The sequence below is a fragment of the Poecilia mexicana genome, unplaced genomic scaffold, assembly GCF_051168715.1.
Source record: "Poecilia mexicana isolate PSO_F unplaced genomic scaffold, ASM5116871v1 scaffold_20, whole genome shotgun sequence".
Lineage (NCBI taxonomy): Eukaryota > Metazoa > Chordata > Actinopteri > Cyprinodontiformes > Poeciliidae > Poecilia > Poecilia mexicana.
Window position 1 is genome coordinate 20,795,001 of NW_028263389.1, and position 250,000 is coordinate 21,045,000.

The 250,000-nt window shown below is 39.3% G+C and overlaps 3 protein-coding genes across 3 annotated transcripts; 1 reads left to right on the plus strand and 2 right to left on the minus strand.

The window, feature by feature from the left end:
- The first annotated feature begins 5,033 nt into the window (after window positions 1–5,033).
- cdh6 (cadherin 6) lies at window positions 5,034–91,461 on the plus strand. The gene is made up of 12 exons (XM_015000124.2): window positions 5,034–5,363; window positions 39,225–39,603; window positions 52,528–52,822; window positions 57,936–58,055; window positions 62,375–62,542; window positions 65,310–65,497; window positions 72,873–73,126; window positions 79,820–79,956; window positions 81,786–81,907; window positions 84,163–84,280; window positions 85,250–85,501; window positions 86,653–91,461. The coding sequence occupies exons 2-12, from the start codon at window positions 39,367–39,369 to the stop codon at window positions 87,159–87,161; spliced, it is 2,400 nt and encodes a 799-aa protein (XP_014855610.2). The 5' UTR covers window positions 5,034–5,363; window positions 39,225–39,366; the 3' UTR covers window positions 87,162–91,461.
- A 639-nt stretch (window positions 91,462–92,100) lies between these two features.
- drosha (drosha ribonuclease III) lies at window positions 92,101–214,424 on the minus strand. Its single transcript, XM_015000111.2, has 32 exons — window positions 214,285–214,424; window positions 212,544–213,300; window positions 212,310–212,378; window positions 211,697–211,967; window positions 209,480–209,621; window positions 208,183–208,343; window positions 207,577–207,657; window positions 206,270–206,356; window positions 206,100–206,186; window positions 203,308–203,379; window positions 203,000–203,081; window positions 201,442–201,516; window positions 199,849–200,018; window positions 197,041–197,165; window positions 191,393–191,492; window positions 186,564–186,671; window positions 178,500–178,607; window positions 164,085–164,223; window positions 162,841–162,901; window positions 162,577–162,636; window positions 156,923–157,022; window positions 154,653–154,755; window positions 143,637–143,707; window positions 134,208–134,252; window positions 125,558–125,715; window positions 118,923–119,028; window positions 117,280–117,421; window positions 112,978–113,060; window positions 110,274–110,377; window positions 107,806–107,898; window positions 105,310–105,356; window positions 92,101–92,450 (listed from the first exon to the last, which is right to left on the minus strand). The coding sequence occupies exons 2-32, from the start codon at window positions 213,296–213,298 to the stop codon at window positions 92,317–92,319; spliced, it is 3,939 nt and encodes a 1,312-aa protein (XP_014855597.2). The 5' UTR covers window positions 213,299–213,300; window positions 214,285–214,424; the 3' UTR covers window positions 92,101–92,316.
- A 28,999-nt stretch (window positions 214,425–243,423) lies between these two features.
- On the minus strand, window positions 243,424–245,032 carry mc4r (melanocortin 4 receptor). Its single transcript, XM_015000159.2, has one exon. It carries the CDS (start codon window positions 244,783–244,785, stop codon window positions 243,796–243,798), a length of 990 nt encoding a protein of 329 aa, XP_014855645.2. The 5' UTR covers window positions 244,786–245,032; the 3' UTR covers window positions 243,424–243,795.
- Between the last annotated feature and the right edge of the window lie 4,968 nt (window positions 245,033–250,000).

The following is a 250,000-nucleotide window of genomic DNA, read 5'->3' on the forward strand; positions in this document are numbered from 1 at the left end:
CACGTCTCCTGTCTCAACCCGGCTCCCCATAAACGTTGTTTTCCCCTTAAGTAAGACACGGGATGAGCAGCTCTTTGAGGTTTACTTATCTGTAACGGAAGCATCAAACGCTTGAGGCTGCATTCACACCAGCTCTGTTTGGCTCACTTTAATCAGACTCCAGTTCGTTTGTCTAGAAAGTCCGGTTCGTTTGGGGAATCAGACTATAAAAAAGAGAACTCTTTGTTGAAGTGAATTCTGGTACGGTTCCAATGCTTATGTGAACATCAAGTGGATTGGGGACTGCTCTAAAAGCAGGAAGTGGACTAAAATGCATGGTATTCTGGGTAAATTCAACAAAAACAAACATGCTAGCTTACTACTAACGGAAGAAATGGCTTGCTGTCTTTTACCAAATATAAAAGAGAAATCCAACAATCGCTCAAATCTGAGCTACACCGTCTTTGTTTACATTTCCTAAAGAAGAAAGTTGCACTCAGTGTCTTTTTTGAAGGTTTTTTTTCGTTTCCTTCGGTGATTCTTGGTTCAGCACCCCCACAGGCAAGGAGGGGAACAGATTTTTCAAACCAAACTAATTTTTCAGTTAGTTTGGTTTGTTTGACACAGTGCAGGGCGAAAGATAACAGCAGCTGAACTTTTAACAAATATTGCAGTTTTGGTCCCAAATCGAACCAAAACTAATCTGTTGTATCTAAAAGCTCGGCCTGGGTTCGGTTGAAGTGAATTCTGGTGCGGTTCGAATGAATATGTGAACACCAAGCGGACCAGAGACCGCTCCAAAAGCAGGAAGTGAACTATATCTAAGAGCATTCTGGGTAAATAAAACCAGAACAAACTCACAATGCTAACGCTGTTTTTTAACCAAAACAAAAGTGAAATCCTAAAATCCGATGCCACTCCATTTTTGTTTACATTTTGTGAAGAAGGAAGTTGCGGTCAGTGTTTTTGTGTCGTTTTCTTCAGTAGTTTGTGATGCAGCGCCCCCACAGGCGAGGAGGGGAACAGGTTTTTCAGTTAGATTGGATCGTTTGACCCAGTGCAGTGTGAAAGCGAACCACAGCAGCTGAAAACGGAGGAAATGTTGTGACTTTGTTCCCAAATCGAACCGGGTCTACCGGTGAGAAAACACCCTAAAATCCCAGTTCCTGTGAGCGAGGACAGAATTATCCCTCGCAGGCTGATTTTTACTGTCTTTTAATGCCGACAGGCTGTTAAATAACCTGCAAAGAGATGAAAAATAATAATAATACGGAGGCGATTCAGCAGCAGTGGTGCAGTCAAGGGCAGCGGTTACTCATCTCAGCCTGATCTCCTGATAGAACGTGATGCCAAATGCGGACGTCCCTTTGGCTCGGTGCGCTTTGCGCTATAGGCAAAGAGCTTGATGTTCGCTGGAGAGGACAGGACAGCAGCAAAGTGGATGCTTGGAGAGCTTCCAGGGATTAAACTCATGAATCTAACAGCAGCCAGTGGTCATCGTGACACAAACAGTGCATGGGTGGGAATGTGCGTGCAGCACGCTGCGGCGCTGCTGCGGATTTGGGGAAGCAGGGAGGAAACGAGGGAAAGCCATAAACGCCTGCAGAGCGCCCTTCCATCTTCATGCTGCACATTTGATGGGTGCTACATTTTTATTCGAGACGACACATGCTTTGTGGCTCGTGTCTGTCCGTGGCTCCGCTAAGTGTTTTGAAGAAGAATGTGGCTCAAATGATGAATAAAAGATTGGTGTATTTGGGGTTTTATCTCCATGACATTAGGGACTTTTTGTCTGCAGGATGTTTATATATTTGAGGATTTTATAACAGATAATCATGACCTCATTATCCTCCTGTCTGAGAAAATTACTTGGATTTACTTTAGACTCTGATTTTATTATCTTGTCATGTGCGCTGAGCTGCTTTTGCAACATCTTGGCTTAATTATGAGGCGGTTTATGTTTGCAGAGTCTGCTGTTTCCAGACCATAAAGGCAGTAAATCCCTAAGCTGGACAGACAGTCGGATTCACTGCAACGTCTGGATGGAGGGAAGTTTTCGGAGTTTCACCAAATCAGGCTGGAAACGACATCAGGTCAGCTGGTGTAGAGCAAGAAAACGGCTTTATCTGTCAGTTTACTCAGTTAAATTCACCCGTTTATTAGTTTATCCATCCATCCCGTTATATTAATCAGTTTTTCCATCTCTGTTATTTTATCCATTCATGGTTTCTTCACTATGCGATTATTTTCTGTTTCTCCAAAACATTTTGATTTGATCTGCTCAAACGTTTTACATTACAGCTCTTTGGCTTTTTTAAAAATCTGTTTTAACTCTCCTGTCTCCGTCTGTCACGGATGTTTTTTCTTCTCAGTCGCCCCAAAATCCGGAGTCCTCGAACTCAAACTGCAGTTTAATCCTACTAAGTTTCATTTCTAATCTTTTTGTTTCAAACTAAATTGTCTCCTTAAGTTTTCTTGTCTTCCACGTAAAACACCGCGGACCTGTTCAGGTTGTTAAATAACAGGATGTTTATTTGGGTTTAAACTCTTCTCACTGCTTCTCCTCCCCGTTTCCCCCCTAGAAAAAAAAGTCAGGAATCACCATGGCAACCAGTGACTCAGCATTTCTTCTGGGTTCCTCCTCAGCCTGATCTTAATCCGTCATGAAATAAACTCAAAATCTTTCATGTCTACCAGAAGGTGGTGGTTCTTCTTCTGCTCTTGTTCCGCTTCCCTGTTAACCTTTCAGAGGAATGTGAATAGTCTGAACGCTCTGTGAACGCCTTCTGCGCCGTCAGCATGTAAACACACAGAGTGACGCGGCGGCCATGTCTTAACGCCACACGATTCCTCCCTGACGGCTCATGAGTCTTCTCAGCTCTGCTCTTCTTTAAACCTTCATGTTGAGGTGTTTTTTTTTATAACCTCATTTACGAATCACGCTTCTGTTTCTATGAATGAGCGGTACCTTCTGTTTTCAGCCCAAACAGTGTATAATGTATTTTTTATTTTTTTTTCCATCCCAGAAGCTTATGAGGCCACTCTGTGGATCAACAATCAGAGGCAGAAAACAAAAGATTACAGGCTAATCTGGTCAAAGCAGAGCTCTGGACGAAGCATTTATGAGCCGCTTTAGTTTGATTACACTCAAACAGAGGAGTTTACAGGCTGAAACAGATCCCAGCTGATTGGTTCAGACCCGGAGGAGCAGGAGGAGCTGCTGACCCGTCACACCATCTCCTGGATTTAAATACAATCAGGACCTGATAACCTTTCATTATCTGCCTGTACAAACCACTGGCCCCAGCATCCTGCATACAATCACCTGATCAGCAAAATAGATAAATGAGATGAGCTGCAAACACTTGAATTGTTTTATTTTGTAAAGTCTTAAAGCAGTTTATCTTTAGTGTGAACCTTTCTTGAGTTTATTTGTGTTTTTAGTTTCTCTACTCTGCCTCATATTTACCATCATAAATTGCCCTTCATATAAGCTCTTAAAGGGGCAGTATGCATTGTTCTCATGTGATGTCTCACCTCCAGGACCTTTGTAACATTTTGGTAGCTGCCTACTAGTTTGGGACTAGCTCTCACCTCGTTGCTACGACTTATAAATAATATGAATACATTACAGTTTTTGAGTTCTGTGTAATACTGAGACAAATATCAGGGATTTTTACTGTAGTACTTACTGCCAAACTGGCTAATGTAGCTTTTATCTGCTAGCGGACATGTACGGGTTTGTTACTACATGTACTCACTCTGCCAGTCACCAGAACTTTGTTATTCAAGTGAAGAGTTTGTATGTCCTTTACAAATCCAAAACGTTGACTGTGTGGATCCATTGATTCCCAGTGAAGCTCCTCCATGTTGTACGAACTCTTGCTAGTGAACTATGTCATAAAGAGGAGGCAGTTTGTCCACGTGGTTGGACATGTTTTCTTCTCCATCTCATACGAGTCAATCCTGACAGCAGCCATCTTTCTCTTGCACACTGGTCAAGAGTGCCTACCAAGATGGCGGATCATTTCTGGTTCAGGCTTGTTTGAATTATCTACAATCATGTTATAATGTTATTTTCAGATACCTGAAGTGTTGCCTTGATTCTTTCATGCATGTATGAGAAATCTTTTAATCGTCATGGCAACCAATCAGCTGGGTGAACGCAGCTCCTTCAGACTAGCCAGCAGCAATTAGCACACACCTGGTGGAACTGCTGACGTCAACAAAGGAGCTGCTTCTTAGTGAAACGCTAGTAAAAACGTTGCTAAAGGGTTAATAGAGGAGCCATGTTGTGATGACTTCCTGGAGGCGGAGCTTCAGAAAGAGCAGGAGCTTCTTAAAGGCACAGAGTCCTAATTTTAAGGCGTTATATTACAAGGTCATGTTAGATATACATAGCATTTTTATAACTGAACAGAGTTACTTGATTATGCTATACAATGATAGTATGTGACTGCTAAACACCTGACACTGCCTCTTTAATTTTTCTCTTTTGAGCATTGGATTCTCTGTTTTTTGTTCCTGAGTTTTGTAGATTTTATTCGTTAATCTCTACAGATGATGACAAAATTCTTTAAAAAAAAATTATCTAGATTCTTCATGAGGGTATTTGAGTTTTTCACCTTTGGGCATGTGGACGTCATTGTTTTCTTTTTGATGCATTCAGGTGTTTTCAGATGTTCTTTTCATTTAAAATCTGTAAATTCAGTTCACAGATGTATAAAACATAAAGCTTTTAATCACATTATATGTCAATTTCTGAGTTTAAATTCATTTTCTAGTATTTAGCAAATGGAAATGAATTGGATGTTACAACCTGACATTGGAAAAGTTAAGCGTGACGTTTTACAGTGTAGATAAATCTCAGCTGACTTGAACTTTTTGAATTAAATCAACTTTTCGCTGATATTGGTATAACAGCCCTTTGTTTGCTCTTCACTGAAATTGATCATTGATTGAATAATCGCGACGCGCCATCATCCAGTTAATCAGAGTTAAAGTTAAGCATCGTGTTTACGCAGCCTCTCACTATCTGCCCTTTGTTTTTGTCGCTCCATATCTGTGTGTGTGATTGTGTGTGTGGGTGGGTGTGCGTGTTTTTTCCTTTTTTTCCTCTCCTCTGCCTGTTCTGCTGGGGGACTTGTGAATGGCAGCCAATGGGAGGGTAGAGTCCCCTCAGCCTCTCTGACATCCACACAGCGAGAAGTGATGCAGCGCCGCTGAGACGCGCAGTCGGGGCGGAACAACGGGCAACAAAAGCCGCAGCGAGCGGATACTCCGCGATCCGGCGTGCGGGGTTTTTTCTTTTGCGGGTTTTCTTTTTTACTATTTTGTGCGTCGTGGGAAAATCTCTCTCCGCTGGAATAAACTTGACCCATCAGGTAAGCGCGGATTTGCTTCGCTTTTAACTTCCAAAACGCAGATTAATTATTATTATTATTATTATGATTACTATTATTATTATTATTATTATTATTATTATTATTATTATTATTATTGTACATCCCTTCAGCTTAAATACCAACCATGCTCCGTGAAATGACAGTGTCCGGATTTTAGCGAGAGGTCCGCACGTCTTTGCAAGTAAGCTTCAAAGAGAGCACCAATGGATGCGCTGCTAAATGAGGATATTTTCGATGCGCATCCAGGTTTCTTTAACTTTTCCGATGCGTATTTCTGCGGGGAAACGCTGCGTGTCCTGCGCCGATCAGATGCGCATCTTTCCTGCTGGTTTGTCCCCGCTGGTGGCAGATCCACGCCGCGGACGGACTTCAGATGATGTGGAGTTTAGTCAAGTTGTCTAAAAACACCGCGTCCTCCAGGGTTATTGACAAGCACGACCTGTCCGTGAATGTTTAATGTCCTGCCTGAATAATGCAGCGCGGCTATGAAAGGCTGTTTTACTTGAGCCTGACTGATGTGTGCAGGGAAAAGTTGCCTCCATGTTGCTCAACCTTTTTGTAAAAACTGAGGTAATGTGTCTGATCGCAGCCAAGAAGTTGGATGAGTTTCTGCTTTGAACGGACGGAGTTTACATTTGAAGAGAAAGAGGGATTTTTTTTTTTCTTCCAGTTTTTCTGGGTCTTTTTGTTTTTGGATGAAGAACTTCTGAGCTGCTCTGTGAAAGGGAAAGCCGGTCCGACCGGAGCAGACGGTCCAGGTTTGAAGTTCAGAGATGAAAGGGACAGAGGTGGAATCTGGCTGATCAAAGTCAAGCAGAGGAACATGGGCGGCGCTGCATATTTAAACCTGCGGGTGTGTGTGTGCGTGTGTGTGTGTGTGTGTGTGTGTTTTCCACCAGTATGAACAGGTTAACCGTGTGGAGCATCTCTCCTTCTCCCATACATCTTCACCCAGAGTGTTTTTGTGTTTTCCGACTCCAGATGAAGGGTTAGTGTTGCTCTGACGTCACAGGATGATGGGTTTACCCATCGGCCAGGCGACTATGACCGGTGACCCGAGCTGATGACATTATTTGTGCTCCAGATGGGCCTCATCGCGCTGTAATATCGAGCATTTCTAGTCGCCTGCACCGCAGCATCTGGAGCTAATGGAGTCCCGTCAGCCTCTGTGGATCCTAAAAATGATCCGGTTCCCTCCGTGGATCCGTTTCCAGCCCTATGGAAGTCGAACCGGGCTTCCACCGGTTCGACTCATTTCCATTCATGGAAATGTGACATTTGTTTCTGGTTTTCTGAATTGTTGACCGCCTGGTGTCTTTTATGACTCTGTTGTTTTGATGACGTAGAGCTCTTTGATTGAAATCAGGATCCTGGAGTTGCGTTTCATTTAATGCCCAAAGTTTTTGTGACTAAATAAAGTAGAAATGCTCCATAATGAGACGGATTCCCACCAGAGAGCAGGGTGGAGGTCCGCTCCCCTTAACGACGCAGACAAGAAACAAAAACTGGAATTTAAATCAATCAAGTTTATCTGTGTCACATTTCAGCAACACACAGTTAAAAAAAACTAAGCACATCATATAGTCAACAGTTGTGACAGATATTACATTTGATCAACTTTCATCAGCAAAATCATAAAAACACATAAAATATGTTTAATTTTCCATCTACTGTTAAGCTCAGTGTTTCGGTAATTTTGCTGTTTTCTGGACATTTCTTCCAGATTTGTGCCTCCTAGAAGCTGCATGTTTGGTTCTGGGTTTCTAGATTAAATGAGTGTAGCTGAGTCACAAAAATACAAAATGTTACCAAAATCTTCTATTTCAGTCCAGGTATTTTACCTATGTTAGCCAGAAAATTAGATTTTTCTTCCCCCACGAGCATCTTTATTTAACACAAAGGAATCCGTTGAGTCGCTCTAACCAAAGCTAACAACCACAGCTCATTTTTAACCAGATTAAATATTGATTGATTCTTCAAACTGTTTGGTTTCCTTCTACAGTCCAGTAACGTTCATGTTTGCTTATTTGGAGCTAACTTTAGGCGTTTGTGTTTTCAGTCTGAATGATTCATAGATCAGAGTTACACTGCAAAACCACAACATGTTACTTCAAGTATTTCTGTTCTTCTTTTAGTGGAAATATTTTAGTACATTTGAAATAAAACTAACTCACAAATACCTTTCCAGCTTGTGGTAAGCCAAAAATTCTTTAATTTTGATTTAAAAAGTAAAGATTTTACTGGCAGATTATTTAACTTATAGAAAGGACGTCTTGATTTAAATGAAATAATCTGCCATTTTTCATCAATACTAATGAATTACTGACTTAAAACAAGCTCCTATATTTTGCTTAGAAGTTACTTGTAAGTTAATATTTTCTTATTTCAAGATATTTGCCCTGGAAACTAAACCAAAAATACTTTGTGAGCTTTTGTGTTTTTGCAGTGTAATCCTTGTGTCTCTAGAGATTTTCACAATAAGACATCTTGGATTAAAATGTCTATGGTGCAAAAATTAATCTTACCAAGTATTTTTGGTCTAGTTTCTAGTAAAAGTATCTTAGTTCACTTGGAATAAGACAAAACTAACTCACCAGTAACGTTTCAGGTAGAAATAAGAGCTTGTTTAGAATCAATAATTTGCTAAAATTGTTGAAAAAGTTCAAGTTCCACTGGTTCTTGTTGTAATCTGCCAGTGGAACAAGAACTTTTTCATCAATATTAATAAATTATTGACTTAAAATAAGCTGAAGAGTTACTTGTAAGTTACTTTTATCCTCATTGAAGTGTAAATTAGAGAAAAATCCTTGGTGAGACTTTGTGTTTGCTGACCACACGTGCAGCATGTGGCCTAAACGTTTGCTCATCAAGCTGAAAGCAATCCTTGTGGTTGTATTGGTTGTTAGGCATAAGACTTGTCCTTCATGTGACAACAACCCATGATTCTCGTGTTCTCTGTTTGTATTCCTCATAAGTTCAGTAAGTTTCTCGAGTCAATGTTTGGGTTTCCTCACAGTTAGAGTACAACTTCATGACTCCATCTATGAGACAGTTTCCCTTCAGAGACGTCTCTGTGGAGCAGTAAGGACTCCAGAAAGTGTCGAAAGTATGGATGTACGTCTCGACTTTTAATACGAACTCAAACAGGAAGCGGAAACTCTGACGTGAGTTCATGGATTCATCAATATCACGGCTTTCTGGGCCGTATTTGGTTACTTCAGTGGGTTTTTGAGTGAACAAGTAAGGATGTGGGTTTGAATGTTTGAGGTTTTTAGAACCAAACAATACGGAAAAGAAAATTAGGAAGGAGTAAAGTTAGTGTGTTGATGTTACTGAAAAGATTTGAGGACTCTTAACAGACGATAAGTTGTTCCAGATGTTATTACAGTAAACAATAATGTTTTGAGTCCAATTTAATGTGATAATGGCATAATAATGCAAGAACACAACCTCAAGCTTTAAATTCTAATGAACATTTAACACTGGAGCTGGAAGACATTTTAAATATCCAAAATAAATAAATCAACAGAAAATAAAATTAATTATGAAATATGTGTAAAAAGAAGGGGCTGGTTGAGACCAAAACACCAAACTGAAGAGTTTTGTCATCAAGTTTTTGGTGAAAGGAGAAAAACAGTAAATGATGCAATTGGAAATTATTGACCTATCATGCGGTCAATTGATTTATTGTTTATTTTTTAAATAATTTTAAAAAATTATTTTGTTCAGACAGGGTTTAAATAATTTTGGGTTTTCCGTTATAATTTAGTTTTGTTTTACTTCATTTTTGGAGTTTTTTCTAATTTTTAGAATTAAAAAAGGGTCAAAATATTTTGATTATGTTTACATCAGTAGGGTAATAAATACTCAATAGAAGAAACCATTTAAATCAATCAATCAATCAATCAATCAAATTAGCAAAGCACATTTCAGCAACAAAGCAGTTCAATCATCAACAACATACTGTCACCAACTGAGAAACCAAACAAACATTTTGATTTGATCATAAATTCATGTCAGATATGTTGGTCAATCTTCCGCTGATTATGGTCCAAAAGTTTTTATTTTAAAAAAATGTTTCCAGTTATTGTTAAACAACCGACTGACTTTGGCGTTTCATCCCAATTTCTGCCGTCCGCCATTTTGTGGACAAGCATAAGTGCCACCAGGAGGAAAAAATGTATTTCACATCAGACCAAACAGCTAATGCATAGATTCATAAACACGAAAATGAAGAATGCTATGTTTCAGTTAGCTTGAATAACACACAATGTAGTTCCAGTTAGTTTTAGTTTTCACCATTTAATTACCGTCTTTATTTATCTGGGTCGTTAGGTGAACATGTGCACCATGTGAGCTGGAAAGAAAGAATCCCTCAGAGACGCATGTTGCCCGTTTGAGGGCATTGGTCAACATTTCCTTCATGCGATGAGAAGCTGGAGTTCCTTTGTTGCGTTGATCATGAGGCTTTGTTTGACCGTTGGAACAAATTTCCTCGCAGGCAGAGTGGGAACTTCATAACTCGGTCTTTGCCTAATGAGACGGATTCCCTTCAGAGACGTCTATTTATGGCGCGGTTGGAACTGTAATTGGAGGGAAAGCAACCTAAAGGGAAGAGATGATATTCGTCTTCTCTTGCGTGACATGAAACACTAACGTTACTGTTGCTATGGGCAACGGACTCCACAATGTGGAGAGTGTCTTAGGTCAGTAGCTGTGTTTTCATTACAAATGTGTTTGCTAAACTTCGTCGATATTCTGCAAATATTGGAAAAAATCTAATTTGTCAATTATGGAGTTTCAAATTAAATAAGAAACATGACTAAAATTACAAGTGAATAAGTTTGATCATGCAGAAAGTAATTAAAAATCATCCTCCAACCACTTCCTGTCGTCTTCTTCGTCATTTCTGCCAGTAGTAACATCCTGTTGTTGATCTACGGAGGAGATCAACAAACAACAGAATTCAGATTTTTTTTTCTTAGAAGTTTGACATCTTTACTCATAATCCCAATTTTGTTTCAAAGATTTCAGACTTTTTTTTCCTCAAAATTCTTTTTCTCAGAATTTTGACTTTTTCCTCAAAATTGACATTTTTCTCAAAATTTGCATTTCTTTTTAGAATTCTGACTTTTTTCTCAAAAATTTTTTTTTGGTGTTTTACTTTTTCTCAGAATTCTCACATTAATTCTGATTTTAAAGTCAGTTATAATTTTGTCAATTTATTTCAAAATCCAAACAGCCTAACATTCATATGTGTCAATGTCAATTATGTTATTATTTTTGCTTTGTGTAGGTAAACTCCAATTACACATAATTAAACTCATAAATTTATTTACTAAATGAGCCGACAGAGATGCTGCGTTTTAGGTAAAACTGATGAACAGCGGTTCAGGATCTGGTCCTGGAAGTCCAGAGTGTCGTTATGAAATCACTTATATTGCTGTTATTTGGGTGTGAGACGGAGTAGATGGCTGCCAATGTTGAATAGTACAATCTGCCAGCATATTTATTTTTTATTTTTTTTATTTTTATCCCCCCTCCTCTTAAACTTTGGCTAGGCTCCACAGCTTTTCTAATTATGAAGTGTCTGAGAAATTGCTTCACAACCAGTAAGCCAGCAAGCAGTCGAACTGAATCACCAACAACAGCCTGACAGACACACAGTTTAGAGAGCTTTTTTTATTTTTTTAAATGTATTTTTATTGGGCAAACACATTCCTGCGTTCCCTTTAACCCTTGTATGTCAAAATGGGGTCCAACTGACCCCACACACGTAAAACCTGTATCATTTCCATAGACCTCTACGTTTGCCTCAATCCTCACGCACAAGAGTTAAACTGGAGGATACACACATTCAGAGGGAGGCAAACAAACGACGTACAAAAGAAGAAAGGTGTTCGGTTCTCTGCGCGCTTCTCAACACAATTTAACAAGATATATTATTGAGCCAGGAGGCAGCGGAGAGCCAGCAGTGGGCTGCAGTCTGACAGGCCCAGATAGTGATTTACAACAAAGCCCCCTGGACCGTGGCACAATTTCAGAGACGCGGAAATGACACTGCTGAAGCAGGCCACGGAAGTCATTTCTTACCTTATTTCACCTGAGGACGTTTATCATATCGTTTATCATTTATCGCAATAAATTTCTCACCCTGATTCATCGTTTCTCAAGATAAATTCCAATTAAAGCTGTTGAAAAACTGTGTGTTGTTTTAATGTTTTTTTATAAAGAGAGTTAATACATTTAAAAATTTGAAATGCGGTTTTAATTTACAGTTTAAAGATGTAAATCATGTTTTTTTTTATGTGACACTGCAAAAACACAAAATCTTACCAAGTATTTTAGGTTTAGTTTCTGGGGGAAACATCTAATCTTACTGCACTTGAAATTAGATCGAACTAATGTGTGTCCTCGTCAGTTAGTTTTGTCAGTGCCGTTACCTAGCAACCCCACGGAAGCCCCACCCGTTACCTAGCAACCCCACGGAAGCCCCACCCGTCACCTAGCAACCCCAGCAAAACCTAGCCACCCCTCAAAATAGAACAAACTACCTTACAAATAACTTTTTAGCAACATATAGGAGTTTTTTAAGTCAATAATTTCTCAGTCTTGATTTCAGTTATCTAATTTTTTACATGCAATAACCTGCCAATGGAACTGGTAATTGTTTAAATCAATATTAATGCATTATTGACTTAAAACAAGCTTTTATGTCTTGCTCCAAAGTTACTTGTGAGTTAGTTTTGTCTTATTTAAAATGTACCGAGATATTTTCTCTAGAAATTAGACCAAAAATACTTAGTCAGATTTTGTGTTTTTACACTGAACCATTTTTAATGGTTCATTAAACTTTTCCTGTTTTACCTCAGTTAGGATTAGCAAAATTATTTCAATTTGCTAACCGTATAATAATAAATAATCACAGAGAACATTTAGAGATTTATCTTAAAACACATTTCAAAACCATAAATTTGAACATATTTCCTTAGCAACTGCTAGATCTAAACTTTATGGATGAAGTCAAATATTTCCGGTTGCTTTTCACAGCTTGAATTTTGGTCGACATCTTGAAATGTTGCTTCAATTTTCCCACAATATTTTGTAAGTGAAATAATCTTCCAGTGGATCTCGTACTTTTGACTTAAATCAAGCTGAATATGTTGCTGGATAGTTACTTATACGTTAGTAAGATTTTGTATTTTTGAAGTGTCGTTTCACAATTTGTTACTCTATTGTGTTTTTATTGTGAAAATCACTTTGGAATCCTTTGTTACACTTCAAAAACACAAATTCTTACAAAGTACAAAGCTAACGTACACGTAGCTTTTCAACAACATATAGAAGCTAGTTTTGACTCAATAATTGCTTAAACTTGTTTTTTTGGAGCATATTACAAATGGGAGTCTTTCAAAAAGAAGTAATAAATAAATAAATACTTTCCAGGACCGTAAAATATTGTGATAAAACTTTGACGTGAACCAGAACACCCCTGAACGTCCAAGGACACCAAACATCCCACCTGTGTGTTAAAATCGTAATCGATTTCTGGGCGCTGTTAAGACTCCGGATTGGATTTGGAATTAAATCTCTGTATCCAATATGAGGTTTGGGCGAGGCGGTGGCGGCGGGGGCAACAATAATCACCTAATGGTAGAAATCACAAGTCGAGATCACTATCAAAATCTCATCAGCCGTCCCTGGCTGCAGGCTGAGCTCGCCGCCGAATTTCATGGAAATTTGTCCGTGGGTTTTCGCAGACGCCACGCAGACACCCAGATTAAGTGACGGAGGTGAAAATACAACTTCCTGCAGAGGTAAAAATGTAACGCACACCCTAATGTGTTTGTATTTCATCCAGAAGGAGCTCAACGTTTCTTTCCTTTTTCACTAAGTCAGGAAAAGCGGAGCTGGAAATCCCATTCGGAAGTAATTTCTTGAATGTTTGGCGCTGTTGCCTTCAGGTAGGAAGAGTTTGAGTGAGTGCAGCAGACAGATCATGTCCGCCGGTCCTGCCTCCCCTCCACTCCTTTACTCTTCTCTAGTTGGATTCCTGTCTGAGCAAAGCCCAGAGGCTTAACTCTGGCTGCAGTAAGTGGACTGAGGAACGCTAAACACTATCTGGGGGAGGCTGCTGAACATGACAGCCAGTTAATAAGAGTATGGAAGAAGAGAAAGGAGAAAAGACTCGGTGCAGGCATGAAGAGGACGGTAGCAATCATGGGAAATATCACGGTTTTATGGTTACAGTGTTGCTCTGCATTTCTGTAGCATCGGCGATTTGATTCTTAGATGTTTGCCGATTTCTGGGTTGATCTTAACGCTTCGGTTTCTGTACTTTGTCAATATTCTGCTAATGTCAAAAAAACAAAATTTTGCAATTGCTGCTGTTTCCGTTAAATAAGAAACACGATTAAATAAGTTTATCATGATAAAACATTCATCCTCTGAGTTTTTTTTAATTTGGCCTGTTTCTGCTAAGCAAATTTATTTTTGTAATTCCAATTTGTGTTTTTATGTTAAATTAAAAAAACAGCTAAAGTCAATTCTAAGCATCTTTTAGATCAAAAGAGTAATATTTGAATTTTATTCGCCTTTAACGTGTGCATTTATACTTGTTTAATTTTTGGAAAGTAATCAAAAGAAAACTTTTGGAATGTAGAATTTTCCAAATATTTTTCCCAGAAAATTCATTTAAAAATTTCTGAGTTTTTTCTAGAAAATTTGTGACTTTTGGATCTCAGAATGATTTTTGCTTTTTTCTTGGAAATTTTTAGAGATTAATCTCTAAATCTCAGCTTTTTTTCTAGCAAGTTTATGACTTTTCAAATTCAGAAATTGTCAATTTGTGGATTGATTAAGAAACTTCTGAGATTTTTTTTTTTTTTAGAAAATTTCTGAGAATAATCTTAAAATTTCAGTTTTTTTTTCTTTTGAACAAGTTTTTGACTTTCCCAGTGCAGAAATTTCCAAAAAAAAAATTCAAAAAAAAATTTTTTCAAGAAAATTCTGAACTTTCCAAGCTCCAAAATGTATTTATTTTTTTCTGGAAAATTTTACATTAATTTCAAAAAAGTTTAAAATTTTCTGTAGAAATGTTCTGTTCCTTTTTTTCTAAATACAATGGACCCGATACGCCGTCGCATCCTCAAGATATAGGAGTTTATTTTAACAAATGCGATTATATAATTGGGACGTTTTTGAAGTGGCTCATTTTCTAGACACCAAAAAGACATTAATTTTGAAAAACTGTTTTAAAAAAACAAAAAAAACGTGCAAAATATAAATTTTGCATAATAGTCTCTCTTAATGAAATATTGAATTAAAACAAGCTCCTGTTTTTTGCTGAAAAGTTGCTTGTAAATTAGTTTTGTCGTATTTCAAGTGTACTGATTTATTTGCACTTGAATACTTGGTAATAGTTTCTGTTTTTACAGTGTATGACTTGAAGCCGGTGCCCAGACGTGACTGTCTGAATGTTGGGACGTTTCTCAGTAAATCAGAGTTGGTCAGGTTCGTGGGATAATATTGGTGGTTGGTTGGTTGGAGGGTAAAGGTCGATGAGGAAGAGGAGAAGGGATGAAAACGGAGGTAGAGTTTAGAAACGGGGAGAAGGCGGTAATGATGCTTGCTTTGCTTCAAGAGCTGTCAACTTCAGGCAGCGCCGGCTGCTGGGACTCTATAAGACGCCTTGCGACTTTAACCCCTCACACTCTGGCAACAGCCCGTAATTACGCGTGTGTGTGTGTGTGTGTGTGTGCTGGAGTGTGACTCGACGTGTCAGTTTTTCTTGGCAGCAGTGAGAGCGGAGTGATGTGATTTTCCCTCTAACAGCCTCCAGGAGTAATGATCCAGGTTATCTGGGATGACGTGGAACACCTCAACCCGCCGGCCATCGGATCGCCACAAACCGGCCCGGCAGCTCCAGGGAGACGGTGTGTGGTGGCGCCGCCGCGCGCGGGCCCCCCCCCTGTGGATAATAGTCTGCTGTCTGTGCTGTGAATGATATCTGGACTCTATTGGAGGCCTCTTCACAGTGTGCTGCACAATGCCTCGCCTTTATTTATCTCTGCTAGCCGCTAGTTGCTCCAAATGAGCAGGCAGACACATCAGCAGAGCTGCTGTTTACTGGCAGTCCCCAGAGCTACCTGAGCTACTTAGTTACCAGGTAGTTACCTGAGCTACTTAGTTACCAGGTAGTTACCTGAGCTACTTAGTTACCAGGTAGTTACCTGAGCTACTTAGTTACCAGGTAGCTCTGGTAACTATCAGGTAGTTACCTGAGCTACCAGAGCTACCTGAGCTACTTAGTTACCAGGTAGTTACCTGAGCTACCAGAGCTACCTGAGCTACTTAGTTACCAGGTAGTTACCTGAGCTACCAGAGCTACCTGAGCTACTTAGTTACCAGGTAGTTACCTGAGCTACTTAGTTACCAGGTAGTTACCTGAGCTACTTAGTTACCAGGTAGCTCTGGTAACTATCAGGTAGTTACCTGAGCTACCAGAGCTACCTGAGCTACTTAGTTACCAGGTAGTTACCTGAGCTACTTAGTTACCAGGTAGTTACCTGAGCTACTTAGTTACCAGGTAGCTCTGGTAACTATTAGGTAGCTACCAGAGCTACCTGAGCTACTTAGTTACAAGGTAGCTCTGGGGACTAGCAGGTAGTTACCAGAGCTACCTGACCTATCAAAGTTAACTGAGCTTCCAGAGCTACCTGAGCTACTTAGTTACCAGGTAGTTACCTGAGCTACTTAGTTACCAGGTAGCTCTGGTAACTATCAGGTAGTTACCTGAGCTACCAGAGCTACCTGAGCTACTTAGTTACAAGGTAGCTCTGGGGACTAGCAGGTAGTTACCAGAGCTACCTGACCTATCAAAGTTAACTGAGCTTCCAGAGCTACCTGAGCTACTTAGTTACCAGGTAGCTCTGGTAACTATTAGGTAGCTACCAGAGCTACCTGAGCTACTTAGTTACAAGGTAGCTCTGGGGACTAGCAGGTAGTTACCAGAGCTACCTGACCTATCAAAGTTAACTGAGCTTCCAGAGCTACCTGAGCTATGTGAGCTACCTGCTATTGGAATTTTGATTCTCATAATTGTGATTTTTGTTTCATTTTATAATAATTATTAATATTTTTGTCTTAAAATTTCTGACTCTTGCCCCAAATTCTGACTTTATTTTGTCAAAGTTCTGAATTTAATCTTAAAACTCTTAGACACATTTTCATTTAAATTGATAAAAACTAAACAGCTTTTGTTTTTCACTCAAAATTCACTTTTTTCTGATTTTTTTTCTCAAAATTAAAAATTTAATCTTAGAATTTAAACTTTTTCTCAGAATTCTTTCTTTTTTTCTCAATTTTGACCTTAGTTCGAAGTCCTGCCTTTTCCCCAAAAAAATATTTTTTTTTATTTTCAAAATTTCATTGTTTTTCTGAAAATGTTGACTTTTAGTTAAAATTGCAAAGTTTTTCTTAAAAATCCTGATTCTTTTCTCAAAGTATAGAAGTGATCTCCTAACGGCCTGGCCGGTCCGGGTTTCGCCGTGGAACCCCGTGGTTTGCTGTCTTTGGGTTTGCGGCCGTTGGCTCGGCGTTCCTCCCTCTGACAGACTGCTGTCTGTGCAGGATATCCAGTCTCTATTGTAGGCCTCCTCACGTTGAGCTGCACAATGCCCCGTCTCTTGTTTTATTTTTTACTGCTAGTTGCTCCAAATGAGCAGGCAGACGCAGTAAGCAGAGGTCCTGTTTGCTGCCGGTCCCCAGAGCCAGAGAAAGGAGAGGTTCTGCTATTGTTCTGCTGCCTCATTGTGAGCCGGGCAGACAGAAAGACCGATACGCACGCTACCTGTCGAATCAAAGCGAGCGCGCCGCGGAGGGACCGCGTATTCCTCTGGGAAGGACACAAAGCAATAACAACATCAGGCTTGTGTTTCAGGCGGCGTCTCTCCGCCAGCAGGAGGAACCCGTCCCCTTTGGGGAAGGTCGCCGCCGCCGCCGACCCCCAGCAGCCGAACGCTGAGCTCTGACACGACAGACTGACAAACGGACGTGGTTTGGGTCGGCGAGGCCTCCAGTTACTGCTGGATGCCGCTGCCTGTCGGAGACGAGCGGGGCAGGAGACTCCGAGCCGTAGTTGGAGTGGCTGCGAGCGCTCGTCTTTAACCGAGTTTGATCGAATGAAGGCGACGTCAAACCCGGGTTATTGTTCGCCTCGGGGCAACGCAACAGAATTCAATCTATTGTTGGGGGAAGATGCCGGGGCAGTTTCTTTGAAATGGAGAAACTGCATTAAACACTGTATTAATTACATTGCGGCTCCTCGGAGCGGCAGCATCAGGGGGAACCGTCCAAACCCGAGGCAGATCGGCTGAGTACCAGCTGAGTCCGGAGCTTTGTGACCGGGCCGTCGGTCGATTGGAGCTTTAATTCAGGCTGATGGTTGGGCCACCAGCTGCCAGGTGCAACCTGATGTTCCTTCAGACCTTCCAGCTGTTCCACACTAACCCTAACTATCTGTGAAAAACCGGAAGTATTCAGACCCAGATCAATAATTTGAAATATTTATCGTCTTACTCTTTCTACCACAAACTGGATGATAAAAGCCTTTGAGGCTTTGGTCTCCACTAGGACAGTTTTGTTTAGAGACTCCATTTTTTGTTCATTCTTTTTGAATATTTAAAATGTCCAGTGTTAAATGTTTGGTACATTTTAAAGTTTATTGATCTTTGATAATGTGTTGTTGCATTATCGTTTATCGCGATAAATTCTGGGTTAATTTATCGTCCAGCAGTATTTGTTATTGTCGAGAGCCGGTGGCCTGAAACCTTTAGGCTGCATTCAAACAGCAGCCAAATGCCATCCAACTTTTTCACCCTGAAAGAAATCAGATGTTAATTCGGATTCATCTGCAGTCTGAACGATGATTTTACAACTTTTACGTCTCCGATGTGATTCTGCACCGGATGAAGCCGGACGCAGCAATCTGGACGTAGACAACGGTTGAAATTTGTTTTTATTGCAAACAGTTTTCATTTCTTCATGTTATAGGTGAAATAATCTGCCAATGAAACCAGAATATTTTCATCAGTATTCCTTAAAACAAGCGCCTCTGTCTTACTGACAGGTTATCTGCTAGTTAGTTTTGTCTTGTTTCAGGTGTATCAAGATATTTGCAGGAGAAACTGTAAAAATACTTGGTGACATTTAGTTTTTTCAGTGTATGTGGACAGGGGCGACAGTCAGACGCGGTGAGGAACCTCCCTGGTTATGTTTAGCAGGAACTCCCAGCCAGTGTTTAATGTTGAGAGAGCGCTGACAGATTTAAGTCAACAAACACGTTAAGGCAGCGGAGGTGTGTGTTTACTGCTCCCTGCCACCTCGTGGGGAGGTGTGTGTGTGTGTGTGTGTGTTTACATGGAGAGCAGGACGGATTATTTTTCCCACTTTTATTTATCGAACCACAGGGAGGTCTTCGGTGTGCGGGTTGCTCTTTTTCTCCCGCTGATTGAGTTTGTGTCTGCGCGTCTGAAGGAGGTGGCGGTCGGTACACCGACCCATAAATCAGCAGACGAGGCCGAGGCGGTGAGGGCTGCTCCTCACAGTTCTGGAGGATTCTCAGAAAACTGGCTTTTTTCTAAGATTTCTGCTTTTTTTTCCTCATATTTCCAACTTTTTTCTTAGAATTCTGACTTTTACTGTCAAAAGTCCAAATTTTTAAAAAAAAATTCTGACTAATCTTACAGTTCTGACATTTATTGAAAATTTCTGCTTTTTTCTCAGAATTCCAACGTCTCAAAATAACAACTTTTCTCTCAAAAATCCGACTTCTACTCTCAAAATTCCGACTTTTTCTCTCAAAATTCCAACTTTTTCTCTCAAAATTCCGACTTCTACTCTCAAAATTCCGACTTTTTTTCTCACAATTCCGACTTCTACTCTCAAAATTCAGACTTTTTCTCTCACAATTCCGACTTCTACTCTCAAAATTCAGACTTTTTCTCTCACAATTCCGGCTTTTTCTTAAGATTTTTTCCCTCAAATCTCTGACTTCTCTCAAAATTCCAAATTCTTTTCAAAATTCTGACTTTTTTTCTGAAAAAGTGTGTCTGTGTTTACATGGAGAGCAGGACGGATTATTTTTCCCACTTTTATTTATCGAACCACAGGGAGGTCTTCGGTGTGCGGGTTGCTCTTTTTCTCCCGCTGATTGAGTTTGTGTCTGCGCGTCTGAAGGAGGTGGCGGTCGGTACACCGACCCATAAATCAGCAGACGAGGCCGAGGCGGTGTGGGTGGGAACCGGGCTGCAGGGGGAGGGGGATGCATCGCGCCGCTGTCTGACACGCGTGTGGAACGGGGCTGACAGGAAAAGTTGACAGATGCCTCGCTGACGTCCATTATTTATGAGCGTGAGGAGAAGCACGCTGCAGGTCAGGTTCTGACATCGTTCTGTGCGCGGGGTGATGAGCCAGTAGCTGAATACATATGTCCACTTTCTGACTCAAATGCACAAACAAGAGGTCTGAGGAAAGGTGGCGAGTTTCCCTCCGGTGTTTACATTTACTTCCACACATGGTCTCTCTCCAAGTTAGTAATTAGACTCTACATCCCTGTGACGTCCACCACACGACTAATTCAGGCTTTTCTTACAAAAACACAGAATCTTACCAAGTATTTCTGTCGAGTTTCTTGTGCAAATATCTTTGAACACTTGAAATAAGACAAAACTAACTTACAGCAAGATTTACAAACATGTTTTAAATCAATAGTACTTTAGTATTTATGAAGAAATACTGGCTCCACTGCAGGATTATTTGACTTACAAGGGAAAATGTTTTGTTATAAATTGAACTCGTTCATTCTTTTTATCAATATTAAGAGATTATTGACTTAAAACAAGCTCCTGCTTTTACTGAAGAGCTACTTTTAGATCAGCCTCTAAACGAAACACAGGAAGTCCAGCTGGAAGCTGACCAGCCCACAAAACGCCTGGAATCAAACGGACTGCCTCGTGTCGTCAAACACGAGATATCTGCAGAATAAGCTAACGGCTTGTAATCTACTGTTTGCTCTAATAGCTAAAGCTAATACCATTAGCTAAAGCTAATACCGTTAGCAGGAGCTAATGTGAAGTCAAAACTAACTGGAAGCTGATTAATTGTTGATAAAAGTTACAATGAATCATCTTTAAGTGTTTGTAACAAACCATCCTGATATATTTGAGGAAACGCTTTGATCCTGATGCTAACATTGAATAGCTCTTTGTAGCGCTCAGATCAACATGTCTAATGACACAAACACCAACGTTTTCTCTCCTCTTCCTCCTCATCTTCATTTCCTCACTGCAGTTCAAACTGAAAGGGATGAATGTCACTTATTGCTCAAAAATTACAGTTCTGGCTAGTTGGTGCTAGCGCTGTAGCACCTAGCATACGACAAACGCAGTGTAAACAATATGGCGTCGTCTGTGTGACACGTTTTTATTTAAATTTATAATAACCAAACAGTTTACTATATTTCACTCAAAATTAACTTTTTTTCTCAAGTTTCCAATTTTTCTTTCTCAAATTCTGACTTTTTTCTCAAAATTCTGAATTTTACTGTCACAATTTTAGCTTTTGACAGTTCAAATTGAAAGTTGATTGCCAAAAGTTACAGTTCTTGGCTAGTTGGTGCTAGCGCTGTAGCATTGAGCGAAAACAACATGGCGTCGTCTGTGTGACACTTTTTAATTTAAATTTATGAAAACTGAACAGCCTGCTGCATTTCACTGTGTTGTTCTTACATCTTAAAGGTGTTTTATTAAAACTGATGTGCGTCGTTTAACGGACGTTAGCTTGACGTGAAGCTCCACGTTTGAGGTTTTGGTCAGAGAAAATGTCCTTCCCCTCTGCAGCCCGTCTGGTTCTTCTTCTCCTCCTCATTTTTCCCCGTTTGGGTGAGTGGGTCGGCGGTTCCTGTATGCTTGCTTTATAGACTAAAGCGCCGTCTTCCCGGCCTTGTCGTAATAGAGGATTCAGCTCATAAAGCAGCATCATGATTTGCAATAAGCAGAGTTAGGGTAGAGTAATGAAGGCGTAAATCAACTGAGCCCATCTCTCTCCTTTTTTCTTCTTCTTCCTCTTCTTTTAATCTGATGCTGGCAGTTTCCCTCCCTTCTGTTCGTTCCTCCTCCTCCTCTGCTGCTTCTTCTTCGCCTCTCTCTGTTTGCAGTAATGGAAACCCTGGCACTCTGTAATAAAGCCGAGCAGTATTAGTAAACAGTTTCAGCAATCATTATGCCTGGTCTGACTGCTGTATTTTTTGTTTGCGAGGTTTTTCTTCACCTCGCATGGCGCTGAGGTTGAAGGGGGGGGGCTGTTAATGAATGAGAAAGGAATGAGGAGTATTTAAGTCCGGGCTGGGAGACGGAGAATCAGGGACTGTTCTTCGGGCCGCCTCATAAGAACGCCTTTGTTTTCTGCGGGAGTTTGGGACAAAAGCCTTCCCTTTTCTGTCAGAGGCAGCTCTGGGAATGTAAATGCAAATCTGCAGCATACAAGCTGTGCAAAAGAATCAATCAAGCATCCGTGGCAGGAAACATAATGCCCCCCCATTCCCCGAATAAAGCAGAGTTCCTGTTCAGTCTGGAAAGACACAGAATTTGATTTCAGCGTTTTTCAGGTCTGGATGCATGTAGAGAAAGAAATATTTGTGTTGTTTTCTTCTCTCATGTATCATCAGTCAGTGAGTAATCCATTTCGGTTTATTTATATAGCAGAGCACTGAAAAAACACAAAACCTTACCAAGTATTTCTAAAGCAAATATCTTAATATACTTGAAACAAGACAAAACTAACAAAGTAGCTTTGCAGCAGGTTAAAGGAGCTTGTTTAAGTAAATAATTCCTTAAAATTGGAGAAGAAATACTTGTTCCACTGGTAGATTATTTCACTTGTTACAAGACATTTTCTCCTTGTCATAAATTAATCTCCCAATAGAACTGCAACTTTTTCATCAATATTGAGGATTTATTTTCTTAAAAAAAGCTCCTAATATTTGCAGAAAAGTTTCCTGATTTGTCTTATTTCACATGTACTGAGATATTTGCATTAGAAACTAAACAAAAATACTCAGGAAGATTTAATTTACCACCATGTCTGTTAGCATCACCACTGCTGGAAAACACGAGTTTAGTCGTTGAATTAACACCCAGGAACCACTTTCTGCATTCTTGTTGGTTGTGCAGGAGGCTCCACTTCTGCTTTTCCAAGTTGTACGTCTGCATAATTGCTCTTCTGTTTGCAGCCATTTTCACATGCGAGTGTAAACGTTGAGCAGCTTGTTTGGATTTAAAGAGACAAAAACCTCATTCTGACTAAACTCTCATCATCTAAGAATGATTTTGTGGAAGAAATTTAATTTTCATGTTTTTTGTAGGCCGTAGATTTATCCTAACCTGTTTCAGGAAGTGTAACATGTCACCTTTAGTGCAGTGGAGGTTCGAGGAGGAGAGGAAGGAAAAGCCGACCTCAGGGAGCAGCGGGAACGTTTCACATAGAACCGTTCGTTTACTCCCCTCCATGTTGCCGTTTAACTCCGGCCGGCCTCTGCGGACGCCTTAATGCCGTATCGATTGTTTATCTGCGCCGCTTCAGCTGGACCGGCGGCAGATAGCGAAGGAAGCGACACCCTGTTTTTGACCGGTCGCTGCTGATCGAGCATCTGCGGGCAGAAAGCAACGCCGGCTCGACTATCTAGCAACAGTCCAGGTGTGAAATGGAAACAGAAACTGGAGGTGGAAACGTTGCAGCAATGTGGCCGCCGCTTGATAAGGTGGCCGCTGTGACAGCGAGCGTCCTCCGCGCCCGCAGCCCATATGGCCGACTGCAGCTCTGCTCTTTAGCCTGAAAGGTTGCGGCTATTGTTAAGCTAACATCCCCGCCCCCAGAGGAGGCTGGTAATTACAAACAATCTGGAATCCGGGGGAAAAGCGAGCCTGATTAAAGATGTGTGCACTGCAAGGTTCAGAGGCCGTGGAGCGGCTCGGGATTCGGACGCTAACGTAAATCAATCAGGTTCTGTTCCTCATTACAGGCAGAGAAAAACAACCTGAGCTTCATTCTGCGTTTTCCGTCAGGAATAATAAAGCTCAGAGTTTAGCTCCTGATTGTCATTAAGACGAGGCGCAGCTTTACTGAAGTTTACCTGTTGGAGCAGAAACGAGCAGCTGAACTCAACGACAGAAGTTTATTTATGACTTTACTGCAAAAACACAGAATAATACCAAGAATTTATGTTTAGTTTCTACTGCAAATGTCTGAGTTCACTTTAAAAAGGACAAAACTAACTTACAGATAACTTTCCAGCAAGAAACTGGAGCTTGTTTTGAGTCAATAATTCCTAAGCATTGATTTAAAACGGTATTAGTTTCACTGGTAGATAATTTCATGTGTAACATGGGAAGAAGTGAAATAATCTGCCAGTGAAACCAGAACTTTCCCATCACTACTAAGGAATCTTTGGCTTAAAACAAGCTCCTATTGTAGGTGAAAAGCTACTTGAAAATTAGTTTTCTCTTATTTCAGGTTTATTAAGATATTTGCAGTATTACATATGTGTCAATATCTGTTTTCTGCTGCTTTCTCAAGCACAAACCCAATAAAACCAGTAATTTGTTGTTATCACATGCACAATGCTATTACTTTCCCTTACGGAAACATCTTGTTCCGGCTCTAGTGCCGAATAATGAACCTTCAGTCCTGAATTATGGTTTTAAATTGTGTCAACATAAACACAACGAACAGCAGACTTCTGCTTCTCTCCACTTCTGGGAATTAATTGTCTAAATGGGAGCTTAAAGTCATTATCTCCTCTTGCCAGTTCTTCAATCCTGCACTCACGGCTAATAAATGGAGGTCCGATTTCGCTAAATGTCCCCCGTGTAATGATTAATAACGCCTGGTACCCTGGCGGCGCGCAGACGTGGTCATGGCAGCGGAGACGGCTCAATCGTTCGTTTGCACACGAGCCGTCGCCTGTTTGCTCTGCTGCGCCGGAGCACATGTTTGGTCACCAGCAGCCGTTTGGTCCACACCCGCGCAGAGAGAGAGAGAGGGAGGCTGAATGACAGCTCTGCTTTCCCCCACTGCGGCCTTTGTGGGAACACTGGTGGCGATGGGAGCCTCCGACTTCATGCAAATCAGCGTTTGCTTCCCGAGTGCAGTCAGGCGTGTCAGTTTTTTTCTTTTTTTTCAATCTGGAGCCAAAAGGCCGGAGCTGGAATAACATCCACTCCAAGCCTTCTAATTAAAGGTTGTTATTTCTCTATATCAGTTAATAATATTGCCCCCCCATCGCCCGGATAGCCGCGTCGTTTGCTTTTCAAACGAGTCGTGCGTCTGTGGAAGCAGATGCATTGATTGGGGGAGCGCGAAAGGTCAAAGTCGGCGCGGAGAATTGAAAATCAGCAGAGGAGTTGTGCTGCCACGTCCGCCTCGGCGTCCCCGCTGTGACAATTACACGAAGGAGGAGCGACGCCGAGCCGCGCTCCACTCAGGCGCTTTATCGACTGTATCAACGGGTCAGCCGGCAGACAGCAACAAACACGACTGTCACACGTCGACGCATAATGCAGCTGAAACAAAGACATCAGCCGCCTAAAATATGGCCCAGTCCAAGCCTGCATGGAGAAAATGAGCCTCTGCTCCACCATTTTGACCGAGAGCAAAAACCTTTTTAATGAAACAACCCAGACAGTCAGGAGCATCTGTTTGTTTCGCTCCTATGGGTGCACCGATTTGAATATTTGGGCCAATATCAGTAGCCAATATTACTATTGCTGCCATTATTATTTCATTATACTTTTGAAACATAGACAAAAAAAAACAACTATAATCCTTTGCTACCAAGATGGAAATAAATATCTGTAACTAATATCAGCCCAGTTTTATTTATCAGACTGATACCAATATGTTGAAAAGTAACTAATATCGACCGATTCCAATGTTGGTGAGGTAAATTGTTTAACAAACCATAACGTCTTACACTCAGGATCAGTTTCAGGAAACTTCATCAACATGAACCTGCATAAATCGGCCACTTGGTTTAAACACTCCAAACCTCTAGGGGGCAGTGTAGCGCAAAGATAGAACTTACATCAGCCAATCAGATGGTGGGTAACATTAACGTCATCCATTCTGTAAGTCGACTTAAGTTTTTATGTCAAAATTAGCTAAAAAGGTAATGTTAGCTTTATTACTGTTATTATGTGTGTTGATGCTAGCATGTTGGGTAATATTAACTTAATCCATTTAGCATGTCACCTCCAGCATTTAAGACAAAATTAGCTAAAATTAGCTGTCATTATATTTGTTTATATGAACTTAATCCATTCAGTGACTCAACAAGACAAAAGTAGCCCAATAACCTCATGTTGGCTTAAACTCCATTATTATCATGTTGGCTTTACACCGACATGCTGAGTAACATTAACAGTTTTACTTTTAAGACAAAATTATCTGAATTGCTAATGCTAGCTTAAACGATACCATAATTTTGGATTACAATGTCATGTTGGCATTAACGTAATCCTCTCAGGAAGCAGACTTTATCTATTTTTACATTAGCTTAAAACTTTAGCGTTAGCTACAATGCTATTGCATAGGTTCATGTTAGGTAGCATTAATATAATCCATTTAGCAAGTCAAATTCAACTTTTAAGACAAAATTAGCTAAAAAAAGGTAATGTTAGCTTAATTGCTATCATTATCTTCCTAGCATAATGCTATCATTATGGTAGCAGCAACAGTAGCAATAGCAGCTATATTAACCTTAAGCTAATGTAGGTTGACATTAACTTGGGTAACATTAACTAAATTAGCTGCTATGCTAATGTTAGCTTAAATGTTATATCTGCGCAGATAAGAATCCCATAAAATGTTTTTACATAAATATTGAGCGACCCATTGAGGAAAATGAAAAGTTGTTTAGCTTTATGACTTCTGAATGTAAAAGTTGCTTTTGTCTTGTTGTGGTGGAACAATAACATGTTTGTAGGTCTTCTAAAAAATTAAAGATTTTTGGTCTCAGCTCAATAAAATCCATTGAATTCTGCTGTGTTAATGTAGAGAAATCCTCCTGCTTCGGCACTAGAGCGGATCGAGGGAGGCCTTTTTTCAAAATGAGCTAAGAGCCTCCTCTTCACCTGGCCTGTTACTCCCTTGTAAACACCGGAGTTCATAGAGGCCCCATCTTTGTTTTTGTCAAACTGACAGCCGGGAGAAGGCGAGGGGAAACCGTGAAGACAGAGCCGAGAGCGGAAAGCTGGCAGCCTGCAATTTAGTCCAGACTGAGCAGACATAAAATCAAGCGCACAAGAGGAATGGTTACTTCAGGAACCCTCTGTGGCTCCTAAAGTAGGCCACTCCGTCGATGGCTGTAAGAGCTGAGTGATGCAAGCCCTGCTGAGGAAATAACTAGAAAACAGGCAAAATGGCTCCCATTGACTTGGCCTAGATTGTGTGATTTATATGGGTTATTTGCTATGCATTTGGGCAGCGAGGCGAGCTAATGTGTTTGCAGTGAGCTCTGGAGCAGGACATCTGACAGGGACAGTATGAGATAATTTATTGGAATACCGTCGTCCATTTAAAGGGACAGGCTCATGTTTCCGTCCTGCAGATTCCCAGGAGGCGATTTAATCCGGGACAAAGTTGTTGATCCAAATGGATGGAGAGAAACTGGGATTTTTGGACTTCAGTGCAAAAACACAACATCTTATCAAGTCATTTTGGTCTAATTACTCAAGCAAATATCTTATTACACTTTAAAACAGATTAAACTAACTGATAAGTAAGTTTTCAGAAGGAAATATGAGTTCGTTTAAAGTCAATAATTCCATAATGATGAAAAAGTGGCAGATTATTTTTGCTTAAAACAATAAATTTGTCCCAAGTGAAATAATCTGCCAATAAAACTAGTAATATTTTATCACTATAAGCAATTATTGACTCCTATTTTTTGCTGAAAAGTTACTTGTAAGTTCGTCTTGTACTTTTTAAAGTGTACTAAGATATTTGGACTAAAAACTAGACCAAGTAAGATTTTATGTTTTTGCAGTGCAAGTCATAATAAATGCCAAATTTATGCACCTTACAAATATTTTTGTTCTGCAAATATCTTAGCACTTAATTAAATAAGACAAAAGTAACTTAAAAGTAACTTTTTAGGAAGATATAAGAATTTGTTTTAGGTCAATAATTCCTTAATGTTTTCACTCAAATAATCTGCTTGTACTTTTCATCAATGTTAAATGAGTTAAACTCTTGTATTTTGCAGAAAAGTTACCTTCTCTTATTTCTAGTGTACTAAGACATTTGCTCTAGAAACTAAACCACAAATTATTGATGATATTTTAGATTTGTGATGAAATCGGCTGGTTTGGAGTAAGAGTGGATTAATATTCCTCCTTCATGTTGTGAGAAACTGAAACAACTGCGGAGAATAATTGTTGCCAAAGATGTTTTTTTTTCTGTAACTGTAGAACCTCATTTTATTCCCATGATGGTAAAACTTACTCCAGATTCTGCGTGTTTAGCCGTTAGCATGTTTAAAGTAGCTTTTGGTTTGTCCCTCGTTGTTGTTTTGCTGCAGTTTTAACAAAAATAATTGAAATTATTCCTTCTCCTGTCCTCGGGTGTGGTATTCGTTTGTGCCTGAACATGCAATAACATCCGTTAACTGGAATCATTTCGGTGTTCGTGTCTTTCTGGGAATCTTAATGTGTAATTTAGAAGCAGAGAAGGGGGACTTGTTGCACCAGTAACTAAATTCCAGTGTTGTTGCATTGAATCCTAATTTGGACGAAGAATCCTCTGGTGTTTTTCCTCCCATCCGTTCCAGTTTCATCACACATTTTCAGTGTTTCATGATGATGATGAGGCTTGTTTTTGCTGAATTTAGTTATATTTTTCAGTGAAGTCCCTTTTGTTTACGTGGGGGGAAGTGATTTCCAACACAGTGCGACGCTGTGTCTAGACACAGCAAAACAAAAGATCAATATTAATGTATCGATCAGTTTTGGAGGCATATTTTGTAGCAACAACCACAGAGAAAAACGTTGGGTTTTCTTCATGACAGGCGGGTAAATATTATGCATTTGGTTATTAGCACGTCTTTAATAACATTTTTCAGAATGAAACCTGTTAATGAGGCGTCGCCTTTAAGCTAAGCCAGTCAAAGGTCAAAGGGCATAAATCATAATTTACCTTTTAATTTACATGCAGAATTACTCATTTAATATAAGAGATTGAGAAAAAGAAACCGAGTCTATGAAAGTTAAGAAATTAGCCAAAAGTTGTGATCTGAGCTGTAATCTGAAAACCCAGTAAACTGACACTCAACCCAGGGATTTAAAAGCGCAGTCTGTCTCCAGATCGCCTCAGAAAATGAAAAGTTGTGCCAAAAACTGTAACTAGAAACTCTATAATTCTGCTTGTGTTCAATGATCCTGTTAGTTTTGCTCTAGTTCTGGTTCATTCATTCATTAACTGCTTTTCCATTACAAATGAGCACAAAACTTTGTGAACGTGTCGAAAAAAATAAATTTTACAATTGCGGTGTTTCCATTGAATCAGTAAAGCGACTAAAATCACGATGAGTGAATAAAAATGTTCACACGATGAGTCATTTTATGTCAGAAATTGAGAAAAAGAAACTGAGTCCAAGGATGCTAAAAGAAATTTGAAGACCTAATAAACTGACACCCAACTCAGGATTTTAAAAGCGCCGTTTGTCTCCAGATCACCTACTCTGGTAAAAGCTGTAATAAGAAACAGATTTGCTCCAGTTCTGACCAGCAGTGACAGACATGTTACAAATATCTTCAAATATTTTTCTTACTATGAATTTTCAAACTAAAAAATTCCAAGGAAGAAAATATAAGTAATTTGTATTGAGGGGGGGAACAGCGCAAAGTTTAGGAGACACTAATAACTTCAGAAGTATCAGAATCTCCAGGGAAGAATATTATATTTTGAAACATGTATGAAAACACATAAACACATTAAATACTTTGTATCGTTAGGATATATGAAGCGGTGAGTTTTATTTTCTCACCTAAAAACAAACATTCTTTGTGACAAATTAACAGTGTAGTCGCCTCTGTTCAACGCTTGCCTTCCTGATTTTACTGAGTTTTGTGTTTCCGTTCTGTGGAGCGCATTTGCAGTTTTCTGCTCCTTTTTCCTGCGATTGCAGCATTTTTTGTTTGCATTTGTTGTTGTTTTTGTGGGTTTTTGTGTTTTGCATCACACACCTGTCGGCTGTCGTTAGAAATACGTCTAAAAATGCAAATAAACGTTGTTGTTGCTTTTTTAAATAGGAAACTAAACATTTTAATAAAATAGACCAAAGCTACTTTGATTGTGTTCTTGCAGTGAAATATTTTAGAAAATAAAGTTTATTGGTCTATGATGATGTGTTCTTGCATCATTATGCCATTATTATTATTATATTACCTGAAAATTGTCTCAAAACAATATTATTGTTTAAAGCAACAACTTCTGGTATAATTTATGGCCCAGCAAAATTTGTTCCCAGAAAAAGGAAACCCTTTAGGAATATTTTTATATTTTATTAGCTTCCCGATCCAGTTTTTGCACAGATTCCTGTTAGATTTGTGGAGCAAAAGTTCATCCAGCTGCTGAGTTTTGGGCGGTATTCAGCAGGGAGCTGCGTTGTGAACCACTAACCCACATGGGCAGCGAGACAAATGGGAAGCCCCGGATTTGGGTCGGAGCTGCATGAAACGACACGGAGTCGGAATCAAACCGGCGGGACGAGGCGGATGGAGCGACCTGCTGCAGACTCCTCCGGACGTCAGCCGCCTCTAAGGGCCATGTTACCTGTGGCTTCACTTCCTCCCCCCTCTCTTCCCTCGCTCGACCCCTGGCTGACATTCTCCTTTCTCACTTCTAATTGCACCCAGGGGGGTTTCTGCGGGTTGCCGTGGAAGTCTCCGGCTCAACAGGCGCGCCGGGGCGCTTTCTGCCGTGTTGCTCGTTAGCGGGGGGTTCGCTCGGCGGTGTGGGACCGGAGCAGAACCCGGGAGAAGTGGAGCTAAAAAAACCTGATTAGGATTAAAATACTGGAGGAAATGAGACACACTGCAAAAACAGAACATCTTACCACAAATTTCTTTAGTTTCTAGTGTGAATACGTTGAATTAAAGCTAACTTACAAATAACCTTTCAGCAAGAAGTAAGAGCTTGTTTTAGGTAAATAATTCCTTACTATTGATGAAAATGTTCTTGTTCCACTGGTAGATTATGTTTTTAATCTACCAGTGATTTTCAAAGTATTTTACAGCATAAAAAACATAACATAGTAATAAATTGTGAAACAACTGCAAAAATATACAATTCTACAAAGTATTTTTGGTTTAGTTCCTTCTGAAAATATCTTGGTAGACTTGAAATAAGACCAAAAGTAAGTTTTCTGTAAGATGTAGGAGCTTTTTTAAGTGAATAACTCCTTGATATTGATGGAAGAATTGATATTTTTGTTTATTTTCTGGTATTTTTAGCCTTTTCTCATACAAACCGAAAATGAAAAAAACATGCAAGTCTGAAAAAAAGGCAAAAGTAGAACAGAAATAATGCTTAAATTTCTATCAACACAAGGTGTCGACTGAAAAGCAAAACGTTTCCGACTTTTGAAACTCTTGTGTAAAATTTGCTAGGGAAAAAATTAAAATTTTCAGATAAATTTCAGAATTTTTTTAGAAAAGTTTGAAGTCAAACATGTTTTTACTTTAAAAACTCAGAACATTTCTAAAATTCAAAAATTTCCACATTTGTTCTAAAAAAATTCTAAGAATATTCTAAAAAGGTGAGGTTTTTTTCTAACAAATTTGGGGACTTTACAAACTCTATATTTTCCATGTTTTTTCTATATTTCTTTTTTCTATATTTTTTTTTACTTTAAAATTTTTTGAATTTTCATGTTTTTTCTAGAAAATTTCTCAAATTATTCTCAAAATTTCTGAGATTCTTCTAGTGAATTTTTGACATTTCAACCTCTGAAGTTTCCACGTTTTTTCTAGAAAATTTCTGAGATTAATCTCAAAATTTAAAAAAAAATTCTGGAAGCATTTTATAGTTTTAAAACTTTTAAATTTTCAAACGTATTCTAGAAAATTATAGATTAATCTCTTACATTTTTCCATCAAATTTTCAACTTTTCAAACTAAAATAAATTTCTTTTTCCAGAACTTTTCTGAGATTAATCCCAACATTCTAAATGTTTTTGGCATGAACGTACTCCCGTTTCTCTCGTATCTGGGGCTAACGCGCCGTTGTTTTTACTCTCCCGTTGTGTTTTTGCAGTGCAGTTTCATGCAGCAGGAAGGCCATTAGCCGGCCAGATCCAATATGTATTGACGAACGCATTTGTGCGCGGCGTATCGTCCCCGTCTCTATCCTGACGCGTCGCCGTTCGATGCGACCGATAGATACATTTAATAAATAACCGCTCTGATCCATTTTGTTTTCCAGCGAGGAGTCGTTCACAAACTGGCAGCAGACACATTAATCTCCACATTGCATGAGTCTTATTGCTCCGTTCCAACTCAACACAATCTGTGACAGGCAATTTAAAGCAATTTACTTTTTTTTTTTTTTTTTTTTCAATTTTTCATCAAGCTTTTTTTTTAATGCAATCAAACGGCACATGATATGAAGCGAAGGCGAGACAAAGAGGGAGAAAACACAGGCAGCCGCGTCTGGTTGTAAACACTGGCTCTTAACTGGGAGAATATAATTATGGTGTCATGTTCTATTACACACCTTCATTATGACGGCGGCGGCGCGGCAAGACGAGACCTGAGGCTGTTTTTTAAAAAACCCGCCTGGAGCCACTGGGAAGACGCCGTCCTCTCCGTTTCAGTGGGATCGTCATGGTTACAGAGGCGGTTTGGATCCAGACTCTTCAAACGCTCTTTGTGTCGCGCGTAAAACAAATCCTGGTTACGGGGAATCGCTGTCCGACGTGGAGAAGCACAAACCTTCATGTCGGAGGCGTTTCATGACACTGTATCATTTTTAAGCTGCTTCCAAATTATTAGATTTATATTAAAGGTGCTGCGTTGGAAAAAAGTCTAAAAAGTTGGACTCATTTTTATCTTTGGCTTTTATTCAAACTGCGGCTAACGGGGAACATCATTGAGATCTAACGATAAATTTCCCCAGAAGTTATTTCAATAAACGATAATATTGTTGTTCTGAGGTTATTTTAAAGTAATAAAAGGTAATAATGGTATAATAATGCAACAACACACTTTGAACGATCAGTAAACTTAAATTCTGATGAACATCTGGAACCAGAAGACGTTTTAAAAATCCAAGATAAACAAAACAGCAGAAACAACAAATAAAATTAATTATGAAGTCTGCAAGCAAAATTGTTCCAGTTTAGGCTAAATAGTTTTATCATCCAGTTTTTGGTAAAAACAGAAAAAGATATGCAAAGGGAAATCATGAGGTTTTTAATTTATCCTGCGATAAATTGATTCGTTGCTTATTGTGATACTTATAAATAGTATTTCTAATCAACCGTAACTGAAAACAAGCTCCCGTTTCTTGCTGAAAAGTTACTTTTAAGTTAGTTTTGTCCTATTTCAAATGTTTTAAGATGTTTTCAGCAGAAACTTGACCAGGTTTGCAGTTTTATGATCTTTATCCTTCCTGATAAATCGCATCGTCTCCATCCGGGTCAAAAGAAAATCCTCTGCCAGCTTCTTCTGCTCCCCAGCGTGAAGCAGGAACCGGTTTTTCTGGGCCACCAGCAAACGCGGCGCTCGCTCTTAACCGGACCCGACATTTTGTGACGTTGCAGAACGAAAGCTTCAGCTGACTCGCCTTACATCGTCGCTTCCTACAGATGAGGTCAAAGGTCGACGTCTCCTCGGCTTTTCCACTGTGACATTATGAAGCAGTCTGCGGGAAACGAAGCGGAGCGGAGGGACTGGCGGTGGAAAGCTTCCTGGGTCGGCCCCAGAGACCGGCTGGTATTTCCAACCAGCCCTACAGCGAATCGATAGCTCGGAGTCCCACACGCTCCTCAGCAGCGTCATTTAACCAAATTCATAAAGTGGAGAGTGCCGGGAGCTGGAGGAGGAAAAAAGAGCCAGAAGTGGAGAACCCATCCAGAAAATCTGGATGGGAAGCTGCAACCATTTGCTGCTGTATCTGGGATCCTCAGCTATTCTCTAGCAACAACTTCAGCTTTTTCCTTTTACATCTTTCTGTCCCTCTGAGTTACAGACATGGTGCTTTTTACAAAGCTTGAGAAAATTAAATGCAAAATGCTGATGTTTACTTTGTGGAACTGGAGCAAAACCTGGAAGAAGTGGAGCTAAAAAAACCTGGTTAGGTTTAAAATACAGGCAGAAAAATTACACACACTGTAAAAAAACACAAATCTTACCGAGTATTTGGGTCTAGATTTAAATAAGAACTAAAAATGAGAAAACAGCTCAGAAGTAAGAAAACTGGATGGTAAAAGTTTTCAGGTTGGTGTTTTGGGCTCAACTGGCTCTTATTTTGAAGGTCAGTTTTGCTTACAGAGACGTCATAGTTCATTTTATTTGTTTTATTTTCACTGCAAAAATCAGAATCTTACAAAATAGTTTTTAGTGCAAATATCTTAGTACAGTTGAAATAACACAAAACTAAATTACAAGGAAAATAAATCTGTTTTTAGTCAATAATTCCTTTCTATTGATTTAAAAAAGAACTAGTTCCATGAATTATTTCACTTTGGAAAAAATATCTTGCAAGTTCAAATGTCTGGCAAAATTACTGACTTAAAATAAAATCATATTTCTTGCTGAAAAGTTACTTATATGTTAGTTTTGTCTTATTTCATTTGTACTGGAAACTAGATTAAAAAAAATACTTGGTAAGATTTTTTTTTCCTTTTTTTTGGAGTCTCTTTGTCCAACAAGAATTATGTATTGTAATTGAGAGAGTTGGGGGGGGGGGGTGGAAGAGGGGCATCTACTTGAGTAACTTTTTAGAGAAAAAATACTTTTATGAGTATTTTTACTGCTCTGTACTTTTTACTCGAGTAAAATCTGTATTTTCTTTGTTATTTTTGTTACTGATGTGAGTTTTTCTCATTTCGGTCCGTCTGATAATGTAATGTTTTATGTTTTAAATGATCGGTTACTCAGCACTTTAATAGAGTTTTTACCAAATACTTTCTTAGTAAGTCGTGCTGATCTTCCTACCAGTTCCTGGTTTTTGTTTGATCGGCTGTAATAAATATATTCATAGAACAATAACTGACTTTCTGCTCCGGATGGGCCTGGCGGTCCGTGTTTTTCCCCTGGCTGTGCTGATTCAGGCAGAGGACACATGCAAAGCGACTGGCTTTCAGCGCGCAGCGATAATGCATATGAGGGAGGAGCTTTAAACTGCAGCGCAGGGGGAAAAGGGAGGCAGCGGACCTCACCCCGGCTTCAATCTGCCTCCTCAGGGGAAAGCGGGCCGAGCCGTAACTGCCTGTGGAAGACAGGTCAGGTAATGGATGGGGCCGCTGCTGCTGCTGACGTGGCTCTGACGGGACGTTTTTAACTCTCCTTCAAACCGGCTGCTCTCCCCCCGTTAGCGTTGTCACGGTAACTACATCTGATGGTCTGACTTTAAGCACCTGAATGCTGAAGTTCCTGTTTCTGCATCTGGAGGGCAAAACGCCGGGAACGGGGGTTAGCAAAGTCCACAGAGGAGACGGGAGTCAGAAGGGCTACCAGCAACCTTTACACTGCAAAAACACAAAAGTATTTCTTGTCTGATTTCTAGTGGAAAAATTGTAGTTAATTTAAAATAAATAATGCTAACTTACATGTAACTTTTTAGCAATAAATACTAAATAATTCCTCAATATTGAATAAAAAAAGGTAGAAGTGAAATACTCTACTTTTTCATTTAGATGACATCAGACCTTGTGACGGTGGTTAACGTGCGGCTCGCCACAATTTGACTGGTTTGTCGAGGTTCTCATTTAAAAGGAAACCTATCATGCAAAATTCACATTTTGTGTGTTTTTGTATTTCCATTTTGGTTTCTACTGCTTCTAAAAACCCCAAGAGTTTAAAAACATCAGTCCAGACGTTTTTTGGCAATAAGTTTTTTGGTGTCTGGAAAACGTGCCGTTTCATAAACCTACCAAATGTTAAGTCACATTCTACACCCCACTGTTACCTAGCAACCCACGCAGAGCTCCAACATGTTTGGTCAGCTGGTTTTACCACAGTGTGCGCTGTACAATGGCCACTTGCTGCATTTTTGTTGGTTGTGCAGGAGGTTCCGCTTCTGCTTTTCAAAGATGTATGGTTGTATAATAGCACGTCTGTTGGCAGCCATTTTTACATGATTGCAGATATAAAAACTCTGACGTTTTTTGTTTTTTTTGCTTGTCTCTTCACTTGGAAGATTTTTACAGTAATATGCTGCACGAAGCTCCAGTTAGCAGCTGTGCTTTAGCATTGAAAACCCCTTGTCAGATGCTACAGCACAGCTGATATAAAGGCTACATTCATGCTGTGAAGTGATGGAACGGTAACTAAAAGAAAAACTAAACCCACTGCCACCAGTGACTGTTCTGAGTCTCTTTTATTCTCTCTTTTGTATCTCGTGTTTCAGTTTTTCTGAAGGTCCACTCTGCTTTAAGTGGGCGTGTTAGAGCAGCAGCAGAAGAGAAGAAGAAAAACAGCCCGACTGGAGCGTCTTTAGGTGCCGTTGGACTTTGTGCCCCTGGTAAACTCTGCGATGGGGCTTGTGGGTGTGAAGTAAACAAAGACAGTCAAAACGTCTTTCAAAATCACTGCTGGAGGAACAAACGAGAGCCATAATAACAGCTGAAAACGCTCAAGTGTATCAAACTCTCCATTATGTTTTGAACCGCTGTAAACAGCTTGACAGACTGGCACGGCGGTGAAATATGCAGCTTGTTTTGTTTAACGGCCTACAAAGACGGCGACATCAAACCCCCCTCCCTGAACAGGAGTTGGTACAAAGCTGTCCCAGTCGGCGTGGCGAGGCGTCTGCGAGTTTAAATCTCAGCGGTTGTCCTGTGCGAGATTGCTTGTTGGTTTTTCTTCTCGGCGCTAACAGATTTCTTTAGATACGAGAAGAAACTGTTGTGGAGATGTGACAAGCAGCACCGCACTGTAAAAACATGGTTTCCAGTGCAAATGTCTTAGTGCACTTTAAATGAGACAAAACTGAGTTACAAGAAACTTTTCAGCAGAAAAGAGAGATTTCAGTCAATATTTGGATATCAAAAAATTACTAATTCAGATTATTTCCTCCGATGAGATATTAGTGCCATAATAAGAAATAAATATAATATGAATATAAATAAATGAAATAAAATTATGAGAATAAATTCATTTAAGAATAGTTGAAAATACACAAAAATAAAGTCCATAAAATACAAGAATAAAGTCAAAATATGACTTTTCTCTTAATTCTGTGACTTTCTTCTGGTATTATTATGACTTTTTTTGCAGATCTGTTTATTCTATAGAATAATTTATTTTTATTTTCCAGACCCTAATACTTTCTTATTTTCCCCATGTAATAAATGAAATAATCTGAGTGGAACCAGGACGTTTTTATCAATATTAAGGAATTATTCACTCCTATAACTGAAAAGTCACTTGTAATTTAGTTGTGTGTCTCTTCAGGGGAACTAAGATATTTGCACTAGAACTAGACTAAAATACTTGGTGATATTTAGTGTTTTTGCAGTGATTAAAGTCGTGTTTCTCATATTCTGGTTGAGTGAAGACTTGAAAAGCAGCAAACGTTTTTTTCTTCAGAGGATTTCTGCTGCTGAGGTTTCTCTTTGTCGTCTCTGTTGCCACTTCAACAGGATATGATGCAAATTGCTGCAATTTCATTAAAATACAGACTTGTACAAAACATGTTTGTTCTGGTAACTAGTTCCCTGCTTTCATGGCGAGCTGCAGCTCTGCAGAGGAAACCCTGAATGGTCCAAAAATCAAACTGAGAAGCTGCAGACCTGGCTGCTGTGGGATTCCTGCACAGATAAAGGAAGTAATGACTGTTTGAGGCCAGCTGTTGGCAGGTGGAAGAAGGACGTGGAACAAGATGGATGAAGCAGGACGGAGTCGGGGAGGCGGCCATGTGTTTCGTTTTGTTCTCGTTATTCCTGGACGTTGGGCGGTTTCCAGGCCGCCGGCGTTCCTCGGCTGCGGTTTGGGAGGAGGGTTATCAGCGGGTCGGCTGGGGAGCGTTTCCAACGCTCCGCCGTATCGCGCCTGTTCAGTCCGGCTGCGCCGTGTTGGGCATGTAGGAAGGATGTCTCCGGACATGAATTAAGTACCCTGACCTGCATGCAGGAGCAGAGCCAGACAGACTGAAGAGGAGAGGAGCTGCACTGCAAAAACACAAAATATTACCAAGTATTTTCATCTAGTTTCTACTGCACATTCCTTAGTGCACCTGAAATAAAACAAAACTAACTGAAAAGTAACTTTTAGCAAGACATTACATGAGTCATTCCTTAATGAGAAAGTTTTCGCTCCAGAGGCAAATTGTTTCTGAAAAAACTAAAGTTACGAGAATAAACTCGTACAAGGATAGTAAATTTTACTAGTTTTACTAGTAATACTAATCCTGTACATCCTGTACAGCTGACTTACATCAGCTGCACAGGATGTAAGTCCAACGCGCTGACGGGAAAAACGTCTAATCTGATATTTATCCAGTTATGCGGCTCTCAGTCGGCCGTCAGTCAGTTAGCTGTCAGAGAACCTGGATCTATAACGGAGCTTCTGGATGGGATTCAGCATTTCTGTCCCAGGTTTCCCTTTAGCCTTGACTTAAACATTTAATATTTCATGATAAATAAAGAGAGAGCAGACGGCCGAACATAAAGGAAACGCTTTGAGAAATGCTGTTGGACTTGATCGCAGTAAATGTGCAATCGTGTGATTTTTCAGAGGCAAACTGGAAATCTGAAGAATTTTAAGGATTTCTAAATCCACAGTGGAAAAACACAAAATCTTACCCTTTTTTGTGTTCAAATATCTTAGCACAGTTGAGATACAACTAAGCTAACTAACTTAAGAGTAAGTTTCCAGCAAGAAATGAGAGTAAAATCTTTTCCTTTTAATTACTCCTTAAAAGGAAAATTCACATTTCAAACACTTTGATATTTAAGGTCCAAACGTTTTTTGACAACAAGTTCAAGTTTGCTGGTGTCTGGAAAACTAGCCATTTCAAAAACCTCGCATTAGGAACTGCGCTGTTACCTAGCAACCAGAACTGAGCTCCAGCATGTTTGGTCAGCTAGTTTTACTGCTGTACAATGGCTGCTGGATAAAACAAATGTCTTACTGAAACACTTGCTGCATTCTTGTTGGTTGTACAGGAGGCTCTTCTAATGCTTTTCAAAGATGCACGGCTGTATAATTGAGCATCTGTCTGCAGCCATTTTCTCGTATGAATGTAAACGTTGAGTTTGGGGCATTTTTTACCTCATAAGACATTTTGAGGTAAAAATTTGTGTTTTTTTCATCAGTTTTAAGGAATTATTGACTTAAAACAAGCTTCTGTTTGTTGTTGGAAGTTACTTGAAATTTAGTTTTGTCTTATTGTGATTGTACGAAGACATTTGCACTATAAACTAAACAAAAATACTTAATCACGTTTTTCTTTTTTAAGACAAGCTGATACTTTTTGGTCATTTGAAATTGATTTTTGTTTAGTTTCATCTTTAAAGCCATCAGCGTTGAGTTCAAGCTGCTTGTTTGCCTTCCATTCCAGGCGCCGACTGACTGCCGGCCAACGTGAGTCCTGCCTCATCCTGCCTCAGCAGATCGCAGCATGAGAGGCGAGCTGACCCTCTGACCAGGAAGCGGCGGACGCGGACCAGGGGGGCGGTTTGAGGCTTGTTGCTGCTGCGGTTATGGATCGGCGGAGACTCTGCGCTCTTATGATGCTGTGGGCCGTGGTCCAGCTCAGCTGCCCGGGCTACAGCCTCAGGGCGCTGCGAAGGACTACAGGGGGGCGGAGAGGGCCTACGGGGCTGACGGGACAGGACGCCAACGGAGTCCCGCTGCGGCGCTCCAAACGGGGCTGGATGTGGAACCAGTTCTTTCTGCTGGAGGAGTATACTGGGACGGACATGCAGTACGTGGGAAAGGTAAAGCTCTGCATGTTTCCCTTAGCGCAACTTTTTATTTATTTATTTAATTTTATATCTAAAAATAAAGTGAAAAACATTTTTATTTATTTTTATTTTTAAATTCAATTTAAAAATAAAATATAAATTGTGTGTGGATCTATTATGCAAATTTCTAACTTTGTACATTTTTATGCTTCTAATCCGTTCTCTAATGCTTCCAAAAACAACCTAAAAAAACACATCTAGCCTTTTTTTTTTTGCAATAACTTCATGTTTATGTTAAAACATTTAAAAAATCTCCTGATTGTCACGTCGCACTCCATGTATACTGTGCTGTTGCCTAGCAACCAGCATGTTTGGTCAGCTGGCTTCTCTGCTGTATGCACTTTACAATGGCTGCTGGACAAAAGAGAGTTAAGTTCTTGACCTACCATCCAGAAACAACTTGCTGCATTCTTGTTGGGTGTGCAGGAGGCTCTACTAATGCTTTTCAATGATGTACTGTTGTATACCTTTGCATCTATTTGCAGCCATTTTCATGCTGATTATTCCACTTAAAACATGGGAAAAATGTTTTACACTTAGTGGAATTAGTATTTTTTCATTGACTTTTAAAAGCTGTTACTTCTTGCTGAAAAGTTATTTGTAAGTTATTTTTGTCTTATTTTAAGTGTACTACATATTTGCACTAGAAACACAAAAATACTCAGCAAAAAATATGTTTTTGCAGTGTTATCTTCTATTAAGTGAGTGTAAAAATCTGGTTTTAACTGTATGTGCCTCGACACTTTGACGTCTTCCTTACTCCGTATTTCTACAATCCCTTTTATTTATTTTTTGTATTTTATTTTTGCTGGCTCCAAACGTCAGACACAGCTGAGTGGGAACAACTAACATTTCTTCGCCTCACTCGGTTGAATTGCTTTCTGGAGTTTTATAATCCGTACCATTATTTCAGCTGACAGCTCTTTTGTTGGAGGCCAAACTTCCCGTCAGTAAAGCAGCTGCAGCAGCGCGTTTCGTCTGCAAGCGCTTCATCTTAAACTTTGAAACAGTTTGCATATTTACAGCTGTTGGTTTTAGTTTCTAAATGCAAAAAAGAAGCAACATATTGACTGTAATAGTCTGTGGTTCAGCTGAGACATTTTTCTACCTTTTTCTGCTTTTAACTTTGGGTTATTCAGAAAATAATTGCTGAATAATTCCATAAATGTGTGGAAATGTGGCATTTTTTCCTATTAACTAATGAAAAATTCACAATATTGTGTGTAGAGGGGTACAATGGATCAGTAGCGCCAAACTAAGAGAATAAAGTCATAATATCAGCAGAATACAGAAGCAATATTACTAGAAGAAAGTTGCAAAAATTACGAGAAATAAGTTTTGAAAGAGTCCAACTTTTCAAGTACGTCTTTCTTTCTTTCTTTCCTTCTTTCTTTCTTTCTTTCTTTCTTTCTTTCTTTCTTGATTTTTGTTTACATTTTGCTCAGTGTCTTCTTGAGGTTTTCATGTTGTTTCCTTCAGTAGTTCTTGGTGCAGCGCCCCCACAGGCCAGGAAGGGAACAGGTGCTCAGGTTTAACACAAGGAGAGTGTTAAAGGAGAAACTGCAGCAGCTGAAAATGTAACACATGTTGCGAACTTTGGTCCCGAATCGAACCGAGTCTACTGAACGAGCTTTACCGAGTCGGCTGAGGACAGTCCCTGCTTTTTCTGCAGGTTGCTAACAAACTTTAAACCTGATATTTCAGTCTGGTTGTATATTTTTAACCATTTTTTTCCCATAAAATCGATTGTAGATGAGCAGCGTGGAGCCAAACGAAGGCTCGTTTTGTGCCTGAGACTTCAGGGATCGGCCCGTCTCCTGGTGGCTGACGTGACGCGATGCTGTCGTTCAGTCCTTCAGTCCGTCCTCAGGCTTTGTTTGCCGTTTCTTGTCCAATTCGCTTTCCACTGGCTGCTTGCTTCGTGTCATTCCTGCTCACATCAAGTCAAATATAACTTCCTCTGAAGGTATTATCCGGTCCGACCTCATGAAAACTCGCTGTCGACCCAGATATCATTGGCAGGGAAGCTTTGGGGGGGGGTTTGGGTTGTGTACAAGAAATTGGGCGATATAATGCTTGCCTTACATGCAGCAGAGCGGAAGTCAAGCTATCGGCCTCCTCTTCCAATCTACTGTAATTGAGGCGATTGTGGAGCGTTGTGGCAAGGTCAGGGAGACGGAGCGGGGGGAAGAAAGGCGGTTTTGTGCTGGGAGTTGAATGGACTCGGCGCTTTGCATTCCAATCGCGTCTCTGCGGAGGATAGAGTCATCCAACCAAATGAGATTCTGCAACATACGTCCTCCCCGGCTAAAGGTTGACTTTCAGTCCTGGACAAAAAGGATTATAGCCACAAAAAAAGAAACTGAGTGAGAGGAGATCAAATGTAAATACAAAGCTTGATCAAACCACTTTGTCTTTGGAGGCCGGTGATTGATGTGCCACTCGTCCTTTGAGCTCGTAAAGCGACTAATAGCAGAAGAAGAATGGATTATCAGAGTGTGGTGTACATTTAGAGAGCCAGAGGCCGCGGCCTGAGAGGCCATCTCCACTTAAGCACCAACCTTCCAGCCGCATACTTAATCAAGACTCCGGCACTTGCGTTTTTCTCTGAGTGCGTGCAGCTGGATGCTTCCCCTCATTGTCTGCTCCAGTATCCAGTTTTACCGCAGGATTGCATCTTTTCTGATTGCAATTACAGTTCGTTAATTGCCAGATAAAGTGCGGGTGGTGGGCTCTTAAAGAGGAAGAGCGGCTTCCAACTTGAGCGCATCTGCGTCCTCAGGTAGAGGGAGGCCGGCGCTTTCTGAGAGGAAAATCTGGGGGAGCACAAAGGAAAGCGGCTTTTGTCACAGCGAGTGACATCACATCGACGAGGGGGACGCGGCGCGGGACAAAAACGGGCTTTGTTTGTGCCGAAAAACGAGCTGGAAACAACACAATGGCAGGTTATTATGAACAAGAGGGCAGCTCTTGACACTTTGAGTTAGACTGAATGATGAAACCGCACTTGAATTACAGCATCCTGCCTCTTGTCTGCGGCCTCTCCCTTCTTTCTGCCGTTTCTTTATAGAGTTGTGAAGTGCTAACAGATGAAATTTCAATCTTGTTCTGAACAAGCTTAACAAAGACATTTGGGAAAGAAAGAAGGAATTTGGGCAATTCGATCAGGACTTGCAGGAAGAGGCGTGGCTTCAGCCTGCAGAACAATTTATCCAGCACTTTGAAATGCTCCTTTTGTCCTTTTACAACTGCAATTATTCCGTTTTTTATTGTTTCTTTTTTATTTCGTAATGTGACAATAGATAATACATGCAAATAGATGCACTGCAAAAAACACAAAAGTATTTTTGTCTAGTTTCAAGTACAAATATCTCAGTACTAACTTTCAACCAACTTTCCAGAAGATTTAGGAGCTTATATTACACAAATATTGATGAAAATGTTTATGTCCAGTAATCAATATTAAGAGATTATTGATCTAAATCAATCAAATCTATTTCTGAAAAGTTACTTGTAAGCTTGTTTTGTCTTATTTAAGTATACTAAGATATCTGCACTAGAAATTGGACAAAAACTGTTTCCCAGTCTGAATATTTGTGGAAATTTTGATCCGGTCTAAGGCTGCGGTTCCCTTCTTGGCCCCCGTAAAGCAGAACCTAGTCACGGCCCTGCCTGCAGGATTTAAAGAGACTCTAGGTGATTTTAGGAGTTAGTCGCTGGTAATCTTGCTTTATTAGCCGATGAGTTTTTTATTTAATTTAGGTGAAGCAGAGGAAGCGAACTGCGGCTCTCATTAGCAGTCGAGCCGCGCGGCGTTCTCAGAGGAGCCGCGCTGTCACCGGGGGGAGGGAGTGTTTGTTTATTTCATTATTTCTTACTTTACCAAAGGGCACATATCCACTGAAAACGGTTAATGGCCTGTGGTTGAGGAGTGTTTGTGCTGCACTATCATATCTCATAAAGTATTTACAGCCTCTGATAGGCCCCAGTGGTTCTGGGCCTGCTGGGTAGACTGCTCTACACAGTCCCTCGCAAAGAGAGCTGCGCGCTCTGCATGCAAACAAACAAACACCGGTGCAACATGCAAACAGCAGCCTGCAGCTATCGCTCAGAACTCACAGGAAAGACAAAGAGAGGTTGATGAGCGCAGACGCGCCGCGTCTCCTCGTCCTGCGTGACTCAGGGAACCTGAGGGAAGGGGCTTGTTTGTGATTTTTGTTGTTGTTTTGTGTTCGTGCGTCCCTCATTATCAGCCGCTCACCTTGCAGAGAGGCAAGGAGTTTGCGACCCGATGCAACATGGCGGCCTGCGGCGGCGACCTGGCGGTGATTGTTGATTAGCCGATACGTTTCTGAGCGGGGCGGTTTCCGCGGTAACGGCTGTCTGAGGAGGAGTTTGGGTGGGAAACGGCAGCAGATCCGGTATTTATCGCCGTGATTTCACCTGTTTCTGAGGCGGATTTGTTCACAGTTCGCTTAAGGTTTTCCGCTAACACGTGTCTGAACAATTAAAAGAACGGCAATTAAAAACAAAAGAAAATAAGTTTAGCATTTCTGTGAAAGGTTGAGAAATAAAAGTAAACGGATAAAATCTCACTAAGTTGCGCGAAACTTTTTTGACTTTTGTCAAAAAAGCATTTTTACGACAGAGAATTAGGCCATGCTAAGAAAACAAAAAGCAAAACTATTAGAATAAAGCCATAAATCTGATCTTACCACTTTGATCTCTTAATATTATGACTTTATTCTCATAATTCTACTTTTTCTTTTTTATTAGTATTCCCCTAAAACTCCGTCAATATATTTTAATTCAGTTTTCATCTAGTTTAATTAATACACTACAAAAACACAAAATCTTACATATTTTTGGTTTAGTTTCGCGTGTGAATATCTTGGTACGCTTGAAATAAGACAAAACTAACTTAGAAGTAACTTTATAGGAGTTTGTTTTTGTCAGTAATTCCTTCAAGTTTTAGTGAAATTAAAATTTTCTGTCAATATTAAGGAATTATGGGCGTAAAACAAACTGTAGTAATTTGTTTTGTCTTATTTCAAGTGCACTAAGATATTTGCATATAAACTAGACCAAAATATCTGGTAAGATTTTGTGTTTTTGCAGTCTGGTCAACAGTGTGGATGTAAGTTTTTCTCTGACAAAAACCAACAGCAACTGCGAAACGCGATTAGTAACTAATGACTAAGTGGAGTTGTATTTAGCTAATTCATTACTGGATGTTTTGCCTGACAAATGAAAACAGAGGTTGATGGCAGGTTTATGTAAATGTAGGCAAATTTCCCCCAGGTTGTAGTTCAGTTCTTATTATTGGTTTTGCATCGTTTTCAATGTGGGGAAAAACTTTAATATTTGCTTTTGCACAGATTACATGACAGATGTCCAAACTGGTGAAGTTTCTGTGCCTGCGTACTTTATGGAACCATAAATAAAGGGACAATAATGTAAAATATACTGAGCAGGACGTAAAGGGGATCTGGCATATAAAATTTACATTTTGTATTTTGTTGTTTGAACCCCCATTTGGGTTTCTACTGCTTCTAAAATCAGTTCAAATGCTTAAAAAACACCTGGCTGCTTTTTGGCAGTAGGTTAATGTGTTTTGGTGTCTGGAAAACGAGACCCGAGCAAAGCTCCCGCACTTATGCATTCAAAGTTCTCACTTTATTATGCAAAATTCACATTTTGTTTGTTATTGTTCGTCCACTTGGGTCACTACTGCTTCTGAAAACAGTCCAAGTGCTAAAAACAAATGACGGAGTCATATTTTGGCAAAATTTATGGAAAATGAGCCGTTTCAAATACTTTCTGAATGTTGAGTCACATTTTACGGACACTGCACTGTTACCTAGCAACCCGAGCTCCAGCTCACTACCTAGCAACCCGAGCTCCAGCTCATTACCTAGCAACCTGAGCTTAGCTCCAGCTCGTTACCTAGCAACCTGAGCTTAGCTCCAGCTCGTTACCTAGCAACCCGAGCTTAGCTCCAGCTCGTTACCTAGCAACCCGAGCTTAGCTCCAGCTCGTTACCTAGCAACCCGAGCTTAGCTCCAGCTCGTTGCCTAGCAACCCCGAGCTTAGCTCCAGTTCGTCTGGTCGGCTGATTTTACAAAGGCTGCTGGAAAAGACAAGTCTTTTGTTGTTGACTTACCATCCAGAAACCACTTGCTGTATTCTGGTTGGGTGTGCAGGAGGCTCTACTAATGCTTTTCAAAGATGTACGATTGTATAATTGCTCACCTGTTTGCAGCCATTTTCACGTGTGAGTGTAATTGGAGGGCGTGGGCAGCACCAGCAGCTTATTCTCATTTAAATCAGCAGCTCATTAATGATTTTGTGTAAAAATGTTTTGTATAGACCGTCGTTCTATTCTAACCTGTTCAAGGAAGCATGACGGGCCACCTTTAATAAATGCATCTTTCCACAAACACTAACCAGCTGTTTCTGATTAGACTTTGGTGTTATGAAACTTCAGCCTAAAGCAACATAAGTGCTTAACGTGGCCCGCGCTTCGCGGTGGGATCGCTTCATTTGCATCAAAAGCTCTCGTAGCTCCTTGTGTGACTGGAGGACCTTCTGCTGTTTGCATATGCTTTGGTTCAGGACCGCGCTCAAACTGCTTCTACAGTCAGACGCGACACAAAAACAAAGGATGCTAAACCTCCTGGGGGAGACAGAAATGTGCTAACTGACATTTCACCTTCGACCTGGCGTTGTTTCCACGTCAGCAGTCGTTATTCGACGGGGGCTATTTTTGTGCTCGGTCTGAGGCTACCATCTGGCTACGACAAAGGCAGCCAGTTCTCGACACGCGGCCTTAAAGGCTAACTGGCTAATTGCCCTAAGCAGGCCGTTTCCAGTGCCATCTCTTTTGGCCGAACTCGAGTGAAGCACAAATGGTGGCCAGATCGAGCCTGCGCTAACATTTGCTGCACTCAGAGCTGATTAATTTCACAAACAAAGACGGCTCCCTGATAAGTTCTCACGCGCAGATGTCTGATGAGCACCACTTCACTCTTCAGCCCTCTTCAGACTGGAGGGTGAAGCATGTGGGAAGAGATATGAATGTTTTTGCTGTGAAAGAAATGCAAACCAGGAGAAATAATACCTCTCATTTTCTCAGAAGGTAAACACCTGTTTGCAATTGCAAATGCTCCAAGTATTCTCTAAAAAGAACGACGGTTCACGATTCGTGACATAAATTTGAATTGATACAACTCAATACCAAATCCTCTGACCTCAACTTTTGAGTTAAAAACATAAAATTATTAAAATTTATTCCCCCAAAAAGGTCATTTTACTCATAGAAGTTGAATCAGCACCTATTAAATTATGGGTGGTTTTGGTAATTGCATCTTTAGATGAGCACAAAAAGAAACAAAAACACAAAATCTTTAGTCTATTAAATGTCAGTACACTTGAAATAAGGCAAATTTACTTACAGTAACTATTAAGCAGGATATAGGAGCTTATTTTAAGTAAATAATTCTTGAATATTGATAAAAAGTATTAATACAAATTACATAATATTTCACTTATAACATGGGAAAACTGTCTTGTGAGGTAATCTGCCAGTGGAACTGTAACTTTTTCATCAATATTAAGGGACTATTGAGTCTCTAAGCTAATTCTGTAAAATTATGCTACTGAAGGCAATTTTTACTGTAGTTATATAGGCTAAGAATATGCTAAGCTAGCCAGCTGCTGGTAGCATTATTGACCTTTCTTACTTTAGCTTACAATATGCTGACTAGCTGCTGGTATATTTAAAGCTAAGCTAACCAGTCACTAGATTCAGTATTCTTTCTTTTTTTAACCTAATTAGTTATTTGACAAGTTAGGATGCATTAAAGATTTAAAGTTGTTTCTGTATTTTACTTTTTCCTCTAATATTAGACTTTGCAAAGTTAGTAAAGCTAAGCAGCTGCTAGCTTAATTCTCCCTGTCTTGATTTTCTACTGTAAAAATAACACTACTTAATGAACTTTTTACTGTAATGTTAGAAGTTAAAGCTAGCCAGCAGCAAGCAGTTTTATTGAACTTTCTTTCTTTGTCTTAAAGCTAAAATGTGCTAACCTTAAATATGCTAACTAGCTGCTAACCTCTTTTTACTTAAGTTTATATACACAAAGCTAAGCTAGCCATTCACTAGATTCAGTCTTTTTATTTGGTAAGCTAGTGAACTGTGTGCCAAGTTATTATGCATTAAATGTGAAAAGGTAAGTAGTTGCTGAGTTTTCTCCATGTTTCACTTTCTCCACTAATATTTTTTTGGCAGTGTAGCCAAAAAAACTCAAAAATGTTGAGATTAATCTCAGAAATTTACTGGAAACAACATGAGAATTTCTAAGTTAGTAAAGCTAACATTTGTTTTTAGAAAATTTCTAAGAAAATTTTCAACCTGTTAAATAATTTTTTTCTAGAAAATTTCTGAAACTAATCTCGTTCATTTATGCCTCTTTTTCTACCACTGCGCCAAATAAGCCGTCGTCAATATTAGATTTTGCACAGCTAGCAAACCTAAACAGCTGCTAGCTTCTCGCTAAAACTGTGAAAATATGTTAGCTAGAAAACTTTTTATTCTAAGGTAAACTAACAAAACGTTGATTAGTGATTATTCTCTAAGCTATAATGCTCCAAGGAAAACTAATGCGCTCTTATTTATTTAATTTTTCTAAGCTAAGATGCGCTAACTTTTGCTAGCACCCTGCTAGCTGCAGTCTTCTCCTCATCCTCTCCTTTCTTCTAAAATGAAAGTTTTATTATCGACACGGTGACCTAATGAGATGGTGCTTTCTTTTTACCGTCTCCCTGTCTTGAAAAGACTAAAACCCCCAGTGCTAATGGATATAGCGTCATGTTCTCTGCCTTTTTTTTACAACAATTTGGGACCATAGGGGGGCAAAGGAGAAAAAGCAGGCTATTGATGTGCCGGGCCCTTTTGGTGACCACACTGAAAGCACATGTGGCTTTCTTTTCTCCCCCTGTGACAGTTTAATTGTATTTTCAATATAAATTGATCAAAGGGCCATTGTGAATGCACATTGGGCTGCCACATTGATTTCCACATAAGTTTTTTTTCTTCTTCCTCCTCTTAATTTGAGGAGAAGGCCAGCGGTAAATTTTTCTCACCGGCAAGGTGGGCAGCTGGGAGGGACGGGGTCACAGCAGCAGGCGTTGGAGTTCGATCCTCTGAACTGTCTTGTAATATCTTTCACAGAGGATGAGGAGGAACTCTTCAAAACCTCAAGATCTCTCTGTTTCCATAGAAATGACAGCCGACACGGCGCGTGTAACACTGTCTATCTCACATCTCAGCCCAAAGGAGACGACTCGATGGTTATTAACCGAACAGTCGTGCAGGCAGAGATAGGCAGCTTGATAGACAATCATAGAAAAGGACATTGCAGCTATAACAGAGGGAGGAAGATAATAAAGTTGAAGTGGATTGTTTTCAGCCGACCGAGTCTGTGTTTGGAAGCAGAATATTCTCCCGCTGCAAAAAATACAATCCTACCAAGTATTTCTGGTCCAAATTTCTTATTACACTTCAAATGATATTAAACTAACTTACTTATATAAACTCGTTTTAATTCACTAATTCATTAATATTGACGAAAAAGCGCTTGTTAAATTGGTAGTTTAATTCACTTATAACAAGACATTTTTCCCATAAGTGAAATAATCTGCCGGTTCTTTTCATCCATATTAAGGAATTATTGACCCAAAACAAGCTCCCATGTTTAGGCCTGTCATATACGACATTTAAATTATCACATTTCAGCAAAAAGACAGTTCAAAGTTCATTACATCATAAAACACAAAATAAAAAGTCATTACATTTTGTCGAGCACCGTCGTTACACATCAGATTATTGATTAATGTTTCACTGATTATGTTCCTGAACAGGTGAGTTCTTAGTCTAGATTTACAGGAACTCAGTGTTTCAGCTGTTTTGCAGTTTTCTGGAAGTTTATTCAGAAAACTGTATTTTGGATGATAAATTATCCCAGAAGTTTCACCGTAACTCATAATATAGTCGTTTTGAGACCATTTTCAAGTAATATAATAATAAAGCAAGAACACATCCTCAAAGATCAATAAACTCTAATTTAACAACTGGAGCTGGAAGACATTTCAAATACCCAAAATAAATCAACAAAACGACAAATAAAATGATTCATGAAGTCTCTGGAAACAAAAAAACTGAAGACCAGTTTGGGTAGAAAGAGAGAAAACAGAAAAACAATAAATCATGTCAGTGGAAAATATTTATTTCTTGCTGAAAAGTTATCTATAAGTCAGTTTTGCCTTCTTCCACCCGAAGGATTGAGTGTTTGTGCAGAGAGAAGCGTCTCTTTGACCAGGATTCAAAGCGACGGTGAATGAAACAGTCGAGATCCTAATCCAAACGTGGTGAAACTCTGCGACGCGCTCGGCTGAGGACGGTTAGGCAGCCGAACAAAACAGTGTTAAATACTCTAATCCAGAAAGCTGTTGGCCTCGCGTGTGCCAGGCCCGATAAAACTCCATGAATTAGTAAAGCCTCCCAGCACCTGCGATGAAAAGCTTTTTAATATATGATGAGACGGGGAGACTTTGATTCCCACGTGACCCAAACACCACGCAAGAACATCCACCCTCGATCTGTCCTCAGTTTGGGCCAGAAACGGCAGAAAGTCACGCTGAAAACCGGGAAGAGACGCTGCAATCGAACCGTCTCTTTGGTTCATTGTGTCTGCAAACATTTTGACCCTCCGTGAAGTTATAATGATCATATTCATGATTACTGAAGCGGGCGAAGGAGGAGGAAAAGGGGGCTGGACGAGCTTTTGATGAGTTCTCTGAGATAAATATGTTAAGGGGGATTTGGTGGAGGAATTAAAATGTCAGCGCATGCTAAGCTGCTGTTCATGTGGAGAGGCAGAAGCAGCGGTTCATCGTTTTATCACATTACTTTATCGTGTTTTATTGGGATAAACTGACACAAAATGTCAAATGAAAAGGAAAACTGAAAAACAAAGTAATTTCATTTAAAAAGTCAAAAAATTTGTGATTTAATCTAATTATTAATTCATTAATGTATTAATCAATAATTCCTTAATAAGAACTAAAATCTACTAGTAGATTATTTCATTTACAGTAAAAAGTTATTGCTAATATTGACATAAAACCTTCTATAATTAACTGAACGGCTACGTTGAAGTTAGTTTTGTCTTTGTTCAAGTTTATGAAGATATTTGTGTTCGAAACCAGACATAATACTTGGTAAGCTTTTCTGTTTTTGCAGTGTCTGAGCTCAACAACAGATATCTATTGTCTTATAATGACTTATTGAAGTTTTTCAACCGTCAGAGTGCGTTTGCTTTCCGGTTTTGGTTTTGCGTAGGCTGCTTTTTCAGCGACGGCAGCGTTGTGAAAACCTCCACGACGGAGATCGTGACGACACGAGTGCAACAGTCGCCGCCGCCGCAGCGAACGCAGCTTCTCTGGTGGCAGATTTTCACAGAGGCGAGGTGAAGCCACGAAGCGTGTGTCATCATAACACGGTGACAGTTTACTAAAGATGATACGAATCTGTTAAATGACACCAAACACGCTCGATCAAAGCTGTCAGCGTTTATTTGCCAAGGCCCAGATTGGTCGGAGCGTTGATGTTTGTGTGCTCGGCGTTGAAAAGTGCGACTCTGCTTTGAAAAGTGCTTTCTGCTGACAGTTTCTGGTACAAAGTGATCATCGCAGGGATGTGTTTTTGACAGAGATTCCCTGTCAGTCAAGCAGTCAGCCAGTTCTCTCACTGTTATTTTTATTTTTTATTATATATTTTCTTTTTGCAGCTGGTGATAATTTTATTTCCTTCTCAAAAAGCTGCAGCTTGGTGTTCATAAAAGCAAATTAAGCAAATGTGAAAGCTCTCATGAAGCTGAGTTTGAAACAATTAGCAGCAGAAAGCGGCAAAGTGGAAATTTATTAAAATGAGCATTACACAAACTGCTGCACAGCAAAAAAACAAACGTATTTTTGATCTAGTTTCTATCTTAGTGCACTTGGAAAAAGACAAAACTAACTTACAAGTAACTTTTCAACTTGTTTTAAGACAATAATACCTTAATATTAATGAAAACGTTGTAGTTCCACCTATAACATGGGAAAAATAATCTGCCAAAGGAACAAGTATTTTTTTAATTAATATTGAGAAATTATCCACTTAAAAAAGCTCCTATATCATTCTGAAAAGTTTCTCTGTTATTAATTATTACATATTTGCACTAAACTAGTTAGCCTCATAACAAATATTACAAGATGGAATATTATAATGTTGTTTTAACAGCGTTTTCAAGTAATATTTTAATAATGGCATGATAAATGCAAGTTTGACCCTTCAAAGACTATTAAACCTTAATTTAGTAAAGAACACAACTAGAACTAGAAGATATTTTAAATATCCAAAATAAAACACAGTTTTAAAAACAAAACGTAAATAAAAACCACACATAATCCGAATCAAAAATAATTAAGCTCATTTTAACTTATGTGATTATTTTAGTATTTTTTCATTATAACAGATTTAGAAACTAGACAAATGGTGGCCCCCTTTGGCCACCATTTAAGAGCGCCACTGTGCAACAGCTCCATTTGTAATGAGAATAATTTACTCTCTTTATTAATTAGGTTTCTTCTAAATTAAATCATTTGCGCTAAATTTTATATTGATGATCTTTTTGTTTTACTTTTGTTTTCATTTTTCATTTATGTGCACTTTGTGTTGGTTTTTGATATAAAATACCTTATAAAATGTTGAACCGCTAGAAAACCAAGACTCCTTGGTGAGATTTAATGTTTTGTGTTGTTGCCGATTTGAAATGTTTTTGCTTCGTTTTGTAGCTCCACTCGGACGGCGACAGAGGAGACGGTAGCGTGCGTTACGTCCTCACCGGCGAAGGCGCCGGGACGCTCTTCAAGATCGACGAGAAGTCCGGCGACATCCACGCCACCAAGAGGCTGGACCGCGAGGAGAAGGCCTTCTACATCCTGCACGCCAAGGCCGTCAACCGGCTCACCAACGAGGCGCTGGAGGGCGAGTCCGAGTTCATCATCAAGATCCACGACATCAACGACAACGAGCCGCGCTTCACCAAGGACCCGTACATCGCCCAGGTGGCCGAGATGTCCGACGTCGGTACGTTTCTCAAAACTTCGGGGCTTCCGGTTCGTATGGCGGGGGAGTAGGACCGGTGGAGATGGGAAAAAAACAGGGAGGAGGAGTACATTTCTAGAAAAATCAAGGACATTCCTGAGTTTGAAAAGTTAAAAAATTTGCCAGATAAACTCGAAAGTATTTAGATTTGAAGGAAAAACTTGGACATTTCTGAATTTCAAAAAGTTTCAAAAAGATTGAAAAGTCCAAAATTTCTAACAGTCAAATTTTAAATTTTTTTCTAGAAGATTTCTGAGATTAATCTCAAAATTTTATAATTTTTTTTGTTGGTAGCAAATGTTCAACTTTCCAATTTCAGAAATGTCAAAGTTTCTTCTAGAACATTTCTGAGATTTGAGGCTTAAAATTTTTGAGTTTTGCCTCAGAAATCTCCATTTTTTTAGAGAATTTTTTTAGATTAATCTAGCAAATTTCTATTTTTTTCAACCATATTAATTTTCTTTTCTCAAAAAAATGTTTTAATTTTTTTGGCAGAAATTTACTCCATCTCTTTTTTTTTTATCTACAATGGCCCTAAAACACAATATTGAAAGTTTGACACCTCTGGTTTAGATGGTTTCACAGTTCGCTAGATTCGGTTTGATTTGGGACCAAAGTTGCAACATTTGTTGCATTTTCAGCTGCAGCGCTTCGCTTTCAAACAGTCCAAACCCTTTGAAAAACTTGTTCCCCTCCTCGCCTGTGGGGGTGCTGCACCAAGAACCAACAACACAAAACAACACAAAAACTTCTGAGGAAGACACTGATCTCAACCTCCTTTCTTCACAAAATGCACACAAAAATTAAGAAGGATCAGATTTTAGTGGTTGTAGGATTTCCCTTTAGTCTTTGACTAAAGACCAAAACACATTTTGGTCTTTAGTGCTTTAGCTTTAGCGCTAGACACACACATTTATTTTGGTTGCATTTACCCAGAATGCCCTGCTCTGTAGTCCACTTCCTGCAGCTCTAACGATGAGCTGTTATTCTGGATGTGAAAGAAAAATGTAAACTCTGGTCCACCTACAAACCTCGGTCTCGGTTTGGTTGAAGTGAACTCTGGTTCTGTTTGAATGCGTATGTGAACATCAAGTGGGCCAGATACCGCTCCAAAGCAGGAAGTGAACTACAGAGAAAAGGCTCATGGTCTTTAGCTAAAGACTAAAATCTGATGCTAAAGAAGTTGCAAGAACTTCCGTTTTATGTGACTTTCTTCAGTGGTTCTTGGTGCAGCGCCCCCACAGGCGAGGAGGGGAAAACAGCAGCAGCTGAAAATGTAACAAATGTTGCACCTTTGGTCCCAAATGAAATCGAGTCTAGCGGACGGTCAGGTATTAGAAATTTTCCTGGAAATGAACTTGAATTTGTTGGAATAAATTACCATATTTTAGCATAGTCTCAACCGAAACAAACAGATTTCACACAACTGCATTTGCATACATGAGACCTATTTAATATGTCATGATATCCAGCAGGTCTTTTTGTCTCTGCAGAAGCTTTTGGCTGCGACCAACTCGTAAAAACCTAAATTGATCAACATTTACTCAGGTGAAGGTTGAGCTGCATTAACAGGATTATGATTCAGACGTTATAAAACTGCGGATCAGTGGGATTTTATCAATCATCATAATGACGCCAACTCAACAAAGAGAGCACGTCTAATTAAACGAGCGATGAGGAGACCAGACTAAACAGCCGCTGCAGCAGATAATCTTTTAAACACAGTATTGTAGTCTATTAAAGCAGAATTTAATTGAATTTAATTAGCAGCACTGTCGGCTGTGTCACTGCAGAGAAGTGTGGATTTTAATCCTTGCGGCTGCTGAAGCCGCACCGTCACTCTCCTCCGAATGAAAGTTTAATTCTGGCTCTAAAAGCGGCTCATGAATATAGATAAACAACACAGAAAGGCTCCCAATCGATAGCAGCATGAAAAACATAAGAAGAGTGTCTCGGGGCGACTGCGGTCAGACATGTGACACAGTTGTCACTCGGTTCAGCAACCCCGAGTGAGAGAGGGCCGGCACTTATCTGAGGGCAGCACGGGTGCCCATGGCAACAGGCGAGGTGTGATGTCAGCGCATGGCAGAGCATGTGTTCACGAGTGACTGCGCCGAGACGCTGCTCCTTTAAAAGTGACACTCGCTTTCGCTTTTATTGCAGCAGACAGCATTGTCACATTGAACACAGGTTGATCAAACCTGGGCTCCTTCTTTAGAAAGGAAGAGACGGCACTGTCCCAGTAATGAGCAATTAATCGCAGGATAAATTAATTTCCATCCACATGATTTATTGTTTTTCTCTTTCTACCAAAAACTGGATGACAAAAGTCTTCAGTCTGAATCTTACCAAGTATTTTTGGTTTAGTTTCTGGTGCAAATTTCTTACTACACTTGAAATAAGACAAAACAAATTCTTAAGTAACTTTTCAACCACAAATAGGAGCTTGTTTTAAGTCAATGATTCCTTAGTATTGATGAAAAAGTATAAGTTGCTTTGGCAGATCATTTCACTTATAGCAAGATGTTTTTCCCATTTTATAATTCAAATAGTCTGCCAGTGGAACTAGTACTTTTTCATCAATATTAAGGGATTATTGACTTAAATAAGCTTCTATATGTTGCTGAAAGCTTATATATAAGCTAGTTTTGTTTTATTTCAAGTGTATGCTAAAAACTAGGCCAAAAATACTTGGTCAGATTTTGTATTTTTGCAGTGTCGTGCGCTTAAAGAACAGTTTTGTTTACAGAGACTTCATAATTCATTTTATTTCTCATTTTTGTTGCTTTATTTATTTATTTTGGACATTTCTTTCAGTTTCAGTGTTAAATGTTCATTAAGTTTGAAAGTTTATTGATCTTTAGAAAGTGTTCTTGCATTATTGTGTCATTATTACCACTTGAAAGTGGTTTCAAAACAACAATATTATTGTTTATTGCAATAATTACTGGGGAAATTTAGTATTGTGACAGGCAGAAAAGCACAAAAGCTTTAATAAATTCAGATTGGACTTATTTGATAAAAATGACTATATCTGGCGCTATCAACTTTTGGGGGGATTTTAAGTCTTTTTTGGGTTGGAAACTGTCAGACCTGGCAACCCTGCGCACTGATGATTACAGGCAGAGAAAAAAGCAGCAGGAGAAGAAGAAAATCCTGTGATGTGATCGCTCCTGACTTAAAGATTTAAAGGTGACTGATGTGGATCTGTGACAGAAAAAAGCCTCTTTGAGTCTAATTCCATTGTCAGAGGTATTAGCGATCAGGGTTCGCTGAACTTCCTGGAGAATCTCCCCGAACCGCCGCCGAGCTGCGCCTCAGTTTGACGGTTCTGGTTTTAACGTCTCCCTTCGCCTCGGCTCACATCAAATTAGCAAACTTCCATCAGGTCGCTCTCTTCTTCTGTTGCACAATTCTGTATTTATAGCACTTTGCCATTAAATATTTCTACTCAATTAATTTCCCTCAGCATGTAATGAGGCAACACTTGGCCCGCAAGGCGCCGTTTGGGAGCTAGCGCTTGGCTAACGGTCTCCCTTTGTTCTTTCTGGAAGAGAAACCGGATATGTTCACCTGCCATCCAGGCACAAATACTCACCGCTCCGCTTTAACTTTTCTACAGTTTATCACATTAAACATCAAAAACTATGTTTGCTAGGGTTTCTGCTAGAGATGAAGAAAACATAGAAAAGTGTAAGGGGGATAATCAGGGAGGATTTATAGGGATTAACATTAGTGTAGGTTATTTTTTTAACATTGGTTTCTGTCAATGCTAGCAATTTTTAGCAATGATATTGGTCGACGTTAGCCATTTTTAAACATATCGGTATCAACTAATGTTAGCCATTTGGTATCAGCCTTTGTTAGCCATTTGTTAACATTAGTATCAGCTAACGTTAGTAATTTGTTAACATTAGTATCAGCTAACGTTAGCCATTTGTTAACATTAGTATCAGCTAACGTTAGTCATTTGTTAACATTAGTATCAGCTAACGTTAGCCATTTGTTAACATTAGTATCAGCTAACGTTAGTCATTTGTTAACATTAGTATCAGCTAACGTTAGCCATTTGTTAACATTAGTATCAGCTAACGTTAGCCATTTGTTAACATTAGTATCAGCTAACGTTAGCCATTTGTTAACATTAGTATCAGCTAACGTTAGCCATTTTTAACTTTGGTATTGCTGAAATTAACCATTTTTTAAAATGTATTTTTTCTGTCAATGTCCGACGTTAATCATTTTTTAACATTGGTTTTTGTTGATGTTCGCCATTTTTAAACATTGCTATCATCCGATCTTAGCCTTATTTCAACATTGGTATTAGCCACTGTTAGCTGTTTTTAGACATACTGTACCAACTAATCCTAGCAATTTTTTAACATATCAATATTGGCTGATTTTTAGTCATTTTTTAACATATTGGTAACAACAATAGATTTATTTTTTAACATCAGGATCAGCCAATTGTAGTCATTTTTTACATACCGTATTGGCCAATATTAGCTGTAACATATTGGCTAATTGTAGTTATTTATTTTATCTTATCAGCATAGCCCAATTTAAATAATTTTATAACAAATCTGTACCCGTTTTTTAATATATCGGTATTGGCCGATATATATTTTTTGCATTGATGTCAGTCCATGTTAGCTGTTTTGTCAGTAAACATCAGGTATCAGCCGAAATAAGAATATTATAATCAGATATCGATCAGTAAAATCCAAATAAAATTAAAACTCAGAGCAGTAATGCAACAAAATGTGAAGAAGCTGAATACTTTTCCAGGCTCAGTATTTGTTTCTCAGACTTTCTGGAACCACGGAAACGTTGCTGGGCGTCTTGGGGTTTGCAGACAGAGATATGTTTACATTAGGGCCAATCGATTAGCTGTGGAGATCAATCATGTGTGGGGATATACACGGCGTCGTGATAAAGATTGCTTCTGGTAACGTAAAGAGACAGAAACGATCATTCACATTCAGAGGAGGACCGGACGTCTCATCAGACGGAGCATCGGCCCGACTGATTATCCAGAGGCTCATTCTTCAGCCGCCATGTGAATCATCGTCCTGATGCTGTTTTCTCGCCGCAGGCACCTCGGTGATCCAGGTGACGGCCACGGACGCAGACGACGCCACCTATGGCAACAGTGCCAAGGTGGTGTACAGCATCCTGGAGGGCCAGCCGTACTTCTCCGTGGATCCGGAAACAGGTCAGCATCGCCTCCAAAGGTCAAACTTTAACGCCTTTCACTTCAGTTGGCTGGTTTTAAAGGATTATTTACACTAAAACTTCACAATAAGACCATAAACACTTGATAAATCTTTAATAACTGTTTATTATTAGGGGTAAAAAGGAGGCAAAATCTACTGGTTCACTCGTTCACCTCTTTTTCCTTCATTTTTTACTTTTATTTTCTTTAGTTTCATTTTTGTTTATTTGTTATTTCTTCTTCCTTCTAATATTTACTGTCCTGGTTTATTTGATTATTTTAGTTTAGTTTTTGTTCTTTTAGATTTTCCTCCCAAAATCCAGAATTTTTTTAATGTATTTTTGTATTTTTCTTTTTTATTTCAGTTTTTTTCATATTTTTAATTTTAAAAGATTTATTTTTGAACTATTCTTATAATTGTCTTTTAATTTGATTCTACTTTTAAGTTTAGTTTTTTTTTTACATTAAATATTACTTTTACTTATCCTTTTCTTAATTCAAAAACTTCTCTTATTTGGATCAAATAACTATGAGAAAACTGATGCTTCAGCAGATAACGAGCCATTTTGATAACCTTTTATTGATTATTTTTGTAAATTAAAGTTTCTTCCATTGGGTCCACCTAAATATTTAGTAAAAACTGAAAGTGGCGTCCTGTCAGAGCAGCTGAGCTCCAGCGCCGCTCCACCTACAGACTGGGTGCTGCCTGCAGGCGCCACTGTGAGGAAAACACAAGCAAACAGAAACATTCAGAAGCTGAACTAGAACAATCCCTGACAAGAGAACGCAGTGAAACCAGCCTCGTTTTCCCAGAAACCCGCCCGCCTCGCCTCCTCTGAAGCCGCCGCCGCCGCCGGGTGGAGCGGGGAGGGGAGACGGGATTTGCTGCAAATCAGCCGTCCTAAAGATCTACTTTTAATCATTACTGCGCGCTTTGGAACGCATCCCGCTCGCGTCTAAACAAAAGAGTCAGGGAAAAAAAAGCCATTTGCAGATTAGTGAGGGGATTAACAGTAATATGGTTTATCCCACATGTGGTATGTAAGCTGACATCCCCTCTTTCACAAAGACATGCCTGGACATCGCGTTATAAGCAGGATTTGTTTCCCACTCCTCCTCTTCTTCTCTGGGTATTGTAGTCATTAAGGAATGACAAAGGTGGAAGCAGGAAGTGAAGTCGCCTGATAAAAACGAAAGAAAAGTTGATCTGAAACATCCTCCGCCTTCTCCCTCGTCATTTTAAATCATATTCTGCTCAAACTGAAACCTTAAATGTTTCGCTGTAGGTGAAATTCATTTAGTTAGTGTATTTTAGAGTTGCTATCAGTCGATGTTGGCCATTTTTTAACATATTGGTATTGGCCAATGTTGGTTATTTTTAACATATTAGTATCAGCTGATTTTGGAATTGGTCGATGCTAGTTGTCATTTACCATATCTATCGACTGATGTTAGCCTTTTTTAAGGATTTGACCAATATTAGCTGCTGTGTAACATCAGCATTAGCGAATGTTAGCCATTTTTAACGTTGAAATTGGTCCAGGTTAGCAGTTTTGTACTGTTGGAATTGGTCAGTGATGGTCGTTTTTTAACGATCTGGCCATTTTTAGTTGCTTTGTAACGTCAGTATCAGCTGATGTTAGCTGTTTTTTAACGTATCGATATCGATTAGTGTTTATTATATCAGCACAGGCCGATTTTAGTCACTTTTAACAGCTGTACCAGTTGATGTTATCCGTCTTTTAACATAATTGTGTCGCTCCTTGTAAGTTATTTTTCTGTATGTCTGTAGGCTGATGCTAGCTGTTTTCAGCATTGGTATAATGCCAGTATCTGCCCCCCTGGTAAAATGCATGTTTTCATTGTTTTCCATTGAAAACTAAAGAAAAGTTGATTCAAAACATCCTCCATCTCTTCACTTGTCGCGTTAAATAATATTCTGCTCTTCCTCGAGCCTCAGTTCCTGAAAGTTTAGCTTTATTCAAGGTGAAATTTATTAATTTGCATCGTTCTGAGTTTGAACTCCCACCAGCTTCTTTGCTTCAAATGAAAGCGTTTAGCAGCAGCCTGGATTTGGGGCCTGATGGGAGTCGCGCACACCTTTTCAGCATGCTGCCAATTACCGCCTCGCTCTGTCCCGACGCCAAGCCGAAGGTGTTTCAAGGAGCAGGCGACTCCTTGGCGCTATAATGGTGCAAACATCAACAGAGGAGACGATAAACGATCCTGGAAGCTTTCAGATGTCGCTTCCACTCTGAGAAAATTAAAGATTGCGCTTTTTGGCTTAAAACGCATACAGCGATTAAATAATTTGTTTTCAAGACACACAAGTCAAAAAGAGGGAGAAATGTTTTTGTGAACTGAAGTAAAAAGTGCTTAATGTTTGATACTTTATATTTTAGGCTATTTTCTGTTTCTAGTTGTGAGTAAAACATTCATCCTCACTTGTTGTGCGAATGCAGCCAAAATTCTGTTTAGTAGTCATAAAAAAACAAACAAAATAGGGAAAAGAAACTTGTATAATTTAAGTTACAACAATGTTTAATTTCCCTCTGGGATCAATTCAGTGTTTCTTTTAATTGAACTGAATCATTTTTGTGCTTGTCTATGATCAATAAAGACGATCAAATCAGTGCAGGTCTGATTAAGCCGAACCAGGTGTGAATATTCATCTTTGTTAATGAACTGAAACTTTAACCGTCTTACTAAATTACATCTGGGTTGTAATGAATAAACTGGGCTGAATTTAACTTGATCCTTTTTTTAATTTAGTAAATTATATTTCATTTACTTTGATTGACTTGGATTGAAAATGACTGAGTCTGGTACGGAAACAAACTGGGCTGAATTGGACTGTTTGTAATCTGATCATGTTTTAGGTTATTTTGAAATGTTTTGGTGTGAATCAAACTGGACTAGAATTCAATTCTAATTGGATAATTTGCAGTTGGTTCCATTCCATTGGTTTTCCTAGACAAACAGCTAATTGTAGTAATTTAATATACTAAATTGTACAATATTTCAGTTGGTCTAATTGAAATTTGCAGCATTGATTGATATATATTTGATTCTGACACAATATCCTGACATTGTGTCCCACTGGTCGTATTTCTAGCATGTACTACTGTAACCCATATCATGCATAACCAGGGCTTATTTGTATATTTCTACAGATTTTCATAGGAAAATTAGATGGGAGATATTTCCATGGTCCAGTCCAACCAAAAGTCAGGTGCCAGAGCAATCAGTCACCACATCATCAGTTTGTGTTCACAGCAGCCATGTTTAGTCCGCTTTAATCCAACTCCAGGTCTGGTTCGTTTGGGGCGGTGTGAATGTGTAATCAAACTCTGACAAAGCAAACTCTGGTGCGGTTTGAATGCATGTGTGAACGCCAAGCGGACTGGAAACCGCTCCAAACGAAGGAAGCGGACTATAGCACAGGGCATTCTGGGTAAATATAACCAAAACAAATGAGTTAGCCTAGCGCTAGCAGGGGAAATGACTCATGGATGTTTACCAAATATAACAGACAAATCCTACAACTACAAAAATCTGACTCCACTCCTTTTTTGTTTCCATTTCATGAAGGAGGAAGTTGAGTTCAGTGTCTTCTTCTGTGGTTTTTGGTGCAGCGCTACCACAGGCGAGGAGGGGAACAACTTTTTTAAAGGCTGCAGATCTTTTGACTCATTTTTAAACAGCTGAAAATGTAAAACAAAAATGTTGCAATTAGTGCTGGGAAAAAATCTTGTTTGAAATATTTGATATTTTTAAAAAAGTGGCTTCTGTGAGTTGTACTACAAAGTATTGGGGTCATGCTACAAAAAGTTTTGTTTAACTACAAGATGCTCAAGATTCCTCATTAAATTTTTTAAAGTTTTTGTCATGTAGGAGTTTTCATGAAATTAATACTTCATTCTAATATTACGGCTTAAAACTTTACTATTCTATTATTTCATATTTATCGTTGTACGACTGTATTCTGGTAATATTCTGACTTTATTCCCAAAATAAAAGAAAAAAATCTCAGTCTTGCCCTAAAACTTTGTCATAGAGTTGGGTTTAAATAAATACAAGCTGTGAATCAAGATGGCCGCCCTCAGCATACTAAGATGATCTATGGAAAATGAGTACATTAGTAAAAGAAACAGATTTTCTGAAAATTAAGTCTTCAAAACCAAAAATTAGTCATTTTGACTCCCACCAGTTTATTTGAGTTTGTAAAACTGATTTTGTTTCCTGTTTGTTTGTTTTTTTAATTTGGGAGATAAATCTGGATTTAATCCTGCTGTTTTGTTTTTTTTTTTCATCCCCAGGTCTGATCAAGACGGCGCTGCCCGGCATGGACCGGGAGGTGAAGCAGGACTACCAGGTCGTGATCCAGGCCAAAGACATGGCGGGCCAGATGGGCGGGCTCTCAGGAACCACCACGGTCAGCATCACCCTGTCGGACGTGAACGACAACCCGCCGCGCTTCTCCAAGAGTGAGCACAGGCCTTCTGGACACACACACACGCACACACACACACACACACACACACACACACACACACACACACACACACACACACACACACACACACACACAGTGACCAGTCAACAGCAGGAGTCGGTGCCAGGCTGGCAGCCCCCATCTGGTGTCAGTTTCAAAATGAATTTGGATTATTGCAGGGAGCTCTGGGTTGTGTGCGACTGCGGCGGACCTCTTAAAGGCACAGAATAATTAAATATAGAGCCATATGACGGAGCGAAGGGTCCCGCAAAGTGCATCAGATCAGGCCTGTAATCCCTATTAAACGGAGAGAGAGCATTCCCTGGGCTTTATCTCCACTCCTCTTCCTCGCTCTTTGTCTCTGTCCGACTATTAAGTCGTTGCTCTGCAGCTTTTTACTCCATAAAACCGCTGTTCTCACTTTAGAGCGCCGACCGGCCTCGGTGCATTCCTCTTTCAGTCATCAATCCACATGCAGGCCGACTCGCCTTTCTCTCCCGTCTCTTCCTCCTGTGCATCTGTCCACATCGGATGGACAGATTACCGTCCTCCTCCCTCCCTCCTCCCTTGCTCTGTTTGGTGTGGCAGGACAACATGGCTGCAGGGATGCCGGCGAAGCCTCCAGTTAGCGTCGGCCGGCCACAGCGCTGCCAGAATGATGGAGAGCAGCAGAGGTTCATGGGACGGTTTTTAGGGAGCAGGAGGAGAAGAATTTCTCTCCTGCTGTGTTGATTCCTCCATTCATAAAACAATCTATCCGTCCGTCTCTCTGTTTTTTGCTGCAGTCTGACCTCTGTCCACTAAATCCTTTATGACCTTTTCTATAAATAGCTTAAAAACTGACAAACAGGGATTGAGGGACTGTGTAACTCTGAGCCTGGAAACGTATTGAATTTACACGTTCACGCGCGGCGAGCCCGGTGGCAGACGCTGTCATCTCCACGGCGATAGAACGAGGGAGGGCAAGGGAGGACGGAGAGACAGACAGACAACAAAAAAATAAATAAACGATAGAGAGAGAGAGCAGAAAGAGGAAGAGAGATTGTAACGGGACACCCAAAGGAGGAAGAGTGTCAGGAAGCGATATCATTGTTGTCTGCCGGAGTGATGCCTCTTCTTCTGCTCCTGATGCTAAATACCTGTTAGCCTCAGGGAAACCTTCGCGCAGAGCTTCCCCCTTTCAGTGAATGTGTTTGGAGTTAAGTGTCACACAGACCTGCCGACTCAGGCGTTGCCAAAACACTGTCAGCATGTTTTATTAGTGAGTGTGTGCTGTTTGTCTCCGCGGGCTGCGCGCGCGTACATCACAGCCGATTCGGTTAAGCATACTGGATGCAGCCATCAATCCGTCGCCTCGCCCCGAACCAGGAAATCATCTGGCGCTTAAAAAAAGAAAAACCAAAAACAAGAGGCAATTAATTTATGTTGAGCAAATTGGCCTTGGATTTATGCTGCGCGGGGTTTGTAGCGAGTCGGTTTGGAAGCGAAAGATGTTTTACATCTAAGGGCGATAAATCTATTCACACGCTCCCGATTCGCTTCGACCTGAACTCTGTGACTCATCCACTTACCCTGCTGCTTTTCACATTAACAAGGTCAGAAAAGACATTTTCTCTCTCAGTAGTTCCATCAGGGAGGAGCTTTATCTGTTTTTGGCCTGTTTTTATAAAAAAATTGTCAACATTTGAAAAGATGAAAAGATTTGACCTCGGTTGTCATGACCACACACTTCGGACTTTTCTCTCTTCATATTTGCTAAAAATGTTGAATGTCACATTTTACATGTTTTTGTACTTCAATGTGGGTCTAAAAACAACCCAACACTGCAAAAACACAAAATCATACCAAGAATTTTTGTTTAATTTCTAGTGGAAATAGCTTACCATGCTTGAAATGAGGCAAAACTAACTTACAAGTAACTTTTCAGCAAGATAAATACACCTGTTTAAAAAAATACTAGTTCCACTGGCAGATTATTTCACTTATAACAAGACATTTCCCCATATAAGCAGAATAATCTTCCAGAACTGTCATTTTCATCAATAAGACAAAACTAGCTGACTTTCAAAAAGATGTAGGAGTTTTTTTAAGTCAATAAATCCATAATATTGATGAAAAAGTACCAAATCCTCTGTAGATTATTTCACTTAAAACATGGAAAAAAGTTCTTACTAATGAAATAATCTTCTAGTGAAGCTAGTTCTTTAATTTGTATCAATATTAAGCAGTTATTTATGTAAACAAGCTTATTTATCGTGTTGAAAAGTTGCCCATAAGTTCGTTTTTTTAGTAAGATTTTGTGCTTTTGGAGTGAAGTGTTAAAAAAAAGTCACCCAGTCGTTTTTTAGGCAGTAAGTTAATGTTTTTTGGTAACTGGAAAATGGTCCATTTATAAAACCTGCGGAATGTACCAGACGGCGGCCGTTACCTAGCAACCCCAGAGAAGCCCAGCCCGTTACCTAGCAACCCCAGAGAAGCCCAGCCCGTTGCCTAGCAACAGTAAAGTAACAAGAGGCCCTAAAGGAGACCTTTCTGAAAGCAGCTCAGAACAGGCAGATCTGTCCAGACTAAAATCTCATAATGCAAGAATGATTTTGTACAAAAAAATGTGACACGTTTTGTATCGACCACAGATTTATCCTAAACTGTTCAAGGAAACATAAACATTTAATTTCCCTTTTGGATTAATGAAGTATTTTCAAATATCAGGTCACTTGTACCAATCTGACTCCAGGTTTTTGGTCTCTCTCTCCTTGCAGCCCTGTACGAGTTCAGGGTGCCCGAGTCCAACGAGTTGGGCTCCACGGTGGGAGTCATCCACGCCATGGACGCTGACATCGGCCAGAACGCCGAGATGAACTACAAGATCATCGGGAGCGACGGGCCGGGCGTGTTCGACGTCTTCGCCAACAGGAGCACGCAGGAAGGCGTCATCGTGCTCAGAAAGGTCAGCAGCTCTACAGCTTCTGTCACATTACAAACTGGATGTTACTGGGATGACAGACCAACGCAAAGTAGTGAAAAACGTTACGCAAAAATCTGAAAAGTGTTTCAGAGGCTCTGATTTCAGCTTTCCATTCTGGGAGTTGTGCAGCAGCATGGAGATGCAAGGATGGAAGAATTTCTGTTTAATTACGAGAATATAATTATAAGAATGCATACATAATTAAAAAAAAAGTAATTTTACTGAGAGAAACGCTTCTAGAGTTACCAAGATGTGACGTAAAAATATATGCAAAATATAATCAAAGTCTGAGTAAACAGAAGCTATAAAACACGATTGTGAAGCAAGATGGCCGCCGTAGGCATGGCGACACCGCTGACTATGAAAACCCAAAGAGAGCAATGATGGAAAAAAACAACATGTTTTACAAATATTCTGCAAAAAACTAAAGTTTGATTTAAAAAAATAAAATAAAATACTAGTTCTCTTGTCAAATTATTTCACTTGTTACAAGACATTTTTATTTTTCCCCATGTTTTAGGTGCCATAATCTGCCAGTGGAACCATTTTTATTAACCAGTATTAGGGAATTATTGACCTAAAATCATCTTATATCAGATTTACTATGATGTTACTGCTAGAAACTGGACCAAAATACTTTTGTATTTTTGCAGTTTTGTTCTGCTGGCAGATTATTTCATTTACACGATATTTTTCCCATATTTTAAGTGAAATAATCTACACTGTAGCTAGTAATTTTTCATCAATATTGAGGAATTATTGAATGCTTGATTTGCACGAGAAACCAGACAAAAATACTTAAGATCAGACATTTATTGGAAAGAATCTGAATTAAATACATTTAGTTTTTCCATATGTGACAAAAAGTAAAATAATCTCTAACTTTGTGTCGCTGTGCATGATCTCTCATTTCAGTTGGATGTGTTCTGCAGATATGACGGCGTTTAGCCTAAAGAGACTCACATCTCCAGCAGCTGAAAGCGTTTTCCCCTCAGTCTTGTCTGTAAGGCTGCCTTCAGTCTAATTGATGAAAGCGTTTATTCCTCCTCAGAGGCCGTCTGCAGACAGCAACAAGATTAAAACACAGAAACCACCACCATCAACTGCATGTTTCTCTGAAAAGACTCATTTAATGTAGATTTTTATTAACACTCAGAGCTCATCAAAGCAAGACGTGGCTCAGGAGCCTCTAATTGAGCAAATAAGTTCCCATTTTCCAGCCACACAGGCTGCATAACAACTCCAGAGTGCATGAACATCCTGTGTACACCAGGCAGAGAGGATTGTTGCTGCTGTTACAAACCGCGTAGACTCTGTGTAAATCTGTGTTTTTTCTCCTAAAAGAACAACAAACACAGATAGGATATTAAACTTTTGATCTTGGAGATTTTCAGTGCTTGTTTACACTGCGAGCAGCTTCTGGTGGGGTCTATTACTGCAGCAAACACACACCTCTGCAGCTTGGCGCGTGTTTACAGAGCAGCCGCGCTCAGTCAGAGGTTATGTTGTTTTAATGCCTACTTTATTAAGTAGTTTCTACACATCAGCGGGGTGCAGTTTAACTGTGACCCGCAGCGCTTTCTTGCATCACTCTGGAATATTTACATTAAAATAGGATTAGGTTTTAGTTGGTGCGATGCATGAAGAACAGGCTGGCTGCTTCAAAGTAAAAGCTTTTCCATTTGGGCTTTTATGTGATGAATTGTTGTTGGTCTTTATTAAAGACAGGGCTGCACACTGCAAAAACACAAAGTATTTATCCAGCAAATATCTTAGTTCACTTCAAGTAACATTTCAGCAAGATATAAAAACTTGTTAATTCCTTAATCTTAATTTAAAACTGTGCTAGTTTCACGTCAGATTATTTAACTTAAAACTGTTAAAAGTGAAATAATCTGCTAGTATAACTTCTAAGTTTATTTTAAAGAAATGTTTTACTTTGAATAAGTTCTTATATCTTGCTGAAAAGTTACCTGTAAATTAGTTTTGTCTCATCTTATCTTAGATATTATAATAGAAACGACTGTAGACCAAAAATACTCTGTAAGATTTCATGTTTTTACAGTGTAAGGTAGGAAACTATTACCAAACTAAAACGGCTCCATCTTGCACAGCACTGCAGCCCTTGTTTAAAGAGGAAGTAAACAGTTTACAGGAGTCCAGATAAATTCGGCCCAGTCCGGTTTGTTTTAACAGAGTCCAGTTCGGGGTAATAGGATCCTCTGAGGATTCACAGGGAGTCGGAGCGGAGAGTTCCTCTTTAACAGGAAGAGACCTCCAGCAAAAGCCGGACTCCGTGAGGGCAGCCATCTGCCTCGCCCGGCTGGGGATTAATGCACCAACAGCATCACTGGATTAGACTTGTGCATCCGAAGCCAGGCTGAATGCCACACAGTGCAGGGCTGAGATGTAAATACAGCAGCGATGACAGTAAATACCCTTTTAAAAAGTTAAATGAGCGATGTGATTTAATGGAACTAAAGTAGACGATCATCAAGGATAAATCTGCTCCACATACGGTGGAAATGTAAGGTATTTGTAGCGAAGACTTTCAGCGTTTGTGATGTAAATTGTTGGATGTTCACAGCTTGATTTTCTCTGGTGTATACAAGCTGAAATCACACGCAGGGACGGCGGCATTGTGTTGCTCTGTTCGCCATTTCATCACCAGATTGATGCTCGCAGAGCACTGCATAGCTGTGAAATGCATTAACAAACAGAAAAGTTTAAATGTGTGCATTCATAAAGGCAACCTGAGCCTTTGAACTCTGTGTGAAACAAAACATAAAACCCAACAAATGCAGGATTCAGCATTATTAGGAGTTTATTGACTTATAAACTATATAATTCCATACAGACAGTATACTAGAGACAGAAGCAATTCCCCCAAGCATGGGATATGTCAAAATATGTCAAAAACACAGACAGATTAGCCGAATTGTTACATAATTAGCAGTCCTTTTTCGGGATCTTTAATAGTTTCATACACAAATGTATCAAATGTAATGGAATTCCACTATGGAGTTCTGTTCTGCTGTTTGTTCAGATAAAACAGATCCAAGCAGTGAAATCAAAATGATGCAAACAATCTCAGTGTCAAGCAGTTCACTGTTGAACTTTGGTAACTCTCAAGTTTTCGTTATGTTTTATAACAGCGCCCCCCGGTGGCTGGAGGAATGAACAGGAGATAGGCTAGCTGAAGTTGGCTGAACATTCACAGTTTATTTTTGCACCACTCTTTGAAGGACCTTGCTTTACTGGATTTCATTTAAAGATGCAAATTATAGCTAAACATCAACAAAAGCCCACAAACTAAATACTGAAATAAAGTCATTCACAAAGCCGAGTGATGATAAAAAAGTTTCTTAAGCAAGTTAGATTGTAAATATACCAATAACCCAACAAAATCATATTTAATGTTAAAAACCTGAATTTAGGATGCTTTGCAGTATCATCAATGTATTAATGGGTTTGAATTTTTTTTAGGGATTAAAAATTTAATTTCTAGCTTTTTCATCCCAGATTCAATTTACAATTTTATTTATTTATTTTTTGCTTTCTTTTTTAGAAAAAGAAATTACAAAAGCCAGAATTTATGTTCAAAAAGTGGCTTTTTTTCAATCATCCATTTTTGTTGCCAGGCTATGGAAATTTTTGTTTTATTTCGTGAATATAGAATATAGAGAATATAATGTTAGCAGAATAAATACGCAATTTTGCCAGAATAATGTCCTAAAATTACGAGAAGTCATTTTAATGAGAAAAATGCTTGGATAATTAATTTGTTGGCATTTTTCATGGTAAAAATTACTTTATTCTCTGTATATTACGACTTAATTCTCATGATATTAAGACTTTTTTCTCGTAAAAAATAAATAAATCTCTTAAAATGACTCCACAAACTGTCACTATTGCTTCTACATCGTCATCCTTGTTTGGTTATTCTAAATTCCCGTATGCGATGTTGGGGGTTTTGTGGCTTTTCTTCTGGAATCGGGATGTTTGTGACTGGAATCGGTTCGTGTTGCTCCTGCCTTGGACAGACGAACCGATCGAACCTGTTGTACTTTTATCAGCTCTGTGATCACAGAGGTTTGGAGAATCAGCCGACAATCCTTAAATCTTGCCGTCTAAACTAGACTTTAGACGCACAAGCTCTACTCATCTCCTCTCGACCACTGCCCAAACGCTCTCTGACTCTGGTCGCTATGGTAACGTTTACATATCCCTTCAAAATAAGATACAGATGCGCCACAAAAACAAACATTTTACTTTCGTGAAAATTTTAACTCACGATAAAGACTAACGGAGCCCTGAGCTTGTTTCTCTGCAACGAGACGGTCCCATCAGGGAGTGATGGAGACAATGACACCCAAAGTGTTGCTTATATCCACAGCTTGCTTGGTCTCTATGTGGCGAAGCAGTTTGAAGCTTCATTGCCTCATTAGCAGCCGGTCGCCGCATGTTACACAGAGCGGCTTAATGTGGGACTCACCTACCGGTCCGGGATAAATCCATCCTCCTGTCTCTTCTCTGGGCCTTTTCCCCTTCGCAAAGAAACTTTCCAAAGACATCTGATCTGTTTCTTACTCATTTTGCTGCTTGTGGGCTCAGTGTTGGTGCGCAAGTAACTGAGAGAATCCGGTTATAGGATTTTCAAAATAAAAGATCCTCCAGACTCAAATAATACATAAAAAGAAAATATTTAATTATTTCTTGCGCGGCCCGGTACCAATTGGTCCGTGGACCGGTACCGGTCCACGGACCGGGGTTTGGGGACCACTGCTCTATACTGTACATTTTTATTATTGAGAGTAAAGTCAGGTAATTTTCTTTCCCCCACAGCCTCACTTTAAACAACACACCGACCCGATCGATAGCAGGAGAACCAGAGAGGAACTTTGTATCTCCTCTCTGCTTCAGCGGCCAGAAGACGGACAGCGGCGTTATTAGATTTCATCGTACGCTTGCTATCACGTCCAGTACATTTGTTTCGTGCGAGATCCGCTCTTCCTCAAGGTTGATGCAGGAGTATTGATGCCGGTATGGATCGTAGCGTGCAGCTGAGGTCCGTTTGATGTATCCAACTGTATCTGGTCGTCGCCTCATCAGGCTGCAGCCTCTCATCGATCCCCTCCATCACGCCGTCATTAAGTGCCGGATGACATAATTGCCTTTTGTAGGCGCTGCGGCGCGGCGAGGCAGCGCGGACTGAGCGTGCTCTAATTCTGAGCCTGATAATTAAACGGGTCCGTCGTCCCGTTGGTCCTTCAAAGGAACATGGACCCCCTCCACCTTAACGGCAAACTGCAGAAATCAATCACTTCTAATATGCCGTGATTCAGGGGCTCCTTCCATCTGGATTTCATTTCCATAATTCAGGCCCTCGATGACTCCTCTTATTTTATTTTATGCGTGTGGTTGGCTGCCTGCGAGGAGCTTCGCTCTGATCTGGCTGCTCCTGCTCCGCGCTCATTAAAATGCAACACTCACCAATTAATCCCATCAATACGGGGATACCTTCGCTGGCTGCAGCTTCAGAAACAAACCAAGTCAAAAAATAAAAACAGCAGCAGCAGAACTCTAAAGACAGTGAAATTAGCAACAGTCCATCAGTACAGGATTAACCAAAGACCATTAAAGATGTTTCCTTTCATTCTGAGCAAAATAAGACCTTAAAGTGGGATGTTTACACTGCAAAAACACAAAATCTAACCAAGTATTTTTGCCTAATTCTAGTGCTAATCTTAGTACATTTTAATTAAGACAAACTATCTGACAAGTAACATTTTTAAAAGAAATATGAGCTTTTTTAAGAATTCTTAATGTTGACAAAAAAAGATTATTTCACTTATTAAAATACATTTTTCCATGTTATAATTGAAATAATCTGGTACATTTACTTTTTAAAATCAATATTGACGAATTGTTGACTTTAAACAAGCTCCTTCATCTTGATGAAAAGTTATTTGTATGTTTGTTTTGCAGTAGAAACTGGACAAAAATACTTTGTAAGATTTAGTTTTTTCAGTGTAGACATTTTAATCCAATAAGTTTGAATCTGTTTTATTGTTCAAATCTCTACATTATAAATGCAAAATCACAGACAAAAGGATTACACTGCAAAACATAAATCTTACTGTAGAAAATACTTGGGAACATTTTGTGTTTTTGCAGTGCACGGTTTAAAAAAACAGACATTTAAGCCTCATTAGCTTAATTTTCAATATTCACATGACCTGAAATAATCTTGTTAGTCGGCCTCCATCATCTGAAGGATGTTTCCAGTGGAAATCAGGGAGAAATTTAAAAGGTTCAGAGGTGAATTTATTAAAAAAACGCTGCAAGAAGAGAGAGAAAGAAGGAAAGAGACAAACTAATGCGAAGGACAACAGGAAAGATGGAGGACAAGATAAAAACAGAGACAAGAAGGAAGATAAACACAGAAAGAAAGAAGATGGACTTTCTAGAAGAGTGAAAGATGAAGGAAAGGCTCAAATAAACAGAAATAAAAGTAAATTTCTGAAAATATTTTCTGTAATTTGCCATTTCATTTTTTTTTTTTTTAGCAAATTTGTCATGGAAAACATTGTATTTTTTATAACTAATCTGTGTCTTTCTGAGCTTTTTGTTTACTGAGGCTATCAGTAAGGATTAATCTCTGGGTTTTAGCCAATAATCAAATATTTTAACCAGTTTAAGGTGTTTTATTGAACTTATTTTGTGGCGTTTCAGGGTCTGAGCTGGAGGTTCTTTCTGCTTGGTCCACTTTTAATCAGAGAACCAGATGAGATTTCTGCACTTCATTTCATATTTTATCATGTCGAAGCCGCCGAGCGTTAATCTGTCGCGCTGATCTCTTCATTTAAAGAAGAAACACACCAAAAGGAACAGATGTCACCCTGCGAAGATCAAACCGCAGCGCTGATTGATTGTTACAGAGCCGCCGAGCGCGAGGATCAGGAAATCAAGCTGAAAAGCATCTAAAGGAGTCGACAGAAGAAAAGTTGTTTTATTTTTTCTCTTCTGTTTCTGCTCAGTTCAAATTAATCAGATCTGGAGTCTTAAAACTCCTGACATAAATCCTGGCCTTTTTTAAATGAAGGCAGCCTTGTTATCGTCATGTTTAGTTTTTTTCTCCTGTACTGAAATGCGACATGAGTCACATTATTGGATTATTGGAAGTTGTGTCCATCAGAGGTCTTGTTAGTGTCTCTGAAGACACTAAGACCCTCACATGAGGTCATTAGATGATCCCAGAGACATTTAATGAATAAAAACTGAATCTGACCTTAAAATAAACGTGGCAGGATGTTTGGATAATGAACTCAGAGCAGCGCCGTGTCTGTTGTTTCAGCCTCTGGATTACGAGAAGAAGCGTCAGTACAGCCTCCGCATCCAGGTGGAAAACCCCCCTCCCATCTCGCGCTTCTACTCCATGGGACCCTTCCGGGACGAGGCCAGCGTCAAGGTGGTGGTGGAGGACGTGGACGAGCCGCCCGTCTTCGAGCGCCCCAGCTACATCATGGAGGTGAGGGAGGACGCGGCGAGGAACACCATCATCGGGTCGGTCAGCGCGTCGGATCCGGACGACAAACACAGCCTGGTCAGGTAACCGACCGGAGCCCGACTCTGTCCCGGCACCGCAAAAAAAGTAGTTTAGTTTCTAGGGAAACATCAGATTAGAGAACTTTCAGGAAACCTTTTAGCAAGAAATAAAAACTTGTTTTAAGTCAATAATTCCTTAATGCTGATTTTAAAATGTACTAATTCCACTGGTAGATTATTTCACTTCTAGCAGGGAGTCAAACTCATTTTCATCAACATCATGAATGTTTTCTAAGGACTGGTTAAGATGCAGAATGCATCGATAAAACGACCCATCCAACCTATATCAGCCTGGCAGCCCGCCAGGCTGATATTACCAGGCTAAATGTCTTTTGTTTATTTTGAATATATATTTTTAAATACACCAATAGCAGTAATAGCCAAGACAGGTTAAGCTAGGTTTATATAGAGTAAAAGACCTGTGATCTTCAGACAGTTTAACAAAATGACGTGTTCACACAAACTACGGAAAGACGAGTTTTATTTAATCTATTGGTGTATTTTCTTTGTTGTCAACTTTTAACATTTTTTAACAAAAAAATGGAAACAGTGGGGCGACTGGAGGACTGCCATGGCTCCTCTAAAACTGGACTTAGATTTCTAGAACAAACCCTGAAATTTTACGTCTTTCTCTGTATTTGATGAGTATTTCCTAAAATTAAATATTTATAACTTCTCAAACATATGTAATCTACTGTATACAGAAGAAAACTGACTTGGTTTGACAAATAAAGTAGTATTTTAGCACAAAACCCAATAGAGTCTTGATGGCCACATAAATAGGTTTGCTGGGCCAGATTTGGCCCACGGGCCTCAAGTTTGACACGTGACGTTTTAGTGAAACAATCTGCCAGTGGAAGAAATACTTCTTCATCAGTACTATGAAGTTATTTGCTTCAAACAAGCTCCTTTTTGCTGAAAAGTTAGTCTTGTTTTAAGTGTACTAAGATTTTTGCAATAGAAGCTACACAAAAATACTTTGCAGGATTTTATGTTTTTGCAGTGAAACTGTTGTTCAGATTTTCTATAAGTGTCGTAGTTGAAAAAGATGATTGTTGGATTTAAGTGATTCCTGTTGGCTTCGGCTTAGAGAAACAAAACTTCACCTCTCAGCTGCTGTAAAGTCTTTCCTAACAGTTTGACTGTATTTCTGACTCGAAGCAACTTTAGCTGGAAAATGAAGGAAAGTGGACTGAAGGCAAATCTGCTGAAGATTTTAGTAACTTCTGGATTTGGTCAATAAAAGCTTGGCGCCCTGGAAATGAAATACTTTTAGCTTTAATGTTAGAAATGGACAAAACAAATGTCTGAGAATAATGAATGTTTATTAGATCACTACAGGCGCTGGAAACACAGAGTTACACATGCAGCAGTGGGTCCAGAGGTTCCCCCAGTTCATGCAGATCCGTAATTATCCGAATGACTCCAATAAACGGGAACGACGGCAGGGAGGTGCGAGGCGGCACCTCCTCTACGGCGCAGACTTTTTCATTTTTACGACCCTCTGAGGGAGTTGGCTCTCAAGGTTGAAGTTCCAGCGCTTTACTGCAGGTGTCAAATATGATATCATTCTCTTTTATCGCCCGTCATCAGCAGCAAAGCTTCCTGGTGGCATTTACCGCCGCTCCTCCGCGGAGGAGGGAGGGAGCCTGCAGGCTGCCTGGGATCAGGAAGTTTCTGGATTTATTGGCGCTGGTGACACACGCAGACACGTGCTCACAGGAATGCAAACACGGATCATGGGGAGGCGCAGCTTTAATGGAGACGAGGAGCACTTTGTTGCTGAGGCGTTAGAAATTCAGCCGGTGTCGTCGAATGATTAATTAATTACACTCAGGCCTTTAAAATATGTTTAGAGGACGCTGTCCTCATTAAAAGTTCAGGCTCTGGTTTTTGTCCAGCTGGCCGGCCTGACATGTGACTAAAGACCCCTGAAGGTGTTAAAAAAAAATAAAAATGGACGTTTCACTATTTACAATCTGACAGCTGCAGTTGCTAGTAAATAAAACTCAGGTTTAGTGGAGCTAAAGTGGATCTTACTCTACATGTTTGAGTTTGTACTTTGAAGCACTTCATCAGCATAAGTGGCAACAAGTTATTCCTCCAAAATTATCTCAAACATGAAGAAGAAATATTCAGGTTTTTACTCCACTAACCTGGAACAAACTTCCAGAAAACCTCAAAACTGCCGGAACACTGAAATCCTTTAGATCAAGGCTAAAAATCCAGTGGTTTACAGTTACCTTATTAAATGTCATTAAAGGTGACCTGGTATGTTTCCTTGAACAGGTTAGGATTGGTCGATAGGCTATACAAAACATGCTAATTACATCTTTTGCACAAACTTATTCTTAGAGAATGAGATTTCAGTCTGCTCAGTTCTGCCTGTTTTTAGCTCCTTTCACAATGAGCTGTTTTAGGACGTCTTGTCACTTTAAATCAGAATAAGCTGCTGGCCACGCCCCCTATTTACATTCACATGTGAAAATAGATAAAAAAAGATGTAGTTATACAACCGTTCACCTTTGAAAAGCAGAAGTGGAACCTGCTACACAGCCAACAAGAATGCAGCAAGTTGTTTCTGAATGGTAAGTCAACAGCAAAACACTTGTCTGTACGGCACATGCAGCGGTAAAACCAGCTGACCAAATGTGCTTGAACTCCACTTGGGTTGCTAGGTAACGGGCAGTGCCTGCTGATTGGTCACATTTGCAGTTTTTGAAGTGGCTCATTTTCCACACACCCAAAAACGTGACTAGTTAACTGTGTTTCATTGACCATATAATTCAAATTACAAAAATAAATTTGCGTAATAGAAACACACCAATTAAAAAATACAATCAAGTTTTTCAGTGTTGTTTTTGGCAAAACTCCAAGAGAAACGTTTTTCGCATCACAAGTCATGGGATGAACATGTTACTACTGGTGGAAACGACAAAAAGGACGACAGGAAGTGGTAGGAGGATGTTTTTTCATGACTTATCACATAAACATATTCATGTATGACTTTAATGGCGTTTCCTACTTTATGGAAACACTCCAATTGTTAAATTGTGTTTTTTCGTCAGTAGCAGAATACCGATAATGTTTTTCACTCTTTTGTCATGGAAATGCAGATGTTGTCCAAAAGTGGCTCAGTAGTTTAGTTTTAAACTCTCTGGCTGTTTTTAGAAGCAGTTGAGACCCGAATGGAAGAATGAAAATTTACAAAGATGTGAATTTTGCATAATATGTCCCCTAAAAACATTACCCAGAAATTAAACGTATGAGTCCAGAAATGTCTGGAAATTTGGAAATATTTAGGAATCATAGTTTATTAACACCAAAGATGTAAAATATGCCAACTCAGCAAAAGTACTGCAGAGGCTTCCTTAATGTTTCAGATGTTTTAGGAATAAAGACAGAATGAGAAGTAAATAATCACAGAGGAGGTGATTATTTACCGCCGTTCCCCATCTAAGAAGAATTAGCTGATCGCCAACATTCCCGTGACCCTCCGTGTCCTCCCATCCATCCGACCGGCTGCCGGCCTGCTTACTGCAGCACTTCGGATCCCTGGTCGGGCCGAGCCACCGCCGTTATCTCCTCGTCAGGGTCTGACCCAGCCAGCTGAATTATTGCGATTCTTAGAAAAGCAATTAGCAGAGCCCACATCTGACACAGATTTAACGAGGTTAGAGTTTCAGCTTGGCCCGGCGAGGCGTTCCGAGAGGAAGGAGGAAGAGGAAAAACAAATCTGTGGAAGGAGGAGAGCGGAGCGGTGATGCGTTCAGAGTCTCCCCTCGGGGTTCTCCTGCCGCTTACGCCGGCCTCGTGACGCCCGCTCCTCCATTAATCACGCTGCTGCACGGCAGAGGTCTGGCAAGCAGAGGAAACACTCCACTGCTGTGTTGTTTGTGTGAAGAGTCGACTCGTCACCACGGGGCAGAGCTGCAGAAACAACCAGATCAACCGATTCCCTTCACTTTAACTTCATGTGTTTGTTACGGATCCAGGTTAACGTTCTGATTTAAACACTTTAAATCAGAATACACTGCAAAAACACAAAATATTACCAAGTATTTTTGCCTAAAAGAATTGGAAAAATTTGTGTTTTTACATTTACGTTTTGAAGATACAACGAATAACTAAACCTTCCAAAAAAATAATTATTGTAGTAGTTTATGGATTTTATTTTTTTTCTGACCTGTTAGAACTTTTAGTCTACAGATAAATGTAATAAATCAATAAATAGATAAGATTAATTCATAAATGTAACTATTTTCCTTGCAGGAAAAGCTTCTACGAGGTGCAGTTGTATTGTGGTGCGTTTCCTCCATCAGGCCTGATCAGTGGATGCAGTGATCTGCATGGAGCTTTAATATCACGATGGCGGGTGTAGTTATAAATAACAAGCAGCCATATTGTTTACCAGTATTAGTTCAGCTGAGAGGAAATGAGAATAGTTGATTTCTCAGTTATTAATCCTCTGTAGAGTCTAATTTAATGTATTCTGATGGATTATAGTTAATATACATCAGTGATTTTTCAGTGGTTAAATTTCAGCTTTTATTTATGTTTATTGTGATGATTATATAAATAAAACCCTAATTTATGCTTTTTCTGAAAATTAGAACATCACATTAGGGCTAAATTAAAAAATATCCTTCGTATGTACTAAATGTACTTTACAGTACGTGTTTATTGGTTGGGGCTCCTTTAGCGTGTGGAGTAACTTATGATTTTAGATACGTAGCCACTACAGGAAACTCTGCGTTATTTATAAAGAGCCACTATTGTATGAGTTTATTGAGGATTTACAGTAAATATAAACTTTAGCAAGAAACGAACAGATTTTATGATGACAAATTAGCGTGTAGCTTCCAATCTATTAAGAAAAAACATCTAAAAACCAATATGTAAAACATATTGCTGGTACTTTTAGTGTCATTTTTAGTGTAAATCCAATGCAAACATTGCAGAAAAGCATTAATAAGACTTGCATTTGCTGTATCTCCTTGGTGCGGCTGGACGCTGCCAGCTGCGTTGGCAGCGACGTTTTGCTGCTCATCAGTGGCTGCCAGACGGACAGCTGTTAGGTCAGCAGTCAATGACTGTGTTGGCTTTAATGTGACATTTAGGAGTTAAAACTCATTTTCTATTGATTTGATGTGATTTCCTAATATGCATGAGCCATAATCATCATAATTAAGGAACATAAACTCCTAAAATATGCTGCCCTTTAGTAAATTTACATGTGTTACTGTAGTAAACTGTTGATTATAGTTTGAATTATTGGTCTTTCTGGTCAGAACTTTCTGGTTTTCCTTTAAAATGGACTTTAAATAACAGGATACTGACGGTTGTGTGTCATTTTCTAACTGAATAATTTACTTTACATGAAATAATTAGGGCTGGGTGATAAAATATTTTGTTTTTAAAGATTTAAATCAGGATTTATTGTGTTTCCATAGTTTAGAGAAGCGTCAGCGCGCCTCATGGGGCCATTTTGATTGACAACTTCTATTTATTTAGACTTTGAAGTCCAGGGACAGGTTACAGTTTTTCTTCTTTATTCAAAGAATAAAATTGCCAACTAATACCAGTAGCAGGACTTTGGATTTCGAGGAAAGAACTTCACAAACATATCAGATCTTTATAACTCTATGAAAGCATTAAATTTATTTTTTTTCTTAGAATCCAAAATGTCCTTCTGGTAAAATTGCATCTTTGCATCTGCTAATTCAAAAACTGTATTCTGGTAATTAATTGAAACTTCTGGCAGCCCTGATATTCCATTGCATAACTCATAGAAAGGATGATTGAAATAAAAAAACACTTTTTGAAAATATTTTCTCATTTGTAATTCCTTGTTAGAACAAGAAAGCCCAGGCCCAGCAATATATATGTAGAGGACCAATGATGCAAAATTCACATTTTAACATTTTAGTTCTTCCTTTTGGGTTTCTATCACTTCTAAAAACAAACAACTTAAAAAAAACTTGATTTTGGCAGTAAGTTAATGTTTTTTGGTGTTTGGAAAATGAGCCGTTTCAAAAACTTCCAAAGTGTAACGTCACAAATCACAGCAGGCACTGCCTGTTACCTAGCAACCACAGTAGTTCTACCCGTTACCTAGCAACTCGGGCAGAGTTCCAGCACGATTGGTCAGCTGGGTTTACCGCTGAATGAGCTGTACAATGGCTGCTGGAAAAGACCAGAGTTTTGTTGTTGACTTACCATCCAGAAACCACTTGCTAGATTGTTGTTGGTTGTGCAGGAGGCTCCACTTCTGCTCTTCAAAGATGTACGGTTGCATAAATGCGCATCTGTTTGCAGCCATTTTCACGTGAGTGTAAACGTTGAGTTACAGGACGTGACAAACTTCAGCTTAATTAGATTTATAGTGCCAAGAGGCACAAAAATAGCTCATTCTGAATAAATTATGATTATGTAAGAATGATTTTGCACAACGAATGTATTAGGCGTGTTTTGTATAGACCATACGTCCATCCTAACCTGCTCAAGGAAACTTTAAGCAGCTTCAGACTTGAATAGAGCCTTTAGTAGGTCTCACTCCAGCATCACAGGTAGGCCGGTTCAGTCTTTCACCCAGACGTACCTGATCTCCCTCCCCTTATTTCCTCTAAAGCGACCGCTCCAGATAAACACACCGCCATCTCCACAAACGTTCATCCCTCTGTGTGTTTGGTGCAGGTACACCATCGACCGGCGGACAGACATGGACCGAGTGTTCAACATCCATGCAGGAAACGGCTCTGTGTTCATCCTCCGGGAGCTGGACAGAGAGGAGAACGCCTGGCACAACATCTCCGTCATCGCCACAGAGTTCAGTAAGTACAGCAGACGGTTCTGTAGCCCTGCATTCTGACCGCCAAATTGGGTTTTTGGATCTTTGGATGTTGAAGTGAAGCGCTGGCTGGGAAATACTGTTCGTCATCCAAATGTGAGTGGCACTTGTATGGTGGAAATCTGAATAAAGAGGCCTGATTTACCTGGTGTCTGCCTCTAACTCAGGGCTGTGAAGAGGCGTTTGCTCCACTGCACTGCAAAAACTCAAAACATTACCAAATAGTTTTGGTTTAGTTTCTAGTGCAAATATCTGAAATAAGAGAAAACTGACAAGATATTGGAGCTTGTTTTAAGTGAATAATTGCTTAATGTTGAAAAAAATACTAGTTCCAGTGACATTATTCCAGTGTTTTAATTTAAATAATCTGCCAGTGGAACTAGTACTTTTTTAAAAACAGATATTAAGGAATTGTTGACTTAAAACAAGCTCCTTTATCTTGCTGCGAAGTTACCTGAAAGTTAATTTCAAGTGCACTAAGATATTTATACTAGAAACTAAACAGAAATACTTGGTAAAGTTTTGTATTTTGGCAGCTACAGATTTTTCTGTTTTCACTTTACCCAAACCAACCTGTTTTTTCTGAAAAAGTAGTTTGGGATCTTAAATCAGAGCTTAAGATCCCAAAAAGCAACACACCACACCCTGAGCTAAAGAAATTCAACAACAGAGGGAAAGAAAGTTGCTGGGACTCAGAGAACCACATGGAGCCTCACCAGGACTGGACTGCCCACCAAAATTACTCCAAGATCCAGGAGGCGACAGAAGACCATCTGGGAGGGTCAGGGGTCAAACCAAATGTTTCCACACGTCAACAAAAGCTTCAAGTTGGACGTGTTTGCACTTTGATTATACTTATGGAGAAACCCTGAGAAGGTGCATGGTAGATGAGGCTACAGATGCTGAGGTGTTTCTGTGTGTATTTGTATAACAGAAACACACACAGGTCTCACACACACACACACACATGGTTAATGAATGATTGGTAGCAGATGGCAGTTCCTGATCTGTGGTGGCGGCTTCTATGCCCCACAGCCACCAAAGCACAGAAACTAACTCCAGATTGAAACTACAAAAACAAGCAGATGCATCATGGGTAACGTAGTGTTAAATGAAGGGGTTGTCTCTTTGGCAGATGAAATTGAGAGAGTGGCTTGGATTTAATTACATTGTGCGCCTGAATAAAGACCAGATTATTCAGGTGTTTTTATTTACAAATTAATGGTGTGAAGCAACTTAAAATCTGGACTGACGACACGTGAAACAATTTTGCTGAATTAAAAGCGTTTCTGCCAAAATGAGATTCCTCCAGAGAGACTCTGGATCAACCAGGATGTTTTGTGTAGCTTCCCTCACTTATAAGCGAAATCGTAATCATATCTGAAATTAAAATTAGTTTGACTTTTAGAATCTGTTGGGGGTAAATTTCAAAAGTAAATTAATTTTTCAGCAAACTTCAGTTTTCTGTTTTTCAATTACAGTAATTACAGCTATTACTTTGAAGTTGCAGCTATAATAAGTTAATGTGTTTCATTTTCGCTTATTGTGATCGAAACGCTTCAAACTTCTGCGCAGATTTCACATTTAAAGTCTTACACTAACATGTTAAAGCAGTAGAGGCTGTTATTTGTTGTTGCTTAGTGTTTGTTTTCTTTCAAACAACCCATTATTTATTTATATACACATAATTTGATTTAGATATAAGCGGTTGCCTGGAAACGCAGCCAAAGCCTCACACATGTTCAGCACCACACTTGTGTGAAGGAATAATTATCCGTGTGAAGTCACTGTGTCCACCTTTGTGTTTCCCAGACAACCCGCGACAGATAAGCCGTGTGCCTGTACACATCAGAGTGCTGGACGTCAACGACAACGCTCCAACATTTGCCACCAATTACGAGACGTTTGTGTGTGAGAACGCCAAGGCTAATCAGGTCAGTTATTACGCCGCATAAAGCCATCGCCATGGTTTCATCCGGACCTCACCGCTAGGATTAGGTGTCCAATTAGCAGACCTCAGAGAGAATTTGCAAGTCTGTCACATGTGTTTTAAAAGGACTAGATGCTTGTTCCACATCCCAGGTCCTGAAAAAAAACCTCTCTTTTTCAAATAGAATAAAGAAATCAAAGGTAGAGTCAAAGGAATATCTATTAACTTTAGTTCTTTGAGTGTGGTGATGCGGGTTATAGCTACTGAAGCTAACAGCTACTCAAGCCAGCAGCTACAGATCACTGTGGGAAAACACAAGTGTCAGGTTTTTTTCTGATTTCTCATTTCTTGTTGGTAAAACATGCTAGTGCTAGGCTAGCGTGTTTGTTTTGGCTGTATTTACCCAGAATGCCCTGCTCTATTGTCTGCTTCCTGCTTCTGGAGCTGCACCAGAGTTGAATTTAAAAAAAAGGAAACATAGTTTAATGGCTTTAGTTTAGAGTTTAAAACTCAAGTTGCCTTTATTTGCCAGATTGGACACTGGAAGGCCAAATCTAAACCACGTCTTCCTGATGCTGCTTGGAAAAAAAAAAAAGTCCGCTTATTGTCTGCAAGGATGAAACCATCCTTTATCTGTTATGTCCATTCGCTGTTTTATTGTGTGATTCACGCATGTTGAAATGTTTGCAACACGGGAAGTCTGCAACAAAGGGAGGCTTGACAACCTGGCCTTGTACAGGAGGAGATAATGTATAAAAACATCAGTGTAGGAAGCAGGCCGGGCCTGTCAGGGCTGTTTGAGACCCAGTGGGATGAAGGATTGTCCTGTGCATAAATGAAGGCCTGACTTAAAGCTCATGGCCTCTTTTTAAAAAAAAAAAAACCTAGAGACAAGCTCAGATGATCAACACTTTAGTTTTAAGATGGAAAGCTGCAATAAGACACAACCGGTCTTTAAAGAAAGTATTCAATGTTTTATTTTTCTCTTAGTAATAAATGTACCCTGACTGTAAGACATGTCTGAGTAAGGAAGAACGTAGGATGGCATAAAAAACATCATTTAAGGCAGATGAACAAAAATACCATCGCTTGAGCTGCTCTGAGGCTTACTTGGGTTGATGACATCACAAGAGGCACCAAAGAGCTGGTTAGCATTTTTTTATTGTGTGGAAGCAACTTTTTACAGATTTTGAAACATTTGAGTTATTTCTTAGGACCAGTACAAGTTTCTCAAGATTGGAGAGATTTTCCTTCTGTTTTTTACCCAGGAACGTATGACGGCGTACTGAAGCCAATGTAGATTTCCATAAAAGAAAACTCAGAAATGTTGTTTCATTTCAGAAATGTTCTAGAAAAACAAAAAACTGAAATGTTTTAGTTTGAAAAGTATAAAATTCTCAACCTTTGAAATTTTTCTGAGTTTCAAAAAGTCAAAAATCTTTAACTTTTCAAACTCATAAATCTATACATTTATAAAATTCAGGGGTTCTTGGCAGAAAATGTCACCTTTTTTTCTATCTACAATGACCCTAATCCATCGTTGTAGGAACCAGAACATTAAAGTCTTAAAGATGTTCCACATCTGGACAAAAAGTGACATTATTAAGCCTACTTCATGTTGTCAGACAGGTACTATTCCAGTATTTATTTTTTTTTACTTTACAGGTCATGTGAGAATCAGTTCAGAGTGTAACTTGTGAATTTGAAGCAAAAAACTAATTTAAAAAACGGTCATTAAAGCTTGACAACAGTTTTAATCTGTTTTCTTTGCTCACAGATCATAAATCTGTTGCTAAAATGATTTTAATGTTTTTGCTACAACCTGCCTGAATCATCTGACTGTTTAATAGGGGCCAGGTTTTACTTTGGCCTCATTTATTCTAGAAAAAAAGTTGACAAAAGCAACATTGGAGTCCATAAAATACAGAAGAGTAGAGCAGCAGTTTATTTTAAAGAGATAAAAATAAAGTTTTTTCTCCTGAATCGGGTCAGTAAACAACCAATCAACACCCCGCCTTTGTTGGGAAAGTCCTGGATCGGTTCCTGCACATGTGCTTTTGTTTTAATGACCCCATCCTGGAAACCCACCAAGAATCCTCTGGTGTGTAATGCTGGAACGCATCCATGGAGGCTTTCTTCATACTTTCCAAGTCAAATCATATTAATTTCACATGCATTGTTGCAACCAATTCAGAGCTGCTGTTATGTTTTGAACGGGTCAGAAACGGGTCTCTGACGTTTGCGTTTCCGTCGTTGCAGAGGATACAGATCGTGAGCGCGACGGATCCAGACGAGCCGCTGGGAGGACATCGCTTCATCTTCAGTCTGGCTCCGGAGGCCGTCGGGAAGGCCAACTTCTCCGTTCGTGACAACAAAGGTCAGGTTATCCTCTGGGTCTGATGTGGAGGTGGAGGGCCACACCTTCGATTCAGTTCACTGACACAGCGCCAGTTCATGACAAGTCATCTCAGAACACATCGCAAAACAACCTTTTGTTACATTCTTGTACTTTCATTTGTGTTTCTATTTCTTCTAAAAATGGTCCACACACTTAAACACCTGTTTTCTGACATGAAGTTAATATTTTTTAGTGTCTGGAAAGTGAGCCGTTTCAAAAACCTCTAAAAAGTTAAATTACATTCTACAGGCACAGCGCCGTTACCTAGCAACCCCAGCTGAGCTCCAGCACATTTTTATCAGCTGGTTTTACCACTGTACAATGGCTGCTGGAAAAGACGAGTGTTTTGTTGACTTACCATCCAGAAACCACTTGCTACATTCTTGTTGGTTGTGCAGGAGGCCCCACTTCTGCTTTTCAAAGATGCTCGGTGATATAGTTGTGCATCTGTTTGCAGCCATTTTCACATGTGAGTGTAAAAGTTCAGTTGGTGGGCGTGACCAGCAGCAGATTACTTGGATTTAAAGTGACAGGACGCATAAAAACGGCTCATTCTGAAAGGTCCGACGGCGCATTATGGCCGTTGTAGATGGATTATAAACTTCTACCAAAAAACGCAGGAATTTCTGAGTTACGAAAGTCGAAAATGTTCCACTTTTAAGATTCAGAAACATCCAAGTTTTTTTCTAGAAAATTTCTAGATTTCTTATAGCGAGTTTTTGACTTTTCCAAAATTTGTCAAAATTCTGTGAGATTTTTGGCAGAAATTGACCTTTTTTTTTTTTGTTGCTCTACATTGGGCCCTAACTTGCCCTTGTGGAAAGACAACAGATGTAACAAACATGTTTGGCAAGCTGATCTGTTTAGCTAACAATAACGGTATTTCCCATGAGTGATGCCCTGCAGCCTGCATGCAGGTTCTGACCCTGTGGCCCGGTTTGTCTCCAGACAACACGGCCTGGATCCTGACCAGGAGGAACAGCTACAACAGCCTCCAGAAGAGCGTGTACCACGTCCCGGTGGTGATCATGGACGGGGAGTTCCCGGTGCAGAGCAGCACCAACACGCTCACCATCAGGGTGTGCACCTGCGACCGCGAGGGCAACATGAAGCTGTGCAACCCGGAGGCGCTGACGGCGAGGGCGGGGCTCAGCACCGGCGCCCTGGTGGCCATCTTGCTCTGCGTCGTCATCCTGCTCAGTGAGTTAATGAGCTCCGCGGAGGAGTCCGAGCCCTGGCAGGTGTTTCAGAGGCGGTTTCATATTTCACTTCTTAATTTGAAGCGTCTCCTCTGGTGGGTGGATTATTGTCAGGAACAACAGCTGCCATCATAATTTAGTTTGAGCCGACTGTGACCAACGAGTTTCAGGGTGACAAACGTTAATAAATAAAAAGATAAATTAAAATCCTGAGCTTTAGGAGGATGTGCAAGTCTACAGTGCAAAAGCAAAAAGTCTCATCTAGAAAACAGTTTACTGATTATTATTGAAAAGGGTTTCAAAACTACATCATTATAATTTATTGCAAAATTACTGGAACAACAAATGACCAGAGGTGACGGCTAAAAACCTAAAAACACTGATTTGAACCTTGACCTCAAACCTTAAAGATGAACTGCTGCTCAGTCATGTTGCACTACAAAAACACAAATCCTACCAAGTATTTTTATCTAGTTTCCACTGCAAATATCTTAAAATTAACTTTTCAGCAACTCCTTAATAATAATAATAAAGTTCCACAGGCTGATTATTTCACTTATGGGGAAAATGTCTAAGTGGAACTAGAACTTTTCCAGCAACATTAAGTAATTCTTGAAGCTCATATCTCGCTGAAAAGTCAGTTTTGTCTCATTTAAAGCGTATTAAGATACTTGCACTTGAAACTAAATCAAAAATAACTTGTAAGCAGCTTTTCAGCAAGAAATAGGAGTTTGTTTTAAGTCAATAATTCCTTAACATTGATCAAAAATACCAGTTTCATTGGCAGATTATTTCACATTTTCCCAGTGGATCTGGTATTTTTTATCAATATTATTGACTTAAAACAAGTTTTTATATGTTGCTGAAAGTTACTTGAGTTAAAATATTTAAACTGGAAATCCTTGGTGAGATTTGTTTTTACAGTGTAAGACGATGTAGACAGAATTAGGCTTTGATTGAACCCAGAGAATCCAGCTCCATATGGCTCCTTCATGTAGCTACGGTGGCCCTGAGCGGACACAATGCATAATGCAGTGGTACCAGGCTGTGCTGAACAAAGTCCATGAACATCAGTGGAAAACCAGTTCCCTGTGGAGGGTCAGCGGCCGTCACAGCCACGTCTCTGATTTGTGGTGTTTGTTTGTGCCGCAGTGATCGTGGTTCTGTTCGCCGCCCTGAGGCGCCAGAGGAAGAAGGAGCCTCTGATCATCTCCAAGGAGGACGTCAGGGACAACGTCGTCAGCTACAACGACGAGGGCGGGGGAGAGGAGGACACGCAGGCCTTTGATATCGGCACGCTGCGCAACCCGGAGGCCATCGAGGAGAGCAAGCAGCGGCGGGACATCATCCCCGAGACCTTCTACCCGCCGGTCCGACGGCCCGTGGCGCCGGCGCCGCCGCCCAGCCGGGACAATAACGGCGACGTGAGGGACTTCATCAACCAGCGCCTGCAGGACAACGACAGCGACCCCACGGCGCCGCCGTACGACTCGCTGGCCACCTACGCCTACGAGGGCAACGGCTCGGTGGCGGAGTCGCTCAGCTCGCTGGAGTCGGTGACCACCGAGGGCGACCAGGACTACAACTACCTGAGCGAGTGGGGGCCGCGCTTCAAGAAGCTGGCGGACATGTACGGCGGCGACGACGACAGCGACTCCTAACAAGAACCCGACGCGGACGGAAGCGTGACGTGAAATCCGGACTTTCAGGCGGTTTGGGCCTGTGGAGGCGCGGCCGGCGTGAGGGTCGGGTTCCCGCGCCGTCCAGCCGGTGGCCCGACGTAGGCTTTGTGTGTCCAGTCAGTGTTAGTTGCGTTTTTGCAAGGACGCAGTGAAGACTTTTTCTTTTCCTTTTTTATTTTTCTGTGTGTGTATACAGGGTCCAAACGAGGCCCGAATATATCAACGGATTTTATTTGTTTTTTATTTTTTCCCCGGAGCTGCCTGAGACTTCCGGACTCTACAAGCAGCTTGGTGACCAACGGATATGCCGACGTATTTTTCAGTGTTTCTGGGACTAAAACATGCTGCATATTGTGAGTTCTATCTTAGCTTGTGTGCGTACGGTAATATGACAGTCCGCTGTACAGTTTCCTTTTCTAGGGATTTTTATCTCTGCCCACTAATTCAGTCTGAGGTTAATTCACCCCAGAGCGATACGGGAGGCAGTAGCTGCATTTCCATTCGTCGTAAAGATTGTGCAAATTTTGACTATGAAAATAAATTTACCACTTTCTAAAAAAAGAGATGGTTTTCAGTTGCTATGCAGAATTGGTCAGAACTCTGACCACTAGATGGCAGTGAAGTGCTTCTAGCACGATTGATGGTTTGCGTACAATGTGCAACAACAGGCATTGATGAAATAAACAGTCCACCATCCAGGGCTTTCTGGTGGTTTGTTGTAAAGTTACGAGTTAAATGATTCAGATTGTTTTTAAATATTTTAACTAATTTATATATTTCACAACACAGCAATAGGATCACTTTTTTTGCACCCAGTGATTCATGTGATCAACAACCGGATGTTACTACTGGCGGAAACGACAAAGAAAACAGGAAGTAGGAGACTAATGGTGCTGTGTGTTTTTAACGCGTTTCTTATTTAATGGAAACACTGCATTTGCATCAACCAACAAATTTTTGCGCACATTTGTGATGGAAACGCAGCTACTGTCTGCTACACCTCAATATAAAGTGAAATGTAAACAGTTTTGAGGTTTTCGTTGTGAGGTGATGGATTATTTCCTCCCAGTAGAGGAATGTTTAAGAACTACCTACACAGATTATTTTAGTTTTAATCTGATCCAATGAGGAAAATACTGGTCTTGTTAAAACTTCTTGCTGACTTCACTAGAAATGAGAGAAGTTCTGAATCACTTCCCTTTTGATCTTGGTAGAAAGTTTTGGTTATACACAATTTACTGAAAAAGAGTTACAGCGTTATCAACCAGTGACTATTTTCCACCATCTTGATTTGTAAAAATTTAAATCCAGGCATTTTCTTTTAGCTAATTAAAAAATATCTTACCATTTCTATCATGTTATCCTTCCACTAAATTTTCTGCTAACCTGCCAATGTTTTGTGGCTGTTCTTTTGATGTATGCAGATTGAACTTTTTAAAATGAATGAAAATAGTTTTTCCCAGGAATAAAGTCTCTGGCCTCCAAATCAAATACTGGAATTGACATTTTGTACTAAGAAGCAGCAGTTGTGCAACAGAAATGTGCCAAAAAGCAAAGAGGACCAGTATTTTCCTTCCTCACGCCTCATTACATACACTGTACCTCGCTGTGGAGCCAGAGCAAACGCTCGGCTTTACCCAGCTGATTTCCTGCGGGACCTCCAGCCTCCTCCATAAAGATGCTTATCGAAGGGGCACCTGACCTTTGAGTGGCGCAGAATTAGGCTTTTAAACCCAGAAGATTGTCCTCGGCTCGGAGAGAAGGTCAGCGCATCGACGAGGACACACGAGAGGTTCGCTTTAAATGTGATTTGGAAAACAAAGGCGAGCGATCCTTAAGCTGCAGTATTAACAGAATTAGTCGAAGACCTTCTGAAGATGAGTAAACAGCTCTGAGTTCAGCCCAGTGTCTGTTTCTGAGAGGGGAGGAACTACAACATGCTCTGCCCTCGCTTGAACGAAAGGCCAACCTGTGAAGAGGCTGACATTTGTTAGACATTTGGAACAGAAATAACACAATGGCATAATTGCCAAAGAGCTACTTTCTTCTCCACGTCTGATGGCTACTAAACATGCTGGCTGATGATAGAGGCTGGAAAACTCTGAGAGGTTACTATAAAATGTTGTTTTGTTTATTAACTTCAGTTTTCAGACTGAAGCAGTGTTGCTACAATAAGCATTTAATCATCAGCACAGGAAAAAGTCAGAGGCTGTATAAGTGGAACAGGAGGGTTCATCACACATGGCTAATTGCTAACCCTGATAACCTAGCAACCAGTGGTGACCAATGACAAGGCGACGACGTCCCACCTGAGTCAGAATCTAAAAAATGAAAATGGTGGCCATGTTTTTTTTTGTTTTTGCATGAGTTCTAAAATTTGAATTTTACTTTAAAAACCGTTGTAGCTGATTTACCAAACGCTGAAATGTAGACATTCAAATTTGTTAAAAGTTGAGAGAATGAATAGACCAATACAAACCAACATAGATTCACATTTCTTCAGCTAGAAATGCTATGCTAAAAGCTAGCATGGTTAGCAACACAATAATTTTCATCCTCAGTAAAGACATGCAGTTAGCTTACATTTAGAAGAAAGCTGTATGGTTCATTCTCCTAAAATCTAAACATTTCCTTCTGTCCGCTTATTCGACTATCATGTTCAGACCAAGAACCCACAGAGTTGCACCTTTCTTTGCTAGACTCAGGCTAACAATGCTAACAGTTAGGATCTGCAAAGACAACGTTGTTTATTGTGTTTCATTTATTAATGCAAATGATTAGATTCGATACCCAGAAGTTGACACAGATTTTAACATTTGGCTACCAGCATTTTGAAGCTATTAGCTGCTGCTTACATTTCTCACAGAAAAGCTACAGTATGCCATTTCCTGCTCCCTTGAGTTTACTCTAGTCTGGTAAAAAAAATAAAGAAAAAAACTGAGTTACTACTACAGAGCGCCCAGTTATTTTTATATTTAACATATAAAAGTAGAAAGTTACATTCCCACCCAAGGATTATAACCATCCACTTCTTTGGCTACTAGCATTTCAAATATTAGCTGCTTTAAAGAAGAAAATGTTACCGTATGTGACCACATCCCACTGTCTACATTTTTACGCTATGATCAAGTAAACCTTATAGTAGGTTGACCATTAGCATGGGGGCACTTATAAATATGCAAGCTAATAAGCAGCAACACGTTCTTGTTGGAGATTTGAATTACAGTAATAACAGTTAGCATCATTAGCATTAACATTCTGAATTTAGTTCTAACCAACATATGCCTGATAATTATTAGCATTACTAACACGTCAAAGTTGACAAATAATTTAATAGCCTAAACTAACTAATCCTCCACTTTGGTTACTAGCATTTCGACGCTAATTAAGCTACACACTTATGTAAAACAAAAAACTTACAGCTTACTACCTGTTTCTACTGACTACCTGGCTGTTGGACAGTCCAACAAGTTCATCATTAGCATAGCAAGGCAGCTGAACATAGCAAAAACCTAACCTGACTCAAGAATCACTGGATTAGCTTCATAATGCTAGCGCAGCTAGCTGTATTAAACTTCTACATGCTAATGATTAGCATTGCAAAGCGACTGAACTATTAAACTTTGATTTCATTGTAAAGCATCTTTGAGACAGATAAAAAAGTGCTACATAAGCCTGATGTCATTTAATTTCACAAACTAGCTTCTGCGTTAGCAACTAGCATTTGCAAGCTATATTAGCTAGTAACAGTCATCAGAAAACTCTTCTGGATAACTTATTAAACTTTTTGTCTAGGCTGGTAGAGTGGTTGTCTTGTTTTTGTCACCACTGCGGGTTGCTCAATTCTCAAGGCTAGCTAATCATTAGCCGGATAGCTAGCTGGTATCTTTCAGCTTGATTTTGTCCGTTTAGCTGCACCATTCAAGATCTCAAATGGATGTAAACAGAAAAGTGTTTTATTTTACCGTTTCCAATCATGTCACCATTACTGGGTTTTTTCTTTTCTTCTTTTTGGTGTGTGAGGCTAACGGTTGGAGACGCTGAAGTCCAGATGCAGTAGATCTGTGGTTGTAGATGTGCAGACGCGGTGAGCCTCGCCTCTTCTATGCTATAACTCCGTCGGTGGCAATGTGGTTGAGTTTTGTTTATGTAGAAACAATCCGAGAACTAGTGGTAGTGTTCGGGGGCCCGACGCGACCGGCCATTCATCACTCTGCTTTGTAAACCGTGATATTTTGTACTGAATATTTATATGACATATTAAATATGTTTAAAATGAGGCCGTCTCTGCGAGGTTTTCTGTGAAAGATGGAAAGTTTAATTTGAAAAATGTGGCAGCAGCTGCAGGCGAACACAGCAGACACTCTGTGGCCCTCTCAGGTATGTACAGCTTATCTACAATGAATCTCAATATAAAAAGACTCAACTCCACCACAGATAGTTATTAATATGTCTGCCGTTGTTAAATGGCTGGATCCAGAGGCGTCTGAGCTGGGGAAATTGTTAATTAAACAATCTATAATTAAGATCTGTGAGACAGCCAATTGGATCACAAGTGAGAGGGTAAAAAATATTTTGGTTATTAGTGGATGAGTGGCAAACGTGGAACAGATGGTGACATTGTTAGCAAAATGAACAACTTACCCGTTTCTGTCTCAGAATTACAGATATCAATATCTGTATCGGTCCCAATATTGAAAAAAATTATAGAAAAATTATTTTATATAAGTTGTTAAACTAAAATCAAAGTTGTTTTTCCAGATTTTGACCCAGCTGGTGAAGCTTTTGTGTATTGAAGTGAGCTGTACTGCTGCAGAGTTACCAATAATAGTAACTCAGCTTATTTATGTCTTTTTTTTAAAGGAACAGTTTAAAGTAAATTCTGACCCGGTTTTCTGCATAAGAAAGAAAAAACTGATTTTCATAGCAGAATTTTACAGTTTTATTTAAACATCTCCCATCTTATAAAAACTTATATATTCTAGCTTGTTCTGGTATCTCAGTGGGCCCTGCTGCCGTTTTATTTGTACCTTTCACACATAAAAAGTAGAAAACTGGACATTTGTGGCTTCCTGACTCACCCTAACTCCATCAACCTTCGCTAGCTCTCGCCTGACCGGCTAACGCTTCTCCGTCACTTCCTGGCCTCCGCCGCCGCGTCGTCCGTCTCCTTCTCCTGCCGCTCTCGCTCTCGCCGCATCTCCTTCAGCTCCTGGCGGTACTTCCGCTCGATGAAACGCTTCTGATGAGCCATTTGTGGGAAGTTATCTGGAAAGAGAGAGAGAAGAGACGAGGTCAGCAAATTAAGACAGATTACAGCAGCGACAGTTTTTAAATGAGCCGTTTTCGGTCAGATGTTGCGACTAAACGGCCACTTGTTGGTATTTCCTTACATTGATCCGTTTTGTTTGGTTTCAGCTGATAACTGGGAGATCTGATCGCTCAGTTACAAGTAAAACAACATTAGAGGCAATAAAGCTGAATCTGATGCAATCATACAAAAGTTTCTAAATACCCACTGAAAACCTCAGTTATTCCACCAAATGTTGATTGATGAACACGTAAAACATTCGTGTTGTTTCTTTTCGTTATTTTGACCAATTTTAAATTAATTTCTGCTTGTAATTTCGGAGGCATGTCAGTAGAATAAAAGAACAAAGTTCATTTTACTCAACATTTACGTATAAAAAGTAAAATCAGAGAAACTGAGCATGTAGTTGAGAAAATATGAATGTGTATGAATACATTGCAGATAAAAACAAATCAACAAATTTAAAACATGCAAAAATGATAGTTGATACCAAGTCATGATCAATTAAAAGAGACTCGATAATTTTCATTTGCTTGATTGATCATTTTTCTCTTTTTTATCAAAAGCTGGATGATGAATCTCTTCAGTCTGGAGTTTTGGTCTCAACTATCCCTTTATTTGAAAGATAAATGTGTCTACAGAGACTTCATCATTCATTTTATTTGTAGTTTCTGTTGTTTTCTTTACATATCCTGGATATTTAAAATGTCTTCCAGTTCCACTGTTTAAATGTTCATTAGAATTTAAAGTTTATTGATATTTAAGAATTTGTTCTTGAATTATTAAGCTGTTATTACTTTAAAATGGTCTCAGAAACAATAATATTGTCTCTGAGACCATTTACCGTCCAGTAAAATGTATGGTGGCCTGAGGCAGTGACATGTTACCCCCACAATGAACTGATCTGACTGCATGTTCAAACCCTTAAAAGATGCATTTAAACTTTTGCACAAATCTGCTCATTTCCAAAGCTGACGAATGTTTCCATCTTGGCTTTCGAAAGCAGAAAGAAAAGGCTGCAGATTTGGCTTCACAAACTCGTAGTTTTCCACAGCAAAGTACTGAAAACCCAGATCTGGGTTCCCTGCCTGCTGCCAACTTGGCCGGAGCCGTTTCCAAGTCCGATACGACACATTAAGCCTGCGAGAACAGAACCAACAGGAAGCTCTCCGGGTCAGGACAAGGAGCCGCGCCCCCTCCACACCGCATCGCAGACTCTGAAAACTTCAACGAAAGTTTCCCCAGGCAGATTTGTCACATGCTCTGGTTCTCATTAGGTGCAGAGAAAACGCGGGGGTGGCATTCTCGAGAGGATGTGCTAAAGGGCTAACTGCAGCAATGATAATTATCAGATGAAGAAGAGGAGAAAAAATACAGAAAAAAGAGACAGAAGTCACGGTCAGGCAGGTGAAGAGACTTCCACGCCGTCCTGTGAAATCATCTCTAAAATGTCACATTTTAATGAACGGGAGATTCAGGCCTGGTCTGAGCTGCTTTTTGCATTTTTCAGAGAGTTCAGTGGCTTTTCAGAGGGTCCTAATAACGCTGGAGCTTCAGTAACATCTGAACGCTGCCTGTTCCATCTCATCATGGAGTCGAAACGCGAGCCGAATCTCATCATCTGAGAGGTGAAGCTGATAAATAACTCATTTTAAGTCCAGGTGGGGACGGGGGGGGGGGGAGAGAGAGGGAGAAAAAGAGAGGGAGAGAGAGAGGGGGGGGGAAGAGAGAGAGAGAGAGAGAGAGAGAGAGACAGAGAGAGAGAGACAGAGAGAAAAGTTTACGGACATAAAAAAAGAAAAGAAAATCCACACCTGGTAATTTAAATACAGTGATGGTGAAAAGAAAGTACACCCATGTGATGATGAGGTTTTACTTATACGAACATAATCTGCTCCTAATCGGGTTGAAATCCAACTCCAACATAAAAAATGAATGTAAATGAGAAATATTCCATAAAAAGTTACTAACAAAAGTAACTGATACGAAGTTAACACCTTGTAACTCTTTTCCCAGGATGTAAAGAGTTACAGCTTGAGTGAATAAACTTTGGCGTTCCACAGGGCTCACTACTTGGATCCCTACTTATTTTAAAGTATTTAGTATAAATGTTGCACTCAAAACCCTTTAGGTTTTTGGAGAAAGAATCAACAAGTCTGGATTTTTTAGAAGTATCAAAGCAGAAAGGCTTTTCCTTCAGACGAGAAGATATCGGCATGATCGTAGCGAGATCTCGGGTCCAAAACCAAAAATTTCCAAGAAGGCCGAGAGGCAACAGGTGGTTTGACTTCATTGTTTGACAAAATATATAAACTTTAACTCTTGCAAAAATATGAGCATTAACTAAACAACTTAAATGAAAACCAAAGTTAACTTAATCTGATGCAGAAACACCTGCAGTTTATAAAGTTTCATAAGTTTTTTATTGAAAGAAACGGATTTGGAATCATTTTTCTTTTGCCTGATTTTGTTATTTTGGTCCTTAAATTACCAAAATTTCCACTTAACTTCACATTTTTGGTCTGTCTGATGATGTACTTTTTAAATATTAAGTTTTTGATAATTTGATCAGCTACTCGTTACTTTTTTACTCAGACTTGGAAAAATTCATTTATGGCTACTTTATACTTTTACTTGAGAAGCAGTGCTACCGTTACTGGAGTACACCTTTTGGTTACTCTACCCACATCTGGTTCTAAACTAACTTAAGTACATTATAACTGTCCAAAGAAAAGCTACACTGATAAACCATTTGCATAAATAAATGGCCACAACAAAGACTTTGGTTACATCAGATGTAACATCCAGGATGAAACTTTTGGAACAAATGTCGTTCAGACACATGAAACTAGAAGAAAGACGATTCTTTGGACAAAACCAAACACCTCATACCAAAAAGTCAGGCATGGTAGTTCAGCTACAAAACCAGCTCATCTCATAAATCACTGAGCGAACCATAAACTAAAAGTATTCATGTCTGAAATATGAGATAATCTGTTTCCCAGATGAAGATGGAGCCAAACCGCAGTTCTGGATGTTTGGTTGTGGGCCGAGGTTAAGTAGAAAAACAAAAGGCGGTTGCATAAATAAAAAGGTGAAACGCTCCTAAAGGTCTGGATGTTTCATCCTCCAGACTGAGGATCTGAGGGACCATGTGGGTCGATGTGAACATCCAGACATTTAACAGGAATTAAACCAAACGGGCCATTTGCACATCTGCGAAGGCGCCGCTACTGCTGAATGAGGTAACACAGCAACATATGCTACCAGACAGTTAGCATTATTCCTCTCATTTCTGCACATTCACACCAAAGTTCAAGGTGTGGGGAACGGCTTAAAGTGTTGTTTGGGTTTATTTTTATGACTTTTGGGTGGAAAATGGAATCAAACTTCACAATATATTAGAAATGTAGCTAAATTTTCAATAATTTCAATGTTCATCTTAAAAAAAATACTAAAGTGTGATCGTATAACGGTGTCAACCGTTTTGTAATTGCCTCTTTGTTTAAGGACAATGAGATTATGAAGTTTGTGAATAAAATAGGCAAGATGTTTCACTGTTTCAGTTTTATTTGTTTTTAATGTGAAACTTCAAAGTTATCTGAAATATTTCCTCTAGAAACTGGTGAAGTGAAAGTACCAAAACTACCAACTTCTGGAAGTCAATTCCACCTTCAGGGTTCATAAAGCTGCTCTAGAAATGAGACACGGTATGCGAGACAAGTCGGATGAGATACGTAAACTCAATCAGAATCATTCTGTTAACTTTTGTTATGATTTTACAGCAAAACACCACAAATGTCTGTTGATGCACATTTTACACAAACCATAAATTATGTTAGAAACACTTTGCTGCCATCTAGTGGTCAGGCTGATGCCCAGTTGTGTATGATCAGGCGAATTCACTTTTTTCAGATTTAGAACAATAAAAGCTCCAGATGATTTATGTTAAATAGTTTAGCTTAACGGGCCTACTATCTGTGGCTTTTATAGAAGCAAAAAATTTATATTTTAACATAAAATGGTAATACGAAATGGTAATGTATGGTATAAGCTAGTTCTTCTGTACACTTTTATGCACTGAAATATTTAAAACAGAAGAGCGTTGAATGTTTTTAAAAGTAATTTCATGTTTTTTAGCTTTGCTTCATATCTTGAATTGGTCTCCCTTTTCAACCTGCAGGTTTTTTTGACAAATGCTCTAAACTCTTAATCATCTTTTAAAATGATACATTAGATTTTACACATATTAAACAAAAAATACCTTCTTTTAGGTCCAAGACATTTAATTTTGAAGTAGTGGAGGAAAAAGTGTCTCTTTGAACTGAAAAGTTTGCTTTTTGTGGTATTACTATGGAGTTAATGAATAATTTTATACCTTTATTTAACGGAGATAAATATGGATACAGTTAGCACATGAGGTGGTCTATAAATGATTTATTTAGTTCACTCTAAACAAAATGAATTGTTTAGAGTGAACTAAATCAGATACAAAACACTTGTACTTGTTTTAGTATAACTATATTTACAAAATACACCTGTACAAAAACCGAAATGTAAACCTGATTCCTGGATAACAGCTGAAATAATCCAGGATTATGTTAGTTTTATATATATTTTAAGACAGAGAAATCAACCCCAGCCCATAATGTAGCATCAGTTCTTTAATAAATCGTTCCCGTCGTTGAAAAGTTTTAACCCGGCGGCGGCAGAAGGAGCTGATGGACTTCAGGTGGTTTTCCACTGAGTGTTTACATTACTGTGCGCGGCCACGGCTCGGCTCGATGCGAGGCGTCATGCATGACGGCTGCCCACTGGTTTGAGTCGACTCGCTGAGGATACATTTGACTGTGCAGTTTTTCCAGTCACAACTCGTGACCATGCAAACTAAGTGCAAATTAGAGCTTCAGAGCCTTTTAACAAAGCCTGAGTTTGGCTGAGAGACAGAAGAAATGGGAAAGGAGCGATCTGCAACAAAACCCAAGAAAAACTAAGGATGTTTGAAAACAGAGATTTAAATCGTCATCAAACACAAACCTTCATTTTACTGCATAAAGACTAAATAAGTAAAGGTTTATCCCAAACGTTTGTTTTTATAATTTGAGTATTGGGGTATAAATGTACTGGGATGACTGGTTATGTAACTGGTCGACTTGTTTTGATGAAGCAAAACAATTAAAAGTGGAAAAAGTTACAAGAATTTTTAATGAGATTTTCTGTGATGAACAAACAAAAAGAGGTGAAAACTGTTTTTATGGATGAAATTTATGGAATATAAAAGGATGGATGAAATAAAACTGATGTTTAGACAGATGGATTATAACAGAAACATCAATTATTTTGTCAAACACATCAAAGAAGCAGCTTGGAATCTGGGTGTAGTGATGAACTCAGACCTGAACCTTCAGAGCCACATAAAGACAGTTACAAAGTCGGCCTTTTATCACCTGAAGAAGATTTCCAGATAAAAATTATTAAAACTACCTATGTCTTTATCTCCAGTTGCATTGATTACAGCAATAGATCTGCTTAAAAGGTCAATAAGATGTGAAACGCTGGTTAAAACTAGGAAAATATAACATATAAACAATGTAGACATTGAAAAAGAAACAATCTGACCAAGTATTTTTGTTCTAGTTTCTAGTGGAAATTATCTTTGTACACTTGAAATGACAAAACTAACTTGCAACCAACTTTTGACCAAGAAGTAGGAGCTTGTTTTACTCAATCATTATTTAATATTGATGAAAAAGTTCAACTGGATAAATTTATGACTGTTTTCACATCTTATAAGTGAAAATAGCACTAGATAATAGAACTACCACTTTTTGACAAAAATTAATCATATTTCTTGCTGAAAGTTTACCTTTAACTTAGTTTTCTCTTGTTTCAAGTATGCTGAGATTTTTGTACTAGAAACTAGCAAAAACTTCTTGGTAAGATTTTATGTTTTTGCAGTGTAAAGTCCTTCCACTGGCTTCTGTTAGTTTATAAACCACTGAACAGTTTAGTATCACACCATATTAAAGATCTGCTGATGTATAAAACTTCCAGACCTCTCAGGTCTTCTGGTTCTGGATCCTCAGAACCAGAACCAGAACCAAACAGCATTCAGCTTCTATGCGCCACAAATCTGGAACAAACTTCCAGAAAACTACAAGTTCTTTAAATCTAGACTAAAAGCCACCTGTTTGGATGCTTTGACAATCTAATGTTTAATAATTGGTCACTATAGTGTTTTTATTTTTGAACTGCTCTGCCGTTAAAATGCTAAAACACAAACAAACTTGACTGAAGTTATTAAGTAGTTTTCACCATTTTCTGCAGTCTGAACTCGCTGGAGGAAAACATCTTTAACTGATTTCCAACAAGCAGCCGTACAGAGCTTCACTTGTCTGCAACCTGTTCATGTATTCATAACTCAAGGGCCTCCTATGGTCTATATGCAACACAGTCAAAAAGCACAATTTACATATATTATGCATTCGACTTGTGGAGGGAAAGAAGATGAGTGTTCTCTCTGGTGCAACACTCTAATTTGTCATTATAGAAACAGAGAAAGAAAGTGCGCGATAACAGCGGTATCCCATTAAAAACAGAGGCTGGGAGTAATAAAAACATACATGAACTCACACTGAAACACACACAATCTCCGTCAGCGAGGAAAGCCACACACTGCAGTTAAAATATGGAAATCACCAGCATTTTTCCCAGGGAGATGACTTGAGAATAACCCACTCAAGAGGGGGGGGGAGCTTTGGCCCAATTGCATTGTTTAACATGCAGCACAGGAGCAATCGACAGAAGAATAAGGCAGCAGCAGAAAACACCAGAACGTGTCGGCCGTTGGAGCGAACTGAGGCTTCCCAGCTGTCCGAGGAAAAAGCTCCTTTGAGGAGCGTTTACTTTGCATGCTGAACAGTCATAACACGGTAACTCGCTCAACCCAACTGCAGATTTGGACCCGAATAAAAATGTTCTGCCAAACAGCAGGATGTGAAAAAATTTACTTTGAGGAGTATTTTTACCCTGCTGTACGTTTTTATTGTTACACGAGTGTTTCTGCTCTTGAGTAAAACTTCTGGATTCTCTGCCCAGCAACTGAAGAACAAACATGTTTTAACCAAACATTCACCAGACACACAACAACTTAGACGGCTACTTTTTACCTTTCCTCGAGTAAAAACATGTTGAAGTTTAGCCTCTTAAAGGAGCTCGACACACTCGGTTTGCTTTAGCATTCAGCGCGAACGGAGGCCGTGAGACGACTCCACAACTCTGAGTCTATCACCTCGAGCGCCGCGCATCCGTCAACAGGCCAGCAGCGCGGCTGCATAATGCTGCTGATGAAGGGATTTTCCTGCCATGCCAAAGGGCAAATAAAACCCTGAAGCCAGCGAACAGACGCTGCATACTGTTCTTTACTCTCCTCTTTATCCGCCTGACGCTTTTATCCCGAGATTAAGAGGTTTAGAGGGAACCGAGTAAAGAATGTAGTTCCCCTACAGCAACAAGCTGGATAGAGACTCTTTTCTCCTAGTCAACAGATATTGTATTGTTCAAAAAACAAGCAGCTGCAAGGAAGCAAAACGGAAAAATGAGAGGCGGCGTGTTTTCAGACAATGATCTGAGGCAGCAAAGAATTTGGAAAACCAACAAGGGAGGATAACAGTTGATGTTATGATACTTTTTAGAAGTTATGTTCTGATCTTGCACACAATTTGTGTTGCAACAAGCAAGCTACTATGAGTTAGCATGCTAACTATGCTACACAGCTAGCCCGTTCTTCAGTTTTACTATAGCTTAGCATGCTAGCAGCTTTATATGACCGTGTAGCTCAGATAAAAGACTTTAAAGTACATTTGTACTGTTGTTGTATTAACCTTAAAGACCACTCAGGTCTTCTGGTCCAGAACCGGACATGGAGAAGCCTGGATTTTATAAAACTATCCAGTTGTAACGGTTTAATATGAGACAGATAATCTGTGAAAAAGAAAAAAAATTGAGTTGCCAACCGAAAACAACCAATCAGAGCCAGCAGGAGGGTTTTAGTGCTGTCAATCAACCTTGTGAATGCGCTGCTGAATGTTCTAATGGTGGAGAAACAAATTGCATTTAGAGGAAAACAGTTTATCCTTAACTAGCCTTAGCATTTGTGGCAGGCTATGAAGTGGAGAGCAAAGGGTGGAGGGAGTGAGCACAAGAGTGATTGACAGCGCTAAGACCCTCCTTTTAGCTCTGATTGGTTGTTTTTGACGGAGTTGTATTTCTGAAGTACTGGGAGTTCGATTTTTTTCAGATTATTTGTCACAACGTAATGATAATTTTAATAAATACCAAAAGAAAGCATTTTGGAGTAAGAAGTAGTAAGGAAGTCAAATAGAGGCTCTTCCTCCTTTTACTACAAACTGTATTGTTTATCAAAACAAGCAGGTTTCAAGGACCAAGCAAAGGGAAGACGAGTCTCAGAGCCAGATAAGCAGCAGTTCAATCAGTGAGAACTGAATGATAAATGGTGAAACCGTTTCCATTTATATTTGAAGATCAGCATCAGAAACTGTGAACCGATGACTCCCCAGCCCACCTGGCTGCTCTCAGCTCAATTTGTTTGCACTCATGTTTCCCTACAGTGTGGGCCTTGGTTAACGTTTAATTCTGCCCTGACAGATACAGGCAGGAGACTGTCAAAACGCGAGCCATCAAAGGCGGGAACCAGCCCAAACCGCGGCGCATCGGCCAGAGACGGCACCGAATATCGGCCGGCTTCGGTGTCTTTAATGAGCTCTGAGCTGTCGGAGCGAATACAGTCGTGTCTCCTCACCTTCCTCTCCGTGGGATCCTGTCAGCCAGGAAAAGATCAGCAGCGGAAACACAGAAAAGAAGAAGTTCAATTCTTCTCAAAGTGCTCCTGATACTCGGGGAGGCTTTAAATAAAACATGGAAATGAATCCCGACACGATGCAGGGCGGCGTTTTCGATCAGAGACTTACACAAGGTAGGGCTGTTATACAGCGGGAGTAATGGTGTAGCCAGAACTGCACAGAGGGCCAATAAGACAATCAATGATGAATTACATGACACCGGGGCTAATGTCCTTGATTAGTCTTGCTATGCGAACAAATGAAGCGAGGCCCTTGACAATCACACTGGAGACAATGCGGCTCCAATAGGAGTTGATGTGTTAGGCCGTTCTGCAGCACATGAGCTCAAGTCTCATTATACAAACTCATGGTCAGGAGACGCGCAAATCCTTCAAAAGCATGTTTAAATCCTGATTGTGGCCTTGCAGGCTTATATAAACAGAATCATGTTTGACTATGGAACAAAAGAAAATTTCCTGGTCAAAAATGATGAATCTGGACAGGATTCATGAATAATAATAATAAAAAAACAGCCATTAATTTATGAGTATCCCGTGTCAAAGAATATGGCCTCTTAATAAAGTAGATAAGACCAAATTCCACATCATTTTGTTGGATTAGATTCATTAATATTAGCCTGAATGGTTGTCTTAATCAGAGGCGGACCCAGAAAAATGTACTCAGGTAAGAGTGACACAACTTCAACATATTTTTACGCAAGTAAAAGAAATTACTCTAATAAAAGTTAAAATGTATCAACTTAAGCAAAATTAATATAGTATACTTCAAAATTTAATATGATCAATTATGTAGTTTCTAAATAAACACAAAAGTTATGAGCTAACTTTGCTAGTTCATGACGTAGTTAGCACGCTACAAACAGCATAATAATTAGCAGCTGAGCTAACATTCCTGCTAATTTAAAACTGCATAAGCAGCACTAAAAGTTAGCATGCTAGTCCACAACGCAGTAAAAATGCTATTAACTAGCATGCTAACCTGCTTCATTTTGGCACTAATTACATAATTACTATGCAAAAAATTAGCATGCTAGCTCACAGCAAAGTAAGTCACAAATTAAAACTACAGACTTTAATAAGTTCTTGATATATTAATTAATCGAGTTTAGAGGCAGGTAGCACTACTTCAACATATTTTTACTTTTTAGCATCATGTATTTTAAAGGCCATTTTATAGCTCAACCAGGTAACTTCAGTCTGTATATAAAAAACAAGAAGTTTGATGCTTTGAATTTGGTCTCTGTCTCTTTAAGAAGCTCCTACTCTTCTTCATGATGCCGTTTCAACTGTTTTTATCAGCGTTGGACTGAGAAGTAGTTGCACCAGATGTTTGCTAATTGCTGCTGCCGCTAGTCTGAAGGAGCCGAGAGGGAAAGCCACGGGGTGTAGCAAAAAAATAAATATTTTCCCAGAAACCTACTCAAGTAAATGCAACTGAATAGATGTAATTAGTTACTACCCACTTCTGGTCTGGTCAGGTTTGTGTTTGACGTTTTATTTTGAAATTTAATGTCTTATTTTATGGTGTTCTGAGTCACTAGAAAAACACTCCCACTTCAACATATTGTCGCTTTTCTAAAAATTTTTTCCAAAAGATGATTTAAGCAAAAAAAAGAAGAAAAACTGTGTATGTATATATATATATATATATATATATATATATATCACTGTTCAAGTCGTCACTTTTTAACAAATATAGTTTTCTTTTATAAGAGTGCAGCCATTTTTTAGTCTAGGCTGCAAACTGTAATTAACACTTATTTGGCTAAACCTGGATTTCTTAAAATACAAAAGCAAACAAACGTGTCCTTCAAAGCTAATGTTTTGTTTGTTACATTCCAACGCACCTTTTTCAAAACAGCCTCATTTTTATATTCCAACCACTTCACATGCATAAAAATCTACTTTTATCTCTTCTGCCAACAGTCTGCACTCAATTACAGCGGCTCACAATTTAAAGCAGGTTAGAAATCCCAAAGCTCTCACCGGGAACATCATGTGAAAAAGAGCACATCCTGCTGACAGGTGACTTGTAAATTAGCAGCCTTAAATTAGGTGGGAATACAAAGTCAAACAAAGCCCTTCAACTGGAGGCACTGCACCAAACAAGGGAGTGCTCCAAGAGATGATTTTAAATTAACTGACCTTTTAAAAAGGCATCGCTAATCTAGTCACATGAAACAGCAATTTATGAGGGGGGGAAGTGTTCATTTACTAGCAATGAGCATCTATCAATCTTGGTGACAGAGGAGTACACTGGGGAGAGGGAGGAAGACGGAGGAGAGTGGAGCTTTAGCTCCTGACACGCTAACGCTAATGTTTCATAAAAAGCTAAAGCCTGAGCACACAAACTGCATCAATCACAAGTGGCTGGAGGCCTCATTTAAGAGCAGAGAGAAATCAAAGTCGGACCTCTGCGCCCTCGGCGACTTGCACAGGCCAGCCACGACAAAGCCATTTGTGTTCACCTCCAGCTAATTAGTTGAGAGAAGAACAAATTGTACGTTTGATTAATGAAGTAGTCGCAGAAAGCAACTGATTCCAGTCCAACATGTCCCTCCCAAACACAATCTGGATTCTGCACACATGCATCTGCATACATATGCAGGGAGAGTACGAGGCGGCGGCGCTACACGATGGAAATTGCTGGTGGATGTGTTTGTGAGCGCCGCGTAATTGTAGTTTTACTTGGGAGAGAACGAGATGTCGTAAATGCCTAAAACCCGCCATCTATTCTCCTTAAGTGCTGGTTGATGAAAAGACAATAAGATGAAAAACAGCCAGGGAGGGCAGCGGCTCATCAGGGACGCATCAGACGCACTCCTTCAAATCTGAAGAGCGGCGATGAGTACATGAGAGTCCATCAGGGTGTGAAGAAACATGATCACACAGGGAAAAAAAGGCACAACACAAACTGTGCATCACTGACAGAAACATCCTGCAGGATGATTGATGTGCTCAATGGTGCTTAGCTTCCTGGTTCTCCGTTTCTGGCTCGGCCTCTCGCCGAGCGCTGGGCCGCCCCGCTAACACCCAACAGGGACAGTGCAGCGCCGTCAACACAGAACGACTCAAATGAGACTCAGATAAACATTTAGGGGGTTTTCACACCTCAGTCCGGTAGAATCGGTTCGATTGGGAACCAAAACTGCAACATTTGTTACATTTTCAGCTGCTGTGGTTTTCTTTCACACTGCACCGAGTCAAACAAACCAAACCTTTGAAAAACCAGTTCCCCTCTGAAGAAGACACTGAGCGCAACTTCCTATGTAAATAAAAACAGAGTAGAGCTCTATAGAATCCTAGCGGCTGTAGGATTTCTGAAAGATCACACATTTCTCCCCGGCGCTAGGCTACCATGTTTGATTTGGTTGTATTTACCCAGAATCCTCTGTGCTGTTGTCCACTTCCTGCTTTTGGAGCGGTCCCCAGTCCGCTTGGCGTTCACATATACATTCAAACCGCACCAGAGTTCACTTCAACCAAACTGAGACCAAACTTTGTAGGTTGAACAGAGTTCGATTTGCATTCACACTTTCTCAAACTAATCGGACTGGAGTTCAATTGAAGTGGACTAAACAGTAAAACATTTAGTCAAATTTTAACAGTTCTTTTATATATATATATAAATACAAATTAAAAGAAGTCAGAGGTCTCCTTAGATTGGTTGTGAAACTGACTGCTACTGGAGATCCTTCCTGCCAACCAGAGCAAGTCTTTAAAAATTACTTGGATGATATTGTGATGTGTTATAACAGCATTTAATTTCCATTTGGGATAAATAAAGATTATTTGAATTTGAACATTCCCAGTCTATCAGTCAATGTGTAAGGATGAAGAGCATTAGTATGTAGCAATGGGATCCATCAGAACCAAGACAGACACACTGAGAAAACATCTAAAGGAAAGTGTGTTTGTGTTGCTGAACAACTCACATTTTTCAAGCGCATCCATCGCAGCTCCCATTTCAGCCTGTTGGATGCTGGATTAGAGGGAGACAGAGACACACAGGCAGGGAAGGATTTTAGCATATTCAAAATGGGACTTTCTGAAATTCTGTCAAAGAAAAGAAAAACAGGCCCGGTGCTGAGAGGATTATCAGGAGGGCATTATTTTTATTCTTAGCGCGCCCTTCTGCCTGACAATCACAGGTACGGCAGAGCACCCACTCCGGAAAGCACCGGGCGCCGTTCGCGTCTGCAACTCGGCGCCGTCCTGCGTGTATTATGTTGATCGTAGCCTCAACATCAGAGGTGGCTGGAAGCTTAAATCATGTAAATACGAAAACAGTGCGCGCTCTGAGATTCTGCAAAAGGGACAAACTTATCGCCAGCTTAGAGCAACAGAGACTGCTTTCAAGTGTGGATGGATGGATGAGTGTGTGTGTGTGTGTGTGTGTGTGAGAGAGAGAGGATGAGATGTTTGATGGATTTAGGTTTCATTTCTCGCAGGCTCAGCTGCGGCTTTATCGCCTCCAACCCTGAAAAGGCCGCCGTGTGGAGATTCACTTTCTCTGCTCTGCATGAATACAGGAAGTGGAAACACACAACAACAACAACAAAACAGGTTACACACTGCAAAAACAGAAAATATCAACAAGTATTTTTGGTCTAATTTGTACAACAAATATCTTAGTACACTTAAGATAAAACTACCTTGCAAGTAAACTTTCAGCAAGATCTAGAAACTTGTTTTAAGTCAATCATTAACCTCTTATACCCTCAGGGGGTATAAATAAATTTAAACTTAACATTTTGGGCAAAACCTTTATGCGGAATAGTTTTTGAAAGATCAAAGCCTCTTTTAGCGGATAATAAAAAATAAAAAAAAATTTAAAGGCACGTGGAGCCTTTGTTTACAGAGCGAGCCGAGGTCCCGTGGCAGCTGGACCCACCGGTGGGTCCGTCGGGTTCTAGGGGTTAAAGGGGACCAATTATGCAAAATTCACATTTTGCACATTTTTATAATTTTAGCTTCTAAAAACAGCCTAGGCACAAAAAAAGTCAGTTTTTGACTATAAGTTAATATTACCAAGTAATATTGGTGTCTGGAAAATGAGCCGTTTCAAAACCTCTGGAAAGTAGCCTCACAAATCAGCAGGCGATGCACCGTTACCTAGCAACCACAGCAGAGTTCTGCCGTTACCTAGCAACCCAAGCTGAGCTCCAACACAATTGGTCAGCTGGTTTTACAATGGCTGCTGGAAAAGACAAGTGTTTTGTTGCTGACTTACCATCCAGAAACCACTTGCTGCATTCTAGTTTTTTTTTTGAGGAGGCTCTACTAATGCTTTTCAAAGAGGTACGATTGTATAATTGCGTACCTGTGTGCAGCCACTTTCACGTGCGAGTGTAGATGTTGAGTTTTTGGGCTCATTTGGATTTAAAGTGACAAGACGCCCTAAAACGGCTCATTATGAACTGAGCAAACTGAAATCTTATTACCCAAGAATGATTTTATACAAAAAACGTATTGAACATGTTTTATATAGACCACAGACCAATTCTCACCTGTTCACATTAGAATAATAGGCCAACTTTAGTATAATCCTGCAGATTATTTCACTCATAGTAAGACATTTTCCCCATGCTGTCAGTGAAATAATCTACCAGTGAAACATGTTTTTAAAATCAACATTAAAAATGATTGATTTAAACAAGCTCCACATTTGTTACTTATAAATTAGTTTTGTTTTATTTCAAGTGTACCAATATGTTTCCACTTGAAACTAGACCAAAAATACCTGATAATATTTAGATTTTTTGCAGTGTAGACGGACGGTGAAAAGCACAAACGCTCTGCTTCGCCTCCTGCTGCGGCCGCAGGAATCCCGGGTGCAGCGTCGCCTCGCCGCATTCGCTTCTGAGCAGCAAAGTGATATTTTCATAACAAAATTTATGTCAAATCAATAATGAATTGATTCATTTTCATTGTGCATAATGTCTCTTTCCCAATAGAGCTGAGCTTAATTGCTATAATAAACGGCATCAATACGGCGAAGCCATTATTCTCATCCCATTAGTAGAGCACTGAGAAGGAAAGCAGCCGGTTGTTGTTGTTGGATATTTTTATTCTTATCACAGTTTTCTAAACGTTTTTCATGTCAGAACTTTGTCACCTGTTAGTTTAAACCATCAAAACCAAAGTTTACTGCAAGTTTAAGACGATATTTATGGTCTACAGGAAGGATCAAGGTTTCGACAGTTTTCCAGAGTTTCCAGACGTTTGAGTGTTTTAAAATATAAACATTCATGAACTTGTGAAAGGATTAAATGTGAAACCTTCAAACGAGAAGCAAGAAAGAAAAACGTGACAAAGGAGAGATGGAAAAAGAAAAGGATACAAAGGAGGAAGGGAGCATAAAAAGAAGGAATAAATGTTTACAGGATGAAACTGGGATTATTAACTGGGAATGAAGGGATTTTTCTCACCTGGGGCCTTTGCCGCAGCCGATGCGTTCTCCTTTGAAGTAGACGGCGACCGTGTAGGTCCGGGCGTGCGACGGCCCGACCGTCTGCAGCGTCCTGCAAACAACAGGAACAAAAAACAAGCATGAGTCCAGGAAATCAATCTGAAGCAGAGAGAGATTCCCTTTTCCCAACAAGCAAACGGTTTGAGCTGCTGACAGAAACGGAGAAAAGAAGCGACTCGTTAACAGATGATCCTCGTTTAGCAGAAAAGAAACAGCGACTCCGTTTCATTCCTGCAGGGACAGCAGCACAAACACGCTGCGACTCGGCTGAATTATTCACAGCGTTTACTTATTTCAACGGCTCGATCCATTTTTAATGCCGTCTGTCAATTATGATGGCGGAATCAATAATGCAGCGAGAGCGAGGCGGAGCAGAGCAGAACTTCCTGTTTAACAGGAAGTACTGACGGCCTGCTGTGAGGGAGCGGATCAGCCTCTCCTCTGGTCCTCCGTCTGACTCCCGACCTTTGACCTCTGAGAGGAGAGTCAGCTGGAGGTCAGAGAACATCAACAGAATCAAGTTTTCCAGGAGATTTTTTAGAAAACAGAGGAAATTACAGAGATTAAAAGACTAAATAAACCACAGGAGAGGGAGGGAGGGAGGGAGGGAGGAAGGGAGGGAGGAAGGAAGAAAGGAAGGAATGAAGGAAAGAAAGAAGGAAGGAAGGAAGGAAGTAAAAAAGAAAATCAGAGAAAGATGAAAGAAAGGAAGTACAACAAGGCAGGAATAGTAGGACAGAAGGAAGGAAAGGAGTAAAGGAAGAGAAAAAGAAAATTATGAAGACAGAAGAAAGGAAAGAAGTAAAACAAGGATGGAAAGACTGAAGTAAAATAGGAAATTGAGGTAAAGACAGAATTAAATGGAAAAATTAGGAAAAATTGAATAAATGAAGTAAAATAAGTAAAATAAGGAAGAAAGGAAAATAAAAAGCCTCATAAATCTTTGACTTGACTTCCATATTTTTCTAGGAAGTGAAGGAACGTCTTCACATCGACCTGCAGAGGTCAGGCTGCCTCAGCAGGAAGTCAGGATTACCCGACCGGTCTCTGCGGAGCGAAGCTCGCTCCGGCTAAATCGGTGAAACTCCTCCCGCCGCGGCGCTCCGTTCGTTTCTGCTTGGCGTTCCCGCGGGCGACGGCGCGCTGACTGCGCGCTGACTGCGGCTGGAGAGACGCGCCGTGTCAGAAACCAACAGAAGCAGGAGGAAAAATAAAGCTGAAAAGACGCGCGGAAAAACACGGAGCGGGACAGAAGGAGCCGATTAAACACTGGACATCAACGCGAACTTCTGTCTCCATGCCGACCTCCCCTTTTCTCTCCAATAAAGGCCGTTTCTACGTCTCTATGGCAACAAACGCAGCATCGTGGCGGCCGTCCCAAGTCTTTTATCAAGCTCGACTTCTTGTTGAATGAGAGGTTTCGGCGGCCATGTTTATTTATCACGACAGCGACCTTCAAACCGGAGGTCAGAAACGTTCTGGGACCAGCAGCAAAGAACGGAGTCCTGCAGGAAAACAGATTTTACTTTTCTAAAGTGAGCAAAATAACAGGTTAAACAGCAAAGCTCTAATTTAAAGGGAAACCCAGAAATTTAAGATTTTTAATGACAGATGTCATAATTATGGGTTTTTTACTTTTGGACAGCTGATATGATGCGTAATTGAAAAACACTTTGTAACAGTTTATATCTCACTAAACAGCTTTGGCAGGTTTTACCAACTCAAATTTAAGACTTTTTAAGACCACTATAAATGAAATTTAAGACCTATGTTACAACTGTAAATTATATATTTTATGATGCTGTCGCACTAAGCCTGGAGTTATAATATAAACCTGCACTTACCTGTGACAGACACAAAAAAAAACAACTAGCGAGGTCACATTAGCAGCTAGTTGGCTAATATTGTGAAAAACTTTTTAAGTACTGCATTACTTTAAGGAATGCTAAGGCTTAGATTTACATTTATCCAGAAATGCCACTAAAAACTGTTTTTAGAAACATATTACATGTTTTAATTTAAGCTTTGATAAGAGTTTATTTTAAAAATAGTTCAAAATTCAACATATGAAAGATTTGATGGCTAATTTGGACACAATTTCTCCAAAACTCTTAGCTGAAATTAGCTTAGGAAAAGAGAAACAGGGCTTAAATTTATTCATTTCTTAAAAACTATTTAAAGTCATTTTATTAAAAACGACAATAAATCAGTGACATAAAAATAAAATGTATTAAATTCTGAGTTGCTGGCAGCTAGCACTGGTTAGCATTTTTAAAAATGTGTTTATTCCATAGTGAATTGTGAGGGAACACGCTCAGACATTGTTTCTGCGAACAGTTTGACGGTAAGTGGCTCAGAATAGCATCACAGCTTGCCTCGAACAGCTCGTACGTACGCGGCGCGGCCCTGACTTCTCTGAGCTCTTACTTGTACAGCGGGATGTCGGGCTCCTTGCCCTCCGTTCTCAGGGTCAAACAGCACTGCTGCAGCTGAGATTTGGGGTCGTTCCAGTCCTGGTTCAAAATAAACTCCTGCAACACACAAACCAGAGACAGGCGCACTCATTTCATTTCGATCTGTTTTTCCTTTAAAAGCCATTTCTTTGAGAGAATCAGTGTGCTGAAAGTTAGGACCCCTCTCCTTTGGCTCTTGCTTTTATTTCATTCCCGCCATCCCAGCGCTTTTTATAAAGCTCCCCCTTTTGGACTCACTTATTTGCTCGCTCTCAGACTGGCTCTCCGTCTGTGTCTTCACAGTGGGTACAAATCACAAGCTACTTAAGACAAAAGCCAATCCCCGGCCAGAAATAAAAAGTGTCTGGGAGTCTCCCAGGTGTGCAGCCCTGATACATTTTTCCTATCCAAGTGGGACTTCTAAAAGCCCTTCCATTAACAGGGAAGCAGCCTTGTCATAAAAAGGCAGACTTTGAATGCAGAACTGTCTGCTCCTATTAATTTTCTACAAAGAGTGCTTCTGCTGCTTGTGCTCCCTTGCTCTCGCTTTGCTCTCCATCTCTGCTGGTCTTGATTTTTTTTTCCCTCCATCCAACTTTCCCCCATCTCTTTCTGCAAAAACATGGAAGCTTACCAAGTATTTTTGGTCTAGATTTTTGTGAAAATATCCCAGTACAGTTGAAGTAAGACAATAATTCCTTAAAGTTGACCTGGTGTGCTTCCTTGAACAGGTTAGGATAGGTCTGCAGGCGATGCAAAACATTTTTTGGCACAAAATCATTCTTAGATAATCAAATTTTAGTCAGAATGAGATGTTTTAAAGTGTCCTGTCACTTTAAATCTAAATGAGCTGCTGCTGGCCACACCCAAAAACTCAACGTTTACTATGACATGTGGAAATGGTTGCAAACAGATGCACAATTATACAACCGTACATCTTTGAAAAGCAGAAGTGGAGGCTCCTGCACAAAAAACAAGAATGCAGCAAGTGGTTTCTGGATGGTAACAACAACAACACACTTGTCTTTTCCAGCAGCCATTGTACTGCGCATACAGAGGTTAAACCAGCTGACCAAACCTGCTGGAGCTCAGCTCTAGACTTTACTAGGCTGGACTTTGCTGGGGTTGCCAGGTAACGGGCAGAACTCAGCTGATTTGTGACGTTAAATTCAGAAAGTTTTTGAAACTGCTCATTTGCCAGACACCAAAAACGTGAACTTATTTGTTGCCAAAAAAAGTTTTAAAAGCAGTTGAGACTAGGTCTGAAACGATTCCTTAAATGATTCGAGCACCTCGATTACTAAAGTTCCTTGAGGAAAATTTATCAGCCTCGAAGCTTCGTTAAATTATCTTTTATTATGTAGCGGACCGTTTTCCGCCAGGATCATTATTTGATTCCTCGGATGATCGTAAAAGTATTCTATAGAGAACTCGATTACTAAAATATTATTTTACAACAGCTCTAGTTGAGACCCAAACGGAAATACAAAAATGTGCAAAGTGTGAATTCTGCACAAAAAGACCCCTTTATTTTTCATTGATAAAAAAATAATAGTTCCACTGGCAGATTGTTTTAAGACATTTTCTCTTGTTATACATGAATCTGCCAGTGGAATTAGTACTTTGTAATCAATATTGAGGAATTATTGACTCAAAACAAGCTGATAAATCTTGCAGCAAAATTACTTGTGTTAGTTTTGTCCTTTTTCAAGTGTACCATGACATTTGCAGCGGAAACTAAACTAAAAATACTTTTGTGTTTTTGCAGTGCTCCTGGGTGGTGGGAGGGTTCCACGCTCCTTCAGCGTGAAGCAGAGGAATTCTGATGTTTGGAAATGAGCACAAAGCCCACCTCTGCTGCAGAACAAGCCACTCCTGCTGCAAAATGCACTTGTGCAAGCCCCTCGATATGCATCATCACACGGCGCAGCACAAAGGAGGGAAAAAATATGGCAAGGTTGGCTCTCTATTTCCATCTAAATTGGATGAAGCAGCACAGTGTGCGACGCCGTCTTTCCACAAGGCTGTGTAAGGAGACGTGCTGGCTGTTTCACAACTTTTCCTCTTGGATGTGGAAATGAGGTGCTCTCTTGTAGCGACCATGACGCAAAGCTCAGCTCCTCCAGAGCTGAAGATTCTCCCTGGAGAGGCACACCAAGACAGCAATTAGCATGGCATATCAGACCGCTGCAGCAGCCTCACAAGGAGAGGTCCAGGCTGTGCGGGTTACTCGCCGTGTGTGTATGTGTGTGTGTGTCTGATAGTTCTGCAAGCAAGTGCGCAATCTGGGGTGTTTTCTCTCTAAATTTGGACTCGGGGCACTTGAGGATAAAAAGCCGATCTGGCCGCAGGAGTTCTGAAACACACTCGACTTCCTCTGCCGCACTCCTTAGATCAATAGCCAAACGCTGATGAGCAGCAACAACACCCCGACGCATGCATCTCTGCAACGGCTGCGCTTTCCATTAAAAGTCGACTGGAATAGCAGCGCGAGCCGCCATTATGAGAGGCATTCGAGAGCCAAGCACCACTTCAGGGCCCCTGCATCGATCAGGGCCCGGCCATTAGCTCCCTCCTCATCATCATCATCTCCTCGGCGCTTTTCTCTCCTTAAGGTGCCCTGCTCGGCAGCGCATTGATCAGGCGCGGCCGCTGAATGGCCATCGATAGGTGCTCACCTTCAGCCGAGGGAAAAAGCAGACGTTCATGAAGGTGTGAACGTACTCCAGGTCTTTGTCGATGTAGAGAGCCGCGATGAAAGCTGCAACAACAAAGAGAGCACTTATAAAAAAGCAATAGAAGAAGAAAAAAAGAAAGCAAGGTAGCCGGTGAACAGTTAAGAACGTGTTCTTAACAAAAGGCTTCTAGTTCTACTTCTGAGGTAAATGAAAGCTAAAAACCCAGAAGGCGTTCGGCAGCAGACTGGAGTTTAACGTAAACATTTTGAAACAAGAACCAGGTGTGCACAGGATTTTAGCAAAGTAGCTGCAGTCAATTTTAAGACTCTTTAGGTCGTTTTCAATGCCACCCCGAATTAAATACACAAGAAAACTATAAAGAAAGGAGAGGCATATGTCCCTTAACTTAGTGCAAAGGTTAAAAGTTTTTATGCACAGAATGTATCCAGCCTCGTATGTTGAAAAGTTTGGCATCAGAAGTGACCCAGAGAGTTGTTTATGCGAACAAATAAATCTGCACTGAAAGGGTTCGACACACAGGAGGCTCAAACTGTTGCCTGACAGAAAAGATAAAAACTACAAAACAAGATAAAACAGTTTCCCTTTAACTTTACACTCATTTAAGATTTTTTTATCCTGGAAAATGCTGCAGAAAAACAACACACACACATATATATATATATATATATATATATATATATACATTTTTTTTGTTTTTTGTTTTGTTTGTTTTTCTTCAATTTAACCAAATCTTACTAAGTATTTTTGTCCTGCTTCTAGTGCAAATATCCTGGACCACTTTAAGACAAAACTAACTTGCAAGCAACTTTTCAGCAACAAAAAGTTGAAAGTGAAATAATCTCCATGTGGAACTAGCACTTTTTCACTAAATATTAAGGAATTATTGACCTAAAATTAGCTCCCATTTCTTGTGGGAGTTTAACTTGCAAGATAGTTTTGTTTTATTTTAATTGTACTAAAGTATTTCCTTCAGAAAATAGACAAAAATACTTGGTCAGATTGTGTGTTTTTTGTAATGTAATGCTAATTGTGGTGTTTTAATGCATATTAATATGTATTTGTGGCTTGAACTGTTAAAATAAGCAGCTATACGTGTTTTAGACTGGATCTAAAGTATCTGTTGATTTCAGTGATTTGTCTTGAATTTCTGTAAACTGACGGCTCTCTGCTTCCCTTCAACAATCCAACAATTATTGACTACTCTCTGCTGATCCATCCCATAAAGTTCTATTAAAACACACTGAATCTTGCGGCTGTAACATGATAAAAGGTGGAAAGGTTCAGGGGTATTAAACTGCCAGGCAGCCCTCTTTAAGATGAAACTGTACGTCAAACTGCAGCGCTTCCAACCCAGCTGAAAAAGATTTCAAACGTAAGCAGAGGTCATGCGGTGTCATCTTCATCTCTCTGCGGTGCCTTTTGTTTCCCCATTTGCCGCCGCCGCATTCACTCATCTCAGCGGCTAAGACAGCAGGACACGAAGAAGGAATAATAGGTAATATTTCAGAGGGGCCAGTAAGGGGCCTGCTGCCGCCTCGGGGCGCGACTCTTCATATAGAGAAGAGCTGAAATCATTTCCAACGCTGCCCTTTCCACTTCCTCCCGTGTCATCAACTCTGCTCAAGCCCACAGAAAAAATAAATAAAAAATAAAAAATCTGAGCGATGATTTGAAAGGCAAATGATATGAATCACAGTTGGGTTTTTCATCATTCTGGAAGTGTTTATTCCCAACTTCCCATATGCCTCCGTCCCAGTTTGCTCTCTTTCTGTTGGCCTAACGCGGACGCGTCGGCTCCGTCCCAATAAGAGACATATTTACTTGTGTTATTCATCTTTTAATCTGGACAGACGAACAGTCTTTTCACTCTGGGCTTCAACTCAAGTGTAGGTTTGGCAGAGATGAGAAGAAATCTTTTTGTCTTTATTGGGATATTGGTGTAAATAAAGCTCCATGTGGCCCAATCAGTTAAGATGTTTGAAAAGCTCTAAAATTAATTCATCTTTTACTGGAGAAGAATTAGCGAGAAAATTTAACAATTTCAGTCAATTTCTTCAAATATGGAAAAAACATCAGGTTAAAAAACAGGATTTTAAACGTCCAACCATTTAGTATTGATGTTTGCATACAATGGTGTTCAAAGTGGGGGTTGGGAGCCATTAGCGGCCCTTAGACTGATCTTTAGCGGCCCTGCTGACCATGAGATCAAATAAATTAAGACAAAACTACAACTTTTAAATTAAATTTTACGCATTAAAACGTTAAATGCAACAAAAAATTATAATTTGCCAGGCTTTCTGTTTTCTTTCTGTTGTCATGGTAACTAGAACCACATATACTCATTGGCCTGTAGGGTAAGGTACAGATCGGCGCACACAAATCTACTTTTAATTGCTGTAAACTGCAAAAACACAAAATCTTAAAAAGTATATTTGTCTTATTTTCTAGTGCAAATATTGTATTACACTTGAAATAAGACAAAACTAACAAGTAACTTTTTTTTGCAAGAAATAGGAGCTTATTCTTAGGTCAATAATTCCCTAAAGGTTCAAGTTCCACTTTCAGTTATTACAAGACATTTTCCCATGTTATAAATAAATCAATTATTGACTTTAAACAAGCTCCTGCTTCCTGCTGAAGTTACCTACATGTTAGTTTTGCCTTTTTTCAAGTGTAATAAAATATTTGCACAAGAAACTCGACAAAAACATTTGGTAAAATTTTGTGTTCTTGCAGTGCATTAAAACTCAGATAAAAATACAGCAAGTGTTTTCAAAATAAGACTAGCAGCTAACTTGTTTCAGATTTCTTCGATCAAGCTCAGAATATCAAGCAAACTGGTTGGATCTACAATCAGATTCCTACAAAACAATAAAATTAGATTATTTTATTTGTTTAATTAAAATAGCTTATTGTCTAGTAGCATAATAACTTATTTGGTGATTTTAGTTTTTAAAAATGATATTCTGGCCTTGGAGTCAAAGTCTGGAGCTCCTGAATGCTCCTAAATAATCCTGTTTCTTTGCTATTATTATACTGAGCCTGCGTCTTACATTAAAGTCTGAAGTTTGCAACAACAGCTCCATGTTATGGGAGAAACAACATGACTGAAAAAACAAAACAGTGATTGATTAATTTCACCTGTCTGCCAGGGAGCTGGCAGCTCGGTTTACATCCCGCAGTGAGGCGCTGACCTCGGCATCCCATCAAAAATAATACAGCAGCCTAATGATCCCAGAAAGTTGTGATTATCAGAAGCTGTGGTCCAGCGCAGCCTGCAGGACAAACCGTAATGTCCCTTAATGTTGTTGCTGCTATTTGTTCACTCCTGGGAGGTTTCTGAAGTTACTGGACCGGACTCTGGTTCTGAGTTTGAGGGTAAAAACGTCACACATGGTGACGAGAACCAGGATTTAATCAGCCTGATTCGACTGATGTGACGTTTGAAACATTCAACTCGTTGGTGAAAACAACTATTAGTCGATGTTATTTAGAGAAGAACTGAAAATATAAAAGATTTCTTCTGTTTCTTCAGGTCAAACTGCTTTTAGTGATAAAAACACAATAAGTATTGTTTTTAAAAGCGAACTATTATGCTTCCTTGAACAGTTTAGGACAGGTGTATAGGCTACACAAAATATGTAAAAAATTTTGCACAAATTTATTCACAGAAAATGAGATTCAAAATTAGCTGTTTTAGGGTCTCTGTCACTTTAAATCCCGATAAGCTCCTGCTGGCCAAACCCGCTGACTCAAAGTTTACAGCCGCTCGTGAAAATGGCTGCAAACAGATGCGCGATTATACGACCATATGTTTGAAAAGCAGAAGTGGAGCCTCCTGCACAACCAACAAGGATACAGAAAGTGGTTTCTGGATGGTAAGTCAACAACAAAACTCTTGTCTTTTCCAGCAGCCATTGTACAGCAGTAAAACCAGCTGACCAATTGTGCTGAGGCTCATCTTGGTTGCTAGGTAACGACGCACTACCGCTCAAATGTGATTCAACAAAAGGTTGTTTTTAGAAGTAGAAAGCAGGAAATTACATATTGTTGCACCAACTGTTTTGTACGTTCTTGAAATGGAGTAGAGAGAGCCACACGAAACTCAACCTAGGGGCAGTTTGGCAGGTTTTTTTGTGGTCTTATCACATTTAACATCTATTTAAGGCTCAATAACTGTACAAAAAAAACATTAATGAGTCGTCCAGTTCAACTAAATATCAAAATGGCAGCACTGATTGGTTTTCTATGCATAGGCTGAGATTAAAGAAATGAACGTACACTCCAACAGGTCAGCCAGAGTCTTTGTGCGAAGCGCGACGGGCCGTTTGGTTTTGTCGTTGGTGATGGCGAACTCCTGCATGCCCAGCTCTTCTGCCACTTTGGCCTGAGTCCGGTTGTTCACCAACGAGCTGCGGAGAAGCTGCAGGGAAACAAAACAAACAGGAACTCATGTCGTATCCGAGCAGCAAGGTGAGCATCACTCACTACATGGGGAGAAAGAAGAAAAAAACCAAAGAAGAAGTCGATAAAAAGCATGAAAATGGAGGGGAACGTGGAATAATTCATGCAGAGAAAATGTTTCAGTCTCTTAAATATTACATCGTGACTTGGAGCGGAGCGGATGACAACATGTTCGACTTGTTAGGGTGCATTTAAGTCTCTAAAAGAAACACACAAACATGGTAAATATAGCCACGAGATGCAGAAGGGAGCAAATGGAATGAAACGAGACTCGTATGAGTTCGTCTTGCTGTGATATGCCCTCATTTTTATTTTATTTTATTTTACAGCACGCACCCAACCTCGACTGAAGTGGCAAAAATAAAAAAATAAAAACCAGACACCAACACTAGTTGAATGGGCACTTTTTATCCCGATTCAAAATCCATTTCAGATGCGCCCCATGTTGACTCCTGGGTATTGCTCCAAGCTTTCAGCCTTCATGAAAGCTTGCTGCATGGAGGCTTTTATACAAATGACGTCAAACAAGAAATATCTGCATGTGCTGGGATGCATGGATGCTTAGCGCTATCATGTTAACCCCCGAAAAAAACTTATTTTTATACTTCACTTATTTCTTCCTACTATTTAATTAGGTGGAGTTATATGACATCGTTTAAATGTAAAAGTTGGTTTCCCACTTTTACATTCGGTGAATGGCAGTTTAACCGGATTGTTAAGGATCCTTAAGACATTAACCAAAAGTAATTAGTAGTCCTGTTTGAGGATTTTAAATGGTTTTATACACAAACGTATCAAAAATAACCAAATTCTACTATGGAGATCAGTTAAGAGATAAAATAGACAAAACAGGACTCATCAAGTTTTAGGATATAAAATGCAGACTTATCCACTCCAGCCATCGAGTGGACAAGTCTGCTGCCTGACTGCACAGTCAGCAGTTTTATAATATCCTTTATTAATCTTTATTAACAGTAAAAAACTCCAGTCTGTTTTTCACTGACCATTTTTGATTCAATGCTCGTGATTGAAGCGAAGTGAAAACGTGACAACCTGTGTTTCTTTTATGCTTGTGTCCTGACGAGACGCTGAGTCAAAATAAGGCTGAAATTTTCACCTGGATGCAGCTTTTCTCCTGTCTGACAAAGGAGCTGCAGATAAAGGCCTGTTTGTTATTGAAAAGCGGCGAACAGTTTGGTCTCGTGACAATACCCATCACATGGAGTACAGTAAACACACTTTCTGTGGAGCGAAATGCGGAAGGAGGTGGAAGTATAAAAAATAACCTAAAAAAACAAGATGAAATCACTGAAAACTAACTCATTTAGAAAGAAGGCAGCAGAAACACAAAGTAAAGATGGGAAAATGGATGAAAATGGATGTCTGTGGGTGGGAAAATGAAATGAAAGCCTTGTAAGGAGTGTGGGTGATGACATTTGATTTCAGTGATTTGATCTTACAGTTAAGTGTCCTTCATGGTGGTCAGGGAAGTGGATGAAGAGATATTCGGTGGCGACCAGCTGCATGATGGAGTCTCCGAGGAACTCCATCCTCTGGTTGTGGCCTCTGGATAAAAGCAGGAACACAAACCGGAGAAAGAAGGTCACAAGAGGCGAAAACGGGATTAAATAGGGAGAGCCTGCGAGGTCATCTGGATACACATCATCTCTGCAGATCTACCGGGCTTTTAGACTCCCAACTAAAACGACGGAGTTGGTTGATGTGTGTTTCATGTGCAGCCGCTGGGAACAGCTGCTCTGACAGGCGGCGTGACAACTTGGAGGATCTGAATGCAATTCAAGCACTGAAGTACAAAAGAAGAGTGCTTAGCGGGGAAAAAAAATAACACCTGCAGGAGAGCCTGTCAGCACAAGCAGAGGCTCTGTGCAGAGGTTTAGAAACCATCTTTCAACATCATTTCCAAGAAAACGCTGTGATTCTGTACTGTAAGTCCCCGCTTAGAGAGGGGTTGGGTGGGTTTGCAGTAACTGCTGCTGCTGCTGCTGTAATGGTCATTAATTAAACAGAATTATAGATTAGCATTGCAGATGTGGGCTGGAGTCGGGCCAGGCTGGCAGGGATCGCTGGCTGCAGGGGAACGCCATGCGAGACGGGAGGTATATTCAGCACATCCATCTATAGCTGCACGCTCCCGGCAGGAGGCGGCGTGTGAAGATGAGGAGGGTGCGGAGGTAGAGGATGAAGAGCAGCAACAAAAGGATCAAAGTTTATTGTCTAACTTTTAACGTCTGCCACTGTTTTTTATTTTTGAATGAGCCACAGAACGCTGGACCCCAGTCTCAGAACAACCGCCAGTTATTCTGACTTTTGATTAATGTGTTAATTATAGTTTTTCGACTGACTCATTTAGCATTTGTAAGAATGAAAAATTCACTTTTCTTTTTCATTTGTTTTTCTAAACAACCACTGTAAAAATGAGGTAAACATTAAAATACAAAAGGGGAAACAAAAGAAAGTTCAAAGACCCAAAACTGAAGCGAAACAAAGACGTCAAGCAAAACTAGCTTTAAACTGCTTTAATAAAAAACATTTACTGTCCGTGGGGTTCATGTGGAGTAGCTAATAGTAGTCAGTATCTTAACTGAAGCTGACAGAAGTCAGTGGTCTTGTCTGGATAGTAAGCAAGGAATCCTCCTGGAGAAAACAAGAATGAATACCTGACTCAAAGTTAAAAATCTTTTTGTATCTTATAAGTAAAACTCTTGTTTACTATAATTTCAAACTAACAATGTTTATTTGGCTAATTTAACAATTTCTGTTACAGCTCAAAAATGCTGGGATAGTTTATCAGGCACAGTTCACAAACTTATGTTAGCAACATGCATTTTGTTGTATTCAGAAACCTGCAAAAACACATGCTACAACCGATTAGCCGTTGGATTTTAAAGCAGTTAGCTCCAGTAGATTTTAGCTTTTATAGCTATTAGATTGAGCAACCATTAGCATGAAACTCCCTCGAAAAAGAGATTTAAACTGAAGGGACCTCCTGGTAAAACAATGGTAAATTAAAAAAAAACAAAGGTGTCAGCTTGATCAACTGTTGTCTTCAGTACCAATTAGCTTAAATAGCTATAAGTTTGTACATATTTTGGCTAGAGCAGATGTCAGCTAGAGTTGCTGCAGCTTAGTTTGGGAAGCCATATAGCAAGCCTAAATAACAGGAAGTTGTCCTCTTTCACTGAACTGGGAGGCTTAGCCAATTAGTTAATCAAAAGAGAAATTATGATAATCAACTGTCTTAAAGGCTTTGCATATGAAAACAGGCTAATATTCAATTGGTGTTCAATGAGAATCAGCCTGGGAGGGGACAAGAAAATATCTATTTGCCTTAAATGATTTAAAAAAGGTCATATTTTGTAGTTTATTGCTGACTATCCTGTGTTTTTGTCTTGATTTTGTTAAGTAAAATTGGCCTTGGTGCAGAAATCTGAACTGTTTTCAATGTGGACCAAAACACATATTAAATCTGAAAAATAAAGGTTTCAGATTTCAAAGAAACACGAGTTTGAAATTACATTTTTAACGCGGTGCTTGCTGTATGAATTTAAATTAGCCTTAAATTGTGAATTTATTTACTTTCTGTTTTTGTACTGCTCTGTTGCTAAGTCCAGAAAGTGTGGTGGTTATGTTTTAATTCAAAGCCAAACACATTGATTTTAAAGTTCTCTCTTGGTCTGATGCGTTTCTTTGGGATTTAAAGCAGAAGTTCATATTTACTGCAGTAGAGGTTGAGCAAACTATTTATAGTTTGGAGAATCAATAAGCTACGGCTAATGAAGCTATCAGATTCCTAATTGTTGTAATAATACTCACTAAAGCTAAAAGCTACTCAAGCCATAAATTAGCTAGCTGTAACTTATAAGCTAAGTACCAGGCTAGCAGCTATGCAAGCTAATGTCTACTGAAACTGTCAATTACTCAAACTTAGAAGTACTCAAGCTAATGGCTACTTGGACTATACCTTTACAACCTTTTCAGGAAAGTGGTAATTCAAGCTAATGGATACTCTAGCTTAGACTATCACCACTCAATAAAGTGGCTTATCCAGCTGGCAGCTACTTAAGAAACGTCTACTCTTTCTGAAACTCCGCCTCCAGGAAGTCATGAACATAGTTCCTGTATTAACCCTTTAACAACCTTTATACCAGCGTTTCACTGAGAAGTAGCTCCTATAAGGTGTTTGCTAATTGCTGCTGGCGAGTTTGAAGGAGCTCAGTGGGGGGAGGAGTTTCGTCCTTGGAGGCGGGGCTACGTCCACCCAGGTGTTTTGCACAGCTGAATGTTGCCATGAACATGATAGGATTTCTCAAACATGCATGAAAAAATCTTAACACTCCAGGTTTGTTTTTGAGGAGGGAAAGCTAAAAAAATAAATAAAAAAAGTCGATTTTATATGACACTGTCCCTTTAAGAGACAAAACTGCTAAATGTTGGTTCAACAGACTGCTAAATAATAGAGTGTACTTAGTTTTTCCTTAAGATACTGTAAAATGTTCACTCCATCTTTGCTTACTGAATAATTAAACTGGGATCTGTGTGTTTTTGTCCCTCTGAAACATTTCCAGCTACAATTAAACTGATAAATAACCGACTTTTAAACTTCCTGTTTGATACTAAGTTTACCGCATTAGCACCGCAGGAGGATTAGTCCATTTAAAAAACTGGAGAGGAATTAAAGTCGGATGCAATTTGAATGTTTAAAACCGGAAAAATAAAGAAGTTGATTTTAATTTAAAGACTGTAGAGGAGCTTATGTAAGAGCGGAGGATAAGCTTTAAGTTGGAGCCACTTTTCTTCCCCTTTTACTGCGTCTTTGAGGTCCAGGACGGCGAGCCGTTGGGGGAGAGGGACACCGCTTGATGCCCACATTAAAAATAATCAGAGGGCTTCTTAATGAAAAGGCTCCGCCACGGCTCATGAGAGCGTGAAAAGCCGAGGCGGAGAACGAGCGAGACTGGGGAGAAATCATCCCCAGACTTTCAGGGTTGAACGTCGGAAACACCTGATTTCTGAAAACCCAGAGCCGCAGGACGAGAGGGAAGCGAAAAGATGCTGATTTCACTTCCAACAGGAGGTCGAGGTGGGCAGGAAGCAGCGGGGTGACAGCCAGAAAGGAAGTGAATAAGGGAAAAAGATGGAGGACAAAAAAAGGAGGAGATAGAGCGGGTCAGAGAGGAATGTGTGCAGCTGCACAAAAGGAGCCTCCTTTATTCGCTTCAGTGACAATTCTCCAGAAAAGCTGGAGGAAATTGAGGTAAAGTGTGGAGCCGAGGTCTTTATTCACCTTTGAATTTGATCTAAAATGCCTCTAACAGCACTTCTGAGCAGGCAGAAATAAGGCCGCCCAATCAAAAAGAAAAGGCCTGTCCATTTTTATTTTTTTTCTTTAAAATCATTTTCCTCGTGGCTCTGAGGGAAATAATGTTCTGGTTCTGTATGGACACTTGTGTCCAATTCAAGTGCAACTACTTTGGGCAATTTGTTGGCTGGGAATTGAGAGTTCTTTAGAAAATGTGCAGCGCATAAATAAACACCCGACTTCATCTGAAGTGCAGTGAAAACGTATTCACTCAGATTTCTATTGTTTTCACTTTTTTGGTCACATTTTTGACACTATATGGTGTAAAAATAAAATATCATCTCTCATTCCAGACACAGTTTTAATCTATACTTTTATCTGTTCGCTTTCTTTTCTAAAAAAAGAAATGACAGAAAATATTTCCAAAAAGTGGCATTCAGTTAAAAAAATCCCTTTTCTGCCAGGCTAAGATTATTTCTGTTTAATTACAACAGTATCATGTTTTCATTTTTGCTGTGCCCATAAATAGCCAGAATGTGGCTGAAAACTAACAAATTTTGAGAAATAATCCCTTAGAAGGAGGAACTGAGTCTGCAGTCGACCTTTTTTTCTTCATTCTTCCAGATATTGCCAAAAATACTTGGTAAAATTGTGTTTTTGCAGCGCTCCACGACTTCTCCTGTGTTTCTTCTTGCATCTTCTTCACCATGTGGGTCAGCTTGTCCTCCAGTCCCCCTCAAAGTGAAAGGCCAAAGGTCGCCCGCCGTCCCATCTCCACATCCTTCCTTATCGTCTGACTCTCCTTTCCGTTCTCTGACCTCGTTCTGCGCTCCATCTCCACACCGTGACCCACTTCGCCGCGACCTTTGGTCCTCGTGGGCAGCCGTCGCTCGGCTGTATTTGGGTCAACGCGCCTTCGGCTACCAACGAGCTGATGAACATAAATTAAAACGCATCGGCTCTTTCCCCTCTCGTTTTGCTGCAGGACAGGCGATCGGATTCGGCTGAAACAAGTAGAAACCTTCGCCGTCGAGTTGGAAAATATCGCTTTCAACCTTGAGTTGGAAAGTCCTCAAAGTAAAGCTCAGGAGGAGACAAAGCTCTGGACCTCTAATCAACTCGACTGACCCCGACTGGAGAGAGGTTTGACATTTAAGTGATGGATTAGAGCATGCTCAGGAGTGTGTGTGTGTGTGTGTGTGTGCAGACGATGTGCACTAACACACAGAGAAGTGTCCTTGTGGCCAACCTAAGCAAGCAATTACAGAGCGCAACCTGCCAATAAGATATCAAACACGCGCTGCCAAGCCTAATTTGCTTTAGCTGTCAAACCCACTATTGTGTAGAGTTGGAAAGCTCAGAAGTGAGCCGAGCGTCTATTGCAAATAAGCCTCTCCAAGACTGAATGGAGGAAAAAATAATAAAATTCTGGAGGAGAGCCTCATTAGCCGGAAGGCGGGTTAATGAAAATTTAAATTTTTTAAAAATTACATGGTATGAATAAATGAGGACAGCTACACAACAACGACAGATCAATTCCTATAGAAAGTTTGCAACTTTTTCCCCTCCGACTATCGAATAAACGTCACGGCGCAGGAAAGGAAAAAAAAACACATTTTCAAAGTCAGGGGCGTTGCAGCACTGCTGCGAGACGCCGCAATTAACAGAGAAAAACAGAGCAGAAACCACATGTGCATGGCCGCTCTCTCCCTCTCTGAGCGCAGCACGCACCGAGGATGTATAGCGAAGCCAGCCTTAATTAAATCTGCATCAAAAAGAATGATTTAAGTAAGACTCCAAGAAATCACTAGGTGGACTGAAGCACGACAGCGAGGGAGAGACACAGAGAGAGCAGTGAGAGATGTGGCTGAAATAAATGAAAGAGAAAACCTTCAGTCCAGGACAATCCAGTGAATCAAAACCGCATTTCCCATGGGGCATTGGGGTTACAGCCTCGCAGTTAGGAGACAGAATACAGATATGGAGGCTTAAAAGTTTCCTGGGTTTTTCTTCTATTGGACGGGATCAGCCCTGCTGCCAGAGAAACAAAAAAACATAAAAGGTGCGCCGTCTTTCACCTGACAGGACGTTCAAGATGAGCTGGGAAGCAACTGGTTACATTTACCCAAAGTAACCTAGAAAAAGGTACTTTAAGGGGTACTTTTACTACGCTGTACTTTTTACTTGAATGATTTTATTATGAAGTATTTCTGAATTTTCTACCCACTGAATGACAAACTTCACCAGACACAGACCTGCAGTTTTGTTTTAATTTTATAGGTTTGTTATTGAAAGAAACTGGAAATTATTTTGTTACTTATAATATGAATTATTGTCATTTTTGTCCTTAAAATACCAACATTTTCCATCGACTTCATATTTTGGTCTGTCTGATGATGTAATTATTAGCTTTGATCAAAGTAATTTCTTGGATGTTTTAGTAAAGCTACTCTTCCTTCAGTAGATTTTTGGACAATAAATTCCAATTAATTGTGCTTGAAACCCCTAAAACTGTCTGTATTGTTGGGATTGCTGCTATTTTTACTATTTTCTCCTCTAACTTTTCCAATGAGAATATCAACAAATTAAAAAATACGACTAAATGCAGTGGCTGAGAGCAGCTCAGAGATACAAATCACAGTTTTTAATGTAATTCGTGTCCTAAAGAAGCAAATCACAAACTGTTTTAGGAAACGCTGTAAGACAGAAGGTCAGACGAAACCTTCAGAGGGTCTTTGAGTTTTACAGGTGAGTAATCGTCTGCAGTTGACTCACAGGGTGAGGTGGTTGAAGCCCACTGTCCTCAAGGTGAACGCTCTGGCCAACAGGCGGACATGCGTGAACAAAACTCCGATCGAATCCTCGAAGCTGGTGAGTTTCTGAAGAACTGGAGACGTTTCAATCAGCTGCCGGTCCGACTGCGGCTCCTGCACCTGGTTGGAGAGACAACGGATTGAGAGGTGAGGCTCAGAGACGAGGAACGAGGTCAAAGGTCCTGAATCTGCACAACCTCCTATAAACCTCTTCTAACTCTTGTTAGTGAAGATCAGCAGGAAAACAAGATAAATCCATCTGAATGCACCAGATTCCAGATTCCAGTTCTGACTTGGTTTATTAATTAAGAAAACAAGATGAGTTAGAACCTCAGGGTCTGAGGTCAAAGGTCATCAACCAGAAAGATGAAGACGACTTTAACTGTCTCTCCTGATCTGAAGTAAAGACAACAGATCAATCTAGGACCTGTGGAAGGACTACAAACATCACTGGGGTCCAGAAAGGTTCTGGAGAGACAGAGGTGAAACCCGGGTTTCACTTTGGACCCGTTAAACCTTGGACCCGGATGGATGGATGAAAAATAACTGATTAAAGGATGGAAGAGATGGCATGACAGTGGAATCAGACGGATGGATGGATGGATGGATGGATGGATGGATGGATGGATGGATGGATGGATGGATGGATGGATGGATGGATGGATGGAAGGATGGCTGGATGGAGGGATGGATGGACAGACAGATGGAGGGATGGATGGACAGACAGATGGATGGATGGATGGATGGATGGATGGATGGATGGATGGACGGATGGAGGGAAGGATGGAGGGATGGATGGACGGATGGAGGGATGGATGGACAGATGGAGGGATGGATGGACAGATGGAGGGATGGCTGGCTGGATGGACAGATGGAAGGATGGATGGATGGATGGATGGATGGATGGATGGATGGATGGATGGATGGACAGATGGAAGGATGGCTGAATGGAGGGATGGCTGGATGGAGGGATGGATGGACAGATGGAGGGATGGATGGACAGATGGAGGGATGGCTGGCTGGATGGACGGATGGAAGGATGGATGGATGGATGGACAGATGGAGGGATGGATGGCTGAATGGAGGGATGGCTGGACGGAGGGATGGATGGACAGATGGAGGGATGGATGGAGGGATGGATGGATGGATGCATGCATTTAGGGATGGATGGACGGATGATAGATGGAGGGACGATAGATGGATGTATGGATGGAGGATAGATGGATGGATGATAGATGGATAGATGGTAGATGGAGGGAGGATAGATGGATGAATGGATGGATGGATGGACAGATGATGGATGGATGATAGATGGATGGATGATGGATGGATGAGTCTGTGCCTCCTTTCAGGCGTTCCTCAGTTAAACAGTTTTTATGCTCAGATAAATTCAACCTGAGGGCCGCCGGGCTGGTGATGAAGAAGAAACGTCTTCATTATTTAAAACCAGTCCTCCCAGTCCTCCCAGTTCTCCCAGTCCTCCCAGTCTTCCCAGTCCTCCCAGTGCAGTGCTGTGCTTGGTGCCATTTGCATATCTTTACCTCTAATCAAACAGATGATCTGCAGCAGACGGAGCCGCTCAGTCATTCATTCAATCAGCTCCTTTTACCTCTCTGGCATTTCTTACAGTCGATTCATCTGGTGACTCACAAGTACAGAAAGTCACCTGTTCATCAAAGACGAGCAACCACCACTGCAATTAAAAATTATTCCAGTAATTGATTAATGGTGAAGAAAATGGCTTATCCTACAGATTTTTCATGCATCGACTTAATCCTTGTATTATCCAATATCAGAAATACATTAAAAGATGCAAATAAACAAATTCTTTCCTTAACCCTCCTCTGACCTTAAGAGTCGGGGTCACACTGACACTTTTGTTTGTTTTTCCATTGTGTGGTTTCGGGCACTGACGGTCTGACGGGGCAATGCCGACCGTGACATTCACCGCGCTCCTCATGAGTGTCGCTCTAAAACTACAGGAAGGTTAAATGAGAAAAAACATTTTATTGATTAAAATGCTATAATGTTCCTGTAGTGAATCTGAGCTGGATGAAACTAAGGAGTTTTGGCCAAGACATATTTTTACACAGAAAGGGGTTTTCATCTTTGTACAGTTTGGTTTATTTTATTTTATTTTTTTAGCAAAATTGCCTTTTTTGAGTGTATGCTCTAGTTAATTATTAAATCACTAAATTTGCTGATTTCAACAATTGATTAATCACGATTAATTGTTTGAGCCCCATGAGTAACTGTGTGACTTTCATTGTTATTTTGCATGTAATAAAGATAAAATGCTCTCAGTCTTTCACCACAATATTTGCTCATGACTAAGCTCATTAAATAAGGAATTGTGATTCTTAAATAGTCAAAAAAGTAAATAAATAAATGCATGCAGACGTTCTTATGGGGCATTAATTAAGCTGCTGGAATCGTCTAATTGGTCTCTGTGTGGAGCAACTGTTAGCTTGACCAAAACATATTTTCCAGAAGAAATCCATGCAATTTCTCGAGGACATTCAAAGATAACTGAAGCACATTTATCTGACCTTCTGCTGCTTTGTTCTCCCAAACACACCAGATCAAGGCTCTTCAGAAGATCCTTTATTTTCCCAACATTTCTTTTTGTCTGCGCTCTCTTAAAGCATCATTTTTCAAAATCTCCCATGGCAAGCCGGCGAGCAGAGCAGAGATGTATTTTTAAACCGAGTATTTTAATTGGAGCGCTGCCGGTAATGTCATGGTTCCATCTTCCGGCACGTACCGAGAAACATTTCATTCCTGCCTCTCTTTTTTTTATATAAATTCCCTCTGTTAATTAACGCGAGGCGTTTAAATGTCATGAATCACAACTAACAACATCTGACGAGTTCAGCACTCACAGGAGCTAGCTATCCTTCAGGGGGAATGGCCAGGAGCAAGGCTTCAAACGAAGCAAAGAGAGGATGAGGAGGAGAGGGGGGAATCAACAGAAGCAATGAGGAAATAAATAAATATAAAAATGTTTGAAACGCCTTCAAAGCATCACTTTCAGAGTCCAAAACGAAGGAGGAATCAGAGCTGCGGCACCAACAAGCTCGACACTCGTGTACCCCCCTGATAAACCGAAGGAGAAATTTTGTAATCCGCACTCGACGTAAATGACGTTCTGCTAAATTATCCTGGAGAGCTTGTCTGTGCGCTGGGTGTTGGTGGGATCAACTGGAAACACGAGGAAGTGCCTGTAAACCGCGAGGCGCCCCACATCCCTCCGCGGGGCGCGGCGGTGGCAAGCCCGGCGCATGCCAAAGATGTGTGCACGCGTAATTACACATGCCGTGGCGAGCTGCCACTGCCGTCAGCTCAAACCTCATTAGGGCAGCTCCTCTTTCACTTCTTCCTCCCCGTCTTGGTGGGGAAGGAAATTAGGTTACACCTTGTTACCCTTCAGCAACAATTTTTGGGCTTCATGTTGTAACTTTGGGAGCTTTCAACACTCATGAAAAAATATGTTTATAATGACAAGGGAAGAACGGCTTTAGATTGCTTCAGATTCCAGCATGTGATGTTTCTTCACGCACACGCAGAGGAAAAGACGCCAGAAAACCAGGAGAGCCTGGTCCAGTTTGGATGCAAACTGGTAAAAAGTGATGGAACTGATTTAACTAAGAGAGATCAAACCTTAGTTTTAGATCCACTGCACAAAAATACCAAACTTTGTCACTTTATGTGACATTAAAGGTGACCTATTATGTTTCCTTGAACAGGTTAGAATAGATTTACCTAAGAAAACATAATTACATTTTTTAAAAGAAAATCATTGTTAGATAATGAGATTTTAGTTGAAGTGAGATGTCTTAGGACCTCTTTTGACTTTAAATCGAAATAAGATGCACTCACATGAAAATGGGTGCAAACAGAAGCAAAACTATACAACCGTACAGCTTTGAAAAGCAGAAGTGGAGCCTTCTGCACAACCAGAATATAGCAAGTGGTTTCTGGATGGTAAATGCAAAATAAATCACATCACTTTTCCAGCAGCCATTGAACAGCGGTACAACCAGCTGACCAAAGGTGCTGGAGCTATGCTTGGGTTTCTAGGTAACTGCGTGGTGCCTGTTGATTGTTACTCAAAGGTTTTTGAAATGACTCATTTTCAAGACACTAACAAACATAAACTTATTGCCAAAAACCGACCGGGCGGTTTTGTGTAAGCGTTTGTTTTTAGAAGCTGTAGAAACCCAAATGGAATAGAAAAGCCTACAAAAAGTTAATTTTGCATTTCTCATTAAGCCAGACTAAACTTTTCCTGTCCAAGGTCAGTTGAGATTAAACAAATTCCTTCTACTTCCTAGATGTGAGGATGATGATGGGAAACTTTCCTAAAGACATATGTTCCCTGTAGTTTGGTACAATTGCCTTAAAACTATAACTTGGCTAAATTTTTTAGGGCATTTCCTTCCAAAGCAGCATGTTTCCACAGAGAAAACTGTTCCTGGAACAGGTTTGGGTTGTGCCGAGGGCTGCTGGTCGTTTTGGGAACCAAACATGCATCACCAACAGGGTAAAAACAGAGAAAGGAAAAGATGGCGGACATTTCTTTCTCTTCTCTTTGACCGGCCAATGGCTTCGTTTTTCATGCTGATTTTAATGATTCAAAATGCCTTCATAATGTTCTTTCCTCTTCTTTCCATCTTCACAACTGCAATGTTGTCCTAAAACCATCATTTCCATTTCACACCACATTTACAGTCTCCAACTTTGAAGTTTTTGTCCGTAATGTGATTTTTCATGTTGCTGCTCGACTCCTGGTTTCTTCCACTCCGAGCGGCGTTTCAGCACAACGTGGTGCAGAACTCATTTCACTGAATGCACACAGGCAACGTTTGTATTGCACATTTCGCCAAGGAAATCCAACGTGCTTCACATGATGAAGACAAAACATTACACTGCAGTGTTGTAAAGAAAGCAATAAAAAACTGGAATGCAGGTTAAATCAATGATGTTCCATTTAAGGCTGCTCAAAAAGAAACGTGTGTTTAGCCTTGGTTTAAAAGAAGAGAGTGCATAATGACTCTTTCACAGCTTCAGCAAACTATCTTTACAAGGTCTTCTGCTTTTCTTCTGGGGTTGATTTTTTATAATTTTGGTATTGAACAACCACACGGCTCCCAGTTAATTCATAACTATGAATGATAATGAAGCTTGGAACTAAAATTTCAGTAAAGTACGAGTGAGTTTTGGTTTTATGAGGCGAATATCAACAGTTGAAACCAGACGTTTACACACGGCAAATAAAAATAAAAATGATTTTGGTAATTATAACTGATTTGAGAAATGTTTGGTCTGATTTAACTGTGAAGAGAGAAAAGGTGGATGTGTCTTTTTGTTTGGTGCATATGAACGGGGTTTTAAATGTATTTGTGCACAATTATAAGGAAACGTAAAAAAATTGATTCATAAGGTGAACAAAACCTACAGATTTTCATCTTTAGCCTCTTTGCTGGCGAGTCACGCACTCGGGAACTTCAACGTATGTAATGGAGTTTTGTCCTGCATTAAAAATCACGGTTTTCATGAATGATGCAGACTTTTTCCTGTTTTGAGCTCCATTCATCTGATCCGTCATCAGTCCATAAAACCTTTGAAAAATCGGCCTTCAGATAGTTCTTGGTGTTCGGTGGTGGTCAGGTTTCCGCCCTGCCTTACCTTAAACTCTGAACACCTCACAGCAACGCTGCATTTCTGGAGCACCGATGGAGAATGGACTCCTCGTAGTTTCATATTTGATTCTTCTCAAGTCTTTGGCAGTTAATTAGCATCTTTTCTGCATGTATTTACAACAAAATGTTTGATGTTCCTGTGATCACACACCCATATATTAGCAATTTTAAGAGTGCAGCATTCCTATGAAAGCCTTTTTTTTCCACTTTTTGAGATTTCAGTCAGTCAGTTTTTTAGTTCATTTTTGCCTGAGGAAGAGAAGCTGCCTAATAATTATGCACAACTTAATATAAGGTACTGATCTCCTTGGACCATGTCCTCCATCATTAAACAAATCCACATCACCTGCCATGTTTAAACCCAGTAAGTATTCACATTTTTACAGTTTGGAGTTACTGATAATATAGCCAAAGCGAACACCTGCCTAAAATTTGACACTTCATCAAATAGAAAACTTTTGGCAATCCCAACTAACCTAAAACAAGAAAGATTTGGTCTGATTAATGTCAGATAGAGATAAAATCTATAAAAATAGATCTGTTTCCACTGGTTGAGCCATGTTATACAAGCAGCTGCAGGTTTCCAAAAGTGTAATGTTGCAACCAAAGCTAACAGCTAACCAAGCTAAAAATAGTTAACTAAGTTAAGTTGTTAGCTCTCCAGCAGCTGATGAGCTATTCACCAAGGAAACAACTAGAGTTACACACACTCAGAAAGTCTCATTGCTAAAGCTTATGAGAACAGCTAAGCAAACAGCGACTGGAGCAAACACACAATTAGAGTGAATAATGACGCTCGCTTTACAGCTTCTGCAAACTATCCTCTCAGAGTCCTTTGCTTTTCTTCTGGGGTTGATTTTATTTTATTTTTTTACAATTTTATTATTGAACAACTACACTGCTACTGGTCAATTCATCATGATAATGAAGCATGGACCAAAATCTTCAATAAAGTACAAGTGAGTTCTGGCTTTCTGAGGTGATTATCTGCAGTTGAAACAAGAAGTTTACACACAACAAATAAAAAAAGTACATCCGCCTGTTTTTCCTCACTGTCTGGAACTAAATCAGACACAATGTCTGTAGTTTAAAGTCAGTTAAACTAAAATACAACTAACATAACCTAACAAACAGCAGTAATAGCTATTTGAGCTACAATGAACTCAAGTTACTCATGCTACCAGCTAAATAAGCTTAAGGTTATTTAAGCTAACAGATATTACTCACACTATCGGTTACTTATGCTACTCATGTTATTGGTTAAATAAGCAAAATGTAACTTATGCTAACCACTACTCAAGCTAAAGGTCATTCATGCTATTAACTACACAAGGTAAGAGTCACTCAGGCCAACAGCTACCCAAGTTTGCAGTAAGTACATCTAAAATCTACATAAGCCAACTGTAAGTCAAGCTAACAAACATTTAAGCTAAAGCTATTAAGGGGCAGAGCTACACACTCTCATAGCCAATCAAATTAAATCTTAATCATTCTAACATCAATTAACAGATACTGAACTTAACATTTACCCAAACAAATGGTAGGGAAAGCTAACAAACACCCAACAAATAAGAATCAGTGACTCAAGCTAACATCTAGTTAACTAACAGTGAGTAGGCTAACTGTTAGCCTGCTCAGGCTAACAGTTATGGAAGGTAGCCACAACATAAAAACAGCTAACAGTTAACAATGGCAAAAGCAGGTATGGTAAAAACTACTCAGAAAATGTTGTATTATCTAAAATAAATCTCAAATGGTTAAAAGTTCTTATTACTTTTGGATCCAGCACTCACTTTGAGAAAATTTAAGTTCAGGTCACGTACAAGAACTGGATAGAAAAAAAGCTGGAAAAACAATAACTTCAGAAAACTTGTTGAAGTATTGATCAAAAGTAGTGCCAGAAAAAAAAACCCTACTAAAACAATGTAAAGTTATACACAATGCTGGTTATTACTGAGTTTAAAGGGCAGGATGCTATCAAGCTGCCATGCAGCTCGAACAGTTTACCAAGCCAATGTCAGGGGACCACCAGAGGAAACAGCAGCAGCATCCAGTGCAGTAATGAGGCTCCTGCTCTGAAGTGGCTAATGGAAGCAGACCTCGCACCGCAGAGCAGTGGCGGGTCGCGGGGTGGACCCACGGGGGTGCACCCCGCTCATGTACTCACTGCTGGGGACGGTGCAGCTCAGCTGCACTCAGCTAGGAAAACGGAGTGCTGGCTGCAGTCGGTTAATCCTGAGCCCTGACAAGCTTAACAAAAACACCCAGGCTCTCTCTCTGAGTCTTTAACATTTAGAGGTGACAAATAGACGGATGAGGAGCCACACATGTACAGAAACAAGCTATTTTGGGCCAGACATGTAAAAACAGACATGTGGAAACGCTGAGACACTTTATAGCACATGCACTTACAGAGCTTAAACCCAAATCTCTGAGAAAGAAACGCTTTCTTCCTACAAACACATCAGAGAGAAAGATGCCTGGCGGTCCCTGGAGACCTCATGTGATTCGGGATCGTAATCCTGTTATGGCATCTTTGATCTCGTCTTCCAAATTCTAATTTCAAACAAACACTGCTGACATGTTCAGTGTTTCTTTGCGGAGCGTGGCAGTCAAAGTACAGCAGAGACGGTGACGACGCGGAGCGAGCGAAAGGGAGAAGCTAAGAGTGAAATGTTGCTGAAGAAGAGTAAATCAGAAAGAGGATTAAGGTCTTGACCAAAACCGGAAAGCAGCACAACAAAGCTGGTGGAAAACACTTTGACAGTTATAAAATGAATATCAGCCGTTGCAAAAAATAACAGCCTATGGGTTACCAGGAGACAATTTTCTCCAAATGGATGAGGTGAGTTTTAATGAGAGCCAACAGAAACCAAATAAACATCAATAATAAATCGCATCTCAACCAACCTGCAGGGGGTGAGGTGGGTAGTGGAGCCAGACCTCCCGCAGGTCCTGTGAAGACAGAAACAAAGATGAGGAGTAAGGCAGAAGAAATTCATGGCGTGAAGGTCTTCCAAGTTCGAGGTTATAAATAACACAGCTTTAAAAAAGTAAACAAATTAGGAAATTATCAATGAAAAAATAGACTGAAGGTGAAAAAGTCTGATTGCTCTTCAAAAACTAATTTAATACACCTCAGTTCATCTTTCAAGCAAAGGGAAAATTACAAAAAGGATGTACATTTTATTTGAAGGTTGGTTGTGTGCAATAGTTGTCAGCAAAACAAATGTTTATCTTCACACCAGCATTCAGATTGACCTTAGTTTGAACCATCCAAAATAGTGCTGTAGTAGCTAGTAGCTACTTTAATGCTGTTTGGTATAAATAACTCTTTGCTGTTAGCTTTAAACTAGCAAACAATTACTCTAAAGCTAAAGTAGAAAATATAGAAAAAGCTAAAAGTTATTTCTATCATCAACTACTTAAGCAACTCAAGCTAATAATGTTCCTACCAACATACTAGCTGTTGGCCTAAGTATGCTAAATGCAATTATTGCTAACAGCTACTCCAGTAGAATTTTCTAAAATGGTAATAGTTATTTCCACTGATGGATGCTGAAGCTAACAGCTAATCAGGCTAGCAGCTATTCATGTTTAATGCTACTCAAGCTAGGTGATAATAGAGCTAATTATTTGCATCAACAATTACTTATGCTAACAGTTACTCAAGCTAGTAATTAGAAAAGTGAAGCAGATTTAGCTGAGCGCACATTAGCTTGGTAACCTTTTTAACAGAGTAGCTGTTAGGAAAAGTAACTATTAGCTTCATTGTCCCATAAGAATATCTGTTTTTCAAAAATCCTTCTCCAGAGATTGTACACAACATTCAGAATGACTTTGTTGAATGTGTATATTCTTAAAAGAATCACGCTAACAGCTACTCTGAAGCCAACACCTTTTTCGACCATTAACTATTTACGCTACTCAACATACCGACTGTTGGCCGGAGCATGCTAAATGCTATTACTACCTTAGCTTCTCCAGCTAAAACCCACACAAGCTAAGATCTGCTAGCACAAGCAATTCCTTGAGCCAACAATTTTTTATCATAACGGTTTCTACTAATGGATGCTGAAGCAAATAACTATTCAGTCAAGTGGCTATTTATGTTAAATGTTAGTCAAGCTAGACGCTAAGAAAGCTAACTATTGGCATCAAAAACTACTTGATGTCAATTTTCCCTGTGGGGATTAATAAAGTATATTCATTCATTCATTATGCTAACAGTTACTCAAGCTAATAATTAATTCCCTATTGTTAGATGTATTTAAACCATCCACCTAGGTGCAGCAGGTGTAGCTGAGCTCCCTTTACCTTGGTGGCCTTTTAGCCGTTTAAGTCGTTAGCTTGATATTCCCATGAGAATCTCCGTTTCCCACAAAGTTAGCATGTTCTCTCTGTACCTGTGTGGGTTTTCTCTGGGTACTCCGGCTTCTTCCCAGAGTTCAAAACATGACCATTGGGTTAACAGGTTACTCTAAATTGTCCTCAGCAGAGGACGTGTCCCTCTGTTGCCGTGGCAACCTGTGTACCCCACCTCTCATCCAATGGAGACTGGAACCTGCCCCTCCACAACCAAGCATGGATAAGTGGGCAAAGATAAGTTATTTAATACATATTTTACTGAATGTTTTGAGTTTTAGTAAGTTATTGGGAACAAGTAGTGGGGGAAAAAACCATCCTACAGCTGGTACAATGGACATCTTTATCTGCACACTATGCATTTCATCTCATTTTCTGATACTGTCAGTACTCAGAACTGACAACGCACTGCAGAGATGGTAAACGGGAGGTTGTGAGGTGTATCTGAGTGGAAAACACAGCATGTTACTGACAGGCGGGTTGGTAGGCTGTAGCTTTGGGAGGTATATTTTCTCCAGGGAGAAACACACTTTGTCTACCTTTCCTGAGGAGGCAAATGCGTACAAAAATCAACAAGTTTCTTCAACGTTGCTCAGAGGTAACTTTATAGATTAAATGGAAAAGAGATGGAGGGCTGGGAAAGCATACAGTACCAAGGGAGAGGGGGGAGAGTAAGTGCTCAAGCTGTTGCCAAGGAGAAAGGAGCAAAAGGCAGTTTTATGCTCTAATGTTGAGTGATTCATAGAGGTACAGAGAAGTGGACAGGTCCTCTAAAGCACAGTATCACTCAGGTGTTTAAAAGGTTCAAGAAGATAAACTTTAAAATGCAATGGACAGGAGGGTGTGTGTGGCCATTGGTATTGAGTGGGAGCCTCATTTTTTCAACACACCCAGCTGGCAGCCCATCGCCTTGAGCAGCCAATGAAAAATTCATGACGGCGGTCAATACGTTTGAGTGAATGCTTCCTTTTGGTTGCCTGTATCCAAGATTGGGACTGGAGGTGGAAGGCGCCGGATACATGGCGTTGCTTGTGAACAAAAGACTCTCTGGCTGTGGAGATCACTTAAAGACCATCGATAGCACCGGCTAATGGATCTCATGTTATCACAGCCTTGTTTCAGTCACAGTATTGGTTCTAAAAAAACAAAACACACACACACGACTGTAACGCAATCTAAAACATGTGCACACACACAAGAAGGAACTGCAAAGGGAAGCAAAGGAGAGAAACAAATGGATGCAGTGAAGTACATACGAGACGAATCGGCTTGTGATCGGGGTTTTTGATTAAAACTAATCCACAGGGCGCACACGAGCCGCCCACATGCCGCATATAGACCTGAACAGCTAATGTTTCAATTACAGCCATCCTAAAGACAAGGCAGACGGTGATTAAACCGGCATCGAGTGGGGCATTTCAGAATAACAATATTTTTACTCTTTTCTTCTTTCTCTCTCTTCCAGCAGAAGGAAGGTATAATTACTGGGGCCACAAATCATCATGTGCAGCAGCTGAATCACAGCCGTTTGGAAGATTTACCTCTGGTTACAAACAAGGGGGGGAATAGTCAACTGCATAGTTTATAATACAAGTGAAAAAAATAGAGGCAAAATTAAAAGTGGTATAGTGCAATCACCTGTCATCTACAGGGGATATTAAAAGATTTCGGTGATGTAAAATGAGACCATTATAAGTCATTTATATGTTTAATGTGGCCCATAACCTGTTCAAGCAAATTCAAATATTTTAGAGAAATATAATCTTTAATACCTTTTGTGCTCTACTTGCATTCCTGAACTGTTTAGCAATTAAAGTCAATATCGGTTGTTTTTATGGAGCAAAATAAAATGTAAAAATAGATTTATTTTAAATATGGAACGTCTACTGGTGTTGGATTTTGTTTGTTTTTGTACAAATTCATTAAAATTGTTTAAAAAAATCTAACTGGATTACTTTTGGTGCAAATTCACTGAAAATGTTCTAATCCATCTAATGAAACTGTAGCTTAACAGCAAAGTTAGACAGGTCTTCACCCAATATAAAAAAGGTAAACATTTTTTGAAAGATTTCATCGTCGAGTGAGTTGTAGTTCAAATGTAATCAAATTATTAAAAACTACAGAAAAAAAATAAGCCGATGAAATGTGAACGGGCGAGATTTTATCAGCATGTGAAGTTATACAAAACAGAATAAACATGTAAAAACAATATTAGCTCACAGTTCAGGTCTAGCGATGGTTATGAATAAGGAGGACAAACTTCCTGTGAGTTTTGTCAGCAAACGGTTGACTTGTTTATGTTTAGTTTCTCTTTGTACCAATAACTTCATCCCTTCAGGTAGAAAGTGACAAAATAAAAACTTTGCTCATATTTGGTAAAACTTTGCAAACTGCGTGGGAGACATTTGCAAGAACACAAAAGAGCAATGATGTCTACAACACATGACAGAAAGAAGTTTAGTAAGCGCAGGTCTTGAATCAGGAATCAGTTTTAGCTCAAACTTTGGCCTCACAAGCAGGCTGAACAGCCCACAGCGCCCACCTGCCCTCCCTGCCGAACCGGACCGCCCCTGGGACTGAAGGCCATCTACCACTTCTTCTCTGACAAGGTCCAATGCTCCCTGACAAATTGGTCTCCTGCTGCAAGCTGCCAATCAATCCATCAAACGCGGTATTGCGGCGGGAAGGTCGATAGAAGATGGCACTGCTGATCAATACGAACATAAAAGGAGTCCAAAGAGCTTTCTGTCAGCGAACAGTCGAGGTGCCGTTTTAAATTTCCCTACTATGAAATTTCCAGTGCTTGAAACAGAAAGCGAACGAGAAAATGACTTATTTTGTAAGATATTAGCGAGGAAGGACTCATTTTATTAGCATATTGATAAAATGATGGTTCTGTTACTGAACTAAGTCTTGGGTCTGAAGAGTTCAATGAAGATCACACTGCAAAAACAGAAAATCTTACCAAGTATAAATATCTTGGTACACTTGAATTAAGTCAAAACTAGTCATTTTTCAGCAGGACAAAATATTGATCCATTGGCAGATTATTGCAACTATAACACAGGAAAATGTCTCGTTAGAAGTGAAATAATTTGCCAGTGGAACTAAAACATTTTTTAACTTTTTCCCCAGTATGTAGCAGAAAACTTAGTTTTAATTTAATTTTAAGTGTAGTAAGATATTTGCACTAGAAACTAGACAATAAAACTTGGTAAGATTTTGTTTTTCGGTGCCTTGCTGACTCATTTTTTCCATTTCAGAAACAAAAAAAATCTCCATGAAGCAGGAAGAGGAAACGAAGCCAGCTGGAAACCATTTTGTTTAATGTGCCCACCTGTGAAAAAAAAAGCCCGTCACAATGCCGTATTTCCAAAAAAGTCATTATCCCAGCACCATGGTGACCGCCATAGTTGTCACAGCAACCTTTGTGCAGTTTGGTGTTTGGAGGTGCATGTGTCTGCACGGCAGTGTTAATGAAATCCAACAGATTAGCCCATGGGCGACCAGAGAGACCATTATTGTGATTGCCCCTAAAAGAGGCACTTCCCTCAGGTCGGAACGGTGGCATTAACGTCTCCGACGCAATATCGCCGTCGAGTCCAGGTTGGGAGCAATCGAGCAGCTTCCCCCTGAAGACGACGCCTCCTGCCTCTCCGTCGACGCTTTAATAACCTCCACAGTAATGTCATTAGCAAATTAGCATGTATTGTCTCCTCCAGGCTTCCGTGTGCAATGAGGCTGGATTCCATCTGAGGCGACAGAAAGGCCTGTTGTTTTGGGAACCGGAGCCTGGGAAAGGTGATGTGCTGGGAGGGAAAACTGTGGGGACGGAAATAGACGGTTTGGCTCCCGCTATGAATGCCAAACTGATTAGAGGAAGCAGGGAAACAAGAACAGTGGAGCCAGGTGAGAATTAAACATGGATGTTTGGTGTAATTGAGTGTTTAGATCAAATGTGTGCACATTTTTGTGCCAAGATAATGAGGTAGGACACAAAAATATCTATGTTTTGTATTAAAAAACAACATAATAGTTTGACATATCAAAACTGTAAATTTTAAGATTACTGAATAAAAAAAGATTAAGCCTTTTAGAAATACATTAAAAGATGCAATTAAACGGATAATTTTAAAAATAACATTGATTTGCCCAGAATGCAGTAACATTTCTTTACTAAACTTTTGTAGCAAATGATGGATCTGCAGCTAAAGAAATACTTTTTTCCAGCATGTGAAAATCTCAGCCTTTTCTAATCAACTTAATATCAATACAGCGTAGGATTAATCTGTTGATTATTGATTTGTTTAACCAATTATAATTATTGGAAAGTAAAAGCCACCATTTTCTGTATGCAACATATTTTCTATTTTTGTTCTTTGCTCATCTTAAATGCAGAATGTATATATTTTTATACAGTATTTTTTTAAGTCTGTAAACTCCAGTTAGCAACTAATCGATTACTAAATTAGACGGTTATTTTGATATTTAATTTATCACAATTATTGCGATTAGTCGTTTCGGTTAAAATGCTGAAGCTTTTGTTTGATGAGGCATTAATTTATTGTTCCTTTTTCACATACATTTCACTTTTAATTTGCTGTGTAAAATGGATGATTCTGGTTCTGCACCCAGAACCAGAACCAGAACCAAACATGGAGAATCAGCATTCAGCTTCTATGCACCACAAATCTGGAACAAACTTCCAGAAAACAACAGAACTGCTGAAACACTGAAAAATCCACCGGCTTAGATTTACTTTTGAACCATAATAAATGAAGATTGACCAACATACTTCAGGTGTATTGATGATTCTTGACTAAATGTAATGTTTGTTTATTGGTTTTTACAACTGTTGTTTGTATGATGTTGCTTTTGCTTGTTTTCACGATGTAAAAACAAACTTTGAGCCGCAGTGTTGCTGAAATATTCTAGAAAATAAACTTGATTTATTGATTGGAGGGACCAATGGACTCATCCTATACATTTTTATTCAACTTTAATTTTTCAGATTGTGTCAGTCTTGTTTAAAATAATCTCCTTATTTCTCTCTATGTTAATGATTTGCACCAGAACAAGTTCTTCCAGCTGGCGATGTGAAGCATCTCTTAAGGTAAAGTCACAACAGACTGTTCCACAGGAGGAAAAGATGTAAAGATGTAAAGGAAAAATCGCCAGAGCAGCAAAAAATCTCCACAGTTTGATAGAGAAAAATGTAAAGTGCTTCAGTTTCGCACCTCATCTCATTAGTTTCAGTAATGTGCTGTGTAAAGAGCCTTTCTGCAGAGTTGGAGTGGAAGTGCAGCAGGATCCAAGCGGCTTGTGTGGATCTCAGAGCCTGGCTGTCCGTCTCTGTTCCCCACCCCCGTAGCCATCGCACCCCGCCACACGGCTGGTGTTTGGCTTTCTGGTCTTTTGTCCATCTGCCTCCTCTCGGCTTTGTGTGACAGAACAGCCATCAGGAGGATTCAGCAGGGGGCTGACAAGCCACACTATTTCAATCCTCCATCTGAATGTCTGAGGATCTCAAACTAGAGTTGAAAACAATCTCAACTTCTTCTCAATTTGTTGCAAACAAGTGAGTCATTTGTTGAATGCAATTTCAGTTCATTTCCTGCAAGGCACAGGTAGGATTTTTATTTTTAATACTCTCTATGGGTGTGGAAAATGCCATTACTAACCAATATAAAATTAGTTTTTCAAAAATTTGGATTTTGGTGCAGAATGACAGAATTCCCTCTTAAAGAGGCAGAAGGAAGGAAAGAGATTGGCTCACGGTTGCATCTTTATGCACCTTGGGAACTTTTGCTCAACCTGAAGACCTAAAGGGCGTGAGGACAAAACAACTTCCTCTCACCATTGGCCATTAAGCCTGACAGAGTAGCTGTTAGCTTTCTTAGAAGTGGCTTGTCTCTGAGTTAGTTAGCATAAGAGTTAGCATGATTCTGAGTAGCTGTTAGCCTGATTAGAAACTAGCTTCACCCTCAGTTGCAATTAGCTTGACCTCGATTAGCCATTAGCTTGCATTAGCCTGAGTGAGTACAGGCTTTCTCCATGTTTCACCAACTCCTTTTTAAGACTTTTTAAGACCATTATGAATAAAATTTAATACAAGAAGTGTCAAGCTTTCTTGCCTAGAATGCTTTGTTTGAAAAAGAAGTGAGTCAATGGCAAATACGAATGTTGTCCAGCCAACTGGCAATAATTTACCTACCAATGATTGATGCTGAAAACTAGCTAGCAAGGGTTTGTTAGCAACTAGTTAGCAGTAACCTCAACTGCCTCAAGTCTGTGCATGACTCAAACTTTGGTGTTCATAAGTCACAAAGAAAAATAAACTACATGGAATATACAAGACTAATAGTCCTGCCTCAACAAAATTTAAAATCTCTGATCTACATATTTAAGGCCAACTTACATTTTTGAAATAAATTTAAGACATTTTCAGACCTTAGTTTTAAATATATGAATCTAAAAAAATTTGAAGGATGCAAAACTTTCGTAGAAGTTAGCTGGACACTGAGTAACAAGAGTCTTAGGAAGGCACAGCACATTTTTCAATTTTATTTTCAAAAACCAGGGAAAAATAGCAATATTTTCCTTCTGCTTCACAATTATGTGTCAAATGTGTCATCTTCAGTCCCATCATATCCCAGTGAAACAACTTTTGTTTCTAGTTGTATGTAGGAAACTGTTCAGTGGGTGTGGTTAGGTTTATGAATAGATGAAACTCCATCATCGCCCACAACGCTTTGTGGTTAGTGATTGTCAAGCTGTTTGCTTTAAAGAAACTAATCTGGATTCAGCAAGACTTCTGTGCAAAAATCATTAATATTTTTGTTTTTTTGGGTTTAGCAAAGCCAAAAAGAAAAGTTTTGATCTTCATAAATTACATAAAACACATAAAACGACCTGATTTATAACCGTTCTGTTTGCTTTTGTGGGTTTTTCTGGTCCATCTGGAAGCATCCTCCCTCAACTATGACAACAATGCCTCCCACCATCAACGAGGCGTTCATTAATACAGTTTTTCATAAGATATTTTTATGTTTGTATATTTCTGTGATGTTTTTGCTGTAATATAAAGAAATTTCAGGTTTTTTTCTTTTTTTACCTCCCCATCCACATCTGTTGTGCAGCTCTGCAATAAAAAAATAAAATCTGTTCGAGTGAATCCCTCTTCATACAAACAGCCCTCAACTAAATCGTTTTTCTTGCCGACTCCCATGGCCGCGCGATGACAGTAAAAACAGAAGCAAGGGCGTTTCAGCACTCCAACACATTGGCTGCAAACTCAGAAGAGATTTGCAGTAAATTTGGCCAAGAGCAGAGACAAACAAGGCCAAATGTGTTCACAACTTCAGGGAAAACACACAAAAAAAATAAATCAGCTCCAGTGCTAAATCTAATGCTGAAATATTGATCTGAATTCTGATGAAAGTAATCCACTCTACAGGGATAAGCATCACTGATACCAATATGAATAAAAAGGTGTTGCTTGCAGATTCCTTCTTTTGTTTTCTGCTGGTTCTGGTCGGGTTGTGCCGGTTCTTGTTGGTGGGCGGCTCACAAACAACCTGAACCGCCAGTTCGCGCCGTACGCCGCTAATTGATTCATAGCGTTTCTGGCCGGGACAGACGCAAACACCGATTCCTTCATCATTTATTCATGCTAGCTGATTTTACACACATGCAAACAACAGCAGGTGTCCAACAAAACTATTATCTCTGTTCCAGAATTGTGTTTGTTTTTTTTCCAAACAATGCTCAGGTTTTGTCCAGATCTTTCAAGGTTTGCCAGAACCTGCAGTGCGAAGGTTTGGCCAATTATTAGGAGGAGGTAAAGTCTTCAACGGCAGCTTTCTCAAAAAATAAAGATATGAAGGAATTGGGTGTGTGCTGACTTTTTTTAAGACAAACTTTATTCTATCAGAGAGCAACAAAATTAACCTTTAAGGATTTTTCTGCACTCACCTCAGTGTTGAAAAGCAGTCGTCCGAAAAGCTGCCGGGCCTCCTCCAAGCCTCCCTCTAAATACACAGCCCCTAAAATACAAACAGCACCAACATTTATTACACAGTGATGTAAAACGCAAATATTGATACAATTACTATTAATGCAATTATTAATAGTTACTAAACAGCCATTTTCTTAAAAACCTGAGTTTACAACAGACTTTTCATAACAAAGGACAACATTTTCCATAAAACGCTATATTAAAAAAAGACATTAAATCTTATTATTTTGTGTCCGTTGTATTAAATGTATTAAAGTCAGAAATAACAAAACAGGAGCCTCTTAGCTTGCTGAATAAACAGTAAAAGATGAAAAGAATACAATTTGTCAAACAGAAGGATGTTTATACAGAAGTACCATCCGTGGTTGCTCTTAATTTAATATTTAAACTTTTCTCCAAGAAGTTTATTAACTCACGTCTCTCAAAATAAACCGTATTTATTGCTATCTTACAGTTTTTCTTCGTTTTCCCTCCACCTTTCTATCATCATATCCTCGCCTTCGTGTCTCGGCTGAATCAGCGCCATTAAGTGATAACTTCAGGAGCTTTTCGAGTGTTTATATTTCAAAACAGAACCGCTTAAGGTCCATCTTTCATCGCGCACCGGACTCTGTTTGGACCGTTTCTCTTTACCGCTCCGCCGCCATCTTTAAATCCTGTATCAACAGCTCCGCTTAAGGACGACCATTGGCGCCCCCTGCTGGATGGCGGCCGAACTACAACACTGCAGAGAAGCGGACGCTGTTACTTAACCGATTGAAACTAATTTTAATGTGATGAAACATTAACCGTAAGTCGATTAATTGTTTGCACCCCAAACACCAACACTTTGATTTTACTTTTTGTCACTTTGCAGCCGAAGTATACAAGATATGTGGTATAATTTCTTTTATAGGCATTTTAGTGAGAAACTATCTCAAATAAATCTGCTATATTTAAGAAAGAAATACAGAAAGTCCTAGAAGCAGTCTTCATAGTAAAATAACATTTAGATTTGGGATGCTACACTTGTGGAACTTGACTGAATATATTTGGATAATATTTATAAAAATATTTTATTTTGTTCAATTTATTTCTTTAGGCGTATGTTTTGGATTTATGTTAGGGGTATCAGAGTAAAAGGGGACTCTGGGTGTATAAATATGCATTTTTTTCCCACTTTTTTAGATTTGTAAATGTATAAAACCAATCATTCACTAAATTATGCTGATTTGTCACACAATGAAACAAAACCAATGGAGCAAATTTCCACCCAAACGCTTCATTTCTGCTGTTCAACATTCCTCAGCTCTTTCCTAAATGGAAAGCAGAAAATTAATTGAACTCAGCAATGAGTTATAATTGCTTTATTAAAAGCAGGAGTGCATTTTTATTGCTTTTTGGCGGCAGGATGACCTCGGGGTTCCTGTGCGGACCCGCCTCCCTCCCACCAGCAGGAGGAGGCGTTTGCATCGGCCACAATGAGATGGAAGTGGTTGAGGTCACACAAACCTGATGCTTGAATTAAGAGGCACAAACTGAGCCTACACTGCATGTCCAGGCATGAATCTGTGTGAAATAAAACATCCAAGCCCACTCGGAGGGTTCTGCTCTTTGTGGCGCGCCTACACACTTGGACATGAATGATCTGCGCAGATGTTCTCTGAATCCAACTTGAATTGCAAGGTGAAAAGGAACACAGTGTGCATACAAAGAGAAAAACGGGGATGAAGGAAGGAATGTGAAATGTCTCTCCAGATGGGAATAACGCCGCAGCCTCTCTGGCACATCCTGATGCCTGTTTCTGTAATTCGGCTCCTCTTGTGTTCCTGCAGAAATCTGTGGAACCATCACGCTGCCTTAAAGCTGCACACAACTTCTAAACCATCACACTTAGGGCGGCTCATTCAATTTAGAAAGCAATAACCACCTGGCAAATTGGGTATACAATCGCGCGCTGGTTTTTATTATGAGCATAAATGAGGCGAGTGGAAATGGGGTGCGGCACGGTCGCGGGGGCCTAAACGCGCAAACTGCCTTCATGGCCGACATCAAAAACATATGAGGGATTCATCATCTGAGGAGGAGGGAAGGGGGACTGCTTTCAGATGGCTAACAGGCCATTTACGCACACACACACAGAGAGGGAGCTGAAGATGCAGCCTGCATCACCATGACCATAAAGAAACACAAACAAACTACCTCCAACAAAGACAAACACTAACACTCTGGCAGCATGTTTGTGTTTGTCTGCTTTCTTTGAAGCAAAACGGTAAATTACTCACAGCTACAGCAGGAATGTTGGTGAAATTCGATTAAAGGCGACAACTTCCTTCCTCGCATCCGCGAGTCAGTTTAATGCCGTTTATGAAAATAAAAAGAAACATTTTTATGCTCATGCAGTTTAATAAATCAAGACGAATCCACCATGATTTGGTCTTTATCGGCTTCGGAAACGGTTTCAACCTGAACTCCATGTACGGAAACGCAACAGATTCCAGGGTGACTTTAGTTATTATCTTTAAAAAAAGCCAAAATAAACAGTTTAAAAAAGAAAGTGCACCCCGTGGTTCAACATCTTATTGGAGTCAGAAAACAGCTTCAGTTATTACAGATAGAAAATAGAGATCAGGTCTGAAATCTGGGTATGCACTGCAAAAAATCTAAATCTTACTAGTCAAGTTTCTAGTGTAAAAATTGTAGAAAACGTCAAATAATACAAAACGACCTTACTAGTAACTTTTCAGCCAGAAATAGCAGCTTGTTTATTTTAAAAAAGTACTACTTTCATTGGCAGAATATTTCAAGAAATGATTGACTTAAAACAAGCTGATACATCTTGATGAAGTTATTTATCAGGTAGTTTTATCTTATTTAAAGTTTCCTAAGATATTTCCACAAGAAACTCGACAAAAAATACTTGGTATGATTTAGTTTTTGACTTGAACCTTCAGAGCCACATAAAGATGGATACAAAGTCGGCCTTCTATCACCTGAAGAACATCTCCAGGATTAGAGGATTAATGTCTCAGCGAGATCTAGAGAAACTCATCCATGAGTTTATCTTTAGTTGAATTGATTACTGCCACAGTATCCTCATAGGGCTGCCTAAAATAATCAATCAGATCCAGAATGCTGCTGCTGGCGTTCTGACTAAAACCAGGAAGGAGGAGCACATCACCCCGTTCTAAAGTCCTTCTACTCAGAATATACTTTAAAATACTTTTGTTAGTTTATTAATCACTGACCTCTCAGGCCTTCTGGTTCTGCTCTGCATCTCCAGAACCAGAACCAAACATGGAGAAGCAGCTTCAGCTTATATGCACCACAAATCTGGAACAAACTTCCAGAAAACGTCTAAACAGCCGAAACACTGAGTTCCTTTATATCTAGAAGACTAACATATTTGATGTGCTTTTTATATGAAATGTAATGTTTATTGCTGCTTTGTAATTGGTAACTTTATGTTTTTATATTTTTATGGTGTAAAACAATCTGAACTGCTGAAATGTGCTAAACAAATAAACCTGAGTGTAACCTCAGCTGCAAACCATTAAAACTTCTGTTTTTACTGAGGTATAATCAGTTTTTAAGAGCCTTTTATTAGCCGCTATATTTCCTCTCCAATCCTATGGAAGTAGTTTGTTTTTCCACACAGAAATTTTGTGCTTTTCTTGCTTTTTCTTTGCTTCAGTAGCCTCAACTTTAACTTTAAGCCACTTCAGAACCTGCTAAAGAGTAAAATTAAAAGAAGCTGCAGCTTGAAAATTGCAGGAGGGAGTTCAGCTATTAGCCAAAAACAGCAATTTCCTGCCCTAAAATAAATCAATGCCGATAAATCTTCAGCTCTCGTTAAGTCCACAAACACAGAAAGCCACCAAAAGTCTTGCAGATGTGCATCAGAAGCAATGTGGCCGTCTGAGCGAGGCCGACCACGAGGGCCACCAGAGATCTGCGGTCTGCAGCAGATGTTTCCACTGGAGAGCGGCTGTGGGAGGAATAAACTCTCCCTCCTGCGCCGGAGAACTGAAGTTCCCTTCAAGAATCCCTCGCAACTCAAAGCAAAGTGACGTGTGTGAGCGTTGAAGGCTGGAGGGAAACGGGCGCGCAAGTTCTCCTCGTGTTCTGATGACGAAGCAAATTTGTCAAAAATGTTTCTGATTTGATTTTAAAAACTTTTTCTGACTGAAAGCACAAAGTGGAGGTAAGCAGGAGGAGAAACTGAAACGTCCTCCAGAGGTTTCAGAAGGTATTAGAAATCTAAAAGCAACACCTTTTGGTGTCAATCAGCGGAGAAACCCAGATGAGGTGCAGAGCCAGAAAACTCCTGACAAGACGGCTGCCTGTGCAAAAAAGTGCAGCCCAAAGCGATCCAATCAAACGTGCGGCCCGCTGCAATCATTAAACGCAGATCTGGGCCGCCGCTCAGTCCGGCCCATCAGCCTGTGAAGCTGGAGCCCACGCCCTGAATACACATGAACGCACCAAGCAGCTCGCATGGCAATTACAGAGCTCATCCTGCAGTGGGGTCAGGTCCAAAACCTCAAACCTGAGATAAGAACGAGTCAGACTGCTTTGTCTGGAGTCGCATCCTGTCCTCCAAAATCCTCCTTAGCATTCTTGATTTTTTTGACACGGAGAGTGACAAGAAAAGGAAATCTCCTCAACCTCCATCATACGTCCATTGGCTTCCAGAACCACAGTATTTCATTAAACTATGAAAATGTTACTATGAAATAGAGGTGCACCAAATTATCAGCTAACTGATGTATCGGTGCCGATTTCTTTAATTTGGGAGATCGGCGATCGGTCAATTTTTACACATGAAGCCGATTTTTTTCTACCTCGGTCAGGTCTAGAAATCAACCACAGACGGACCCACTAAGTCATGTCTGCACAATTACAGTTACCAGTAGTTACCCCCGACTGCTGCCGATTCAGCAACTTGCTCATATTTTGAGCATCATTTCAGTCAAAACAACTGGAATCGGCCAAAACCTGGATTGGCAGTGAAACAGATAGCAAATTATTTAGGATTGTATATTATTTAAAAAGAATTTCCAAACTGTGCAGATTGTTTTTACATGTTTGTCTGTTTTGATAATATATTTAGTTTGTATGTTTTTGGTTTTCACAGTGATTTGGATAAAAAAGAAAATAGAAACGATAATCAGCCGTCGAGGCTGCTACAGGCAGCTATTACCGATTACCTATTATTGATTTTTTATTTTATTTTTTAAATCTGTAATTGGCGATCAGCCAGAAAACAGCAGCTGTACTTTGAAAGAACCCTCTGTTAAAAACTCTCAGAAATAATTCTTATTAATATTTATTTTTCTTTTCTGAGTTGAACTTGATGAATCTGATATATTGACATTTATCCCCTGGCACCTCACTTTTTCTTTTTGTCGTGTGTTTGTGTGGGTGTAGAGAGCAATATTTACCCATATTTAGGCACTATAATCATTTTCTGATTTAACATACTGTGGTAACGGTTAGCTTGTGTGCTAGTATTACACTATGTCTGCAATTAAAGCATAACTACATTTTTTGTGGGGAAAAAAAGACATAAATTGATGGTTCGCACATCTGTTGGCATCAAAAAGAAAATAAAACATATCTAAACTGTATCTTTTGGAAATGCTTTATGCCCTTTTGCTTATGCACACTTAGTTTAATGTGCAACAATGACAATAAACAATGTTTAAAATGAGTTGGAAATGTTACTTTCTCATGTTAGCAGCAGTCGGACGGCGACGTCGCGTTCAGAATCGACGTCTGTGGTTTTTCCTGCGACCAATAAAAACCGACGGTCGCATTAATAACCCGAGATGAATTATTCAGAAACGCTCCGGCTCTAATCCATCAAATCACATATTAAGCTGCTCGGCTCAGCAAACTGAAACAGAAACCAACACAACCTGGATGAAAACATGAAGAATAAACAAGAACGGAAACATGTAAATGTTTTAATTTCAGGGTTTTCAGGTAAAAATTCGAAGTTCAGAGCTCAGTTTTTAGATTTAAAGACCCAACGAATGGCAGATGTTACCATGACGACTAAGGTTTAGGAAGGAAGGATGCAAGGAAGGACGGAAGGAGAGGACAAAAAGAAGGGGAAGACCTGGGAGGACTGAATGAAGGCGAGAAAAAAAAAGAAATAAAGGAAGAATGAGTGCAGGAAGAAGGGAGGAAGGATGGAGAGAAAAGGAATGAATGAATGGATAAAGGAATAAATAATGGGTAGGAAAAGTAAGAAAGGAAAGAAAAGAAGGACAGACAGAAAAATGAAGGAAGGGCATCAGAAGAAGGATGGGTTGAAATAAGAAGGAAGGACACAATGAAGCAACGTATAAAAGAGAGAGAGAACAAAAAGAAGGTAGGAAACAAGGAAGCAACAAGGAAAGGAAGAAGGGAATGACAAGTAAAGACAAAAAAGGAGGCAGGAAATAAGGAAGGATGGACCGGGACTGAAGGAAGGACACAATGAGTCGAGGTGGGAAAACAGGAAGGAAGCAAGTAAACAAGAAAAGAAACAGTGAAGGAAGGAGGAAAGTCACAGACGAGGATGAAAAAAGGACAAATAGAAGAACAGAAACAAGAAAGGAAGGAAAGGACAGAAGACAAAAAATAAAAGGACAAACTGTTGAATGGACAAAAAGAAGATTGGAAAAGGAAGAAGACAGCAAAGGAAAGAGAAAGAGTAAGGATTGACAGACAGGAAACAAGGAAAGGAAGGAAAGACAGAAGGAGACAGTAATGTTTTCCAGGCTCTGTTCGGTTTCCAAACTTCTCCACACCTGAAAACAGCGAACCATCGGACTTTCCCAGCCTGCGTAGGAGGAACCCTTTAATTTTTATATCTCTACTTGTGAAAAATCAGACCTGGAGGTAGGGATGAGACGCAGAAACAAAGGAGAAAAGAAAGACTGTAGCAATTAACAAAGGCAGCAGCAGAGCTTGAGAGGATCCACCGAGCGCATTGTGTATGAATCTGATATTCAGCAAGTGAGAGATAATCCCTCCTCTGTGTTCTTTTAATAGGGAAGAGCTTAGAGAGGGGCCTCACAAAGGTTCACCATCTGTATCCCCCACGGCTGCTGGCGGCACGTAATCCACACATCAACTGTACCAGGAAATTAGGGCCAAAAAATAAAATTAAATAAAATAGCAGAGCAGGCCTTTCTCAGCTTCTCCTCCTCCTCCTCTTCTTCTTCCCACAAGTTTTTACAAACAGAATCGCTCACGCAGGGTTTCTACAGGTTTCACCAATTCAAATTTAAGACTTTTTAAGACCATTATGAATTAAATTTAATGTCAGAAATGAAAATAAGAAACAACCTTTATCCATGTAGTGTCAAGCTTTTAGGACAGAATGAATGTAGCATCACAGGTTGGCAACAAAAGTGGTCAATAGACTAGATAAAGTGGAGATAAACTGGGATTTAAGCATGCTAGCTAGATAGCCTTTTTCATCTAGCTACATTGTTTTTTAGTTAGTTACCTAGTTATCTTCTCCCTCCATTTCTCCTACAGGAACCAGAACCAGTGGTTAATGCTAACATAAATGCTAATACGCCCTTGCTGCATGGCAGACTTGTGATTTAAGACCAACATTTTAAGGTCTTACTTTTATAAACATTAAAAATAATAGCTTGTTTTTTAGCTAGCCAGAACCAATGGTACCTACTAAAATGGCTGCCAATATACCTTTGCTAGCTATCAATGGTACATTAGCAGCTAGTTACCAGCAGCATGAGCTGCCTCAAATGTTTGCCTGACAGAAAAGTCCAGAGAAAAAAAACTAAATAGCATATCTGAGATTAAATAGCTCTGCCTCTACAAAATTTGAGGCCAACTTACCTTTTTTAATGTATATAAAGGCATTTAAAGGCCTTAATTTAAGATACATGAATTTAAGACTTTTTAAGGATGCGGCGGCCATGTCATCAGCGAGGAGGACCAGAGAGGCGAGAAAGTGGCTCTGAAGGAGGTAGAGGAAGGGAAAACGGAGGAGTGGAGGCCAAAAGAGCCCGAATGAGAATGGCCCACTCCGGCAGAAGTTAATGACAGGGGATCAGAAAAGCAAGATTTCCATTCAACACTTTGAATTATTCAGGGTTGCAGGGCAGCTATTTGCATTGCAGATTCCTCCACTCCTTTCTCTCCCTCTTCATTCGCTCCGTCTCGAGCAGGAGAACGGCCCTGCCTCGGGGTGGGAGAGGGAGAGGAAGCCTCGTCCATGCAAAACAGGAGATTATCTGTCATTTCCAACACAGCCCGGGTTCAACAGTCACCGCGGCGCGGAAACAAATAAAACAAAGGTCAGAGAACACGTTTGCCAGGCCGTCGGAGCTATCTGGGAATATTACGGCTGTCGCATCCCGTCAATTCTCTGCACGACAAAAATGACAACACATCTGTGAGCGCAGCTGCTTTTTACTCATGGCAAAAACACTAAATCTTACCAAATATTTTGGTCTAGTTTCTGCTGCAAATATCTTGGTACATTTGAAACAAGGCAAAACTAACAGAGAAGTAACTTTACTTTAAGATATAGAAGCTTTTTTTAACTAAATAATTCCTTAATAATGTTATTTTAAAAATGTTTTAGTTCAACTTTCAAATTATTCCACTTTTAAGACATTTTTCCCCATGTTAAAATATTAAAGGTGACCTATTACCTTTTCTTATGATGGGTCTATGGCCTATACAAAACATGGTCCTTATATTTTTTGCAGAAAATCATTCTTAGAAAATGTGATTTTAGTCAGAATGAGCTGTTTTAGGGCATCATGTCACTTTAAATCCACGTATACTGCTGCTGGCCACTCAACGGTTACCCTCGCATATAAAAGTGCCTCCAAACAGATGTGTAAATATACAGCTGTTTATCTTGGAAAAGCAGAAGTGGCGCCTCCTGCTCAAACAACAAAAATGCAGCAAGAGGTTTCTGGATGGCAAGTCAACAACAAAACACTTGTCTCTTCCAGCAGCCATTGTACAGCAATAAAATCAAGTATTGGGTTGCTAGGTAACAGCACAGTGCCTGTCGAATGTTATTTAACAATTGGGAGGCTTTTGAAAAGGCTCATTTTCCAGACACCATAAAAATGGCTTGTTGGTTGTTTTTAGAAGCAGTAGAGACCCAAATGGAACAACAAAAACAAGCAAAATGTGAATTTTGAATAGAAAGCCCCCTTTAACTGTTATTACTTAAAACAAGCTCCTTTATCTTACTGAAATATTACTTCTGAGTTAGTTTTGTCTTATTTCAAGAGTACTAGGATATTTGCACTAGAAACTAGATAAAAATACTCAGTAAGAGTTTGTGTTTCCGCAGGGCTGCAGCTTGACGTCTCTGTTGGAGAACAGCTTCATGATGATGGAGTGACTCATCAATTACGCCCTAAAAGTCTAGATCAGAGGGAGGTGTAGGCATGGAAAGGAGGCGTTTGAGCTAAAACAAAGGTGAGAAGAAGGGGGCCGGCGAGAGGGGAGAGGCGACGTCTGGAGTCGGCCCCTCTGCGTTCACACCAGGAAGGAAGCCGGAGATATTTCAGAGTTAGTAACCCAAAGCCGTCACCACAGGGAGGTTCTCCCCTTCAGAACAGGAACCCTGTTTATTCTTCACTTTGATTGAGCCAATAATGAACCCGCGAAGGGAACGGTGTGGCCCCAGGGCCGACGGGGGGGCCGCGGTGCCAGTCAGCACATTCCCCGCCTGCTGTTTTTTTCCCAGCGCAGAGGGGAGGCGCGGAGATGATCTCTTTAAAGCCACCCACTTTCTGCATCTTTCATCCGAGAGAGACGGCTGAACTGCTTCGAGATGGCGATAAGACTGGAGAAGCTCCCCAGAAGCGAGGCTTAGCAAGGACTGAGGCGGGGTGGCGGCGCCGTGTGTGGGACAGGAGAGCAGAGATTTGGGGACCTTTCAGAGGTCAGCTAGGTAAACGTTTTCAAGGATTAACAGAAAGATAACTGAAGCGTACACAGAACCTGCAGAAGGATTCCTACATCTTTAGCTTTAACATTCTCACACCTGATTGTCCGGTAGACTCTGTTCGATTTGGGACTAAATTGCAACATTTGTTACATTTTTAGCTGCTGTGGTTCTCTTTCACACTGCACTGAGTCAAACAAATCAAACTAAGTAAGAAACCTGTTCCCCTCCTCTCCTGCAGGGGCGCTGCACCAAGAACCACTGACGGAAACAATATGAAAACCATGGAATAAGATACTGAGCGCATCTTCACTTAATATATACAAAAATGAAGTCAGATTTGAGCAATTTTAGGATTTCTGCTTTGTCTTTGGTAAAAAAAAAAAAAAAAAGCACAAGTCACTTCTCGTCCTAATGCTAAAGTGTTTGGTTTGGTTATATTTACCCAGAATGCCCTGCTCTGTAGTCTACTTCCTGCTTTTGGAGTGGTCTCCAGTCAGTTTGTCTGGAAAGTCCAGTTTGTGGAGGTGTGAATGTGTAATTAAACTCTGGTGAACAACAAGCAGACTGGAGGCCGCTCCAAAAGCAGGAAGTGGACTACAGCGCAGGGCATTCTGGGTAAATACAACAGAAAAACATGCAAGGCTAATGCTAGCAGGAGAAACGACTCATCGTCTTTTACCAAAAACAAAATCATACAACCACTAAAATTTGAGGTTACTTTATTTTTGTTTCCATTTTGTAAAGAAGAAAGTTGCGTTCAGCGTCTTCAGAGGTTTTCATGTTGTTTCCTTCGGTGGTTCTTGGTGCAGCGCCCCCACAGGCGAGGAGGGCAACAGGTGCAGAGTGAAAGTGAACCACAGCAGCTGAAAATGTAACAAATGTTCCAATTTTGACCTCCAATCGAACAGAGTCTACCGGATTTTCAGGTCTGAAAACAGACTTTGTCCTAAATCCTGGGAGTGAAGATGAACGTTTAGTTTATTCAAAATCTGTCCCTACTTCTTTATCATCAATCATTTCTTCTGTTTTTATCTCAGGAGAGTCTCACCGATGAGCGCTTCAAAGCAGTTGGCCATTGCATGTCGAAGGTCCGACTCCCGGCATAGGTCAGGTCCGTGGGCGTAGAGCATGAAGCGATCCAACTCCAGCTTCTGGAAAAGAGACGCATTCATATCAGCAGGCTGCCCACCGACACCTCAGCAGTAGCTGCTTGCAGGACGAAGGAGGGGGAAAAAAACAACAACATTGCAGATTTTCATGAAGGAAAAGAGCATTAGAGGGGAAAAAAACTCGAGGGAAATGAAAAAGTTGATTGCTCTGGTTGGAAAAGGTTTGACTTCATGGCACTGACGGATGTGCTCATGTGCTGTCCAGCTGTGGCATGAAGCAGGAATAAAATGGGTCACTTACAGACTCTGGAAAACGACAGAATGTGAAACAGTTGTGACCTTCATTTACTCTGAAAGCTTCTTGTACCGGTCAGTTACTTTTACACAACGCCAGTAGACCATCTACCGACGCCATGTTGTAAGAGAATAAGATTATGCTGCCCCGTCTAACTTAGTTACAAAGACAGAGCCTTTCTACACATTCAGAAAGAGAAAATTGATTAAATTTAAATTAATTTTAGATACATGAATTTAAGACATTTTAATGAATTACAAAAAAAATAGCTTCATGGAAACACGACAATTTCAAAAAATCTCGTTTTTCAGTAAAAAAAAATTAGTGATGGGTTTTCCAGTCATACTGAAACTGAAATAAAAACATTTTTTCACTTAACAGTTTGGAAAAAGCAGCTATGCATAAAAATTTAAAATTGTGGTTTTCTCACATTACAAAAATTACATATTTAATAAAACAGAAACCTCGTATTCTGCTGAAAAAAAAGATGAAAAGAATAAAATATTTAATTCCATCTAAATACTGTGACAATTAACAACAAATGTCAGAATTCAGTTACATACATTCTAACGGATCCTACTTATCAAACAGTACAGCACGTTTTTTCCATTATGTTAAATTTTTTCTGTTTTCCACTCCATTTCTGTCGTCTCATCCATCATCGGTACCATTTGGTTGAGACGCTGATGCTCCAACGTTAAACTGAAGAACCTGGAACTAAAAACATACATTTTGGATCCCAAAACTGGACTCTGTTTGGATCGTTTCTCTTTCCTGTTCTGGTATGCCCCCGCCATCTTTGTTTCTGTATCAACTGGCTCAATGACCAGTAGCGCCCTCTGCTTGATGGCGGCCAAACTACAACATTCAAAGAAGGTCAAATTGGATGATTGGAACAAATTTTAATGTAATAAACCGTTAACTGACAATCGTAAGTTGATTATTTGTTTCCACGCTGATGCACAGAAACTGAAATCCAGAAGAAAAGCAGCAAAGCGGCTCCGGATCTACACAGATCACATGTAATCTAAATGAGTTTGTGTTGCTGAGCGACGGAGGTCAGTCAAACTTTCTGCAAGTCATCTCCCAGCCAAGAGAAAAGTAGCCCAACTTGACTTTCCTGGCGGCGCTGCAGAGACAAAAAGCAGCCGGGGTGCTTTTTAATTACGGCTGATAACTGTTGGTGGTACCAGCCCCCCCCCAAAACCTCCCATACTCCTCATGATTGCACACACACAAATTAAATCACAATTCACAAATACTCCAACTCAGAGGGAACCCGCTCTGACTTTTAAGCCCTGCGAGTGAAGTGGCGGATTGTGGCGGTGCTCGCTGAAGATACTTTCTGGGAGATAATTGCGAGTGTTCTTGAGCAGACGGCTTCAGAGGAGCCCTGGTAAACAACTTGGCAGCGCCCGACGCTGTATCACACTCACTTTAGCGCGAGCGGCAAATTGAAACAAGCCAAACTGCTACACGGCGCTAATGCAGATTCGGGCGGCTGCATCTTTGTATTCAGCGGGGAGCGACATGAAAGATTGAAGTTTTTAATTGGTTTCTCCACATCACGGGACGATTATTGTTGTGTTTCTTTACAAACCGTGCCAGTGAGTGTGGCTGGGCTGCCAGCGAGAGAGGAGGAGGGGGAGGGTGGAAGAAGAGCGATAACAGGAGCTGAAAAGTGATTCAGGAAGACCTCCGGGGGTCTGCAGGGACCCCGGTCGCACTACTCTCCAAAACAACAACCTTTTAACTCCAATTACAAACCTGAGGGGGTAAAAATAAATAAATGCGCGGGTACGGATGGCAGGAAGACAAAATTACTCTTTCCCCTTGTGCGCACTCAGAAAGCAGCTGAGTCATAACACCAGGATGAGAGACAGTTCCAGTTTCCACCTGCAGAGAGACGCTCACCTTGGCCAGCATGGCTAAGTGCTGGTTCTGAACGATGGCCGTCCTGTAGGTGGCCAGGCCGCCCTCCTCCAGGCTGGGGAACAGGTAGTACAGGTGGACACTGCGGACGGAGAGGAATCCATTTGTAATGCTCATCTCTGCTCTTTTCCAGGAACCCAAAACCTTTGCTTCACAGGAAGTGATTTACACCAGACAGCAAAAGCCTAAATTGTTTCAATAACTCATTTTAAAGGAGATCAACTATCAAAAATTGACATTTTTTACAGGTTCATGCATCCACTTGGGTTTCAACTGCTTCTAAAAACAGGCCTACTGCGATTTTCCTGGCAATAAGTTCATGTTTTTTGGTGTCTGAAAAATGAGCTAGAAACTAGATCAAAAACACTTAAATCTTGTGTTTTTGTAGCATATTCACATTTAATGATGTAAAACTGTCTGTTTTTAGTCAGACTAACTGTAAACGCAGTAAATACATAAAGGAAATCTTTTTGAAAAGTATCAATATTCCAAAAAGCACACAAAAGAAGGAAACCTCGGCTGCGTTCTCCAGGAAAATCAAATTAAAGTCTCCAACACAGATTAGCAGCCTCTGCCTTCCAGGCCCGGTTTGGGTCCAAGAGACGGCCGAGGACGCTTGAGCGGTTCCACAGCTGGGTTCTGCAGTGAGCAGGTTCCATTTTCATTACGCTCCAGCCTCTCCGTAACGCCGCGTGTCATTTGATTTCATTTGAATTAAAACAGGCCATTTCTTTCAGTCATTTCCAATCAGCGCTAAGAGAGGTAAGCAGGTGGCGTCCCGGTTTTTGTTTTTTGTTTTTGTTGTTTTCAAACCCCACATGAGCTCCATTTGTTAGGAGAAGGGAGAAAACCTGGAATAAACACTTGGAGTAATTGAAAATAATTACTTTGAAGGCACAAAGTTTGAGCTGCACACTGCAAAAAAACTAAATCTTACTAAGTGTTTTTGGTCTAGCTTTTAGTGCAAATATTTCAACACACTTGAAATGAGACCAAATTAACTCACAAACTTGAGCTTGTTATTAGTAAAAATCTCTTAATATATATATATATATATATATATATATATATATATTAGAAGTATTGGTTACACTGGTATTTTCTTTCCACTTATAAGACATTATTGCTGTTTTTAAGTTAAATAACCTGCCAGTGGAACTATTACTGCATTAATATTACTTGCTGCTTGCTGAACTAACATATTTGAGCTAAAAAGTAAACAAAGATACTCTGTAAGACTTTGTGTGTTTGCAGAGTTTGGAGTAAACTGGTACATTTTAGATTAATCTTGTTAAAGAGTAAAATGTCTCAATTTTAGGGCTCAAAAAGGCAATGTGTCTTTTAATCTGAAGAATCAGCCACTGGAAATAGTACTAAAAAATATCAAGGAATTATTGACCCAAAAACAAAAATACTTGGTTAGAGTTTGTGTTTTTGTAGTGTACGGAGTAAATTGGGACATTTTTAGCACCAACATACAGATCTGCTGGTGTTGCATCAACCTTCCAGAACCTCTCAGGTCTTCTGGTTCTGCTCTGCACCAGAACCAGAAACAAAACCAGAACCAGAACCAGTGGAGAAGTAGCATTCAGCTTATATGCACCACAAATCTGAAAGAAACTTCCAGAAAACTTCAAAACAGCCGAAACACTGAGTTCCTAGTTAGAGCAACATTGACCAACATATTTGATTTTTATGACTTGGGGTGATGGAACTTATCAAAATATATTGTTCAGTTGTTTTGTATGGTGTTTTCTTTATAAGTTTATACATTTTCTGTTTATTATGAAAAGCACTTTGCTGCTGAAATGTTCTATACAAATAAACTTGATTAATTTTTATATTAATCTGGTTAAAGAGTTAAATATCCAAACTTTAGTGCTCAAATTTAGACTAAAAAAAATTGTGTCTTTTTTAATCTGTAAAATCTGCTAGTCAAACTAATACTTTTCAAAATCTTGACTTTAAACAAAATCTTAAAACTTGCCGAATAATTACTTGTAACACAGTTTGGTCTTATTTAAAGTGTACAAAGATATTTGCACTTTAAACAAAAGAACTTGGTAAGATTTTGTGTTTTTGCAGAGTATAAAAAAGAAAATAGGCAGGTTATGGTTTTGCAAAAATGTTCATTTTGCTGTTCCTCTTCAATGTTCAAGATTTTAGCTTCTATATCCTGCTTATAAGTTGTTAGTTTTGTATTACTTCAACTCATTTACATTAGAAATGAAGCAAAAATAGTTGGTAATATTTTGTGTTTGTGCAGTGTATTGAATAAATCGGGACATTTTTAGAAAAGTCTTGTTAAAAATAGGTTTGTGTGTCTTTTTTAGGTGAAAATATAGAACAAAGTTTGCTACTGAGGACATTCATCTTTAATAATTATGACTAATTCAAAATCTTACCTGAACAGGAATGAATTTCATGTGGAGAAAGAAAAGCTTTTTTCAGAGGATTGCACTTGGATTTATTTTTTTTACATCATCTGCCGATCTTGTAGGTCCCCTCTGTTCGGCACCGACTCCCTCCCTACATTTGGGGCTGTTCGCGTGTGCAAAATGTTCTTTTGGCTGGACAGCAGAGGCGCGCGGACCCTCCAAGGGCAACGCGCACGAGGCAGCTGGCTGGATCTGCTGTAGCCATTTAACTGGACAAGGGGCTGATAAATAATTCAGAGGGCCAGGGCGCAGGCCAAGCATGTCTCGTCAGACACTAACAATCAAAGACGGGTAGGAGAGGAGGAAGAGGCTGAAACGCGCCCGGAGATATCCTGAGGAACGGAGGCTAACTGACCTGCTTGTAGCTGCATAAAGAGCGGCAGTCTGTGTGCCACAATGAGCTCCTATTAGACTGTAATCCTCGGCGCTCACTGATGTGGAAGTGTTAGCGACACGGTTACAAATTAGATTTTTGTGATAGAAGCTGTTTTTGTTGGATAAAAACATTTTTCTTTTCCTTCCAGGAGCAGAGGGAAAAAGAAAAGTTTTTACCTGCTTATGAAGCAGTTAATTCATCTGGTGTTGGTGCACGTTGGAGGTACAGAATGTGGAAAATTAATACCAAGACTTTGTTTCTCTTCCGGGCAAACAGACTTTGTTTTAAAGGGGCGGTATCATGTAAAATTTACTGGTTTTTTATTCTATTCCTTCACCAAAAGCAAACCTGGAGTGTTGCTTTGATTCTTTCAAATCTTTTCATTTCTCAAACAATACCTGGGTGGACTTAGCTCCGCCTTCAAGGCAAAGCTCCTCCCCCTTTCAGCTCCTTCAGACTAGCCAGCAGCAATTAGCAAACACCTGGTGGAACTGCTAAGCTCATTATAGCAGCTATTTATCAGTGAAATGCTGGATGAATGGAGGAGCCATGTTAGGATGACTTCCTGAAGGCGGAGCTTCAGAAAGAGCAGGAGTTTTTAAAGAGACAGAGATCCAATTTCAAAACAGTTTATCAAGAAGTATCTTTTAAGCAATACTTGATATATATGTTTTTTTTATAACTGAAGGTAACATAATAACTTGATTATGCTTTAAAATGTGCAGAAAATACACATATATATGTATTTTCTGCTGAAGTGGACTGGATCAGCAGTTCTGGCTGTAAATGTTGAACCACCACCATGTTTGAAAGAGGGAAGGAAGCATTTTAAATAATTTCCGTCTAACAGATGCAGTCATGTTCATGACAGGTTAGACACTAACTATCCAGCAAAGATTATATTTTCATTTTTTGACCTTAAATTATTACATTTTTTAATTACTCTGATTGAATCCATACATTAAATATGACAGCATAAAATAGAGTATTTGGGAATTCCAAAAAAAGAATGAAATCATAATATTATGAGAAGAGAAAATGTGTAATATCACAAGAAAAAGGTCATAATATTGCAAAAATATTGATATTAGAACATAGACATAATATTACCTGGATAAAGTTGTAATATTATGGCTTTATCCTTACAGTTTCATTTTTTCTTATTTGTGGCCCTAAAACTTCGTCAAAGGGGAAGAAAAAGAAAAAGTATTTAATATCTTTGTTAAATATTTTATATATTAAATATAAATATAATATATGTATTAAATATTTATATAAAACTTATATTACATTTAATATAAAGTCAATGTCGATTTTTGTTGCTTTTCAGAGTAAAGTTGAAATAATACGAGAATAAAGTCATAATATTACCAGAATAAATCTTAATACGACTTTATTCTTGTAATATGACTTTATTCTCATATTTATTAATTAAAAAATGTATTTTTAGTGTGGCCCTAATACTTTGTTGTAGAGGAAAGTTGTAACAACAAGAGCAAGAAAATATTTAATATATATAAAAATGTTTAGGAAGAAGAAACCCTTGTGTGAGTTTCTGCAGGTTCCACCAACTCCAATTTAAGCAACATTGATGTAAAACAGTCAATTTCCAGATAAGAAAATAGAAAACAGGGAGGTTTTCTGACCCAGAAGTCCTGGACTGGAAAACGAGTAAGAAAGTCACCAAAGTCTAAAGAGAAACTGCAAGAAGCTTGAAGAGCTGATAATTAAGATTACTTCAAAAGATTACAAGAAAGTCTGGCAGCTTTGAAGAAAAAGAAAAAGAACTGACTCATAGCTTTAGTGCTGAACTCAATGTTTCAGTGATTAAGTTATGAATTTGCTCTTTTCTGGCCACTGTAAGGATGAAAAGCTGCTGCTGTTTTGCAGCAGCTTTTCATCTCAAAGGAGTTGGTGTTGTTACAGGGAGAGTGTGAGATTAATAACAGCTGTGAAATACAAAAACACAAAATCCTGCCAAGTATTTTTTTCTAGTTTCTAATACAAACACCTTAATACTAACTTTTTAGATAGAAACAGGAACTTGTTTTAAGTCAATAAATCCATAATATTTATTAAAAACATAAGTACTATTTTCACCGGTAGATTAATGTTATAAGTGAAATAATCTGCCAACAGAACTATTAGCATTTTATAACCAATATTAAGGAATTATGGAGTATTTTATATCTTACTAAAATACTCTTAAGTTAGTTTTGTATTATTTAAAGTGTACAAAGATATTTGCACTGAAAAGTGGAGATTTTGTGTCTTGTCTGTAATTAAGCATTTTAAATGTAGAGATTTGAACAATAAAACAGATTCAAAGTTCTTGAATTAAAATGTCTACACTGCAAAAACAAAATCCTACCAAGTATGTTTGGTTTAATTTGTACTATAAATATCTTAGCTTACCTGAAACAAGACAAAACTAACACAAATAACGTTTTAGGAAGATATAAGAGCTTGTTTTCAGTCAATAATTACTTAATAAAAATGAAATAATATATATTTGCACTAGAAATACTTGGTAGAACTTGTTTTAATGGCAGCGACTCGTGTTGTCAGCAACACAAGTCAGATAATTGAAAGTCGTCACTGACCATTTCTGGCTGTTTAAGTAACATCCCAGTTCCAATTACCAGTGAATGAGCGTCTTAATGAGGCGCAAGTATGGAGAAAAGCAGCTCAGTGACAGACAGGAAGGATCGCAGACAGTGAGGAAGACGACAGAAACGGAGTGAGGAGGTGAAGAAAGAGGGAAAAGAAAAGACGGTGTTGTAGTCGTCTTCGATTAGCGCCGGCGTCCATCAGAGTCTCACCTGGTGAGGAACTCGACAACAGCGTCGCCCAGGAACTCCAGCCTCTCGTTGTGATTGATCCTGGAGAAAAGGGGGGAGATTTGATCAGGTTCAGTCCGAAGCAATGAGCTCATTTCATCCCCCTCAGGTACGCCTCCGTCCCACAGCTAGAGTTAATTTTCCTGTCAGCGGGCCTGCCGGGCGTATTAATCACACAAATGGGCGCTCTGATTGCGCCTGTGGTCAGTGATGGTACGAGCAGATAGGAGCCAGCAGGCTGCCTACCTGGAAGGAGACGGGTCATCCTGACCCAGACGGGACATGATGTTAATCAGTGTGTTGATTCCTGGAAAGAACCGACCCGCAGGCGGGAATTATTAATCACAGAGGGAAGGGAAAAAGCATTTACTTTCACTATGAAACCAAAAAAAAGATGATTTTCCCTCTGAATGAATGACATTAAATCTGACTAAACCTTTGATAGTCAGCAGATTACATACATATCCTTAGTGATTTGGTGGAATTAAAAATTACACTGCAAAACACAACATTTTAACTATTTTTGGTTGAGTTTTCAGTATAAATATCTTAGTTTTAACTTGTTTGAAATGTACTAACTTAAAAATAACTTTCTGCAAGATATAGGAGCTTGATTTAAATAAATAATTGCTTACTATTGATGAAAAAGCACTACTTTCACTGGCAGAACCTGGAAAAATGTCATGTTTTGGCAAAATAATCAGCCAATGGAACTTTTTTAATCAATAATAAGCAATTATTGACTTAAAACAAGCTCCTAGTTCTTGCTGAAAAGTGATTTGGAAGTTATTTTTTGTCGTATTTCAAGTGTACTAAGATATTTGCAATAGAAACTGGACAAAAATACTTGATAACATTTTGTGTTTTTGGAGTGTAAGTACATGGTATTCACCATGCACTGCAAAAACACAAAATTTTACCAAATAATCTTGGTCTAGTTTTTAGTACACTTAAAATAAGACCAAACTAACTTACAAGTAACTTTTCAGCGAGATGTAGAAGCTTATTTTATGTAAGTAATTCCTCAATATTGATGAAAACGTATGAGTTCTACTTTGTCTTGTTATAAGTGAAATAATCTGCAAATAGATCTAGTACCTTTTAATCAATATTAAGAAATAATTTTCTTAAAACAAGCTCCTATATTTTTCTGTATAGTTACTAAGATGTTTGTACCAAAACTGAACCAAAAGACTTGGTAGGATTTTGTGTTTTTACAGTGTATGATGGTTAATGGAGATACATTTTAAAGACATATCTAAATTATTTAAAATTAAAGTAATTTCAGTACATATAACCACCTGAACTTTAATAGAAGGTTTTCTCTCATAATACAGATAATTTCATTGCCCATCATTGCCCTAATTGATCTAAAACACGTAATAATTATCTTGTTAATTATTTAATGTCAGACAAAAGAGGAAAAATTTTGTCTTTTCATATTTTGTAGAGAAACATTTGGTTTCAGCCATGCATGAGGTAAAGCCCACCTTTCTTCCTCATGTACATGTGGTGGACCTTCCTGTCGCCGTACTTCGGTTGGCGGATGCCACAGTTGGACAGCGAGTTGCGGGCGTGATCGGGATTCATGCCAAAGTTGAGGTGGTGACTGGGATGAGTCATGGCCAGCTGAAAGGGAGCGTGAGCAGACATATTTAGCTGCTTCTTTTCTAAAAGTCAGGAGACTTCTCAACAGTCCAAATTAACCAAGTTTTCTTTCCGTATCCAGGAGGAGTTTATCACTACAGACAGATCTGAAACCTCAACACTGATCCAGACATTTCAAACATAAAGAACTTGGAAGAATTGTAATTCAAAAATTACAATTTTTTATTATTATTTGAGACAAATTAAAAAGCAAAACACTTTGTGTTATGAATGTTTTGAATGAAAATTCAAACTCAGTTCCAGTTAATTTTATTACTACTTATTAAAAAGTGAAAAATATGTCTGCATACTATAAAGGTTCAACACTTGGTCTGGGCTCCTTTTGCATGAATTACTGCATCAACACATGTTGGTGGCATGTAGCTCATCATCCACTGAATCTTCAAAGTTTTTAAAGAAACCGAGGTCCACTTCCTTCTCCTCATTTTTCCATTAATATGCTTCCATATGTTATTCAAATGTCTTTAGCAATGATCTTCTGTGGCTCATGAGTGTTAACTGACATGCACTGCAAAAACACCAAATTTTACCTAGCATTTTTGGTCTAGTTCTAGTCCAAATGTCTTAGTTAACTTGAAATAAGAAAAAACTAACTTCAAAGCAACTTTTCAGATAGAAATAGGAGCTTGTTTTCAGTCAACAATTTATTAATATTGATTAAAAAAGTATTAGTTTTGTTGGGAGATTTGCTCACTTACAAAATGGGGAAATTTTCTCGTCATAAGTGAAGTATTTTTTTTTATTTATGTTCAAGAATCATTGACTTAAAACAAAATAAAAAGTTACCTGTAAGTTAGTTTTATTTTAAGTTCACTAAGATGTTTCCACTGGAAACCAGACCAAAAATATTTGGTGAGATTTGGTGATTTTGCAGTGCGATTTTCTTTTGAGGTATTGAAGTTTTCATTAGCTGTAAGCTACGTTTTCCATTTTCACTGCTTCTTTCTTCTAAGGTTGTTTCACCAGTTTTCTCCTGACAGTGTTCTTGGCATTAACCATTCAGCAGTCATCCTGTAAGGTAACGACAACTGGACGTGTTTTGCAGTCATGATGCGAGTACAGAAACACATTTGGTGGTTGAAGTAAACCTGCCACTGTTAAGCCTCTAAAAGGTGATTCCAGGGTTAAGCTGTTGAGAAACGAGGCACCAGCAGCTCTTCATTATCCATCTTTCACATCCTGCAATGTCAGCTTCACTTATAAAAAGATGCAATGTTGCCTTTCATTTTATTCATAAAAAAAAACCTTCCAAGTTGCTTAAAAAGGCGTTTGGGCGGCCAAACCACAGAACCATCTGACTAAAAGGTAGAATCTCTGTTCCTCTCCATGAAAAGGCAGTGAAAATGTCTCGTCGTTGGTCTAAAAGGTACAAAGGTACTTCGGGAGACTGAAGTAGAGTATTGTAGCATGCAAGATCCTGCCCCCACCTTCCTGGTGGAGGGCAAAAAGCTGATTAGCATTGGTTTTAGCTGTTATGTTATTAACGTAACGCGCTAAATCGTAAATGTACGCCTGATTTATGAAAGAAAAAGGGACGCAGTGCTTTGCTACTAATTGTCAACACTATGACAACTAGATACCAAGGTTAGGAAAACAATTTAATTAGGAAAAAAAATAGCGAGGGAGAGGGAAGTAATTCAGTTATGCTAGCTTGACTTTGACAACTTAACATGTAGATCTGCTGTGGAATTCAATTAAAAAATAAAAAAGGCGGCCTCCACACCAAATCTGAAGGATCATCAGTAGAGCAGGTGTTTATATGGTTAATCAACCACCACAGTGTTAAGATTAGCTAACAGCAGGGGTAGCTAATCTATCATAGCAATCATTTTTAAAAAACATAAAACTGAGATGGACTGGATGTTCTGTTCTTTGTGTGGGAAAAGTTTGAGATTTTTTTTGGTGTTGGATTGCTATGGTAACGAGTCCGTGTAGCGTAGCCGACAGAGAGCGAGAAAAAAGTGTTTTTTCCTGTTATTTTTCCCTTTGCTGTGGCACACTGCACATCTCCAAGTTTCATTTAGTTAACAGAAATGTTCTACTTCCATTTCTTATGGATGGCATGTAAAAGAGTCGGATGTAAACAGCATGCAAGGCGTCCATGTTGTTGTTTACCCAACAGCAATGGCAGCTTCCTCAAAATCCTGAATCTGATAATAAAATGCAATTATCCTTTTGCCTCAGAGATCCCAACTGATCTAAAATGACTATAAGGAATCGGTAGTTTGTTTCTCCACTGTTTTACCTACCATTGGTAAAACAGAAGCCCAAGAGAATCCGGACGGATATAGTCACAGGCGTCAGGCTCACTGACTACTTAACAGACAGGTCAAAGATTGAGAAACTGAAGGGATGTTCACAGTCATCAGTATTCCTCACATTTAAAGTGTGACCCCAAGTCTTGTCTTTTGCAGAAAATAAAGTTGAGGAGTTTTTTTGTTTTTTTTAAGGTTTTGTTGGCTCTAGTGGCCTTCTCTTGAAAGTAGTTTGACAGGAAAGAGGGCAATGAGAGAGGGGGAAAACATGCGGCAAACGCCACCAGGACGGGAATCGAACCCGTGACCACCGCCACCAGGACCAAAGCCCCAACATGTGGGCTGAGCTCTGCCCCTGCGTCACCACAGCACCAGTTGTGAGGAGTCTTAACGACATGCGGCAAAGGCCACCAGGCCGGGAATTGAACCCGTGACCACCGCCACCAGGACCAAGACCCTAACACGTGGGCTGCGCTCCGCTCCTGCGTCACCACAGCACCAGTTGTGAGGAGTCTTAACGACATGCGGCAAAGGCCACCAGGCCGGGAATCGAACCCGTGACCACCGCCACCAGGACCAAGACCCTAACACGTGGGCTGCGCTCCGCTCCTGCGTCACCACAGCACCAGTTGTGAGGAGTCTTAACGACATGCGGCAAAGGCCACCAGGCCGGGAATTGAACCCGTGACCACCGCCACCAGGACCAAGACCCTAACACGTGGGCTGTGCTCCGCTCCTGCGTCACCACAGCACCAGTTGTGAGGAGTCTTAACGACATGTGGAAAACGTCATCAGGCCGGGAATCGAACCCGTGACCACCACCACCAGGACCAAGACCCTAACACGTGGGCTGAGCTCCGCTCCTGCGTCACCACAGCACCAGTTGTGAGGAGTCTTAACGACATGTGGAAAACGTCATCAGGCCGGGAATCGAACCCGTGACCACCACCACCAGGACCAAGGCCCTAACACGTGGGCTGCGCTCCGCTCCTGCGTCACCACAGCACCAGTTGTGAGGAGTCTTAACGACATGTGGAAAACGTCATCAGGCCGGGAATCGAACCCGTGACCACCACCACCAGGACCAAGGCCCTAACACGTGGGCTGCGCTCCGCTCCTGCGTCACCACAGCACCAGTTGTGAGGAGTCTTAACGACATGGAAGCTGGAAGTAGATAACTTGCTTGCTTTTGTGCCAGGAAAGATTAACACAGAAAATGCATATTTTTGCTATTTTTCCTGTATCGTGTTTAGACATTAAGAAAACAAGATGCTATGTGTGAAAGGAGTAGTACACTAATAAAACAAACTGGTTGGATTTAGGGTTTATTTTTATTTGGTGGCCAGGTTGGAGACTTTGGATTTGAATTAAGAGTGTGTGGATGGCACATTGTTTTAGAGGAGTAGGGGGGTATTTCAGTTTTTGATGTTGGTCGACCCAATCTTTCAACAAGATTGTATTTTGACTAGGAAGATGAGATTTTAGGATCAGTGTGAGAATCTGCTAGGTTTTTGTTCAATTGTGGTTTTTGGTTATTTGAATAAATGGAGTTGGTTTTTGGAGCGATGTGAGCAGGATTTGGTAGGAAGGGATTGGTTTTTGGTAGAATGAGATCGGTTTTTGGTTAGATGCGACTAGGTTTTGGAGGGATGAAATTTGTTTTGGTATGGAGGCGTTGTTTTTTGTGGGAAGGTATTGTTTTTTCTGTGCAGTGGTGGAATGGGGTTGGTTTTTGGTTGGACAGGATTGGTTTTTGGTAGAAAGGGATCGGTATTTGGTGATATGGGATTGTTTTTTCTGTGCAGTGGTGGAATGGGGTTGGTTTTTGGTTGGACAGGATTGGTTTTTGGTAGAAAGGGATCGGTATTTGGTGATATGGGATTGTTTTTTCTGTGTGCTGGTGGGATAGGATTGTTTTTTGGCTGGATGGGAGTAGTTTTTTGTGGGATGAGACTGTTTTTTGGTGTGAAGGGATTGGTTTTTCTGTGTGGTGTTGGGATGAAATTGGTATTTGGTCGATTGATATTTATGGTTTTGTAGGTGAAGGGAACTGGCTTTTGCCTGGTTGGGTGGATACGATTGATTTCTGATCTATTACGTTTTGGTTGCGTAGATCGGACCAACCAATAGAATTGGTTTTGGAGAAGTTGGGTTGGATGGGTTTGTTTTTTTGTGGGTTGGGTGAAACCAACCCACAATGTTATAAAATAACACTTTGGATTTATGTTGTAAGACTGGGTGGGAATTTTCATTTGACAAGTAAGGGGCCATGATCAAGATGGAAATTTTCTTTTAGGAAAAATGGTTAGCTAGATGGGTGGGTGGGTGGAAATAAAACAAATCCAGTCTTGTACTGACTTGTATTTCATTTGCTTGTTTCTTTTCTTCCTTCAACAAAATGCATCTCTACCCTGCTCCATCTGAAAGCATCTTTAATTCTTTATCACAGATGGCCAAATGCTGGAGAAAGCTCAAGGCTGTTTGCCAATTCTATAAACTGCAAATGCATTACAGTTACAGCTCCAAGACAGCAAATCTGAGGTCATCTTTCAATTTGTCCTTCCAATGAGACTAATAGTTATGAATCAGAAGACAAGGACAGCTTTCAAACTGGTTCGCATAAACGGTGCTTCTTTCTTAATCTCTAAAGCATCAACATTCAAAACCTCCATAATAGAGATGTGCCGATCAGGTTTTTTTCTGCCGATTCCGATCACCCATGAGGGCCGATCACCGATACCGATCACTTAATAATTATTTTTTTAATCATAAACCCTACCGGTTACATTATGTGGAAAAAGGAACCATGAATTCACCTTAATTTAGACAAAAACTTGTTTTTAATAACTTTTTCCATGAAGAAAACAAAACAAAACAGGCATTGTGCAAATTGTACTGCTATTGATAATACTATCTTTAACAGACTGATAACATATGAAGGCTCTGAAGAGGCTAAATAATACAAAGAGTCAAAATAAAACCTCTCAACATTACCAAAAAATTCAAGTATAAAACTTAACATTCAAAGGCAAAAACAGGTTCCATTACAATAAACAATCCAGAGTTACTGAATGAAAACTTCCTGTTAGCATGGCGGCTAGCTGATTACTGCTAGCTCTGATTGGCTGTTTCTGACTGAGCGGAGTAATTATGCAGAACAGGGAGGAGATGGATTATTTTTTTAGAGATTATCTGTCTCATGTTAGGACAGCGAAAGTTTTAATACGTATGTAAAATGTATTTTTTTTAAGTTAGATGCTGCAGCTTTAAGCAGGTTCGGTGTGAGAGTCACTACCAGGTGGAGCAGAAGCGAAGCTCCGTCTGTCAGATATTACTACCTGTAGCATAGCAGCGGTTCAACAGGAGAGCAGAACCAGCGTCTTACATCGCAGCTCGAAGACTTAAATAATTTTGCGGGTTATTTGTTTAGCTTTCTGACCGTCATGCTAATCCAGGTGAGTGTTTGTAGCTGTGCGCTGCTTTACCTGCTATCTGATCCTCCGTATGTCTTTTTTTACTGCAGTGAGCCTCGATGTAGCCAAACTCCGTCAAGTATGGCATTGTTTTTATGCCATATTAGCTTCGTTGTGTTGATGCATTTTGACCTGCTTCAATTTTCCGCCGCAACACGCAAACTTCCCCATTCACTCAGTGCGTTATAGTTCCACATCGCTTAGGATTTGTTGCTGCGCGTTTTCGCAGAGTGAAGGAAAGAGGAGACCAGCTGCACAGGCAGGCTGCGAAATGAGATGCAGGTGATGATCGGTTTGTGTGATCGGCGATCACCGATCATACACTTTTTCACGGAAATCGGCTGATTATGATCGGTGGCCGATCGATCGGCACACCTCTACTCCATAACTATTAAATAATAAGGTAAGCAGCATAACAAATAGTTTAGCAGTTCACTAATGCTTAATGTATACAAGATGTAGTCAAATATAGTTAGTATCTTAAGCAGGAAACTATTAATTTAAGTGATTTCTTTAGACATTTTCTCAAGGTGTCAAAAGATAACTGATGGATAGGTGTGCTCCACGGCTCAAGGCTGGGAAATCTTCTGTTTTACTAAATACTAGGTATTAAAATAAAAATTATAAAGGTTTGAAAAGTCATTTGTGGTTATGAAACTGATAAGTTCAAAAGATGGTCATTTGGTCTGACCACTTTTTATTGCCAATTGCACAGAATTTCCCTACATTTTATAATTTATTCATCATTTAATTTCTCTGTGGGACCAAAAGTATTTTTAAATTGAATAAAATTTGATGCATCAATTCACATCTCTAGTCAGACACATAAATAATTTGCTTTAATATAAAAACTCCATACCATTTCACTGAAAAGGTTTCAAGTCCATTTACAAAGTGTAAATGAAAAAGCTTATTATGCTTTGAAATAACCTGGCTTGAAAAATTTAAATTAGTTTTTTGTAAAGTTTATTTTGTTTATTGTGAACTGAAGTTATTTAAATAAACTGCCGTATTTCAGCAGGCATTAAATATTAAACCTGTAAAAAACTGGCTACGGATGAACAGATTGGCAAATGAATGGAGAGACGACTAAGGCGGATGAACGGATGGATGCATAAATGAATAGATAGAACCAAAAATTAGTCAAATCCTAATAAATTATCAGACACTCAAACTCTCTAGGACTGTTTTTCAGGCAATAATATCAAGAATCGATGACATAGATGAATAAAAGTCAATTTTATGGTAACTTTGCAAAATTTTATTTTAAAAAACCCAACAAAAATAAAACCTGTTTTCCAAAAACACTGCTGTAGTTTTAATTTGTGGCTGCTACACGAAGCTTGAGTAAGTCATCAAATGCCAACAGATTAGTCTCTTCCCACCTGCAGAAATCTCTTATCACTTCACAGAACAATTTGCAAGCCAACACTTCCAAGGTGATTCTAGGCCTAACATGTAGCTACTTCTCAGTTCTGTATGTCTTTCACTTGTACTTTTCTTTAACTAGATTTAATGCTTACACTAGGACTTTTGTGCCGTACCAAAGAGAGCAAGCAATGATGGGTCAGCAACTGTTCCAAGGAAATGAGGAGCGAGAGCTTCTTCTTTGTAATATTGGAAGCTGTTTGTCTGAAAAGTAATGGCTTACATTTTCGTAAGCCAGTAAAAATGCTGGAATTTCAGGTAATATATCCCTGAGGGAAACACATGAGTCAATTTTCAGCTTTGTTTGAGGAGGAAGGTGGGAAAAAAAACTGCTGTGCCTAGAAAGACTTGCCGTAGCGGAATATCTCAAACACGCCAAGGGGGAAAGAAAAAGGAGGAAGATAGGACTCAGAAGGATATGTCGAGCCTTTATCAATCTTACATTAGGAGAATGTTAATCTCATCCCCCAAAAAAGAGAAAATAGAAGAAACTCAGACTCTTCCCCCCCTGGGCTTGCGTTTCAAAATGCTTGTCTCCTTTCAGCCAACTTCAAATCAATTTCAGGCTCCAATGAGATATATATGTAAAACTCTAACAGAGAGCTTTCAATATTTATAGTTACTCAAGAGGCCTTCAGCTTTGTAGCGTTTAAACAGAGAAATGACAAATTTAAAAGCGATCGTGGGATTTTTTTTGTGAACCAAGTCTGACGTGACACAAGCAGAAATCTACCAATTTCCAGCCCCGTGTTAAAAGTTTTACACTTAAAGCTACGTCTTTCAATCTCCACTCTCCCATTGTGCGATGCCAGACGTGTCAACGACTGCCTGCTGCACAGCCTCAAGTACAGAGCCGGGTAAACAAACCAGCTGCTGTTTGAACCGTGCAACTAACAACAATGGTAGATTTTTAGCTGATTGATATTGGCAAATATGCCTGTGCACGTAATGAGTGCTTACGGAGTGGTGGTGATTTAAGTCTAGTGATCAGCAGCTGCTCGAATGCCTGCAGCAAAAACAGGAAAAAACTCTGTTCTCAGAAACCAGCAGGAGAACTTTACTTCACACAGAAAGTTCAAGGCAAACCTCACTTTATTTACGGAGTAAAATATTATTTTATATAACGGAGAAGCAAATCAGCCTGACTTTGGTTTCTCAAGTTATTATTAGACTTTGGACCTGAAAGACAGAAGATTGGGGTTTCGACTCACCAGCCATCAATCAACCAAACAAACTCGTTGTTTTGGCTGTTTATCGTCGCTGCTCGACATTTAGTCCGCTTTCATCCAACTCTAGTTTGTTTGGTTAGAAAGTCAAAATCTCGTCCACCAAAAACCTTCGTCTCTATTTGGAAGAGACGAAGGTTCTGGAAGGTTCGAATTCAAATCGTCACCTTCCTAAAATAATGGCCTACGTTTTGTTTGTTGTTTTTTTTGTGCCTAAATTTCAATGTCAAGTTTATTTATTTGGCACTTTTAAAAGTGCACCAAAGTGTATGACACATGAAAAATATAAGCCATCTTCTGGTAGAAAAATTACATTTTAGGACGGTGACTATACGTGAACGGCAAACGGACAGGAAACCTCTCCAAAAGCAGGAAGTGGATTATAGTGCAGTGCATTCTGGGTAAAAACAACCAAAGCAAGTGCAAAGGTCTAAGAGAAATGACTTGTGTTCTTTTACCAAAGACAAAAGAAAAATCCTAAAACTACTAAAATCTGACACCACTCCATTTTTGTTTACATTTTCTAAAGAAGGAAGTTGCACTCAGTGTCTTCAGTGATTCTTCGTGTAGCGCCCCCACAGGCGAGGAGGGAAACTGGTTTTTCAATTAGTTTGTTTTGTTTGACTCAGTGCAGTGAGAAAAAGATCCACTGCAGCTGAAAATGTAACAAATGTTGCAGTTCTGGTCCCAAATTGAACCAAATCTACCGGACAATCAGGTGTGAAAACAACATAAGATTGGCAACCAACTCAACTTGCAATGAATCACTTGAGTCTATTAAGATCCACGCGATAGAAGCTCGTAAACTTGAGCAGATAATAAAAGCCGACAGCAGTATTGAGGGCAGCTGCACTTCAAACAGAGGGACACTTCTACCACATGCCAGCAGACAGATCAGAAAACAAACAAAATGCCGCGGTACACAGAGCACACATACATGGGGCTCACAAACAAAAGCGTGCAGCATCAGAGCGCAGGCCAAGGACTTGTACGCTTAAATAATTGAGGACCTCTGCGATGCCTCTCGTTCTGTCAGCATGGGTCAGAAGTGAAGAATGGCAGTAGATCAACAGGGGTTGGGTGGGATTATGATGGTTGGGTGGATGTGAGGGACTCGGGGATGAATGCGTGCCTCTCCAGCTCCAGAAGCCCACAGCCCTCCCCAGCTTTAAATGTTAAATGTTTAACAGGGAGGCTCTCAGAAGAGGAGCTTCAAAGAGGTGTTGCTGCTCTGCAGCCGGGCGGAGGGAAGCTTCGAGTGCTCCAACTCTGCCAGGCTGCATGTCTCACTGCAGGATCGTTGGGTTATTCTCCGCTTCTTCATCAGGTGTATCGATTCCCGAAGAGGTGAATGAGTTCACAGACTGCCAGTGTGTTATCGTGATTATATAACAGCTCCTTGATTTACAGGTAAGCTTTTATTCAGCATTAGAGAGAATCTGCAGAGAACATGGATTGATTCTGGACAGACCCACCCAGCCGACGGGTTTCCCCCGTGATCTTTCATCTCCACGGACGAGTGGAAACGATCCCTCAATAGAGGAACTGCAACGCTGCATTAGGGCCATTATAGATAAAAAAAACAACACAGAAAACAAACAGGAGTTAATTTTCACCAAAAACTCAAATTTTGAAATTAAAGTCAGAAATTTGCCAGAAAAATTAAAATTTCTGAGTTTGAAATGTGGGAATTTGCTAGAAAAATTACAAAATTTTGAGAACTCAGAAATTTTCTAGAAAAACAAGAAAATTTCTGAGTTTGAAAAGTTGAGATAAATCTTAGATATTTACTAGAAAGAACAAAGAAATTTCTGAGTTTGAAAATTAAAAAAGAATTATAGAAAAAATTCAAAAATTTTGAGATAAATCTCAGAAATTTCTCTGAGTTTGAAAAGTTAATTTTTCTCTGAAAAAAAAAACTTCAAAATGTTGAAATGAATCTCAGAAATCGCTGTGAAAAAACAAGGACATTTTTGAGTTTGAAAAGAAAAAAAAATATATAGAAAAAAATCCTAAATTTCTCAGAAATTGAGAAAAAGTGGAACTTTTCAAAGATTTCCACCTGTACATAATGTTGGCTTGTTGACGTGAACCATCTATTTTATTGGATTACATTATCGGGACTCTTGTTGCTGTGAAAAGAGTTTTTGGTCAAGATAGATGGTTTATGTTGAGAATTTTTAAATTAAGATCGCGTCTATATTTGGAAATAAAACATGTTTAATGCAGATCTCTGACTGCAGACTTTGGGCTGGATGGGTGCTGCATGTAGCTGGATTTGGACTTTTACTGGTTTTTCCCCTGGCACCAGTGACATTTACATTCAGTTTGACTTTTAATGTGACTAATTCAGTTTACCACAGAAGAAGCTACATACCTTTTTCTGTTGAATGATCCGTACTTTGACGTAACGTTTTGGTTCGGTTCAGCTTTCTTTCTCCACTGTAGCTGTAAAAAACCCTTCATTTTCCTAATAGACCCTGTATTTGTTTGGTACTTATGTGTATCGATGCGACAGGCAGAAATGGATATTCTTAGTAAGGAAACCTGAAATAAAAACCTTCAACCATCAGTTTGTTCTATTGCATTTCGATTTCACAATCATGGTTCCCCTTAACGTATGGTACAAGAAGCGGTGGGATTTATCCGTTTCTCAGCACAGCCACTTGTCAGGCTTCTGGTGACTGAAAGGCCGAATTATAGGTAATATTTTCGTACCTTTTTAGGGTTTTCAGGAGGAATTCAGCAGCTGTTTGAAAGGTTTCCACCCGCGTATTACAGCCCATTGGAGGCAGATTAATTCCAAGCACACAAGCCCTCGTATCAAACCACAATTCATTTGTAATGCAATCAAAGAGTGGTACTAGATTCCCTCATGTTTAATGAGTAGACTGTCAGTGAAAAACATCCATCTCATTAAAGGCGGTCGGCCCCTCAGAGTGGAGCTAAATGAGAAGTGACGAAGGATGTGAAACCTGACTCGTTTGGGAGCGAGCGCCGCCGCCGCTCCGTCTGAATCTATCTAGACGATGGGTTTGTTTCCATTGCATAAAAATCATTTAGGCTTGATAAATATTTGGCTCTTTATTGAGAAACCACTTCCTCACACCTCAATCTCCTGGGGATAAATCCATATTTCTGCTTTTCCCTTTCTGTTCCACTGGGAAAAAGACAACATCTTCTTCCCCCAACTGTCTTCGACTCCCGCTTCTCTGGCTGGGCGGCTGGCGACCTTGTGACCCCTTCCCTTTATTCATCCCTGGAACTGAGGCCTGCGGTGAAGCCTCTCCGCCGCCTTTCATCAGCAGCTCACCCTGGGAGAACATTCCCTCGGCGGACCCGGCTTTGTGTTTACGTGGAAATAAAAAGCGACCGGACCGAGTCAGACCAAAAGGTTTCTCTCCAAGGACAAGACGTGTGCAGATTCCTGCTTCACACTGCAGGGAAAGTTGGCGGCTTGTTCTGGTTCATAATGGACCAAACGTGCATCATCCAAGCTAACAGCGGCATAGCACGAGCTAAAAGCTCATCATAGCTAGCTAAAACTAACTAAATAAAACTTAAAAACATTTTTGTTTTTGGAGTAAGAGAAAACTATAACTAGGACCATGTGGTGCTGTTATAAAACTAAAACATACTGAAGTTATGGACGTAATGTCCTTCGTTTTTATGAATTAGTCTTTCAAAATGTTGTGAAATGTATTTTTTACCTCCCAAAAGCAGTTTATGTCAGCTGTCTGCAAATTACAGCATTACGTTATCCTATTAATATTTTCATATTATTATTTTTTCATGTATTTTTATTTTTAGATTTTTATAATATTAATAAGAAACAATAATCATACTAATTTTATTAATAGTATTTTTAATAATTTGAATCTAATATTTTTAGAGTAATAATGTTTTATATGCGTTTAATATTTTTTATAAAATATTTTATTTCTAAGAATATTTCTGTATTTTGTTTGTAACAATAATTTGATCATCAGAAATGATTAAAAATATTTTAAAAATTTATAATTGTATACCTATTTTAATATTTTATCATAATTTTTACAATAAACTTAATTTTAGTATTTTTAATAATATTTTATAATAATTTAACAGGTGACACCAGTTTCATAATAATAATTAGATGATATTTTATAACAGTAATGTGAGCAGGCTGGCTCCCGCCGTGTGCAGCAGTGTGTGTGTTGATGATGGTTCTCTATTCGGGTCATTTCAGCCGCAGCTTCAGGTGAAGTTCTGACAAGCCAACACACACCAACAAAAACAAACACCAGTGAGCCGGTATTAACACCTCTGTGGATATCATTGTGATAGAAAGTGGCAGCTCACATCGCACTGAGGCCGCGACGCGAGCTGCTGTGTCCAGATGATCGCTTCTTAGTTTCTGTTTGGCTGAATGAGACCAAAGGAGGCGGGACTCGTCTATAAAGGAGGACAACGCTGTTTCCTTTCCAGCGCTCGTAAGAGACAGGTCGTCGTTATGCCAACGACAAAGAAGCCGATCGCTGATCGATGCGGCCGTAGAAGTAGTGAGCCCGGAGCGAGTCCTATTGCATCCTTCCCCCTCTTTAACTATGTACGGCCTACAACACATTGATTTCTAATGTATCAGCTTATGACAGCTCTTCAATACTGCTGCAGGCAGCCGGGGAGAGGTGAGCCGGGCTGGTGTGTGTGTACACACACCTGACAGGGGAGAGCTGGCATTACGGAGGAGGGCTTGTTGTTGTCCTCCTGACTACTGTCACTGCTAGTCAGGGAGCCGGGAAACAAACTCAGGCCAGTCACAGTGAGCCGGTGTCGGAGTGTGTTCGCCCAGCTGACTCCTGAAACCCCGTTTCCTCCTCGACAATCCCTGCAGAGGCTTCAGTAATGAGGGAACGCTCCTCATAACAAGCTCCGGCACAAGCCTGGTTTCCATATTTTTCCTCCCAAAAGGCTTTATTTATCATGTTAGTGATCAGCAGAGGTGGGCAGAGTATGCCAAAACTTGTACTCAAGTAAGAGTAGCGCTACTTTAAAGGGGATCTTTTATGAAAAACTTGCACATTTTATGCATCCACTTGGGTTTCTACTGCTTTAAAAACAGCCAAAAAGCTTAACATTAAAAAACTAGCAGCTTTTTAGCAGTAAGTTCTTGTTTATTAGTGTCTGAAAAATGAGCTGTTACAAAAACCTTCGGAATGTCTCGTCACCTAGCAACCCCAGCAGAGTTCTGCCCGTCACCTAGCAACCCCAGCAGAGTTCTGCCGGTCACCTAGCAACCCCAGCAGCGTTCCACCCGTCACCTAGCAACCCCAGCAGAGTTCAACCGGTCACCTAGAAGCCCCAGCAGAGTTCAACCGGTCACCTAGAAGCCCCAGCAGAGTTCCAGCACAGACTGGTTTTAGATCCAAAACCAATCCAAAACATGGATGTGGACTGGTTTCAATCCAAACCAATTTGGATAGCTTCCTAATCTAAATTGGATAGATTAGGAAGCTATCCAGTTCCTAATCTTGAACTGAATAGCTTGAACTTGCTATGCAGTTGATTAGGATAGCATCCTAAATCAGTTCAAGGAAGCATAATAGGTAGAGATGCCTAATAAAACAACATCGATATCGGCCAATATTAGTAATTATTTAACATACTGGTATCAGCCCAGTAAATAAAACTGGGCTGAAATCAAACACTAATTTATTTCCACATTGTTTGTTTTTATTTCCAAAGATGTCAATAAGGTAGAGAAAGATATATATGTATATATATATATATCTCGATCCAAATCTTCATATCGGTACATCCCTAATTATCGGAGACCCTTACATAATGCAGCAGTGACTGACAGAGTTGCGTCTCACCTGCAGGAGGCAGCGGTCCTTGAAGACGTAGCCGATTAGCTTGTCCAGGTGCATCAGGCACTGGTGGTATCGGATGTGATGGGTGAGAACCGGGAGCATCATGGCGTGCTGCAGGACGACAGAAACGGGGGAGAAAAACACCCAGGTGAGATCATGTCTTATGAAAGAAGAGTGAAGGGAGCGAGCGAAGGGAGAAATCAATCAGCTGGCCATTATTTATTAAGAGGGGCTCTGCAACAGAGAGATGAAATAATCAAAAAGCCAATTGCTGGAGTGTGAGAAGGAATGACAAGAGGACGGGAAGGGAAATTCACATTTGGACAGGACAGCGGTGGAATCGAAGCCCTCGCTGACAGCCTGACACGCTCAGCTTTGAGCAAACACTGACAGCCCTTCCTGACCCTCATATGAAAGCAAAAAGTTTCAACAAAGTGGAAGGAAAAGTAGCCGAGGAGGAGAGGAAGAGGAGCGGCGGGGCGAGATCTTATGGAGTCATTACCGCGGAGGCTCATCGAGTGTACACACATTAACCCCGGCGCCACCGCGCAGGAGGCGAGGGAGCGCCGCCTGTTTTAATTAGAGCTGCTGGAGGGAGGGGGGGCGAGCGGCGACGCCACGCGGCCCCGGGGCCATTACAGGGGCCACCCCGACACGGTCCCCAGGCCTTGTTAAGCAGCCAATTAAACAAAGTCAGGGCCCCGGTCGTGTGTGCTGCTCCTGACCTGTTCTGATGGCTGACTGAGGACAAAGCGTGTGTGTGTGTGTGTCTGTGAGTGTGTGTGTGTGTGTGTAGTGAAGGCTTGTTAAAACTGACACTCTGGTAATTAACAAGGTGGGAAAAGATCTGATTTACCTTCACCCATCAGACCAGCAACAGTTTTCATGCAGCTTAGACACGAAAAGCACAAATTGGATCCTTTAAAGGGGAAGCAGTGTGTTTTCCAGGCACATAGTGCCATTTTAAAACACAATAAATTAAATAGTTCATTGTTAATTTAATAAGTTGTTATTAAATAATTTATAATAAAATTTGTTACAAATTTATTTATAGAATTTTACAAAAATTCTATAAATATCACATATAACTTATTTCCTGATTTAACGCCTTGAAATTGGGACTCTGTCTCTTTAAAAACTCCTGTTCATTCAAAAGCTCCGCCTTCAGGAAGTCATCTATTAACCCTTTAACGTTTTTACCAGCACTGCTCTGAGAAGCAGCTCCCATAATGACCTCAGCAGGTGATTGCTAATTGCTGCTGGCTAGTCTGAAGGAGCCAACTGGGGGAGGAGCTGCACCTAGAAGGTGGAGCTAGATCCACCCAGGCGTAACTGGGATAAATAAATAGACTCTGCAATTAACTCAATAAAATTTTTAATTGGGTCCCATCATTAAATTTAACCTGTAACATCATCATCTTGGTTCTTCACACGAATAATACTCTTTATGTGCAGCAAATAGAATTAATTTCTGTAAATATTACAAACGTAAATCAAGAAAAGTTTAGTCTGATTTGATGTCAGATAGGCAGAATAAATGTTTTTATATATATCGATATAATTTTTATCCTTTTATTTTTAAATGCAATCATAAAAGAGTGTATCTAAATATAAATGACCAGCATTTAGTTTCTTTTTTCATCTCTACATGAGATGAAACAAGAACAAGTGCACCGAATCCTTTTCTCCTAATTTGTCCTAAACTTATTCTAAATAAAAGGAACATTTATAATTTGAAGTTTCAGAATGAATTAGAAGTTTCTTTGGAGAATAACTGAATTTTTCTCTAATAATTTCACTCATTTCATGGTCATATTCTGTTGCCTTTCCTGAATATTCAGTAAGTTTGTTTATTTAACGTGAATAAGAAGGCCATTCCCTACCAGGCAGCCCATTCACTGCTGCAGGAGGGGAAATAAAAGGCCTGGTTTTAAAATGTGTTTTGGACACTTGATGGCCTTCACAGTGATGTGATAAAGGCTGGAAAAATATGTGGAGAGGAATAAAAAAAAACAAAGATTACTAAAGTAAATCAAAATAAACCCTTTTAGAGCTAAAAAAAGAAAACTAAATAAATAAATAAAAAACCTTGGAGTAGCTGAGAGCTGCTCCTGTAAAGACCCGACGGCTTTCAAAATGAAGAAATTAGGGGTCACTTTTAGCGGCCATCGCTCGTCCATGTCACGCAGTGCTCGGAGTGCAGCGCCGCGGCTCCAACTGAAATTATTCATGAAGCAATTAGTCGCGGCGGTACAGCTTGAAGCAAATATAATTGGACAGCAATTATGGATCGGATTCTTCCCTGGCAGACCTCGCGGGGAGCGGGGTCTGACTCGTGAGGCTACAACTTTCTGTCATTCCTCGCTGAACGTGAGCGGGAGCATCGGCGGCGGGCCGACGGCGCCGCGGACGGTGACGTTACCGGGACGGAGACGGAGAGCGGAGCCGCCGCCAGTCATCGCCTGAGGCCGGAGTTAGCAGAGCGGACAATGAATTAAAGAGTTTTCAAACTTTTCCAGCACACTTTGGAGAGAAAACACAAATGAACTAAAAAGAATAGTTTAAATTCACTACTATATGATATTATTTACTACTGTTAAAAACTGTAATATGTTTACATTTACAGCAGAACAAGGTAAAGATAAAAAATGTGCAATTTCAATAACGTTTAAAGCACAAAATAAAAGGCGACCAACAGCTGCGTTTCCTTTAAACATAAAATTGACAAGTTGAAGTTGTAAAATAAATTCACTCAAACTTTGAAATAAGAAAACTTGTGTTTTTGATAAGTTTTTGCATTAGGATGAGGATGAAATGGATGCATTCATTAAGACTGCAATAGAACACATCAACAGGATGCTACTACTGCTGGAAACGCCAAGGAAGAAGACAGGAAGTGAAAGTGATTGGAGGATGATGGTTTGTTTTTCCATCAGAGCTCTCGCAGCGGTTCATAAAAAGTTGTTTATTCCAAAGGGTTGAATCCAGAACTCTTCTGTAAAATGGCCGACTAATATTTCTCCAAAGCGCCGCGTTCGTAGCCACTCCCAGATAGGCGGGACGATTCCTCTGATGGCTGATTTATGAATACATCTCCTGTAACAGTTTACATTTTTAATGACTTGTCACATGTGATTTAAATTTAATTTCTTATTTCATGGAAACAGCCTCTGCAAAATTTAGTTTTTTTACTGCAGTAATTGAGCCATTAAGAATGATAAACTTTCATTTCAATGAAACAATCCAAATAAATCGTGTTAAGCTAAATGACATTTCAGCTCACATTAAATGCTTAAACACAATATAAACAGAGGTTTCTGGAATTTAGCGAATATAAATAATTTTGTTTACACTAACTGACCTAAGACAAGTTTAGCTAGATTTAAATTCAGAAAGTGAGAAAAAAATTTCATTTGCTGCGTTTTTCTCATAAATGTGCACAAAACTGTAAATATTCTGCTAATGTTGAAAAAAACAGTAATTGCGTGGTTTTGTTTGTTTATAAGCAAAATGTTACCATTAATGGAAACACAGCTTGTGTTTATTTACAAAATGTATAAAAGTTTCTGGTTTAAACTGTAAACATTTTCCAAATTTAGGCTTCTAATCAAACGTTAGATTACACTTTATTACAAAACTGTGCAGATAAAACATCAAACACTTTGAAGGACTTCATACAGAAATCACCCAGTTAAAATTCAAGGATTTTCAAGGATTTCAAGCACCAGTTTGAACTCAACAAAACATGCAGCTGTGGAGTTCAGCCCTCATTAGATCTGCTAAATTACAGTCTTATACACGTAAAAGAACTAAATATTCCCCTGAAATAAAGATAAAGACTCAGATAAAAATAAATTCCCGCCGTGTTTCGTTTCTGTCGCTGGTGAAAACGGCGCGATGCGGCGCGGCTGCATGTAAATAAACTGTCAGGTTGGAGTCGTTGCGTGATGAACGGTGTAAGTGCTGCAGCTCTGCAGGGGTCCACTTTGCTCATACAGACTCTGACACTCGAACGGAGACGCGGCGCGGCGATAGAGGAGAGATCACAGGCAAAGTTTCTGACAGCGTCTGCCTGAGTGGAGCCACAGACACGAGGATGTTCTGGAAGCAACGTCGCATCGCAGAGCTTTTCCTTTTTTCTGTTTCGCTTTGAAATTCAGCTTTCATTCCCATCAGTTACCTTTTTATTAGCAGAGACAGATCGGCAACTCTGTACGTCAGCAGGTGAAATTAGAAAAAGAATCAAAGCTGCACTCATGCAAAACGGACAAAATTACACAAAACAAAAGTTAGAAGTCTCTGATTTTGGGATGCGAAACAAATAATGTTAAAATATTTTATCTACTAACTTTATTGGGTCCAGAGGTGGGAAAAGTATCCAAAAATTATACTTAAGAGTAGCGATACTTTAACATATGTTTACTCAAACAAAAGTAGAAAGTAGCTGTCCAAGAAATGACTCGAGTATTTACTGAGTAAAAGATCAAATTAGCAGTCATTTAATATTTATAAATTACATAATCAAACAAACCAAAATGTAAAGTTAAGTGGAAATTTTGGGATTTTAAAGAGCAAAATGACAATAATTAATATAAGTAATAAAATAAAATAAAAAAAATAAAAAAATCAGACGAAAGATAATTTTTCCAAATCAGTTTCTTTCAATAAAAAACTAAGGTAACACTTTATTTGAAGGGGTGTGCATAAGACTGACATGACACTGTCATGAACATGAAGGAGTCTTTATGAATGTTTATGACAGGTGTCATGAAGTGTCATTCGGTAAATAATGACACTTTTAATGCTAAGTTGCTCTAAAAGTTGCATTAAAAGTGACGACTTTGCATGATTTTGTAAAATATGATAATTTAATTCAAAGTTGGCATTTTTAATGCTACAACAATTTTACAATAAATCAATGTTTATGAGGAATTTTATTAAGAGGAGTTGCTCTTTAGAGCCTTAAATTTTTGCAAAGGTGTAGCAGAGAGTCAGACTGAAAAAAACTTGTATCTAAGCAACATTTGAATTGTACATGTTAGTGTGTGCTCTGGAATAAATTAAGAAAACACTCATCAGTTTCTCTCATGTTTCTTTTTATAGGTGTACGCTTGAGTAAAATGAACATTGTTCTTTTATTCTGTGAACTAGTAACATGTCTAAGAAATAACATAAATTTAGTATTTATTTGCAGAAAATGAGAAATGGACAAAATAAAAAAGACGCAGCGCTCTCAGACCTCAAATGATCCAAAGTTCATATTAATTTAGAAAAAGCCATACTAATGTTTGAACTCAGGAAATATATATATATATATGTATATATACACTGCTCAAAAAAATAAAGGGAACATTTCACTTTAATTTTGTGTGTGGCTCCAAATCCAGGCCTCCATTGGTTAATAAATTTGATTTCCATTGATGATTTTTGTGTGATTTTGTTGTCAGCACATTCAACTTTGTACAGAACAAAGTATTCAATGAGAATATTTCATTCATTCAGATCTAGGATGTGTTATTTGAGTGTTCCCTTTATTTTTTTGAGCAGTGTATATATATATATTGAGACAGGAAGTCAAATTATAGTCACATTAACATCGGCATTTTTATGCAGTTTAGTTAATATTCACTCAGTTGAATCGTGAATCCAGATCCCATCACACATTTGCAGATAAATGCATCTAACTTTTTCTCCGCAGTGACAAAAACCACTGACTTATAAATTAAATTAAATGACTCCACTTAAATTACCAGCACTTCACCTGCTGGCATCTGAACGCACAGCTTCACAAATTCCTCCTGGTTCGCATCTGCAGAGAAATCTGTGCTAGTTCAGTCAGTTGGATCTGTCAGATCCAAACCGATTCATTTAACTTTTTTCTTTTTTTCCCTATGCGGTCCAGACGTGCGCCTTTGCGAGGATTTTTTTTTTTTTTGCATGGTTTCGCTTTCCCAAAGCGGACAGATGTTACGTCTGCTGCGCTCCTGTGCGTCGCTCTCCCTCTGGGTGCTGGAGGGTCACGTCTTCAGCTCCATTTGATAAAACCGCAGGATGAGTTCAGTTTAATTATTTGCAGTGGCGGAGCTGCGTCCGCATTGGTTGTGCAGCCACAGCGCACTGCGCTCGTTACGATCTGGTTAACTTCTGCATCTTTATTTATTTCCTCAAAATAAACTGCCAGCTCCTCTGTTTAGACTACAAATGGATTCAACGTTGCATTATATTTAGTTTTCTCTGTTCTGTGTGTAATGGAGTTTTGGGATGTGTTTCTGAACCAGACGCTCCAAAGCGTCCGGTCCATAACTCAACACGCCACCAGCTCCCGGTCAGAAAGACGCATTTAGTTCAGTGTTCATGAGATGATATTCAGAAAGGATTCTTTTATTGAGTGGTTTTAGTTGCCTCTGATGCGTAAAGTCTGTGTGCACATGTGCACCAGTCAAGAGTATTAATTATAATCTGTCAAATGACCGACGGGCTTTAAATTTTCCCGTCGTTTAAAAAAAAACAACCTCTGCTCCAGGTGTGTGTCTGTGTCTGGTGAATTTTTGGTTCTTTTTCATTCACTGGGGAGAAAATCCAGAAATTTAATCAAGTAAAAGTAGAAACTACAGTGTAGTCAAAACACTAATAAAAGTACTAAAAAAAAGTTACTTATGTAAATCTAATTGGATAAATGTAATTAGTTACTCCCCGACTATGATTGAGACAGGAAGTGGCTTCCAAGTTTGTCCCTACACCATGATGCTGCCACCACCGTGTTCCTCCATGTCATAAATACAGACTCACTCCATTCAGTTTAATTTCTGCAAACAAAGCTATCGGGAGTCAAACTTCCAGAAATCTGCAAAACAGCCGAAACACTGAGCTCCTTTAAGACTAAAAGGTTAGATTTGCTTTAGATTAGCAATAACTGGAACATTGACCAACATATTTGATGTTTATTTTCTTGAGTTTCTTTGACAAAATATGTTTTTTGCTTGTTTCATAATTGGCTACAGTATTAAGTTTTTATGGGATAAAGCACTTTGAACCGCCTTGTTGCTTTACACCATAGAAACACAATTAATACAAATAACCTTGATTTGTCCCGAAGCACTGTTGTTTAACACGGTGGTGGCAGCATCATGTTGTGGCTACAGGGCAAAAATGGAGGAACAACTTTGCAAAATTCAGTCTTAAAAGTTTTAGAGTTTCTCTGCTTCAACTTGTCTGAATCAAATAATTAGCAGGACTTGAGTTTGGAGGCATGCTATGAGTTAAAATGGCCTAATCAAAGTCCAGACCTATATTCTTATGAGATATTTGTGGCAAACCTTAAAAACATTCACAGACGCTCTTCATTAATATAGTTAAAGCTTGAGATCTTTTGGGGGGGAAAAAAAGGGATTTTTTAAATCTCTAGATGTGAAATATGATTTAGTGACAAACCCTCTGAAGACAGAAGCTGTAATTACAGTTAGAAGATTTTATGCTTTACGCAGCATCGATAGAATACATTTTATTTAATTTTGATCTATAAAATAAAAAGCACAATAAATCATGTCTACAGTGTGAAACAAAAGGGGTATAAACACCTTTAAAAGTGGATAAAAAAAAAACTAATCTAACTTGGTGGTTTGCTCATCAACATCTACCAGACCTTTAGTGTTTTTTGTTCAATAATCAATAGGGAATTAATTTAAAAAACAATGAATATATTTAAAAGACCAACAGGTAGGAAACTAAAAATGACTCCTATCTGAAGAAAAAAAGGAACTGAAATAGTTCATTCAGTCCCAAAACGCCTTCATGTGTCACCAAATTTCTTTTTCATTTGATTTATTATTTTTACTATTCTAAGAACAGAAACTGAATTCAAACTCTGGTTACAACTTCAGAGCTTTGAGGCCTTTATTCTTTGACATCATCACAGGTTTTACGTCTATGTTCTGATTAAAGGATGATTTAAAAAGGTGTCTGCTTTGATTGCCCATCATTTATTCAAAAAGGTGAATTCCTCGGAGATCCGAGCCTTAATGCGTTACACGTTGCGCGGTTTGACAGCGCGTTGCTGCTGGATGTTACCTGGCAGACGTCGGAGCGGATGCCGGTTTTCCAGAAGCCCTGGCTGCTGAGCTCCACCGTCACCTCACGGCGCATCGTGTTCTTCTGCCGGATCTTCTGAAGAGCTTCCTGCCAAACAACCAGGCCAGTCAATTATTGATCGGCTGGAACACGGCCTCCAGAGACGACTCCCCGTCCACACAAACACACTCCTGTCGCCGCGCAGGCGCCTCTTGTTTTACCCCAGTTTCCATGACAGACTGCCACATGCAACATACTGCAACCCGACATGGTACGAGATACAAACATGGCAGAACGTTGAGGTTTAATCATGATGTAACACGTCTGCCATCAACTCTACACAGTTTTAGCAAGAGCACAAATTGTTGCTCTGCATTAAGCAGTTTGAGTACATTTCTAACATCCAAGCAGTTTGCAATGAAATCTGCGTTTCAGGCTAAAGAATTAGAATCATGTTCTAATTTTCCACCATAGATACTAACCACAATGTCAACATACTACACTAGCAAGCTAATGCTAACATTGACAGGCTAAAACTAATGCTAGGGTTAGGAGGCTAATGCTAACACTGACAGGCTAAAATTAATGCTAGGGTTAGGAGGCTAATGCTAACACTGACAGGCTAATGCTAGGGTTAGGAGGCTAATGCTAAATGGTGAAATACTAAAAATACCAACACAAATGTTAGCAAACTAAAACAAAATGTTAACATACTACTCCCATAATTAGTAAGCTAATGCTAAATATTGAAATACTAACACTAACTTTAGCAACCTAAATGAAAGTGTTAAAATACTACTCCAAATATGAGCAGGCTAATGCTAATGTTGACATACCAACTACTGCTAGTATTAGTAGGTTAACGGTAAATGTTAAAGTATAATTAAAATTAGTAGGCTAAAGGTAAATCTTGAAATACTAACATTAACTTTAGCAAGCTAAACCAAGATGTTAACATACCACCCCAAAAATTAGCAGGCTAATGCTAATGTTGTCATTCTAAAATTAATGCTAACGTTAGGTTAATGCTAAAATGTTGATATTCTAGAAAGCTAAACAACCACAACACAACACAAACACAACCTCACATGCTATTGTTGACATACTACCTTATGCAAGTATTAGTAGAAAAATGCTAAATGTTAAACTACATTTTTAAATTTTTTAAAAACAAAAATTAGCAGGTTAATTTTTAGGATAGTATGTATTTGTCAACCCACTAAAGTTACTATGTCAACATTAGTATGCTGCCATACTAATGCTAGTATTAGTAGACCAATGCTAAATGTTAACCGCTAACCGCTAAAATGAGCAGGCCAACTGTTGAAACTAGACGCATATACTTGGTAATATTGTGTATTTTTGCAGTGTGAAAGTGATTCTGATTTTCATCAAAATATGAATTCAACTTGTTTCTCTTATATTCAATCTGAAACTCAAACAGGATCTCATAAAGCTGGTTGGACACAGATCCAACCTTAATGTCAGGAGACTGAGCAGAATGTCTGAGTCAGATATAAGGCAGTCCTGGATGTAACATAACCAAGATGGAGGCCGTATTGACAGCCTGCGCCTCCTTAATGTGTGTGCTCACGCGTGTGTTTCATTCAGCAGAGACAGCATCGACTCGCTCCGCGTTAGCCGTGATCTGCCTAAAATGGAATGCCAGGAATTTTTTGACTCGCCGAGAAAATAAGAACAACAAAGGCATGAATAAATAATGCCTTCCCACTTTGAACTGTGCATCAAAAAGAAACTGGCTCGCCCACGCGCATGCACCACCACACACGGCAAACCCTCCTGTGGACAGCCAGCCAGCCACTGTATATGGAAAGCAGTCATCACAGAGAAGCGTGAATCGTATGTAAACAGTTTATTATGCAGGGCCTTCAGCAGGGTCAGAGAACTGAGGGAAACAAGAAAAGTAAATAATTAACCAGGGAGGTACAGGCGCTCTGTTTCTGCTGGTCAAAGTCACGGCACATTTGACTTTTGCCGTCATCTCCTTCTGCTGAGAGGACTGTTTATATTTCGGATCAGGCTGAGGTCAAACACCAAACGCTTCCTGAAAATCAATGGCTGACGAAAGGAGAGCGCGCATCTGTTGCATATTCTCCTCGCTTCCCGTCGAGGCTTTTGACTTTTCTGCGTCAAAACGCGGCAGGTTAACTGGAAGACTTAAACGTGAGCGATCCAAACCTGGAAGATTTAAGTTTCGAGACTTTGCAACGTCTCTATTGTTCAATGTTTGAAGGAAATGTTTGGTGAATTTCAGAATTGGTCTTTGTAGCTCAACATTTCTTGGATGGATGTGTGCTCTTTTATTTAAAACAGCACACCCAGATTTAATTACAAACTATTTTATTAATAATGTTGGTATCATTTGGGAGAATCCATCTGAAGCACCAGTTTTCCACCAATTAAACTGTCATATTTGGTATTTTTATGGATTAACTGAAGAAATAAGAACAAGCTTTTTTGTGACCTCCTGATGTTCAAGAACATCAACGTCAAATTTCAAATGGTTTATTGTGTCAAAAACGACAGTAACTGAAATGAATTGATAGTAGAAGCAGCCAAACTTTTCCAGAAAGTTTGAAAACTGTTAATAAAAAACACTTGAAGCAATTACAGCCTTGCGAGTTGGAGGAAATGTAAGGAAATAAAGGATAACAATGCAAAAAGACAAAATCTCTAATTATTCCTGGTCTAGTTTCTGGTGCAAATACCTTGAAATAAGACAAAACATTTCAGCAAGAGATGTCAACTTGTTTTAAGGAAATAAATCCTTAAAATTGATGAAAAGTTCTAGTTAACTAGCAGATTATTTCATTTATAAAATGGGAAAAATGTCCTGTTATTAGTGAAATAACCTAACAATTGAACTAGTACTTTTTCATCAACATTAAGGAATTACTTACCTAAATCAAGCTCCAATATTTTGCTAAAAAGTTACTTGTAAATTAGTTTTGTCTTATTTCAAGTGTACTGAGATACTTAATCTAGAAATTAGACAAAAATACTTGGTAAAAGTTGTGTTTTTCCAGTGTCCAGCCCTATTAGAAACCACTTGCTGCATGCATTATTGTTGGTTGTGCAGGAGGCTCCACTTATGCTTTTCAGAGATGTACAGTTGTATAATTACGCATCTATTTTCAGCCATTTTCATGTCGGGTTGCAGCTTACATGGATTTAAAGTAACCAGAAGCCCCAAACCAGCTCTAAAATCTCAATATCTAAGGAGGATTTTGTGCAGAAAGCGTAACAAACATGTTTCGTATCGCCCATAAACCCTTCCTAACCTGCTCAAGGAAGCATAACAGGCCGCCTTTAACAATGTGAGAGGGTGGTAGTTTGCAGCTTTGGTGTGAGGGCCGGTTCTCGTCTCACAGCTGGTGTGAAAACCTCGGACAGGTTGTGTCCTGATGCCCATCAGAGGCTTTAGTCTCACAGTGCTCCCTGAGGCATTAAATAAGCAGCAGAGCCGCAGCGCCGCTGACACGGCTAATGCTCCTGGTGGAGCCCGATGGACCTGCGGTGTGAGTGTGCATGTGTTTGGCTTCACTAATTGCTCCGGCGCAGGTTGACAGTGGGATTGTCAGGGCCTGTTAGCTGGGAGAGCTTTGCGGCGCTACCTGTGAAACAAACTAATTGAGCTCAGAGTTGCTGCTTGTTATTGGTTGAGAGTGGATCAAACGATCCGGAGGAGGAGCCCGGATCTGCAGGAAGGAGCCGGTTCTCGGGGCCACACACGCAGCGCTGCGGCTGAGGGATTCCCTGCGGCTGCATGGTCATTACTTCACCAAATCCAAACCTTTTCCGCCCGCGCTCCCCCGGCGGAGGGCTGACCTTCACACCCGGCTCAGGAGGGCAGTTACCGCCACTTTATTCACAGCTCCAAATTCATCTCAATTATGCAGCAAAAAAAAAGGGGCTCCGCATTTTTCATGCCTGACTTAAAACAATGGCCGCACAGATGGAGCCACACAACTTCTGCAGAACAGGGAGTCGGGTTTTTCCAGGCCTCCGGAACAAAAAGTAAACAGGGGAAGAGTCACATGTTTAGTACCTAATATTTTAAACCTTCTGAGAGAAAAAATAAAGAAAATAATATAGAAATGTTTGATAAAAATGTAAAAATCCAGTCAGAAGGTGAAAACTTGTTTAGTCAATGGTTTTTCTGCAAAAAACAAAATCTTACCAAGTCAGTCTGTCTAGTTTTTCTACCTCTAGTTGAAATAAAAACTTAAAAAGTAACGTTTTATTAAAATTGAAGCTCAAGTCAAAAACTCCTTAATTTTGATGAAAAACTTCCAGTTCAACTGGCAGATTGATGCACTTATAATATATTTCATTAAAAGTGAAATAATCTGCCATGGAACAAGATTTTTTATTTTATTACAAGTTAAAATGTAACAATTTGCTTCTGTGTTTTGCTTTGAACTAAAATATCGTCCAGTTTGTAGTGCAAATACTTTCAGACTTGAAATAAGACAAAACTAAACTTAAAAAGTAACTTTTCAGCAACATAGGATGTTTATTTAAGTCAATAAGTCTTTGATAATTATTAAAAAAGTATTAGTTCCCCTGGTAGATTAAAGTTTTTATCACTTGGTTGCAATATTATTAGTATTATGACTGTTCGGTGGAAATAAATGCATTTTGAAACCATTTAGTATTTAAAGACGCAGCTACAAAATGCTTCATAACTCAAATGATGATGCAGCAGATTTTAAACAAAAAAAAAAAATTAAAAATATATGTATTTTTTTTATCTTAATGGAAACTGTTCTGGGAACATAAAATCAGTCCGTTTTCTTTCCACCCACCTCTCTCTGCGTCAGCTTCTGCTTGTCGATCTGCTTGACCTTTGGGCTGTTTGCCAGCAGGTGGCGCAGTTTCACATAACTCTTCCACAGCTTCTGGTACCTTCAATCAGAAAACATATTTTTTAATCATCTTTCATGTTTACTTTGCCTTTTTTCCAACATAACTGAACGCCGCCATCAGCTGACGTTGAGCTCCGAAGTTCGAGTCGATTGTTTCCGTTGAATCATTCAAGCGGATAAAAGAAACGTCTCAAACATTCGTTTCAAGCCTCATTTCTCTATAAATGTCATTGTCTTTGCTGTGATTTGCATGTGAAAGGAGGACGGGCGTTATCGGCAAGGTGACATGAAGCCCCCCTTCGCTCCATCCACGCTCTCTTTTCAATCAGAGCCCTGATTGATGCACCGACTGCGGCCGTTCTGCTCCCATTCACCAGACTTTCTCCTCGTTTAGCCGCCATTATTCACTTATGATTACTGAGGACAGAGAGCACTGCAAAAACACAAAACCCTACTGAGTAATTTTGCTCAGTCTGCTTGAAATGAGACAAAACTAACTTAAAAGTAACAATTCAGTAAAATATAGGAGCTTGTTTTAAGTCAATTTCTTAATATTAATGACAGAAAATGAGTTTCATTATAACACGGTAAAAATGTCAATGCCAATTCAATATTAAGCAATTGTTTACTAAAAACAAGCTGTTATACTTTGCTGAAAAGTTACTTAGTTTTATCTCATTTCAAATGTATAAGAAACTAAACCAAGATTACTTTATAAAATGTTTTTGCAGTGCACTGTGAATACTAGACAAAGCAAAGACACAAAATGTTACCAAGGATTTTTGGTCTAGTTTCTAGTGCAAATATGAGTTCACTAATTCAGCCAAACTAACTTAAAATTAACTTTTCAGCAAGAAATAGCAACTTGTTTTGAGTCAATAATATTAGTTAGCAAACTAGTTCCACTGACAGATGGTTTCACTTTATCATGTTTGAAAATTACTACCAAGTGTTTAAACATTTTTACTTGAGTTATTTACTTAAACCCAGTTCAAAAGTTACTTATGTTAGTTTCTCTTATTTCAACTGTAATATATTTGCACTAAACTAGACCAAAATTAGTTGGCTACTTTGTGTGTTTTTGCAGTGCAACTAGCAGATCAAAGTGCTTTGTATAATAAAAACATAATACAGTAACAAATAGTTACATTTTAACTTAACGGGAAAAAAAATTATTGTTTCAATGGCAGATTTTTTAAATCAGGAAATAAATATCATGTTATAACTGCATCAGTCTACCAGTGAAACTAAAACATTTTTTAATTAATATTAAGGAATTATTGACTTAAATCCAGCTCATATTTCTTGCTGGAAGGTTATTTGTAAGTTAGTACACTGGAAATAAGACTTTATGAAGATTTTAATGTAAATTTCTATCAAAGGACACAAAGATATCAAGCATCTGAACACCTGATGACAAACGTTTACACACCAATAAATTATGAAATGACAAAAACTGTGGCAAAGTTACCAAGCTCAACTGAAACTAGACACAATTCTTGGTAAGTTTTTGTGTTTTTCAGTGTAGAGTGATGAGAAAGGAGAGCAGTGGATGAATTTCAGAGCTTTATTAGCGGGGACTTCATTAGAGTCTGAGGCGAGGGACTGAGGCGGCTTTACCGCCCCGATTATCAGCTCACTGCCGCCGCCGCTCACAGCGACGTGGAGAGAAATGAGAGGAAGGTCCGGTCTGGGCGGGCCCCAACCCGCCGCGTTGACCTTTCCACGGATCCGCTCTCTGGGAAGCTTTCATTAGCTGCTTCTCTATCCACAAGTTCTCCAACGCTTCTCAGACGAGCTCGAATGAATCTCGTCACTGAAAACACTCATGCAGGAACAAACCGCCTGTCCAGCTGACGTTCTCACAGAATCATAGAAATGCCCATAGATTATTTACACACGGTGAAAAAATTGAGTTATTTCTGTTAAGTTTGATGATTATCGCTTGAAGATGATTAAAAAAAAACAATTTTTAAATGTAGAAGTGCAAAAACAAAATCTTAGCAATAACTTTGCTCCAGTTTTAGGTGCAAATATGAAATAAAACAAAACAAACTTACAAGAAACTGTTTCAGCAAAACAAATAAGCTTGTTTTAAGTCAATGAATTTAATGAAAAATTATATTACACAAAATGTCATTTCACTTATAATATTTCTCCCATATTATAAGTGAAATAATTATTGATTCCTATTTGTTTCTGAAAAGTTACTTGTAAATTTGTCTCATTTCAAGTGAACTAAGACATTTGCACTAACAACTAGACAAAAATACTTGGTCATTTGTAATAAATGCTATCTTTATGCAGTTCACAAGATATTTATATAAACATGCAAATCTTTTATTGCATCATGTCGATTTTTTAAAGTAAGTAATTTCTTAATATTGACAAAAAAGTACTTAATGTCATGTTTTAAGTGAAATAATCTGCCAGTGGAACTATTTTTTCCCATCAATATTAAGCAGTTGCTGACTTAAAACAAGCTCATATTTTGCTGAAAAAGTTACTTATAAGTTAGATTTCTTTTTTTTTAAGTGAACCAGGATATTTGAACTAGAATCTAGAATCTACTTGGCAAAATTCTGTGTTTTTGCAGTGTATGTGTTTCATAATCATGTTAACTTTACAGTACTTTAGTCGCCAACATTTCTGTTAAGTTTGATGAATAAAATGTTAACATAAAAATGTCATGCTATGACCTACATAGTCATAGGGAAGACTGTTACAGCTGTCCAGCAGACAAGAATATCACTGGAAAGTTTAGTGGAAGGAAGAAAAAAGACAAGCAATAAGGAGGATTAGTAAGCAAAGCCCATTCTACTAACTGTTAGCATAACTAGTTGTTGATGCAAATAGCTGCTAGCTTTATTATTTATTTAATTAGCTTAAGTAGCTGTTAGCTTGATTAGCATTTAACATGAATAGCAGCTGCTAGCTTTAGTTTATATTAGTAGAATCCATCAAAAACTGGTTTGTTAAGACTGAATTTATTCCATAAATTAAAAAATGTTCAGTTTGACATTAAAATATAAATGATAAACATTTATTAAAATTTTATTAAAGTAGCTTTTAATGGATGTGAATTACACAGTTTTCTTTACATAAATCAGAGTAAAACTCATCTGAATGTCAGTAAATATCTGTAAATTAACACCTAACTGCAGAATATTAACGTAAATCTGAAACGAGGTAAACGGTTTTAATTTAATCGTCCCAAACTGAGGCCTGGAGACGACATCAGGACACAAAGCGGCCAATCACAGCGCAGAATGCTGATTAGTTTCTCTGCTTCGGTTCAGGAAAGACTCGGCTGCTGCTGCAGGCATGAATGTGACAGGAATCACTTTCAGCTCGTGTCATGTGCTGCTTTTATGGATTCAGAAAAATAAAAAAAAGTAGAGAAATGGAGGCCCGAGTGGAAAACAGACAGAAGCTTGAAGCGAAGCCGCAGATTTCATCTTCTGTTTACCTTTTTCTGTCATTTTTAATTTATTCTCTGCAGTGATTTCACTCCTCTTCCATCATCCTGATTTATTTCTTCTCTGCGTACGTTCCCTGACCTCTGACATTATCACAGCTTATGTGTCCGTCGGGCAGGGAGCGGAGAAGAAGAAGAAGAAAAGTTAATAAAAGTTGCTGCTGATGCGTCTGCGGCTACGATCGCCGCTACGCGCGTCATTAGCTGCGATCAGAAACCTGGCAGCATCAGGAAAATGAATTTTCAGATTATTATTCTCTTGTTTTTCTCTCTATCCTACAGAGCAAGCAAAGGTTTTCCTTCCATTAACCTTTCCTACATTTTCTAACTTTACAAACCAACATAATTTAGGGTGTAATTGTGAACGGAAAGGAGAAAAATACACAATTTTCACATTATTTTTAATGAATAAGCATCTAAAAAGTGCAGTGTGCATTTGTTTCTGGGTTAATTGGTTGTAGAACCAACTTTCTTAGTTTTTTGGGCCATTCTTTTCCCACAAATTCTCAAATGTATTCAAGCCTGGGCTTTGACTAGACCATTCCAACACAGTTTGCACATCTGGTTGTATGGTTAGGGTTGATTATCTTCTGCCTCAGCAGGTTTTATTTCACAATTATCAGCCAGTTTGCATTTTTTATGCTCAAGAGAAGAGGATCCCTGAGCATGATGCAGCCACCACCGTTGTTTGTTAAGGTATAAACAGCCATCAGAGCAGCTTAATAATCCAAAACTAGATTAAAAGTCCAGGTTTTCTGTAAAACGTACATCTGTCTGATTTAAACCGCAGAGTAGAAATCAGATATACAGCTAGATATTTATATGTATGTGAAAACATAAACATGCAAGTCCTTCTTCACCAGAGCTAGAAGGAAAAGCAAAGCAAGAAAGACGAAAGAAAAAAGAAGACGGGAAGTAAAAGAAAGAACACAAAAGCAAAAAAGACCAGAAAAAAGAAAGAAAGCACCAAAGAAGAAATCAAGAAAGGCAAGCAAAAAAGAACAGAAGAAACTAAAAAGAAGGAAGTAAAAGAAAAAACTAAGAAAAAGAAGACAAGAAGAAAGACATCAGCAAGGAAGAAAAAAAGAGAAAAGAAAGAAAGCAAAAAAGAATAAGAAAGAAGAAGGAAGGATGAACTGTAGGACAAGAGGAAGAGGAAGAGGAGAGACAAAGTGAAGATGAAAAAGACAAAAAAAGAAAAAAGGATGATTAACATAAATGAAGAGGTGAGGAAGAACAGGAAACGATGTGAGAACATGAAGGAGGAAGAACAGGAAACGATGTGAGAACATGAAGGAGGAAGAACAGGAAACGATGTGAGAACATGAAGGAGGAAGAACAGGAAACGATGTGAGAACATGAAGGAGGAAGAACAGGAAACGATGTGAGAACATGAAGGAGGAAGAACAGGAAACGATGTGAGAACATGAAGGAGGAAGAACAGGAAACGATGTGAGAACATGAAGGAGGAAGAACAGGAAACGATGTGAGAACATGAAGGAGGAAGAACAAAAGATGGATAAAAAGAAAAAAGGAGGGAATGAAGGGACACAGAAGAGAAGGACACAATGAAGACATGAAGGAAAAGCAGAAACTGAGTCAGTAAAATAAGGACATGAATGAAGGGAGTAAAAAATGACACCAAGAAGAAAAAAGACAACAAAGAAACTGAGTTAAAGTTCAGAAATGTTTTTTCACATTGATCCAGTAAAAAGAGCTGAAGTTTGAATTTCTAAGTTGATGAAATGAGGATGAATTTAATGTTTGTGTCTGTTATCTGTCTAGTTTTAATTAAAGTTTGCAAACATCAGCTCAGGTTTAAATTTAGCCTCTGTAAACAGGGTGTGTGTGTGTGTGTGTGTGTGTGTGTGTGTGTGTGTGTTGTCAGAACGCTCACATCATCTCGTCTTCTGTTAATTAAGCAGCAACACAGTACAGTTCTGTCGCCCGGAGCCCCCGGATGCTACATTACTATTCACCAGACGCACGGCGAATCCGCGGCGCCCCCACGGAAACCCGGGACTCGTGACGACGCATGCGAAAGCGCCGCCGTCCTCGACTCCGCGGGGAGCCGGCGGGCCGCGTTTTGTGTTTTCTGCTGTGATCTTACTGAGGGTCTCCGGCGTAGCTGAGCTGAGCGGGCCGGATGCCGAAGTGAACGATGATGGGGAAGGTGATGACGTCTGGGTTGAACTGCTCCCTGTCCAGCTGGTCGATGCGCACCGAGCTCGGCTTCTGAAAAACACGGAGGGAAAGACGATGCGTTCGTGTCTCCATCAGAAAAATTCAAGAACTTTTTGAGCGTTTTCAAACTTGTCACACTTTGGAGATAAAAACAACACAAATGGACTTAAAAAATACGTTTTTACAGCAGTAATTAAGCAAAAACTGTACAAACAATATAAACATTTTGCATTAAAAATCCTCTTCCTGTAAACAGGTTCTGGCTAATTTACTAAAAAGATCCTATTTTATCTAGTTTAGGCAGCAAAATGTCTTATTTGTTCAGTGGCGTCTTTTAATGTATTTCTAATATTGTATATAAAAAAAGCTTTAAATGAAAAATCTGTAGAATGTAGCACTTTTTATGTGATTAAATCGATTAATCATTCAAATATTCAACTGAATAATCAATTACTAAAATACTTATTAGTTGCAGCTATATGTATAAAGTACGCTTTATTTTGACAATCATTAGTCGCAGCCATAATTTAGTGTGTATCCACTAAGTGTCTTTCAAAGTTACTTACTTCTACTACCTAAGAGGGTAAAAGTGCAACTTTTTAATATGATTAATCGATTAAATTAAATAATTTACCACATAATCGATTACTACAATATTTATATTAACCCCACTTTAGTTTGATGTCCACCAAGTTGTCTTTCAAAGTCACCTACTTGTAAAAAACAAGTGGGTGAAAAGGAAAAGTGCCATTTTTAATATGATTAATCGATTAATCGTCAACAATATTTGATTGAATAATCAATTAATAAAATAATAATTAGTTGCAGGCTAAATTTATGTTAAGTTCACTTCAGTTTGATATCTATCAAGTCACTTTCAAAGTTTCCCATTTCTCCTGTCATTTTTTTATACGATTAATTGTCATAAAAATGTATTAATTGACAGAATAATCAATAGATTAATTAATTATGAAAATAAGCATTAGTTCCAGCCCTAACTAGGTGTATAAAAATATCTGGTTTCAACTTTAAATAACATTTTTCAGATCCAAGCTTTGAATCAAACGTTAAATTGCACTTTATTACAAAACTGAGCAGCTTGAATATCAAACACCGAACTGAATTTCAAGTATTTTCAAGGGTTTCGAGCTCCAGTATGAACTCTGGAGAGAGAGGGAGGAGGAAAATCATGTTACAGTATCAACATGTTTAGCCACCAGGCAGCCATCGCTCAATCAGCGGCGAGCCACAGGAAGTGGTATAAATAATCTAAACCACGAGGCGATCCGTCACAGAATGATGGAGCGAATGACAGGCAACCCGTCCTGCGCCAGAACCCGGATCACAAGCTGCCTGTCGGCCGGTTCGGGGAATCAGAGGGAGCGGACGGCACCGACTCGCCTCCGGACTCCCTCATCATCCAAACGTTTCATCCCAGGGTCAGAGGTCATCGTTGCTGAAAGCAGATGATTTGATTCATCTGGAATCAAAGCACCAGACTGGGCTGTAAAAGAACCTGGACCGGACCAGGAAAAGAACCTAGACTGGACTGGGAAAAGGTCTGAACCAGACTGGTAAAAGAATCCAGACCATCTTTTACAACCCGTACCAGACTGGGAAAAGAACCTGGACCAGATTTAGAAAAGAACCCGGATTGGACTGAGAAGAGAACCTGGACCGGATTTAGAAACCAACCTCGATTGGACTGAGAAGAGAACCTGGACCGGATTTAGAAACCAACCTCGATTGGACTGAGAAGAGAACCTGGACCGGATTTAGAAACCAACCCGGATTGGACTAAGAAGAAAACCTGGACCGGATTTGAAAAACAACCTGGATTGGACTAAGAAGAGAACCTGGACCAGATTTAGAAACCAACCCGGATTGGACTGAGAAGAGAACCTGGACCGGACTTAGAAACCAACCCAGATTGGACTGAGAAGAGAACCTGGACCGGATTTAGAAAACAACCCGGATTGGACTAAGAAGAGAACCTGGACCGGATTTGAAAAACAACCTGGATTGGACTAAGAAGAGAACCTGGACCGAATTTAGAAAAGAACCCGGATTGGACTGAGAAGAGAACCTGGACCGGACTTAGAAACCAACCCGGATTGGACTGAGAAGAGAACCTGGACCGGATTTAGAAACCAACCCGGATTGGACTGAGAAGAGAACCTGGACCGGATTTAGAAAACAACCCGGATTGGACTGAGAAGAGAACCTGGACCGGATTTAGAAAAGAACCCAGACTGGAGCGGGAAACAAAGGTTTCTGAAGCATAATCACATTTATGGATCCACCTACATCCTTGATGTTCACAGCCGACAGTTTAACAAGAAAATGGAGAAAAACTGAAAATGTCCAGATGAGCAGGATTACTGAGACTTGGAAGGTGTGAATATTTACCCAAATAATATCTTTTATGTTTTCAGGTTTTATTTAACTGTATAAATCGGCTTGTTTTGATATTAAAAGATAATTTTTTGTCTGTCAGGATTGATTTATAGCATCAAGAAAAGCAATAAAACATGTGAGGGAGTGAATATTTTCCACATCCTGACATCTTCACCCTCACACGGACACAGTTACTGCTCATCCTTTGAAAACAGAGGCCGGCTAAGAACGTCATCCGACTAAAAGCTTTGAGTGTGGAGGAAGACAGAGGAAGTTCTTCATGTCACAACCTGCTTCCTGCAGGGTCAGAGTTCAGGACAGAAGAAGAAGTCCTTACCATGCCGGGGTTGGTGACAATCATGCCTTTGCACTCCTCTGCGTATTTCTGCCAGTCCAGCTGCTCCCACTGCAGCATGTCTGCGATCTCCTCCTCAGGAACCAGCGCCTTGCTGCTGCGCAGGAGGTACAGCAGCACCTGGTGCATCGACAGAACCTCCTTCCCGCCGTCTGTGATCAACCAGCAACAGAAAATCATATAAAACGTGAATATGATGCGTTATTTATACCCGAGTGACTCCTCAAATCTAATGAAATTGAGGTCACACGTTTCTGCAGCATAAATTTTCGTTTGTGCGGCAATCATTCTAAAGATATTAACAAAAGAGTGCCAAGGGGTCAGACATCCACCAGCCCCCCCACATTTACAAAATAAAATAATAAAATCAATGTTAATCAACTAATCGTTTAGGTTTCTGCTGCTTTCGTTTTGAGCATCTTACTGAAAGTGTAAAGGTAATGATAGCGGCACAAACAAAAATCTTTGCACCAGAGACGTAGCACAAATATTTGACACCAATTTTGTTAAATTTGGGTAATGTTGGGAGGGCTGGTTGACCTTTAAACTTTCATTAATATCAATTAGTTTGGTCTAACCAAACCACTGGAGAAACCTGTTCCTCTCCTCACCTGTGGGGCGCTGCAACAGGAACTACTGAAGGAAACAACATGAAAACCTTTGAAGAAGACGTGACAACTTCCTTCTTCACAAAATGTCACAAAATTGGAGTGGCATCAGATTTAATCTAATTTCTCTTTGACTTTAGCTAAAAACCACAAACCATTTCTCTTGGTAGCTCTAGCCTTTTTTTGGTGGCATTTACCCAGAATGCTCCACTTCCTGCTGTTGGAGCGGTATCCAGTCCACTTGGCATTCACATACGCATTCGAACAGTGTCAGAGTTCACTTCAACTGAACACAGACTGGGGTTTGTAGGCGGACCAGAGTTTCTCTGAACAGGTTGTTAACTTCCTGAGCTGTTACTTTGGAAGGGCCACCAAACCAAAATATGATCTAGAGACATGCATCTTTTAAATAACTATCATTAGGCTTTGCCACCCTGAGATGGACCAAAACAATGGTCTGACCAGTGGACTAAACAGTCTGCTTTGGACCCACAATGACACAAGAAGAACATGCAAAATAATCCAAACTGGGATTGAAACCCAGAACTCTGTGTCTCCATGAGCAGAGCTTCTGTATGTCATTTTAAAGCCAGAAAACAGTTTGTTATTCATGAAACACAACAGAAACGAGAGCAGGTGCATTTCTTTTCACCTGGACTGTATAAAAAATGTGAAACCAGCCTGGTTCCTCCTCACAGATCACAGAAAAAACATTAGATTATCCGTTGCTGTGCTTTTGTAAAAGAGCAGGATAAGTGTCTGTCTGCTGCTTCTTCAAATTGGGAGAGCTGGGAGAGGAATTGGTTTTTGATGGCATGATGGCAGGAGCCGCCGTGACAAATGCAGCTGCAGCAGCAATGCAACAGCACCACCCGGTGGCTGGAAAGAGAACTGCAGCACAAACGGCAGAGGAATCTGAGATGCTGCTTTCGTATTTCAGTCATGTAAAGGTTTTAAAGAGTCCTACCCGGTAAGAATCTGACAAAACGAGGCATGAAATGGAAGCGCTGGCATCCAGAAGACTCAGAGTCAAAGTCAGGACCTGAAAAAGAGAGAAAACAGGCTTCAAAAAGTCCAAATAATCTGAGATTCAATGAATAAAATGAAATGACTGCATCTGAAATGAGGTGACACAATCTAAAATGTTTCATGAATCTGTGCAGCAAATGGTTTCTCACAAACATTTCAACTCTAAAGCCAAGGGATGAATATTATCTTTGTTTTTTTGTAACAAAAACAACTTAATAATTAAGTTTTTCATTATTGCAATAGATTCACTTTCTCTGCTTCACTTCACTTTAATGAATAAATTTTAAAGCTTTGCTAATACTCGGGTTTGTTTTTACATTAGTCAAAATATTGAATTTGTTGAAAAAAAACAACAAAAAAACCCCATAAAATTTAAAAACCATCAAAGATTAGATGAGTTTCATTCTGGGATAAAGTTTTGGAAATTAAACTGGCACCTCATAAAAACACAAATTAACTGGAATAAATCTATTTTTTTGGGTTATATTTCACAAGCTGATAGAATCAAAGGGTCAAATGAACACACCATGTCTATTGTTTAACTGTAAAAACACAATTTTACCAAGTATTTTTGGTCTAGTTTCTAGTGAAAATATCTTAGAACACTTGAAATAAGACAAACTAACTCACAAGTAACTTCAGCAACAAATAGGAGCTTTTTCTGTTTTAGTTCTACTAGCAGATTATTTATTACAAGACGTTTTGCCATGTTATAAGTGAAATAATCTGCAGACTGAACTTGTTTTTTCATCCATATTAAGGAATTATTGACTTAAAACAAACACCTTTATGAAACTAGTTTCATCCAATTAATCATTTCAACTCCAGTACTTTTTCATCAACATTGACTTAATGCAAACTACTAAACCTTGATGAAAAGTTACTTCTAAGTTTCAAGTGTAATGAGATCTGTGGACCAGAAACTAGGCAGAAATACTTGGTAATATTTTGGGCTTTTGCAGTAAAGTACTTTATCTCAGGGAAAGTTTGTGTTTTTTAGTTTATTTTAACTGAACACTGCAGAAACATAAAATATTACTAAGTACTTGGTAATATTCTTAAGTGTACAAATATCCTAGTTCACTTGAAACAAGAAGAAACGAGCATAGAAGTAACTTTTCAGCAAGATAATAGGATAATTGATTTCAGGCAGTAACTCCTTGATATTGGTAAGAAGAACTAGTTCTATTTTTATGATAATTTCAATTACAACATGGGAAATAAATTATGTTATAAGCGAAATAATTTGCCAATAATCTGTGGAACTGAAACGCTTTTAGCAATATTAAGGAATTACTGTATTTACCTTAGAGAGACTCCTACATCTTGCTGAAAAAGTTACTTGTTAGTTTTGTTCCACTTCAAATGTACTAAGATATTTGCACTAGAAACCAGACTTTGTGTTTTTGCAGTGTGGAGGTGGCAGTATCATACTGTGGGAATGTTTTCCTTTCAGTACGGTTCCTTGTTAAAGCCGATCGTTCCTGGTTTCGTACCGGTCAGGTTCCAGTCGTAAAGCTCCAGAATGTCCCGGAACAAGTAGGCGGCGAACAGCTCCAAACCTCGGACGCAGTAGTTCTGGAAACGAGGAGGAAAACCCAGAGAAATGTCATCAAACGTTCACTCTGACAGAACACCTGAAAGCTCATCTGACTGATCGATCAGATCAACTTTTGTAGGTCAAACCCGGAGGTTTCTCCTCCTCCTGGAACGGATTAGCCGCTGGACTCCGCCGTTTGAGATAAAAACAAAAAGAAGAAGAAGGGGGAAAAGGAGCTGCGAGATAAAGTGGTGTCTTACTGACCTCCGGTGTCATCTCCTCTATGAAGTGAATGGTGTAATCTATGTTGAAGCGGATCACTCGGCACAATGGAATCTGTGATGATGAAAGGAGCAGAGGACAAGGAGAAGAAAAGGACACGGCGTCTCATTACCACGGCGATAGGCAGAGGTTACAGCTTTTCAAGGGAAACTCATTAATACCCCCTTTTTTTAAAACTGGAAGCATGTATGGAAAACGGGAAAAAATAAAGAGAATCACGCGGGCAGACGCATTAAAAAGGCCCGACTCGTGGAAATTAAGCAAGTGAAATCTGATAATTAAGCCAGCGGATAAGCCAGCTCTTCTGTGTTTAATCTCCCCAGTTACACGGTCTTTGTTGTCGGAGCGCAGGGGTTCGTTTTAAGAGATTAACCTGGGAGCAGCGCTCAGTCCTGCCCGTCCCAGCGGCTAACTAGCGGCAAGCTAATATCACTGCGCTTTTAGGTTTCCTAATCCGCCTCGCTCCGGCTTTTAACGAGGCCCGCTTAAATTATCGCCTCAGATTTGGCCCCGTCCTCCAGGGCCTTTCATGCTATTGATCACATTAGCCAAACATGTGGGATACACTGCAAAAAACACAAAATACGGCAGTATTTTGGGCTAAATTACTAGTGCAAATATCTTACTACACTTGAAATAGGACAAAACCAGCTTGCAAGTAACTTTCCAGGAAATTAGGAGCTTGTTTAAAGTCACAACTTCTTAATATTGATGAAAAGGTAATAGAGCTGAAATGATTAATCAGATTAATCAAGTACTGAGATAATGAGTTAGCTTAGTCACCGATTAATTGTTAACTGGAGAAAACGGTTTCTAAAAAAGGCAATTTGAAAGAGCAACACACTCTGCAGTGATTAAGACAAAACTGTGCAAAATAAATATGCATTTTGCATTTAAGACTCTGTAAATACGTTTTAGCCTAAACTAAAACATATGTATGAACAAATATTTGTCAGTTTAGTCATCGATCAATTGTTAACTGGAGTAAATAGACACTAAAATGGTTGTTTGCTGAATAAAGCAACATATTAAGAGAAGTAAATAAGCCAAAACTGTACAAGATAAAAAGCAACCTCTGCCTGTAAATCTTTAACCAAAACTCCTGAGGTCGTATAATTTTAGCTTCAGATTTAATAAAGAAATGCAACATCACTGCATTTTAGGCAATAAAATGTTTCTATTTAAAACGTTTTAAAAAGGAACCAAATCATTTGCATCTTTTAATGTATTTTTTAAATTGTATAAAAAGGCTCAAGTTGAAAAGTCTGTCAAATTTGCCTTAATCATTTTAATGCAATTAATCGCTTAATAGTCAGAAGAATCAATTAAATAACTAATCAACTAAATAATTAGTTGCATCCATGAAAAGTAATAGTTCCACTAACTATTATTCACTTAAAACATGGGAAAGATGTTTAATAATAAATGAAAAAATCCACCTGTGGATCTGGAGCTTTTTCATCAAAATTAAGGAATTATTTACTCAAAACAAGTTTCCAGATTTTGGCGAAAAGTTACTTTTATCTTGTTTTAGGTCCTACAACTAGAAACTAGACAGAAATACTTGCAGTGTAGAAAAATAAATCAAGATGTAGATCTGTGGCCATAAATCAGAGTTTGAGTTTTCTAAAAAGAGACGGAAACCAGGCTGAGTTCAAACGGCTGCGGATCGAGTCGTTCCTCTTTAACAGCCGACAGCCACTGACGGGCCTTCAAACGGCACGGCGGCGACTCGGTGGCAAGGTCAGCCCGGCTACAAAGGAGCCGACCCGCAGCCAGAAGCTGATTTCTGGAGTTATGTTTGAGGAAACCGGAGCTGAAAGCCGAGGAAGGCTTCGCTCAGCGCGTTAACTGGAGGAGGGTCAAAGGAGACGACGGTGCAAAAATCAGGTTTATTCCTCATGATTAAAATGGTTGTTTGAGATAATAGCAAATATCTGCTGTGTTTGACATATCTGGAGAAACTGATGCATCTTTTATGGCTTTTCGTCCACACAAATGTTTTCATTAAAAATTATTATTTTTTACAAAAACTCAGATCCAAGTGGAGATTTAAGAAAACTCTATGTTTGTGTTTGCATGAGTTTATAGGTAAACATTTGGAGTAAACATGGAAAATATGAAATTAGAATTTCATTGCAATATTTTGTGATAATAAAGATGATAAATTAGTTATAACTTCATTTTTCTATGTATGGCTGTGACTGCTTGTCTCATAACCTACAAACAACAAATACTGGAAAAATATTCCCATTTAAAATAAGCTTTTAAAGGATGCCACATATAATGAACTGCATTTAATCACATTTTTTAATTTACTGATGTTTATTTATGGTGTTGTGGACAAACAGTGATATAAAAAACATTTCCAATAATACTGTCAGTTTTATTTTACACCAATAATTAAATGATTATAAATTAATCACTAATAAAGTGGGAAAATGTCTAAATAATCTACTAGGAATTAAAACAAGCTCCTATTTAATGCTGAAAAGTTAATTTGTTCTTATTTTAGGTGAACTAAGATATTTTCACTAGAAAAAATACTTGGTAAGATTTTGTATTTTTGCAGTGCTGAAATACCACAAACTTACAATTCGTAATGAAGTTAATTCATAAAAGCTGGAGGCATTGGAAGTTACAGCTTTAAACTATCAACTCCTTCTGATTCCAACCAGAAAACTAATGCAAAACCAAAAAAACCCAACATAAAATCTGGTCAGTAAACATGTCTGACCGACGTGTTAATCGATTAATCGTTTCCTCAGACTTACGTTGGTGAGAGGAGTGTGGGAGAACAGAGAGAATCCTTCGAACAGATACTCATGGTCATCGTACTCTATCACTGTCGGCCGGTCGGTCTGGAAAACCAGGGAATCAAAACGGAGGAGTCAAACATCTGAGCTGCTGGAGCGAAGGAATGACATCACTGATGACATCATACCAGGAAGTTGGTGGGGGGAGACACCGTGATCCTGTAGTGGAACAGCTTCCCGGCGTTGTTGTTCATGGGACGGCACTGCTTCACAGGCTGGCAGCAAAACAAAGATTACGACCAGGAAACACATTTCAGATAAAACTGCTATTTCAGTAAAGTGTATACGCCAGTCAACGATTAATCGATTACTATACGAGTTTATAATTATTTGAAGAATCGATTAATCGGTAAATATGCATATTTACAGACAGTTTTTATTTTATCTTAAATGTAAAATATATATTTATTTTGTACAGTTTTGTCTGAATTACTCCTCTGAATATGGTTTTAGTTTTCTTTTAGAAAATGTATTTTTTTATTCCAGTTACTATACGAGTTTATAATTATTTGAAGAATCGATTAATCGTTTCACCCCTACAGGACTTTTAATGTTTATCAGTGAATTGTACAGGATGTCTCAGTGAAACTGAATTAAGTTCCCAAATGATTGATGATTTCACTGCATTAGAAAAACCTGGTAAAGAACTGAAATGAAATTCTCATGTCAAGTAGCAAATCTTAGTTTTAGCTAAAACATTTACAGAGTGAAGGTCTGTTTTTAATGCAAAATGTATATTTCATATAGTTTTGGTCTCATATCTGATCTGAATGTGTTGTTTTTCAGAAAATTGCCTTTTTTGAGTCTCTTTACTCCAGTCAATGACTAATCGATAGATAGTTGACAATTATTTGAATAATCGGTTAATCGTTCCAGTCTGCCAAAAGGTTTCCTTTTTTTTAAAATCAAGCTTGCTTGTTTTTCACATGATTTCTTTAGGATGTGTAAAAATAAAACTGGAATACGTTTAAAAGCAATTGATAACAAAAACTTTGCATTTTCACTGCAGCGAACCGACGTTTTACATCCATGTGGATTGAAAATCTCATGTCAAGTAGCAAATATGCAACAAATCTTGTCAAGACTGATGTGCAAATTGACCAAACTCCAAAATACCTCCTGCAGGTTGGAGGATTTATTAATCAATGCATGATTTTTATCAATTCATGCTGCATGAAAGTTTGATATCAAGGCTAAAATGTGCTTTATTCTTCCACTGAAGAGGCTAACAGAGGCTAAAGCTTCTCATGAAAACAATCAGTGAGTCACAAGGACGAGTCTATTTTTTAATCTTCTTATACAGGCGATGGAGTCACATTTATTGTAGTCGGTGAGAGAATGGCCTTTGTGTGGGAATGAGTGAGATGCTGCCCTTGGCCGTGCTGTGGCGCAGCGTCAAGGTCACGATGGGTGATTTATTCACAGCGTGCCCCACCTCCTCTCCGGGGTAGATGCTGTGGCGGATCCCCGTTCGTCTGGCCTTGGCGCTGCACTTGCACAGGGGGCCATCATTCATCTGGACAGAGAGAGAGAGGAGGAGAGAGATCCATGATGGCGCCAGGTAGAACCGGAGGAAACGCTGCAGGCTGCCGACCTTTAGCTCCCAGGTTCTCACAGGTTCAGGAACAAATCAAGATGGCGTCACAGAAACACGGCGGGATCGGACCGTTAATCTGCTGGGATTTACTCCCACTGGAAGATTACGGACCCGACCGAGGGGAGGAGCGGAAAAGATCCGGAAGGAATCTGGATCTTTTCATCTATACATCTACATATTCTAGATGTAGATTTATAGATCAATGGCAAATATTTCAGAAGTGGTGAAACTTTCAATATGGAGAATTAGCAATAAAAGACAAGTTAAAGAACGAAGGAAGGAAAGGAGCGAGAAGGAAAGAGAAGGAAGGGAAAAAAGGATGGAAGGAGGAAAGAAAAGAAGGAGACAAAGAAGAAAGAAAGAAAAGAGGAAGGATAGAAATGAAGAAAGGAACCCTCCCCAGCCTCACTGGTCTGAACTGGGCGCCAACTGGTTTGGTCTCACCTGGCCCGGGTCGTTGTACCACAGCTCCTCATGCAGACGGTCCGGATGCGCCTTCTTCCTCTTGATCTCAGCGATGACGTCGAAAACCTCGGAGTCGGAGCTGCTGGAGCAGCTGCTGCCGTCGCCGTCCGACTCGCAGTCCGACTCGCTGCTGCTGTCGTCTGCAGCGAAAAGGCAAAGGTGAAGCTGCGCCGAAAGGTCACTGAAAGGTCACCGACATCAGAGGAGTCACCATGTAAACACTCCATATTCTTTCTGTAAACTCTATATATGTGTATAAACATCTTCAATGACAGGCATTGAAAATGTTTTAACATAAATAAATAGAAATTTTAATTCATTGTCTTGAAATCACTGCAGAAGATGCAGAAGTAGAAAAATAAAAGTAGAAGTGCAAGAAGCCAAAGAAGTGAGAGAAAAGGTAGAAGTAGAGGAAACAGCAGAATGCAAAGTAAAAGAAAAATACAAATAGGGGATGACATTAAATTAGCAGAAGATGTGAAAGTAACAAAATTAGAAGTAGAAGATGACACAGAAATAAGAGAAGTAGCAGCAGAAAAGGTAAAAGTACCAACAGAAGAAGTGAAGTAACATAAGTTACAGAACGTGCATCAGTCAGGGACATGTATTCACTAATCTGGTCCAATGTCAGGACTCTCATGTTTTTATGCAAACATCAATCTGCTGAGGGACAAGCAGACAGAAACTAGCCTGGAGCTACAAACTGGCATATTTATGATTAATATGCACTATCAATGTTTTACATGAATAAATCTGAATCACAGTATCTCCACTGTGATTCTTAAATGAGTTACTTTAGTTTGCAAAACGATAACAGGAAGTTGGATATTAACTGGCATTTTCAACACTTTTAAAGTTTCACACAATAGCAGTTTATTTTTTTAAATTTTATTCAGCAGAAGCATGATGAGCTCATGATCTGATGAAGTCCACTTATTAAAAAACCTTTCCTTTAATTTGCTTTAAGGCTCTGTTTTCTCCACGTAAACACGTCTAAACCCAGGATTAAATCTTCATACAATCTAAAAGTTACAAATAAACACACCTAATCTGTAATTCTATTGGATTATATTTCAGATTCTTCTGTTTAAAACTGGGATTAAAGGGCCTATTTAAGGCGCCAGATAAATAAAGTTACAGTGATTTAATGTAACTTTCAGCTTTTCATACAGTAACTGTTTTGCAGCCTCTTTCTGCATCAGGGTAAAAAACTAAACCCGAATAAAATCTATAAAGAAGAACTGCAGCAGAGCCGGTGAAGTGTTGGGCTTCACACCTGGATCCTCGTCCAGTTTGGTTTTAGGCGGCTCCCATTTGGGTCGAGCGGCTTTGGCTCGTTCCTGCCGCTTCACCAGTTCGTTGTCGAAGCGTTCGTAAAGGTCGCGCAGTTTGCTGGTTCCCACGACCGTGGAGTCGCCCTGAAACAGAGGAAGGAAACGGATCTCTGTGTGCCAAGATCACAAGCTTAGAAACACGGAGTCTAAATTCTTAGGAAAAATGTAAAAAGCAAATTCACAGACATGCCAGAACGCGGCTGAATGCCGCCCACTAAGGAAGAAGCTGTTACTCTAAGAGAAACATAAAAACACATATTTGCAAATGTATTCAGACATAAAGATTTTTTTCCTGTGGCGTCTGACTGTAAGATCATTGTTGGATTTGGAAGGAAAGAGAAAAGTTTGCAAACAGCATCCAACCAACATGCTAACAGTTTCTAACGTCCAAGCAGCAGCTAAAGAGGACTGAAGTGAACTTAATGCGATTTCTGCCTCCAACTCCTGCAGAGAAATTATTATTACACAGAAAGGACACTTTAATGTAGCTTTCTGTGACATTTACAGGAATGTCAGAGTGTGAAGTGACAGGGTTGGCTGTCTGAGTGGCTTAATGTGATCACTTCACTAGATATCAGGTTTGTAGAGGCTGAAAGTCGCTCTGTGGGCCGATCAAATGACAACGATCATCAAGACAAACTGAGTGCTTTAAGGATGCCACAAACACTCTCCTGAAATCTCATTTTGAAAACTGTGAAAACTTAATTTTGTCCCGGAACGAGAAGCGCATTAAATTATCGAGCTTTCATTCCCATAAAGCGGCTCCATTTAACCTTCGATCTGAGCGCCAAAGTCAGTCTGCGCCCTCCGTTTGTTCACTCAGTGATAACATCCTCACTGTCCCGGCAGAAGAAGCACAGACAGTCGTGATAAATCAGTTTACTCCGACATTTACAGTCTCTGTGGCGTTCCTGGAAGAGCAGCCAGCGTTCCTGCTGCAGCTTTCACAGACTCCTGGTAAAGGTCAGAGCGATGGAGGAAAACACGGATCAGGAAAGCTTTTACCGCGCAGGAGACGATCTGAGGCGTTGCCTGATGATCTACAGCAGGCGGCAAAATCCTTTCACTTTCAGCCGCATCAAGACCGAGAACGCTCCAGAATGTATTAACAGAATCCATTAAAAAACAGCTAAAATATTAATACATAGCTGTGTCTGTAACCAATAAGTTCTTAAAATTAAATAATATCAAACATCTTTTCACACTAATTGTTTTTGTGATTTTTTTCAATCTAAATTAGAAATTTAGAAATATCTGCAAGGCATTTTTGCTTATATATGGCAAAAACTATGGCTGACAGCTAGAGCTGAAGCAGCAATACAAACACTGCCACCTACAGGTAGGAGTTGGCATCACTTAAACCCAAAGTTTTTGACCATGTTTGCATAAACTTTGCAATAAACTTGCAATCACGTTTTTCCACACTGATGCATAATTCTGAGTTTGTTGGCCATTTTTGCAAAAATGGTGAAGATTTTTGGGTTTAAGTGATGCAAACTCCCACCTGTAGGTGGCAGTGTTTCTAAATTCTACTAAACTGCTGCTTCAGCTTTAGTTGATGTCAAGTTATCGCCCTTTATTGATGTGGAGAATAACAGAAAGTCTCATTTGACATCATATAAGTGCAAATATTTCTAAAAGTGTGATTTTAATTGCAAAAAAACAATCATGAAATCCTGGAGGAATTAATCAGGGTAACAACGTTCTGGATTCCCTGGCAGATTATCTCACTTATAAAAAGAGGAAAATGTTTTATTGTAAGAGAAATAATCTGCCAATGGAACTAGTATTTTTAAAATCAATATTAAGGAATTATTTACATAAAACCAGCTCTTATACCTTCCTGAAAAGTTACTTGTAAGTTAGTTTTGTCTTATTTCTGGTATAATAAGATATTAGAATCAGAAACCAGACAAAAAAAATTATGTTTTTGCAGTGTGGAAATTTTAATTTATTGTGCGATTAATTCAGTGCAAAATCTGAAAAAAACTGGAGGGACTGATTGATGTAGTTTGGCAGAGAACAGATGAAAATCACTGATTTGATTGATAAAATAACATTTAAGCACACAACTGTTCGGGGTGCATCTGGAAGGCCACATAAAGAGCTACAGCGGGCCGGGTTTGGCCCGTGAACCAGAGTGTGCTGGTTGAACGTACCACTTGGTCCATGGGGTCGTTGGAGTAGTAGCTCTCTGCGTGAGTGCAGCGGATCCAGGCGGGTTTTAGCAGCTCTTCCTCCTCTTTCTCCTCGTCGTTCTTCTCCTTCTCTCTGTCCCGCTGCCGATCGCGCTCGCCGAACGCCTCGTCGGCGTCCCGGCTCCGGAGGGACGAGTAGCTGCGCTCCCGGCTCGGCCCGGAGGAGCTGTCCGACCTCCGCTCCTTCTCCTCCTCCCAGCGCCCTCGCTTCCTCTCTCGGCTCGTTGAGCGACTACACAAAACAAAAATTAAAACACACTTTCAGGTTTTCTAAAAGTGGCTCACATCTTTATGAGCTCTGGCTGCTCATTTCAAGTTTGGTCGTCAGACCTAAATCTAAGAAACGCTGAAAAAGATCACTTTATTGGTCAGAATTTGCCATGAAAAATATATTTTCATGATAAAATTTTGATTTATCCCTTTAAATTAAAGTTTGAACTTTCAGAGGCTGTACTTTTATCATAACTTTATCGTTTTATTAGTTGAAAATTGTCTCAAAATGACATTATCATCATTTATCATGAGCTTTAAGGTGACATTCTGCTGCCTCCCTGTGTGAACCTGACAGTCGTACCTCCGAGGTCTCTTCCTGTACCGATCGGGTGACTGGGATCGGCGAACATCTCGGTGGCGATACCGCTCCCTGTGATGAAGCAGACAGGAGTGAGATCCTTATTACTGAATAGTTTTTTTATTGATTAATAAATAATTTGTTTTTTATGTCTACAGAATTTGAGCCAGATAGAGGGCCACTTAAAAAGCAGAGGCGTGCCGGTTTTGGCCCCCGGGCCATCAGTTTGACCCCTACCTGCTCCTCTCCCGGCTCCGGTGTCGCGGTGGACTCCTCCCTCTGTCGTAGTCAGCTTTGTAGCGCCCTCCCTCCGCTCTCCCACGCCGGTCCGGACTCCTCCCGCGCTCCTTCCTCTCTCCACTGAACTCCATTTTGTGCCGCTCGCTGTAGCCGTAGCTCTTCTGCCTGTGGTCGTCATGGCGATACCCTCTTTCCGGCGACCTCCGGCTGTCGGCAGACTTCTCGTACGGGTACGGCCCCCCGTGTCGCACGCCGTGGTCCGGCTGGAAGGGGCCGGCGGTCTGGGTGTAGCCGGGGTTGAAGGGCGGAGGAGGGAAAGGAGGGTAGTTCATGGGGTACGGGGCGTGGTAGCTCATGGGCGGAGGCATGGCTGGGTGAGGCAGTGGGGGCGGAGGCATCATGTAGGGGGGGTAGGAGGTCTGAGCAGACACCTGGGAGCCGGGAGACGGACCCCCTGCTGAGCTGGGCAGAGGAGGAGGCGGGAAATTGGGAGGGGGTTTGGGGAAAGGCGGGCGTAGCGGGCACTGACTCAGAGCGCCGGGGTTCTGCTGCGACTGAGCCGGGGGAGGGTACTGCATGAAGTCAGGGTGGGGGGGCATGTAGCTGGCGCTGCCATGGTAACCCGAACCCGGTGGAGTCTGTGGGTCGTAACGGTACGGCGCAGCAGGAGGCTGTGGAGCGGGAGGGTTCAGGTAGTTCTGGCCGGGGGCCATCTGTCCCCTCGGACCCCCACGGTCCGGCTGGAAGGACATGACTGGGGACAAAAATAAAATGTTTTTATCTGCAGCTTTAGTCACTTATTACTGTATTTACAAAACTACATCTATTATATTAACAATCGATTAATCAGTTAAAGAAATGTACACATTCTACAGATTTTTCAATTAACTACTTAAGCCACTTTAACGCAATATTAAGAATACATTAAAAGATGCAAAACGAAAAATTAAAATTTCTTTGCTTAAATAAAAAAATAAATATTTTCTTGCCTAAAGTGCATTAACATAGCCTTCCTTTTTGTGAAATTGAACTGTCACTTCAAAAGTTTGGGCTAAAGCATAAATGTGTTTTCATCTTAAATTCAAAATGTATATATATTATATGCACTTTTGGCTTAGCAAGTTGCCTTTTTATGTCTTATACTCCAGTTAATGATTAAGCAATAATTTTAATAGGAAACAGAGACTTTTTAATATAACATGTGGTTACACCAGTAGCCTTAACTGGAAGGGGGATCTACTCCCCTTTCTGCTCAGGGACTTAATAAATCTTGGACCGGCCCTGCTCTCTGTCCAGTTTTAGACTAATATGGAAATATTCTCCAGAAAAACATAGATTATTTTGTCTTTTACAATGTAGAGACTACATTGCTGTAGGTAGAGACTGATTTGTATACATTTGTGTGAATTAAATGATATTTTAAATATTTTCACTCAAACTGAGACCAGATTTAACCTGGAAAAGAATTAAAACAATAGTTAAAAACACATAATAGTCAATTTAACTGTAGGATGAATTAAAGCATTTCACAAAAGGTTTAAATCTGACCAGTAAGAGAGAACAGTCGGCGTTTGCTTAAAAAATTCAAAGAAAGGCCACATATTGTATGTAAATAACAAACATGTAGTAAATTACGGAGTTTTATCGGCAAAATTAGCGCTAAAAGCAGTAGCTAAGGTAAACTCGTGTTAGCCAGGTAGCTAGCAACTAATTTCAGGACAAACACCTTAGAAATTACCTGAAACGGACGGAATTGGTGCCGCTTCGAGCTTTTACGATTACAACGACGTCAGCTGCATTAAATAAGTGAATTAAACATTTGCTGTAACAACGAGAAGATGCGACGTCCGCTGGATAACGGGTAGAAAACAGGGAGTCCGTGTTTCTACTCGGAATCTATAACGCTGGAACACCAACGACCAATCAAATTCAACGACGCGAACGATGACGAATCAGAAGTTCGTCGCCGATGTATGACAAGCTGCACGTCGCTCTGAGACGTCAACCCCTCCGCCATATTGGAAGGGGAAAACATCCAGTTAGACAGCCTGAAATGGGGCCGGTTTTGTGTGAAATTCTGTTCTGTTTTATTCCTTTCATCGTGGACAACAAATCCTGTAGATTTGTCAACATTTGCTCTCTTTTTGTTTTGTTTTGCCAAAGTTAGAGAGCAGATTGGAACTAAATATTTCAGCTGTCTGAAATAATCTGTTCCCCTTGAAATATTTGACAAATAAAGAGCAAATGTTTCCAAATTTACAGTATTTGTTGTCCATAAAAATCAGTTTGTCAGAATGGAGCTAATTTAATCTGATTGTATTATACAAAACTAAATTAAGTTAAACGCATGAATTAAAATTACAGTAAACTAAGTTTGTGTGTTTTATTTTGGTGAATGTAAACCTATGGTTTCAACCGCATAATGGCAGCAAATCTGTTCTTTGTTTAAATATTGTAATCTATACAGTATACAATTAATCTTATACTGTATACTTTCTAATATATTTAATTTATGTATACTTGCACTTCTACCATTAATACCCTAGAGGGCAGCAGAAGATTGAATTTCTTTTTCCTCTTCTTTTTTTTATTTTATTTTATTTTTTACCATATATAAAGTTGAACCTGTCTTGAGTAACATTACTATGGAAACCCTGTTTTCTGACCAAAAGGGACATCAGTGATGAGCAAGAATACAAACTAACACAAAATATTCTGCCTTACGGCTAAACTTCAGAGTTCCTGCAGGAACTTGGGAACAGGCTCACCCTTGTCAGTGTAATCTCTATTATTTTGCACTTCAGCTCCAAACTGATCTCATCTCGTCTCTTGAGGTGTTTGTAGGCAGAGTCTCGTTGTAACCCTCCGGTTTTTTATGTGACGTTATCCAGAACCTGTGATTGGTGGATGAGTTTAAAAGGTTAAGGAGTCAGAGCCCACACAGTTTGCTGGGGGGAAGCATTCTTCCCAAATTACTAATCATCCATCAGAGGGAATTGAAATGCAAAATCATTTTCTGATAGGCTGAGGGTTAGTTACAGTATAAGGAAGCTCAAACCTTGGAGAACGCTGCCCACGTGTTGCTTCTTCTCTTTCCAAACACAAACTTCAGGAATAAATTACACTTTTCAAGGTTGCATCTGTACAGTTGAAAACAGAAGTTATCAACAGTATTGCATGAATAATTTCTAAAAAATCTCGCCAAGTTTTCTGACATTTAGTATATAGAAATAATTTTGGTAATTCTAACTAAACCAAAACAAAAAAAGTTTGATTTTATTTAACTTCAGACAGTGAGAAAAAATCTGTTTCTTTTTATTCAGTGTATGTAAACAGCTATTTAAGTCGAATTAACTGACTTTCTTTTGCAGAGGTAAACAGAAACATGGGGGACATTTCAACATCTTTAATTTTGAAGAAAGGTTTTGAATTTTGCAGCACATGGCTCGCCTCCCTTCTCCCTTGAGATGAACTGCTTTAGGATTTCCTTCACAAACTCCGAGGAAGAGAATTGTCCTTCAACAAATTTTGCATAAACCTTTTCCTTTATCTCCTTAAATATTCAGGAGGACTTTACTGTGTAGTGTGCTTATTCATATCATTCACAGCCTCACCATTCAGAAAAAATATTTAAATAAGGAACTGTATGAATAGTTTAGAAAATAGTTGAAATAATTATTTAAAGTATTTTGCAGTAATATATTCCCTCGTTGTCCCCCTGCAGCGCCGCGCCTCAGGCCGTTTCTATTCCCATGTGAACCTGTCAGGTATTCATGTTCCACTAAAATATTTATGCATAAATACAAAAATCACATATTTAAATCTATGCTGTGAAAAAGATCCACAGATTTGGACCAGATGTGTTAGTTTTCCTGCGACGTGCCGCAGGCAGCAGGATCCCATTACAATTCACTTCCAGTCACTTCCAAGAGCATCAACATTCTGAGGCTTCTGCTGTTTTTCTCCTTCCAGCCTCAGAAAACGAAGGTGGTTTTCTGTCTGAGTCTCCCTGACAGGCTGCCTCATGTTTTTATAAACACTTCATTTAGACCCAATCATGAGATGTGATGCCTGACAAGAAAATGTCTGTCACACCTCGATCTTAACGATCTGCTGTGTACGACGGAGTATTACGATAAATTTAAAAATTCAGAAAAATCACATAAGACGGAACAGTCGTATGAGAATCAAGTCAATAATATGAGAATAAAGTGATAATATTACAACTTTATTGTCAAAATATTACTGATACTATTTGATAAATATTATGGGATTATTTACAATAATAAAGTGATAATATTACAACTTCATTGTTGCAATAATATAACTATATGCTCGTATTATTTCAACTTTATTCTTGTAATTTTGTGACTTTATTCTCTGAATTTTTACTGTTTTTCTATTATTTTATCTTTATTATCAGAATTGAATTTTTCATGACTTTATTCTCAGAATACAAATTTATTATCATATTAATTTTATAACATTATGACTTTATTCTTTGAATTTTATTATTTTATTCTTTTATTAATACAACTTTATTCTCATAATATTGTGGATTTATTATGGAAATATTATGACTATTTTTATATTTTTACAACTATTCTTTTAATATGATGACTTTATTCTTTGAATGTTGAATTATTCTTGCATTATGACTTTATTTTCATACAACTCTGTTCTAAAAATATGACTTAATTCTCATATTTTAAGACTTTATTCTCTTATTATTTTGAGGTTATTCTCATATGATTTTTCTCGTAATATTATGACTTTATTGAAATTGTATTTTTTATTTTTATATTTTCTTAGTATTTCCTTATAAAACATCCAAACAGGACAGGAGCTCCTTATAATGACTCATCTTCCTTCGTATTTGCTTCATAATTCAGATCTAAGAAGAATCTTCCTGATGTTAGGAGACAAAAACTTGCTCAAGCCTTTTAACAAAGTTCTGGTTCTGTGCTACAGAACTCATGAAAGCCAGATCTGAGCTCCCTGCTTCTCTTTGTAATGTGCCGAAGCCTTCAGGGCAACAAAAGGAGAAAAGAAATGTGTGGAGTGTGAAAGAGACGGAGGAATGTGTGGGAAAGCAGCGGACAGGCTGGACCCAAACGCAGTGATGCATGGAGGACTCTGCAGCTCTGCCAAGCTGCTGTTAGGGTAGATAAACAAACCGGGAGCACCAACTACATTTTTCTTTTTAAGCATCAGGATTTCTTGGAATTTATGACAAAAAAACATGTAACATCTCCACAATGTATCACATCTTCCTTTCAGAACCTTAAATGAACAAAACCAGCGTTCAGTTTGAGGAACCAACTTATCTTTTCTGATTTAAAAAAAATGCTTCAGTTACTCCGTGAAAAGAAATGTTAAAGTAGATTTATTAAGCAAAATTCACAATTTTTTTATGTTTTTGTTCTTCCATTTGAGTTTTATCTGCTTCTAAAACCAGTCCAGCACTTTAAAACAAACTTCCAGCTGTTATTTGGCAATAACTTCATGTTTTTAGGTGTCTGGAAAATGAGCCATTTCACAAAACCTCTTTATTGTCAAGTCACATTCCAAAGGCATTGCACCGTTACCTAGCAACGCCAGCAGAGTTCCAGCACATTTGGTCAGCTGGTTATATCTCTGTATGCGCTGTACAATGGCTGCTGGAAAATATAAGTGTTTTCTTGTTGACTTACTGTCCAGAAACCACTTGCTGCATTCTTGTTGGTTACGCAGGAGGCTCCACTCCTGCTTTTCAAAGATGTATGCTTGTATAGTTGTGCATCTGTTTGCAGCTATTTTCACGTGGAATTTTAAATGTTGAGTTAGAAGCAACTAATTTGGTTTTACAGTGATAGAGGCCATAAAGCAGCTCATTCTGACGAACGCCTCATTATTACAATGTGCCAAAACATGTTTTGTTTAGGCCAAAGACCTTTCCTCACCTGTTCAACGAAGGATGACAGGTTACCTTTAAACGTGTTGTCGACTTACCATCCAGAAACCACTTACTGCATTCTTGTTGGTTGTGCAGGAGGCTCCACTTTTGCTTTTCAAAGTTGTAAGGTTGTATAATTGTGCAACAGAAAATGAAATGAAGAATGAAATAAAAAGTATGGATGTTGTTATATAATTCAGGAACATGAAATGTCACAACTCACGAATGCACATTAAGGATGTCCTGTAATTGTTGGAAAATGTTTTAGCGAAGAAACTGTGAAAGCAAGAAAAAAAAAACATCCGTAATGGGCCTATGCTTCCTCCAGAGCTGCTTTTCTGCATGAATGAGCTCCTTCTGACGCTCACTGTGAATACATGGAGACACATAATCAACCTCAAGTGACACAAAGAGCAGAAAACACATTTTCCACTTGAGACAGAAGATGGTGCATTGCGTCGAGATGCAGAGAAGAGAAAATAAATTTCAGAGGAAAAACAACGGTCAGCAAGTGTATTCTGATGTTCCCAGCCTAAGTGCTGAGGCGCTCGTTGCTGCTGTGATTATGAGTAATTCCTCAAAACGTTCAGGCAGATGAGGAAGCTGCACATGGATGTGAACATGTGGTGCTCATGTAAGACTTCAGGTCAGAAACAGATTCTGTGAATTGCGTCTAAATCAGAAAATGTGCAAGACTCAGCTGCATGTTGGACACTTTAAAGAGAGGAAAGTTTATTTAAATACATTTTAAGTTAACCAATGTGAGATAAAAAGTATTAAACAAAGGTATAGAGTAAAAGAAATTAAAATTTGTTTCAAAGAATAAATCATTTCCTCTTTTTTCATGAAATAATTACGGGACTAAGGATCTTAAGTGTTTCTTAATACATTTTTTAATAACTGTTTTTGGGGTGTTTTCCCACCTGATAGTCTGGTAAACTCAGTTCGATTTGCTACATTTTCAGCTGCTGTGGTTCTCTTTTGTACTGCAATATATCAAACCAGCCAAACTATTTCAAAAACCTGTTCCCCTCCTCGCCTGTGGGGGCGCTGCAACAGGAACCGCTGAAGGAAATGACATGAAAACCTCTGAAGAAGACGATGAGCTCATTTTCCTTCTTCATGAAATGTCAACAAAAATGGAGAAGCGTCAGATTTTAGCCATTTCTCTTTTGTCTAGAAAAAAAACGAGTCATTTCTCCTGTTAGCACTAGGCTAACAGAATGTATTTACCCAGAATGCCCTGCGCTGTTATCCTGTTTTTGGAGTGGCATCTTGGATCCTGATGCTTTGGAGTGTTTTTGGTCCACTTGGCGTTCATATATGGACTCAAACTGCATTCATGGCTCCTATGTGTTTCCTGACTGGTTGTTGCGCTTCAAGGGTTTTCTCCTAGCCTCTTTAGCATCGCTTAAACAGCAGAAGGTTAAAATATTCTCAATAAAATATCCATAAAATCCCATCAGTTTAATTAAAAGAATGACTTAAATTTATCAAAACACACCACTTTTTAAAAAACACTTTTTCCCCAGTGTTTTTGTTAGAGCAAGTGTAAATGCAGATTAGCAGGTGGAATTCAAACTTATTTACATATTTTGAGCAGCCATTTAGGTTCAGATAAACTTAATCTGACTTGGTAATTAGCATCTACTTTTTTAGCAGGAATTCAGTTATCAGGAGTGAGATTTGCCTGATTAATTATTTTATAAATGCACTAACAATTTCCTCCAGGGTGATTTAACATGATTTTGTTCGCAGGCTGAGCTGGAAGTTGGAACTGGAGCGGTTAGGTTTGACATTTTGCCAAATTCTTACCACTGTGTGAATCTGTGAGAGGAAAGGAAATGCTCATTTTGTTTCCTCCTGTGATTAAAGAGCCACTGCGAATAAAAATGTGAAGTGTAGAGACGTGAATGTTTTGTGATTCGATTCCAATTTTTAGGGTCATGATTGAATCCTGAAACAATTTTTAATTCAAAAACTAATTTTTCTATTCAAATGGTTTTGAAATTCTAGTTTAAAATTTGAGAAGAAGAAAAGAAAGTGGAAATAGTTCAATCAGTTTAGATTTAGACAAAAATGGCTTTGTGATTATCATTCTGTAAATGGCTCTTAAAAATATCAAAAGTATAGTTTTACAAAATTTTTAGTCTAACATAATGAATCGACCTTTGACTGAAAATAAGAGACGTTACAGTTGTGGCGCATTTAACTTTAAAATTTGCAGTTTTGACTGAAGTGCATTTATATTAAATCTTGATGGCGTATTGTGGCTGTTGTAGAAAGGAAAAGAAAGAGTACATAAATGCTAAAACATGGAAATTAATTTAAATTAATTGACATTTTTAGACTTTTGAAATTCTCAACATTTCTGATGTTGCAAATTGTAAACTAGAAGTTTTCTGGCCTTCTCTGCTTACAAATTGCTGTTTCTATTTTGTGCAATGAAGAAAGTTACTTTTTGATCATATTGAGATGCTCACATAACAGCTAAACTAAATTAGTCCCTTTATTAGAGAAACTGAAAGGAAAGCAGCTGAAACACAATACCAATGAAAGCATTAGTCATTCCTGATGAACAGAACAAGCAGAACTAAAAAAGAAAGAAAAAGAACATTAGAATGAATGAAATCCTCCTGTTCATTTCCAGGGACATTTATAATTAATCGTACTCCTAGACCTTGTCCTGTCAGGCGACGGCCTGGATAAAACCCGTGTGAAACGGACGGCGGAGTCCAGCGACGTCAGGAGCTTAAAATCCGTAACAATTCCAAAATCTCTCTCTCTTTCTTACTGTTTATTCAATGTCACATGCTGTTTTTATTTTGTTTTTAATTATGTAAAGCACCTTGAAATGCCGTGATGCTGAAATGTGCTATACAAATAAAATTTGATTGATTGATTGATTGATTAAACGCCTGAAGGCCGAACTGATCCAGAGGTCAGGTTTATTGTTAAATAAGACAAACATATGATGGAGTTAAACTATTTAACATTTAATGCAGAATTCAGTAAAAAGTGGATCAGTAAGGCAGTGAAGTAAAAGCCTTCAAGAGTTTGTCCTCAAACATGCAACATGAACAGAAATCTGTAGTTATGTACCTTACCATCTATTTCACGGCTCATTAAACTCTATGACTTGGTAAAGTCTTTCAGTTTCCTCCTTTAATTGTTTTCACGAAGAAAATTCAATCGGTTCTTCTCAGTGCACAAAGTAATTCCCATTAGTCACTGAATGTCCTGTTATTTTCTGACAAAATGCATTTCAAACGGCCCAAAGTTATGAAACAGGGGCAAATAAAGGACAATTTAAAAAATAAAAATCATGTGAAAACAGAAGATCATTTAGAGCAAATAAAAATCTAAAAGGCTTCAAATTCAATGTCATTAAAACAAAAACAGTTTGGTTATGAATGGAAAGTGTTAAGTTTAAAACACAAACAGAGATAATTAATTAATAATGAATATTTATCTTAAACCACAACTGAAAAGCATGTTCTATAAAATTATTATGCATGACATTTAATTATTTCACTTTTTTTTAAATTAAAAATAGTTTTATTGCTAAGTTTTATCTGATCTGCTGCTCAGAAAATACAGGAAGTTTCAATGAAAAAGACGAATTTCAGCGTCAATGTGTTTCAATAAGCCCTAAAATCAGAGCAGCATCAAAACAATGCTGAACATTTTCAGTTAATTTCTGACCCTGACATTAACAAGAGATGCTGAAAAACAATTTTCACCTCAGTTTTCATTTTCTTGAATTTTTCCTCCCTCAGATCTTTTCTACATCAAATGTGAAGGTCAGAAAAGGTCATTGCAGCTGAGTTTGCATGTCTGTGAGTGTTTGTTAACATATTGCACACGGCCGTGTGAGAAATCTCTAATGACTGGTTAAAATGTTCATCTGTTAAAAACAATCAGATCTGGAAGGAACACTGAGGGTCTAAAATCTTCTTCTGAAGTTCATCTTCTCAGATTTCATGAAAGCTGAAGAGAATAAAAAGCAGAATATTTGAAACTCTGATGATCCTCCAGAGACGCCTAAACTCCATTATCCTGCTGATGTTTAAACTACAAAGATATAAAAACTGCCAGAGCGCTTCTGCATAGAGGAAATAATTAGGAAACGAGGAGATATTTCATATCTATGCATGATCAGGGACTCTGTGTTCAGCAAGTAGGAGGAAACTTTGGCCTGTTGTGTTGAAGAAACAACTAAAAAATAAAACTCAGAACTTGCAGGAGGGATTCAGTGAGAAAGTATTTTAGTTTTTGCTTTTTTTGCTACAATTAAATGTTTTTGGTCATAAAATTAGTGTTAATATTAACAAAAACAACCAGAGAAAACATAAAATCTATTTTCTTAAAAGGGATGAATCATGTAAAATTCACATTTCCATGTTTTTTGTTCCATTTGAAGGATATGATATAAGATTTACGAGCGGCTGTAACGATATATGACCTGGGCATCACAGTAAAAATCCTGATCAGAACTGGAGTAGAAAAAAAACAGCACTTAAAAAACGATCCTGCCAGAAATAAAGCATTTTGAATTTGAATATTTTGAAATACATTATAGGGTAAAAAGCATGTTAATGCCAAAGTTCAGAACATCAAATGTAATTTTTCCAGAGCAAACACTGCAAAACCACAAAATCTTACCAAGTATTTTTGTCAAGTTTCATGTTTTTGCACATCTGAAATAAGACAAAGCTACTTAAAAGTAACTTTTCAGCAAGAATATGAGATTTTTTAAGTCAATAATTCCTTAATATTGATTAAAAAGTACTGTTATTATTTCAATGTGAAATTTTTCCCACATAAGTGAAATTATCTGCCAGCGAAACTAAATTCTCATCAATATTAAAGAATTATTGACTTAAAAAACTGCTATGAATGGTAGAAAGTTACTTGTAAGTCAGTTTTGTTTTATTTCTAGTGCACTAATGTATTTGCATTAGATGTACCATAAAGTAAACTTCAAAACAGTTGACACAATTTAAGCAAAACTTTTGAGCCAAATATGATGAAAAATAACCCAGCATTTCATCATTACTGTGACCCAGAGAGCCTCAGGCCTCACCCAGAACAAAACACTCGATTTGTTTTAATTTCCCCTCCTGGATATTTGTCTATATCACATTAAATCAGACACAGACAGTCACACTTATTAAACTGCTTATCCGTCTCCTGATAATGGACGAGAAGAGGGCAGGAAACAGACCAGGATGACTAAATTAAACTCTCGACTCTTTATAATGTTAAAGGCACTTTGTTAAAAAGGGGGAAATTTACAAGCAGGGAAAAATGTTAATGGCTAATTAGAGCTTTAAAAGGCCGAGTTACATTTACCATGAACAGTTCTTCAGTTCTGAAGAGCTTTCTGTCTTCTACTTTACCTTCATTTGGAAATAACAGGAACAAAGATCAGAATGAGAGCAAATGGAAATTTTATTGAACGTAACCTTCACTTTTATGCTTTCCAAAGTTTTGCTAACATTGCAGCAGCTTTTGTTAGACGGCGCTTCATTGTGTTGATCACTGCGTCTGACTGAAAAAGATTTGCAGACAACAGATTTCTGCTTTGGGAACAAAATGTTTTGCTGTTCTGTCGAGTCGACCTCCTGCAGAACTTTCTTATTGAAAATCATGTTGAGATTTTTTTAAGCAGTGATGGAATAACAACAGGATGTTCTCAACCAGCATGGTTTCCCTCAGGTTTATTAGGAAGAACAGACGCTGCTGTTCCTCCTGAACCATTGTTATTGTTTTTCTTTTTTACAGAGACTACTGTCTGTATGCTCACCAGAAAATATGAAGTCAGACTCACTCCAAACTGTCCATATTTTGGTTTTGCAATACAAGCTGATAAAAACACACACTTCATTAAAAATTAAGTTCACCTCCTGATGCTCCTTACACGTAGACTCTCTTCAATTTGTGGCCAAAATTGCAACATTTGTAACATTTTCAGCTGGTGCGGTTTGTTTTCACGCTGCACTGAGTCAAACAAACCAAACACTTTGAAGAAACTGTTCCCCTCCCCACCTGTGGGGGCGCTGCACCAAAAACCACTGAAGGAAACAACACAAAAACCTCTGAAGAAGACACTGAGCCCAACTTCCTGTTTCACAAAAACAAAAATGGAGTGACAGGAAGCTTTGTCGTACCACTTCCTGTTGTCTTTTCTGCCGTTTTTGCCAGTAGTAACATCAGACTGTCATGCAAAAAAAAAGTCTGCATTGCAGTTCTGAGGAATATTTCTACTTCAACACATACAAAATTGGTATGTTTCCATTAAGCAAATTCATTTTCATAATTTCTATCACTTAATGGAAACATAGGTACTATTGGTACTGTTAAGGTTCAGTTTCCCTACTTTCATTGGAAATAACGTTGATTTTGTGGCTGGTAATTATGACACATTACTGGAGCTTTGGACAAAAAAACATCTCCAATATAATTTCAGATTTGGCCACTTCCACTCTGGGGAGTTTGTACAGTTCAGGTGATCTGTTGACTAAAGAACAAAAGATTAACACAAAGATTATCCACTCCACATCAAATTATATTCATGATTCATCAGATATTATTACTTCCTTTACTTTTGGTCTTTGCCGAACTTTCCTAAGACAACAGAGAAGAAAAGAAAGTTTCGATTTCTTGGTTACCCAACTCATGAGTCACTGTCTGTGAATAAAACAAAGCGTTGAGCCGACACGGAGGAAACTTCCAACACAAGAGCAAACGAGCTGGGAATAATAGGCAGTCTGAGTCCGTCCACACGAATGCTCTGTTTTGATTTTGTGACCTTATAATTTATCATGAGGTCAGACTGAAGATCAATAAGCAACAGAGGAAATAACTGCTGTCTGAACCCACACTGGGCGTTTAACTTTAATTCAGGGCTGAAGTTCAATGAATATTTTTGCTTTTAACAAACTAGACCTGTAATAGAGAAGTTTTACCAATAAATGTTTAAAAGCAAAGATTATTTCCCAGACTGCAAGGAGAAAGAGAGCAGAGGTTTAACATCTGCATTTATTAAACCACTCTGAGCTCAGGACTGTTAGACTCTCTGAAGCCTCAGAGGCTTTCACTTTGGTCAATAACTTCATCAGTAATAGTAGTTTATGTTTCAATTAATAACTTTGTAATGTTTTGCAACTTATGGAATATAACTGGTGCAGTTAAGAAGTATGTTCGATAAAGGGGGTTTTATTTTGAGTGAGATTCTCTGGCTGGATGCATTATCATCATATTTAGATCCAAAATGTCAAAGTTTTAACTTTAAGTGACTTTGTTTTCATTTTGGTTTTGTGAGATTGTGCTTCACTCTCACATCATCACCAGTTCCTCTTGGATTGTGGGAACACGCTGCTTCTGGAGGACATTTTGAATGAAATGGGACGATGGTCACTTCCTTGTATGAGAAGAAACTGGACTCAATTCTTTAAGTTGATTCTTAAATATTACCCATTATGGTCCCTTAAACAGGTTGTGATAGGCCGATGGTCTATACAAAACATGTTAGTTTTATTTTTTGCTAAATTTTGAGATTTTTGTAGTCAGAATGAGCCGTTTTAGGGCGTCTTGTCACTTTAAACCCAGGTAAGCTGCTGCTGGCCACGCCCCTCAACTCAACATTTATACTCATATTTGAAAACAGATGTGCAATTATACAACTGTACATCTTCTAAAAGCAGAAGTGGAGCCTCCTGCACAGCCAACAAGAATGCAGCAAGTGGTTTCTGGATGGTAAGTAAACAACTAAACTTTTGTCTTTTCCAGTAGCCATTTTTCCTAATGCGCTGCAGCTCAGCGTGGGTTGCTAGGTGACAGGGCTCGGCAGGCGTTGCTAGGTAACGCCACAGTGCCTGCTGATTTGTGGCATCACATTCTGGAGCTTTTTGAAACCAAAAAACATTAACTTATTGCCAAAAACTGGATGAGTTTTCTTTTTAAGTGTTTGGTTTGTTTTTAGAAGAAGTAGAAACCCAAATGGAAGAACAAAAACATGCAAAATTTGCATAACAGGTCCCCTGTCATTTTTTTCTTGGACAGATTTTCTGATTCTTTCTTTTGTCTGCTATGACTGGACAGAATCGGCTCCTCTGAATCACTGACAAAAAGACGAGAAGCTGTAACTGGTCTATCCACAATATGAAGCCTGAATTTATAAAATGTCCTGCAGAGAGGACGCTCAATCTTTCTGGCAAATTAAAATCTAAAAATATGTTTTAGGAGCGTTAGCTGCTGCTCTAATTTTCCATGTTGTATAAAACATGTAGTAAAATTAAAATACTATTAGAAAGTGTTGGAAGTTGAAATGCTTCACTGCTCTCGTCTCTTCTGAATAATGATGAAGACTACTTTACATGCAGATGCCTGAATTCATCACATTTTAATGACTTTCAATAGAAGTTATTAAACTTATACCACCAAAAAAGCCCTGCAGCTAATGTAGAAACAAAGATATATTTTGGAAGTGTACAAAATACACTCTTTTAGGTGGGGTTTTGTGAACCGTCAATATCTTACTACTGCTAAACAACTGTCAGAGGATTCTCACTTTGGAAAATCAGACAGAAATCAGATAGAATAGAAACATCAATACATAACTTAACAGCTGCTTAAGAAAAGCTGCTTCGAATCAAGCTAATTGTCAATTTAAGCTAATGTTGCAAAGATCGACTGCGACTCAAGATAACAGCTGTTCAAAGAACGACACTTGTGCAGCTACTTCTTACTTTTAAGACTCAAATACAAGTTTTAAGTGTAGATTTAAAACTAGTTATTTAGCTCCTAAATCCTCCTTTTCAATTAGCTCAGAGGACCTAGTAAACATTATTTACAAAACTAAATAAACTTTTTTAGTTAATACTGACTTTTCTTTATCAGGATTTGGCATCAGTTGCTGCGTTTTTATTACAAATGTGTGTAAAACTTTGTTTATATTCCGCTAATGTCGAGAAAAGAGTTTAACCTGGGAAAGCTAACACTTGCTGTCAAGCTAACGGCTACTCAAGCTAACAGCTACTAAATACTACTCAAGCAGACAAACAGATTGTCATGCCAGCAGAAACCCAGTTAGCAGCTCAAATTATCAGGATTTTTTCACAACTTATATCTTACAGTAGCTTCCAAGCTTTCTTAACCTTTCTGCCATTTTCTCAAACAATCTTCATGTAAGTGTTGGGTTAGTTTAACTTCCCCTTGAAAATCCTCACAATTCAAACTGAAACCACTCGGAAAGCTTTCTTCTCCATGCTGTTAATAAATACTCCACTCAAACCGATCCTAAAAGCAAACGCAGCAAAACTATTACTTTGTGTGGAGAAGTGTGGCTTTAGGATTGTAGACCAAGAAAATTACAACCTTTTAGGCTCTTTTGCTTAAATTCCCTACTAGTAATAAATCCTAACTACGGTACTTTAAAAATGGTGTTTATTTATCACCTTTTTTGACCTGCAGTGGTTATTTAGCTGCATTCTGGGATATTAATGTGAAGTTGTTTCTTGCAGTAGTAGATTTATCAGCACTGCATTTTGCTGCTTTTGTTTCTCGTTCCCAAACCAAAGGCAGTTTTCCAGAGACTGGATGGGAGAAAGCTTGTGGATGAACTCATTCTCTGAAGGACACATGTTGGTTACGCTTCTCTCCTGACACCTCTGAATCATTTTTCTGTATCACTGCTAGTATAACAGCTGTCAGAGGCTCGTGGCTATAAAAGTGGGCTTAAACTAAATGCTGTGACGATTTTCTGTCTGAACTGCTGGATAACAAATGAAAAACAGGCGACTCTCGTTTCTCTCCTGCAGGACTGTTCATCAGGAAGGAGAAACTCCTCAAAATTTACATTCAATGCACAAAATATGTGATGTATCTTTGATTTACAAAAAAGATACTTTTAGTTCTTTGTGAATCTACACGAGGAAACGTCCAATTAAAGCTGCAACATGTAACTTTTATAAAAAAACATATTTATTACTTATTTGTTGAAATTGTCACTGTGTCACCAATCAGAGTCAGGAGGCGGGTCTTAGCGCTGTCAATCACCCTTCATGTGGCGCTGCAGCTAGCAGATCCTTTTATGAATGCTTATGCTAGTTAGCATGACGCTGATGGCAGATAAACGGTTTTCCAATAATGGTTAGTTGCTTCTCCATCTTTAGCACATTTAGCAGCCAGTGCATGAGGTTGATTGGTTTATTTTCACAGATTATTTGTCTCAAACTGTCAAAACATGGTGACAATTTTAACATTTAACACATATGTAAAATAAAAAACAAAGATTTTTTTTCCAGTTTTATCAGCTTCTGACAGAAATCAGAGCTTTTTTGGGATCAGAGCCTCAGCTGCACCAGAGCCAAATATCTTGGCTCAATCTTTCCTCTTCCTCATTTCCAACTCTGTTTGTAAATAACTCTGGGAAAAGACTGAACCATTCAGGCAAAGGAGCAGCATCAATTTAACATTAATACTGAGTAAACAATAATAAATGAAAAAAAGTTCAATAAATTAAAATGTTGTAAAAGGAAAATAATTATGGTGCTTTATTCTTGCTGTAATTCTCAGTACATTAATCATAAATTTAAAATGATGGATTTGTAAATCCTGTAAAGCTTCTTTTTGTGCTGATTACCTTGAGTGGAGGCAGACAGCTGTGTCCTAAAAACAGCTGTTAATTATGTCAAACACTGGAGGAAAAAGATAAGTAGTGGGGAGCAAATCGCCCCAGCTGACTGTTTGCATTATGCATTCAGATCTGCTAAATCACAGCTTTCCTCCATTATGTCTCACATATTATCTGTGATAATGGCTCGAGCTGTGGGTCAGCCCAAGCAGAAAATTAAAACTTAAAACCTCTGCAAACAGGTAGAGGTGGCTAAACTTTGGAAATATTTTATACTTTTTAAATATTGTTCTGTTAAAAGGCTTTCATCAAGACAATTACAAGTCAAAGTTGTGTCATGTGACTTTACCAAACTAACTTTTTACTGAGTAAAAAATTAACAAAATACGTAGAAAAAAAGACACAGCTAGTAAAGTCAACTCTATCGATTACATTAGGTGTTCCACAGGGCTCCCTGCTGGGCCCCAAACCTATTTTGAAATGCTTTTGTGTGTCGATGGAAATGGGAAACTTTACAATCTGCACTGCAAAAGCACAAAGTCTTACCAAGTAATTTTAATCTAGTTTCTATTAGTGCACTTTAAAACAAACCAGCTTTTAAGTAACTTTTCAATAATATTTAGGAGCTTATTTTAAGTCAATAATTCCTTAATATTGATGAGAAAGTTGGTTTTATTGGCAGATAATTTTACTTATAACAAGACATTTTCCCATGTTATGAGTGAAATAATCTGCCAATGGAACTAACAATTTTTTTTATCAATATTAATGCAACAATTGGAAAAATGGACCTCAAAAAGACTGAAAAAGTTACCAGGAGGAAACTTTTCTCACAACTTTAGCTTTTGAAAAGCTACATAGAAATAATATGTCTTGAGAAATGTCCTTTTAGACCAAATTACATGTTCAGCTTTATGTGGAGGAGGACAGTGGAGGCGCGATGATGTGGGCTTTGTTTGCAGCTCGCACTCATTGGTTTTCATGCCAATATATATAAATATAAGGTCAAATGTGAAGCTGTCTGTGTGTGAACTGAAGCTTAGAACAAACTGGGTCATCAAACATTCAACCGAATGACTTAAATGAAAACAACCGATGTGTTGCGATGATTCAGTCAAAACCTGAAGACTAATATGCATACTGTATGCCTGGAAATGTGATTTTACAAGTTCTGTTTTGTTCTGTTCTTAATTAACAGAACAATAAACTCATGAAGATTATTTTTGCAGAGCAAAAACAAATGTGAAAGTGTCACGATTTCCAGCTGATTTAATTATGTTCTTGTTGTTCTCGCAGCTGACAGAAACTCATAAGGTTATTTAAAATGATTCTTTTCAGCAGTGCAGGTTATTTCTTAAACCCCAGAGGTTTAATTAGCACATAAAGCTGATCATCATTCTCTGCATAATGAATGTCATGTAAGCACAATGTATCTTGTCATCACCTTTTGTTAAGATACTTTTACTTATGTTCCATAAGAGCTATGACTAAGAGTGTATTTACAGGAATAGCATCTTTTATTTATTTTTAGTTTACCATTCTTACTTAGTGCTCGAGAAGAAAGATTTTGCATTTAGTAGCAAATTTATCGAAAAATCTGTTTCAATAGCTTTCTAACAATGATCACTTGACGTCTTTTGGTCCGGTTTCCATGGTTACCACAGCAAGGAGACTGCCTTAGTCAAAGTGTTCAATGACATCCATCTGTGGAAGATCCTCAGTACTGGTTCTGTTGGACCTCAGTGCAGCTTTTCATGGCATGTTACTGAAACGACTGCAGAGCTGGGTCGGACTCAACGCCACATAAATATGGTTACAAAGTCAGCCTTCTGTCACCTGAATGTTGTCGTAACATCTAGAGAAACCCATCCATGTTTTTACCTTTAATCCTTTTATCTGGAACAAACTTCCAGAAAACCAAAAAGATGCTGAAACACTGAGATCATTTAAATCAGAGATGCTTCTGATTGATAACGACTGGAACAAGTTGTCGTTACTCCTCTTTACATTGTCTCTGTGATGCTGTTTTATGTTTATTTATTGCTTTATGCTTTTATTTTTAAGGGACTTTGAACCGCTTTGTTGCTGAATGTGCTATAGAAATAAACTTGACTTGTGATTATATAATACTCGCATCCAACAGCATGTGAACCATAAGAATGGCATTCTCTGCTTCTTTCATTAACTTCCCATTGAGCCACTGTTATCTTACTATCAACTCTGTAGTCATGGAAACCTGCAGGGATGAATAAGCCCCTCAGAAACCCAAGGAACAACAGACTCCTATGCCCAAATGTCGATCATCTGAAAAAAATGTGATGCTTCAATGTTGGAGGCAGATGCCCTTCGTGCTTCCAAGCAAAGATGTTGTTTGGACAAACAAACCAAGTTATGAAAACAATAAAAAGCAAGAGCAATAAAAAACTCAACTGGCTCTCATCCCATCCAGCATCAAGCCACACCAGGACACAGAAATGGATTTTAAAGGTTCTGCACCAAACCCAATTGTCCAGTATAGAAGAAAATGGGCCTTAGTTGTTCAACGATCAAATGTGAAGACAAGACAGTTACAAAAAACTTAACAAGTACAGACTGAGATTTCTATCTCCTGAAAAGCCACTGATTTCCACTCCAGACTGAATTCAAATATTCAGACAGAATGGATTTAAAATGGACTCGACCGCCAGCACCAAAGTAGAGTGCAGCTCATAAGATTCATGACAGTTTCATATTATTCATTTCTGAAACCAAGTTTGCATCCATTCTAACTCAGACGAAGTTTGCAATAATCCACTGATCTTTAATGATTAAAGTCTGTGAGTTGGTCTGGTAGGGACTGTAATCACATTCACAGCTGCTGCAGCATTTTTGCTCCATTTATATTTAAAATCTGTGAATAATCAACAATCTTGGCATCTGTGGTTGCTTTAATCTGTGTGTCAGGGAACAAGAGATGAAACATATTCAGTAAAAATCAGTGGAAAGGGCATTGATTTGGGTTTATCTCTCTTCCTCCATCTCTGTGGAATTTTGTCTGAATTTTGTTTCAATATTTCTGCCAAGCTTGGAGGATTTTATCAATGTATTATTTGAATGAAAACTCTGACTACAGCAGAACGTTTCCGGTTCCTGGTGGTTCTGTTGAGCTCAGCCTTCGTTTGCTGCCATGTTTAATCACTTTAACAATCTAGCAGAACAAGCATCGCTTCATGCATCAGAGATCTTCCTCATTCTGTGTCTCATTTAGCTGGAACACGGAAAGCCACATGCCAGTGTTTTTGTTCGGTTGCATTAAATATTCACGTTTTCCAGGGCTTGTTTTATACCCAGAGGATAATTGAGATTGCTAGCAGTCATGCATAAAACGCCAGGCAGCACGGTAAAAGCACAGAAAAGCACGTTGACTGCTGTCAACTCAGAGAGTGTTTTCTTTGACCTCTGACCCCTCAGAGGGCTGTCTGTCCAGCCTTAAGCCGATCTGCATTCAGAGCACCGCAGCCGACTGCCAGGCAGACTGGCAGAGATCTACTGCTTTGCTGCTGCAGTAAATATTGATAAAACCTTTGAGAGTAAACTGGCGCTCCACAGGAACATTATTTTATTTACACTAAGTAAGAGGTCTGAGCTGGAGAGGCCTTCTGCACTCATTAGACCATACTTGACTTTTCGACTCACTTGCTCCTCCGTAAAGGTCTTAATATCCAGCTCTACTCCGAGATTTGATTTCGTTACACCTTTGAAATGACAGAAGGCGATAAGAAGGCAGTAAAATCTGCTTTTGTCATAAGACATACAAGATTAACATTTCCAAGACTCCTGTTGGCAAAAACAAACATGTTACTTTCACTATTTTTCAGGCTTTAATTAATTTAAAATAAGCTATTAGTTTCTGTGCATATATCATAAAGCTGCAGTGTTAGACACAGAATAAATGCAGACTTTAGTTTATTTAATTAATTTTATATGATGGACATTTTGAACCATTCTTTATTTAAAAACTAACTCAGTAGGTTTGGATGGAAACCAGCGGTTTGTAAGTCTTAGCAACCATTGTAAATTGAATTTAGGTCTAGACTTTAACTGGGCCGTTCTGACACCTGGATATGCATTGATCTAAATCCTTTTTAGGACTTTTTGTGGCAGAACACAAATGAATACCACACTTCATAATTCTTACTTGTTAAAAAGTGTTGAAAATCTGATCCTGCAACACGACATTGTGTTGTTTTTTCTCATTAAATGTTACTGAAAACATATTAAAGTTTGTAGTTGTGATAAGATGTGGAAAAGTTGAAACAGTCAGAGACATTTTCTCAAATGTTTTTAATAACAATAATGTCTAAAAGTAAGTAATGATTTAATTAGGACCTTTCATGTGAAGCAGGTTGATAATCAGTGGATGAACATGATGACGAGCCGGAGGGTGAAATATGTTTGCTGTGACCACGGCTGCATAAACACTGAGTGACAGCCATTCACACGTTTCACAAAGTGATTGTTTCACCTTTACTCGTACGGCGCTAAGTAAATTATTAAAATCGTTACCATAGCAACAAGCTATTTCTGAGCAGCGGCGGGAGTCGAGTCTCTGTTTCCAGATTCTGAGTCATTTGGCCCGGATCTCCTTGAAGGCTCATCTGGCTCCCAAACGGCTCTTTACTTTCTGTTATCACCAGTTTTATTTTCTATAAGCCGAGAACGACTGATTTATAAGAGATGGGATTCAGTTTCTAAACTAGAACAAACTTCAAGAAAACTGCAAAACAACCGAAACACTGAGCTTCTTTCAATCAGGGTCTAAATTGTGACCCATGAGATAATCTGACCACAAGGCAAGAATGACCAAAACATTTGGAAATTGTCTTTTTCTTTTAATAACTCAACTTTTTATATTTTGGATCTTCAATGATTTACAGTTTTCATTAAAAATGTATTTATTGTTGAGCAGATAAAACTAAAACACGAATATCTTATTGTTACCTTTCTAAAATATTGGCCTAGGTTGTTTTGTTTTTTTTGCCAAAAGAGATTGTTTTATTAAACAAACATCACCTCCTCTTTTTTTGTCAAAAGACAATTTAGGCATAATAATCACTTTTGGCAAAAAATGACTTAAGCCATTAAATTATGAAAGTGACGTTTAGAAGAGCCAGTTTTGGCCCCTGAAGCACAAAGTTTGGACACTACCGCTTTAAATCAATGCTAGAAACCCATTTGTTTAGAGTTGCCTTTGATTAGTGATATTTATTTTTATTTAACGTTGCTAATTCTTCATGATTTCGATGACGGTCTTTGATAAAATGTAACGTTTGTTGCTTGTTTCATAGTTGGTTACTGTTTGAACTGTGTTGTTGAAATGTGCTGCACAAATAAACTTGACTTGATTGAAACAACAAACCACTTGAATAATGGGCTGGAGTTCAGCTTGGGTTGCTAGGGAACGGGCCTGGGCTTGGCTGGGGTTGCTAGGTAACGGGCCTGGGCTTGGCTTGGGTTGCTAGGTAACGGGCCTGGGCTTGGCTGGGGTTGCTAGGTAACGGGCCTGGGCTTGGCTGGGGTTGCTAGGTAACGGGCCTGGGGTTGGCTGGGGTTGCTAGGTAACGGGCCTGGGCTTGGCTGGGGTTGCTAGGTAACGGGCCTGGGCTTGGCTGGGGTTGCTAGGTAACAGGCCTGGGCTTGGCTGGGGTTGCTAGGTAACGGTGCAGTTCCCCTAGAATGTGACAACAATCTGGAGGTTTTTGAAACAGATCATTTTCAAAAGCAAAAACAACAAAAACATTAACCTATTGCTAAAAAAGGCGATTTAAACACTTTTTAGATCACTTCTAAAAATACTTCTTCTGTTTTTAGAAGTGGTAGAAACTCAGATGTAAGTATAAAAACGTGGAGAAAGTGTGTTGTTCAGAATAATTAAAATGTAAATTGGAAATCGACAAGTTTCTAAGTTTGCTGCGGAGTCACAAAATTAGCATCCACTAATACATTTCATTTGTCCAGAACAAGCTTGGTGGTTTTTAGTATCTTAATATAAACACACAACTCATGCAGCATCCAAAGAATTGAAAATAGTTGGTGTCTATTATGAGAAAATAATAAATCAGCTGCTCCTTCCTCCAGACACTTCACCCCATGGACAGAAGAGAAAAAGATAATTACCTGAGATTGAATCCTCTACAAAGATGAGATTTCTAAAGGCTCGCTGCCTTTTATTAGTGCCACGGTGCTTCACTGCTCACTTCAGCTCCAACGTAAAATTAGTTGTTGTGCTGAAATCTAGTGGGACTCGGCTGATTTTGACATGTGACGCTACAGCGTGGCAGAATCAAAGAACAGACACATTAGTATTAACCGCCCGGCTCAGCCGTTCATGTCTGGAAATCTCATGAGATGTTCTGTGAATCAGCCGGGACAGACTCATTAAACTGTCTGATGAACAACATCAAACCACCGTCCGCTCCCGTTACCAGCCGTTTGAGCCACCAGGGGCAGGAAAGTTCAAATTTTCCATTAAGAATTTGTCCAATTAATTAATTACAAGGATATCATGTCATTTTATTGAACTTGATTCATCTACATTGTTGTGGCTGATAATGGGAATGGAGTTAATTTGTAATGTGGCAGTAAAGTCGTCGTTTTCTCTGTCATGGAGATTATTTTTCTAAGATTTTTAATATCTGTCATTATATTTGACCTTTATTGTCTTGTTAATATCTAATATCTCATTTCCAAGATGAAACAAAAATATAAAATACAAACAGAGCAACAATACAAGTGTTGTCTGTTATTTCTTGTGCAAATATCTCAGTACACTTGAAACAAGACAAAACTGACTTAAATGTAACTTTTCAGCACAATTTATTTTTAAGTCAATAACTATTTAATATTGATGATAAAGTACTAAATACATTGGCAGATTATTTAACTTATTACAAGAAATTTTCCCCATGTAATAAGTGAAATAATCTGCCAACTGAACTAGTACTCAACGCAGGGCATTCTGGGTAAATAGAAGCAAAACAAACATGCTAGTTTAGCGCTAACGGGACAAATGACTCGTCTTTTAAAAGAGAAATCCTACAACTGCTCAAAGTTGATACCGCTCCATTTTCTGTTTACATTTGTGAAGAAGGACGTTGGGCTCAGTGTCTTCTTCAGAGGTTTCTGTGTTGTGCTCGTCAGTGGTTTTTGGTGCAGCGCCCCCACAGGTGAGGAGAGGGGGGCACAAAGGGGTTTGATTCATTTGACTCAGTGTAGTGTGAAAGAGCCTCTCGCCCGGAACATTAGCTGGAGAGCCACCAGCAACCTGGATGGATGGATGGATGGATGGATGGATGGATGGATGGATGGATGGATGGATGGATGGATGGATGGATGGATGGATGGATGGATGGATGGATGGATGGATGGATGGATGGATGGATGGATGGATGGTGTGAAAGAGAACCGCAGCAGCTGAATATTTAACAAATGTTGCAATTTTGGTTCCAAATCAAACATAATCTACTGGACTACAAGGTTAGAGGCACCATTTGTAAAACTTTAAATAATTTCATCCAACAAATGTTTGCAGTTTCATTTCCTATTTTTCAAATCACAATTCTCCGCATTTCAATAATTTTAATTTTTATTGTTAGAGGCGCTGACTAATGTTTTTGAACTTAAAATAATGTTATTTAGTCTTGATCTGTGTTTATGTGCAAATGTTACTGACTCCGCCACTGCATGCATGTCTCTTGTTAGCGCTTATCTTGTTACTGCTACGTTGATTTGTGTCTGGATTTTTCCTATAGCAGCAGGCAGATAAAACTGAAAGGACTGGAAATGAACGCTTCAGCCACTTGTGATATAACAGTGATTAACCACCTGCAGACTTAGCATTTTCACACCACACAACAGCTGTCACCTCCCTGAAAGAGGTGCATTGATTAGAACGGCTCCAACTCTGGTTCTGCTCCAACGAGGTTTATATCACATCCAACCGACTTTCACCACGCATTCACATGTCTGACTGAAGAAATACTCTGCAGTCTGGATGTGATTCATGTAAGAGATTCTTTATTGTAACCATTAAAGATTAAATGTTGTTAAAATGCATTTATATGCTCTTCTCTTCATTTATAGGTAAGAATATGTAGAAACATTTAATCATTCAGATTTTACCTACGATTCCAAGTTTGGACATTTTTACCGTGATTCATTCTAGTTGTAGAAACTTGCTATGAAAATCTGTTAGCTAACATCTACGCTCTTCCTTGTTTCCGCTCTTGAAAGTTCAGCCAAAAAGCAGCAAAGAAAATAATTGGCTTTCCTGGATTCAATGACAGCCAATAGCATGTCAAGTAGCATTGCGTTGAGGTATTTTAGCTTCAAAAGCTGTACTTAACATGTGCGTTCTGAAAAAATCTCCAAATACTAAACTGCAAATAGGTGAGAGTCTCTGTGGCTGCATACAGTAGTCCACACCTTAAACCGCATCTTGAAAAGTCAACATGAATTTTACTAGCCTTGTGTTTTCTTTTTGTGACATATCTTAAAAGCTTTTCCACCCAGTAGTCCAGTAGACCAAAATCTCCACATTTGTTACATTTTCAGCTGCAGTCAGGGCCAGACAGAAGTGTCCCAAGGGCCACAAATGGCCCCCAGACCATACTTTGGACACCCCTGTTCTAGACAAATGAACTAGCTTGATTAAAGCAGACTAAAATGGACCAGTGTGAATGAACCCCAAGACTCACTTATGTAATACAAAGATTTAATCTAATTTAACGAAAAGGGATTAAGATTAAGTTTAATGATTATTACAATTTACAGCTTCTTCTGTTGTAGTCTGACAGGTTTGTAGGGAATAATCACTTTCTATCAAAGGATTCTGCTTGTGCTTTCTTTCAGCAATCCAAATGAAAGCACTAATTGACCTAAACTGAGGCCCTGACTTGGAAATAAATTCCAGCATTATTTGCCGTGGCTGGGGATCCCAGGCGCTGAGTCAACACGGCCTAATTTAATGCAAGCAGCTCCGAGTACAAATCCCCAGAAGCACCGTCTGATAAGAGCTCACAGAGCCGGAGGCAGCAGAGCACAAAACGATGAAATACCCTAAAAATAATACATTTTTCAGCCTTAAATCAAGCGTACAGAATAACGCGGAGCCACGACGCGGTAGTGATTGCTGGTCCGATCTGCCGGTTCATTGGCTGTTTGGAGCGGGGAGCCGGCTAGGCGAGGTTCTGACTGATAACGCGGGTCGTGGCGTTTCTCTCCAGCACATCAGGATTCAGCAGGACTCCTGGCTTAAAGATGCCGTTTGATAAGTGACACCCTGAAGAGCCAGAGATGAAGCAGCTCACTGCTTCTGCACAGCTGCAGGCAACACATGGTGAACCGTGAGAATCTGACCGTTTTTTAGACGCTTTGCTGCGTTTCTCACTTCAGTTTCATCAGTTACTCAACAGCTAGAGTGTTATTTTTTCATTTCTTTATTTTTTTTTAAACAAATCAATAAGAACACACAAAAGCAATGTTTTACACATAAGAATCAGTCATTTTAGCTACCGTACCTGTCCGAAAAGGAGTAAGGAGTTTACTTTTTTAATTCTCACTCTTTAAGATCTTACATAGAAAACATAATTTATAGAGTCATATATATGTTATACTATATTTAACTAAGAATATTCTGTTTTATTTGATTGTTTCTAGGAAAAAAGTGCAAAACTACAATTACTGATGTCAACAAATGTGTCATTTTTAGCTAATTTTAAAATCCTGACACCATTTTGATGAACGACATTTGAATGTTTTGTCACATGGGCCAAAAAATTATCATTTTTAAACGCTAAAAGCACCAAAAAATGTTGCTTTTTTCACCTATTCAACAATAAACTGGCATGACAAGCAAAGAGATTGCTTATTATTTTGAGTCTGACTGAAAATAAAGTGAAAATAAAAACGGGATATTTGTCTCTCTTCATTTGAAAACACTTTCTGTATTTAGTCAAGTTTTAATACAATTAAAAGCAGATTTGGATGCACCAAGGTGGACTTTAGAGTAGAAGTCCTCGAGTATGTGTGGTCCTAGTAACCATGACAACCACAAAGATTAGAAAAGACAATCATTTGTAAATATTTGTAACATTTTTGTCAGAAGATTTTAATTTAAAAGTTGTTAGTTTTGTAATTCTGTCCTAAATTTTTACAATTTATTCTCGAATTGTGGTCGGGACGGGGCCAAACAAAATCAGTCCAGGGGCCACAAAGGGCCCCCGTCCCCCACTTTGAACATCCTTAATCAAACGGCTTACACACCTTTTTATTACAGCATTTCACTCTTCGCTCTGTTTACCGACCCAAAAAATGTCTGATCTTAATTGGTGAAAACAGATTTTGGAAAATAAATATCGAAAAAAAATACTTTTATCACTTACAGAATATTTATTATTTTATCACATATTTGTGAAAACTGGGAAAAAATTACAATTGCATAACTCCAATTGGATTTTTTCTCTCTCCAACTTTACATGGCATACATATCTTGAATACATCTATTCTTTATTTTATCTATTTTAAGTGGGAATAATTTAGTCCTAAATTTATAAAAACCTTTAAAGGTACTTTTGTAGTTTAAATTATGCATATTACTAGAACATTTCAGCACAGTGAACATTGCTGTCCAAATGTAGTAAAGAATGAACTCAACTTTAAATAAATGTTCATCTGTTGGTTCAAATAAGTCACAATTTTACCAAATTTCAGCCAAAGTTTTCAGATTTGTGCTCTGAAGAAGTCTTTATTCTTCATGTTTTAACCTTGAAAACAAACACTTTCTGTTTATGATAAATCAAACAAGTGAGTAAATGTAGTAAGAGATAAAAGAATAAAGATGTTTATCTGCTACCTGATAAAAACAAACATTAAAATCTTCATCCTCACTGTAAAACCCGTAGCAGTGGAGGCGTAGGGTTTTGTTTATCCCCCTTGAGGAGCTTTTATGCTTCTGACCTCCAAGGAATTTCTTTCAGTCTAAATGGGCAAAGTTTTGTATTTTCTTTCCGCTAATGTTCCAGGTGTCTTTCTGATGGATTTGTTTTCTTCTCGGAGCCCCAGCAGAGACCCTCGAATGCAAACAGCTTAGCTAATAGAGAAAAGAGAAAACACCTTTTACAAGTAAAAGCTTTCAGATTACCCATCCAGCTTATTAAAATATATTAATATGGATAAAAGCTCTCCTGATTACTGTGGGGATTTAAACTCAAAATCAAACTGGAGGAGGAATGTACAGAATATAAAAATATTTTGACAAATGTAACACTCTTCTAATGAAAGGTTTTCAACATAAAATACATCAAAATAAATAATTCAGATGAATCTCAAAACAGTCACAATAAGATGTTTGTTAAAACTGTCACTATGTCGTGACAGTTTGTTGTAAGACGGATAATCTGTGAAAAGATCGACATGCTCCACCTCTTCCCTGAGCTGTTACTGCCGTCTGAAGAATGCCAAAAGCAACCAATCAGAGCCAGGAGGCGGGTCTTAGCGCTGCCAATCAACCTCACATACTTGCTGCTAAATGTGATTGTGTCAGACTTAAACTGTTTATCTGCAGTCATTGGTCTATATGCTAATAAGACCTAGCATTTATGATAGGCCATGCTGGCAGCTAGAGCGGTGACAGACATCCTGACTCTGATTGGTTGTTTCTGACCAGGCAGTGTTTTTCTGCAGGTGGCAGTAGGACTACAGGGATGAGGAAGAGGAGGTAAAGCTGTCGTTTGCAGCCTCTCCTGCAACAGCACCTTTCAAAAGCCTTAAATCCAAGTATCTAAACTTAAGGCCTTAAAATGTCTTAAATCCAGGTAAAAAAATGTAGTTTGGCCTTAAATGCGATAATCACAGGTATTAAATTTTAGTTTTTTTCCTCACACATCTTTTCTGTCAGGCATAAATTTGAGTCGTGTGCAGACATCTGTATTATGTACTGCAAAAATTCCCTTGCTAGCTAGTTAGCATCTATGTTTTTGCTGAAAAAGAAATATAACAAAGTCAGTTTTATCGACATTGTCCTATTAACCTTTTCCAGTTCTGGGTGATGTTTGCCATCCCTCTTTCTTGATCTACTAAGAAAAATGTTGCATTTTTAATTTCCTATCAACCAAAACTGATTTGAAATTTTCTTCACAATGGAAAGAATTAAATTTCTTGCTCCTGCCACTGTTTAAAAGCATCACTGAAGGTTTTTCGGGTGCCATTCAAGGCCGTAAAGAAAAACAAGTATGCTCTTCTGAGAGCCAAAGTAATTGGCTTTATCAGATTGAATAGCTGCAATATATGAAATTCTCCTGAAGAAAAAGTGATTATTAATCATCTGGAGGAATTTCTGGAAGCCATAATTTAATGGTTTGCAATCTGAAGGTCAGATTTCCTCCCAAACTGAAGGAAACGTTGATTTTTATCTCAGCTTTGTGCAAAACCAGAGTAAAGTTCCAGGCAGATCTGCGGCTCAGGTTGCATTATGATTTATTCAAGTCACAGCAGCAGTGATTCACAGTACGGACTGATGGAAAAAAAATACAAAAAACATGTTTTTCAGTTGCATGAATCACATGTCAGAGCTGATCACAAGACACCCTGTTTACATCTGCTCTGTTGTGCGTTTTGTGGGCGTTTGAATGCAATTCAAGTTTACAGAGATGTACGTTAAAAAGGAAACACTTAAAACATCAAAACTGTACATAATCTTTTTTTACTGAGACACTTTCATACAGAATACGGTTTCTGTTTATATCACAGTGCAACACCATTAAGGCAAAGATCTAAAAAAGCAGCAGGTCACACACACAGAGAAAACCTACATTAATTATAATCTGCCCTTGCACACAAACACATTGAAAAATAGACTTATTTATAACCACATGCTTAAAGTGCCAGTGTGAATAACTCAAATGTGCAAATTTACACAAATACCTACACAAACTTACAAGAGCGCCGATGAGAAACAAGCAGATTTAAGAGCTTTAACTTTTAGTCACAGTATTTGTCATGCTGCTTCAAAGAGAATTGATTCAAATCTTTGGGAAATAAAGAAAAATGTGCACTTTTATTCAGAAACGGATGTGCCTGAGAGATTTAGAAAACATTCTGATGCATTCACTGCAGTGGGAAAGTGCAGATTGTTTTTTACCCTGTTTGAACCTGTGAATGGTGCCATCAAATGCTTCAAATTATTTTTTAGTTCAGTATTGTGCAATGTTGAATTTTCTTTGAGAACTTTTAACTTAATGACATTACTTTTTTGGCTGAGGATTTAAATTAAACAATAAAGTCTGCTATAAAAGAAAATAGTTTTATAATAAAGTTTAGCTGATTTGTGCTGGAAAGAGACCAATAGTGTCCTTGAAATTTGTGCTGTGAAATAAAAATGGAAATCAAAGCAGTGGGTACACTTCCGCTAACCTGCTAATGTGCTAATTAGCCCAATACAATTAGCACAATCACATTATAATTAGCACGAAACATTAGCTCTGCTACCAATGGCAGAGCTAATGTTTCGTTTAGCGCCTTTGCTAAACTAGCAAACCTTTAGCGCACCAAGCTTCCTTTAACTGAATTAAGTTTTAAAGCATTAATTTACTTGGCTGGTTTGTAAACTTTCAGTTGAATAAAGCTGACCAAAAATGAAAAAAAAAAAAAGCAAGTACAGGACGGGACGTGATTGGTCGACGATGAAGGGACGCTATTGGCTTACAATGTGCCATGTGACAATCCGTGATTGGTCGACTCGGTGCTTACACAACGAGTCAACGCTAAATATAGCTTTGTGTAAATCTACAGTATTTTGTTGTGTTTAGCTATAGCGCTTCACAATTAGCTTCCATGTTGGTTTAGCTCTAAGATGAACTTCATGAATAATGCTGTAGAAACATTCAGAAACATCTGGAAAGCAGCAAGACTTCATCACACACAGATTCACTCCTTTGGTAAACAGAATTACAATCCTTCTTTCTTTAGCCTCATGACTGACATGTGCAGTAATGTTTTCATTGCCTTATAAGGTCTTTGACGGCTATATACAGTAATGCTATGGTAACCTCAGGAAGCAATAGGCCTCCTTCTATGGCACTGTCATGGTTGCCTCAGAAATCAATGGTGTGATTAATTTAAAGAGAAAAACTCGCCTTATAAGGCAAACTTGTGATTGCGGGATTACCTTATAAGGGTAAGTTATAATTACAATGTTATAATCGCTTTATAATGCAATCCTGTGGTTGTCTTATAAGGTATAATCACCTTATAAGTCAATGCTATGATTTTCCTTTTTGCCCTACAATGTTATGATTACAGTTAAGAGTAACATTATTATCTTGATGCTATAAAGTCGTACCCCAGTGCTTCCATGTTCAAGAAACCAATGGAGACAAAGTAATCTCAGTTGTAGCAAAGTTAGTGTCTTATCTCATTCTTAGCTGTCTAATGTGCTTTAAATATATCATTACACCGAAGCATTTTCAATCTGTGCAGCTGCAAAACTGACATTTCAGGCTCTTCATCCTTTTAGATTCACAACATTGTGGACTGCAGACAAATCCTGTGGTTAGCCAACCGTCTAATCAACCCCACTCATCCTGCAGACCTGGAGCTCTGCACTGCTCACTGATTATAGATGAAATACCTGGAGCGTCTCACAGAAAGCTAATGCACCAGAGAGCCTGAGAGCAGCAGAAGATCTCCTTAAAGGTCTTCCTCATCTCCTGGCTGCGGAAGGCGTAGATGATGGGGTCGATGACGGAGTTGCACATGATGAGGATGAGGTACATGTTGAAGTGAGACATGAAGCAGGTGCAGTAGGGGTTCCTGGGGCAGGTGATCATCAGGATGAGGTGCAGAAAGAAGGGCGCCCAGCACACCACAAACACCCCCAGCAGGATGGTGAGGGTGATGGCGCCCTTCATGTTGGCGCGCTGCTGGATGGGCGCGTTGCCCGGCAGGGCGGCGATGCGCTTCATGTGCAGGCGCGCCAGCAGGAACATGTGAACGTAGAGCGACGCCATGAGGACCAGCATGGTGAAGAACATGGTGATGAGGCAGATGAGCACCGTGGTGCTCTCCGAGTAGATGATGAAGAGGATGCCGGAGACGGTGCAGCACGTCCAGATGCCGGCGATGACCAGCAACGCCCGCCGGATGGTGACGATGTTGTGGTACCGCAGGGCGTAGAAGATGGTGATGTAGCGGTCGATGGCGATGGCGAGCAAGCTGCAGATGGAGGCGAGCAGAGAGCTGCAGATCATGGAGTCAAACACGTTGTCCATGCTTTTGATGAGCGTGACGGGGATGGTGAGGCTGCCGCCGTTGATCAGCGCTATGACGATGGTCTCCGATGCGTTGGAGACGCTGACCAGCATGTCGGCGACCGCCAGGCTGCAGATGAAGAAGTACATCGGGGAGTGGAGGTTCTTGTTCTTGATGATGGCGGCGACCACCAGGATGTTCTCCAGCAGGCTGATGATGCCCAACGTGAGGAAGACCTCGGTGGAAATCAGCAGCTGCTCGTAGCAGCCAGCAGAGGAATCCTTCTCCTCTCCGGAAATGTCTTTCTCTGGCAGAGTTCCTGAGCAGAGGCTCCGGTTCAGGCAGCCTGGGATCAAGCCTTGCTGAGCCGTGGAGTTCATCTTCACTTCTTCTCTTTGTTACAGCAAGTCCTGAAGTCTCAGCTGTTTCTTTATCCCATTTTCATCTTTCAGCTCCTCCTCAAGCAGTAAAAACAATCCTGTTGTTCTGGTTTCAGTGAAACGACGTGAGGAAGAAAAGTGGAGGAGAAACGGTGAAAGGGTGAAAAATAATCAGCCGGATCCAGAGAGGCAGAGCGCAGCGGCTTGCTGTGTGACCGATCATCACTTCTCAGCCACTGTGGTCTTATTCTGGTCTCACTTTCTCTCCCTCTGCTTATGTACCACACACACACACACACACACACACACACACACACACCCTCAGCCCATCCCACCCTCACAGATAAAGTGGGAGGTGTAGGAGGAGCAAAGTTTAGGCTGACGCATTACTCAAGGTTTTATCACTGAAATGAATTTGTTGCAATGTTTGAAACTTTTCAGGACTGAAGAGAGTAAAACTGTTATTTAATGTAATTTGGTTTATGAATGAATAAATAATAATCATTCAGCAGCTGAATTATGATTATTATAGCAGAAGCTTTTCTTATTTTCAATTAGTGATGTGCAGAAACCAGCACTGCTTTTATTTATTATATAAACAGTTCTAACAGGAGGAATAAACATGGGTTATGTTCTCTGAAAATTACTGAATTATTAATTTAATCTTAGCAAAAATTTACACTAACATGCATTTCTGTATGACCACTGCCAAAACACAAAATCTTATCATTTAATTTTGGTCTAATTTATAATGCAAATCACTTTGCACATTTGAAATAAGAGAAAACTAACTTACAAGTAACTTTTCAGCAACATAGGAGCTTGTTTTAGGTCAGTAATTGCTTAATATTAATGAAAAAGTTCTTGTTCCGTTCACAGACGTTTCATTTATAACGAGACATTTTTTCCATTTTATAAGTGAAATAATCTGCCAATGAAACTGAAACTTTTTCATTAATATTAAGGGATATTTGACTTAAAATCAGCTTCTATTTCTTGCTGAAAAGTTACATGTAAGTTAGTTTTGTCTTATTTCAAGCGTACCAAGATATTTGCACTAGAAACTAGATGAAAAATACTTGGTAAGACTTTGTGTTTTTGCAGTGAAGAGTCTCAGCAAAGGTTATGTTTTACAGCAGATAAATCCGACCCATATCCAACTTTTCACCACCCAAAAAATCCGATCTGTGGAATTATTTTGGATGCATATCGGATAGATTTCAAAGCAACAAAGAGAACCTGTTAATAAATACGGCTGTACAACTACAGGTACAGCTTTCTATTCCAGCTGTTACCAGAATCTTAGCAGCTAATGCTAATGGTTAGCAGCTTGTTCAAAGCCAAAGGTCTGTTTAACAACAGAATACATTTCCCTTTGTTTATAGCATCACAAAAACAGACTAATTCAGGTATAAAGAGCTAATTAGAACTATTTCCTTCTTTGTGGGGAAACACTTCCTCTTCCAAAACACTGAACTCTTCACAGATTCAGAGTTTGTGCCTGGTTTCCACAACTTGACACATCAGAGATGAATGTGGGCAGGATCAATTAGCTAGCCAGGTCTTCTTGTCCCACATTAGTGTCTGACCTCACATATGATTTGTTGGAGGAAGAATCAATAACTGAGATCAACACAAATTCATTTTCTTTCTATTATTCTATATGCTGAAAATCCCAACAACTATAATTTCTCCCCTCTGTCTGGAGATCTTGTCAAACTGAGTAGCAACAGGCTCACAGGTTTCTCCTTTTACTGAGCTCCTTTACAAGAATAAAATATGAAATATTGATCATTTTGGGGCTTTATTCCCCCACAGCTGTCCTCTCCTGACTCCATCAGATCTCATTATGTTTACTGCTGTTTGTATTGAAGATCTGCTCTACAGAGAGCCGGGTTATGATTGTGTGGATTAAAAACACTAAAGAAATCTGTTTAATGTTCTCAAGGGACACAGACTGGAGGAGCAATTAGAAACCTGTCAGACTGCAGTGAAAAAGCAACAAGTCTCCTGAAGACAAGGTGTTCAAGGCTTTTACGACAACCTGCCGGATCACGCTAACCCTTTGTGTTCAGTAAATGTCAGTCTTTGTGCAATACAGAATTAAACCACTTTAAAAGCTGCAGAGGAAATTAGGTTTTTAGAGGAAGTCATGCCAACAGGTTTTAATTTTAAAATCTACCAAATAAGCTTCCAAAAATGGAAATTAAATCCTTGAAGAGCTTTATTTTTATTATTATTAAACATTTAAATAACTCTAAATTGATAGTCAAATGTAGGTGAATCTCTAAGTTAACATAAAAAAATTTTAATATGAAAAAAAATGAACATTTTGAGATACATTTTTATTATTACTTCATGTAATCTGCAATTTTCTTAGTTCTGAGTAAAAAATTTGCATAAAATATACTGACTGCTGTCCTAACACAACTGTCTGACTCTAAGTTAATATATTTCTATAATTTTTAAAAAAACTTGTTTTCTTCCGTCTTCAGACGCTGAACAATGACGCACACAGATGACATGTCTGCTTGTTTTTCATCTTCTGGGCATCTCATTTATTTTGTGCCTAAATCAGATCTCTGTGAATCACCAGATGTTCCCTAATATATTTAGCTCCCAAAAAATGTGCCTGTTTCTCTGTTACTCATTTCACCCAAGGGAACAAATGATAAACTGGATGGTTTTCTTCTGTGTGAGTTTAGAAAAATGTCTCGAGTTTCTTACCTGTCTTTGTAGAATTCAAATACTGTAATTGAGTAAAAGTTGTAATGTAATTATATTGTTCATAAGTTAATAAGAATGAGCCGAGAGCTAGCTCTGTTATTGTTGCCATAGCAACTCTGTAGCAACTGCCATGACAGTTGGCTATGGTAGCTACCAACAGGGTTGTTAGCTAAAGAGTTCACAGATCTATGCATTTAGTATATTTAATTTGTTAAATATAAGTATTAGGTGGATTTATTTCCAAATAGCTGGAGATTATAACATAGCTCCACGGTAGCTAGTTTGTGCACTGATCTGGTTAGTTGGGTGCCGTTCAAAATACCCATCTAGATAAAAAACAACACATCACTGTGTTTAAATTGTCCACTTCTTAGATGACTCTAATTTGCAGAGTGATTTAGAGCAGGATGTCATTTGCATAGCAGTGGAACTGAATGTTGAAATGGCAAAATATGGAACCAAGATGGAGAAGATAAATAATAAAAGAAGCGGCCCGAGGACAAAGTCCTGAGGAACACCAGAAGTAAGAGGAGGAGTGGGAACAGAAAGTTTGTAAAACACTCAGACAACGTCTGGCGACAACAACCTTAATATATTCAAGTCATTTAAATTCTCTAATTTTGAGTCTTCAGCGCGTCTAGATGCCTGAATACGATAAGCTGCTGCCTCAATCAATCATATCTTCCTGCTAAGGTGAAGGTATCACCATGGAGACAAAAAAAGCCTCCGTACGCACTGCAACTCATATTTCTGTGATACTGGTACTGCTGGACCTACAGAATGCTACATTCATCAGACAAACCTAAACTCTGACGTTTAGACTGGACGTTCCCAGCATGTCTGACTGAACACCAGCCAGCAGCTCATTTTGTTCATGATTTCTACCTGAACATCCATTTGTGGTGTGATTTTCTGACTGGTCAGGCCTGCAGCAGCTGGCGGCGCTCCTGTTTCAGAGGCTCTCCCTCCTCTCTGCAAGACACTCGTGTTGCTGCTCAGAAACAACTCAGATCATCAAAGACGGGAGAAGAGAATAAATGCATCAAAGCAAACAGAAGCTGCTCAGGCTTTTTGCTGCTGTTGTTTTTCCAGAGAACAAACCACTTCAAAACTCAAAACATCTGCTGGTTCCTTTATCCCGATTCCTCGCTATCATGTTGGGATGAACGTCTTTTAAGCTGGAACTAAACAGCATTGTTGTGTTTTCTTTTATGTAATGTCTCAGTTCCTCCTGCATGTATCTTTTAAAACACGAGTGTGTGGCTTTTGGTTTTTTATTATAATTATTTTGAATGTACAAAAAGCAAAGAGGAAGACAAGAAGTTCGACCGAAGCAGCTGATCCTCTTCTGCACGGCCGTTACAAACACTGCAATAAGTCTTTGTAGAGTTTGAATTAATAGGAGTTACAATAACATTTCATTTACCTTGAGGTAGTTTGAAGTTAAACTGAATTTGAATAACTGAGTCTGGTCTGTGTTGGTCCATTAAATGCAGAGTTTGAAAATATATCTGCTTTAATGGAAACTAACGCTTTTGGTAAAAGGTTTTTACACTTTTTGGGCATCTCAAAATATTTGTACTTTTGCAAAACTGCAATGAAAACACTTATTTTGCATCACATGAGTCACATGACCGACAGCAGAATGTTACTACTGCTGGAAACGCAGAAGACGACGACAGGAAGTGGTAGGAGGATGAATATATCTGTTTACATTCGTTGCTGCCATGATTTTTAATGACTTATCGTGTGAACGACCTTATTCATGTGTGATTTAATTTATTTTTCCTATTTAGTGGACACTCTACAATTGCAAAATTGTGTTTTTTTACGCTAGACTATAGAAAAATATTTGGTTCTTATTATAAATACTAAGGAACTTTTGACTTGGTTGAAGCTGAAACGTTTTCCTCGTCACAGGATCCAATTCACAGACGATGAAAACAAAAAAGCCGAACCAAGGCTATTTCTGTTTTAATGCCTTTCTGAATCTGTTTCCATGGCAAACCTGTAAAGAAAGAATAAAACCTTGAATTCATTGTTCATCAACCTCAGATTGTTGCTATTTAAACCCTGTGTTACAGGAATTTGGGATTAAAATATTTGCCACATAGAAAGACCTTTGCAAGGAAGCAGATGCTCCCAACATGATGGCAATAAGCACGGCTGTTTGAGACATTGGGAGTTAATGCATTAACATTCCTTCAACCACAAAACTTCTGTATGAATCTTTATTTTTCAGTTGAGCAGCCTACGAGAATCCTGGGTTATATTTTATAAAAGTGTCTAATTATGTGAGAAAACCAAAGTTTTCTGTTTATTCAGTCAGTATTTAATACAACCGACAAAATAATCACAATTCAGAATATTATGAAACATTTAGCAATAAAAAACCCAAGTTTGGTAAGAAAATAACCACTTAATATTTACAAGATCAATTAGCTTTAGATTAAATAATTGATAATTTTCCATCTCCTCTCTTGCCAAT

Excerpts from the sequence above, each read along its gene's own strand:
- cdh6 (XM_015000124.2), top strand. The coding sequence starts at position 39,367 with ATGGATCGGCGGAGACTCTGCGCTCTTATGATGCTGTGGGCCGTGGTC. Across the intron at positions 39,604-52,527 it reads ACATGCAGTACGTGGGAAAG|CTCCACTCGGACGGCGACAG; the intron begins GTAAAGCTCTGC and ends TTCGTTTTGTAG. Across the intron at positions 85,502-86,652 it reads CTGCGTCGTCATCCTGCTCA|TGATCGTGGTTCTGTTCGCC; the intron begins GTGAGTTAATGA and ends TTTGTGCCGCAG.
- mc4r (XM_015000159.2), bottom strand. The coding sequence starts at position 244,785 with ATGAACTCCACGGCTCAGCAAGGCTTGATCCCAGGCTGCCTGAACCGG.
- drosha (XM_015000111.2), bottom strand. The coding sequence starts at position 213,298 with ATGTCCTTCCAGCCGGACCGTGGGGGTCCGAGGGGACAGATGGCCCCC. Across the intron at positions 200,019-201,441 it reads TTTTGTCAGATTCTTACCGG|ACGGCGGGAAGGAGGTTCTG; the intron begins GTAGGACTCTTT and ends GGTTGATCACAG. Across the intron at positions 92,451-105,309 it reads GATGGATGCGCTTGAAAAAT|ATAACTTCCCACAAATGGCT; the intron begins GTGAGTTGTTCA and ends CTCTCTTTCCAG.